General features: G+C 44.3%; 1 protein-coding gene and 2 long non-coding RNA genes across 4 annotated transcripts; 2 read left to right on the forward strand and 1 right to left on the reverse strand.

Moving 5' to 3' along the window:
* Positions 1-78,026: 78,026 nt before the first annotated feature.
* On the forward strand, positions 78,027-81,985 carry MYC (MYC proto-oncogene, bHLH transcription factor). The gene is made up of 3 exons (XM_030236139.2): positions 78,027-78,353; positions 79,247-79,952; positions 80,997-81,985. Exons 2-3 carry the CDS (start codon positions 79,262-79,264, stop codon positions 81,569-81,571), a joined length of 1,266 nt encoding a protein of 421 aa, XP_030091999.2. The 5' UTR covers positions 78,027-78,353; positions 79,247-79,261; the 3' UTR covers positions 81,572-81,985.
* Positions 81,986-98,717: 16,732 nt separating this feature from the next.
* On the forward strand, positions 98,718-230,618 carry LOC108961995 (uncharacterized). Of its 2 annotated transcripts, none has more exons than XR_007776988.1 (6): positions 98,718-98,862; positions 136,980-137,348; positions 146,723-146,818; positions 191,952-192,290; positions 208,560-209,044; positions 223,745-230,618. It is a non-coding gene; the product is annotated as an uncharacterized LOC108961995 (long non-coding RNA). The 2 variants fall into 2 exon arrangements; XR_001990430.3 differs by having other exon boundaries at positions 146,746-146,818.
* Positions 164,695-180,891, reverse strand: LOC108961992 (uncharacterized). Its single transcript, XR_001990426.3, has 2 exons — positions 180,472-180,891; positions 164,695-167,141 (listed from the first exon to the last, which is right to left on the reverse strand). It is a non-coding gene; the product is annotated as an uncharacterized LOC108961992 (long non-coding RNA).
* Positions 230,619-288,358: the final 57,740 nt, after the last annotated feature.

Below are 288,358 nucleotides of genomic sequence, written 5' to 3' on the forward strand. Positions count from 1 at the left end.
GATAGACCATCTGACAAGTTTTCTAAATCCTGTCATCAAACTGCTAAAAAATGTACTTCAAATGGTATTAGACCAGACCATGATTTTCAGAGTATCTGTAAAGAACTTGCCTCTTACAGTCACATGGATATAAATTGACCCCTTGAAGCATTCTGACTGAAGAGTTGCTCAGACAGAAACATCTTGGGATGACATTTTTCCCAGAGAAAAAAGAACACTTGAGTCGGCCACAATGAGTCCTCAACTTCCTTATTTCCCCTTGAGAAAATGGCTTAGCTCTGTTTTCATACATAAGATTCAGCCATGGCCAGTGTAAAGAAACAGATCTGGGCAAAGACCCTCTTTGTTGGGTCCCATTCCTTAGAAGAACTGAGCTTCCAGAGCATCCTCTCCAGGGAAAGGGAAGTGTAGGGTAACCCATCTCTCCATTACAAGAGTCATGAAAAAATTGTGCTCCTTCTCCACTTCACATTTATGATAAAACACAAGTGGCTCAGCTCCATTCTCAGACTGACCTAATGTGTGAACAATACTTACATTCTGTCTGTAACCACCTCATGCAGAAATGTCTTTGTCCCTGATGTCCTACTCCAGAATCTCATACCAAATCTGAGCTTTTCATATTCACATTGTGTTCCTTCTGGATTCGTGGGTGCACTAGCTGAAATGCTGGTGTCAGCATAGTTAAGAGATCAGAGCAAACTCGATACACTTAAATACTGCTCACCAAAAATTACATGATATATGAGATCCATTTACAGCTTTTTCACTTGTTTCTTCTTGCTGCAGCTAAAGCTGGGATTTGCACATGTAAATGACAAGCTATTCTGCTGGGAAGGTGTACATGGTGTACCTTTAGAATAATTTAAAATTAAAAGGAAAGAAAAACAGTGAAATGCCTTTCAGCAGACAGGAATAATATCTCCCTTTGTAATTAAAATTTAAACATAAGTGGTTCTAAAATGTATTTATTAAAGGGAACTCAATACTTTTCATTGGTTCAAACATCAGCATAGAAAAGTATTTGAAGTCTTAATAATGAATTGTATCTCACAATTAAAGCTTGCATCACATCATCACAAGTTTGACAATACTCCTGTACAACTTCAAAAGCAGATATTGTGGGTATATTTGAAGGGGAGAGTTACAGAGCCAGACATTTGGATGATTCTCACTTTTCTTTTAAGCTACTACAAGTGTAAGTCACTGTCTCTGTGGGATATTTATTGTTGATACTCTCTCATTTAGCAACAGGACAGAAAAGTTTGTACATTTTACAAGTATGGACTTAAACCATTTTTTTTTTTTTTTTTGCCAGACTACAGAAAAACCAAATATCAGAACATTATTTCTATTTGTGATTTTTCTTTTTCACTCTGTGCTGGTTAGCCTGTCCTTTCTGCAGCATGTAAAGGTCACAAGAAGGTACAGGCTTTGCAGTGCTGCAGGCTCTACGAGCACGGTGTGAGTGAGAGCTCTGTTGCTCCAAAGGCCTTCCAGGGCTGAGGAGCCTGTGCAGATCTGCTGTACCATCTGCCACTTTTCTTCTTGCAGATAACTATTTACCATGTGACTTCTTATTCTCAGAGACCTGACATAGCTGAAATCCCCAAGGATTTCTGAAAACTTCCTATGTGGGGGTCGGTATCTTGCTTTTGAGTCCTACAACCAAGACTGGAAATTGTGCCTTAAGGTGAACTATTGCTATCCACATCGGTGTAGTGAGTAGCTCCTCATGGTCCATTTCACCCTTAAATATATATTACTAGAGTTCACTTTCAGTCTAAGGCCCAACTGTGCCTGTAAGTGACAGTCCCACAAACAGGGGACTAAATTGTCTCACTCCAGCAAGAACTGCAGAATTCCAGGTGCAGATTTTCAGCAGACTACACTGTGCTCTGGTGCCAGAAAACCTGTATTCCCCACTGAGGAATCACATAGAATGTTTGCAGACCTGCCTTGCTCCTTTGTCTGTAGCACTGACATGAGGTCTCCCCTCACAGTGCACCCACAGGGTGGCTTGGGCTGCAATTCTGCATCCAGGCTGGGTGGAGGCTGAACACAATGCACTGCTGTGGATTCAAAGAATATGCAAAGCTGGAACAGCTCTGTGAGGTGACTCACTGAACTTCACAAGCTTTACAAAAAGACTGGGGCATGAATAGATGCTTATAATGGAGACTGTGCCACCTATACAGTAAGAAAAAAAAACATTTCTGCCCTTTTAAATAATTAAAAGTCACCAGTCACTTAGCTTATCTACATTATCCCTAGGGAAGGTTTAGGAGCAAGCTGGAATACATTTGTTGTGCATAACATAAAAACCTGCACATGCACCCCATTGCAAATATTTATATATATATATATATATATGTGTGTGTGTGTGCGCGCGGGTATGTACCTGTGAATGAAGGGGATAAAAATTCAGCAAGAAATCTGCTTCATTTCTCATTCTGACATGATCCTCCTGAATTCAGATGCAATGCAAACAGGACTTACTGGGAAGCAGTCTCTAATAAAATGCTTGGATTAGTCTGTCAGTCAGAAGCTGCAAATCTCAGTCAGCACTAAAGATCAGTTCCTGCCAAAGGGTTTTTTTTCATACAGTAAATTCCAAAGAGATACAGCAGTCCTAAATAGATCTATTGCTTTCTAAGAATATAGTGCAGTGTGCCTGCTAGGCAACTTGCCTAGAAATTCTTTTCCAATGAAGTACTGGAAGAGACAATTTCATTTGCTCTGATCTCTGTTCCTTGAGTGGCCACAGCTCCAGTGCACTGCTTCAGTTTCCCATATGAAGGCATTGTGTATCTAGAAATCACTTCATCTGAAGGAGGCATAGAGTCCAATGGCTGAACTCTGCCATCCATTATCCACCATAAACCATTGAAAGTGGTCTTGTTAAAGACCAAATTTCACCACTATTTGTGATTTAATTCAAACCCCACAGGTATCAGGTATCAGTGGGAAACACTAGCAGCAATACATTTTTCTGGGGACTGGTCTGCAATGGGGAGAGAAGAGACTAGATACCATCATGTGCTTTTCTGCAGAGAAAGTCAGGAAGGAGAGCACAAACATCTAGATATGTTTGAGATAACACCCCAAGGTTTTTTGCCAAACTACAAGGGCCAAGAGCAGAAACAAAATTTTCTTAGAATGGCACCACGCAGTAGCACAGGTCAGCGCTGCATGTGAGACACTCTGTAAGACCTCCTGTGGATTGGCTTGGGACCAGTCTCAGATCTGGACACAGGTTTTACAGAACCCCAGACACAGATGTTTCTGCACATCAGGAAAAGCAGAGGTTGCTCATCACACATGTCAGGAAGTTCAGTCCTATCATGCCTTGCCATGTTTCTCCCCAGCTTCACCGAGCCCCAAGGACTCAGAGTATTCATTAGTCCCCTTCTTTATAGCAGTAGGCTACAAGACCCTGGTGATATCTGAAACCACCCAAATTCAATGGTTAAATCCAGAGACAGCTATTATGACAATTATAGATTTTCAAAGCAAAGCAGCCAACAGAATTACCACACACTGGATGCTCCTAGGGGGAGAAGTCACTCTCTGGAAAAGCACTGATTTCTCCTAGGTGAGGCTGTCTGACACATGCACAGTGCTTAGAGAAAAATAAATCACAAGAAAGTGCTACTGTCAGTACCTCAGTCCTACCCTGCTGCCAAGACAGCTTCCTATCAGGATTGCAGAGTCACCTAAAAAGACTGAGAAACAAAAAACAGAACTAAGAGTCTAACTCAGGTTTTAGCAGCTTTCACACCACCCCTTTCAGGAGTTTTCTCCTTTCCATTTCCCGCTAATGGGATACACCCAAGACAATAGTTCCTCGTTACTTAAGTGGAAAATCTCAAGAAAGATGAAAGCATAGACTGCAAAACCAATTCCAACAGCCCAAAGTGTCTGAGAAAAGCTCCCTGGAATGCCTGCTTTGGAATTCCCCTTCCACTCCTGGGTGGCATGGTGCCAAGTAGTGCTGGAAGCTTCAGCTTCCCATCAGCCATGAGAAGGAGTTTCAGATCACACTCAAACAGATATTTTTGCCTACAGGCAGACAGGTAAAAAGTAGAGCTGCGTTCTCAGTCTCTTAATTTATTCCAGGGAATTGCCCGGGTACTTTTTTTTTTTATCCTGAGCTACAGCCAGGACAGATATGACTCCTTGCCATGACCTTTTTCCTCCAAATAAAATTTGTATAGTGGTGATGACTAATGGGAGGGAAGAATTTAATTCCACTGTGGTAGCTCATAAGAATAAGACATACCAGGTGACAAGTGACAATAATTCATGCAGAACATCCCGGCTGGATACCACCCAGCTTACACTTTTCTGATTCCAATGCTAGAACCATCTTCATTTTATGCATTACCCTGACTTAGTGGAATGTCCAGCCAAATCACAGTAATGTGATTCTGGGGAATTATTCAATGCTGTTTAAAGTTCAAAACTCAGTGCCAGAAAGTAACGCCCCATAATATGTTAAACACACCACAAGCAATGTAAAAATACCATTCTGACTTCAAGGAGGGCTGAGCCCCACAGACTTCTGAGGATAAAAAACCACAGTCATCAATTGCAAGAATCAGTCTACAATAGCAAGCAAAGATCCTTACATGTCCCCCACTACATATATTAGCAGTGCTCAGCTGGCAGGAGGCTCATGGCAGTGGTACATCTCCAGGGGAATGGACTTCTAGTGAAGACTGATTGAAATGGCAGGCTAAGGGTTTGGGTTTTTGTGTTGCCAGTCATCAGCTACCATTTCATGAGATGTTGATCTTTTTATATGCAGCCCACAGCCATGCCAGCTCCTAGTGTTATATCTTACCTGGAGGAGAACATCAGGACAAAAAATCAGCTTGCTCTTCATTACTGTCTCCTTTTGTTAGTGGTTTGGTTTGGTTTGGTTTGCTTTGCTTTGCTTTGCTTTGCTTTGCTTTGCTTTGCTTTGCTTTGTTTTTTTTCAATGCTCAGAAAATTCCTCACAAGTTTGCAGGAACTCAAGATGCATGAGCCAGGCAGGCAGGATCAGATGGCTGCTCAGTTCATGAGGAGATGGTGAGAAAGCAGTGCTACAAAGAGGAGAAATGGGCTTGTGGTCAAAGTGCTGGCCTGAGATTACAGACATCTGGATGCAGCTCCTCGCCAGTGACTTCAGGCAAGTCCAGTGGGATAAGCTGACCTGTAAAAATTCATACCCACACTTGATCTGCCCATGTCCTGGACTCTTCCTGCACCTCTCAGCTGGGCTTGTTCACTCAGCTGACACATGATGCCCATTCAGTCACTCTGCCTTTGAAATGAAGCTGCCACATGTCCATGCATGCAACATCTGTGTACACCCAGGTTAGTCATAACCTCCATCTCCCCGTCCTTCCAATGTCTCCACACATTCCTCTTCCTTTCTCTACTTTGTAGTAAGATAGAAAGCTGGGAAGATGGACAGTTTTTCAGCACTTATCTGTCCCTTTTGGTGTCTAACATTAGAGCACATGGTATCCCTAAGATGGAATCCTATTCACTTGTGGGACTCTGCCATCAGCAGCCCATCTGGTTAACTTTCCAAATCAGGGTGGGAGTTTTTTTCATTAGACCAGCAGTTGAGTCTGGCCTGCAGTCTCTCTAGCCATTTTAACTCTGTAACCTTTCACAGCAGCTTGTTCCATTGCCTAATTGTTTGAGTAGCTGAAACACATCTCTCACATATGTAGCTGGAATTTTCCTTTCTGCAGCTTAAATCAGTTTCTGCACTTCTTTTCTCTCTAGCTGATGAGAATAACTGGCCTCTGTTCCCTTTATCACACCATTTCATGTATTTGTAGACAACTATTTTGCCTTCCTTTAGTCTTTGTAGACTGAACATGCCTGTCAGCTGCTTCTAAGTCTGATTTTTAAATATTTTATAATTTTTGTTATTGTCCTTTGAGGTTTCTTCAATTTGTTAGTGTCTTTTCCTAAAGAGCAGTGTCCAAAACTGAATTCACTATGCCAGCTGAGACTTTCACCAGTGCCAAGGGGAGCAGAAAAGTGACCCTGCTTGTTTTATATGTGAAGTGCTCCTTCTTTATACAGTCCAGAATATTTCATTGTAAATATGAGAACATATAGATATGGAACAGCTAACAGAAAAGAAACGTCTATGAGACTTCAAAAGGTGTTAAAACCAAAAAGGAGGATTGTTTGGGTGTGCCTGAGAGGAGGGAGGAGGCTAAAAATAATGGGATGAAATGAAATGGTAGACTAGATATCAGGAAAAATATCATAACAGTTCACACTGTGGAAAACTCTCTCCCTGGAGAAGTGGTGTAGACTCCATAAGTTGAGTCACTGAGAACTAGACTAGACAAAGCAATACAGCAAGCATACAGCAAGATGACTTAATAAATTATTGGGATAGGGGCTAGATGGACTGATAAACTTGGCATTTCTAAATTTCTTCTTCTACAGCACTCTCAAATAACAAAACTAACCTTTTCTTATGTTAATATTCACTTTCTGTCCCCAGCAACACCTTTATGTGCTCTCTATCTGACACATAAGTGTCAGCAAAGCTAATTTAGAAAGGCTTTGAGAATTTCTGGAAAAGTTTGAGGGAATTTAACATTTTTCCTGTCTCTGAATCCATGGGCCCTATACACTTGCCAGGTTCCAGTCACAGTCAACTAAACACTAACAGATCTCACATGGTGTAAATGGAGAAAGCCAACACATCCAGCAGAGAATGTTATCCATGCCTAAACTGACAAAACTCTACCACCACCATTAACACCATAACCTGCCAATGCAAGGACTCAAAGTGGTGCAGAAACACCATTGGCTGGTAGCCAGTGGCAGTAATCAGGGCAAATCCCCAGTCTAGACAAAGCTTTAGTTATCATGAGCAAAACTCTCCAATTTCTGGTTCTAGTTTTCCTTTCAGTAACACAATTTTAATAATGATGGCACTCCACAAACTCCAACAGAATTGCTCCTGACTCACATTCCACATAGACAAGCAGAATTTCCCTTTGCTGAGAAGGACAAACTTAAGTGATATTTCTTTAATTACCTGATGATCAGAGAACAATGTAAAGTCAAACAAATTCTAAATATGACCTTTGCTGTTTTGTCTCCTGAGATCACAAATATAATGTCCAGTAACTTGGGAAAAACCAATTGGAAGGTTGTGTGTCTCCCACTGATGTTCAGTATCCCTTTTTTCCTGGTGTCAGAGATGCTTACCTCTAGTCTTGTTAGCTAGATTAGACATTTTCAGGCTCAGATATTTTACCAAACTCAGAATAAGGGCTAGAATGCAAATTTCAAGTGAAGAAATGCAAATTGAAAGGGAGAAAGTTATTGATGTATATTACATCTTAGAAGACAACAGCTATGTACAGCTGTTCTTCATGGCCAAACAGCCAGATCATTCCTAGTAGAAGTCTAGGACATACATTGACTTATTAAAAAAAAATTTATATTAATTTTGAATATTGCTGTATCCAAATGGCTGATGCCATAGTAGCTTTCAGACCAGGTCTTTTACAAAAGGATAGTTCAATTTTGAAAGTCAGAACTTTTATAAAAGAGTGGTCCCTGCTCCAGAGAGACTACAGTCTAGAACGTCAGACTAGTAAAAGGAAAACAAAGAATTATGTTATACATTAGATGAGCAGCATTGTTGTAACACGGGGAATGTTTTTCCACCATCAAATGCTTCATAGCATTTGATGGTGGAAAAACATTCCCCGTGTTACAATAATGCTGCCAGAGAAAAGGAGAGTCTCAGGGGTGTGAACAAAACATGACCTTGAAGAGCTCTGAAAAGCCAGCCTGAGGTTAAATGACAAATTATCACATAGAGAAGAGAGGTCTGCTGTGCTTAGTTGTGTTAGTTGGTAAGTGCTGGAACCAGTGGTTTAAAATGCCAAGTGGCTATTACATTACTGAGATTATAGTCATTTAGTTGGGGCTGTTGCATAACAGGCTAGATACCTAAATTCAGAGAAACTCTGGTCTGGCAGGAAATTGTCTTCTTGTAAGAGCTGACCAGCTCAGTAGCAGGAGCCCTGAATGCATTTGCTGATCTAGTGCCAGCAGGTCACTGCCAAAGCTCTCTAGGAAGGAGATGCCTCTCCTTCCCCTCTTCTCTGTCATAGTGCCTGGCATCATTACTGGCAGGGTGCAGAGACATGCCAATGAGAGCAAAGCCAGGCAAGAGAGAAATGTAGGTTTTTGTAAGGACCAAAGAAGCATTGCCTCATCATTTGGTGAGCCACCACAGCACCAAACCACTTGAGTCAGATAGAGGACTCCTTGGCTCATGGCTGGGTGTCCTGAAACTTCTGCATAAGAGGATCCTCACTTGTATTGGCGTAGACTTGGAGCATTCAGAGTCTTCCAGCCTTGTAAAGAGCCAGCCAAAAGAGAAGTCAAAAAATGGTTTTAAAGGTTGCTTTATTTTTCTGTGTTTGTGTCCTATACAATGTGTCACTCTGTATCTTTTTGGGAGTCAAATCTACCCTAACATTCTGGAACATATTAAACAGCCAGGATAAAAGTGCAGCATTTTGTTCCTTAGTTTTAGTATTCATAATGACACTTTTCATTTGTCTTTACTCTTTGTAGTCTACATGTAATGTTTTCCTTTTCACTACAACATCCACCTATGGAGTGAAACATTCCTCAGAAACCTGAACAGCCCAAGTCTAGCAATAAAGTAGTAACACATACCTTGTTTATTCAGAGGTCTGCACAGATTCAGAGAAATACAATGAAGGAGCTACCTTCAGACTTTGGGCTTTTTTACTTTTAGTGTTTGTAGTTTAGCATAGAGCTCAAAACTGTTTTGATTGAACAGCTCTTACTTGAATTAAACAAAAACTCAACATTGTCTCCATTTGCAGAAGTTTGAACTCGATGACCCCAGGTGTCATTTATTTTTAGTCTAAAAGACTCGACTCTCACTCTTAGTTAGCTAAAAGTCTGGGAGATGATGTCTGAATGCTGACTTCTACATGTCATAATGATCTTTTGCACCACCAGCTATGCAAAGCACAGAGTACATGTAGCAAAATATGTAAGACCCTTTGCTTATTTTAACACTAAGAATCTTTCATATTTATGCATTAATCTTGTAAACTGTGCTGTAAGCACTAAAAAAGACATGGTCTTGAGTTACAGTCCTTTTCATCACTCAAGGAGAGGACAAATGAATATTCCCTGGCCCCAATCCTCAAAACACAAGTAAAACACACAGCATTTAAAGCTTCAAGTATTCATTATTCAAAGCATGAAGAAAATTATCATTTCCTGGATTTTTTTCTTCTAGAAATGCTTCATCTGTGCATTCACTGCCAACATGCTGCCATCTTCCAGGTTCCTTTTTAAGATGGCTCTTGGCTCAATGAGAAACTTTGCTTTCAATTCAATTGTAAAAAAATCCTTGTCTTTTCTTGATGTGGAAGTCACAAATTTTATCAGCTTGAAGGATCTGAATCAGTCCTTTATTCCATTTGAAACCATAACAAGCAAAACTGTTTAACACACACTGACAAGTTCTTATTATGTCTGCCTAAAAGATTTCAATTGAAATTCAATAACAAAAGTCTTTGTTCACTTGAATTCTATTGCCATTAATACCAGCTGATAGAGTGAAAACAAATGGGATACATCAAGCATACCACTAAACAGAGAAAACAGCAGAACTAATGAATTTGGAGTTCTGCTTTATCAAACAAAAGTAAAAAAATTAGGAAAAATAATCAGATTTTCTGCAATCAAGCCAAACTAAACATTTTGTAATATAACTACAAAGTGTTGCAAAGTTTGTCAGAGCTTCTGCCCTGAAAGTCCCCAGGAATTTTAGAAGATTACAAAGTGGTTTAGTTCAGATTTTATTCAACCTTATTACCTGCTTATTAATAAATATGGACCAAGTCTTGCCTGAGGATGTGGGGGCAGCAGTGGTTCTGCTTCTTGCTGCTGGAGATGCCCTCTGCTCTCTTGAACTGCCAGCCCCTGGTGTGCTTTGGGGCTGCTCGTGCACCTCTGCTTGGTGCCTTCACCTGTGTCTTGGGGAAAGGCAGGCTGGTAGATAGCCCACAGGAATTTGTGACACACTTTTGTTCCTGCACACCAGGGTGACGTTTTACTGGCTTAGAGGGATTTTCTGCCAGGGTTATTTTGCCTGTTGAGGTCAGAGTCTTCTTCATTTACTTTTAGGTCTTTCACATCTACAACTACTGCTGGAAACTTGATTCTCAGCAGGTCATGTATTTAGGAAATAACTATTCCTACAATGTCTGACCATAGGCATTTAAAGTTTCCAAAGATCATGTCCACTATGCACTCTTAGGACCTTAGCTTGCTTGTCAAGAAAAGAGCACTGAGAGGAAAATAATCATGTGTTGGTGTACAGAAAACGTGCTTCTAACACTGTATCTTCGAAATCCTGAAGCCAAGTATATTAGTCTCAGCTTAAAAGAACACTTGAACCTGCTGTCCTTAAAGCTGGCAGAGCACTAATCAATAGAGAGCTCTTGTGAAGGCCAGATGGAAATCAGTCACAAATCAAGAGATGCAGGTAATGAATAAACAGTTCATTATCCTTTAACACTTGTTTATTCAGTGGCCTAATATCATATGTAACTGGGAGAGAATCAGAAATTAAGGCAATTCTACTCCTTCTTAAGATATCCAGAAGGAAAATCGTACTAATGGAATGATTATCCTTATGCCCCTATGGTGCCAGTAAATTTCCCAGTGCAAATCTTCATTCAGAAAGATTTAAGGACTCCTCAACAAATTCTTTAGGCCGGGGACAAGGATTCTACTCTGCCAGACATGGAAAGATAGCCTGGCTGGCTGCAAACCCTGGATGTTGGTCTTGCCCAGTTGGCAGTGGCACCCACCTCACCTCCTTCCAAGAGCCAACACTGATTTGGCCTTTCTTACCCACCCTTCCCTTCATCTCTTTTTTATTTTGGAAGCTCATATGACATTCCTGATTCCCCACGTACATTCACACTGCTCTGTCTTATCTTCCCTTCCCCATTCCTGCTCCATCGGGCAAATTCATTAGCAATTAAGCAGTGCATCCTGGGATGTAAACCACCAGCCTCAAACACAAGCCTGACAGTAGTAAAAGGGCAAGTTTGAGCTCTTTCAATCCCTGCAACATCTTCTCCATCAATGAAGTACCAGAAGTGTTACCAGACTTCTCTCCCCACAAGAGGGGCTCAGTGCAGGATGACCCCACAGATGTGAAGGTTGGTGGGTCACCAACCCCCACTAGGAGGGCTCCAACTGCTCCTTAGGGAGCTGTGATCACCCTCCAGTTTGAGGACAGCTTCAAGCAGAACAGAACTAATAATGGTTTTAACTAAGGCACAGATGGACCTTCACAGTGCCAGGCAAGTGAGGGTGCCATGGTGGCATCTATCTCCATGGTGGCATCTATGCTGCTGGGGCAAGAGGTCCTGGTGGGAAGCTGGAATTGTGGCAAAGATCAAAGAGACTGCCTTTTCCTGGACTAATGGGTTGCCTCTATATCTTCATTCCCAGGGAAGTGGAGGGAAAGGGTGTAGAAAGCTGTCTTGTTCAAACAGAGAAAGGACAGCAGGTACAACTGCTCTAAACTCCTACCTCAAATGGCAGAGAGGGTCCCTCATCCAGTTCTGGAAAAGCCTCTGCTTCCTATTCATCCCATAATATCTCACAGCCAATTCACAGACCCCTGTCATTCAGCACAATATCTCAGAGCCCCTGTCCTGTGCTGCAGTAACTTTCATCAGGAAACCTCACTTTGCTGCCTACCAGCTACAGCCTCAACTCCTCACCCTATATGGGCCATGCCCAGTGTCTGAAGAGACATGTGGGTTTATCCTATGGAAAACCTGCAGTGTCCTTCCTCCCACACCAGCAGTGACCTCGTGGTTCTTCCTGGGAAAAGGCAGCTGCAAAACTACTGTGGTTTCTGTGTTATACAGGGATGGGTTGCAGGGATAAATGTCTTTGTATTGTCCCACTGTGCAGCACTGCACAGTCAGTTCCTCCTCTGTTTCTATTAGATAGAGTCTGCAAATCAGTCTCTTCTACTGACCTGGCTTGTAACTGCAGCAAACATGGGAAATCACCTTCCTATTTCAAATTCTCTTTGAAACCCTCTTTTAGTACACTGGCCACTTGAAGGGCAAAAGCTGGGGCACAAAGGACAAAGGGGAGAGCAAAGTTCATTATTGTGCTAGACAGCCAAAAGCCTCAGTGCTCTGCCAATCGCACAAGCATCCCACTGTGGTCTCTGGATGTTGCATCACCACTTGGCCCTCAGGTTGTTTGTGCCTCCTTTGGCCCTGTGCTACACTCTTGCATGAGCTCAGCAGGCTCAAGTTGTGCACTCTCATAAAACACACAGCACCCCATGACAGCCCCCCCGCCCTGCTGCATACTCAGCCAGGGCTCTTCTAAACCAGACTCAGGACTGTTGCCTTTTCAGCCTCACCTTATGGTAGGGAAAGTAATCCAGTGGAAACTCTGCTTGGGGTCTCTGCATTCTCCATTTGTCAAGTCTTTTTTATTTTCAGGTCTTTGAAGAGCTCCAGAGGAAATTATACAGGTCTCTCACTCTGTTTCCAATGCCTTCTGCATCAGAGGAATTTGCCTTTAAAACAGGCTTAGTAACTGCCAGCTTTCCTGCATTCCTTTATCCCTGAGATTATTTTCCTCAGAGATCTTACCAGTTCCCCAAGTCTGCTGAAGTCTACTTTTTTGGAGTCATTATCCATATTCAGCAGGTCTAGCTTTTTCCCTTGGAATAATGAACTTTATCATTTCATGCTTGCTTTCATCCAAATTACCACCCAATCTTTAGATTGTCAGGCTGTTAGTCTCTGCTAGTCAGAAACAGGCTTAAGGCAGCTGCTCTCTTGCCCATTTCCTCACACCTTCTGAAACAGCATCATCTTCACCACATCCAGGAACAAAATGGATCATCAGTAACTAGCTGAGTTGCTCTTGGTGGAGGTATCACAGCAATTATCACATCTTACTACTGAAAGAGCTGTTCTACTGATGTAGAACCTGTTGCTTGGGAAAAAAAATAGCCACTTCCTGTACCAATGAGTTGATCAGTCATAAAAATCCCTGATTAATGTCTCTGGTTTTCTTCCTTCCCCAGAAATGTTTACCAATCTCTCTCCTGTTCTTTCCCAAGCACCAGGGCTTGGTACTCAGCGCCTCCCTTGTCTTCAGTTGTGCCTCCTGGACAAATCTTCCATACCATTCCTCAGTTCTCATGGTCTGCTCTACAAGACTGCCATTAAGGTTATAGTTCTGCCTCCATGTTATTTTTTTTAATTAATATTTTCATTTAGCGTCACAGATTAAATCATGTAAAAAATTTTGGTAAGACATAGAATCACAGAATATCCTGCACTGGAAGGGACCCACAAAGATCATTGAGTCCAGCCCCCAAAAGGATGTAGGAAGGGTTTGCTCTCCAAAAAGTTGCATGTGGGGATAAATGGAAAACACAAAGTCAAAAAAACCCCAAAAACCAAAACCAAAAAACAAACAACAACAAAAACAAATAAACAAAACCGGAAAAAAAAAGCCCCCAGCACCCTTAGTTTTGGCATGTAGGTTGCTGAAAAGCTGGAAATCCTGCATTGCAACAGGTAAACAAAGAGACTACATAATTTCTTGGATGGACCCCCACAACTGGTTTCTCCTGGCTTAACACCAACATGACTGTGGAATCCCCTTGTATCTTAGAGAGGAGCAAGCTAAAGGGCTGCAGCTCCTCATTGACCATATGAGGAAAGCCTCATTTTTTTCATTACACATTTTTTCCCATGAAAGGGAAGAATGAAAGCTAACAGATGCTTTCTTCATGAAAACTCCATTTTCCTTAGTGTTTCTTTTCAGAAGTCAAGCGTGCAATTCCTGCTGGCCAGACAGACCTTTCACGTGCAGTATAAATCTCCTGCATCTCTTGGAAGAGGATTTGGAAGCCTTCCGGGCAGGGAAAATATCTACAGCAGTTCCCACTGGGTTAAAATTACTTCTATTCTCCATTTCAACAGATTAAGGTGATCTGCACACTCTGTGCCTTCTACAGGTTTTCTAGATGCCACTGCTTTCATGGCCTTATAGAGATGCTCACTTTTTCTGTGAGCATTTTTGGCCCTGTTTCTTTAGACATATTTGATCTTCCTCTCCTATGCTCCACCCCAGAAAAGGCTGCACTGAGCGGGGTGCTGACTGTAGTTATGTGTGAAGTACTTGATCTTTTAGGATAAAAGGTGTAATTTGAATGCAAAACACTCTGAAAGCTTCCCACTTCTAATGGTTTTACTTTCCCACGCTGGAAAATATCATGGATGTTCATTTCAATTTTTATTTTGTTTCCACTTTTGTGGTCCTTACTAAACTGAGGAATGCATATCATCTGGGAAAGGGCTATCTGAGTCTCAACCCAGACTCCCACGTGCCAGATAACTTCTGATCTGAGTAATGGTACCAACCAAATTCCAAATTCTGAATAAGCCTGGCCTTAGAAGGCCATCCAAAGATTGCCATGCAATCTTTGCAGTGTGTAGGGCTAGAAGAAATATCTGCAGGTTGATTAGTCCAACCCCTTGGCTTCAGAAAAAATTAACCCTCTCTTTGACTTTTGTTTCCACCTGTTTTCTACCCATCAGTGTTCTTTAACTGGGTTTATAGGTCACTAGCAGATGATAACCAAGATAACCAAGTCCATATTCACAGCACTTCACCCTTTGCATACACTGCTTGAGTTTGCTATAGACATTTGGTACTCTGGGATGACTTAGCAAATACCCAGGCAAACCACCCAGAGTGCAGCAAGGACCATACCATCTTGGAATTTAGGAGTGGTATTCTCCAATTTAGTGTTCACCCTGAAATCACTACAAATCACCATGTGCCTCTTGCTCACTCCCCCCTCCCATGTGGCAGGCTTGAGAGGAGACTTGGAGACACAAAAGGTAAAGATCACAGGCTGAGACAAGAACAATTTACTAGAAGCAGCAATGAGATAAGAAAATAAACAGTAAGATCAACAATACTGTTGTGTACAAGAAATGAATTCTTCACTCGTGGGTTGTCAACCCCACCAACACCCAACCACTCACTCATCAGGCTACCCCCAACACAAAGGGACCCTTTCCCCCATTTCTGGAAAATGATGTGATGTAGTACACAATAATCTAGGTTCCCTGGCACCTCCCCCCTCCTGGATACTGCATAAAATTGACCCTGTCCTGACTGGAACCAGGACAAGCTGGCATTGTCACCCTCAAGGAGACATGGCATCAGACGCCACTGTCATTTGAAAAGGAGCCTTGCAGATACCCAGTAATTGAAACAGCCTGCATGAACAGCTCTTCTACCATGGGGGCAGTGATAGGATCTCCCTGTGCAGCCCCAAACTGTGCTGGTTTGCCAGCAGAGATACATACACCAGCTTCTCACCTAGCATGGCTATGGCCAGCACCCGCTGTCCCTGTGCCTGCACGGGGCTCACCCAGCTCCCTCTACTCAGGAGCACTCTCAGCAGCCAGGTTTTGGATTCTGCCTCAGATTGCTTGGTGAATAATGATCTTTAATCACAACCAGCCAAAGCCACTCTCAGATTATTTCATTTGCCTGCCTGTAGCTCCACAGTAAAATACATATGTTATCATCGTCATTTTCTCATTTTGTTCCATTGCAAGAGTCTCAGATGGGGTTGGGTTCCCTGGGCTTTGATGTGTGTTTTTTTAAACTGCATGAGAACTATATTTAGTTTCAGTTCACTTGCAGTGTCAGGCTTCCCTGTCGTGGCCCTCTGCCTTTACCTTGGCAGTGTTACAAGATCCAATTATGGCTTAAAAATCTGGCTGTGGAGAAGCAAAACTGCTGGCTTTTTCTTCATTACTAAACAAGGACCTTCTGTTGTCCACAACACGTGCCTGACGTGAAACCATTTAGGGGGCCCTTGAAGAGGCAGTTCTGCTGCTGTCCTGCCTTCATGATCTCTTGAAGCCCTCAAAGTCTTAAAGACTTTCCTGCTATAAAAGCCCATAAAGTCTTTGGTGTAAAAACAGAGCTCAGTCCCCCTTTGCTGATCTCTTCTTTCACTTCCAGTCTGACCTGTCAGACAGAAATCCTACTTTACTTAAAAAAAAAAAAAAGAGATGGAAGTGGGAACACTCATTTGAAGCCAAATGACCTATTACAGACACATCCACTTACCCTATGGGCTGAATTGTAGTACTCTGCCTTGAAGCCAACACAATGAAGCAACATTTCTCAGGGAATATGAAAGGAGGGGGTTTTATTCCCTTGGTTTTCCAGTACCATTTACAGTAGCTTTTATGTTACCCTGGTTAACAGTCAGCTTCTGGCTAACACGTATTGGATTCATCCACAAAACAAAACATTTTCTTTTCTGACATTGGATGTCAAGATTATGTTTGTTTTAAAGTGACTGTCTCGTTAATATGTTTCATTGAATTATACACCCTATAAAGAAATATTGTCCCATTATTAATATATACTATAGCAATATCCAAGAAAAACTTCTGGAGGAAATAATACAGTGAAAAGCCAGCTCTGTCTGCACTTTACTTTTTTTTTTTTCCTTGAGCAATGCTTTATGTTTCCTTGAACATAAAGGAAATATTGTCAGCCCGTAACTTTAAGAATTTTATTTTTCAGGTCAAAAGGAAAACAAGAGAATTTGCGCTACTTTCTCCTCAAAAATGGACTTGGGGAACTTTAAGTTATGACTATATTTCTATGGTTGAAACCCACTACCAATGTCTTGCACTAAAAACTTTTGTTGTTCATTTGGCACATAATTGTCATGGAATAAGCCCCTAAGTGACACTGACCTTTAATGATATTACAAAGTCACACATTAAGAGCCCTGTTTAGGACCAAGAACAAGCCAAGGTCCTGATGTCATCTTCCTCAAGGTGGCTGTCCCCAAGCCACCTCCACCAGGTAGGTGGAGCAGCACTCCCTGGTCACTTCACCATCTGAGGACATGGGGATGCTGGGGATATCAGGGTACCCCCCCAGCTCACCCAGGCCTGGCTCACACACAGAAATTGCCAGCCCATAATGCTTCGAGTGCTTTATGCTGATTTAGCTTAATTTGAGAACAAACTCAATTAAGCTGAATCAATGTTAGCTACTAAAGGGGTTGTACTGACTAAACTAAATTAATTTGGAAACCTATTTAGTTAAATTGTAACAATTTTCGTATGCAGACAGACTTCCATTTAGCACACACTATCGTTGGCTTTATTTGAAAGAATAAAACCCCTTGCAGAATACGCCTCTTTCTACACTCGCATAAGGCACTGCATCTCAAAGGCAGATGTCTGTACACATTTGGGCTTATATGTGCACACATACACACATCATTTCTTACAGACTCCTCCCTCCGTCAAATTTTCCCACATTTTGCCAAACATGCAGCAAAGGTGACTCAGCCCATGTCCTTGACATTTTAAAAAAATATGTGATAAAATTTAGGTCCATGCTCGTGAACACTGAGTGGTTTTGAGTCGGACTTCACAAGTAAGGCATCAGCAGCATGCAGAAGGGGAGACTGAGGGAAGATCTCAGCTGTCTACAGCTTCTTCATGGGGAAAGGAAGGGGCAGACACTGATCCCTTCTCTGTGGCCACCAGTGACAGGATCCCAGGGAATGGAATGAAGATGTTTCAGGGGAAGTTTAGGTTGGATATTAGGAAAAGCATTGGACAGCACTCTCAGGCACATAATATGGCTCTTGGGGCTGTCTTGGGCAGGGCCAGAAGTTGGATTCACTCATCTTTATGGTTCCCTTCAAATTCAGGATATTCTATGATTCTATGCTTCTATGATCTTCAGAAGACCTATTTTCCATTCTTTTCACATCTTTTTTTCCTCCAGCACAGCTGAAGGCACCTGCACACCATCACAGGCCTGTGGAGGCTGTGATCTCCCAGCTGCGCTGCTCTGTGATGGAAGATGTCCCAGTGGGCACAAGGCAGGACAGGGATCTCAGCCCTCTCAGCACCTCAGTTCAGGACAGGGAACAGCCAAGGGCAAATGCACTTAGATTGGTCTCTTCTGTACTGGCTTGCACTGCCACTTTATACCCCTTATCTATTTGAGATGGAGTCAGGAGCTACTCTTCACCTCTTCCCAGCCTCTGGTTACAGGATAAGGAACAACAGTGTGTTCCCACCATCAGATGGGGCTGGTGGGGAAGAGGAGGAGCAGTGTTCTGTCAGACCTAGCAGCATTTCAAGAGCAGATAAAGGGGCTGACAAGATTTCTATTGTCATGAAACCACATCCAGCTCTCTTTCTGCATTGGCTGTTCACACAAATATAGCAGATCTCAAGTCCCCTTTAAATGAATAAATTTTTTTCCTTTGTGCCATACCTATGCCAAATACACAGGGCATTGCAAAACACATCTACTTGTACTATGAAGTCATAGCAGTTTCCTAAGGCAGAAAATTGTTCTGGTGGCATAGTGGTCAATGCATCATCCCTTCATCTTCCTCAAAAGATGTCTCCCTAAAAGAAGTTCTAACCAAAAAGGTTTAAATATAAGTCCCAGACTTTCTTTTTGTTTCCTGTTTTATAGCACTGGGAAACTAAAATGTAACACTGGAAACATGGTCCAGGCTCTTTGTATTCTCCTGAGGCAGAAGTCTGGGCAAGCATCCCTCCATCGCTCCTGCTGCCTCCCAGGTCGCACACTTTGATACACCTGGGTGCTGATAAAATTGCAGCTTGCAGAAGCAATATCCCTGTCCCTTTCTCTGTGATTTCGGCTCCCAAGGATTTAAGTGGTTTCTCTGAAGGAACCTCAGTACATATTGCAACACCAAAGCTCAGCAAGGACTGAAACTTCCTTTGTTGTGCAAAGTTATGACAGGAAATAACACTGGGTTGGACTGATAAGATTTTCACATTCACCAGCTGTGTATCAAATGTTTGGAAAAGGTGTGTAGCAGGCTATTCGAAGTCAGCTATTCACTGCCAAAGCTTTATAGCAGCTTTATAAATGGCAGGCTTCTGGATGCAAATAAATTTATATCTCTTCCACAAAGTAAGTTTGAAAATTGTATTGATAATGCCTCTGTAACCTGACTGCCTGACCGGTGTTAGAATTACAGCTGAATCCATTGCTGCCAAAAACAAGCCTGTGATGAAACAAACACCACTTTATTTTTAATACCACGGCAGTTCTGTGTTGAAACATTTTTTTAGATTGCCAGACACCAGCACTTGTGATCAGATCCTGTTGGATCACAGAGGTTTCCAAGTTCCCCGTCAGTGTTTACATAGCGTGAGCGTCTGTTGTATTTCATATGGGATTAAGTATAATCAAAATTCATGTTACCCTTTGCAAGCCAGCATCAGAGGAAGGCATGCATATTTCAGCTAATTAATTAACAGGATGAATGTGTTAACGTGAGCCTCTTGAGACTCAGGTTAATAACCCACTAAGGGTCGTATTTGCAAGTGGCAAAGCTTCTGTGGCTATATAGTGAGCCATAAATTATGGGTGAGGCCATTTTCTTTTCCAGTCCTAACTATCTAGATTCAGGGGGTTGTTGTGACTCTGCTTTCACAGAAGGGCGAGGTTTGGTTTCTTTTCCTTGTTTTACTCCCAACTCTTTCTGTGTAACTCATTAAAACCGTCTGAATGGCACTGATCGCAGTGTGAGGAAACACAAGGTTCTCTTTTCCACCCACCCATAGGAGGCATGGAGGCTGTGTTGCCTTCATTATCTAATGCTTCCCTGGTGTTTCTAAGACAGAGACTTTAATTTGTAAGCATCACACCAGCCAAGCCCATGTCACTGCAAAGAAACACCAAAATTATGTGCTGTGCAGAGCCATTCCCTTTGCAGAGGCCTGGTGCCAGCTGAAGACCAACCCTGTTGGAGGTCACCTCCCCACCTCTGCTGCAGTGAGTCTGTGAGCACATTAACCTACAGAGACAGGGGCACTCTGGCCTGTTGCTTGATGAACATCTCTCCCCACATCTCCTATAAGACAAGCTGTGGAAGAGGGAACAAGCTGAGCTGAAGGACCCACTTCCCAGGTCACACACTGAACAAAAGCCAAAAATTAGCTTCAGCTACAAAATTCAGATGAGAAGCTGAGAACCACTGCATCACCTCTCCTCACTCCCTGTTCTATAGAACATTTTTCAGATCTTCAAGATTTTGTAAAGTCCCTGCTAGCCAAAATTTTGTGTGCCTCTAGAGACAAGCTGGTGAAAGCCAAGCATGAGATCACAGCAGACTCCACTCTGCTTTCCTTCACACAGCCCACAGCAAGAACACATGGAAAAAAGCCAAAACCTTCTGCAAAAAGCAAGGAGACTGCACATCCTTTCTAACACATTTTAATTACAAAAGTGGCGCAAAATAAATCCTGAAAGGTCAACATGCAGCTGACAGAGATGGGGAGCTGGCTTTCTTTGGCAATGTTAGGTCAGCAGTTGGAGTCAATGACCTTGGAGGTCTTGGATGATTCCATGACTTTATTATGCTGCCCTCATATTCTTGGGGGTGTCTGTCACAGGTGAGGGTTGCCCACAGAACCCCCCCCCACACAAGGGCAGAGGGTGAGGGGAGGCCAGAGCAGCTGGGAGAAGGGTGTCAGGACCTTTGTAGTCAATCTGGCTCATCAGTTGTCTTCAAGGAAGAGAAAAGCTGGAAAATGGAGGAAATAGAAAATCTTGGATGGGGACCGCAGTGCTGCCCTCCTCTCCCCCAAGGAGCACAGTAGACCCAGAGCTGAGCCATGAGCCTGAGCCACATCCCTCTCTGGACTGATGGGTTTGAGGTTACAGCTGCACTGGCAGTTTGTCCTGCAGTGGGGTTGGAAGGGCCAGGCGTGTTTCCAGCTGGGCTGGCTCATGGGCAGGGATCAGTGAAACTCTCTGCTGAAGGAATCTCACAGCTCCACACCAGCTGAGCTGTGAAGCAGGACTGCCTTATCACCACCTCCCTCTGCGGAAATCCTCCAGGCTCTCACACACCCTGGCTGTGTGGGAGATGGGGTATTTGGGATGTCGAGTTTCTCAGGCTTCTCACTCCTCCAGCCCAGATCTTTCTACCAGAAAGTCCTCATTATTTGGGGAAGTTGCAAATCCATGGTGCAACCTCTTCAATGACAACACAGGGGGAGGGAACAGTCTCTAATAAAACAGGAAGCTCCAACATATAATCTGAGGTATTCATTTCAATTAGGGATGAGCTTCATTACTCCTCAAGTTTTATAGCTACTGTAGTTCTCAGCTCCTAGAAGGGTGAGACTACACAGGAGGTGTCTGAAAAGTCTGATGGAAAGAGTGGGTGAAATTGCACAATGCATTCACCAATGAAGTGCCCAGGGTCAGGGTTTATTTGAATAGGTCTCTGGCTACATGCAAGAGGTTTATGGATCTTGCCCTGAGGAACAGAGCAAGTTAAAACGCTGCTGAACACATCTTTCCCACAGCATTTAATTCCTTCTTAGTCCTGTTTAGAGTTGGTGAGTTAATTGAGTTGGTGGCCTAATCACTTGTAACAAAATGTCCCAGCTTAAGCACTAAGGAGAGTGGGAAATCATACTGCTCATCACTGCTGAGCTGGCATTTCTCTGTATAAACAGGAGCATGCTGGGTTACAAAGACATGCCTGAGTTGAAAATTGAGGAAAATCAGAGCTTAGTCCTCTCATTTACCTACACTTGAGCTATAAGAGCACAGATGTTTATCTGCCACTCAGTGGCACACAGATACACATCTGCCCTGCGAGGTGTGCTGCACGGCTCATGGACAGCTCCCCATTCTTCTCTAGGAGAGTGGGGAGTCTGCAGATGCAGGGCATAGGTAATCAAACCAATTCAAATTTTGTAATCAAGTTCCATGGTTACTATTCCTCCCTTTCATGCTCATCATCACTTGCAGGACAGTTTATATTTGCAATGCACTGGATCAGCTGTCTGCCAAGCCACTCTCACCTGGCGTGGGGAGAGGACCCAGGCAGGACCCAGCAGTAGATGCTTGTCCTCATCCCACAAGGATCCCACCAGACCTCAAAGAAACAGGCACTGTTGAGGCACCCCTCCATGCTCAAGAGCTTTAACCAAACTACTTCCCATGGTTCCAAATGCAGATTGTATTTCCAGCTGCAGCCTAGAGAAGATAAACACCTGACTACTTTCTCAAAAGGCTGCATTTAGTGATCTCTACCTCCCCAAACACTTTAACAAGTTGCTAGGCATCCAGAAGCCGTAGTAGGGAGGTCATCAACTCATCATCAGTCTCTTCCAATATCCTGAAGTTGCCACCCCTTCAGATCTAGCAGTGGAGCTGTGCAAGAGATGCTCCCTGCAGCTCCCAGGGTTGCCTCATCTGCTCACATCTATAGGCATGTGCTGTCAGCAAATGGTTGCAGTCTTTTGTCTCTGCCCCAGCTGCACAGTGCAGTCCTTTCCTTCACCAGTTCTAGTGTTCACTTTACCCTTCTGGAGAGCTGAGTCAGCTCATTCAATTCGCAAAAGGTTCATGCATGTGTGTGATCAGCACTTGAGCCTAGCACAAGAGGAACAGCAGGAGTGTCTGGCCATGTTAGTGGTAAAAAGTGGGGCTGTCTACTTTTGGGAAGGGTAAATTGGTTAAAAATCTCACCATCCTACTGGTATAGACCAACCTTAAAGTACCCCTTCCAAAACCACACCATTCAGAAAACTAGTCAATCGAGAGATAAAAAAATATATAAATGTTGCTTACATCATTAAGTTTAAATGCCCTCCCCATTTGGGAGTTATTTCAGAAGGTATAGGGTGGGAGTACCCAGAGCAATAAGAAGAATCATGGCAAGCAGACAGGGATGATAACCTCTTACCCTGGCTCAATTCTATCTGGAATAACATGCCTGATCACAGCCTGAGACCACAAATGAAGAGATAGAGGTATGAGTTTACCTACCCCACACATCAGTTATTGCACCCAGCCATACTGTGCTGCAAGAACACCTCTGAGAAACCATTATAGCCATGCTGCAGCTGTGGTTTTGTAGGCTTGAATTTGTAATTGCAGGCTCAGCATTCTCTCTGAAAGTGGCCTGTTGTATCTAATTACAAACAGGGCCCTGCCTAAGAGTCACGAGCGAGGTGCCAGCCAAAGCTATGCAGTGAGGTTATTGTTAGAGTGGAGAACAAGGGGTGCTGCAAAGAAAAGGCCTTGGCAGCTCCCATGAATGGCTACAGAGGCACACAAGGGCATACACAGGGATGCAAATAATCACACTTACTTCAATAGCCCAGTTTCACTGATCTGCCACTGCACTGGCAGAGGCTTTACAAGCAAATCAGATCTTTGCCACACTTTCAAGTCAGCACAGAAACTATGCTCCTCTTTCTGCTATATTTTTCCACTTGTTACCATGATGAGGAAGAATCTCAGATTTCCACCACCAACTGATTAAAGGAGGGTACAGGGATGGTTCCCACCTCCTCTATCAGTTAATTAACACACAGGAGCATGCTGTCAATAAAGGGTTTTCTTCCCTTTGATTGGAATCTCCGAAGCAAGTTCTGAGCATAGGTTTCTTACCTGAAAAAAATGAGAAAGTACAGCCACAGATGCCCTGTGTCACAGAGTACCTGTTTGCATGTGTCAGAGGAATAGCAGGACTATTTCTGCCTACCCAAATTTCCAGACACATGGATGATAAAGAAAGCCAGAAAAAAAGAACCTTCGACCTATTTTGTGGTCGGCTGTTAATAGGGAGGACCATGCTAATGGCCAGTACAGGTTTAATGTACAAGGTTCCAAAGATCACAACTGCTTTTGGAAAGCATGTGATTCAGTAGTTCTGGCAAAACTCCAGGCACATAATTTCCATATGACCCTCCACTATCTTAACGTCATCAGCTTGATAAGACACTCAGGGCTGTATCGACACAGCAGAATGTGTGAAAGCACTTTCTGTCACCCTGGAAATAAAACATTTTAGTGACTAATGATGGCATTTTGTTAATAAATAAATAAATAAATAAATGTGCCACCACCCTTTACCTAGACACATGTGTGTCCTGCTGCCTGGATGGGCCCTTGCTGTCATTAATGGAATTCTGTGCACCCATGAAAGACTTCCAGGACAGATTGGATTCCTTGACAAGAGTCTAAATGTAACATAAACTCCATGCAGATATAGGGCTCACCATTTGTAAAGCTGCCTGAAAGGGCAATGCATCATACTACATAGTCTAATTCTGGTTGTTCTCTCTATCAGTGCACTTTAATTAATGCCACTGGAGTCAAATCACTGTGAATATGTTAACCTTATTTTATCTAGTTGAACCTAATCAACAGACTTGGGTGCCCAAGACTGGGCATTAAACTTAATGGACATTTTATGCTTCCAAAATAAGGGGTAACCAATTATAGATGTGTATACATGTTGTTGAACTCTAACTCCAGCCAGCAACTAAGTACCACACAGCCACACACTTAGCCCTACCCCTTCCTCCCACCCCCAGTGAGACAGGGAGGAGAATCTGAAAGAGGTAAAATCTGTGGGTTGAGATAAGAACAGTTCAATAACTGAAATAAAGTTGTCAGTAACAATATAAACAAAAAATATGATGATTATGATGATGATAATAATAGTAATTGTAAATAAAAGCAAAAAGAGCTAGGAATAAAATCCAAGTCAAATGATGCACAATACAATTGCTCTTTACCCACTGACTGATGTTCAGCCCAATCCCAAGCAGCAATCAACCCCTCCTGACCAATTCCCCCCATTTTATACATGGAGCATGACATTCTAGGGTGTGGAATATCCCTTTGGCCAGGTCAGGTCACCTGTCCTGGTCATATTCCCTCCTGGGTTCTGGTGCACATCCTTCACTGGCAGAGTCCAGGACACTGAGAAATCCTTGGGTCAGGGTAAGCACTGCTTAGCAACAACCAAAACATCAGCATGTTATCAACTTTATTCTCATACAGGACCCAAAACACACCAGCTCCTAATATTAAAATTAACTCTATCCCAGCTGAAACCAGGACACATGCCATGAAATGCAAGCTTGGTTATTATCAAGGTAACATCTGCAGATTTTGTGCCCCAGAGTCCTCTTAAGCTGAGTAAGACACAACCAAGAATCAGTTCCCACGCTGAACAGCTAATGTAATAATAATTTTAAATGGACAGAGGGCAGATTTATCAGATATAGAAAATACCAAGAGACAATTGAACAAATAGTGGTCTGAGGGATAGGAGACCTAGCTCATCAGCTGTTTAATGCTCCCATGATGAATAAACCCAAAAAATTAATGTCTTCAGAGGGATAATTGTCCTGCCCTACACATGGTGTGTACATCCATAAGTAAGTAAAGTCATCCATAAGTAAGTCAAACACAGGAGCAATGGTGCTTAATGGCAGGTGTCACTTGCTAAGTCAGACAAATCCAGGTGGGCATGGCCAGAGCTCCAAGAAGAGCTACAGCTGCACAAACAGTTGGCCAGGTGGAGCCTGCAGATCTCTGCAGAAGGATTATGCAATCTTGCTGCAAATGTTTTGGAAACACTCTTCATTCTTTTTTCTGTTCACTCAGCAGGGATTACTGGCATAGTAACTTCATCTATCATTTACACAAGGAGATAAGAGCAAGGAGGGTGTAGGGCAGATCAAGCATCTCTCTTTTCCCTGTTCTCACACTTCCTCCACTGCAAATTTAAAAGGTGTACAGTACAGCTAATGTGGGCATCTTATCTAGTTAATATGAGCTAGGAGAATGTTGAACTAGTTTATTGCTTCCTGCAGCTGTACCACCTGAAGCTCAGATCTATCTCATCATATATCATAAATGGCTGTAACAATGGGCAGACATGGTCCTGCCTTGCAGAAAGGCAGCTCTAGAGAACATAAAACAAGCATGGGGGTCTCTATAGTTGGGGGTCTCCATAGATGGAGGAATTTACTGCCACCTTTCAGAAGTCACAAGATCAAATGTCCAACAAGGACATCGGGCTCATATCCTGGGTTTCAGCAGCTTGTGGGAGGTGTTTTTCTCCCTCTGCTTTGCAGTTGTGAGACTCCATCTAGAGTACTGTGGACACCTCTGGGTGTGCACATAAGAACAACGTGGAGCAGTTGGAGTGACCCCAGGGGAGGCCACTCAGGATAAGAGCCCTGGAACACCTCTCCTAAAGAGTCTGGGAGAGCTGGGGCCATTCAGCCTGGGGGAGAGAAGGCTACAGGGAATCCCCATTCCATCCTTCCAGTACCTAAATGGGGCTACAAGAGAACTGGAGACAACGTATAATGACAAGACAAGGGAGAAAGGCTTCACACTGAAAGAGGGAAGATTTAGATTTAGATTAGAAGAAATTCCTTCCTGTGAGGGTGGTGAGATATTGGAACAGGCTGCCCAGAGAAGCTGGGGATGCTTCATCCCTGGAAATGTTCAAGGCCAGGTGATTGGATGAGGCTTTGAGCATCCTGGTCTTGTTAAAGGTGTCCCTGCCCATGGCAGGGGAGTTGGAATGAGATGATCTTTAAGGTCCCTTCTAATCCAAACTATTCTATGATTCTATTGTATAAGCAGACTGCTCATTACAAAAAATATTTTAGTGAGTTTGGCCCATATATCACCAACAAAGGTAGGGAAGATTTTCACATTTATTCAAGGAAATTTTTGTAGAAACACATATCAGGCCTTTGAGTGTCTTCACCTGTCCTGATAAATATTTAATTCTTCTTAGTTTAAATCTTATCTTAGTTGAATAGAGCTAAGAGTATACCTGCAATGTACATTAGGAATTAACTTTACCCAATTTTCAAATGCCAAATTAAGCAGTTCCTAAATTCACTATATAGTCAAGGAAGAGAAGGGGTCTAGAGGGAGATGCTACTAACCAAAGTTTCCTGTTTGGATTTGTGCCCTGATGTAATTTGATTAAACTGACATCTTCCCCATCTCTGAGATGTGAGGCACCTTTGCCTTGGAGAAGGTGACGGCGTTCATCTCAAATTTCCAATTTGTGAGAGTGTCAATTCTAGTAAAGGCCACTACAACCTATGACGTTACATGCAATACAAGTATAAATTACTAAAAATGCAAGTGTGATTAGTTGTCTAATTGCTTACTGGAAAACCTCTAAACCTTCCACAGTGATGATAAAAAGCATACAGTGAACAGCATTTTCAAAAACCCAGCTATATTTTGTTGAACAGCAAGTTGTTTACACATTATTTGCTTGATTCCATCCCCCATCCCCAGAGGTTCTTCTTTGAGGCTGTTGAGGAACCCATAGTGTAGGAACCACTGAAAATATTTACTGAAAGACTGGTTGCAAGCAAGCAAGCTATATGTCTGATTCTCGTTATTAAATATTCCAAACTTTTATTGAGATTATTAGAACCTATTTAATGGCTCATTGAACTTAGAAACCATACAATTTTCCCATCAGCCATTTCTATCTAAATATTTATTATACCAGTTCATAAGAGAAATAACAAAAGACACAAAAAATTAGGAAGAGGGTGGGATTTCCTCAGATGCCTGGGAGCAAGATCTCCCCATAACTCTAGCATAAACCAGTGGTGCAACTTAAAGGAAGCTAACTGAGAGACACAAAGCAAATCTGATGATGATGAAAGGAGAACCTGGTCATGTCTTTAAGGGAGTCTGCATAAATTTGGATACAAGGTTCTTTTCCATGATTAAAGAGAATATTTGTAATTACTCATTTCATTTCTTTTGGGTGTGGTAAGGAGTTTTCCAGTTGAATTACTGTCTGGTATAAACTGATGCATCCATTTCAAACTAGAATATAAGTCAAAATTCCAACGTATTTTTCATCAGCAAACTAAAGGCACAGCTGTGGCAGAGGAAAAAAACATTACGATTTCTTCTTTGGATGGAGTATTGATGAAATTATGAGAAGGACATAAGTTGTGATAGCTTGGTAACAAATCAATGCAACCTGTATCTTCAGATCCTCTAAACTTCTTATATTTCTATCTAGTCTGGGGTCTGAGTTATCAACAGAGAAGAAACAAAGACAGAACTGTTCTTTTTATCTAATTATCAGAAAGGACAATCCTGCTGCCAGAATTCTTCAATCCAGACTGTCTGAATGTATTTCTGTACCAGTCAGAAAGCACAAGCAAAGTCAGTGCAGGGCAGAACCCTCAGAAGAAAGTGAAGAAGACACTGAAGGTGGTCAGGGCAGACACCTCCATCTTGCCTCTGCTCCCTGCATGTTCCATGAACACTGACATGCTTAAGTCCAGTTGCAACAACGTGGCACGGAGCCTGAGTTAGATGACTTGTCACTAGAGAGGAATTTTTGGCCCAGGCTAATACTATGATGCTTCTAGACAGGATCTGGCTTGCATCCAGCTGGCTTGCAGTACCGGGAAAAAGGACATGAAAACTTTCTGACCCATCCACAAAGAAGCACTGATGTTCAAGGGCATAATCTTCAAAATTGCTGCCTCATTGTACAAACACCTCTAGTTTTCAGCTTAAGGTTGTGTAGGCTTCTAATGTTCTGCTTGAGGGCTCTGTAGGAGTGTTGCATAATACCAAGAAGAGCGAAACTTGGCACCTAGCTGACTCCTAAACCTGATCAGGAACGTCAAAAGACAGCCGGTTTTTATTTTGGGAGAGAGAGAATGTGATAGTGTGCACAACCTACCACTATCAGAAAGGTGAATCAACAACAAATAAAAATAACGTGAGTTTCAGTGTTCCCTTGTCTTTTTTTTTTTCCTTCAAGGATAAAAGGCTTGAGCAGAATAGAGAGCAATTCCCCCAGACTGCTGTGAAGGCTGATGTGGGACTGGTTTTGTGCAATATACATAAGTATGACTGGGAATCTAAATATAGGAATGACAAATCACTAGGCCTGGGAATTCTCCACTGACGTAGCCATTGTGATGCTAAAGAAGAGCATGGCTCCAGCTAAATTAGGTCATGAGATATTAGCACCTTTCTCTTTATGTTCCTTTTTCATAAGGAAATAAAATAACACAGGACCCAAAGATAATGGGATTATAAAGCCAGTAATTCGAAAGACAAATAATGGAAGAACTGAAGTCATGTAAGTGCCTCCTCATACCATCCACACATATATTTAAGGGACACTCCTTTTCCAGGAAGTTTAATCCCCAAAATTATTTCTCAGGAATCCTGTCATGGCAATACAAGAAATAAAAAATAGCCAACTGCCTTCTCCTCCCTTCTGATGGAATTTGCTGCTCCCAGAGTAAAACCACTGGAAAATGCACCTGTTTACATGTAAAATATAGCAGCCCTGGCAGGAGCTGTTGAAAGCCAAAATGCCAAGTCTTGCAGAAAATGGCAGGACATGAGCACTCATTTCTGCTGCTAATTCTCACTAAGCTGGGGGGTGCAGAGGTGTCTAGTGGCAGCCAGCAGGTTGAGTGACTCTGGGGTACAGTGACACATGTGCACTTGTCTGAGTGCCCCAAGTGAGTAAGAATCTGGGCATGAGGAAACCTGATCTTTTCAGAGAGAAGCCTCAGGCAGGGGAAGGTGGACTAGCAAACTAAGGTACAGTGTGTTCCCTGACCTACACTATACATTAATATTGCCAGCTAAAGAACATCAGCAATTAGCTGCCTAAAAGCTCCAAAATGATTTGCTGCATGCCTGCAGCACTGGAAGAAAGAAGCCCATCCCACTTCCCCACTTGTCATCAGCTCTCTGATATCACAGGATGGCTCCCTGGTAGCTCAGCTGAGCTCACACCACCCTAGTTATTCCCCCTGTGGGCAAGTGTCCCAGAGTGTGCACTGTGGGAAGGTAGGGATTTCAAGTTGAGTGTGGAACTTGGTCTGCGTTCAAAAGGAAGCTTGTAGACCGTGCACTGACATCAGAAGGAAGACTGCAACGTCAGAAAACAAAGTGTCTCTCTGTGGAACAAGTTCTCTTTTACACCCAAAATTCTCAACTCCATAATCAGGATGGCATCACATTAATTCAGGATGGGGCCTGTTTCTGTAAGGCTCTCCTCTGTCCATCATGTGTTGCCTATTTGCCTTTTTTTTCAATCAGCTCAATAATGATGAATTTGCCATCATCTCTTCTTTTTAAAATACAGCAAAGCTGAAGCAAGAACTTTATCTTTCTTTTTTTGTCTATGACAAATGACAAACTTGAGTAATAAGCTATAGTACAAATAAAAGCAGGGTATCATAAGCAGCATACTGAGTAACTACTGGTTTTCAGGCTATCCCTTTATTAGATAGTAAATTAGATATAAAGCCATTTAGTTGAAAGATAATAAGGTTTATGCAACTAATAAGTATGTCTTGTAAGGAATATTGCTGACTTCATTGTCTGTGTTCAGTCAATATCTACTTGTTAAACCCCTGACTCTCCCCTGGGTCTCCTTCTGTAACCTAGGAAGAATGACTGGACTTTAAAGTACCTCGTCCTCTCCAGTACATTTTGAAAATAGAGGGAGTTAACATAAAAAAACACAAGAATGTAAGAACAGCTGCACTAGGCCAGACCAGAAGTCTGTGGAGTCCTAGATCCAGTTCCTGGCAGGGGCTAAGAACAGGTAGAAGAAAAAAAGAGGACAAATTGTGCATATGGGAATGCCTTCTAAGAGTAGCCCTGCAGTCTGGAGTTTTTTACCTCAGGAGTTTCCAGACTGAAAATAATGACATGTTGTTCAGAACTGGCCTGCTCCAGAGCTTCTGGTCCTCATATCTTTGTAATGGTGGCACTGCCCTGCCATGCTCCAGACCACCTCTGCTCAGTCTTGGACATACACATGACAAGACACCAGAAAACTGAGCACCTAGCCAGATGAGAGATTAGAGATGAGAAGGTAACCAGGATCACCTGGAGACCTGGAAGCAGAACATCTCCTGACTCCCTGTTCCATGAAGTGTTGTCCCTCCCAGCACTGTCACCCTCTCCATGCTTTTGCAGGAGCTGCTCAGCAAACACACATGATCATTTTCTCTTCTAAAGCCTCTCTGCTACTTGACACCTTCAAGACAAACACAATAAATCTCTACTGACAGATAGAGTGAGCAGTGCTTATTCCTTGTACAGTTCCATTGGAATCTAGGCAAAGCATTACCGACATTGATGGAATTTCCCCTTCTGCTTGCTGACTGCAGGAACAGACAGAGCCCAGCTTTGCTACAAGAGGTTGAATTCTTGACACCTGACTCCTGATGATTTCTGAGGATAGAATAAGAGGAAAACACATCTGTCACAAGAAAGGGAAGACACAATTTTCAGCATTCTTGTATAAATACCTGTGCCACAGCAGAAAAACAGGGGGAAAGCTGGAGATCCAAGTGCTTAAAACCCTCTGAATACCTCATTCCATGACATACACCTGCGCAGGGTTGTATATGTTTGTGTCAAAATCCAAACAGTGGCCACAGCTTAAACTACTGTGTTTTTCTTCCTATCACAGATTGATATTCAAGTCATGGTTGTTCCAGCCCTTTTGCCTCTCTGACAGCTTTGGAAAGTGCCAGAGTTTGCACTGTGCCACAGTAGTGTTCCTTAGTGGGTCAGAGCAAACAGCACTCTGATTTCACATGTGGTTGGGCATTCAAATGAGATATAGACTTTGAGAGTTTGGGGGCTATAGGTTAACACTGGAAACCATAAAGTACCTTCTCTATCTCTTTCCCAGTTCTTCCTCCTGCTGTAATATTTTTCCAGGCATTTTAGGATAAAAGAGGTTGGAAGGAAAAGGGTCGGTACAATTTCTGCTATTTTCATCTTTCCTTTTTTTTCTTTTCTAGGATATGCTATGTAGACTACTACTACTACTACTACTACTACTACTACTACTACTACTAATAATAATATAATAATAATAATAATAATAATAATAATAATAATAATAATAATAATAATAATAATATAATTTTAAAGTATAACACAGCATTATATGAGACAAAACTGTGAAAATCACAGGAAGCATAAACACACAACAGTGATAATCATTGCATGATGTTTCAGTGTACAGCAGAGAGCACTGTTTGTATCTCTGTTACATTCAGCTTCCTTGCTGCCATGAGGAGTTTGCTTAATAGCATCAGTTAAGACCCCAGCCTTCAAAATCACTGTTTTCATTTGCAGAAGAAGGAGAAGGGGAGGAAGATCAGCATGGAGCTTAAGTGAGAGGCACACATAAAAGTTCTCTGGGATGTAATTTCTAGGGCTGTGAAAACTGCTGGAAAGTTAAAGGAACTTAAAGAAAAAATATATACATCAGCAAATGAGTTCCATCTTTTCAGTTGACAAGCATCGGAATTAAGAAAGAATAAAGGAAAGCAAAATAGAAGAGGACTTTCACCCATCTTTTCCTACCTTTTCAGAAAATAGACCGTGTGAGAAAAACTTGTAACACACAGGAAACAGCTTCACTCTGAGCAGGCTGGCTGTGATGAGATGAGCTGTGGTGCCACTCGCCTGAGTGCACAGGTTTGCCCAGAGCCCTCTCACAGGGTCCTTGTTGGTAAATCAGGACCTTGCAGCACATTCTGCACCCTGGGGTGTCATTATGTTACTACTAACACTTATTTTTGTTGGGGTAGGTTCCCAAAGGTCTGTCTTTCCAGGTCAAGGACCTCATTGTGTTTGGCATAGTACAGAGAAAATCTGTTCCTGAGGTGCTGACACTTTAAACAGAAAGCAGCAGTGAGAACCCAAACTGAAATTCAGGAGATATTTCATTTCTTCATCAAATCATTTGACTGTGAGAAAAACAGAACTGAAAAAAAATATATACACAGAGATATACTATAAATAATTTAATTCATAATTAAATATTTGTGTTTCAGCTATCCTTAGATGTGGGTCTTTCAGCAACCACTAAAAACAGGAGTCTCCTTTAAAAACAAATCTATTAACACTTGAAGGCTGTAATCTGCCCTAATGCAAACACTTAGATTAGTACATTTTTTAATTTCATTGTGTTGGTTTGTGTTCATTTTTTGGAGCTAAATTGGCCATGAATGATGAAGACATTTTAATTTGATTTCATACCAGAGGTAAATGGACCAACAAGGCATCGTTCTGTTTGTCACTGTACACAGTGCTGCAGGAACAAATAATAGGAGATCACTGGGATTTTTGAGCTTGAGAAAATGCTGGCCTGAGAAGTACATGTCTGTGTCAATCCTGGAGCTCAGGAGAGGTTTGGGTTTAGTGTGACATTTCATGTGCACCACTAATACAGGCTCCTTACTACTCACTGGATAAACTCTATTCAAATGCATCAACTTCAGAAACGTTTTTATTAAAGCTCAGGCATGGACAAATTCAAAGGTTAACTCTGTCCTACAGGCATAGGGGGACAGGGAACAGCATCATCTAATCGTGCTGCAATTCCTGAGGATCAGGCAGTTCAGCTCTTTCAGGAAATGTAGCATCTCTACTGAAATTTCAGGGATGTTTAAAGGTACACTCTTAAAGGTGTAGAGTGCAGTATTTATATTGAAATATTACTTGGTCCAGCTTGAATAGAATTACATTATTTACACTTCTTCCCTTTCTCTAAAATTTCCTCAACAGTGGATGCCACCACTAACTTGTGGCATCCATGCCATGAAGATGACCAGAGTGAACAAAAGTCTGCCATGGTAATAAGAGACTCAGCTGGAGTGTATCTACCAGAACCAAATCCATGTTTTCTATTTTTAAGATTTGCAGTGTGTCACTGACATGCTAAGAAACAACATCTCGGGTTTTCAGTGAGATACCAAAGAAAGACTTCATTGCTTGTCCTTCTTTGTCTGAAGGCCAAAACATATCCAATGGCTCTGAATATCATTCTTTTTGTCTTTTACCAGCAAACACAACTGCCATGGCACAGTTTCCCAAAGCCAGTTCTCCTCTCCCACGGAAATCCCCACTTGCCTTGCCAAGTTCATTCTACGAGGGTGATTTCAGCTCTATGACTCTTTCATCAGCCAACACCAGCAAGCAAGGGGACTTGCATCCCAAAAGTCCCATCCAGCATTTTACTTTCCTCACTTTTTTTGCCCACGCATCCCATCCAGACATCAGAAAAGACCTTTTACAGCAGGTGGTGGTGTCAAGTCACTCACCAGACACCTTCTCTACCAATTTGTTTCAGAAAAGAGCAGGTTTAACATTAAGAGAGCTGCATTTTAAAGCCAGATACCTCACATTAGACTTCTGAATAGATGGGTTGGTTCTCAGGCTTTCTGCATACCAATTTCCTATCAGCAGGTTATATTTCTGCAGGATATATTTCATGGAGTAGATAACATGGTCCTCAGTAAGGAACGAAGATGAAAGAGCATAAAACACATATAAATCTCTTAGCAAACTTGTTCAGCTCCTTGTCATAAACATGTTTCTTTAAAACTCAATTTATATTTTATTGTTCTCTTTGTTGTGAAGTCTGGATTTATTTTTAATTATTTTCTTTCTAGCAAAATTTTGTAATTCTACAACCTCTTATTTTGTTGAATGTGGTATGAATTTGGGTGTTTTGGTCTTCCTTTGCAGTCGTGGATTACAGCAGAGTTAAACTAAAGACTAAATTTAGCAAATTCTCTCCATTAACATTCCAGACATGATTTCAAATAAGAGAGCAAATTGTTAGTAAGAAAAAATTAATTTATGTTATTGGAATTACAATATTTGTTGAAGAATCGAACACAGCCTGAGTAGAAACTTGTAGTTACTGTTGGGAATATCAAAATACAGACCTGCATCTGTTTCTACAGTGTCACAATGTTTCCTACATTTTAAAATAATATAAATAAATTAAATAAATTTTGAGTAAGAATACTCTAGATGTTGTGAGAGGAACTTTTGAGGTCTCAGTATCTTCAAGCGCTGCTAAATCCACATAAGGATGTGAAATTACCAAGGAAGGATAATGGTTCTTCCCTCTTCAGTAAATGGTGTTGAGATCTTGTGATGAAAAGCACTAGATAAGTGAGGTACTATCTGTGCCACCAGTCAAATCAGACAGCCCTATGCACAGTCTGTTTATTTTTATAGTGAAGTATATTATACTGTCAAAAGGACACTTCATCATCTATAATAAATATTCATCTACATGTATCACGCACTTGAGCTGCATGAAAGTTGAGTTCAGAGCAGAGAAATGAATGAGAAACTTGTGAGATAAATGTTATCTTTCAGTGCTGTTCTTATGGATAAAATGCAGATGGATATAAAAAAAGTCAATTATTTCATACAAGTGTTTCTTGACTCAACATAAGTGTTCCTTATGCCTAGACTAAAATCCTAAATCTCATCATTTACCTTTGTCAGAGAATGTCAAGAAGAAACAATATGAAGTTCCACTAACTGAGGATAGTTATGTACAGTAACACACAAACATTATCAGATTCATTTTCCCAGAAACAAAGGTCACATACTGTGGTGTTGAACAAATTCTCACCAATGTTTACTAAACAACTCCATTAACTACTAAAGAAATATTTTTATTAACACTAGCAGGGAAGGTAGCATATAAATTGAATTTCCACATGCAGTTATCACACAGCAGTGACTCTGAAGGATAGCAAAATATAATTTCCATGACCTCAATCACATAAGGGAAAGCAAATTTAAAGTAATCTTTGACTTTGCTGCACTTTGAGTTTGGATTTGCTGGTTTTTTAATATATGGACATATATTCTAATTAATTTACTTTTATCCCTAATTTTCCTAGGAAATGAAATATTTTTTCTGAAATAGTCTTTTGTTCAGTTTTAAACTGTATGACTAGCCCATGACCATGCAACCCCTGCTTTCTATGAGCAACATGAAAACACTAAATGCAAGAAATGTACTTTGTAATATACTCAAAGAAGCAAAGTTACACCGTATGGAAGGCCTTGCTTCCTATGCTCTCTTTTCTGCAGATAAAACAAAACAAAATAAAATTGTCCTGAAGAAATAGTTTTACGATTCAATAACTTCCTGAGTGTTAATTCTGAAAATGTGTCTTATGCTAATAGGAAGCTATGGATGGTGGTGTTAGGGCACTGTCACCTCCATTACAAAGCATTACATTTAAAAGTTATGTATAGCCATTCAGGTCATAATTTGGATTTCTTTTTCCTTCCTATTAGAAGTCTGATGCAATTTTAACAGTAAAACATCTGGAGGCTCAGCCATATGGCTGAATGCAATCCTGCTGTGGCTGCCCAGCGAGCTGCGAGTGCCCTCCTGTCCAAGCAGAGATAACCACCCATGCATCACACCTGGTCCACACAGCCCCAGTCACAAGGCTACACTTTAATTCACCTCAGGTAAGGCAGCTCAATTTGCCTTGTTGTACACCCAAGGCAGCCTGAGAAAACGGCAGGGTCACTGTTTGACCACCTCCAGCTCCACAGCTGCCCCTCAGCCCAAAAGTTTCTTATTCACTCTGTGTCTAACAGCATAACCCGAAAGTCCAACAAACCCAACTATATCACAGGTGTCTGGGCTTTAAATTTTCCTTGCTTTCCAAGTATGCGAGGAGCCTGTTCTGCCAGCACTTACTGACTCCAGTGGTAAACGCTTTGCTTGTTCTGCCCTGGGGGCTGCAGGCTGCTGCTCCCTGAGTGTCTGCAGAGGGATCTGAGCCTCCGTCTGACTTGTGCTTCTGCACAAAGAGCCAGCCAGCTCAGCCTGCACTTTTAGTGAATTGTGCCCTAATGAAATACAGGAGAATAAACAGAGGTGCTATTCCCTTGAAAGCCACTACATCTGAAAACTGGCAGGCTAAAGTACATTATACCACCAACCACAGGGTCATAATATCTAAATACATTGTACATAGAAAATAGTTACTGAAAAGTAAGTATAGTCAGCATTTGTAATAAATAGTACTAATAAATAGTGAAAGCATTACTCTGTAGGATGTAGGATTCTATGTCTTCCACTATTTAGTAATTTATCATGTGAAATCCACTGACCTTTCCAAGCTTTCCTTTTTCCCTTTCTGTTTTCGTGAAACAGGAGTGTTAATTATGCTTTCGCTTTTTTTATTGAGCAACATTAGCATACAAATAGGCCATCAATAAGCAATTACCATCTCCATCTCAGAAAGAAGAGAACTACAATATTAAGTGTGGCTACTCACGCAAACACACAAGTCTTTTTTAAAAAAGACAGAGCAACTCAAAATTGAATAAAACAGGAATGCACAGGAAAAACAGACAATGATAGATGGATAAATATCAGGCTAGCTATCAGGCAAAGAATTCAAAGAGGTCCTTCTTATTCATCAGACAAACATAAGACTGAAAATAACCCTAGCTTTCCCCATACTGCCCTGCCACTGACTCCAGAGATTAAAAATCTGTTCAGACCTCATGCCGGTAACATTTATGAATTTTACTCAAGTGGAAGCTATCAGTTGTGTCAAATGGCACTGACTTATGTCTTTAGCAGCATTTGACTTATTGCCAGTGAAACACTAAATCTGCTTGCTTCTTTTTTATAGTGGGGGACCTATATGAGAGAAAGGATGAATTTCTTATATTTGACACTCTTAGGGTAGGTTTGTGCTAAAGATGAATAATAAAACAATCACCACAATATTTTTTTCTGTAAGAACAACACATTGCAGCTATGCCTTTCATCCAAAACTGTTTTAAAGCTGAACCCACACAGATTTAAGTAAATATGTTATTTTGAACCTTTTTGTTAAATCAGTTTCACTTCATACTAATGGCCTAAAATTGACTTTAAATGCAAATAGGAGAAAATTAATTTTTAAGTGCCTACACAAGATGTTTCCACATTTTTACCAAACGTTTAAGACTGTTTGATCTTAAAATCAGTTATATGTCTAATGCCAGTCAGCCAATGCATTTATAGAAGTCACTGACCTTCAGCTGAGATGCTGTAAACAACCAGATTTTGATTCACAGACCATTGGGGAAAACGTAAATAGCTTACTTTAAAAGTATCTTTGACTGAAGGATGGCCTCTTACACCACTATGTCCAGATCTGTTGCAAGCTTCATGAAGCAGTTTGTGCATATTCTGTTTGGGAAGTACAAGCTCTATGGCAAATGTAAACACCTTGAATTAATGAAACCAAAGCCTACTGAAGAAAAAGCTGCTTACAGCTTTCATGAAAGTGATCTTGACCTCCTGCCCTATGTTATTTTTCCATTAAAATTAGAAATAAATCTTTGAAAACTGCATAACACTGGTTCTCTAGGAGGTCTTCTTTTGTTTAGGACTTCAGCAGACAAGTTCAGCCAAATCCCACCTTGCCAGCTGTGGAGACAATTCCCTTGGCTTCCCACCTTTCCTGCCAGCAGCAAAAACCATTCTGGCATGGAGACAGAACCACTTAGCAGACACCATAATTTGCAATCTACCATCTCAGTTTAACCAAATAACAGATTAGGATGTGAATTTCAGCTGTCAGTGTTGCTGATGCTCGCTCCACTTTTCCATCTCCCCTGTGAGGGTATTATCTTCTCACTTGCCCAGGAGGATTCAAAGATGTTCATTAACAACAGTATTCCCTTAATACAGTTTAACAATACCCCTCTTTACCAGGTTTCCTCCAGTGCAGGCAAGATATGAGCTGCTAAAATCCAAGCTGCTGTTGGATGATTCCTCTGGTTTTAAAATACAACTAGAGAGTGATAAATATATTTTAACTCCACTTTTCTCTTCAGTTCTTGTAAAATTCTAAATTTTTTCCTTGGGTATTTTAGTGCTTTACCACTGAAACTTTGCATGGCATTTCCTGATGTCTTTTTCTAGTGGTGCAAGTACATGGGATTAAGACACTGTCGAGGACCACACTGAAAAAAAAATGATAGTTTGATGTGAGCAGTGAAAAGAGCAAGGAAAAGACTCGGGGGAAAATGTTCAGAGGAGCAGTTTTAGGATGCAGTTCCATGAGCTGGGATGAGCCAACCTGACAACTCTCTGTCAACACCTTGGTGGGACACTGTGGTTCTCCCATCTTCCCTCTCCTCCCTATGCCACTTGTCCTCCTCCTGTTCTTATCTGGTGTTGGCTCTGATGCCTTTGAGCCACTCCTTTCACCAGTTCACTTCACTAACCCAGCACAAAATAAGCTGTGGCCTGGGAGGAAAAGATCAGATAGTAGTTTCTGTAGGATTAGTGAGCTCACAGGAAGAAGACTCAAGGACCAAAGTCAGTGAGACAGAGCAATCACAGAATCTAAGATTGAAAAGGATCTTTGAGGTCATTAGTCCAAACATGAATCTTGAGGCTGTAACCAAGAGAAGGGGAGGGACACCCACCACCTTTCACAGAAATGACAAGGCACCTGAAAACAAAGTTTAACCCAATTTCATCTAACATGGTAGGACATTCCCAACCATTCTCAAGGACTTTGCTGACCTCTTTGCAGGATCCTTACACTTGATTTGATTGTCCAAATGGTTCTGTCCAGGGAATGGTGCAGACAGGGGAATCTGCCACTGGAAAGGAACATTTCATACATAGACTTGCCTCCTGGTTACCTTCATGATATCAGAAAGTAGCTAGAGAATAAAGTTATAAAAATACAGAAAGGGTCTCAAACTCTCAAAAAGGCAATAATCTATTCTATTACTTGATTAACAATGTGCTAACAGTTTTTTTTTTCCTCCATAATTAATAGCACAAGTGAAATATTACTAAAACGAAAGGCACTTTTCAAGCCCAAGTTTCCAATACCTTATTTTGGATTTCTGAACACTATACATGTTATAACACGAAATGTGAAATTTCACTTTTATATGTTGTGATTTTGTCAATTTAAAAACAAGTAAATTTCCTTTAATATTTCATATATCCAAAATTGAAAATATAATCAAAATTATATTTCTTTCTGAAAAGAAATGGGCAGAAAATATTTTTTCTAGAAAATGTGGGATCTCCCTCTAATTAAATAAATGTTAAAGCTCTTGTTATACCTCTCTTAATAGCACTGCACAATTATATGCCAAGGCAAAGCTTTTAAATTATAATTTTGCAAGGTAATATTGCAACTCATTTTCAAGATATTTCAAATCAGCAGCCCAGCCCAAAGGCATCCATTCCAATTGTTCTCTGATTCTAGGATTGCTGAATGTTCACACTTAATCATAAACACAGACTGTAGAACCACAGCTGTCATTAAAATGGAGATAAGATAAATTTTAATTAACTGGTTGTATGTCTGTAAATAAATAAACTAATCCTATCTCCCTGAATTGCAAGTGACAGCTTTGCATCAACCTGAGGAGAAGAGATTCCTTTTTTTTTTTCATTTCTTATTGGTGGTTACAAATCTCAGTAATAGAAAACATTGAGTTTGAAAACAATAGATTTACCAGTTCTTTTAAATTTATCTTGAGAATTTAATCCAAGAACGAATGCACATTCTTATGCTGTATTCCTAAAACTAAGACATAAGTTGGACTAATAAGTGACAATGTATTCAGCTCTTGTGCTCTCTGTGGCAAATCTATCACTGGGGCAGCTCCACTGACTTTAATGCTCCTGCCATTCGTCTGAGAAATAAAGTAAAATGGAAAAGTTAAGATCACAGCTCTGATGCTGTCTTGGCTTTGCTGATGACCACTTTCAGATACCTGTCATAAGCATCATTATTTTCTTGCAGTTTGGGTATTCTGACATGATCTATATCTGTGGTTCAAAATCTTGCCAGTCTTCAATAAATGTCTACACATTACACCTCTATAAATACAGAATTCCACATCAATATTGCTAGCAGGCTATCCCAGGGTTATTCCAATGACATTTTTATGCTTCTTATTGCTAAGTCAGTAAAGGGAAAAATATTCCTTTAATTTTCTTTTAAATTGACTAAAACTTACCAGTTCTGTGGTGTCTCAGCAACTTCACAAAAATCACCAATTTATTTCACACAACCCCCTGAAAAAACAGCTGATGATGTCGATTTCTTGGTCTTGTGTTTGGTCAGCATGCAGTTGACCATGTTAAGTCAAGAGGTTGTGACTTGATATTGCTCATTCTCACACAAGTCAAGAACTAGAAGTGTGGATTCTGTCTGGTTAGATTAATTCCCTGGTATTTCTGAGATGACTAATGGTTACTCAACAAAAAAAAAAATATTCTATTACCAGATAATTTTTGATGATCTGCATCAGAGGAAGAAATGGGGTCATTTCTAGATGCAATGGAATTTCACTCAGCCTAGAAGTGAGGCTCACCTGTCTGTAGTTAAGGTAGAAGAGAGGAGAGAAGAGAGGAAAACTTTCAGGCAAAACTAAACATATCAACAGAAATTCTGTGGTTTTTATTTCACAAAAATTTTCCAACTGATAAACATCATTCCTCATGCTATGTCTTTGAATGTGAAGTAGGTAATCTGATATTCCTTAAATTACCAAAATATTGATATAAATAGACTTTTCCAGGAAAGATAAAAGTACTGGCCAAATGTTAATCACAATATTGAAACCAGATTAGACAGCAATGAATATTTGTATTTTTTAAGATACAAGGTTTTAATCTTACAGAGATAATTTCACTCAGGATTTTTTAATTGCTAAAGTGAAAGGCTGAGGTGTAATTTTGGCTTTATAACTCACTGGGTATTTAATGACAGCAAGGAAAGAAGAGTTGCCAAGATTTCCAGTGAGGGGCAGTTAAAAATATTTGTCTTTATTATACACTTAATCATAATCTTTACAGCTTCTACAAAATAGTTGATTGAATCCACAAATTAACAAAAAAGTAACATGATGAGGAGAGGAGGGAGTGAGTGTACATTAGTAGGAAATTCTTACTAATATGATAATCAGCCACCTATGTTTGTTATATATGCATGTACAGAGGTAAAATTTTCCTAGATTAAGTCTGAAAAAGTTAGTACAATAATCCCAAGGATACAATTACCCTGCTCAGACTAGAGAAAAAAAAAATCCAAGTGTCTCTTCCACTAGCAAAAGAGATACTAGAATAAAATAGAGTTGGGAAAAAAAAGAAGTATCAAATAAAACCAAAAGAGATATATTTGAAAAAAAAAATCCAAGTATATATCTTAAAAAGCTGTTTGGATGAAAGACTTGAGATAAAGCTACTTATTCCTTCTCAGTTTCTCCCCCTCTTTCCTGTTTGGCTTCACTATAAAGCAATAAACACCATCTGGTTTTGGAATTTTCTGCTGCTTTGCCTATGGTGCTTCTTCTACAAAATTTCCCTTGGGCCAGAATTTGCTGAGCAACCTTATCTTCCCAGAAATTAGTGGTTTTAGGAGGGATTCAGCACCTCAAAATCTCAAATTCCTATCAAGTCTTTCTGCCTGCTGACGTGTGCCTGCATCTCATTGACTCTCCTTCCTCTCAGAGGGCTACACAAAGGATCTCACTTGTTCCACAGCATTTTAGACCAAGGACAAGCACCTCCAGAGGATTTTAGGCCAAGGATAAGTGCCTCCAGAGCCTGGGTCTGCACCCACCATGTCTTGCCTTTCTCCTTCCCTCCTCTCACTTCCCAAATGAGGTAGGCAGAGCTGGATTTCACAGGTTTTCCCCCACCATGAGAAGGGGACTTGCTTTTCCAGAGTCCTCACAAATGGCTGAGACACAGACACAGAGTTGAACCTCTGTGACCAGCACTGTAGCTGACACCAAATCCTCTCTGAAATCAGGATGTCCCCATTTCCTAGTGACAATGTGCTCCTGCCATCCACCTGCAGCATGCCCAGAGAAACTGAGGCTGCAAGGAGAGAGACTCTGCCTTCCTGATCTCATGAAAACTGTCCCCTGGTTGTCTGATCTGAGCTTGTTCACCCAGGAGCTACAAACACCTGACATCAGACCCAGAATGAGCAGAAGGGAATCATACAGCTGGAGGCACCAGCAGCAGGACATCCCTTTTTAGCACAATGTGGCTACTTGCATAATAAGTAATATGAAATTTTACTGTAGGTAGTGTGTCCTCTGCAAAATATTTTTTTGGGGATAGCACATCCCAGAAACACTTTGTAGGATATCATCTAACTGGAGATTTTCCTTCTATCTTCACTTCAATAGAGCATTTGCAGAGTAAAATGAGCTAGAGCTATCCTTCCCACAGGGCAGCAGAGACCCCCCTCAGTCCTGGAATAAATGTTAGAGCAGTATCTGTGTTGCCTTTATCTAATACATGAATCAACTCAAATGATCTGGCAATCAGTTAATTTTGGAAGAAAAATTCTAATCTACACATGCCCTCAGCAAAGATCAAGTTTTCTTTTTTGGTCTGATCTCTCTCTCTGTTCTTTAAACTCCTCCACGAGAAGTGTATCACCCTTTAGCTGTTCCCCATACTCAGCCTGCTGCTGGCATGCAACCAGAAAAACTCCAACCCATAACAACATCAAGGAACAATTGCTGCTCCTGCTATCACAGGAATCCTGTTCAACTCTTGGGGTGGGTGGCTCAATCACAACCTTTAAAACAGATCACCCAGACCAAGGAAAAATTAGTTTTTGGAGCTGCAGATGAAGAAATCATAAAGGAATAAAAAATGCTACCTAAACACCTTTGAGGAATTATTTTCCTTACATAGAGATTTACTTGTAATAGCAAGTAGCTTGCTTGTTGAAGAAAGTATTTCTTACTGTGGCCTTATATCTTTAAAATATTTCTAATACATATTGAACCTTCCTCACATGCACACCACCATTGTGTCTTGGGTTTAATACACTATGAGCTGTGGGAAACTATAGGGATACTTAAACATCAAATAAGCTGTCAACTTTGTGATTATGAAAATGAATAGTTTGTAGCTTGTTTCCTGGAACAGCTTTTCCTGGGGAAGCTGAATACAGTGTTTGGAAAATGTTAAAAAAAAAAAAAAATTAAAGCAAATAAAATCAAACAACAAATCACAAAAAAAAACAAAAAAAAAAAAAAAAAAAAAAAAAAAAAACCAAAAAAAACCTCAAAAAAACAAAACCACAAATTGTTACTCACTGAGTGACCAAAGCAACAAGTGCCTTATTATCACCCCAGACATCTAAATATGTACAGAACAGACACAAACATTTTAAAAATCCACAAACAGAAACAAAAAAAAAAAAACAAATAAACAAAACAAAACTCTGGAGCTAGAATTCACAAAAGCTGATGTGTATCTACCAGAGTATGTATCTGTATCTGGGCAGGTCACCTGGAGATGTCTTTACATGTAGCAAAGAATTAGGCAAACAAATTAATGAAGATGGTGACACAATTTACCTCATTAGTTTCCTACATTCTTAATTGCATCTTTCCAGTTCTATTAACTGCTTTGGCTATAACTCCCTTGGCTACATTAGATGTTCATGATGTGGAGATCTAAAAATCATGGACCTCACCCTGATCTGCTAGATATTCTTAGCTCTTCAGCACTAGAGGACCTTCACTGTGGTCCAAACAAAATGAAGTTCACTTTCACATCTTTATTTAATCTGAACCTTTCCCACACTGGAAAATTTTCTTGAAATCCTCAACTGAGAGCTCTTCTAATCCATGCCTAACAATTTGAGAACCAGAGTGTACATATCTTTAAATATTATTCATGTCAGTGTGCCTAAATAAGATTAATGTTCCTGAGAATTCTTTATTAAAAATGTGATTTAGGGACACATGACACATAGTGACATGCCAGCTCATCCACCACTAAACCCGCTGCTCATAAATCACCTGTTTGAAAATGAACCAGAAGAGTTCACTTGCAAGTACCCAGTGGCTCAGGAAATACAAACACCATGCTGGCAGAGCATGGGTACATTTAGGAGATGAAATTATTTGCCTCTATCCCATAGTTTAGGTATAAGACAGCTGAGGAAAACAAAAACAAACACACAAACAAAAAACCAAACCCACCCTTATGATGTCATGTGTATATCATAAAGATGATTGTCCAGAAACCTTGCTGCTGCCCTGATCCCTGGGATGGGCCTGTCCCACTGCTGCTGGCAAAAGGGGCAGTGGCCACTCCACCTCAGCCTGCCTGCGAGTGAGCTCTGAATTCTACAGAGAACAAGTGGGAATGATCAGAGGGCTGGGCTATCTGCACAGGGATCAACCTCCTCACCTCCTCACCTCTGCCTCCTACTTTTGGTTGAATACAAACTTTGTCTCCCTTCTCAGGGCATAAGCTGTGTCTTTCTTTATCAGCCTGATGTTAGTGACCCTGGTGAGCAACTCCCTTGATGGTGCACATTAAACATTGCATAAGAGAGCAATAAATCACGGTGCTGTTCAACGGTGGCCACAGGTTTCCCCTCCACACATACCAGAAGGAAAAGTGCAGGAAAAAATAACAACAAAAATAGACACAAATAAAACTGAAAATTCAGAATTTGGATATTCAGGACTTGCCACCTGGGTCAAATGAAGCCTTTCCACAAATTTCCTATGCCCATTTAGTGTGTGGCCAAGCCTCTTTGTACCTTATCCTCCCCTTCTCACCAGCAAAGCAGAGCAGCACTTCCCTATCTAAGGCTCAATACATCAAAGATTGTGATATATCCACATATTTTGGCAATAAAGTTGTAGCAGTATCTCAGGTAGATAAAATCTCCTGCAAACAAAATACTGGATTCCTTTAAAAGAATAACTTTTTTTCAGTTCAATCAAGCTAAAAGAACAATGTTCATTATACAAACAGGTTTTCTGATGTAATTACCAAGGTTTCAAAGTCCCCTCCTGTACTTAGCACTCAGGGTTATGGAACTTGTTGCCAAGCAATTACTCCTTAGATTTGCTTTAATCCATGCCGATCATTTCCCAGAGCTGATCATTACTGCAGACTTTAATTGCCTTTGTTGGCTTGTATGTTGCTGGGGTTCAAACAGAGCAGATTAACAGGAGGCTGCCTGCCACAAAACCCTTTGAAAAAAAGGCGGGAAGGTTACTTAAGAAGCTTACAGTGAACTTTATTTCAAGAACTTCCCAGAAATTGTCATTCACACCTATATTAACCTCAGGAAAGGTCTGCAGGAGCTATTTCCTGATCTCACTGCTACCAGTTTTACAGTGGTACCAGCTATCTGTGTTGCATGGAGTTGCAGGCAGGAAAGTCAGGAAGGAACTGGAAAAGCAATAACTGAATTATGGAGAAAGAAGGATAAGAATATTTTCTGTGGATAGTGCAAGACAATGGAGATACCCAGTGCATGTAAATCTCCACCCATGTCAACAGGACAGAGTGTACCACACAATCACTCCTGTGTGGTTTGGGTTTGCAGGTCACTGGGAAAGAAGGACACTCTCATTCCTACTCCAAAGACACAAGCTGGGTCCCATCCCTTCAGATCATGTCATTTATCTAAAGGAAGCTGCCAGGTACAGCAGGAAGCTGGATTGAGTCTGTGATAAAAGAGATCTTTTCCTCCAATAACATGGTTTACCTATTAAGTGAAGCTGCTTTTAGAAGAGGCTCAGTATGTTTGCAACATCCTCCCCTGGTAATGAGGTTAATGCACTTGATAGAGCTGATACTGTGGAGCATTCATCAGGACCATCTTCATTTAAACACCAGATACATTTGCAGCCATTCAGTACTTTGCCATCTAGTCCAAACTCACAGATATTTCTGGTTTTCAGTTTATTTCCCACATAAGCATAAAAACTCTTTCTACATTTGCTACTTTTAGCGCAGATTCAGGCTAATACAGAAGAGAGGGAAATTTTGTCCACACCATACATTTTTCTTCCCTCCCACACCATCGTTATGTCTTTTCCTTTGTAGCTCAGTGACACCTAAAAGCTTTGTCAGCACACCAGGGGCTGCACCAGCTCTCAACATTGTACAGCTGCCTGGCTTGGGCTCAGAGTGGCATCACAAACCCAAAGAAAAGTAGGGACAATGCATATGTATGCGTGGAAATGAGCAAATCTGGGAAGAAGGAAGTGAAGGAAAGCAAATATCACATAAAAATGTGATGAGCAAAAGCTGGATTTATGGAAAGTTAGTGGTGACAGAGCATGACAAGGTTATGTTTGTGTAGTTTATGTGGCAGGAACATGTTGCTACAGCCACCAAACAACCATCAGACATAGTGCACATTTACACACAGCTGTGCCATGACAAGAACAGAATTTATAGGGAGAAAGAGAAAGAAAAAGAGCTAATTTCATGAGAATTTGATATTGCAGTGTATGACCAATACTGAGAGCCCATTATGCAGTAATAATCCTTAGATCTTTGGGATTATCAAATGTTCTAGCATGGCCTGTTGTTAGAGGACAAAGAGTAGTAATTTAAACTGCAGGAGGGTTGATTTAGACTAGCTGTAAGGAAGATTTTTATTTTTTTTTACAATGAGGGGGTAAAGCATTGGAACAGGTGGCCCAGAGAGGTGATGGATACCCCACCCCTGGAAACATTTAAGGTCAGATTGGATGGGGCTCTGAGCAACCCAATGGCAGGGGGTTGGACTAGATGATCTTTAAAAGCCTCTTCCAAACCAAATTATTTTATGATTCTGGACTCAAGAAGAATACTTTCTTAAAAATCCCAGTAGAGGTACCCACCACAATCTCAGGGTAAAGGCCTGGGGTGAGAGGCACATTCTTACAGTCCCTTTGAAAGCAGCCTGAGGTGCTCTGCACAGGGAGAGGCTGTATGAGCCAGGGCTCCAAAGTCCTTCTCTTTCCTCCTTCCTTGTCCAGATAAATAGATATTCTCTATCTGTGGGAACAAACAGCTTTGCTCACAGAAGGTGCAACTGTGCTGTGATACTCCCAGAACAAGAGACAACATTGAGTATGTAGTTGCCACCTTGAAAATTATTTAAACTGAGCAAAATGGGAAATTAAAAAATAAGCATTTGCACACTTTCATTTGCTGTTTTGGGAGAAAAAACAAAAGAATACAGTAAAAAGGAAATTTGAGAAATGCAAATAAATTGGAGCAAAGGTGGACTGGAATGCAATAGTATAAATGTGAGGTCCCACAGCTGGGAAAAAAACACCACTAGTATTTGTCATGAATAGAGACCAAGGAAAGAGAGACAAAATATTTTGTGTATACAGTCAATAAAGAACAATAGGTAACCATTATGATATAACTGTGAAGAGGAATAATGCAGTCCTAAACTGTTACGGGATGTGATATTTCAAGGAAAAAATGAAGAGGGGTTAAAGCCAGCATGCCAAAATGTGAAAATATGTGTGCAATTCCAGCCACACATTTTCAAAGCTAATTAAAATGGGAATGGACAGGAAAACAGATACATAAAACAGATTGTAAGGAATATAACTTTTTTTTTTCCTGTAAGTCTGAACTATGGAGTAAAAAAAGACACTTAAGCTGAAGGACTTGTTGACTCAAGAGGGAATCAAGTACACACCAGCCATAAATGCAGTCTGCTCGCAAACTGGAAGAAAAAATCTATCTATCTATCTATCTGAAAAATTAATCTCTAGAAATTTCCATAGGAAAAAACCCAATGCATAAACAGAATTATTGTGGAACTTGATAAATTTAATAAATATATTTTAATGTATAAATACATATAAATACATTTTTATACTAGCATCCAACAGAATAGGAACAGACTTACTGAACCAGGAGATGACTTTCTACTCTATGCCTAAAACAGAATTCACCTTTTGTAGAAGATGCAAAATTCAAAATATAAATATCCTTGAGTCTGCAGTTTGAACATTTACAAGAGTTTTAAATAATTTTCAGATTCTAAAGTTTCAGCCATGGCTCATAACTTGTATATCACACAACTGTTTGGCTCTTAGGTTTTTAGATGTAGTTTAAAGAGACATTTTTTCCTTTTGTGGGATTCTATAATTTTTTTTTCTGTGGGATCTTCCAAACATCAGATTAAAAGCATCTGCATCAAACCCATCTCGGACATCACTGCCAAAATTTAGTCCTTCTTTCGCCATAGAACAGGATTTTGTTGGGTTCCCTCAGCTTGACAGCAGTTTCACATCTGGGAACAAATCAAGAAAAGCTTAGGGAAAATATAACAAGAAATAATAATACTCATTCTGGCTGGAGGAAAGTGCCAGAACTTGCTGCAGAAAATGACTGGTTTAGTGCTTGTGTAGGCTTTTCCTGCCCAGTTTAGGACAACCCTCAGAAAAAGTTGAGATGATAAATATTTCCATAGAAGGAAAGCTACAAATTAACAGAGTAGGAAAGACAGAGGCAGCTGTTCTGTTGGGCACAGGTCAGATTTTCTCTTCAATCAATATGCATCAATTAATTGGAAACAAATTGCTGAAACTGTGCTGGCCAGGATGCACACAGCTCAGGGCTCACCCATGGCTCAGGCTTGCCCTGACCCTGTGTTGATCTGGTTGTTTCAGTGGATCTAAAGTCAAGGTGAGCATTCACAGGAAACTGGGAAATTCACATTTGGATTGGACCCCTCCAACTCACCTTCACTTGCTATTTTGTTGAACCCAAATCTTCTCAGAAGACTTACCTGCAGGTCCTGATGCATATAGTCATATTTAAGGACAGGAGACAGAGATGTTACACACCTTCCTTTGCTTCAAAGCATATCAACATGAACACCAGTACTCCTGATTTCTGTACCTTGCAGCTGGCTCTCTCTCTTGTCACACAGCTGTGGGTGAAGTTTTCCCACTTCTGAGGTGTCTACAGGACACCTCTCCAGGGTGAATTCTCTACTTCTCCCACAGATGAAGGCATGTACAGGATAACTTTATTTACTATAACCAACGATTTTCACTACACTTAGAAGGACATAGTTATGATTACAGTTTTGTTCTCTTCCGCTATGACCAGAGTCAGCAAACAGTACAAAATGCACCCGTGTAAGATATATGGACACACTTAAGCAGTACCTTGGAACATATGCCTCTTTTTCTTTGAAAACAAGTCTAGGAAGCCTGTTCTAAAATCTAGAAAATAAGTTAGAGTACACAAGAATATTTACTTCTCTTTTCAAGACTTGGGATACAAAGAGCTTTGCTTCCACTTCATGGACTTCTCATCTATCTGATGGGCACAGGATTAATAACTGCACTCACAGAAGAAGCAAGGTTTGGATTCATCCCATCTCATGCAGGCTGAAGACTTGGTCTGTACTTAGTGGAGATGGAAAAAGTCAGAATTGCCTCCCCATGACACTTTCTTCTCTATGCTCGTGGCAGAGAAAGCCCAGAATTATTTTGGTCCTCATAATTTCAAGTGTTGACTCTGGCTGGAGCGCTGTGTTCATCCCACCACAGCATTCCCACTGACACAAATTGTTCTGGAATTGCTGCAAAAGCCTCTGAGAAAAAACTTAATGTAGAGCCATAACTGCTGCAGAGAGCTCTGACTCTGAAATGTAGGGGGGGTGGTGAAAAGGTTTGTGTTTCAGGAAGTCTAAACAGGGGTGGCAACTGCATCATTTGTGCTGATGGCAACAGTTTGCCTCTTTTACAGCTATTGCATAAGGAAAATATCTACTGCCCACTTTGCAGTGATTTGCCATTTTTACTGTGCCAAAGCAGGGTTTTATAAGTGTCTCTGTCTTCGCAATTAAATCCAGGGTGTGTAAGACAAAAAGAATGTGGAGCTGGTAAAAAAAACAAACAAACTCATAGGATTTCTTAAGGAAATGTTTCATTGTGTGGCAGAGAAAAGAGAACCAAAGGGTCTTTTATCTGTAAAAGGACAGAATTTGAGAAGCAAATTTTAGGCAGAAAATTTTAATGTTTTTTCTACTTCTTTTGGCCTCAGGAAATGGAGAATCACTTTAAAGATGAATTGTGAGAGAACCCTTGAATTTCTTTTCCCATTTCAATTAAAATGGGTGCTCACTCACAGATATTTCAAATAAAAGCAACACTTTTGAGCAGCACTTAGTCAAAGAAATCAAGGGTTGGCTCAAAAGGGAAAGTGAGTCAGTAGATTGAGTGTTAGGACAGAATTTACAAAACCTATTCCAGAACAGAGAGTTGAATACAAGCTTCCTACATGACCTTAAATTACATGGCCTTTCTCTACCTTTGTTTTTCACGTGTACTCGAGGTGTTCCCATAGTCCAGTAAAAGCAGGGACTGGACAGAGACATGGATTAAACAAAGTAAACTTCAAAACCAAGTGCTAAAGCAGCTTGGTTGTAATGAGGATAAATAAGCGGAAAAATAAGTTTCAAGTTTCAAGTCCTGCTATAAATACTTTACAACAGTCTTTGAATGAACACCCTGTCTTGCACATTGAAAACATTTGTGGGGCCAGGCATTATCTAACAGGAGAAGGTGGATGAGGTCTTCTTCAGTGAGAAAAGTTTCTTGGGGGAAATGAAGCCAAGGGTATGAAATCAGAGGAAAGAAAATCCAAGGTGTCTTGTCAGACCTCAGATATCAGGTTTGAAGTTGAACTAGTGCTTATGCAAAGACCTGTGCATCTCTGCACCATCAAAGCCGACTGAATCAAGTTCACCACCTTTGCATTTCACAAATACTTTAATCCAACAAATGTCATACTTGATTGCATGTGCCTGTAACCTTCTCTAGCTAGAAATCTGTGACTTGGTTCCAGTTGATCTATCCATCTTTTTTCCTTCCTAAAACTGATGTTACCTAGATGTTAGCTACAAGAGCCCCTTCTTGGCACAATTCTGTGTGTTTTAGTCATGCTTCAGTATGAATGGGATGTTTGATATGTTAATCATAAAAGAACTATCCTTCCAGAAAAAGTATCATTATCTGACACTGCACACATGTCCAATTACCCTAAAGTTTGAGTCATTAAAGGCTTTTGATTTCTGAATGCAATTGTAAAAATGAAAGCTTTGCTCCCATCTCAAGCTTTCTTAATAACACAGTTAAAAATCAGACAAACAAATATCATCATCAAACACAGCTCCAACTGATCACAATTTCCACCTTCATCCAGTGATGGAGCAGGTTTCTTCATTTCCACAGGACACAAGAATGGAAATTCTCTGAAAATATTATATACAGCATTTCTGTTTAATCTGTCTTAATCTTGCTTTATTTTAGTAATCTACTGTTTACTCCTCCTTGCACTGGCAAATCAGGAGTTCAAAATACCTGTATTTATTTGCATTATTTTTAAATATCACTGATTAAAAAAGCTTCTCCTCCCTTAATATACATTTAATAAATCCATTTTCCATCAACAGCTTCTGCTTTGGCCTCTGTTTCAGACACCACCCTCTGCTCTGATGTAACACACTGCTCTCACACATTTATATCCAGCTCAGCTCAGGCAATGGCAGTGAGTGCTTGAGGAAGACAGGCAGGTAGATCCCTACATTTGAGCTAATTTTCTGATTTCTTGCTATCAGTATCCCATAATCCTGCTACATTTCCTGCTTTTGCTATCCATTGCCAAATCACAGCTAATTGCAGAGCCTGACCATAAACCTCATCTGCCCAGCTGGATTCCTGCACCTCTGTTCTGCTCCCTGCTGCTGTGAAGGCTTTTTACAGCCATGCAAAAGCCAGATTAGGGCTGGTGTGGATGCACTCTGTATTCTGTTCAACAGTGAGACCTCAGGCATGTTCACTAATACTCTGAAACAGCAAATTCATTTTCCAAAATAATATTGCATTAGGTCTGCAGATTGCACTGATGCCACCAATACTTTCATCACTGAGTATTAAGATTTCTTTTTTTTCCTTTAATCTTGGAAGATACAAGTTTCCATCTGATAAAAATCAGCAAAGTATGTTGATAAGCACATCATCAGCTACGCCTTTAGATTAAGTTATATTTGATTTAACATTATTAATTATTCTGCTTTCCAGTGGGTAATCAGCCAAATGATTGCCTACCCAAGCCATAGCAGAACATCCACACATATTGTGTAACCTGCAGCTGTGGTAACCTGAAGGATTCCTCACAGTATAAAGATCTGGATAGAAAACTTGATGAGTTATGTAGGAATTTCTTCAATAGCTACAGACATCTGTAAGCTAACATCTGGACACCATGTGCAGGTTTAGGATGTACAAGAACCAAAGCAGAAAGAAGATTGCATTGTCCTGAATGCACTTCAGTAGCCTTCATCCCTCCTGGGCAATAGAATGTTTGAGCTGAAGTAGAGAATAGGGCAGAAGAACCTAAAGATGAGCACAAGAAGACAGAATCCCTGCTAATATAAAGAGTTCAAAGCAAAAAGACAAGAAGCTGTGGCAAAAGGAACTACAAAACTATGTGCCAACCAATCCTGCAGTGAGGACAGTCTTATAAGCACACAAAGACACCAAATATTTCTCCATTAATTTAAAGCCAGACAGGCCCATTAAAAGATTAAGCCTAGCCTCTTGGATGACATTCTCCATTAAACCACATACTACACTCTTGGGTTGAGGATAAGAGTTTAGGTTTGACTAAAGCTTATCTTGCAAAAATGGATACAAGCCTGATTTGAAAATGTCAGTGAATGTAAGATCCAGTACTTTCCTTCAGGACTCTACCCCAGACTAAAACAAAATTTTAAAAAGACCCAAAACAAAACAAAACAAACAAAAAAACCCAGAATTAAACCCAGAATTAAACAAATAAGCTATTTTAGTGGCAAAATTTTCATTCAGTTTGGAGCCCTTGTTTCTGATTAAGTCTCTCTGTAGTAGACTGAGCAGAGCTCAACAACCAGTTTTTTCTCTACTGAAAATATTTCTGTTTCACAGTAAAATGATTCCTGTATCTTTCTTGCTATATTAGGCAGATGAGTATCCTTAGGTGTCACTCTGTTATTTCTGCTTAGAAGAAAGAGTTTGCTAACTAGATTAAAATTACAGCTCATGATTACAGTTTGCCCCTAAAAGTGAGTAAATTAAACAAGTCAATCAGTAAAACTGACAATTTTTTAAAGGTGAAAAGTGGCAAAGAAGAGACAAATTCTGATAAAAACATCAACAAAAAACATACAATGGGAAGTTTCCTTGTGGTCTGTTACTGAACCATACCTGTCCTCATGTGCCATCAGGATAGGACACTGGCGGGGCAAACAAAAGGGACTAAACAGCCACACCAGCCTGTGGGTTTGTAGCATTCACTGTGTGTGTGTGTTTCATACTCATTTACTGCTTGAGAGCAACAATGATTTTTTTCTCAATGTTGGTAATAACTGAGTGGTTCCAGAGGGAAGATTCCAAAGCTGCAGTGACTATGACAAAACTCTCTCGGATCTTATTCAAACAGCCACAGGTTGAACCTCAGTTATTAAAGTCAGTGGTCTCTGTAAAAAGAAACAAGATTGGAGCAGAGAACAGAGGCCAAGTTATTGATGGGTATTTATTTACCTACAGATCAGATCTAATCATTTGGCTCTCCTCCACTAGAGGCCAAATTCAAGCAGCCTCTCCACCAGAACCACACATGACTTTACAAAGCAAACAAGGTAAGAACACATCTTCAGCTGCTGTAAATCAAAATTTATGATTAATACCTTCATCCTAAAGATTAGTGAGATGGCTGGAGCAATTACTGCTCACAGAGATTGCCAGCTCTGCCCCTGGGGCAGCCCAGCAAAATTACCCACAGGCACTGCAGTCTACAGAAAGGCACGTGAAAGTAAACTTTGGGTTGGGCTTTGAGATTTGCAGTTCAATATCAGCTTCACCAGCATTTGGGCAAGATGCTGACCACCAGGAGAGAAATGGGGATGACAGCTAGGTGCAGTAACTTCCTCAGTCATCTTAGTTCCATCTACCTGTTCTCATGAGTGACCTCCTCTCTTCAGTGACAAGCACAAATACCCTCAATGACATTTTTAGTTGGAGAACAGGTGCTTGAGAACAATTGTTTTACCTTTATTTAACTATTATTTTAGTTAGCTGAATGCTGAACTTGCAAGCCTAGCTCATCTCCTGAACAACCCAACCTTGTGCTTATTTTGAGCAAAGTACTGTAGCGTTCTAACCAATATTTATTATTTTGTTCACAAAATCATTTCATTTACTAAAACAAGCACAAGGACATGGTATCCTTTTTAGCCCTACTAACTATCAACATTTCCTACGCTTCAACAGATGATCACACACAAAAAATAAAAACCATTAAGGAACGCATTGATAGCCAAAAGATCATTTCTAGATTTACTTAGTCAACACACAGGAACATGGAGACACTCCCCTTTTCATTAACTGAGGAGCCAGCTTGGAGATGGCACAGGGAGTTTCACAACACTTCCTTTCTGACAGATGAAAGGCTGCAGATTATTCAGTAGTGAAGGTGAGCCAGGGGAAGACAGGAACATCCAGGATGACAAGGCTGCCCACACCCACTAGCAATTTTTAACCAGAGGACCGAGGTACAAGCAAATATGTGCCAGCTACATCTGTAAAACTATTTCTTTTAGATGTTCAAGGACAAGACTGCAAAGGCTGCAGAGGAAAATTTGTTGGAGCTCATTTGAAAAGCCACCACCAAAGAGCTGACATTTCAACAGAGATGTGGAATGGGGGCTGGCCCAAGTACTTTCAGCTGGAGTTGAGTCAAGACCCTGCACACTTAAGGAAAAGTTTTTTGAGGTATTTGAGGACATTGAGTTTTTCTGTATCTCCAATGCTGTGTGGGACATTAAGCACTATATTCTTTACTTGGAAAAAAACATTCGTTTCATGGCAATAATGATTGTACAGTCAAAAATGCCTTCACTCCACCACACACATTCCTCCCACTCCCTCATGCTAACCAGCAGGACTACAAGCAGGAACATATGCTCTTCCTTTCTCCCCCATCCATCTTTCCCTCCTCTGGTGACAGAAGGTACCTATGCTGGCAGCTCTGGAGCAGTTTCACAGACATGCTTGGCTCATACCACAAGTGGTTAACCAAGACATCAATAAACCACTCAGCAGAGGACTCCAGGGACTTGCCTGCTCCGAGTTCTCCCTTGTGGCTGGATTCCAGCAATCTGGAGCCAGCTTCTGGCTCCAGGTCCGCTAGGAGATGGCTGGAGCCCTGCGCCCCATTCCCTGGCTCCCTGCAGGCTGCACACAGAGGTTTTGGCTCAGGGGCCTCAGCACATGTTGCCTCCTACTCGTTTGCTTTGGCCACTCTCAGAGAGCTGGCCTGAATCTTCCCTTGTCACTGTTGCAATAATGGTTTGAGGAGCTCAGGGTCAAGGCAGGCCAGGAGACCTGGATGGCTCTGGCTGGAATAATAAGGGATTTGTTCAGCCAACAACAGGCAGCAGGTTTGACTCTTTTCCCAGGACCAGGGACAGAGTAGAAAAGGTCTGAAGTTTTGACTGCAGGGCTACAGCAGGCAATTCAAAACCTCTTCCTGTAGATGCACCTTTTACGGGCCAAAACAAGTCCATATAAAAGGAGTTTCTGCTAGAAGCATTTCTTCCAGGTCCCCAAGCAGAATAAACAAAGCACTTCTGTGAGAGGATAAGGACATGCTTACAACAGTTTGGGTCAATTTTGCAGCATTGCCTGAGATCCCAGAGCCCTGCAGGACCTTAATACACTGAAAAAGCTCCTTGGTGAACCTGGACACCAGTCAACCCCAAAGGAACAAGGCAGGGGTTGTGCAGCTTTTGGGGTCAGTGTCACATCATGGAACGAGGGGATCCCCAACCCTCTTGGTTGCACTCCGATGTGCATCCAGTCCCTTTGGAGACCTATGAGCAAGGATGACTGATACACCAGAACACAGCACACTGAGCTAACTAGGGAGGGAAACCCTCCTGTGCAGCTCCCTGTAAGCACAGCTACTGACTCCCAGAGATGGAGGAACTCTCTTCTCTCCCTCCTGGACGGTGAGTCCCCAGCCTCCTCTCAGGTGTTCCCTTCCTGCAGCTTGGGAGCTCATTAGATCAATGCAGAGGTCACTTCACTGAGCTGAAGCGCTGGGCATCTCAGAACAGAACTCACCCAGCTCCCAGGAAAGCCTCCTCCTAGAAAGTCAAGTAAGGTTTCAGTAGCTGGAGTGGAAATGTGATAAACTTGACCTTGAAACAAGATGCCATTTCCTGGGGGCAAGAATGATTAAACACCAGGACAGTATGCCAAGTGAGAGGAGGAATCACTTAGATCCTCTACAAGAAGATTAGATCTCTTTATCAAACCTATGACTTAATCCCATTTCTAGGGAGTTCTACAGTCTAAGTGAGCCAGAGGGGAAAGGGGAGTGAAATTTGCTAATCACTGCCTCCTTCTTAACGTGGAGTCCATGAGTCTCTGAACATACCATAACTAATGACAGTCATGGTGCAAGAAGATCAGAAAGATTTATTCCTTCCTACAGCACACCCTGCTTAAAAAAAAAAAAAAAAGAGGAAACAGGTGAGGATAATGTTGGAGAACCTATGGATTTCTGATTCCTTTTATCATACATGTGAGATTTCAGAAGTCAGATGATTTGACTAGTAGCATCAGAAGACACTCTTTCGTCAAGTCTCCTATGGATGTGAAGCCACCCTTGAGTGCACATAATTTGGTTTCCAAGCACAGCGTCTCCCAATCCTGATACAATTGCTAGCTTTTCCCAGGAAGGTATACTGGCCCTCTAGGTCCCACTGAAAGAATGAGGTTAGGTCACTCTGCTGCCAGTGTCTGGGATGAGACATGAGATGAGCAAGTGAGAGATTCTCCCAGATAATTCATGAGACTTGACAAGTCTCAATGTAGCCAAGTAGGCTTTGGACCTTCCAGAGATTGCCTTCCAGCAAGTTGATTTCCATCAGAGGTGACACAGCTAATCCCTTCTCCCCGATGCCCTTTAGGGAAGAGAAGTAGGAATGGAGCTTGGTCTACAGAGTAGTTCATGTCATGGCTAACAGCTCCTACTGCTTTTGGCCTCTCTGTCCCCTGCCTGGCCTTCTTTGCCAAAAACACATCAGCTCATACATGAAAGAAGACCAAAAATGAAGACAGAAGAGGAAAATTACAAATTTCCTAGTCAGTAATCCCTACAAGAATTATTCTTTTTCAGGTAGTGTAAAATTTTCTAAAACTCTGTATTTTGTAGTTTTGTTTTGGTTTTTTTTTGTTTTGTTTTGTGACATTGCTACAGCATCCATACCAGTACTAATCTCACTATGCATGGTTCACAGATTTTAAGGTCAGATGTTTGGGATCATCCAGGCAGTATAACACAAACTGCGGAATTTCTGCCAGAAATTCACCCACATCAATCCCATATATTCACTTCAGCAGATTGCTTGGGAACACCTTTAAGCTCAGTGAGATCTCTGATTTGTATACAGACAGCTCCTTTCTATTGCCTTTGAAAACGATGGCTAAGGTTAGAGGAAAACAGGAGACAACAACAAAACCATCATCATCAATGCAACTCCCCACTCCAGAAAGTTAGTGAGGAATTCTGAGTAATTTGCACCAGAGACAGTCAAGTTTTCTGCAGACTGCCATGAAGTGGAAAATACCAGGTGACAGCTCCATGCTGGAGATGCTTCAGCATTCAGTGGGCTTATATAAAAAGCCACAACGCATATAAAGGTCTAGGTCTAATGTGCCTTCAAAATTACCTCATCTTTTATTTAGAGATTATTTTACCCTTGTCTTCTTTTATCGCTCTTTATATGAGTGAAGTGGAGAGGCTGGACAAAATTGAGGCAATTTAGGTTACTAAGTGGAACTAGAGTTCATGGTCAAAGTTAGGCTCTGGAGGAAGAATTCCTTGTCACCACCCCCACAGCCAACCCACCTCTGCTTTGCAGTCAGCTCTGTTGAAATGCTTTTTCCCAGCTCTAGCCCCCACCTTCTGCTTGGTGATAAGGCTGTCTAGTAAAAGAGGAAAACACAAACAGAAATCTATGAAGGGCAGCTGGGTGAGGGATAAAAATAGCATCAGGGCTTTTTGTAGTGGCATCCTTTGTATCACTAGAGTGAAAATCCTGGCAGCATTTCTATTTCATGGGATTGGTATCTTCAAGGGGGGAAACACATATATGCCCTTCTCCAAGGGAAAAAATTTTAAAAATAAAGCAATAGGCTGAGTTTTGGCCATGTCAGTGACAGGAGTTAGAAAACAGCTAGAACTGCTGAAATACAACACTCAGGAAAACAGTGGAGAACCCCTTCTGGAGCACAGGGTGATGGAGGATGCAGAAGAGAAGCTCCAGCTCCAACCTGCTTGGCAGCCTGAGCTCACACTGTTGTCTCATATTTTTGTGGTCTCCCCTCTACCCCCCTTACCTATTTTGAGGCTCTTTGGAGCAGGCTGCCTCAATCTGTGTAGCACCTGGAAGACTGATTATGATGTCTAGGCTCTACTGTAACATAAACAGTGAGACTCTAGCTGGCTCCAAGGTCCACATATCTCACCAACTGCTAACAAGATAAAGTTCTTTGAGAAAAAAAAGAAAAAGGAGCAGTTATTTTAAAAATTGGTAGCAGTAGCAAATCTGCAGCTTATATTTTCCCATTTAAAACAGAAATCATGCTGAAGAGCAAGATGGAGTATGCAAGGAAAGAAATGCCAATATTAGTTTTTCTTCCTCTCCAGAAAATTCTTGGTATCTCTCCTATTCTTGCTCGTATAAATTATCCCTAAACCTATTTGGAATAAGACAACATTTGCACAGAGATTTATTGTACCTAATGGTCTGCTGTAGCCTTCAAATGAATCTGCTAACACTGAGTATCTTCAAAGACCAGATCCCAGACACTTGTCTGCAATTCTCACTCTGCTCCAGCATTTCTATTGTATTCTGTTCCTCTGAAGGTCTTTTCCAGCAACTGTTATGTATTCTGCCAGTGATATCACTGATGCTCCCACCATCATCTGGCCAGATTCAGAAAACTTTCTGCAAGTTGCTGAGCAAGCAGGCTTTGTTGGCTCCTGTTTCCTAAATCCTAAACTACAGGGGGGAAAAAAAAAAAAAACCAAAAAACACACCCCTCTAGATTCAGACATCCTCTGAGTTCTGACTTATGCAGTGAATTTAAATCCCAAAATTACAATTGGTATGTAATTTAAATGTAAACATTTGGCTTTCAATCTTATGATATTCCTAAGTGGCACCAAATCAAATGTTTTCTGAAGTTGACTGAGAATTGAATTGGTTCCTTCAGGTGGATGTTCTTCTGTTTACTTTGGAGGATGACACTGATGTAGCTTTACTCAGTAACTAATCAATAATTTAATTTTGATCCCTAACTAAATGAATCTTGATAAATATCAGACACTTTTAAATTGGGTTTAATTAGTGTTTATGCATGTATTCCAGGGCTCTGATTCACAAACTGTGGCAACTCCACAATGAATCTTGTCTTTCTGCTAGAAGATACTTACCCATGCCCCTGTCAGAAGCAGCAGATAGTCCTGAGACATGCAGGGTTTGGGTGCCCTCATCCTAACGGGAAGTAATTTCATAAACCTTATCATGATGTTGGAGTTCAAAGGGAGCGATGGAGGTGATGTGGAGGGGGAGAAAGGGACATCAAAGCAGCAGCTGGGGAGGGGCCTGGCTTTGAATTTCCAACTGTGGGTTAGATGCAGCTCAGGAACAGCTGATGAGAGTGATGAGCAGCACAGAAAGACGTCAGCAAGGGGAGAGATGGAAGAGATTGCATCTGCTTCCTTCAGAGACTATGCAAACAGGGAGTGACATGGTGCCAGGGTGTAAAAAAATTAATGGTCTAGAGGAGTTATGTCTGCCAACACACAAGAGCTCCTAGCACACCAGAGGTAATTGCACTTCAGCACATGGATATTTTAAGAGTAAAATAACCTGCAGATCTCATTCTTACCACTGGTCAGAACAGAACAGCAGAAAAGAAGCAGAGCCATGAAGACAGCTTCCAGCTGGTCTTGTAGAGAACAGTGCCCTGCTCTTCCTTTTGAAGAAGGAAGGCTTAACTCCCTAAGTACAAGCCATGCCATGCCTCTCACCCTCTGGGCTGGAGCAGGTCCTGGCCTGCTTCGTGTGCCAGCACAGGCACGGCCAGTCAGGTGAAGAAATTAGCTGGAATCCAAAAGGTGCAAGATCCTTATCAGAGCCCAGCACTGCACTCAGTGGGAAAGGAAAACACTAAGCAGAAGCCAACAACGTGCTGGTAGAGATCATCTACCAACACGTAGCATATCTAGGGATATGCTCTTCCTGACCCTTCCCTACTCTTCTTCCAAAGTCACTGATACCAAGGTTTGGCTAATCATTGGGTCACTGTGGTTCTCAGGCTTTGGTCCCCCAAAAGTGAAGTTAACAACGACCACCACCACTCAAGGGAAATGGTCACAGCCCCACCAGCTGAAAAGCTCCATCACCTTACAGCTTTCCTAGATGTAAACACACATAGTGCACCCTGGACTGGGAAAACCACATCCCATGGGCAAAGGAAGATGCACTCCTAAACATGCAGTTCTGCCAGCATAACCACATTGGCCCTTAGGACGTCTGCCTGGAAAGTTGTGGTGCTGGAAGTCCACGCTTCTTCATGCCCTGACATAATGAGGGTGTGCATTTATCTATCACACTTCATTTTAAATAAATATCAATATTTTTCCCCTGGGCTCTCCTTTCTTGTTTTGTCAAGAGCAATGATTGTATCATAGCCAACATTATGATGCAAAATTAGAGGGAAGAAAATGCCTTAGAAAGGTGACATCATCTGAATAGATGTGATGGCTGCTTGCATTAGCTCAAATATCATTCTCCCTGAAGTCTGACCCTAGGTGTAAATTGGAGAGGCCTGACGGAGCATAAAAAGAAGCACTATCCTGTTGACCCAGTTTTCATAGAGAGCAGTGTGTATAATTATTTTGGACACCTGCAGCTGATAAACCAATCCTGTGTGAGGTTAAAAATTATCCAGGCATTTACTGGTGACACAGCAGTATGTTAGAAACCTGCACAGCAAACCTGCTCAGCCACACTCTGCTGCAGGGAGGTGTGGTGAGGCATGAGCCAGGACTGAGATAGATCTGCTGCCAGATATCCTCAGCACAGAGAAAGCTCTACAGAATTTTGCTTAGATGGTTTACGTCATTCAGGAATGGTTAAAATAAGTGATATCACAAAGACCTTATTTTGTGAGAGGATAGGAGCTGCACAAGGGCTGTCTGTATGGTGCTCCAGCCTGCAGGAATATCAGTAGTTTTCAGCAGTAAATAAAGCACTCTTGCAACTACTGCATTGCTGCAGGAAAACCACTCCCTGTGGTACAAGTTATGCTACTGAAAATGCAATTCTTTTTTCTTTAAATCAGTGCTAACATTTTCTGCCAGAAAAGCTGGCAGAAAAAATGCGAGTGCCCCTTCCACAGGCCCCCGCAGATGTTGGTGTGCTGGCAGAAGTCCTCAGTAGGGACCGGGAGGAATTTGCTGAGAGAGCATCCTCCGTGTCTGTGCTGATGACACCACTCCTGGGCATTCCCAGGCTAAGATCAGGGATTGCTGTGAGGAGCTCCAGCAGTTCAGGTTCACACAGTGTGCTTTCCCCAGAGATGAAGCTGGTGCTCCAGGCAGCACAGCAGCACAGGTTAGGCACTCAGGTGTGAACATGACCTCCAGATATTCAGTGGGTCCTGCAGCCCTGGGAAAAATGTTCTTGAAAAATCCAGCATGGTGCAAATCTAGCCCCTCACAAACCACTTACTCATCACTCCCTTTTGAGAAGAACTAGAAGAATTATTTATAAATACAAAAACATAATTTTGGGCAGAGTGCATAACCTTCTTAGACCACCCAGCTGGGGTATGAGAGACAAGGGTTTATATGCTTTCATTTTTCACAACTAAAAAATATTTCTCTTTTTCCTTTTTTTTTTTTTTTTTTGGCACTTGATGTGTTACAGAGCCTCAGTGAATACCCAGAAAAAATTTGTGATATAGCTGTCACTAATTGTTCTAAAATTAAGTGACCTACTTGGGAAAGCATTTTCCCTGTAACTTAATGCAGAAGTGCAAATGGCAAAGGGATATAATTATATAGGCATAACTTCCTATTTGTCTTGGTTTTGTTTATGTCATTTGAGAAGGGATTTAAATTCAGCCCAAATATCCCCATTTCTATGGGAAAAAAAAAGGTGAGATTCTTAAGATAAATTATAGTTATACTACACAATCTAAAACATTGGTATTAACGGTAATTGTATAATGCACTGTATAAAAAAAACCTAATTCCCATATCTTCCATTAGAGTTTATAACCTGATTTCATGCAAAATTAGAGTAAGCTATTAATAGCAGTGGACTTCCTAAAGATTTACTCTAGATTAGAAGATTCTTATCTGCTCTTCTTGTGGAAACTGTAAATATTACTTGAATACAAACACAACTGAACTGTAAACCAGCTCATTACGTCTCAGGTCTTTACTAAGTAATGGTAGGGGCAAGCTTTTCCTTTAACAAGATCCCCTCAAGATTAGTCAGCTAATGAACAGGGTTTAATGATTATACTGAACCATTTTTGAGGAATTATTGAGATTTGCACTCAAGTACAGAAAATGTACATCAGGCAAAAGTCCTGTGTGTCCCCACAGTTCACCAGGTCTGTGTGTTCCGTGTCCCCATGAGTTATCACATTTATAACACATCTGTTAGAGCCACATCTGCTGGGGAAACCCAAACAGGGCTCCCTTTGCCACAGATGACTGACATCTGTTGTCATAAGGACATTTTGGCATAGAAAGCCAAGAACAGCACAGGTTCTCTGCTGGGAAGATGCACTTTCCCTACCTCCAAAGCTAATCAGAAATGGTACTGTTGCCCCTGTTTTCTCAATGCCCGTTTGCCACAGAGGCCAGGCCCAAACACAACCCAAACCAAGTCATCTGTGATGGCTGAAGCAGTGCCACAAGGTCCAATAGCAGCACTGCTGGGGTGGCTCTGCTCTGGTGGCACTCAGATGGCAGCCATGGCCAGCTGACTGCTGACAGCCATCCTGTACAGAGTGCTGTGGATGTGACAGGCAGGTCCAGCTCCTCCTTGGCTTCTGCTTCCATGCTTCAGATTGTGCTTTTCACAGCTCACTTATCAAGGCAGATGGCTGCCTGCAGAGCCCCAGGCAAATGGACAGATGGGCTCTCCTCAGCTCAGAACTAAGAGCAAGACTTTGCTGACCTTGCCTGTTTTCTTGGCTGGAATCAGTCAAAAAAACTTTTTTGTAGCTTCAGTTCCTGCTTCCACTTGAAACAAATCTGATCCAATGCAAATCTTAGATTTTCTCATCTGCCTCCAGATGCAACACCAGGTTGGGTCTTTGCACTCCAAGAGAAGCCTGAACTATTCCTAAACTCAATTGTGCTTCATCTCCTCCTGAACTCAGATTGCTCCCCTGCTTCCTTTGTTCTTGATCTGATCAGGCAAGGAAACATTTAGCACATCATCTCTACATACTCCAAGCAGAACATTACCTTTGTTCATATTCATGATTACATGCATTTATGATATCATAAATGCTTAGAAGAGCCTGCAGGATCTATGTCACTTGGGAGGAGGGAAGAAGAGACAGTAGGGAATGTAAAAAAATTTATATGGGAAGATGCTGACCTGAGAACTAATTTAAAGTGATGTTAGTACTATCACATTGCCACTATCACAGCTTCATCTGACATTGTTGCCCTGGAGGCAGAGGTCAGGGTGGTGAGACAGTGGAACAGGTTGTCCAAAGAAGGAGGCCCCACTGGGGCCCTGAGTGACCTGATCTAGTGGATGGCATCCCTGCCCATGGCAGGGGGATTGGAACGAGACGATCTTTAAGGTTCCTTCCAAGTCAAACCGTTCTATAATTCTATGAGAAACCATAAAGGGAGGGAAAAAATAGAAGTAACTGAGCACTGAGACATTTCAACCCCACCCTCCAGTGCCAAGATAGGAGTACCTCTGTGGAAAAACAATACAAAGGTTTGGGGACTACTGGATTAATTCAGGAAATCCTTTCTGATGTAAACTTTCCTATAATTCAATTCATAAAAGTAGGACAGGTGGAAAAGATCCCCAGATAGGGATAAAAAATCCATTTGGACCATTTGGTATCTATACAATCCCTTTCCAGCCTCAAAACATAATTTCAGATATCAATGCTGTGGGAGCATAGACAGCAAGAAGACAAGCAGGTACTTGGTGGGACATTGACACTTTTGCATTTGGTCCAGGAAGTGTTGCAACAATCTGAAAATTGCACCAGAGTTGCTGAAAACAAGCTGTAGAAACTGAACATGACAGATCTGCCCTTAAGGCTTTTTGAGCTTCAGCAGACCCTTCAAAATCTTGGTTTGAGGGAGGAATTCAAGAGAAAATTCCAAGTCAACAGCTTTACTGTAAATATTTTACACTGAAGTTGATCCGTTTTCCTTCCCACTTTTATAGTAATGTTCCCTCATGTTCTCTCCTTCTCCCAAATATCTGTTGTCTGCACTGTTTTACTCTCCTTCAACCTTCCATTCAATTCACCTAAAAAACAAGGAGTATTGCATCCAGTAGAAAAAGGAATGGAGGAGAGAGGAGATCTCATGGAGAGTAATTGCCCAGCAATACATTTTGACGCCATGAAGCCGGTTATGATTTCTCAGTAATGACAGCACAGACCTGCTGAACTGAAGAGGAAAACTGTTGGCTTTTAGCTCACAGAGCTCTTGATTCACTGCTCAGCAACAACCCTTCACCTACTTGACAAGGTCAGTCCTGCATCCCCCCACCTGCAGGAATCACGCAGTGGCTCATTCCTGAGTGAAAACTCCTTCCACCACCTATTTAGTCCCTACCTCAGGAGCTGGTAAGTGAAAATGGAATGCAGCCTTGTCTACAGGACTTACCCTACAAAGTGGGTTGCTCTGGGAGAGGAAATCCAGCACAGAGACTGGGAATTTAAGAGCCTCTCTAACTCCCCACCAAAAGTAGAACCCACAATGACATCACTGTTCTTGCAGAGCTTGCAAGCACCTCCAGGAATGTCTCTGAGCTACCAGCTACTTGCAGTTCCATCTTATAGACTCTGCCTAAGGCAAAGAGGGTCTCCAACAGTCATTCTCAGGAAGACTATCTATTCCCATGTCCCAGATTTTTCCCTCCTTCTCTCCTTTTGGATACTGACACTCTACCACCTCTTTTCATCTTCCCTCCAGAGGAAGCAGCATTTGCACCAGCCCAAACCCTTCAGCTCACTCATGTGCAGGCTGACGGTCTCTACTTATGCATCACCTCCAAAGCCTTCATTTGGCAGGCAGTCTCAAAACTGCCAGCATGCTACATTAACCTGCATTTCTCTCTTCATTCACCACCCTTAATTAGTGTTTGGGAATGTATTAACATGGGGCTAAGCCACAAAGTTTGCATCTGGGCTTGCCTCTTGTTCGGAGGAGCTGAGCTGGCACAAGAGCCTGGTGAAGAGTCACCCCTTCTACACGTAGCAGCTGAAAGCAAGAGCATAGAAGTGACTCCCCATCACAGAATTCCCTCTTCTGCTTGAATATACAGTCACTGTGATTTTTTTCCCCTGCTTTCACAACTCCAATTCACCAAACAGTCATTTGGTCCAATAACTGAAGCTGTTCAGAAACTACCAGCATTTCTAGCTTGACCAAAGTCATTGCCTTCAGGCAAGGATGTAGCAAAAAGTGATTAGTGATAGCAGATGAGTTAAGCAACATCAAATCTCTCTGTAGCCACTTTAGGAATGAATATATGAGCTAGTTATTACTGAGTTTCATGTATGTGTGAGATAGATAAGTCTAAGTTTGCAGCAAGATAGTTACTCTGATATCACCAGCTCTGAAAGAGCTGCAAGGTCAAAGAGAGGTGGCAGAGGAGAAAAGGGGGTCTCTTCTACTCTTCCTCAAGCAGCTCACCTCACCAGTAAGGTGCTAGAAGGCAAGCTGAGCTCTGAACCTCCTCTGTGCATGCTTCTCCTACATGCTGCTATGCCTGGGACACAAGTGTGCTCACTAATGTCTGTGGATATGCAGGTCTGAAAGGGTCCTGAGCCTCCTGAAGCAGTTGGAAGAGACACTGAGAAATCTGCCCTCTTCACTGACCTTTCCCAGGGTCTTTGTGGGGCCGTCAAAATCCTGCTCCTGTAAGTAACAACCAGCACTGCCAAGCAAATGGGCCTGCTAAGGATAACAAACTAGAGGCAGCACCGTGCCAAGGAAAAAAGTTGCTCAGACAAACTACCAGTCCACACCTGAAGAAGACCACCTCTATTCCTGCCCCAGATCCTTCCCTTTGATTTCCAGCAGCACCAACCCATTTGGCAGTAGGAGTAGGTCTGCACTGCACACAATAATGCAGTGATTCACTGACATACCTGAGGCATCTCAGAGCCACCCAGCTTATAGCACAGGCCCTTCCCCTCCAACTGCTGATCTCAGAAGAGGCTGTAAAACCTCTATGGACAAAGTGAGGTAAGTGAATTTTGTCTGAGTTGCCATGGGACCCCAGGTACTGAGGTTTGCTGGTTTAAAGTTGTTTGGTATCTGTATTAATCATAATATTGCAGACATGTAACACACCTCCAGTCCATATGCAGTATAATTTTAACTGAGTGACCTAAAAAAGGATTCTTCCATTTTCCAAGTACAGAAAAGCTGAGGGTAGTTGGGAATCTTCATCATACAAAATAATACAGGACATTTTCCATTTTGGGACACCTCAAGTGTTTAGCAGACACCAGCTTCTGAAACTCTGAGGGAGGGAGTATGACAACTCTCACATTAAGTGCAGTTAATGCAGGACAGAATGATCATGTAAATGTAAGGATATAAGAATATAAGAATGACCTTGAACCTTCTAGTTAGCAATATCATGAGGAAATTCCACAGCATGCACACGCACAGCCTTTGGCTTCATAGACATAATATCATTTTCTCTCTGTTTAGCAGAGAGAATAACAAGGGAAGCTGAGAAGAACATGAGCTGAAGGCAGAGATACCTTCTGGTCAAATATCAGAGCACTGACATTGTTGTAGCTGTAGATATTAGCACATTGTTTGTGGGGGCTGGCACATGTACCTATCCAGCCTTCTCATCACACCTGTAGACAGAACTTCATGCTCTGAAGCACACAGTAGTCTTAATTCTAACTCATACAATTTCAATCACGAATTTAAAAAAATAAAAGAAAGAAAACAAGAAAAAAATGCCCAGTCCTTAATAAGGAGCAGCACTAGATAGTCCTAAAGCACATATTGAAATTTTTTTATCTCTCTTCTCACCAAAAGTGAGATGCATCTCAGTGCCCTTTCCCATGACTCTAACAGGAGGGTACATCTACTCTGGAACTGGACTGAAACTATATTGGCACAGGAGGGTTACTCTACATCCATTGGATAACACGGTTTGGATCTGCAGACATGCCCTAATAGAAGTGAAGAGGGAGAAGAGATGTCCCCTGCTCTCCAAACACACAGGCCAGGATAGATGAGAGAATTTGGGGCTTCCCAGATTCCTCTGACCTATACCTGTATGTGCTTCAGCCTCCTGGCCCTCCCTCCCCCACCTCTGCTGCACATCTCTTCCAGCCCTTTCAGAGCTGAGGCAGGCAGTGCAGGCACTACAACATCCTTGGCCCTTCAGGATGGGGTCTGAGCACGGTGAAGTGCCTTTGCCATGCAAATGATAACAGGAACAATAATGGTTGTAGCTCACTGACAACCTCTTCTTTCCTTTCTAAGACTGGGTGTAAATAATGTTCTTATCTACTAAGACATACCTCTGGCATCCCTGACTAAGTGATAAGTAGAAAGAAGAGAGACACTCTTAACTGCTGATCAAGAGGGAGGAGAGTGATTAGCATCCTCTGGGGAACACCTTGTTGATGACGGCTGCTTTGCATTGTTGAGGCTGTAAGAAGCACCCAAATTCCTCCTCCACAGAACTCTCAGCTGCTGATGAAGTCAGTTCTACATTAATCCCTCAGCACACTCCTCGTCAGGCCCATTTCTGATCAAAGCTTTTCTTGCCATTGCAGTCATAATTGCAACCCTCGGCTCCCATTTGAGAAAGGGACAGTCTGAATGTCACTAGGACATTCTGACTCTGTCAGGAAGAACTGGATTTAGGCAACACCAGGAATCTATGAAGTCAGGAAATAAAACAAAAACAACCTGCAGAGGAAACAATTAATAGCAAGGCTGAATCAATTTTGGGGGTTTTCACACTAGGGGTTGTGGCTCCAAGTTCCTGGTAGTTGGGTTTGACATGCTGGGTCTCAGCAGTCTCCTGGAATTGCCCATCAATGCACAGTGCACAGCCATTTTTGGAGATCTAGCCCAGTTTCTGCCAAGCACTAACTTAAACAAAGCAAGCAGAAACCAGCCCAGTGAAACAGCATTCCTCCTACAAGGTCAAAGCTTGGACTAGCACACAAGTGTCCTGAAGCTTAGACTTAATCTTGAGGAGTGGATCAATGCAGATGTGTGGGCACAAGCCACTGCACAGATTTGCATTGCTGAGTACCAACAAGGCTTTCTTTGGCCTCACCTCCCTCAGCAGGGGAAATCAAGGCTCTGCACCCACACTGGGATCCTGTAGGACAGCCTGGCTCTGCAGACCCATTGTGCTGGAATGCATCCTGACATCCTCTTGCTAAAGCCTCCCAGCAACAGATAAAAGCAGATGTGCATTTAGGCTCTGTCTGTGCTTTAAACACCTCAGAAAACAGCTGTAACAGGAGATCCCTCCATCCCAGACATGCCTGCTCTCCTGGCAAAGGAGTGTCCCAATGTTGTCTTGTATTACTTCATATGCACAATATGAAAAAAAATGCCATCAAGATCAGAAATACACCTATACCTAACAACTAACTATATTTGGATAGTGTAGGAAAAAATAGAGGCTCACTTTCAATTACCATGTCTTAAATTGGGCAATCCCAGCCCAGAGCAGTGATGTCCTTTCTCCCTTCTTCTTACACTTTCTATCTCCCCATATTATTGCTTACATGAAACATCCATTTTCATGCATGATATTTCCCTTTCTAACAAAATGCAGCAGGAGGTTCCACGGGTTAATTATAAATTGATTTTAGAAGCATTTACCAAGAAGTTATTTAAATCTATTTCCCTTAATTTCATTTGATGCAGCATATGTCTTGCAGTGCAAAGGGGAGATGCAGCTTTATTGCCACTATCTGCCAGATGAACATGTTCATCATCAGCAGTGCAGGGAGTGATAAGTCACTTATCTGATACAGAGAGACAAAACACTCCCTCTTTCTTATCAACAAATTGAGTTATCAGCCAAGTGAAGTAGTTTTTCGGTAGCCTTTCTGACTGTGTGTTGCTTTTAAATCCATACTGGCAGCAAATGTTCATGGATGTATTTGCCTCTCTTATGCTCATTTCAAAATGCAGCAGCAGCCACCACAGATAAGAAAGCTTCATCTCCCAAAGAGGTCTTGCCTGAGCATAGTTAAACAGTTCAGACTTTACTCTGGTTGCTGGAAAGCTGAACTAAACTACACCAAAGTAACAAAAGTGATGCTAAAACAGTCATACAAAGAGCTTAGAGGAGCACATGGCTGTAACACTGCACACCCAAAGCCTGCTGATATGGCCACCGCTGACTGATAGCTTAACCCATATTCCTCAATGCTGTCCCTTATATCTAGGTCCCTGACCTGAGACAACTAGGACCCAGAAACCTGGGAAGTGCAAGCCCTGATCCAGCCAAGGCAACACTTTTGCTACACTTCACTACATATGCTCAAACGAATTCAGAATTAACTTGCTGCATAACAAAGCTGGAGAGAATTAGGGTTATCAGCCAGGTAACATTATGAGAAGACTCTAACTGAATGCATGGAAAGGTTTTAGGTGTGAAGAGTTAGAAACTGTCTGATGCCTTTTAAGGACTCCATTTTGTGATGAGCAGCTACTCTGAAAGGTTCTGTGCAGAGTGCTACTCATGAGAAGGATGTCAGCATCACACTGACCAATTGGTGAATGCCCTGAGTTGTTCCAGAAAGTGTCCAGTGCTGGAATCAGCATCATTTTGGCTTAGCATGGCTGGAAAGTAAGCTTAATTGGGATAGCACTGAACAGGATTTGCCCTTGATTGCAGAGGCCAAACGTTATCATTCACCAGGACAGTTTGTAAATGTGACTGCTCTCTTCCATAAACTGGTCAAATGCAAACATGATTTGATAAACAGAAACCCATAGAGGACAGGAGTCAGGAGTGTTACTTGTAAATACTTACAAACTCACTGCTACGAGCTCATCTTCCTCCTTCCCATAAAGACTTAATCAAACAGGACCTCCAAGATTAATATAAGGGCTGGTAATGAGAAAATCATCATTTCACATGCTGAACAAGACAAAAAAACCCTGTGAGCATTTCTGAGCTTGCTCAACACGGAGCCAGAAAAGGGAGCTCTGATGATCTTCACCAGAAGCTTGAACTTTGAAGAAAGCATGGACTTTGCTTTGGCTCAGGTAAGTAGATTGCATGACCTTTCCACCTACTCACAAACTCAGATCCAACCACCAACGAGCTGTAACAAGACCAGTAACATCTCCAATCTCCCCCGTGTTGTGTTTTCTAAAAGCCACACAATTTTTACTTTTCCAGACATTCTCCTTCAATAGGGCCACTTTCTTTCTTGGAATGTGTTCCTGTGGCTGAACCTGTTAATTTGATAGCGATCAGATACCTCATCTCTAAATCATCCAGCTGCATAATTCCTGGAGGGGTCCTTTGCTCTCACCTGTTTGTAGATGGGACAGGATTGTTGGATATTAATTCTCAAAGAGACAAGAGAGAGCTATAAGAATGGCCCAGCTGACAATTGTTTCAATAGTTTCCAGCCTTGCTGTCAGCTGACACATTCCTTCCTCCAGATAATATCTGATGCACTCAGATGTTTCTGGAGCCGTGCCCCCACAGGATGTGTGGCAAGAATGACAGTGAGCTCTTTGCTCCTCTGCTTTCATACCCATCCTGCAAGGAAGCTGCCATAGGAGGGTTTGTTTATTTTCTTGAGCATTAATAAGAAACCTGCACAATAACTTTCCCAGCTGCAATGTTACAAACCTCCTCAGTGTCGGGCCAAGATGAGCAGGACTCTGCGTTTGCAGGTGCGATATGGAGGTGGCTTCACATGCGTGGGGACACAGGAAAAGTCATTCCTGCTGCCGCACAGGTGACAGTGAGTCCTGTGCAGGGGAGCACCAATACTGAATGGCTGGAGCATGGAAGAGGCTCTGATGCCATTACAGCTCTAAAGAACAGGGCTTGACGGAGTTGGTACCTAAAAGGATCATTAAGTAGTTGCAAATGACCGTAATACTTTAAAGAGGACTTAATCAAGCAGAGCCGGGATGTCTTGACAATCTGATAACTGCAGCATACAATTCAGAGAATGCAGAGGCCGGGGATGTGTGACTGGCCTTTGGGACTGATTGTTCTGAAACAGCTCTGCTTTTTCTTTTTGAAGAGAAATTTAAATTCCCCGGCCTTTCAAAAATAACTGTTTATCTTTCACAGGGACCTTGAAAATAATCTAATTTATCATACACTTAAATCATTGCAGATTTCCTGCAATTCATCCTCAATCCACATTTGAACAAAATTCTCTTCTATCAAGGAATGCCCAAACTACTGGTGTTAACTTGGTGCATTCCAGTTATCCATGACAAAAGGTGTTAATTCGTGTAGGAATGTTAACTCAAACTGCTTGTATTTTTGGCGTTGTTTCCATGGGACTTAGATCAGTTTACAGGTAGTGTATTTAAGCAACAAAAATAGCTAGCAAAAAAAAATTTAAAAAAAAAGTTTATTTGTGATTTTTAGTTGTATACAGATAAATAGTTTCATTTTACATAATTAAGAATGAACTCATCAAGGGCTGCCCTGTTTGAAAACAAACTAAAATTTGATACCAAAGGTACTGTGATGGTTTGAAAGAACTGCAAAGTCAAACTGCCTGTAAACAAAGTTAAATTAACAGCTGTGGCGATTTTAGCCCAAAGCAAAAAAGGTAGAGGCTGCACACCATGGAAAGACCAAACCTGGAATAAAGGCTTTTGTTCTCCGTATTCAAAAATGTTAGTTACATTCCTGTCTTCCAGTCTGATGTCTTCTTCAGTTTCATGATCCCAGACAACAGGACAAAGCAAGACAAATATATGTCAATACATTTGTGCCTAATGGCAGACCACCTTTAAAAATTGCCAATACTTCTATTTCACTGAAGACTTGCTGTCATACTCAGTTTAAAAATCAACACCTGAAATATTTGGTTTTAGCAATTAAAAATAATAAAAAAGTCCTATTTCACATGCACTGCCAGATTGAAAAATTAAAATCAAAAGTGTTTGGTTTTAACAAAAAAAAAAAAAAAAAAAAAAAAGTAATACAGTAATCTCTGGATCATGGGAAGCATAATTTTGAATCTTCTTTGGTTTGCCCAAGCCAAAGAAGAGCACTTCAAGTTCTTCCTGATTCTCTTGATGACAAAATTTACTTTTCTGGGACTTCCATGGATTTCCGTGAGAGAGCAGGAACTCAATGTAGTTCTGGGGAGAGTCATTTAATAGCAGTGTAACACTTTCAGTGCTCTCCCCATTCAGTTTTCATCAGTTTCCTTCTCTACATTTCCCTTTTCCTGTTGGTCATAAACAGCTTGAGTTTTTCCACGGTGAGGATCACAGACTGGCATGACACTGAGGAAGAAGCTGCAATGTTTGCTGCAAACACACTATGCTGCACATAGCTGAGAGGAGGAGGAAGAGTCAAATAAACAAATTACACTCGATACCACTTTCACTGACCCCATGACATCTCTGCCTGAAGATGGACATCCATATGGTGAAGGCAAAACCAGCTTTGGTTTCCAACAGCAGACAAGACCTAAGTATGTGATATCTGTGATATGTGCTACCTCTGTTTTTATTTATTTTATTTTATTTTATTTTATTTATTTTATTTATTTTATTTTATTTTATTTTATTTTATTTTATTTTATTTTATTTATTTATTTTATTTTATTTTATTTTATTTTATTTTATTTTATTTTATTTTATTTTATTTTATTTTATGTTTTACTTTTTTTTCATAATATGACACTTCTGTGATTCTCTTATTCATAATTATTGATAACACATCAGCCATCAAACCCACTGATTTCTCCTGCATGCTTGATGGTCATTCTGAAGACTCATGGAGCATGGCTGCTATACCAATCTAGCTGGGTGGAAACTGCAGTGGTGGGTCCTGCCCATCTTCGACAGGAGGTGTATTTCAGTCTCTGTTTTTCACCACAGTAAACAGACAAGGACAGTGGCCCTCTCAGATGTCTGCATTTCTCCCCTGTGCTGGAGGAGTCCACTGAGCAAGTACTCATTAGCACAGCATATGAGTCTCCCTGAGCCTGGAGGAGGGGGGTAGGAAGATGTTATTAATTTAGTCAGTGCTGTGCAGCTTGCAGAAACACTGTCATATTCTGCCTACACATATCTCACCTCCTATTGTTAAAGAAATTACAGCTGCTGAAAGAGATGAAAAAGTAACTCATTTATTTTCTGGCTTTCATAGTAATAAGGCAAATCTGATTCTCCTTGACGCTGTCGTATGTCTCTGCATTTCAGACTGGGGTCTTTTGGGGTAGCAGTGGGGACATGATTCTCTGCACAGATACTACCAGTGAAAGTGTGCTAGCCTATTTTAGTGTCTCTGACTGCACTGACCACATTTGTTTGGGTATATCACTCATTCAAGGACTTAGGACTTTCCAAGACTAATTAACATCTAGTTAGTGCTTTCCTGTTTCTCACTTGTGAAAGGCCAGAAACCTGCAAAGCTGTGAAGAAGTTGAGTGAAACTTTCAGCAGACATTTCTGAATATAGCTATGAGTTCAGAGACACCTGGAATGATTTGGGTTGGAAGGGACCTGAAGGATCATTTAGCCCCAATCCCCTGCCATTTTCATGAGACCAAGTTTTTCAAAGCCCCATTCAATCCGAACTTGAACACTTCCAGGGATAAGCAGCTACAACTTCTTTGAGCAACCTATTGCAGTGCCTCACCACACTTAAAGTGAAGAATTTCCTCCTGATCTCTAATCTAGACCTACTCTCAGTTTAAAGCTGTTTACCCTCATCTTATCTCTACATCCTCTTGTCAAATGTCCTTCTCCTGCTTTCTTATGGGCCCTTGTTAGTTACTGGAAGGTGTTGTAAGTTCTCTTCTCCAGCCTGAACTATGCAAATTCTTTCAGCCTTTCCTCACAGCAGAGGTGCTCCAGCCCTCTGATCATCTTCGTGGCCTCCTCTGGCTGGTCCATGTTTTTTCTTGTGCTGGAGGCCCCAGAGCTGGACCCAGTGCAGTGTTCATGGTGACCCTGTGACTATTAGACAGGTTATTGTCCTCTGAAAAAGAAATTGCAGATGTCACCTGAGAACAAAACATGCAGTAGGTGGCACAGGCACACAGCACATTAAGTTTCAGGGGTTTCCAGACAGGGGAGTGCAAGAGTTTTTCCCACCACCTCTACTTCTCTCTCACATTTTGCTTTCGTTTCTGCTTCTCACAGGTTCTCACTCTGTGGGTGTATCACACATACATCCCACCTGGGGTGCCAGCTCAGTCCCCTCCCATTTCCTACTGATCACTAAACCCTTCCATGACAAAACAATCACATTGACTCTGCTGTCATTGTCATCTTTATGTTATACTTGTGCATTTATTCTTTCTGTATAACAGCTATTTTGTCAAAATGTCCCTTTTACTGGAAATTGATAATTACTGATTTCACACCTTGCCTCTGCTCTTTTTTATCTGGGATTGAACATAAGAAATCAGAGCAAAATATCTTTTTTTTTCATCTACACTAAAACTGCCTCATAAGATCCTTGCTGGTGCACCTCAGAGCGGGCTCCTCAACAAAAAGTGAGCTCACAGTCTGCACAAGCCTGGAGAAATCATGTAGAATATCTTAAAGACTGTTTCCTCTGAAGGCTGTATTGTTTCTATAGCACATTTCTCCCAGTCTTCCCTTCCTGTTTTTCCATTCTTGTGAACACAGGGTATTTTAAGAGTCCATCTGCTCATGTTACTTATTCCTCTCCACTTTAAATCATAACCCTTTGTGATAGTACAGTTAATTGCTCTGTCTGTGATTCTGCTGCAACCATGAATGGGATCATGATTTTCAACCCTATCTGTACTGGAGTAATTTCAAAATATTTCACCTATTACCAGCTCCATCTGAACTTTGATGGCTTTTACAACTTTGAGGACAATTATTGTGTATCTGCATTTTACACTAGTTGTAACTAGAGTAATTTGGATCTTGCACCTTTCTGGCCTGCCTTTAGTCATGTTACTTCCATTTACAGAAAGAAGGTTTGCTATGGGCAGAGTAGGATGTTATTTAAAATTAGCACAATGTATTTTAAGCCATTTCTGAGCAAAGGTACAGGTATCCCATTCTGGAAATGTCAGTAGGTGAAGCATCTACACCATGCCTATGCCACGGCTCTTGTTTTGTCACCCTCCCTGCGTAAAACTGTCATTCCTTTAATCAACAGGACACGGGACAGAAGATGGTCGGAGGTTCCTTGCGACCCTTTGCTCCGTGAGGACTGTGATGTTTGCATACACTCAGCTTGGCGAAACGTCTTTCGTCAGACACGATCGGAAACAGCAAAATGAGTGGGGTTTTTTTCGGTTTGTTTTGGACTGGATCGGTGTGTGTTGATGGGTTTGGTTTGGTTTTTTCGGAGGGTGGCGGTGCAGCGCAGGGCGCGGCGGGGCCCGGGGGTCGCGGCTGCCGCAGGTGGAGCGGCGGGGGTGCGCTGGCCGCACGGCCGGGAGGGGGCGCGCTGGCCCCGCGGAAGCGGCGCGGCCGCCGTGGGAACGCGGGGCCGCCCCCAGCCCGCTGGCTCCGCCGCGGCACGGACGGGGATCCCTGCGCCGGGGGGCGGCTCCGCACTCCGCACCGCAACCCCGAGGGCTTGTGCTCGCGTGTGCTTAGCAAAATGCTGGGAAGCGGGGAATAAATACACATATAGGCATAGAACATCCCAGCGGGCTTCCCGCGGTGGGAACGGGAGAGCCGCCTGGAAGCGTTTCGGGGAGCACACCGGCCTGTCCCTCCACCGTCCGCAAGTGCGGAGGCCAGAGTGGGGATGTGGTGTCAGGATGCGCGGGGCGTAGCTCGTCGGAGGCTGGCGACTGCCCCGGGGGACGGGAGAATAGCAGGTGCGGGAGCTGCGGAAGGGGGTCGGCGACGCCCGGGGGGTCGCCGGCAGCTGAAGGTTCGTCGGAGACGGAGTCCCAGCGGGACGGGGAACGGGAATAGGAGGGAGCGCTCCATCGCAGCTCTGCAGCCGCAGCAGCTCCGCATCCCTCGGGGATGACCGAAAGGAGGGAGGTCACCATGGGGCCAGAGGAGGTGGTCAGAGTGGGGGCGGCACAAGCCGGGGCGGGGGCACACGCGGGTACCGCCAAAGGGAGAGTGGCTGCAAGGTGACCCCCGTGGGGCTCTGCCTCCGCCCCCTCCCGGTTTAATCCTCTGCAGACGCCGACAGAGGCGGGATAATCAAGCGGCGACCGGGTTGGGGGTGCCCCAACTACACACGTTCCTTTGTGCCGGCAGCCCACACCTCCCCCGCTGCCCTTCGGCCACCGCTCTGCTCTGCGGGACCAGTTCGCCCTAAGGTGCCGGAGCCTCACCGAGGGGAGCGAGGGGAGGGTGAAGCCCCGTCCCCGCAGCCGCCATCGGGGTTACCGCGCTCTCCCTTGCAAGAACGCCAGCGGGAGGAGGGGAGCGGCGAGGAACTGCCTTTAATCCCTGCTAGTAATTTTTTTTTTTTTTTTTTTTTTACTATGTTTACTTCCGACATCTCCGTGCGCGGCTCGTAGTAAAAGACAACAAAAAAATAGTAAAATAAATAAGAAGGGCCGCGGAGCGCGGCATCGCCTTCTCCTCTCTCCCTCCCGGCCGGCAGGGGCGGGGGCAAAGCGCGGTCGCGGATTTCTGCGCGCCGAGGAGCGCAGGGGGCGCGCAGCAGCGCGGTCGCCCCTTGCAGCGCGCCCTCCCGCGGCGGGAGTGCGGAGCCTGCGCGGCTGCCGAGGGCGGGCGGGAGCGCGGCGGGGCCCCGCGGTGCTGCCCCCGCCCCCGCCACCGCTCCCCCGCCCCTTGCCGGCGCTTTAAAGGAGGAAAGCAACTAAAGTTCTATTGTACCGGCCAGCGCGCCGCGCCGCCCCGGAGCAGCGACCGACCGACCGACCGCGCCGGGAGACGGCTGTTCTGCCGCTCCGTGGGGTTTATCAAACCGTAGTGGGAGGAAGAGACCTACATTCTCCCGGCGTTTTGTCTTTTTTTTTTTTTCCTTTCTTTTTTTTTTTTTTTTTTTTTTAAATTTTTCTACCGTCCTTTCTGGCGGTTCTTTTTATCATCTATCCATTTTCCCTTCGTTGTTTCCCCACCGCCTGCAATAATCGCCTCGCTACGTCTCGCAGCTGGCGCGTTGGAGAAGCCGGTGAGTTGCGGGGCTCTTCGCTTCCCATCACTCGATTCTCGCGGTTGTGTCTTTGGATTGACACGGGCTGGTGACACCCGGGCTGCTGGCGGGACTGCGCTCCACGGACGTGGATACCGACGGTCCTTCCCGATGGACTCTCTCCTCTGCTGGGGCTCCGGCGTTCCCATCCTTTTTCTTGCGCTCGGATTTTAATTTAATTTTTTTGGGGGGAGGGGAGCATTTGCTTCTCGCGTATGCGCGGGCAGGGTATGATTGCTACATATATTGCTCATATGCATATATATATATATATATGCCGATAGGTATGTATATATATGACAAGATTTGGCAAAGTTTGTCAAGGTCGCTGCTTGTCCCCGCGCAGTGCCAGCACGCCCAGGTGGGTGGCTGAGGAACCGTCCGGCTCCTGGCTGAAAGCCGCTGGGCGCTCGGCACCCCTTCCCGCCGGGACGTGGGATATGGTTGAAGCTGCGGTCCCGGGAGGGAAGGAGCTCCGTGCCCCGTGTGAGCGGCAGCGGCAGGGAGCTGAGCCCAGCCGAGCCGGGCGGCCGGGCTGCCGCAGCCCCTCCGAGGGAGCTGGGAGGGTGGTCCGGGAGCTGACAACCCACCCCTCGGTGGGTCAGGTCGCGCCTCCCGATTGTTCCGCCGCGCTTAGAACGGAGTGAAGGAGGGTCGTAGGTTTTTTTCTATTATTATTATTATTACTATAATTATTGGATATATATATTTTTTTTTTTTTTTTCTAAACGCGACTGCGCATTTCCCTGCCGGCACGGTGTGCGGAGCCGGGAGGGAGCGCTGCGCGCCGGGGGTCGGTAGCTCCACCGAAGCCGTGGGGAGCCGACCCCCACGACTCACCCGGGTGCCTCTCTTCCCCCTCCCTCCCGCAGGCACCAGCCGCCGCGATGCCGCTCAGCGCCGGCTTCTCCAGCAAGAACTACGACTACGATTACGACTCTGTGCAGCCCTACTTCTACTTCGAGGAGGAGGAGGAGAACTTCTACCTGGCGGCGCAGCAGCGGGGCAGCGAGCTGCAGCCCCCCGCCCCGTCCGAGGACATATGGAAGAAGTTTGAGCTGCTGCCCACGCCGCCCCTCTCCCCCAGCCGCCGCTCCAGCCTGGCCGCCGGCTCCTGCTTCCCCTCCACCGCTGACCAGCTGGAGATTGTGACCGAGCTCCTCGGGGGGGACATGGTCAACCAGAGCTTCATCTGCGATCCGGACGACGAGACCGTCAAGTCCATCATCATCCAGGACTGCATGTGGAGCGGCTTCTCCGCCGCCGCCAAGCTGGAGAAGGTGGTCTCGGAGAAGCTGGCGTCCTACCAGGCTGCCCGCCGAGAGGGGTGCTCTGCCGCCCGCCCCGGGCCGCCGCCCGCCGCGCCGCCGGCACCGCCGCCCGGACTGGCCGCGTCGCCCGCCGCCTCCGCCAGCATCTACCTGCACGACCTGGGTGCCGCCGCCGCCGACTGCATCGACCCCTCAGTGGTCTTTCCCTACCCGCTGAGCGAGCGGGCCCCGCGGGCCGCGCCGCCCGGCGCCAACCCCGCGTCCCTGCTGGGCGTCGACACGCCGCCCACGACCAGCAGCGACTCGGGTGAGTGGGATCCACGCGTGCTCCGGGAGGGCGTGGGAACCCGCGCGGCGCCAGGGGCTCCCGGGGCGCAGCTGGAAGGCAGCACACCCCCGCCTCCCTCCTCAGCCCCCTTTTGCCCCCCCTCCCCGCGTGCGATTTTTTTTTTTTTTTAAATGCCACGTTTGCGAGGCACGGAGAATCCTAGCCAGCTTATTTCCTGGAAAACCAGCCCAGTTTTTCCTCCGGGGAATAAGGGAGTGAAAAGCGGGGGGGAAAATATAAAGAAAGTGTAGGAGGGGTAAACTTTCATCATGGGGTCCCGATAAGGTTGGCTCCCGGTTTCACCCGTGGGCCGGGAAGGAGTTAACTCCAACCCGAGAGCCGCGGGGAGAATGTGCAGCCAGGGAGGTGCTAGTGAAAGTGACTGCAGGGGAGTGAATGGGGCTGGGAAAGTTTTAGAAATGCTTCCTTAGGTATGTGACAGCGGGTTCCGCTCCCTCGTAAATCTGGTTTGAAAGTGAGTTTCTACTCAAAGCGCTACAGCCTTCCCTTTTTCCTTTTTTAAACTAGTTTTCTTTTTTTTTTCTTCCCCAAACTCCCTCCTATTTTCCACAAATTAACAGATCAAGAGAGATTCAGAAAATGTCTCTGAATACCCATGTGTGTTAAGTAAGCTTTCTTTTAAGGCGTGGCCAAAGCCTTCTAAATCCATAATTAAGGGCAGCTTGAGTCTGGGAGCTTTATTGCGCTGTACTGCTGACAACCGAGGTTAAACTTTCCTACTATCTTTCATGCACTCGACATTACGCAAGATCATTACAACTTTTTGAAATCAGGGAGCCAGGGTTTGAACTGCAGTCCATGTGTCCTATTGCACTTGAAGCATTGCTTCCTTAAAGGGAAGGCTCTTGGGGAAAGCAGAGTCCAGCATCAGGAAATAGATTTAAGAAGGGTTTGTCATTGGGTTCCTCGTTGTGCAACTCAGAGTAGCCTTCCCTTTACATACAGTAGTCTTGAGAGTGCCTATATATAAGTAATGAATTTAATTTTTTTTTTTTATGGCAGAAGAAGAACAAGAGGAAGATGAGGAAATTGATGTTGTTACATTAGCTGAAGCAAATGAGTACGAATCCAGCACAGAGTCCAGCAGCACAGAGACATCAGAAGAGAACAGTAAGCCCCACCAAAGCCCGCTAGTTCTCAAAAGGTGTCATGTCAACATCCATCAGCACAATTATGCTGCTCCTCCCTCCACCAAGGTTGAATACCCAGCTGCAAAAAGGCTAAGGTTGGACAGTGGCAGAGTTCTCAAACAGATCAGCAACAACCGAAAATGCTCCAGTCCGCGCACATCAGGCTCGTCAGATTCGGAAGAGAACGACAAGAGGCGAACACACAATGTCTTGGAGCGCCAGAGGAGAAATGAGCTGAAGTTGAGTTTCTTTGCCTTGCGTGACGAAATACCCGAGGTGGCCAACAATGAAAAGGCTCCCAAGGTTGTCATCCTGAAAAAAGCAACGGAGTATGTTCTTTCCATCCAGTCAGAGGAACACAGACTGATTGCAGAGAAAGAGCAGTTGAGACGGAGGAGAGAACAGTTGAAACACAAACTTGAGCAGCTAAGGAACTGTTGTGCGTAGGAGCTCTTGAGCATCACTTAGAATAATGCAAACTAGACTGAAACTGATAAAATTTTAATGATTCTAATCTCTGTCATGAACTACGCAGTCCATTGAGTGTGGAACTATTGCAACTGCATGCTGTGCGATTTAACTTGAGACTACACAACCTTGGCTGAATCTCCCAAGGGTTTGGCCAGAACCTCAAAACTGCCTCATAATTGATACTTTGGACATAAGGGATGATGGGACATTCTTCATGCTTGGGGATGAACTCTTCAATTTTTTTTCTTTTAAAATTTTGTATTTAAGGCATTTTTTCATACGAGAATCCAAAAGAAAAAAGTTGTCCCCAGTTTGCTGTATATATTTACACATCATATTGCCATGTAAATACCTTTAATAAAGCCTTTATAGAAAAATGTGCAACATTAATACGCAACAGTTGTGGCAACTGGATTTATACTTGTCTTGAACTTCTGTGCCATAGCATTTCACAATTTTGTTTTTTATTTAAGTACATTTTTTTCCTTTTAAAAATGATTTTTATTTTGTTTTTAGATAAATAAATATTTGCCCAAAATATAATTAGCTAAATCCTGTGTAAAGACTTCACTTTGTCTCCCACTGTTGTCATTAGGTGTCGATTTCCATGACATTTCTTTTTCTGTCATCTTGGCAGTGACCTGACTGAAGTTAAAGGGAGGTTGAAGGAGGGGAAATGGTGTTAGTTTTGCAGATTAGTAGGGACTAGTTTCTTGCTCCCACTCCATCTCTAATTCAGCTGGATGAAATTGTTGGTGTAATGTGCCCTTTCAATTCCACTTGCCTTGCCACCAGGTCCTCCGTGCAGGTGTGGTAGCAATGCCTGTGTTGGTCGTGATCATCTGCTTGCTGAAAGTAAAGTTGGAGTGGTGTATTTTCTCACTGATCACCCCAGTATGTTGGCTCTGCATTCCTTTCACATACATATAATTACATTTTCAGGGCATGACCTTCATTCTGCACTAGGGACATAGCCATGTAGTTTGAGGGCTGCTTTGTAGAAGGCTCACCTTAATTGCTTCCTGTTTGATTTTAACAGAAGTTAAAGAGGATAAGAAAATAAACTGAGATGGTGAGTGTTGAAGTGGTTAAAACAACAGAGCGGTTTCCCTTTTTAAGTGCTGAAATCAGCAGAGCCAATCTTGGTCAAACACCTTAACACTTTATTAATGTGAATAGTTACTTGGGATTTCAAGGGATACAAAGTTCAAGGACACAGAAAAGGGAGCAAAGGAAAAGGAGAGCTATTTCTCACTTGAAGAATATGCTCAGACAGATTCCTAACATTTGCCAGACATATTAAATAATATTTACATTCAGGACTTGTCTCATGATCAGCCTCGGATGGGCCATAAGGTACTTGCTTGACACAGCTCCAAAGACTAGATTTGATCTTTTTTCCCCTTTTCACCCTCTTAGCACCACTTTAGTCATGACTTCAGCAACAAATCAATGAGCCCTTTGATGTGGAGGAAGAATGTGTTTTTCAAAAACTTGGGCCTTGCACTTTTTTGATTTTCATAATTCCCGTTAAATACATATTTGCTTGGCTTCTAACCATTAGAGGAGCAGAGCCAGATAGTGCCAGTGCCAGCCATTGAACTGGGACCAAGGGTTCAGGTTTTCTATTGCTTTTGAGTTCAGAGTGGGAAGAAGAATGATTGGGTGTGGGTATATGTGGGGTAGGGGCAGGTATCAGTACGCAGGCAGGGTAGATGCCAAAGGTCTCTGTTCTGCAAAGCCCTGGGTACCCACCCCAACAATCTTCCATGAGGGAGTTTGGAAAGAAGGTAAGTGTGTAAATCCTACTTGATGGAGGGCTTTTGGGGAAAAAACCCCATTCTGTTAAAAAAACAAGACAAAGCAAGGCTTTTATCTTATTTATTTTTGTGGTATCACCCCTTGCAACTGGGTTTATAGAAGTAGTTTGCAGTTGCTTTTCTCCAGCATGTGATTCAAATATTCACTTATGAGGAAAAAGAATTATGTGAAATGAAACTGCTAATTGTATCTGAACTGTAAATCAGGACAACTTGCAGCTATGAATAACATAAAAGTTCTGCCTTTTATTAGGCAGGATATCTAATTTTAAAAATACATTCATTTTATTTGGCTTTTGGTGTGCTTCCTATTTTAGATACTGCTTCAGAACAGAAGCAAGATGTTGTTCAAGAATTTATAACTGCAACCCCATCCTCCAAAATAAACCAGGAGGTGTAGATCCATCCACAAAAACTGAAAAATATGTCACCTTCGAGTTCTAGTTTCATGCGTTAGCAAAGCCCCCTGGCTTCTTCCCGTTAAATGAGGCTAGACCACAATGATTAATGAACCTCTTCTTATTTGTCAGCTTCTCATATAATTTGGAAAACAGATTTGGGCTTTTTTTTCTATCTGCAGAAGGTCCTTAGTATTTTGATGAATAGGATACTTGCAGTTATTTAATTTCTTACTCTTACTTTTAATTGAGCATCGTCTTGCCACTGTCCTGCGGAATACAAACCATGAACATGATCCCAAATTGCCACTGTAAAAAACAGTTTTATGGGGTGTCACCTCATATTTATGATATTTCATACTTTGTTGTAGGATTACAGAGTACCTGAATAATGCAATAAAAAAAAAATTAAAATATTCTGTTGGTACAGGGTTAAGAAATGTTTTCTGGTCATTAAATTGCTGCTGGAATAAAGAGGAATGTGGCTTCCACTTTCCGACTCCTCACCAGAGATTAGCACATTCAGAAGGCACAAACATCTCACAGGAGCTTTTGGGCTGGGTTCAGTTAGTAGTGCATTGTATCTGGATAAGAAGGTGTTTGGGTTTGCTGCTGTTTTGGAGCAGTAGAGGAGATAAGCTTACAAAAGCAGCACCTGAACCTTGAAATGAAATGCAGAATTCACAGTGCTTGCCAAACAGCTGTACTGAAGCTTTACTTGAAATACAAGGAGCATTTTTAACTTCACTTCTCTGCTCCTTTACTTTTACAGGACACTTAAAGCTGCTTTTCTTCCAGAAGAACTTTGGGCAAAATGTGGCATCAAAGGAAACTGGACACAAACCATCATGGTGAAAATAAAATTTCCTTTATTATATACCCTCACTAATTTATTTTAATTAAATACCAACTTTAAGGATTCCATCTTAATTTTTATTCTTGTGCTTAAATTTTGTCTTTCCAGCCAAGTTTTCATGTAAATGGCTTTGAAGTTTCAATACAGAATATGCTGGGGAGAACTGGGATGTGTAAAAGAACCCATGTCTTAATTCAGCTCCCACTGGAATCTGTAGAAATTCCATGTTTCTTCCAGAGAAACAGATTTGCTCCAGTGGAGGATGCTCTTGAAAGTTTTATCACTACCTATTAAAAAATCACTTTACTTGTCCCTACGTAAGCACTCTTGCTCATGAAGCACTTTGCAACCCTTGCAGGCAGTTAAGAGATGGCAAACATTTCATCAGAGTTGCATGGAAGGGAGAATTTCAGGTAAGTGGACTAGAATAACTGTAAACTGGAAATAAGCCAGGCCAGTTGAAATCTGAATTTATTCAAAACAGAAGGTGGAGGTGGCTGTTTCATCTACAGAGATGAACCATCTTGTAAAATGCTGGCTTTTTTTTTTTTTTTTTTTTTTTTTTTTTTTTTTTTTTGTCTTGTTTTATTGATTTGTGTTAGAATCATCTGCCAAGGAATTAACAGAAAAATAAAACTGAACTATAAGTGATCCTAACACAGGCAGGCAGCTTGGGGAGAGATTCAGGATTTACTTCCCAGCTTACAGGTTTGCTATTTCTTCATTTTAAAAGGACATTTATGAGAGCTTCTGAAAAAGGCTCTGCTGAGACTGAGAACTAAGCCCTGGTTTCCCCTTGCCATTTTCACACAGATGAGACCTAAACTTGACTAGAAAAAAAAGTGAAATCAAGAAATCAGATAGATAAGCTGCAGAAACCAGATATCATTTCCAGTACAAAACATTTGATGTTCAGCAAGTCTTACCTACCTTCGTATCATTTACTCATCTCAGGCATAGCTGTAAATGTCAGTGGGGAGAGGCTGCAAAAAAAAAATGTTATCCAAGCCTCAGAGTAGCTGCTAGAAAGTCAAAGGGGATTTTTTTTCCTAATTTAACCAATCATCTTCTACATAGATCTTGAGCCAAGGGAAGGTGCAAGAATTTGGAACACCTCGCATAGCAGTGGACTCAGCCATGCAAGCAATTCCCTTCATAGAACCATAGAATTGTTTAGGTTGAAAAATCTTTAAGATCATTGAGTCCAACCACAAGCCCAGCACTGCCAAGTCCACCAGTAATCCATATCCACCAGTGCCACACCTACAAGTCCTTCAAATCACTCCAGGGATAACTCTGTCAACCAACACCCCCAGGTCCTGTTCCAGGGCAGAAAATACTGGCCCCAATACTGGGCCCTGGGAAACATCACTTTTAACTGCATTTAACTCCACTCTCCACCATTCTTATCCAGACAGATTTTTACCCAGTGAAGAGTGCACATGTCCAAGCACGAACACCCAGTTTTCCCAGGAGAATGCTGTGAAAGATGCAGTGCCAAAGGCTTTGCTAATGTCTAGGCAGACATCACAGCCTTTCCTGCATCCACTAAGTGGGTCACCTTGTCATAGAAGGAGATCAGGTTGGTCAAGCATGACCTGCCTTTAATAAATCCTTGCTGGCTGGGCCTGATCCCCTGGTTGTCCTGTACGTGTCAGGTGATGTCACTCAAGATGATCTGCTCCGTAGTCTTCTCTGGCACTGAGGTCACACTGAGGGCATGTGGTTCCCCAGATCCTCCTTCCAGCCCTTCTTGCAGATATGCCTCAAGAAAGAGTTGCAGTTACTGTGCTTCCAGGGGGAACTGGTTAGGGTGGGACCCTGGCCAGGCAGCAGCAATATCACCCTCAATTGGTTTGTACTATAATACAGGTAATTTTTCAAGTCTCTTCAAGCCCAAGCAGCTTGCCTTCAAGTGTGTCCAGACTCTACCTTCCTAGTAAATGAGATTAATTTTTTCTGATAATGATGAGTATGACCTTTGGTGCTGAATATTAATGTATATGAAAAAGCATAATTGGCCACTTACCAAAACTATTTAATATTTGTAGTTACTAAGCAAACCTTGCTTCAAGTTGCCACCAATGCATGGGAGCCCAAGCTACAATGCATTTCTGCATGGTCTTGCTTGAAACCATGAGACATAAGGGAGAAATCACTGGCCAAGAGTGGACCCCATGGCTCAGGCTGACTGAAATATCTCATTCCCACAAGCGCTGTTTCCAGCTTCCAGCTTGATACAGGAATTGTGGAGCTATTCTTTTTCTAGACAAGTCTGAGAGAGAGCAGCTAGTTCCTGACATTATGTGTTATGGTGATTACATTTTATTGTGAAATTCACTCTTCGCATATCATATGTCTGTCTGTGGATCTTGCCATGGCTACTTTTCTGTTGAGTACATTTCCATTCAAGGCAAAATCTTTCTTGTCACCATGTGTAATTTCCATTCCATGTCCCAATTACATGGAATTGTGTTTTCCAGATAGGATCAGAAAGAAAAAAAAATGTAGAAAAAAAGATTAGGTACAATAACTGAAGAGATTTGAAAATATAAACTGCAAAAATTAAGTAATCTGACTAGGTCATAAGAGTTCCAATCAGAGAAATTAACTCTGCTTGGAACTAATTAGGTACATCAGCTTTGTTCATGCTAATTTATCCATGAAGGAAGAGGGGAAAAAAAGTTACAAGGATTGTGCTCTATTCTACGAGGGCAAACCCTCCAAAGTTCTGCGGGCTGAAGTTCGAGTGTGCATGATCAAATACACAGCCCCAAAATACACAGCCCCACTCCCACAGCCACGTCCCCTTGGATCCCTCGGGACATCCCCTGGATCGCCGGGCTCGCAGCTGCACAGCAGCGCTCCCGTTTCCCAGCACATTTTTCTTCCCGGCACCACACGTGTACAAGGGGCTGCTCACAGGGGTGCAGCTGCCAGAGCGAGAGCTTCTTTTCACTCCTTTTTCTCCCATTAATCTGCTCCGTGACGACAGCAGAACCAAACAAAGCCTCTCGGTGCAGGTAGTTCCTGTGATCTAGTGCCCGGCTGAGTGTCTGACAAAGCCTTTTTTGGCTTGAGACCAAGGCCGTGCTGTGCTGTGGATGAGTCAGGGGAGAGGGATCAGCGCTGTAACCCTGTGGATACAGCAAATGTGAGCTAAAGTTTCGTGTGCTTCCTTCCCTGGGCAGGGAACCATCCCTGTCCTCCCTCTCCGGAATAATAGTGCTGTCTGCAATACCAGTGGGGTCCTATCCCACTTCATTTAGGTTCCAAATTTATTCAGTCTTGTTTTATGGAGTTCATTTAGGTTTATCCACTGTGATAAACTGCCAATGCTTTTTCCTAGAACTATTTATGTTCTCATTTGACTGCACTACAATAGCTCCTTAAGTAATTTTGATTTATTCGTGTGTGTCCCAGCAAAGAAAACCTGCTCTGTTGCAACTGCTATCAGGGCAAGACTTTCCAACAAGAGCTCTTCAGAGAAGCTGATGTTTAAGCATTCAAAACCAAGTAAAAATGTAGAAAATATGGTGAGGATGCTGGATCAGACAGCAAAGTTTCTATCAGGGTTGTCCCACTATTCTACACTTTGCTTTGAAATCATGAATAGATGAATTAAACTGAATCTATATCAAAAGGATGCAACAAAATATATAGAGAGTATTTTCCTATAAATCATATTCCATGAACATAAAAAATCCAGGGAAACCAAATGTGATCCATTAGTTTCTGAGGAACTTGAGCAAAAATGCTACTGGACTGGGATGGCTTTTCAACAGTAAGCAGCATCACTATAGAACTGTTGCAACAGACTTTTTAAATATTAGAGAGTTTATAGTGTGTAAGTGTGATGGACAGGAGAGGAAAAGAGAGTTTTGGTTTGGTGGTTTGGGTTTTTTTTTCACTTCTATCAACCAAGTATTTTTCATCGAGATTTTACAAAAAAATTCCATCAACCCCTAATAGTTCACCATGTACTGGCTGCAGACACTGAGATTCACAATGGATTAAGAGAAGAAAAGCTGTATTATTTTGATAAATTATGCTGTTTTATAATATTAATTTGATCTGCAAAATTCCTCTCATCTGGGCTAAAGCAGATTTTTCTTTGGGCACACATAAAATCTTATTATGTGTTCCCATTATCGTTCATCATTATGGTAAAGAGTAATATAATACTGTATTGTGCCTAGAGTTGAACACTTTAAGGGAATAAAAAGGCTATATGAATATCTTATGAAGTGATTGCAAAATAAAATTGACATCAAAGTGATTCGACTATGTAACATATTATTCCCTCCCTGTAAAATTGGATTCCTGCTGAAAATCACTTTCCTTTTTTTGCATTTGTGAAGGAAAAAAACATAGGCCTCTTGCCCTTATGGAACAATACAGTATTTTCCCATGTCTACAAGGGCAAAAGTATGCATCCTTATGTGTACTTTTATTTGAAATTTAATTTTTGGTCCTTACTTAAAATGAATCCAACCTTTCCCCATTCATTTCAGTGAGCTGTCCTAAAACTGAGACCTGATTGTGGCAGCTGAAACAGTCAATACATACTGCAAAAAGCATTAAAGCATTAAGGCAGCTCCAGGGGCCAAAATAATCGCCAGATATTAATGACCCAATTAGCAGCTGGAGCAAAATATCAGGAGAGGGAGGTGGCTGCCACAGAGGTCTGTGCAGATGCACTGTGTGACTTGGCAGTCAAGGTTGCCCCATCCTCCAACTCTGTTTCAAGCTCCTTTTTCTTGAAATTGGTAGCCAACTTCCCATGCATATCATGCATTCATATTTGGTAATGCTGCTTTCCAGAGGATTTCAAGATCAGCTGATGTTTCCAAGAGGTTCCTTTGTAAATGTGCCTGCTGGTGGCCCTTGGGAATCTTGCTTGCAGGAGCAGTAAATCCCACCAAAGAGTGCCGGCCCCTGGTGAGTCACAGTGTGTTCACACAACACTAAGTACTGACCTGGTGTGAGCATGCTTTGCCTGTTCAAATCTGTTTTAAAATCTGTGAATGATAAACTTCATCCTGCCACAGTTTATGAGAAATTTGGTGTCCTACCACAGTTGCCCTAAAGTCCTCCTGAATACCCCATAGTTTTCAGGTCAGTGATGACATTGATATGAGTTGTATTAATCCTCCTGGATGCTCCAGCCATGCATGGTTTCAATTTTGTGACTATGAGGCCACTGTAACTTATTTCTTCCCTAATATAGTTGGCTCTGTGTCAATCAGCTTTCAGTTGATACCTTCCTTTGTCTTGGTATGCATTGGGAGCAACATCCTGGCCTCTTCATGAAGCACCACACAAACCATGAAACACTTACTGACTCCAGCAGGGACACGATTACAACCTTAGTTTTGCAATCTTTCTTTAATCTTCTTTTAATTAATTTAATTCTGATATCATTATCTAGATTGCCCCATTCATTCAGCATCACAGAATCTAGATCTTCATTCTCACTGGCAGGCTTTAGTAACTTTGCAAATGGGGCAGCTCTATCTCCCACTTCTACCTTTTGATCTTTACTAACAACCTTCCTTTAATGTCTGCTTAGCTCAGCCTTTTATCAGGTGGAGCACTCCACCCTCCCTGGTAGAGGGGGCACTGCTCTGATCGACGTAGGCATGCAGAGTTGAATTTCCACCCTCTGCCTCTCCAGCTGATCCTGCTGGCCCATCTTGGCTCTCCAGCCAGTTTTAAAACCAGTTCAACCAAATCCAATTTAAAACGGAAGGGAAAAGAGGATTTAATAAAGTTTTACAGCCCATTCAAGTTTAATGAGTTTCAGGACCTGTGTCATCTCTGCTGGGGGATTTCTTCTGGTAACTTCCTCAGGTGGGCAAACACTGTAACCTGGAGCTTGCAGCAGGTATTGTAGGTTTGAACATATATAATCCATATGGTTTTGTTGTTCTATTTACGTAGGTTTATGAAAAGAGCTCAGCTGTTCTTTTTTTTTTTTTTTTTTTTGCTTAGTGTCACAAAAACACCATGCCATCTGTAGAGTTAAATGGAAAGGTCCAAACTATTCCATGCTCTGTAGAAAAGCTGTCCCCTCTTCAGCTTGGCCTTGGTGTGACAGTATAGCAGGGACCCAGTGAAGAGGACAGGCACTGCAGCCAGGTCAGAGTGAGAGAAACCCAGGGGTCAGGATGCAGACTGGCATGACTTGTTCCAAGGCCAAATCCATCTCATTCCATTGGGATAAAAATTCTTATTCTGGTCTAATCTCATTCTAAATTGAAATAATTTATATTAGCACACCTCTGCCCATACTATGTGTCTGTAACTCATTATTGTTTTAAATGTGTAAGGCCTGGTCCACTTGTCTGCTCAAGCAGGGTCATCTAGTGCAGACAGCCCAGGACCATGACCTTTTATCTGTGATCGTGGCTTCTGAATATCCTCAAGGATGGAGACTCCACATAACCTCCCTGAGCAGTCTGTTCCACTGGTCAATGATCAACATCCTCATCATGACAGCTTCTTTCCATGGTGTCTCTTGGTGTTACACAAGATTTAGCACGGAGTATGTAAATTTTCAGAGGTGCTGAGCAGATCCAAGGGCTGGGATTGCTCATTACTTTTAAAGATCAGGCAAAAAAAACCTGCTGTGGTTTTCCTCTTCTGGAACAGTAACAATTTCTGGATGAAAAGACAGCAGAGAAAGGATAAATCTGAGGTACAAACAGATACAAGTGCACTGCCTGCCCTCTGCCATTTTTTTCTGAGTAACTTTAAACTCTGATGCACTCTGGCTTTCAGGCAAGGCACATTTTCAGAAGCTCTCAGATGTCAGTGGTTGCAAAGCTCAGCTGAAAACTGAGCACAAATGGAAAATCCTGTCCTTTGGTCTCTCCTGGCATGTCAACTATTTACTTTGACTTATTTAAAAGTTACCTGCTCTGCCCTCATTTTCTCATTTCCAGTCACTTGTACCAATCAGCATTATTTGGCTGAAAGACAAACTATCCAAACAACTGTGTTCCTTCCTTGCCACAAGCTGACTAAAAAAAAAAAAAAAAAGAAAATCATCCCTGAATCCTGAGGGTAGACAACAGACACTGGCAGAAAGGCAAGTATCAGCACACAGCACTGTGTGGTGCTGGTTTTCTGGGATGACAGTTGATTTATGTGATGCTTTCCATACATCCCATGCTTTCCCTATCCATCCAAGGTGAGGCTGCCCAACACAACAGCAAAATAAGATTCTCTGCCTAGTAGTGGAAAGGTCTTTTCCGAGCACATATTACAGTTTGCTTAGATGGGTGGTTAAAGATGGTGTGTTGATTTTAATGGAGATTGAGAGACAACATGAATATGCTGCCTGCCTTGCTTCTCTGCTGGATGCTCAGCAGAGAGCCTGGCGAACCTTAAACAGTGGGAGCACTTGTTGGTTTGGGGATTAAAAGATGTCTGTGGAAGGCTGTGCTGACAAAACGTGCTCAGAGCTTCTGCTGAAGGGGATAATTCATAGTTTAGTCAAGTAGCTTGATAAGCATGTCTATCATGAAAATTTGTTATCAGCATATTGTTTGAATCACAGATCAATGCACACTGTTTTTGGCAAATCTAATTAGATTTGATGGGGAAGAACATGGATGCATTTTCTAAGGCTCTGCAGTTCCCATCTTCCTATGCGTAATTTTGTTTTGAATTTGTTTAAGAGCAACTAAAAGCTGTGAATGGTGATACTGTGGAGATGTCAGCCATGGTTATCCCACTCTCTTAACCAAGGCCATCTGTCACCCAACACTTATAAGAGAGTGGGAGTCAGAACTCCAGTGCCTCCCAGTTACCCCAGTCAGAAGTCAATGTGTACTCTCTGTATGGCCACAGGCAAGGTATTTTACATATCTCCACCTCAGTTTACATATCTGTGAACTTGGATATAGCATATATATGCATCTTAAGGGCATTTTAAGACTTCATTGATCACTACTACTCAGCTGCTTCCATTTCTTCTTCTTTTTCCATGGCACAACACAACACTGATTATCATAATGTGAGATATGGCAGGGGCACAGTCTGGTCCTTATCTGTGTTTGTGAGTACTGTGGCTGTGCTGCAGTTGCTGAAATCTCTTCTTGGTACAGCAATAATACCAGCAATACAGGTGCCCATCATGATGTCAGGTCTTAAGTGGGACATTCTCCAGGCCTACACTGGTTAACAGCTTATGCTCACCACAGATGCCCACACCAGATACTTCCGCCTCCCTGTAGGTCTTTTCTCCAGTACTGGTGGTTTCTTCAGTGGATGTTAACCAGTTTGCCTGTCTTCATATTCTATGCCTTGCAGCATAAGAGCAGCAGCATTGTGACTGTGAAATGGACTTAAAATCCCAGGGCAGTGTCCTGCTGTGGTGCACATCTTTATCTCTGACATAGGAGCTGGAAAGAAAAGGGCCAGCACAGGCCAAAGGCTCAGGGTGCAGCCACTCTCCAGGCAGCAGAGAGATGCAAAGGAAGGTGTTGGACCAGATCTCCCACTTAGGGCGGTGCTGGGTCTTTGTATGACACATGGGCAGGGGTGCCACTGTCACCAACTATGCTAATGAGAGCACCAGCTGCCTCTGAGGAAGATCCCATACCTGCAGCCACAAAGCAGCCTGTCCAAGCCCCCAGAGGATCCAGCCCCAGTGTCTGCCCCACGGCTGTGCCCACACAAGCACTGTGCAAAAGTTGAACTTTACATGTGAGTGCATAAAGAGCAACTGGTCTTGAAAGGAGAAGGACACCAGGTCCAGCACAGGTTTCACACACCATCCCCCACTTCCCTCCTGTTGCTGGAGGAGCACTGTGCATTGCCCAAAGCTCAGGTTGTGGCTTGGATGTGTCAACAGGCCTGTCATGGCAGTCCATGGGCTGCCAGTGTCACTCTCGCTTGAAAATTGTTCACATGAATGTTGTATATTTGTTATAGATGAAGAGATTAGTGCAAAGGCTAAAAAAGGAAAGTAAACAGAAAGGGAAGGACCCTGAGGATACCGCAGTGGTGTCTGCCAGCTTGGCTGGTCCAACCTGTTTATAATGTCTAACACAATCACAGGTGCCAAAGAGTAACCGACAAGCTAAACAGTTTCCTCTTTGAGATTTAGCAACAGGATCTTTGTGTGAGGAAAGCAGAGATTTTGCTGCTTGACCTGGAGCTGGATCCTTCAGAAATAGGGAAGCAGTCACCAGGCTCTCCTCTGGAGACTGGTGGCATTTTACCTGCTGTGCATCCTCTGCTGCTGTTGAGAGAGCAGTTCTGTGTGGGCACAGGGCTCCCTGTGACCAGACCTATGGCCCTTATCTGTCATCCAAGGGTATCTTCATGTCCATGGTTTTCTATCCCTGCTGACAGCACCACTTGCCACTTCCTCTCCCAGGCATGCAACTTCTCTTGTGATCTTTCACCCTTCAGACAAAACAAACTTCTTCTCCCAAGGATTTAGTTAGTGCCTTTCTCAGGATCTTCCTGGGAAATCTGGCTGGGACCTGAATGGTGCTGCCCCCCTCTCTCTTGAATTCTCTCTTGTTTCTTGTTCACAGATTTTATTTTTTTTTTAACTAATGATGGAAGACCTTTGCCTCACAGTTTTGATATCCCTCCCCCAAACTCAAGTGTGGTCATCTCTGGGTCTACTTTCCAACTTTAGTAACGCTGACATTTGGTTTCACTTTATTCCAGGGCTTTCTTGTTTCTTAAATCACATGCAAAATAGTAATTTTAAATGCTCTTCATAATCTCTAATGCAGTTTTTGTACCTCTCTACTAGCTCAGTCTTGTTGCACATGCAGAAAGGCATCTCTTTGAAAAGTCGTGTTTCTTGTTTTTTAAATTATTTTTATGCCACAAACTTGGGGAATATATGGAGCATCTGAGTCACATGCTTCTGTAGCTGGTAGCTGGGCCATCAGTGATGTCTGTTATTTCTGTTCTTCATACCAACCCTGAATATCTTCTTTCTCTGCTCTAGAGTCACATCTAAGCTACCCAGAATCTGTTCTTCATCTCACATTGAACACTGAGAGGGTACAGAAGGCAGTGGAAGTCTTTTCTGGAGCTTCATAAACTTTCCAGTCTTTAATTTTTCTGTTATTGCCTCCTGCTCCTGGCTCTTAGAGTCTCCTCACTGAAATCTCAGGTGAGTCACCATCACCTAGAGATGGATCACTGTTGGGATACAGGAATGCCTTTTCTTTAAATTAATATGAGTATTTAAATTCAAAGACTGGGAAAAGAAAGTAATTGTAATAGGCACCATTGCATTTTACCATGTTTTTATCATAGAATGAACTTGATACTGGTAAATATAGCAGAGAGGTATGTGTAAGAGTGAGGACAAGAGCTGGTGGTATCAAATCATAACACCAGCTGCAGAACAAATGGGTGTAACTGGCTGTAAATGCATTCAGGATGACAATTAGGTGGTTTCTAATCTTCAGAGAAGAAAAGTTCCAAGATAATATCCAAGAAGGTGAAGTGAGGACAAGACACTGATGTTCAAGTTAATGTCTTTGTGGGCAGGCTGATGCAAAATGCTGGTTTCTATTGGGAGAGGACCAGATGCAATGACCTAACCTTTCCTCCTGAGTGTCTGAGATGACTGAGGATTTTTTGGAGAGCTCTTGAATTAACCTGGAACAAGCTTAATCCCTGGATGAGGGAAGGTATAATTACTGCTATGATTACACACTCAGCTGTTTTTTCTGCTGTGTCTCTCCATGGCCCATGTGTGCAGGGAATGTCTGGTGGTTTGCTCCAGCCTCTGCTGCACCTACCTGTCCTGGCTGATGACACTTCACTTTCCAGCTGCCTGTGGTGACCTGCTGGAAGCTGTCACCTCCACACTCTAGTAACCTCAAAGAACACAGCTCTCCTTGGCTCCACTGGCACAGATTAAGAAGCACACACATGTGATGCCTGCTGCCAGCAAAGCTTGTGGGGTCACAGGCGGGAAGCTGAAGCAGAGTGCTGGAGGGTGGAATGCTTCAGCTGCCACAGCCTCGTTGCAGCCTGACCCCTGATCTTTGCCTCAGATCTTCTTTTGGCCTCAAAAGAGCGTGTTGCATCAGTTGGCCTTGACTTTGCTCTGTTTAATTTGCAGAGGTGAACTTAGAGCAATGCAATTGCCTTGTGTAAGTGTGCTAAGCTGTCGTAAGAATGATTACACTTGAGTGCTTTATTGATATGAAACTATTCAGATCACATTACGAGAGGATTTTTATAGTACAAACAGTAGATAGCCTGCAGGGCTGAGTGATAAGAACAAGAGGCATATTCTACATGCCAGTGGAAAGAGGGTCTTTTTATGTTTCCTGCACTGAGAGACCTGGGTGGGATGGAAACTGCGGGTCTCCCCCGGTTACTGAGGCCCCAACTGAGCCATCACAGAGGGAAATGCTTGGTGGTCAGTGCCATCCCCCTGCAAGCCTCCCTGCAAAGGTATAAGGGTGGCCTGTGAATTCTTATGGGATGTGGGGTCTGACTTCCAAACTCCAGGACTGCCTTGCAGGGGAGGGGAACAGCATGTCCTTGTGTCACAGGTCACAGAGGAGCCACATCTGGGTAACCTTGTGTGACCATCATCTGACTTCTCTGTGTGTCAACAGGCAGGCAAACATTTTCACCCCTCTTCATGATATTTTGCTGTCTTTGTCATGCCAGGAATTGGACATGAAGTACTTATCTCTTGTCATGGCACTCAGAGCTGTGTTCACAGCCATGCTGCTGGTGCTCGTAATACCTGGGCAAGTCTGTACCATCAGGAAATCCTCTGTTAATTTAAGCTGATGTTTTAACAGCAGGTCGTCTGTGTGTTTTGCCAAGGAAGGAAGGGAGTCCCGGGGAGAGAGGAATGAAAACTCAAATTTCAGAGCCCTTTGATTCATATTTCTCTTCTGCTCTGGCCACTGGGAGCTGTGAAGGAACCATCAGGGCCACATTTAAGGGCAATGCAAATGTGAAAGCAAAATAATAGTTTTATGCCACTGCTTTTCCCAAACTCTGGAGTGAGAATGGACTTGGAGAAAAAAGTGTGTCAGACTGCTTCAGATAAAATTGTGTCACTGTGCTCCACAATAAAATGTGTCAGGGTGCTCCAACACCTGGCCCTTTTCAGCTGATAAAATGAACCTTTGGTCTCATGAGTAACCTTAGATTTTGATCTTTCTCTTGAGTTCACTGACCTTGGGAAGTCATTTATTTAGGTCATTTATTGGTCTCCAGCCAGTTGTAGGAATATGGCCCAAAGTGATCTCCTCCACCTCTCTTCCTCTGCAGCAGTTTGCTGAAAGGAACAGAACAAAATCTTTAATCAACCTGCTCAGCAGGGCTCCCACCTCTCTTATGGTGAGCATGGAAAGCCTCTTTTTTTCAACTCAGTGTTGTATCTTGTTAAATTGCAGGACCATAGAGTTGCAGCCTGGTTTTATACCCTAACTTTGTGCCTTTTGCACAAGCATTTGCTTCTCCTGTCACAGGGCAGTTTTTTCAGATCAGCTCTTTCTTGAAATAGTCAAAGCATTGTAGGGGAGTTGGGAACATATTTACTAATTGAATGGAGCAGCATGTGTTATCCACATGGAGATGTCACTATGCTGGGTAGATAGAGACAGGCTCTGTGCAGAGGCTGATTAGCCTGGTGTGACAGTGGCAGCTCCCAGGCTGGGCACCACAACCCACACAAATGCCAGCAGCCTCTGAGGTTGTACACACTGCAGAAGTGACACTGCAGCTCCCACCTCACTGCAAAGGTGCTGGCACAGCAGGATTCTAGGTTCCCTCCTGGAGATAGCAATAGCAGTATGGAGAAAAATCTCACACGGCATTGTGGCTTCTACTTCATTTTGGGTCCAGCTTGGAAACGAGGGGATGCATTTCCTTTTTTTCTTAGTTTGTTTAAAAAAAAAAAAAAAGTAACAAAAAATTCAAATAAAGCTTGCTCCATCCATATACTGGAGATTTGTTCTTTTCCTGTTTCAACAGTTTGCAGCCTGTTCTGTACTCTCAATGTTCTCTCTTTGAGTTCTTGAAGGGCTGCAAAGCTACTTTCTACATTTGTATGTGGGGTGCTTGTATTCTTCTGTCCTGTGATAATTTGGAGACAGACATGATATGTCAGTACTTGGGAGAATGGTATTGAAAAGAAAAAAACAAAAGAGTTCTGTAAGAAACAAACTTGCAGTGTTTGGGAGAAACTTGGCCAAAGGCTTCTCAAAGGCTTCTGTTGGGGTGAAGAGGACGGGCAGTGAAGGCTCCCGTGATGTCCATCCGCTGATGCTGAAGCTGATTCCACTCTTCCGCGCACCTGCCTGTCCGGGAGCAGGACAGGGTCCCGTAACCTCCCTGTGCACGCTGCGCGCCTCCGAGCGGGCTTGCCCCGCACCTGCGGAGTGCGGCCAGAAAAAATCTGGGATTTTACTTAAATAATTAAATTTCAAGGTACGCCGAGGCTTGGCCGTACTGGTGTTGCGGGGCGATGCCTGCAGTGTGGTGCGGTGCGGTGCTGTGCGACGCAGGCGGTGCGGAGCGATGCCATGCGGTGCGGTGCCGGCGGTGCAATGCGGAGCGGTGCCGGCGGTGCAATGCGGAGCGGTGCCGGCGGTGGGATGCGGAGCAGTGCCGCTGGTGGGATGGGGGGCAGGAGCGCTGAGCGGACGGTGGGATGCGATGGGGGCGACGTGGGATGCGGTGGGATGCGGAGCAGGAGCGCGGGTCTGGCGGTGGATGCGGGGCGGTGGGATGCGATGGGGGGGACGTGGGATGACGTGGGATGCGGGACAGGATAGCGGATCTGGCGGTGGGATGCGGGGCAGGAACGCGGGGCTGGCGGTGGGATGCGGGGCAGGAGCACGGGGCTGGCGGTGGGATGCGAGGCGGTGGGATGCGGTGGGATGTGGAGCAGGAGCGTGGGGCTGGCGGTAGATGCGGTGGGATGCGGTGGGATGCGGGGCAGGAGAGCGGGGCGGGCTGCTCTTGCTGCCCCGGGCTGCGGCCGCGGGCGGCGGGGGGCGGTGACGTCACAGAGCCGCTCGCCAGCACAACGTTCCATTGAGCCGAGCGCGTGCTCGGGCGAGCACATGGGCAGCGGGGCCCGCGCCGCTCCGCGCCCGCCACTCCGCTCCGCTCCGCTCCGCGCCCGGCCCCGGCCGCGGCCCGCCCGACCCCTGCCGCAGCGGGGCCGCGGTGAGTACCGGGGCCGCAGCGAGGCGGCGGGGCGCGGAGACGGGGGTATTTATTTGTTTATTCTGCTTTTGCCTTTACTTTGCCCAACCCCCCCCCCCCCCCGCGTTGTTATCCGAGTCCCCGGCGGGGCGTGCGGGTCGCGGCGCGGTTCGGACCCTGGGCGCGGGGGCAGCGCGGATGGGGGAGGGGAGGATGCCTTTCGTGTTATTTATTTATCTTTGTTAAAGCGCTGGGTCTCCCGTGGCCTAAAAATACCAACTGCACGCCGCGACCCGTGCGGATGGGGACGAGACGGGGCCGGGGCACCGTCCGACGGCAAACACGGCCGGGATGGGGTCGGTGCGGCTCGGAGTGACCCGCAGCGATGCGCCCATCCCCCGCAGCGCCCCTCACCCCAGCCTGCTGGACCCGGGGAGGGAGCGGGGACGAAGAAATGGGTGCGTCCCGCGATGTGAGGAGACCCTCGGGGCAGGGAGGTGACGGGGGAGGGGTTCCCGCTGTGCGGGGTCAGACGAACCCTCTATAACTGCGCGGAAAATGAGCGCAGCGCGCAGGCCGGGGCGCGGAGCCGGCCTGCGGCCTGCCCTGCAGCCTGTCCTGCTGCCTGCCCTGCAGCCTGTCCTGCAGCCTGTCCTGCTGCCTGCCCTGCAGCCTGTCCTGCAGCCTGTCCTGCTGCCTGCCCTGCGGCCTGCCCTGCAGCCTGTCCTGCTGCCTGCCCTCTCTGCCTGCCCTGCAGCCTGTCCTGCAGCAGCCTGCCCTCTCTACTTGCCCTCTCTGCCTGTCCTGCAGCCTGTCCTGCAGCCTGTCCTGTTGCTGCCCTGCTGCCTGCCCTGCTGCGCTGCTTTCTCTGCCTGTCCTGCTGCCTGCCCTACAGCCTGTCCTGCTGCCTGCCCTCTCTGCCTGCCCTGCAGCCTGTCCTGCAGCCTGTCCTGCTACCTGCCCTCTCTGCCTGCCCTGCAGCCTGTCCTGCAGCAGCCTGCCCTCTCTACTTGCCCTCTCTGCCTGTCCTGCTGCCTGCCCTGCAGCCTGTCCTGCTGCTGCCCTGCTGCCTGCCCTCTCTGCCTGCCCTGCTGCTCTGCCCTCTGTGCCTGCCGCTCCCTCTGCGTGCGGGGTCAATTTAGCTTTAACCCGCAGCTCTCGGCCTGGCCTCCCTTAGCGTGGTCGGCCTGGTCCAGAGCTGGGTATCAGGAGGGCCAGAGGAAAGGACTGGGAAGATTCGTTGCATGTTCCAGGGACCGTTTCTACAAACGATTTTTTAGGCCATCTTTTCCTCAAAAAGTTGTTTGGGGCTTTGGAGTACTTTAATAGGCCTCATTTTGTTTTTATACCTAAATAATACTGATGTGTTTCCATTGAGAGGGTGGGTACTTTAGGACTTGGATCTCAGTCTATTAAACTGTTGGTTGCTTCATCTTAAAATATCGTGCGGAGAAATCCCAGCAGAACCAAGAATTGAATCTGAGTGATGCTGCAGGCCTTCAGTGAGATCTTTTTAATCCCATCCTTGTTGGCAAGTTTAGACATGTTGTCCTGGCCACATATCTGGTCAGACACAGTGAGTCATGAGCCCTACACTAGTTCCTCTTTATCAATATGTTAAAAAATGTGTGTTATTTAAGTCATTGATTTGGAACAAAAGAGCTTTTCTGAGGGTGTATTAGAATATGTTAGCCATTGCTAAAAACAAAGAATACAATTATGTTACATACATGTTACAGCTGCATGAGATGAGAGTGTTTATTTCTTCACTAGAGCAGAAATGCAATCTTGCTAATGCCAGTTTACACCAACTGCAGTCCACTACTGTGGATTATTTTAAGAGTACCTAAATACATCATTGCAAATTAGGAGTATATTAAAAAAATGTAGCTCTGAAGTTTGGACATCACTAATAAATAAGCATGCAGTGTTATACTTAATATTGTGTCATAAACATCCAGTTTCCTTTCAAATGTGATTTTTAAGATTGTTTAACAAATCTGTGTTTTCCAAGCACATGAGGCAGTAAGATGCTCTTTTGTGCTAGGGTCTGTATATCTTGATAAATGCCAGCTTGCAGCCTCGGGGGTTCAAGTCATTTTATATTCACTACGCATCATTTTGGGAATGCACCTCTAACTTTATTCTTTCCCCCCTCTCTTCTGTCTCAGAGCATTAAGTCAGGAGTATGGCTTACAGCTACCTTAGGATTGTTGTAATTCGGGTTGGCCTGACTGTGCCTCTGTGCATTTTAAGTTATATTAAGGTAATTAGTGGTACAGGTGCAGTTTGTCAGGCACTGGGAACGCCTCTGTGCCTGTTTGGAGTGAAATGTACATGTGTGTCTCGCATCCCTGGGAGAGGGGCTGCGTGCACAGGGGCAGCAGGAGCAGTGCCAGCCCCTGCCTGCGCTCGGCCGGGAGGATTTGGCATCATTTGCATCTGCTTGCTGATGTCCAGGACGTCAGAGCCGTCTGCAGGCACAGCAATAAGGAAGGGCTCAGGCCTGCCTTGCCGAAGAGCCTGCCTGCTGCAGAAGGGAATTGTGTGTTCAGGTAATTTGTGAGTTGGAATATTGGCTTCCCGGGTGAAAGTGCACTCATGGAATGTAACTTTGGCTAGAGCTGATGGATTTCAGAGGTGATGGTGAGTTGTGTGTCCGGATGGCAGCACGGTTCTGCAGCTCTATGTTATGGTGTGCTCTCCGCTCTGTGCCCCTGCACAACCAAAGCCCAGCTTTTTGTTTCATTAAGGACTTTGATGATCTAAGATTGGGTCTTATGCTTAGCTCTTTGCAAGATTTGAACCATATCTTCCTGTTTTTAATCAGAATGATTTATAAAGGCAGTCTATGCTTCCTGGCTGAATATATTTCATTCACTTTTTTGTATGAGAAATTGCTGTCAGGGGAAGCTGAAGTGGAGCAAGGCTAGGGGAAAGAAAAGTGTATCTGTACTTTCAGTGTATTGGTGCATCTTGTGTTCACATAGCACCTTTCAGCTGAATGTGTTCAGTGCATTATTGCAGTGTCACATTTTCTACAGGCCTCTTTCTACACGCTTTTTCAGTAATTATGCTGGTGCAGCTCTACTCAGAATTGCAAGGTGGTGCTTACAAGTGTGACAGCTTAAGTAATATTTTTCCCCTATTGGTCTATGCAGACAGTAGTGCTGGCAAACCATGGGAAAATGGTGGTTTTTTCTGTGACATGGGAGACATTTCTGCTGCTTGGTGGATTACTGGGGGTTTGTCTTTTGCTCCCAGCAGATGAATTTAGTGAAGTCTGGTGTCAGGAACTTGTGGTGCAGTGCACTGCAGCTGTGTGCCAAGTAGTTCAGCCGTGCAAATGGGTCCATGAGAGCCTCAGGGGAGTGTCTGTGCTGCTCTCAGTGCATCACTGCTGGGATGGAGATGCTGGGATGGTGGACATGACATCCTGACCTCTCAGTGCTGGCCGGAGGTGGTGTGATGTCCTGCTTTGTGATCCGAGAGGGATGCAGAGCTGCAAACTGAGCTAGCAAAGAGGAAAATGCATCCCTGGTCAGGAAGCTTTTGCCTTTCTGCAACAAGGTGATACTGATCTTATTTTGAAGTACAGCGTGTTGTTTTCTGTCTCCTTGATGGCTAGTAGCTTTAGTTCTGAACACCAGCAGGCTCCTGGTGAGATTCATGAAGAGTAAGGAGGATATACAAAAATAGTCTGTTTCTTGGACTCGGTATCACTGCGTCTAGGCACATTTTCCTTCCTCACAGCTGCATCAGCTCCTGAGATTGTGCATCTTCTTATGTAGCAAAGTGCTCAGTGCCCTGGGAAGCAGTGCTTCTGTGTGCCTTCATGTGGCATTATTATACCTGGGGGTGCCATTTGGTACCTGCTTGGGGTACCAGGGGTACCTGCCTGCCATTTGCTCACCTTGTGGGTTCAGTTCTGTGGAGGAGAGCATTTTTTGAGTTACCAGTGTTGCAGTTAGGGAGTATTCTCAGTTTGCTCTCTTTCTGGTGAGTGCCAGAGATTGTTTAAAACAGGGCTTGCTGGTGGTGTTTTTTTCCCTGTTGTTTCAAGGGTGACAGATAAGAGCACTGAGATGGTTACCTGGAGCATCAGCTCTCCTCAGCTGAACACAGTAGCCTGCTGTGACTCAAACACTGGGATTGGTCAGGCATTTGGAGTGGTCTGGATGTGTGTGATCTAAAACATCCAGATGTGTATGATCTGAATGCTTTTTAATGCATGCCTGGATGGTCTCATTCATTATGTGAGTTCAAGATATGGAAGTGAACATTAGTGTGGTGTTCTATCCTGCAAATCAGGGTAGGATACCCTGAGTACTGGGGACGTACTGGTTGAGTATCACCCAGATTTTCCTGGCAGGTTTGTCCCACCCTTTCTGATGCCTGTGCTGTCACATCTTCACTTCTCTTGGTATCTTACATTTGTCAGCAGATACTACAATTAAATCTCTAATCACCTCAAAGGAAAAATAGTCCATGTATTCCTGCTAATACAGTGCATCATGCAGGAAGGAGCTCTCAAATGCAGCAGTGACAGGCAGAGCTAGAACCAGTGCCTGGTAAATAATTCAAATCAGAATTTATGGTTGAATTAGAAGCTAAAGGCAAGAGTGATTAGCCGCTAAAACAAATTGCCAAGACAACGGGCAGGTTCTGTCTCTCAGTCATTTCCGCCTTAAAACCTGAGTCGGAAGGAGCCGTTAGAAGCAGGTTTGTATAAAAATTACTGGGTAGGTTCCTGCAAGTCTGCTCATTACAAAGTTCCAGGGTGATGGATGGGAGGTTCGACCATGCCCCCCGCACTATGAGGTTGGGTTGTGCAGGTGTTGGGAGCTCACCTGTGCTGCTGGGGAGCGGGTTGAGCTGAGCTGCAATGTGAGGAGCACTCGGACAAGGAAGAGCAGCCCAAAGCCCTGGAAGGACTGTATGTTTGCCTGGAAGAGTGTCTGCACAGCAGAGTGTCCTTGGCATGATATATTTTTGGAAATTAGCCTTTTTTCACCTCTTCTGTTGTCTCAGGCAGGAATACCCAGTGCCAGATCATGTACCTGGCCAAGAGGTGCAGGATTTTGGGAACTTTTGAGGGGTGAGGTTTACATCACTGGGGTTGTCATCTATAACATAGGGGCTTTTCTAGGCACGGGACCAAGCTTCTCTTCTGGAGGTAAGAATGAATGGCAGAGAAGCCTAAAGAAGGCCTGAAAAACTCTCCTGTTTTGGGGAGAGGAGGTCCCTACTGCAAGAGCAGTACCTGGAGCTGTAGTCTGTTTCCTTAGAGGCAGGTACAGAATAGAGCTGAGTGGCAAGACCACATCTCCTCGTGGTTTTGTAAGCAGCTTGTAGAGACTCTCAGCACAGTGTGGGTTGTTTGGAAGTTCCCAGACTTTGAATGAGTCTGGTACATGGATTTTAAGGTGAAAAACTCAGGTTTCCTAACCACCCATCATCATCATCTTGCCTTTGCCCAGCTGGATGGTCCAGTCTGCTTTTCCCTGGCTTTCTCTGAATGGCTGTTCCATGCTGCCTGGCTTCCATCAGTACCTGCTGGCTGCCTGCCTCATCTGTGTTTAGCTTTACTGCTGGAATGGGGCTGGGTAAGGGGAATGTCAGCCCAGTAACACCTTTGGTGTGGAAGCAGCATCCTGATTTTTTTTCTTGGAATTGGTAGAAGCCATCATGTGGTACCACTGTAAGTTCTCCTGCTCCAGGGGATTTCAGTAAGAGGTTTGAAGTCATTCCCAAGCAGGCATGGAACAGGTTGTCTGATGCCTGCTGAAGTGTGGCATGCCTGTTGTCTTGAGTAAATTTGTGCCTTTCCTGAATTCCCAACAGCTGGATTTAAGAGGTTGTTTGCCTCATTTTTTTTTCCTCCCTGTCAGGAGAACAAAAACTTTGGATATTTTCACCAGAGCTTCAGGAGTGGTGTTCTGTGAGGTCCTGTATAGATCTCAGCTGTTTGGGGAGCTGTTGCCAGCTACTTAGAAAGGAGAAGAAACATCCCATTTAGTAATATAACTTTTTTTAAAAAAGCAGCATAGATTTGATTGTACTGCAGCCATCTCATCTTAAACATGTTGGCTGAGCAAAGTCCCAGCCAAAGGAGAATACATTGCACCATTTTGCACAGCTCCCTGCCTGGGTAGGGAGTGAGCCTTAAATGCACAAGTGGAAGGGGCATGCTGACTGTGCAGGGAACATGTGGTCCAGGAGGCTGGAGACTCCTACGGCCTCTGTAGGAGAAATGGCTTTTCTTAGACGTGTTTCAGCGTTTTTCAGATTTGTTGTTGCAGCTTAGTGTCAGATCAGGTATCACTGTCCTTGCCTGTGGTGCAGCTCTGGGTTCGTGTGGTGCTGTGTTTGCTCCTGTACATGGTGGAAACAGCAGCCCTGGGCTCCTGGCTGAGCCTGTGGGATGTGGAGCAATCACAAAAGCCCAGACTGTGCTTGAACCCTTGACATCTCCCTGAGGGTAAATCACAGGTCCCTCTTTGCCGATATTGATGTTTGCTATTATTATATATTATCCTCATTAGTATAACCATCATTACTCTTTTATAAGCTGTGTTGTAAAGATAATGTTTATTGTACAATTATGCAGTCATGCTATAGCAGTCTCTAGAAGTGATGTACCAAATCCCATTTATGCTTCAGCTGGGGTTGTAAATAGGTAGTCACAGCTATCAGTGACTAATTTAACACACAGAGCAGAAAGCTACCATACATCCTTTTGGAAATATTTAGCAATCTTTCCAGTCCTATTTAAATCATAATAATGGGTTTTTTAGTTTTGATCCTCCTTCATAAGAGTAGGAAAGTCTGAAATACATTTTCCCAGAAGTTCTTCTGTGGGAAGCAAAGGCCAAGAGCTTCATGTTGAGGCACATGCAACTGGTATACTGCTCAGGGGTTTTAGAAGATGATGTTTGCTCAATCCTTGGTTTTACAGGTGTCTCATATCTGGTTTTGGTTCTTCTTAGTTAGCTTTGGGAGTGAGCATAGCTTTGTACCTTTCTTAACTGTTAAAAAGCTGCTGTTACATTATCTAAAAATGCTAACAAAAATATACATGTGTTTGGTGTTACAGAGGAAAATAATCAGCCTTGTTTATGAGCTGGGAGGGTGGACTGGAGACCACAGAGGGTTCTTCCCACCAGCATATCTCTGTTTTTTGGTAACTGAGGCAAAACTGAAGAGCTGAGCTTTTGGTCTCCATTTGTTGAAAAAGATGGAAAGAGGCCCAGCTTTCCTGAATATACAAGAAGAGTAAATAAATATGATTAAGATAAGCAAGTTCAGAGGGAAATTAGTCTTGTAAAGTTTTCTTTATCTTGAGTTGTTAGTACAAAGACTCACCAGTTCTGCTTGTTACAAGCATCTTGGAAACATGATGGGGTTCCCAGTGATCAGTTATGGGGAGAGTTTGGTGGCTCAACAAACCATCTTTCTCCCCCCAGGTTCTACTCTTCTGCATGACTCTTTCATTTGCACATGTTTCAGGACAGCCACTCTCTTCCATATGGCTGGATGTTCACAGCATAGAGTAGCAGATTTCTAATGTCAGGTGAACCTCAGAGCCTCATAGGAATGTTGAGCTCCTGTGCTTGACATGGTCAGAAATTGCAGTGGTGACTTGTATAGGTGCTGTTTAAGGGGCAGGTCTGGTGGCTGCAACCAACACAACCAGACAGAAAAAAAGCTTTTGAAAACTTCTTCCTAAGCAGCTGCATGTTTCAAGTGCAAATGTTGAAGGTCTGGAAATAAGACCTTCCCTAGCTGCTATTTTACTGTGGCAGGTAAGAGTAAGTACTGGCTTTTCATCTTTCATAACATGGTTAATGGCCATTATTCATATGGAGAAGAAAAGGGAAGGGAAATTTGCAGTGATTTTGTAATTTTAATTTTAAGTGTATCGAGTACAATCTACAGGTTACTAGGTACTAGTTTGGGTGTAAGTATCTTTAAGATAGGCTGCAGTCTGTTCAGAGCTCAATACATTGTTATTAGCATAAGGCATATAGCCCAACATTAGATTTCCTGGGGGTTCAGCCTGTACCCCTCTGTGGGTACCCGTTGTCCCTGCCTTCCTTATAGATCCTGTTGACCTGAGAGATTTTTACCAAATTCCTTATTTTGCAGGATATTTTTAATAACTTTTAGTGATTATTTTTCTTGGCTGCTTTTGTGAGACAAATTACAATAAATAGGATTTAAATTCTGTACATCCTTCTGTTAATTAACACCACCTCATGGATCACAGCAGTATGGTAGGGGAGTGGATGGATGGCAGGAATCCAGCAACCTTCAGTCACTTGTCCTGATGCACTAAGACAGAGAGAGCTTACGATTGTTCTTGATAATGCATTTCATCTTCTTGTGATAATATTAGGAGTGCTTATGTTCATGGTGATAAATACCTGTATCTTGTTCTGCTTAGCAAATCTGGATTCTGAGCAGGGATAAATGCTGTCTCCACGGTGGCAGCAGAAAGACAGCTCAGGCTGTGAAGGTGTGAGATACCATCAGGGATGGGCTGACATGGGATCCATGCTCTCTAGAAAATCAGAGCTAAATCTCTTTAAGGTTTCCCTGAAGTGTGACAAAGCCTGTAGACCCATGAAATACTGCTTATAGCATTAATATTTTATTTGAATATATTCAGGGATTTTGATGCCCATTAGAAGCTGCCAAGTGTTAAGGCTGACCTTTTGTGGCTGCAGCTTCACTGGAGTCTTGGCCAGCAGAGCAGTTCTGCACAGAGGCTCCTGATGTCCTTCCACAGTGCAGGGCACAGTGGCACCAGAAAAGGGAGCTTGAAGTCACATATGAGTTCTTTGAAGTGTCTGGTACCAAAGGAAAAATGATGAGATTTCCTCCTCCCACCAGTCTTGGCATGTGGAGCCCCACACTGCCCTGCAGGAGGTGACCTGGCCAGGCAGCCCAGGTGGCCACAGTATGAAGATCATCTCTTTAAACTTTCTGTATCCAGCTGCTGCCAGGGAGCCAAGTTCTGAACGCCATTGGCTCATTGATGAGGAAGAGCTCTCTGAGCTCCAGCAGTGCCCAAGAGCATGGGGAAGGTGGTGAAGAGCCTGCTGCTGCCCTGCTGTCCACAGGTGGTCAGCTGAGTGGGAGGGTTAGGAGTGCTCTTGACTTTCTCCTGGTGATAAACTTTCTTCTCCTGGTGTTTCTTTCATCTCTAGTTGTTTAGCAGGTCCAGCACCTCTTCATGGGAAGAGTTCTGGTCGTGTCCTTGACATTTGCTGTGTCCTGGTTTGACAGCAGCAGTGACATACTTGTGCAGGGAGCCTGTGAGTGAAGGGAGCATCAGCCCATCCGGGAAGCTGCAGCCCGTCTCGGCTGTGTGTCTTTCTTTGCTGGCTTCTGTTGGAAATACAGATAAAGTTTTGAGGTCTTTTGATCTCTTGTTAGTGTGCTCCCTGAATTGCCTCAGGTAGCAGGAAGATTGCTTAAAACTTTGTGCCAAAGGCCACAGGAACTTTCTGCAAGGATATGAAGCTCTGCTCTCTGAGGGTCCAGTTTTGCATAAATTGTGCAACCACAAGAGATAAGGATCACCACAAACCTCATAATATTCTGCTCTAAGTTAAGTTCAGCTGAAGGTCCTTTTCCTAAGTATATATAGCAATGTTTTGTATGATGTTTAAAGACAGTTAAGGAACAAACAAATAGACCAAGACCCTCCACTGCTGGGTTGGAGGAAGGAAGAGGAAGAACAGGTATCAGATGTTAGTTCATCAGCTAATACAGTACCCAAAGATAATATGGTAATGACTGCAGTGTTTAAACAGCATTGAGAAAAATGCCTTTGACTGCAGTTCCAGTTACCTGCAGTGGTTTGAGACTTTTAGGAATATAAAAAAAGTTAGGAAATTGAAAGAATAAGGTAGGGATGTCCTTAACTCTGCCCTCCCTTTCTTCACCCATTTTAAACTAGGATTAATTATTAGAAATTTTTGCAGTCACAAGACTGGGTTGTAGCACCTTGTTGCATTAACAGGTCCAAGCAAGCTCTACTATTTCTCAGATTTGTTACATGTTAAACTTTTTTTTTTAAACTGTTGCCTCATTTATCACCGGGGATGGTCTCACAGATTCCAAGTAAATTGATACAGGACTCTTAGTCCTGATCTGTTTTGTGCCTCAAAATGTGACATTTAGACAAACCAGCAGTTAGAAGAGGAATCTTGAAGTCAAGATCATGATGGACATTGTGGCCACTTTAGTTAGGGGTTGTTTCTGTGTGGTTTGATGGATGTGGTGGTTCTGATGTGGGCTACTGCTCGCTGCTGGTTGTTTCAGTCATGGGGGATCTTTACACCATACCCATTAGTGGTTTTAGCAGGAGTTCAGAGAACAGGGAATAGCTGGGTCTTTGCTCCCACTGTGTTGTGGTTGATCCCTTCCCAGCTTCCTGTCTAAAGCAGGATTCTTAGATGTGCCCATCCAGGATTGCCATGTATGGTGAGTTGACAGTGTCTCCTTTGGCATGGCTCCATTCTGGTCAGCCTGCCTTATTTGTTTCTGCTTTCTATCTTTATCTTGGTCTTACCCTAGGTCATTGGGTCTCTGGGACAGAGTCTGACCTTTCTGTTCTATTTTTACATAACATCCAGCACAGACATGTTTGGTATCTCAAGCTCTTGGTGGTGCTGTATGTAATGCCAATAACTAACAGTGCTGGTATTCCTCCTGGGCATCTGTGGCTGTTTGTGCACACGATGACCATAAACATGCTGCTGTAGAGTGAGTTTTCTTTAAAAGCTCCTGTGTTGCTTCAGCTCTGAATAGCAGTAAAACTGGCAGCCAGCTTGGTGCAAGAGGTGTACGGAAAGCATTTCCATGTCACTGAAAACTGTCAGTGCTGACTTGGCTGGTGGTGAAGATAAAGAATCACTGTATATAGATATAGAAAATGTAAAATGGTTTGGGTTGGAAAGACCTTAAAGATCATGTAGTTCCAACTCCCTTGCCATGTGCAGAGTACCTTCCACTAGGGCAGGCTGCTTGAAGCCCAATCCTGTATAACCTTATACACTTCCAGGAATGGGGAGTCCCCAGCTTCTCTGGGCAACAAATGTCAGTGTCTCACCACACTCACAGGAGAGAATTTGCTTTTGTGCAGGGCAGTGTAGATAAATCAGAGTTTTTCTACTTGTGTTTGTATGAATATATCTATATACAAGTAACATTTCTTGTATTTGATATGTATACAAACATATGTGTGAAAGCGTAATTGCCTATGTAACTCTAACTTTGCTTCTTCCTCATAGTTTCTCTCCGCTTTTTTGTTTCTGTTCCACTTTGTGTTGGAGTGTTATGCCTTTGGTGTTTTTTATAGGCCTATTTCCCTTGTTTTTTCTTACCTTATTTCCCCTTTCTTTTCTATTCTGGCTGTTCACATATTTCTCCTGCAGGTTGGTTTATAATTTCTGTTTTTCATGGCTTCTCCTTTCTCTCACCAGGGCAGGTTGGCCAAGCACCCTGTTAACCTCTCAGCACAACCCATGAGTTGGTGACCTGATAATGACAGCAGCTGTACCCTTAATTCTTGGAAAAAAGGAATTAGAGTTGGGGCTTCTCTCACTTCCCTTCTTTCTAAATCATTCTCAGCCTGAATGTTTTGTTTTCCCTTGCCTGCTCTGGATTGCAGCTGCTGTGGCTGAGTAGATATTTCTGAGATCTGATGGTTAACAATAAAATTGAGGTTAATGGCCACAGTTTCCCTGCACCTCAGGATCAGTGGTTTCCTTCCTTGCTGGGTGCAGTCTGCACTCCAAGCCCAGACTCTGCATTCCTTCTGTTACCTCTTATCTTTCTGCCACTAATTTTAGTAGCCTTCTCTGCTGCAAGCCCAGGGCTTTTCCACCTGTTTCCAGCTGTGTTTGTGCCCTGCAGGGGACTGAGGCCCTGGTTTGTGGTGGCTCTGCGAGGGCTGTCATGCCCTATGGCAGAGCTTTTGGCTGTGGGAAGAGTGGAGCTCTTGGTGGGTTTGTGTGTGCATTGGTGATGGCTGGATTTGAGCAATCCCCATCCCCCTAAGAAGATGCCACCTGGGAGGAGCAAGCAGGCAGCATTGGGAGCTGGGGACGTGTCTTGGGCAGCACTTCCCAGTCCGTGCAAGCAGTGAGTGCTGCCAAACTGCCTCTTTTAGGGGTTGACTTGTAGACAGTAGAACAGCATTTCGACTGCTTTTGATTATACAAACAGAGAGATCTGACATGGGAAAGGCTTTGATGTTGGTGAACTGTAGAATATGCTCAATATCGCTTGACAGCAGACATTTTATTTTCAGCTGCATCAGCCTTGCAGCAAGCGCATTGGTTGGGTGACTTTGCTTGCACAGCTGTTTTGGTTCCCCCTCCCCACCGAAAATCCCAGGACTCAGCACTGCCTTTCCCATCCTGAAATGCTTCTAAGCCCCAGTTTGTGGCATTGGTTATTTTCTGTGCATGGCAATTCCTGAACGTGCCCAGCCAGCACTCCCAGGGGGTCAGGTTGGGTGAGCTCTGCTGGGCGTGGTTTAGGCACGCAGACCTGTGGAGGGGCTTTCCTTCCAATAGATGGAAAGAGGTTTTTTTTGTTTCTTGGAAAGATGTAACCCGAGCAGAATATTTCAAGGGATGTCATCAAGGTGAATAAACAGAAATCATACTCCAGACTGTTCCCCGCATGTGGCTGATGATAATACGTGAGGCTCCTTATGTGAAATGTGAACACTCAGTGTCCTGTTTCAGCCAGGATGACACTTCATTTTTGTTCCCTTCTGCAATGCAGACTTTCACAAGTCATGCAAGTGCCCTGTGTCTCCCACCCCCACCCCTCAGCCCCCTTGGATGAGGGGCTATTTCAGGCCATGCTTATAACCTGATCCTGTTGATGCCTCTTGCACCCAAGGATCTTTTAGTGAGAATTGGTGTGGTGTGCTATTTTCAAGACACTCAGGCCAAATTCCATTTCCCTTCCTTGCCCAAATAGTTGCTTTTTCTTTTTTTTTTCCCCTCTGGTTTAGTTTGGCTCAGGAATGGGCTGTTTATCTCCATGAATTTGTTGCTGCCAGTCCACTGAATCCAGTGGTGGGACCTGAATGTCTCTAATAGCTGCAGCCTCAGGGTGGGAGGTCTCTGAGTGACACTGGTTGATTTGGGAGATGCCAAGGACCTTGCCTTGGAAAGCATAAGGAGCAGATCATGGCTGAGGTAACCTGGCAGACGGCTCAGAACATTTGTTTCTACAGCCAGGTCTGCTTAATGCTGAGCTGTCACTGTGCAAGTCCTCTCAGATTCAATGCTGAGGCTTGCAATGCTGCTGGTCCTAAATTTTTGGGCTCAGATGGGGTAGACTTGCTGTACTGGGAGAGATGCTGATGTTGTTCTTAGCCAGCATCCTGTCTCTGGCCTGGTCTAAGGCAGGTGCTTCAAAATGAAACAAAACAAGCTGTGGGTGAAAGTGAAGTAGATGGCTAAAAAGTAGCCAGGTCATAGGAGAAGCTTTCTACCAAAACATTTCAAGCTCATGTTGGCTTGCGTCCAAGTCATGCCTGCTCACCAGAGGGCTTGGTGATGAGTTGTAGGTGACAGATTCCAGCTAGTTTACAGCATCTGAACATATAAATCTTTCCTTTCTTCCCCTCCAGTATCCAAGTGTGTGGCCTTTGCTACTTCAGTGTGTCTTTTAAGCAGCTTAAAAATTTTTCTAAGTGAAATATGCTTCTGTGCTGCAGTTCAGAGATAAATATAGCTGATGAGTTGAAAGAAGACCATAGTATGTGTTATGTTGCCTTACCCAGTATTTTTTTTCTTTTTGTGGTGATTCTGTGCTAACTCAAAATGGAAAATCTCCTGAAAGATGTTATTTTTCCTTTTTAAAGAAATTACAGGCCAGACTACCATTCACTGCCTTAAGCTGCATCCAGTAAAGGATTAACCCCCCACCCCTCTCCTCCAGCCCAGCGCTGTGTGTTTGGAAAGCGAGCGCGTTTGTAGCTGAGCCAGCTCTAATAATAATAATTAGTGTTGAGAAGCACAGAGCAGCCTATGATTAGCAAAATAATTATTGCAGAGTATATAAATTGAGAGGTGGGGTTTTGACAAGGCAAGAGGAGTGCACACTGCAGCTTCCTGGGGTGGCACTGGACTCCTGTCTTCTTGTTGATGTTCTCCCTGTGAAGTTGGGTGCAGGAACTGTGCAGAGCAAAACATGTTTGTAAAATGATGATTGCTTTTGAGTTTTTCCATTAAATTCTGATGATGAAAGAACAGCCAAAAAACTGTAAATAAGAGTTTTACAGTGTGCTAGGCTCCCTGTTTTTTTTTTTTTTTTTAATTTGCATGCAATTATTGGATATGATTTCTTTGCTTGCTGGGAGGCCAGACTTTGACTATCTGTTGGCTCTGTAACCTAAAAAATAGCCTAGGAATCCTTCCAGAACTTCTCCTTCATGGGTTCTGGTTCAGGTCCTGGTCAAGTGGGATGTTTCTATTATAGGAGTCTGCTCTGACATGTATGAAGGCAAGTTTTCAGCTCATAGCTGGTGACTTGTTGCCTTAAAATCTAATCTGTCCTAAGAGTGAGCAGAGCATTTTACCCAGAGCTTTCCCCTCTATGCCAGCAAGGGCAGAGTTTCTCTGGGGCAGCTGTTGCTGGAGCTGCTGGCACAGAGCAGGTTGGGAGGTGGCACAGGGCACACATGGTTGCCATGGGCCATCACTGGTGCAAAGCTTTGGGGTAGAGCTTACCCCAAAGGCAGGCCCAGCATTAGGGGCTGTTGGAACTGATCTAGCCCAAAAAAACCAGCAAGGCTTGGGAGATGCTTCCTAAGGATGGTGACAGGACAGGCATCCCCAGACAAGATTTGTGGGTGGACCCCTGCCTGGGTGCTGCCCAGCCTATGTACCCTCCCTTTTTGTAACATAATCTGTCTGCAAATAAATATCGTACCAATAGAAACAAGTCTCTAAAGATAAGAGGCTTCATTTTGACTAAAATGAACAGGGGGTACTTTAATGTCAATCTAAGGGAAGCCAGATGAATCTTCCAGACTGCCTTAGGTGTTAGCATTGGACTTGTGCAAATAGGGCTTGAATCTTCCCCCATGATGCTTGCTACTGTAATAGACAATAATTTTAAAATAGTGACTTAGTTAGGTTTGTTTTACTTGAGACAAGCAGATGGAGTGCATCCTTTGATCCTTCCTATCCTTTGATTGTTGTGATCTTGAGTTTTACTTTCCTGTATCTTTTTTGGCAATGATCAGAAGGACACATGTGCATGCACATGTCCTTGTATGAATACACATGCCACATTCACACACTCTTTTTCTGTATTATAAAATACATATCTGCTTTTTTCCCTGTGTCAGAGACAGCTGGTATTGCCTGCATCCAACCAAACAAGCCACTGGGTTTATACCACCATGTAGAATTCAGGAAACCCAGTGAATGTTTTTCTAATAAGAGGATATTCTGGCCCTCTTGATAATCAGCCCCCCATTGTAAAGTAATTTTGAGTCAGAGGTTTAAATCTTTGTTCCAGTGGAAAAGATTTTTATGGGCAGCACAAACAGGCATTACATTCTGGGTTTTTTTTTTTTTAGCATAGTTGCTTAAAATAGCACAGATTCTGAATCCAAGGGAAGAGAGAAAAGTTGAAACAATAGAAATCATGGTCTGGTGGCACAAACCTCGCCCCACCCGAGCCCCTGATAGAAATTTGGCAGAGGCAGCAGGCTGGGTTTCCTTGCCATGAGACACTGAATCACATGCTGGTGGTTGCTTTGGGTTTCTGTCTCTGCTGGTGGTCACCCTGCTTTCATTTTGGGGATGTCATAATATGTCTTTGGAAGTCAAAACTGTGCCAGTTTTATGCAGATTTATTCTCCTGCTTCTTGCATCCTTCTTGTATTTGCAGGCAAAAGGCTTTTCTGGCAAATGTGCATTTTCGAAATCATGCTGTCCCCGTGATTTTGGGTTTTGACCCCTTTTCCTTTCCCTTCTTTCCTACTGTGATTAGGACATCCCCAAATGAGCCCAGTTCTTCCCACCAGTCCTGCACAACCAATTCATTGCCTTTGTTTTCACTGGATGGGGTTGCCATGGCAGCAGCAGCCCTTGGGATAATGATTTTGTCATGGCAGAGCAAAGGAGTCCACACCTCAGGGAAGGTGTAACTTGTGTGTTGATGAGGTGGCAGATAGCTCAGAGGAGACAGTACCCAGGTCAAGGTGAGCTGGGAAATCTCTCTGGATTTTCCTGTGCTGTAGAGGATGCTCCTGGGCACGTGGTGGGTTTTGCCAGCAGCATATCAGAGATGGAGCTCAAAGCTCTTAAATCTTCTTTTGCTCTTCATTCCTGAGCAGTCTGGTGCTGAATGATGGCCATGCATAATTTTCTGCTTCCCCTTCTCATCCAGATGCTGGTGCTTGTGCTGATGTAGCAGGTGGGTACACTCAGATGTGGCATCACCCTTGCACCTGCTGTGCTGCAGGTGATGGATGTGCTGCCTCCAGAGCAGCCTCTTCCTTATCCTTGCAGGTCCTTGGTGGAACCCTTTCCTGGCAGGTGGGAAGGGTGCTCTCCTCTTATCTGCCCTCAGCTATCTCGGTGCATACCTCTGCTGTAAGCACTTCACCTGAGCAAACAAGAACAGCACTTTGATTGCTGCTTTATCATGTGGGAATGGCAGCCATGGTGCAAAGAGCTTTTACACCCAGCAGGGGCTTAGATTGACAGGCCTCAGTCCCAGGCACTTCTTTTGTTCTCCTGACCCTGATACTGAAGCATCTTTCCAAAATTAAAATGTGACAGCAATCTTACTGTTTTCCCTAAAACAGTCCCTGAGGATGGAGGAATGGGGAGGTTAGCATCTGGAGCTGACACATTTATTATTGATGATGCCTTTAAATGATTAAACTAATTTTCCTTGCATTATTTAGGGAAATTATGATATTCATCATTAATGAAAGATGTCTGGGGAAATGTGTGACTCAGAGCTGTAAATGCCTTCTCTCCTCCTTTTGTCACTTGCTGCCTGTCTTCTCCCAGCTCTTGTTTGACATTTTGGAGTCAATGTTTGTCCTTCTGTCAGCACCTCCTGCTGCCTTCCTCCTTGATAAAGGTAACTTGTGGTTGCATAAGGGTAAAGTGACTTTTATTCTAGATAGGTGACTTAATTTCTAGTGTCACCAGGGCTTACATAAGGGATGTAATAATCTGGATAAGGAAATAAGTTTTAGAAACTCTAAAGCACATTTAAGAACTCTTTCTAGCAAATGTTATTCATAGTTGTGTCCTATAAAGAGCTTTATAAATTTATAAATTACTGTTAAGAATAACTGGAAGCATGAGCAACCCTGGTGTTAGTTAGGCTTATCTCCCTGCAATATGATGCAGTATTATAGCTGGGGTTTATTGCAAAATGAGGCATTGTTAACAGATAATGTGGCTGTGCCAGGATAGATTTCCCTCTGCAGAATATCGGAGTCCCTTTGCAGCAATTAGTTTTACTAGATCCTTTGCACACAGCAGAAATACTGTTCACAGGGTGTGATTTTAAACATAAAAGTGTAGTTTTTAGCTTACTTGTTGTCCCACAGGACATCAACATCCCTCAGTGAAGCTTGGGCTGACCTCTGTTTAGTAAATTCAGTCTTCAAAGGCAGTTGTCTTCAGTTATTAATCTTAAAACTGTTTTTTAAGGAGGAGGATATTTAGATGGAATCTCAGTTGTTGATATTCAGTCTTTTGTGCTAAACTGTATATCTGCCTCATGCAGGTCATCCTAAGAGGTGAGGTGGACAGGAGGGAGGAATGTGAGTGCCTCCAGGCTAGGGAGATGAGAAGCTCAGCTTGGAAGGGGTTTGTGGAAACTTTGAAAACTACAGTAGAAGTCAGTGCCTTCCTCTAGAGCAAGCAGAACAGAAATAGCCTTAAGCAAAAAAAAGAAGAAAAAAAAATTAGGTAAGAGGTTCCACCTCTTCTTCATGCTTCTTCCTGCCTTTACTAATCTGTATTTCTGGTTTTCAGACTTAAAATCATTCCTGTAGAAGCCTGGAAGAGGGTTCATGCTTTTGTAACTTCTCCCCATACAGGTCTGTAAGGGAAGACAATTTCTTTGCTACTTTTTCACTATGTTTCATTCATGTGAGAGGCAAGAGAAGGTAAGAGGTGCTTCTCACCTGCCATCTCAAGCTTGAGTGCCTTTACAGTGCCTTCCTGGTGTGAGTGCAGGTAGCCCAAGCAGGGACCTCACAGGGGTGTGGCAGCCTGGGAATGCAGTGATTTTGGAGTGGACCTGGATGAAGGTCTCTCAGCTTTTTCTGTACTCTGTAGCCCTCATCCTTTGGACAGGCAGCTGAACCCCAAAGCACTTGGTTATGCAGGGCACTGTGGTAGTGCTGGGGCCCCACTCCCTGGCTTTCCCTGACAATCCGTTCAAGTCCAAGAACATAAGGATTTATTGTTTTTCTTATTCCACCTAATCTCTGTACAGAGGCTCTGTTTAATATCTTACCCTTGTTTGAAATGTGGAATTCATCTGCTGCTATTATTATCCCAACACAAAGGGGCCACAAAACTTTTCTGGTTCAGCCCAGCCCGGATCACTTTGTGCTGGAGATCAGGGCTGAGGGATGGGGCTGCCCTGGCTACATCCTCTGCAAAATAATGTCTTTCCCCTTATTCTGCAGCCACAGAGCATGTTCCTCTAAAAACTGTGAGTAAGGTGGGAGGGTGCACAGGTTGCTTTTGGGGGCCTTGTTACCTAAGGAATCTTTCATCACCAGTGATACAGAAAGTGCAGAGGAGATACAAAGTAGTTTTCCTAGCCAGAAACCTCACGTGTAGCCCCACCTTGCTTCTGGATTCCTTCCCAGCAAACTCTAACCCATCCCAGGATCTAAACTGGGTCATTTCCAGACTTTTCTTGTAATCTTCTTGTTACTTTCTTGTGACAGACAAATGACTGCCACCTCTCCAAAGTCCCAGCCCTGCACCTCCGGGGAAGAACCTGGCAGCCAGCTGTCCCCTGTGCCATGGATATCATCACATTTATTTATTATAATCCCCTTGGGCTGTGCCTGTGCTGCAGCTGGTCATGGGGCTGTGCTGGCTTTGCCAGTGCTGAGCATTGTCACAGGCACGTGGTCCTGGGGTGCAGCGCTCCCTCCCTCCAGCCCCTGCTCTGATGGGGAAGGAAGGGAAAAATCCCCTGAATTCTTCCCCACTGACTGCAAAGGGCAGTTGTTTCATGGGATTTTGGGCAGAGGGAGCCCAAAAAGGTTGGGCTGTTCTGAATCTGGGCCATGAGGCTGCACCAGATGAGTCACGGGGAGAGAAATAAAAAATCTCTGAGTCATAATCCCTGATACTACAGAGCAGATTTGCTCTGAGTTGTTTTCGTGTTCCTATGTGCTGACTAATGTGCAGAGAAACAGTGAGAGCCCTTTCTCTGATCTTTCATCCATGAAGAATGCAGCCCCATGTCCCTCTCCTTGCCCCCATGACTTACCCAAGCCTGGAGTTCCACTGCTTCCCAGACAGCTGAGCAGGACTCACCCTCCTCAAAACCCCCCAAATTCCAATGGCAGCAGGATGGCCTCTGGTACTTCCCCAGCTGAGGGGACATGCCAGGGCAAGACCCTGTGCCAGCACCTGTTTGTGCCCCCTGCAGCTCTGTCACCACTGGCAGCAGGGGGACAACCTTGAAGTGCCCCATCTTGCAGTGGGCACCTGCTCTTTAAAAATCTCAAGGTGATTTATGAAGGGGCTTCAGCATGGTGGCAGCCACCCACCCTTCAGTGATGAAAATACACTGAAGTGAAGTGAACTAGCTGCCATCTCCCTGGATATATTCCTACAGCCTACCTGAGTCTAACACCCCAAGAAATTTGAAATTTAGGTATTTTATAGGACATGTCAATTTTCCTTTTTATTCTGTCAACCAGCTCTCACTGTATTTTTGGATTCAGATGGCACCATGATTCCTCCTGTCTTAATTTTGATTAGATCTCCCCAAAAGACATGTATAAAATCAATATTCATTTAATAAAATATACCTAGCCCTTTTCTTGCACTATATTGGGGCCAGGGATAGAGTATTAAACCAAGTCCCTGGGACTGTTCTTGTCAGCAGTGGGAGCAGCATTAGGAGGCATAAGACACCCCCAAAAATGTGGTTGAGAGGCTGCAGGGGATCAGGCTATGAGTGACACAGTGGATTCCCCCAAGAAAGGGCAGCTTCCTCCTAGGGAGCCAAGTTTTGGCTGTCTTGTTATTCTAAGTGATTAAGTTAATTTCCTGGATGTGGAAACTGATTGACATTTTTTATGTTATATTACTGATATAAACTGCCGGTTTAGACTCTGTATGATTTTAAAAATATTTTTTAATATTTTCTTTGCTTAATGAGTGTAGAATTGAAAACTGGATGCACAGCTGTACTTGCTCACACGCAGAAAAGTGGTGTGAGAGATTGTAATTTCAGTGTCTGTTGGAATATGAGACTGTTCTTTTTCCTTACAATGTTCTTAATCAATTTTTCATTGTCACAGGTATTGGTGATAGGGTAAATGCCTCTCCCCAGAGAAGGGCTGGTAGGATCCTCATCCAGGAGTGGCAGCTGAGAGCTCCTAGTGTTGGATCTGAGTTCCACTTCCTTGGGTTTTGTATACCTTAAACTGCTCAGATAGAGTGACACTCTTCATTGTGTAGTTCCTAAATTGTTTTGTTTGGGTTTTATTCCTCCTCTGTAAGGTTATATTTTCCCTGATTGTATATGCAGCCTCTCTGCAGGAAAAGAGGAGGCAGCATTTTGGAGGGCAGTGCACAATCAGGTGATGCAGATAACACTTTTGGGAGGTTGTATTATCCACTCCCCTGTTGCTGGGTACCACCCTTCTGCTGTGCAGCCCAAAGCAGGAAAAAAATTAAAATTCTTCAGCAGAAAAAAACCCTTTTTTCTGTTTTTCTTCCCCATTGCCTCCTTAGTACTCCTTCCAAATGGATTGCATTTCCTCAGCAGAACTACAGAGGTTGTGGCTGTGAGTGTATTCTGAACTTTAATTTATTTTTCATCATTTCACAGGCTCCTGGGACATCTTAAGTATGGGTCAAGCCAAAGCAAACATAAGATGTCTTGTTTGCTTGTCTGTAGAAAGGACCTGGTATGCCTTTGGGTGTGAGGATAGGGAATTTGCAAGTTTGGGTATGGACTATTTTTTTTTTCTTTTGTTGCACTTGTGAGTTTTAAGGTGGAAAGGAAGTCTTTGTATATTAAAATGAAATTTTTATTTTTAAAATACTACAGCATTTCTGTATATGCAAAGTCTTCACTGACTTGATATTTAATTCTTTATCTTTCTTAAACACATTACCTGTAGTGATGCAGATGTTGGAGTAAGTGCTCTTACACTGCAGTGCTGGCCTGGAATGCAGATAGACATTTTCCAAACCAAATCCAGCACGTTAACACAGGATCATGCCCCCAGCCTGTCTAGTTGGTGCCTTGGGTTGCAGCCTCAGCACACCTTGCCTGCTGTGACCTGTGATGTTGTGATGGTAGCAACCCCTGCCTTATGAGCAGGCAGGGAGGGTGGTAATGTTTTAAATAAATATCCATCCAGCTGAGCCTGGTCAGGGGTCTGAAATGGGAACTGGATTCCCTTTGCAAACATCCCCATCCTTTATAGAAAATCTCAATGAAATGGGGATACTAATTCATGCTCTCCTGCCATGTCAAAGGGCAATGACATGTAAGAGTGTATTAAAGCAGGTGACACAATCCCAACAGCTTTACTGGAGGAGGGAACACATCACTGCTGCTAGGCTTTGATAGAATGAGGGCAAACCTCTCTAAGATGCTGATGTTTCTGCTTTGTTTTATATTTGCATATTTCTTGTGCTTTCACAGGGCTCCTCGCTTACAAGTGGTTATCCAAGCACTAAGTAATCCTCAGCACTGTGGAGCTGTCACTGGCTGTAGTTTCTTATCTTGAAGGATGTGAGGGCCTCCTGGTAGATGAGGTTTTGTTGAAGGTGGAGCTTCTCCAAGAGATTGGACCACCTCCACCTGAGGCAGCCCAGCCGTGCACAACAAGTCCTGTCTAAACTCAGACTCCAGAGTAAATTTGGGTGCTATATGAATCTGGATTAAAAGCAGAACTCCTGGTTATTCCTGACCAGCTGCAGCTGAAGCATTTTAGGGGATGGTATCCTGTGGTTTATTGTAATGGGGTGGCTTGAGGTTTGTCTCCAGCTGGCTGCCCCTGAGCTTCCTGCAGGCTGGAACACCTGTGCTCAGGTTTTCCCCTATGTCTTCAGTGCCAATGAGACATTTCAGCTTAGGTGGAGGCAGTGCTGCAGCTGTGCCCGTGTACAAACAGGCTTTCCCATTCACTTGGCTGAGAGTATGAAGGCAAAACTGGGGTTCTGAATTTTCTGGGGAGCCTATGGGACCCCTCAGCAGATGTGCATGGAGAGCCCTCCCTGCCTTGGAGGGAGCTGGGGGTGCCCTGGCTGATACAAACCCACTGGTCTCATGAACACCCTTGCAGCTCCCAGGCAAGTCTTACATTAGAAGGCACTGGAATACAAGAAATAAATCCATTTGTGTGTCCTGGTAGCTGTATCAGAGCCACTGGGGTGTCTAGGAGGAAATGGTGTCACATATTGGCAAGGCAGCAGCTGCATTTGCTGGCTTAGCTGAGATCTGGTCATTGAAAGTCTGCAGCTGAAAGGCTGAACTATGAATCTTGGACTTGAAAGTAATTTTTATCTAAGCACAGGGATCTGAAAGTTGGAAACCTATCAAAGGTACGGGCAAAGTATCTGAGTACCTTTGAAAACAAATGGCTTAGAAGAACACTGTGCAGTAATCTCCAAAGACAGCCCAAACAAATACTGGAAGTATTTAGGGAATAGGAAGCTAGAATGTCTGGAGTAGCAGAAGGACTTCAGAGCAGTGGGATGGAGATGCTCTGGGACATGGTAGGGATAACATCTCTCTATATACATTGAGAAGATACTGGATTTACTGCAGCATACATCTGAAGGGCTTTCAGGAGTGGACAGGGACAATGGAGCCCTGCTCGTTGTGACCAAAATAACAAAAATTAGTGGAAAGCTCTGGGAGTTCTTGTCCTTGGAGGAGTGGGCTTGTAATCATGAAGGTCTCTTCCGTAGCCTCATGAGCAGCCAAGGCATATAATCTCATTAGCAAATTTATCAAGCTGCATCTTAAGACTGATTGGGCTGCCTGCCCCGTGACTGCTGAAAGGCATCCAGAGCTTGGAAGGGCCAGGGACCTTTGTGCTGCAGCCTGAAGTCATTCATAGCCAGCTGATGCTGATTTGTTCTTGTGTCAGTGCTGTCCTTAGCTTAAATCCCTGTTTCCATGATGCAGACAGCATACCTCATACATTCACAAACCCCCCGAGCTGCACAGGTCTGACACAGGCAGCTCACTCACTCTGTCCTCTCCTCTGAGAAGGGTTTGTCATTCCCCTCCTGCTTCTAACAGCTGGGTCCTCTACCAGGCTCTGTTCAAACACATCCTGCTTGGACATGAGCTCCCAGGGGGGACTTAGTGCCTTGGAGCCAAGGTCTCCTGCTCCTGCTGGGGCAGCCTGACACCTTTAGGTCTCCCAGAAATACTTTGTCCTCCAGCTGCCAGCAGAGCCTCATTGCCCTTGAAATCCTGCATGCTGACGTACCTGTTCACCTGCACTCACCTGCAGAGAGAGGTGGAATGAGACCAGCCTTAGCTAAAATCAACCTTCACCCAGCTCTGGTACTAAACCCCAAGTTTGGTGGCTGTGGGAAAGGCAGTACTTAAAAGGACCAACAATGAAAACTGTTTCATTTTCATGATTTTGTCCTCTTTAGCAGGATTGTTCATCAATGTCATAATGTCATAGAATCCTAGAATGGTTTTGGTTGGAAGGGACCTGTAAAGGTCATCCTGTGAAGTCCATCCCCCTGTTGCCAGGGACATCTTCAACTCTATCAAGTTGCTGAAATGTTTCCAGGGAGGGGGTATCCACAATTTCTCTGAGCAATCTTTTCTAGTGCTTCAACGCTTTCTGGGGAACCTGTTCCAGTGTTAAGCATCTTCATTCTAAAAAAACTTCTTCCTTTAATCTATATCAACACTCTTTCAGATTAAAATCATTGCCATTTGTCCTGTCTTAACAGGCCCTCAAAAAAGTTTGTCCCCAAAAGAAATCATAAGCGGTATAAAAGCCCCAATATATGTTATGCAAAATACATGTAATATAACAGCTTATTTATTTATGGTGGAGCTCTTGTCAGTGATGACTAAGAAGATGCTGTTGTAATTCTGTGATGGTTTTGTTCGTAATATACTTTCTGCTCCTAAGCTGAAATTTTTACTTCAAATTTTCTGCAGATTTTGAGTGCTTCAGTTCTTTGTTTAAACTAGTTGTGTCTTCTTAAATGGAGTCACAGGAGCTGGACTGAAACATCAAAGCTTTTAGGCAGTGTCATGGTTCATTTGGCTTTCCGGGGTGCTCCTCAGCTCTGTGGGTTTATTGCAGCTCCAGCTCTAATACACTCAAGTGAGGACTAGACCCTGCTGTGGAGGGTCAGAGAAGCTTTTTGCAGTGTGCCAGTTTGCAGTAGACATTACTCTGGCATAGATGAGGGATTTATCTGTCCAGTTGTACTTGTGGTGACTGTAGTTTGAGGCCCATCACACTGACTGGCCCTGAGGATTGAACTGTCAGTGCAGAGCAGATGCTGACAGGGGCCCTTGCTTTCCAGATTCATTTCATCTATGTGGAAGGAAAGGGGAAACAAAAAGGGAAAAGCCAGCAAAAACAAAAGCAGAATTTCTGCTGCAGCTGTTTGAAACAATGAATGAACCATTATGTGATGTTTTGGGTATTTGTTTAATTTTCCCCCTCATTTCCTCATCCAACTTTTGTTATCAGTCTTGGATGTGGGAAGGTCCCCTGTCAAGACCTGGTGCCTTGTCCTGAATCCAGACATCCCATCCCCATTAGCTGGAGTGGTGGGGCAAAACCACAAGAATAGACATAGCTGAGATTAAAAAAGGAAAAAAAAAGTTTATATATCTATCTAGAAGTAAGTGGTTGGTTTAAGCACTGGCCTTGTGGTACAGTGGACCTCTGGAAGTTGTAGCAGGTGATCTCCCAGTGATGCAACCCCCTGTCGTAGATGTTGTCACCTCTGTCAGCTGCTTGCCCTGCATCCTGGAGGCTGCTGTGCTTGCCATGGGTGGCAGAAGGGGAGCTGTGTCAGCTTCTCAGCTGCTACCAGACAAAGCTGAGGAATTAGTTTAAACTGTTGATTTAATTAAGCTGGAGAACGCAGCAAATAGTTTGTGCATGCCAGTAATGGGTGCCAGCAGGAGTGTCCTCTCACTCCTGCCAACTGCATGCTCTGCTCTTCAGAACATTTGAGAACCGGATGCTGACTAAGGGTGGTGGTTGGGTTTGATCCCCTCTGGTGATTTTTGTGTCATCATGTTTAAAAAAAACATCCCTTTCACTGGGAGGCTCATCACATGGTCTTTGAAGGGTTCACATTCTTCGGAGTTATTCCTAGTGCCTTTAGATAGGCAGAGCTGTGATCTTTAGGTATTGTGCCTGATGTGCCTCAGGCCATCCTAATGAAGAGGACTACATTAGTGCAAAGGAACCAGTTGAAATAGTATACAATAAACTATCACAGGCTTCTGGGCTTCCTGCTTGAGGGCTTGGATTTAGAAGGCAGTTTCACAGAGGTTCCTTTCTTAGGGCATGTGGAGAAGGAGAGTGGCAGGAAATGGTGACATTAAGGCAGTTGAGGATCACAGATTCTCTCATCCCCCAGTACCCCACAAATGGGGCTGTTTGTAGCCCTTCATTATGCTGTGTTAGGGCCGGGAGAGAACAGACTCCTTTTATCCTTCCCAATCCCTGTGTGGCCTTCAATGATTTTACGCTGTTGTGAGTGTTCATGAGAAGACAGGGAGATTGGATGACCTCATATCATCTTGGGTGCATTGATGCACATCTCTACAAATGGAACTGCTCAGTTCAAGGAAAATCATAATTTTCCCTTGGTTTCAGGTCCTTACTAGTGGTGTTTCTGGTACATGAACTGCATGGGGCAGCATGTGGCAGCTGTGCATGTTTCCAAATGTAGCTGAGAGTAGTTAGACCTCCTCAAATAAAGTTAAAGTGTTCTCAGAGTTGATGCAGATACTTAGCTTTTGCTTGCAAGAAGCAGTTTGCATCCAACTTGAGTAGCCAGGTGGACTGGGGTTGGCAGCTATGAGGAAATGCAGCCTTGACAGGAGGGTGAGTTCTTAGACAGATTTGACCTGTGTCAGTGAGAACAACAGCTACCAGTTAAATGGGCTTTGTAAACTCAAGGCCAGAACTTTGGTGACGGTCTGGAAAGAGCAGGCTGGTTTTGGCAGGTTTGGATATCAACATGATGCATTTCCTTGTGGTAGGTGGTGGGAAAGCCCACGTCTGCTGTGCAAAGAACACTCTTTCCTTGGAAAAGTATTTACTGAGATAGCGATGATGGACAAGTCTCTCATGGTAAACGTGACTTCACAGATCGTGTCTTCAGCCTCATGGAAAAATTAGAAGAGGTATCTAACACAGGTCTGGAGGTTTGAAGGTAATGTGTTCTAAAAATAAATATTAGGAATTATTCTTGATCTTGGGCCAGGTGGTTTCAAGATCAAAATCAAGGCCAAGGCACTTCAGGTTAGGTTTTCAGGTCATTTTTATTGGCTTTGTTAATTCTTGCTGCTTATGAGGTAGGAAAAAAAGGTAATATCTAGAAGGATCTTGCCACTTTCTTCCTGAAAAAATGCTTGTAAGGTTTTCTTACTTTTCTGCCAGATACACCAGTCTGCTTTGATACACCAGTTTATTCATTGGAAAAAAATAGTTTTTGGTGCTTTTTGTGTAATCAAGAGTCTTGTGACATTGTTGACATTGTTTTGGTGTGGTGACATATATATGACAGTGTGTGATTGAATTTAAAGGGTTGTAGGAGGACTTTAAAAGATAAATAGCAAAATAAGTAAAGAAAATAGAAATTGCCAATAATGTGACCCCAGATAGGCAGACCAAAAACATAGCAAATAAATAGCTGGAATAATTTCTTCCTGGGTTTTCTGACAACTTAATGGCAAGCTCAAGCACCTCTGATACCTTGGAATTCCATCCTGCTGGATGGCAGAGCTGCCTGGAGCACATCAGCTGGAGCCACCTTGGCCCTGGGGAGAATGTGGAAGAGACTAAAACCCAGTTATAACCAGGCCTGCTCATCCTGATCTAGCACAGGAGGCAGTAAGAGCATTTTGATGGAACCAAGATCAGATTTGGCTCTAAGCATTCTCTTGGTGGTGGATTCTGGTGCCTCTCAGGCTGATGATTTCTGATGTTTCCACTCTGAATTTCCCAGATTTTTGTTGCTGGCTCTCAGGTCCTGAGTCTGTTATGCTTTGCTCCCAGGCTGGAGAGCCAGGGAATTGGAGGTGAGGAAACCACTGGAGCTTTTTGATGGGCTGGTGCTGTTCCCTGGTGCCTCTTTTTTGGAAGGGAGCATCAGCCCCCTGCCTGAGACAGATGGGCTATTGCTTCCCCCAGCATGGAGCCAGCCTCTGGAGGGGTGAATGGGACTGAGCCCTTCAGGAACCACTGGGGATGGGAAGAAGTTCTCATTTCCTAGGAGAACCTGTTCTGATCCCCTTATCACTGGGGATGGCTTTGGGCATGGGGTCCCCCTCTCCTTGGCTTACTGTCCTAGAAGGACATAACTCTGATCCTGGGAGCAGCTGGAGCGAGCAGCCATGGCGAGGCTTGTTTTCCCAAGATAATGTCCTATTGGGAAGGCAGCTCGGCAGATGTAGGTGAAAGGTGATGCTGGCACTGCCCAGGTTGGCTGCCACTCTCCAGGCTGAGTCCTCAGCTTTTTATATCCTTGCTGCATCACACTGCAGCTGCCACCCTCCTCCCTGCACTGAGGATCAGCAGGCTGGGGATCTGAGCACAGTGTCAGCTGCAGGAGCAGTGCCATACACCGCAGTGTTACCGCAGGCTTGCATCAGCCACAGACGTGTCTGACCTGATAGCCCGACTCCCAAATAACCAGTCTTGGGTCAGAGGAGGGCAGAAGTGTCATCTTCTTGAGAAAAAAAAGAGATTAAATTTAATCTATAACATTTTTAATTATTGTTGCTTTTTTTAGCCCTGAATCATGAAGTTTACTAGTCAGTATGCCACTTCCTATTATGCTCTTGATGTGTTTGTTATGATACTCTTGATGTGTTTCAGTGTCCTCTCCCTCCTCCTTTTCTTGTTCTTTAACCTTGGAGCTTCTTTACCAACTTTATTCTGCATTCTGGTTATCTGCAGTGAGTACCAGCTCTGCACTTGCCATCCTAAGTAAATGGGAAAAGGGTCTGGAAAGGGCACTCATTTCTGCTGCACATCATCCCCTGGAGAATTGAATTCAGTGTAGGAAGGAGACTGGTGAAAAAGGTGTCTTAATGAGCAGTCTTCAGAAAGAAGTTATTTCAGGTATTTCAGCCAAATAGTTCTAAGGACTTACAAACTGGGACGAACAGTGTCTTCACTTATGCAAAGATAGTGTCACTCTCAGTGATCTCTCTCCATTCTTTGTGATAAAAGATGGACATGAAATCAGATCTTCTGTCTCTGGAGCAGATTATGCCCATGACAGAGAAGTCCTGACTCCATTGGAGGGAAAGGCAGAAGTGGGACTGTTTGCTCCCAGCAAGGATAAGTCAGATGCTTAAGAAAGGCTGGGCTTCTCCCAAGCAGCTCTTGGGAAGGAGAGACAGACATAAGCTCAGGCAGCAGCTTCTCACATGGGTGCAGTGGTAGGTGGATCTGCTGTTGGTGGTAAGGATTAGCACAGCAGGGAGGAGACATCTCTGACTTCACCTCTGGGTTTGGTAGACTTTTTGATGGGCCTTCCTTCTGCCGGGAGGCTGTGTGGAGGTCCTTGGCTGAGTCTTGGCAGTGGAGCCATGGAATTGGTGTACAGTCGCTGCAGCAGGACCAGTTGCACAGACTCCAGGTTTTCCCTCCCTGTTTAGTGAGTTTAAGTTGATGTTCTAACAGCTTCATCAGACCCTAGGGTTTTTAAATTTTTTTTTTGAAGCAGTCAAAGAGCACTCACCTGCATTGCTGCTTTTGGAGGGGTGGCAGTGCTGCCATCAATGGGGCTGTGGCAGAGCAGAGAGGACAGAAGTGCCAACCGTGGGCTGTGTGGATGGAGAACCCTGCACCCACCAGGGCAGCATCATCCCTGCTAAAGAGAAGAGGCCTTTTGGACTTAAAACATTGATGAATGTGACTCTGAGCAACCTGATGGAGTTGAAGATGTCCCTGCTCATTTGGGGGGTTACACTAGGTGACCTTTAAAGGTCCCTTCCAACCCAAACCATTCACTGAATCTCTGATTCTCTGACTGTAAGTTCTCCTGAGTCTCACAGGCTTTGTATGTAAATACACTATTTAACTGCATTCTCTATAGCCAGTGGTATGTGGCTAGGAATTCCTTTGATGCCTTTAGATGTTAATGTAGTGATAAAACAATCCCTTCTTTTTCCCTTGTTTTTCTCACAACATGTAAGCTCTTCAGAAAATCATGTCATTAAGTATTTAAGAGCCTAGAAGTGATTAAAATAAAAATATTGTTAGCAATAAATAAGTGAGAAGAGGTGAAATACTTTGTCAGTCTTGGGATAAAAATTTAAAAATATACAGGATATAGGAAGGCTAGTTGAATTTGTGAGCACATTCAGGAATCAAAATAATGGGGATTATTTTATACAATAACATATACATTATTTTATATAATAATATATAACCTCTATCCTGGGGAGGTTATTCATCCATGCAGCTGAGCTGGACTCTGGCTGATGCCTTGTTTGTGTGAGATGCAGGGTTGGTGGGAGGCAGCTTCAGGGTGAGGAGCAAACAGCTGATTCCCTGCAGCTCTGTGCTTGTTTTGCAGACTTGGAGAAGGTTGTACAGGAGCCAGACATTTTCAGAGGTCTTGTTTTTTGTGTTTCTGTTTTCTTCCTCTTGAGGTGGCTGCAATAATATTCACTAAGGATGGAGGTGAAAGTAGAGTGGTAGGGAAAGAGGCTTGGTAGGACTGAATTGTTTTTGTTTAGCAGAATTAAAACTAAATTGGTGCATGGTCAGGAGTCTCTGTGAGTATAAGACAGTGAGCAAAACATCTGTTCACAAACACATGGGATGGGACAGGTAGAGCTGAAGTGCTGTCCCTGATAGGAATCCTTGCATCAGCAGAAAAAGGATTTACTCTTGGATATCAGCAGAAAAATGAGTCCTGGCCTGTAACTTAATAGTGTAACTGTGTGATGCAATAAATAGAACCTTTCCATGCTGATTTAATTAAACCAATGCAACATCTATGTTTAGATGAAGCCAAGTCTTACACTGTTACAAAATCTTTTCTAATAATAGTATTTTTTTTACCTCATGAAGGTCCTGATCACTGAGCTGCATGTTAAAGCTGCCTGGAACAGCAGGGCAGGCATTTATTTGGATCTGACAAGTCAGAATGAGTCAGGATCATGCCGTGGGCTTTGGTTTAATGGCAAACACTTTGTTATTATTTACTGAATATTGAACATGTGCCCTTGATAAGAAGGACCTTTCAAAAAAGTAACAGGAAGACAGAGCCCAATGTGCCAAAATGTTTCTGTGTTGGTATTCCCAGTGCTGTTTTGAAATCTTCACCTCAGTTGCCTTTGCAGAGCCTTGTGCCAAACCCGGAGCACGTGGGGCTTCTCCTGGGCTCCACGGGGATGCTTGGACCTCAAGCCAAGTGTGACAGTGCACAGGGAAAGTCATTACCACTGGGCTTCTGTCCTGCTCTTGCATGAGGAGGCAGCCACCAAGGATTCAGCTTTTAAAGGAGCCAGATATTAAGCTGGAAATGCATCAGTCCTGCAAGGGGTGACTTAAGCTCATTAAAAAAATGTCTTATTCCTTCTTGGCCTTTACCCCTTCGCTGCTTCTCAGCAGGTTTGTGCTGATTTGCTTTGCCCACAGTAAATACTCCCAGCAAGAGCAGAGGGTGGTTTCCTTTGGGTTGAGGAGTTGAGCTCCAGAGGGATGCAGAGAAGGGCTCAGGAATGTCCCCTTTTGGCCAGCTAATCAGTTTGGTGTTTGTGGGGCTGGCATGGTGTTGATCCAGTGCCACAGGGATAAAATTTCACCAGCACTGAAGCCTTTGGCTCAGTTTGTCCCACCAATGCCTTCAGAGGACCCAGCCCATCATCCCAACTCTGCCTTTTTGGAGCTGAAGCAGGGGCAGCATAGGTGGCATAAGTAAGGACAATGATGGCATAAATGGGGACAATTGTAAATCTATTTTAATAGAGGGATTTCAGGAGGCTGCACTGGTGGGGGGTTGATGAAAGCAAATGTTAATTGCGACCAACATGCCTGGAGTTGGTTGGTTTCATCTTTGAAAAGTAAGGAGCTGGTGTCTTCTGTTCTGTGGTGGTTTTTTTTTTTTGGTTTTTTTTTTTTTTAATAGCATCCAATTAATCTCTGTTAGCCACTTTTATAATTTTAGCACAACTCCTTTGCTCCTGGAGCGATGTAGTCTTCTGAGAATTTCAGTATTTATTTGACTACAAAGCATGTTGTTAGCCTGCATGGTGACAGCCTAGATCCTGAAGGCTTAAAGAATAGGTCTAAGATAAAGAACTGAAAATGTAATGAGCAGGAGGATTATTTTTGAAGCTGGCATAGTGATTTTTCTTTCCTTTCATTGTAAGCTGGTGACTAAAGCTGTGGGCTGAAAATCATAAACAAAAAATAGCAAAAAGAGTCTGCAGGGTTCAGACTGAACCCTGCTATGAGAAGCTGGGATGGTTCATTGTGACCAAGCCAGATGTGAGAGCTGTGGGTCATTTTGGCCAAGGCACAAAGTGAGTTTGCAGTGAATTTTTCCAGTTTTCTGTGAACTGCAGCAGTGCCCAGCAAGGGAACCTGGCACTGGATTGTGTGTTGATATGCAGTGGAGCAGCTCTGGAGATGGAACAGCAGCTCCTGTCATTTGTGTGAGAGCACCTTGGTGCTAGATGTGGGATGGTGGGAGAGCCACTGGTGGCAGAGCTGCTGTGTGCCTGCATTAGGGGCCAGGGAAAAGAAAGAGGCTCTTGCTTGAGCCTGCTGGCAGCATAGGAGGTGAAATGGTGCTCTCCTGGGTGGGAACAGTAGGATGGAAGGGCTCTTCCTTCACTCAGGTGTGGGAACCTGACTTTCATTTTGATGCACAGGTCTTGACTTCCTGTGGTAGTTGAAGCTGGTGATATAGTAAATATAATTGAGAGACTATTTTAAAAATGCAAACAAACAAAAAAAGTGCAAAAAATCCATTCCCTAATGCACTTGAAGGGTTACAGCTTATCTCTGCAAGATTAGCCTTGGGACCAGCATTTCTAACAAAACACCCTTTAAGCCAGAATGTGCAGTCTCCTGCTAGAGCAGGAGGCATGAAGTGCTATCTTAAAGTGCTGTCCCTTGCATTCCTGCATCCACTTCAGTGGATCTGCAGGTCTGATTTTCCCCTGATGTACATCTTGTGCTGTAAGTGTTCGGCAGCTGACATCAGACTGGTCTTTTTTGTAGGACTATTACTGAGTATCCCACACTCTTGGATCAAAGAGTGGTCATGGTGGATGTTCTACCCAAGGAGCCTGATTGCATCTCAGAAGGAGTGTGGTTATTGGCTTAAGCTGCAAGTGGTTCAAGGCTAATGTGGTCTTTCTTCGTGGACTTTGTTTCTCAGTGACCTTTCAGCTTTTCTGGGTGAGGCAATCCAGTATCTTTTAAAAATCACAGTCTCCAGTTCATTGTAAAAGATCTTTTTGCTAGAGATTGATGTGTGGAATGCTGTGTTCCATATTAGAGGTGATTGTGATAGCATGAAAGAGAATTTCTTTCTTTTTTGGTACTATCACCCAAGACGGGAAACATTCATGTCTTGAATACTATAAAAAGGCAAGTTAATATTTATCTTGCAGTTCGTTCCTTTATTCTTTTTATGTAAGAGTCTACCATTTATCAGGAGAATGTCTCCCCCCACTTCTCCTTAGGGAATGTTTTCAAGATTTTTTTTCTCTGACTGTATCTGTGTCGGTGCAGATTGAGAATAAGGTTATGAAATTCTGCTTTGAAAATGGTCCAAGGTGACATTAGGTACTTAAAATGTCATATTGTGTGACATTTGATTAGGATTTTGCTTTTTGTCTTCAAAAATGATTAAAAGAAGGGGGTTTATTGTAAAGCATCTCAGCAGTGCTTCAAATTGTAGCATCCCAGCTTGTGATCCTCATGTGGAGTGACTTTGCGAAGTCAAAAGAGCATAGTCATGACCTGCATTTTGTGTGAGAACTCCAGCTGTTAATATACAGCCTGTTGGTCACTTGGCTATTGGTTCAGGTTGGTGGGCAGAACCATCCCAAGTGTGGGTGAGGAGTTCTGGGTGGATGAGAGGGACACAAATTTGTGTGATGATACCTTGAATGGAATAGCTAGACTTACACTTTAAAATTACACTTTATTGTGAAACTATTACAAGAGTTCTTGGAAACATTTTTATGTTGCACTTCATGCCTTACCAAACAATGCATCTTTGGGCAGAATGTAGGTTGGAATTCCCAATCTACCAGGCAATGTTTCTGTGCTTGTCTTTTTTCAACCCTCCCCTTTTTGTTGGAGTTTCCAGAAAGGAATTTATTTTTAGAATGAAAAATGGTAGGGTCAGGCAAGATGAGTGGTTCTTGCCTCCATCTTGTTTTCTTCACATACTCAGGCTTTGGACATGCATGTGTCTTTGCCTGGTCACAGACTGGTGGAGCATCTGCAGTGCCCTCCCCTCATTAATTGCGTCCCAGCCATAGCTGCTTTTTCTTTATCTGGGAGCAAAAGCCCCAGCTCCAGGGACTGCCTGAGATGTTGGCCAAGCTTGTGAAGCTCTCAAAAGCAGCCAGGTTACTCCAAAAACTTGGTGTTGCTGAGTGAGGAAAAAAAGGCACAGCAGCCTTTACAGTTTTTTTTTTCTTTTGTGTTTCTTTGGGAAATAATTTGTTTTGTTTATTTATCCTTTATAAGGACTTAAACTTTATGGGCACATGTTAGAAGAGATTGTTAACTGGTGTCCTGCCATAATTCCATAAAGCAAACAAGTTCATGTTTCCTCACTGATACAAAACACAAGTCCTATTGACCCAGAACTCTGATTTTGCCACTCTCACTTCTATGTCAGATTCAGTCTATAGCTGTTTTAAAATTTCATGCCTAAGAACAGGAAGCCATTGAGAGCTTTTGGAGGTGGCTTGAGCTGATTCATCAGCTGGATGTTATTGCAGAGGACAGTATGGGCTTGATCCTCTTCCTTCCTCCAGTGGTGGTGCTGAGCCTGCTCACTAAATCAGGAGAAATGCAATCCCTTGTGGTAGCTGAGAGCAAACTGCTGCCTTTCAGGAAATACACCTGCAGTCATTTGCTGGAGAATTTGTAAGAAACAAGATTGAATTGTTTTCTTTTTTTTTTCCCTTTCTATTCTTTGTTTGGTAACATTGACCTTGATAAGCCATCTCAGTATCTGGAGATGTTCTTCTTCATGGAGATGTAACAAAGTCATTTTGGGATGCTCACCTTGTGTTTAGGGGATTTTGGTGTTGGCAAACTGAGCACATACTACTCACAGTGCCTGGTGGCAGGAGCAGCAGACATGAATGCACCAATTGCATTCTTGCCCACAATAAAGTCACTGCTGAAGCTTACTGCAGTGATCCTAAGGTTTAACAGCTCCCTTACTGCATTTAACTCACATGGCTGGGTTGTAATGAACATGTTAGAGTGTAAAAAAACTCAGCCTTTTCCTTCAAATAAAACACAGGCACTGAAAACATCCCTTGTTTTTTAAAATGAGCCATTGCACTTGGGACTCTTTAACATTCAAAATGTAACAGGTGGGACTCCTTGTCTCTTCCTCCTGTATTTTTCAACTAATGAGGAACAAGTCTTTTCACTCTTTTTGTGTGTTTATTAATCGTTTGGGGTCTCTCTATTGCAGGGCACACTTTGCTCATTGCTGGTCTCCTTCAGCTCATGCTGACAGGTTCTTGCTGCCCTTGGAGGGGAGCAGTGGCTCAGGGTGCTGCTCTTGTGTTGAGGGTGATGCCTTGTTTGCTCAGAGCTGACATGTGCTCAGCCCGTGGTGTTTCTGTGTGTGAGTGATTCAACCCTTGTTGTGTACAAGTAATGGAGTAGTTCCTGTCAAGGGATGGGGAAGATGAATGTGTTTTTCAAGTGCTGGTCCATGACTTGAAAAATCTGAATGTGTTTCAGGGCTTTGCTGCCAACCTACTGCATGGCCTTCAGTGAGTTGTTAAGGGCAAGCCCTCTACTGTTGGGGTTGGAGAGCACTCATGGACAGTCTGCAAGGAAGACTCTCCCTCCAGTCTGAGGGGGAAGCAGCCATGGAGTGAGCTGGAGTGATGTTCTTTCCAGCAGGCAGTGTGCTCAGTCTTAAAAATCTGGCACCTCTTAAGGGTAGAGTCCAGAGAACTGGAAAGTTGTCTTTCAGGCATGTGCTGGGCACAAGGGTTTGAATTTCATCTGCATCTCAAACAGGATAGCAATGAGACAATGTCTTCTCCTTACATCAGGGGGTGAAGTTCTTCCATACCACAAAGGAAGATGCTTAAAATGAACATCAATCATCTGCTATTGGTTTATCTGTTACAGTCTGACTAGCAAAGCCCATATGTTTATGTAAAAACATAACTTGTGCAAGATGCTGGTCACTAAGCTCTTGCATAGCCTGTGAGTCCTGCTGCCATCCCGCTGGCCTTGAGGACAGATGATGGGAGTGCTGTGAGAGGTGTGGTATATGCAAGATGCGGAGAGATATAAAAGATAGAAAACAAAACAAAAAAAAATTATGTTTTCGCTTGTTGGACAGTGAGGACTGCTGGGCTCGTCTCCCAGGAGAGCTGAGCAAAGTACATATTGACACATCCATGTTGGAGCCTGGAGAAAAAGCCCTGCTGGTGCATCAGGCACAGCACAGCGAGGGGCTGGGTTGGTGGGACAAGCGTCATTTCTCTGGAAACAGAGATTCATCTCAGTTTGCATGCTCATATTTTACAGGTAATTGGTTTATGGAGAAAACAGTTAGCTCGAGGATTTTGGGCAGGTGTTCTTGCTGTAGAGAAGTAGGTTTTACAGGCATTTTCCATGTCATAAAATTATCAAGAGTGTTCGAGATTGGCTGTGTAATTAGTGGGATGGGAGTTACTTTGGGAGATTCAAATCCTTTCCAAAATGTTTTCATCAGCTCAGGGACTTGGGTCAGATCTTCCTCAGCTTCAGTTCCTTTAACTGGGGGAGAGTTAGGGAATATTTCATTTCCTAACCCTCCCCATCACTGGGAAAACACCAGAAGCAAGGACAAGGCAATTCAGATTTCTTTTTCCACAAAATAGCAGACTTCAAGTCTGCAGACTTCCAGTTGCCTTGTACTGACCTGCTTGCTGGGTTTTGTAACAACAAAAACATGTTGCAGGCACACCAGATTTTTTGTGGGTTATGGTGTCGGCCCCACAAGCCAGCTTAGCCTGGGTTGTGATAAGGTGATGGTGCATCTTTCCTGCAAAGAAGGCAATTTTGATTATTTCCCCAAGGGAAGAAGTAGTTTTGGTTCAAAGTAGATTTTGTATGTGAGATGACTTAAACATGATCAAAGTCAGTGGAATTTTATTTCAAATAAACATGTGATTCTCCTAATCAACCCTTTAAAGAGAACATCTGGGGAAAAAATGTCAGGGTTTTGTACATTTAATTATTCACTCGATTTTTCCCTTTTAAATATCTGATGACGTTTCCGCTGTTTGAGGGTAGATAGGACTTTATTGACACAATTAGCAAAACAAATGATTATCACACCGTTTCCTTAGCCCTGTCCTATTTGATCTATTTGCTTGCACTTTCATTACTCCTTTTTGCTTGGTTACATTACACACAATGTTATCACCTTCCTGTGCTTCTGCAGCTAAAACAAAGTAAAAAACCCTTTTTTGGCTCTCAGCTGCTCTCTGCTGTTTTCTTTTTACAGATGAGCTAGAAAGCAATGTCAGGCAAAGAGTTATTTGAGTTTCCTTTCAGCACTTGCTGGGCATTATATCCGGTCCTGGCACTTGCCTGTGTTTATGTGACAGCTTTCATATTTTAAAATAACAAACAAAAATCCCAGCAACTCTACTCCCAGCACAATTAGTAAGATCAGATTAGAAGAATTGAAAAAACAAACAACCAAAACCCCCCAGATCATGATGGATTTATATCCGTCAAATACTAGAATCTTTATGACTAATTCCTCGGGTATTTTGAGCCACTTTGCTGGGATATGTTTATTTTCTCTGAAAGCAGAGGTGGGAAGTGTGGCTCTGTCTGGTCGGAGGTCACATTGGGTTGTTGTACTGAAGGACAGAGTGTTTCTGCTATGTCACTGGTGGGTTGTGCCAGACTTTGCTGTGGGTTGCTGAAGATGTGATTCTCCTGATGGTGAAGAGACATTTTCCACTGAGGTCAGGAAGGCAGATGGTGCTGCTAGCCTGCTGCCTTACAACCCTTCCATCCTTCTCCTCCCTGGTAGTGAAAATACCTCAATAGGTTTAGAAGGTGTGAAAAAAAGGAGAGGGGAAGAAAACTCTGTTCTTTCACCTGAGGAAAAGAAAAAGAATAGTTTTGGAAAGATCTGTTGGTTAGGTGAGAACTACTTTCAGTTGCTGGCTTGTCCTCCTCCTTTGACATCTCCTAGAACCTATGAGGCAGCTGGAGGTGGTGCTCCGGGCTGTGTCTAAGGTCACTGTTACATTAATTTAAATAAATCGTGCAAATGAAAAAAAAAATAAGAAAAAACCCCAAAACCTTCCTTCTGTGCAAAAGTAAATCAAAAGATTAACGTTTGCAATCCAGTTTTTTGTCCAGCGTGTAAAGAGCTGTTGTGTAATGGCCTGTCCCTTTCTTCTCTCTGAAGGTGCCCAGTCCATGTGTCCCACTTGTCTGGAAGAACGTTTGGAGTCTGGCAGTCTGGTTGTTTTCGTAGCTCCAGAGGATTTTTAGGAGCATGGGGAGCATGGGATGCATCAACCTGTGGACCACAAAACCCTCTGGAGAATGTTGGCTGTGGATAAAAGCATCTGGAAGTTTCTACCATCTTTTTACCCTGTTTTTTCCCGGGTTACCCTGTGTCATTTGTGGCCCTGTCCTGAGGATTATGGCAAACAGTCACTTACTGGAATTCCTCCTCATGTATCTTCTTGAAATGGAGCCACTGCTTTACCCAGCTGGAAGATATTTTCTCCCAGAGCTCTTCCAGTGCAGCAGCAGCACTCCTGTCCAGCAGGTATGTAAATGGTTTTCTCATTCACTGCCCAGTTTGCTTTCTTCATCTTCAGTTCATTCTTTTTTTTTTTTTTCTTTCTAGCTTCTGCTAGAGGTAGCACCTACCAAAGGCACTGGTGCCATACTTGAGGGTGACTTTTCTTTGTTGGGACAGACCCAGTTGAGATGTTAAGTTCTTATGGATCAGTAGTGTCAGCTTCTGAAGGTTCTGATGATCAACCATAGCCTCATACATGAAGGAAAGGATGGATCTGATGCTCTTCATTCCTCCACCTGGATCCTCCAGGACTCTTCGGCAGCTGTGTTTGTAGCCTACAGCTGCCATCAGCCATGTGTGGATCAGCTTATCAGGCTTCATGGTCTCATTTCAAAAAAGATGACACAAGTGGTTTTTCTCTTCTTAGTTCAACAGAATTTCTGCTGAAGAATGTAATTTTGAGGATGACTTACCCCTTAAAAAATGATATGCCTTTAGCTCTAAAATTAAACTATTAGCTCTAAATTATTCCTATTCCATATAGATGTTTATAACTCAACAGCGCTAGTGATAGCAACCAAATTGGCATTTTTAGAGTCATTTACAGTGAATTAGATGTTTTTGTGGAGGTGACAAGTTTTTTTTCCATTCTTTCTAGCAGAGAATTGTTTTGTGGGTATCAATTTGCTGTGAAAATCATTCTTTTTGGCACTTGTGCTGGTTTGGTCAAATGCTCAGGTGTGTTGGTGTGATGAACAGATCTCTCCTTCTTACACGATAGACAAAAAATTAGCTCTTTGTCTGTAACTTTTATTTTCACCATACAAAGAGGAGGTGCTGAAGGAAAAGGGCTGAAAAGGCTTTGATGTACATTTATTCTGCATTCCCCTCAGCATTTGTGAGGCATTAAAAGTTTCCTCTTCTTGCATTGTAAGCACAATTTTGTATCAAAGGAAGGAAATGAGAGGGGTAGGGTGGATAGATCGTGTTCAGTGGGAAACATAGTTTCCTCACTCTTCAGTTTGACTGTGACTTGGAGGCCAGATGGAGATGGTAGACAGAGACTGGGGATAAAGATGTTCTTTGCTTTATCGGTGAGCAAAGTCAAGTGCTTGCTGTGCTTGTAAGAGAGGCTGGAGCTAACAGCGGGGATTTGGAGCTGGAGGTGGAAGCAGCATCCTGCCAGGCTGGTGGGGGTGGTCCATGCTCAAGCCCTACGGTGTAGTCATATGCCAAGCTAGAGCCTTCTCCAGCAACACTGCCTGGAGCTCAGCCCAGCAGGGCCAGACCCTTTTGTGTGCTTGCATGGTCTCTCTGCTCTGCCGCAGAGACATTCCCCTGGAACCAGCTCTTAATTTGCAGATAGTTTTCCTTCCTTACCCTGAATTACCAGTTTTCCCATCACTGAAGTCGTCCCTAGTGTTTTATTAACTAGCTCCTAACAACTTCTAAAGCACCTAAGAAAGACAGATCACTGTCAGTTGTTCTTTTTATCTACAATTAAAGCAAACACCACTGATATTTAAAATCTTTTTTTTTTTTTTTTTTTTTTTTTTTTTGGTGATCAGCTGTTTGATAAAGACGTTGCAAACCAGATCTCCTCTTGTTGCTGTAAGATGTGAAAAGGTCCTTTGTCAGCAACACATTGCAGTGGAATGAGCTTTATCTTTTATAAGTAACTGGGAGCAAATGGAGCATCAGTTCCTCTGCTCTGGTGCTGCCCAGCCCCCTTTGGTGCTTCTGGACAATGAACAAAACCTGCCTGTCACCTGGATAACCCAGAGCAGCCCAGGGTGCTTGACCTCTGCATGATAGAGTCTGCACTGACAGCGAGCAGCAAGAAAAGTCATGGTAGATGTACCCTGAATTTTGTGTTCTGCATGGCTCCTTGCAGTGTGACTCCCCAAGTCACACACAGTCTGGCAGGTACCTGGCACATCTGGGCCACCTGGGAGTGGCCCAGGAATTAGAGCTTGGCCAGGAATGATGTTTCAATTGTAAATGTGCAGCTGTCCTTTACAGGGAGGAAAAACCGTCTCAGGTTTTCTTCAGAGCAGGTCTAATCCTGCATAGATGTGGGGCAGCTTCAGAGGGTAAGTAGTTTAAGAGCTTTGCTGTTGGTCAGCTTGAGCATCCAGGCAGGGGGGCTGCTGGCTGCTTCCCTAGGTGCTAATTAAAAGATTACCTCCATTAGCATTCAAGAGTTTTGCTGGTAAAGTAGCAAAGATTTGCTTTGAGTCAGGTCAGATCCTTGGATCAAAATGTCCTTTAGGGGGCTAGTCTGTACACAGATGCACGTTATTAATAATAATTAAAAAAATACAGAAAGCTTCTATTTGGTTGTCTGTGAGGGTTATGTACGTGGGTGTGTGTTTCAAAAGCACATAACTGATTATAAAAATCATTGATGGTCTAAGTCAGTATTAGGGATGGTTGGATGACAGTGAAAAGCAGCCCTGGCACATTTCAGGGATGTTCTTGTCATGACTAACCCCTCTCACTCTCAACCCTGTGGAATTTTTCAGTGCCCAGCACAGACCAGCACTGAAATTGCAGGTTTGCAGAAGTTTTTAAATCTCTCCCCAGCTGGCAGCAAATTAAGGAATTGCAAGTATTTATTGGTTTAGGGATAAAATATAACCTCAAAAGCTATAAAAAATGTTGACAATGAGGCTTTTTTAAGGGAGTCTTACTTTCTTTATGGTTTTGTGAGTCAAATGTGTCGAAGCCTGACAGAGGAAGAGGTTTTAATCTACAGGTGGTGTCTCTTGCTTGATGGTTTCCTGCTTCTAAAATTACTTCCAGGTTTTTTGGAATTGGGTCTGAAGCTAGTTTCAGTTTTCAGTTTGTGGGCAACCTTGCTTACCACTTCAGCAGGCTGGATTTGTGAGGGTTGGGGGCAGCAAATGCTAGTGCTTTTAAAGATTCTTATTTTGGCTGCCAAAAGTCCATTTGCCACTCTTAAAATATTTACAGCTGAATCTTTGGATTCACATCTTCTTTTGCTCGAGGAAAGTGCTGAAGCTGGCAATGCTGAAATTTTGCTTTGATCTTTCTTCCCCTGTCTTGCATGGGGAGTTTGGGGGAGAGCGTGCCCAGGGTGAAGGATGTTGATTCATCTGTGCTCATCCTGGACAGGCTGACTTTTGCTCATCCTGCAGCAGTGAAAGTCAATATGAGCAAAGCAAATTAAAGGTGGATGCCAGTCCTTAGTTTATGATAAAAACATCAACCACTTTTGAAGTGTGCATTTTCTCTCCTTAAGGGCTGTCCCTCCTTTGGGGCACTTGTTAATGAATGCCGTTTGTGCCCAAACTTTGTGCTCTTACTGCAGGGCATGTAATTGGGGATACATTAGGCCATATTTCTGTTTATTTATATAAGTAAATAAATATTCATAAATTTTGAAGTATGTGGAGTAATCCTCCTAGTCTGTCTTTAATGATCCTCTATTGATTGCTTTAAGACCTTGCTTGGAATTTTGTATTAACCAAAGCATCCCAGTCATTACTTTCAGAATAAAAATTTCTCTTTATGTGTGATCTTTGCTTTTCTATGAGCACCTGCATCTGCAGGTACTGACTTACAGTGCACAGTAAATACTGAGCTATCTTCTGACTTATTGTGCTCTTCAGATTGCAAAGAATCAGTGACCTATCATGAGACATATTGTTAATGCCAGCAAGAGAGCAAGAGGTGTCTGCTTGGCTTCTGAATCCTTTGTGTTGCTTCGAGGGGCTCTGTGCAGAACTGGAGGTGCTGACAGGCTGTTTTCTGGTGCTCCCAGCTGCTGGGCAGCATTATGAGGATTAGCATTGAGGAACTCTTAGCAAAATTTGTCTCATGCCACGAAAATTTAAGGCCTCCAAAGCTGGCTGGCATCCCAGGGCTGTGAGAGGCCCTTGGAGGGGCTCTTGGTAAAGGTGGCAGGATTTGCACTGTTCCCTCTGTGAATGGGACATGATCTGAAGAGTTTCTGATTAAGCTTTAATCATCTCCAAGCTGGTTTGGTTGCTTACATAGGGCAGCAGACAAAAACTGCTGAGCAGGAACGGCTGCTATGGGGCCAGTCTGCCACCATGGGAGGGCATCTACCTAATCTTCCTGTCCTGCAGTGTGGTGCCAGTTCAGAAACACAAAATACCATTTTGGGCAATATTTTATTCTCAGGGTGTTTCCTGGGTTAGAATCAAAGCCAGCCTTCTAGTTTTTCCCTGGCAGTGTTTTGGGTATCCTGTGATTTTGCTGGCTCTACTTTTGCAGGGTACCGTCACTGTGCTGCCTCCTCTTTATCTTTGCAGTGTCAAAATCAGGAGGTCAGATTAGAGACTTGGGGCTCCAGCAGCAGAAACAGGGCCTGAGTGTGTGCAACAAAACAAAGTCCCTATATTTATAACAATTATTGTTACAGCTTGGGGGATGAGGGACAGCTGCATTGCAGCCCTGGTGCCTCTGGAAGGTGAATCTCTTACTATCCTGATTAGAAGTGTATCTTCAGCCCAGGCTCAGCAGCCCAGTTTGCCTGGCTGGGGGCATTCCCTGGGGAGCTGAGTGGTCTGGAGACCCTGCACTGCCCTGGCTTGGCTCCCTCCACAGCTTGGATCTGCCCTCCTGCTACTGGCAGCATTCTTGTGGCACATGGCTGTGGGATTGCCATCATCCCCCCCCACTGGCACTATCTCTTGGCTTTCATTAAGCTTTTTGCACAGAGCAGCTCTTTGTGGTGGCTCCTGTGCAGTTTTATCCAGGGCTCTATTTGCATTACCATCAGGTGGTTTTCGTTTGACCTTTGCCTTGCTTAAAAAATAAGTACCAAGGTACTAGGAAGAGAAGTAATTTCCCGGATAAGCACTTCTTCCCTGTTCTTCTGTAGTTCATGGGGGAGCTGGCTTACCCTGCCTGTGGATGACTAAGGAGGAAATTCTTTTTTGGTTAGGATAATGCTGACACTTCACTGGATTTTTTTTTTATCATGGGTTTATCACTTCCTCCCTATGAATTCTTATGTGCAGGGCAGGAAAAAAAATAGTGGTGACCACAAGTTATGGAATTTGCCTTCTGTGGAAAAGATGCTGAACAGGTAAATGATGCTGTCAGGTTTGCCATGGTTTACATGGAGGATTTGCTTCATATCCAGTTATATAAACAGGCTGGGTGAGAGTCATGAATATTCTAGCAGCTATCATCTTTCAGATGTGTTTTTTTAATGTTAGAGTTAATTAATGCTCATATCTCTTGAATATATGTGAGTGTAAGCCTGCTCATCTTTCAGGTGGGGAGGAGGTTTGCGTTTATCACTTGTCTCTCAGAGATGGCAAGGTCAAACTTGAGTTTATGTGTAAGGGGTTTCTGGGTCACCTTGTTAATCTCCTTACCTCCCTTTTTTTGTGGAGGAGATCTGGATGTGTGTCTCTAGAGAAGGCAGATGGATTTTGGCCAGAGAGACTCTGCCTTTTGGGTAAACATGTGTGTGTTCTTCCAGTGTTTGCTTCCCAGTGGTGCTCGGTGATTGCACTGTTGATCTTTCTGCAAAGGCTTGACACTGCTGCTGAAAAGCTTTGACACTGCAAAGCATTGTTTACTTATGAAAGTGTTATTATGTTTTGAATATCTATTATTCATCTCTTGTGCTAAAAGTGACATTATGTCATGAAATTGCTCTTAGATTTCAGAGCTTTGAGGAAAAGCTGGTTTTTTTTTGTCCCAGACTCTTTGTGACAGTACTGGAAAGTGCCTTACCCTTTGTATCTCTGTAGACCCCTTTTATGAATTGTGAGTGACAGCAGGAAAAGTATAAAAGAGTGCAGAGGAGCTGGTTTTGATGTTTATAAAAGGCTTTGATAAAAGATGCAGCACACAGACTTGATGTTATTTCCTATTTTTAACTTCTTAGGAGCATAAACTGCTCAGATCCAATATTTATGTAAAAAGGGAAAGAGGGGGGCTGTATTTCTTCTTTATTTTCTCCTTTGTTTTTCTTTTTTAGGGCCAGGTGAATTAAAATAGAAAAGTGTCTCTCTTCTATGCCCTAGTAAAATTTTCTTCCATGAAGCATCAGTAAAGCCAACTCTATGGTGTCGAATGTGTGGATGATGCTGGAGGAGACCAGCTGCAGTTTTGAAGGCTCCTTATTTGCAGGCTTGTGCCTTCAACTTCCCAGCCATGGCTGGCTCCAGTGGACCCCGCAGCCGTGGTGATGTGCATGGCGATTCCCCAATAACGGGGAATGAGAGTCAGAGAAATCAAACATGGAAAAGCTGGGGCAGTTCCTCCCCTTTCTCTAAAAGTCAGATCACAGTAGAGGCATCTCTCTAATAAGTAGATTTGCTTGCCCCACAGAGATAAAAGGCTGTTTGCTGGCTGGGTAATAGCAGTTTTACTGATGAAAGTGTTTGTCATTATTTCCAGCTTTCTTGTTGCAGTCTTCTCTCCTAGTCTTGTCTGCCAGCATGGATGGCTTGTGGTGGGCCTCTGTACTCCTGCATGAGAACTCCTGCATATTCCCTTGCAAGTAACACATGAGGAAGCTTCATGGCACTTTCCATGTGTGTGTGCATAGGTACTTCTGAACAGAAAATACGAGTGAGGGTGGGTATGGACAGTGAGTGCATGCATGGCATTGGCATGGACATTTCCATGATTGGTCCTTCATCCATGCATGGGTCTTCATGCTGGAAGGTGAGTTATGAGTGTGGAAACCTGTCCTTGAGATCCACCTGATGACAAAAGTTATCCTCTTGCTTAAAACACCACGTTTTCTATTTTATTTGGGCTAAATGCCTTGAAACACCCTCTGCAAGGAGTTCTGCTATCCCTTGGAGAACCCCAGGACAGAGCAACTTTGCTGAGTCCCATCTTGCTGCAGTGGAAGAATTCATCTTGATGGGATAGATACAGCAGCAGCTGTCAGTGGGGCTTTTGAGTTCTTCAGCAACATCCATTCATCCAAGGGGCTGTTCAAAGCAGGTGCTGGTTTGAGGTAGCTGGACTTTAGCAAAGACATCTGAGGGGAGTAAGCACTTTCTGCTCTGTTCTTCATGCAGGAGCTTGCATGTGAAACCATAAAAAAAAAGGGAATTACCAGCCTTGGGTGGTCATTGAAAGTCTGTTTGCTTGGGTGTTGTCTCCCAGCCTCTGCTGTGTCTCTAGAAGATTGCCAAGCTGGACACTGAGGTCTGCAGGGTGGGGTGTTCATTTGGGATGTATTGTTGTAGAGCTGTGCCTGCTTGGTAGCCTTGCGTCTTGTGTGCTCCTTTGTGATGATGAGTCCCCAGTTACATTCCAAAAGGACAACTCTGCTCACACACAATTACAGGGGATGAGGCACAGGTTTTTTTTTCCTTGCCTCACCCATGAAACTGTGTAACAGCATAGGGGAGCAGCTGACTTGTTGGACTTGGCTAGCTTATATCAGTAGTGTGTCAGCTCATACAGGTGTCTTTTCACCTTCTGACAGGCTGTTCAGTTAGGCAGAAAGTGTGGGTATGCTTAGTTCTTTTGTAAGGTATGGGAAGACTGTTTTGTTCAACTGGAGTGGACACCATGGTGAATTGGAAAAGCTGGTGCTGAGTCCAAAAGAGATTAGTCAGGGTAGAGTTTGTTAAGCTGAAGTGACAGACGTTGTCTGCGTCCCAGCTGTGGCACTGGTGTTGGGGTGTTCTCGCCGTGCCTTGATGCCTGCTGTTCAGCAGGTTGGGTGCTTCCATTGCATTTCCAGCAGCAATCCATATGCTCTGCAGCACAGTGGGGACCCCCCAAAACCTGGGCTCTATGTCATTGAGCAGAGCTGTGCCAAAGTGTCTGATGAAACATGGATCTTGGCCGGCAAGAGCTGCAGTTCCTCTTCTTTTGAAAGAAGCTGGGAAAGGCTCCCCAAAACAACCAGTGGAGAGAGTGTCCAGATGAAAGATCTGGTAAGTCTCAGTGTCCCCTCTGTGGTGTTTTCAGGCTCTTCTGTAATCAGCTGTCATTTCAGGATCTGGGCATATTGGACTTCAGGGAGTATGGATTGAAACTTAAACAAACAGTGATTCTTCTATAAATATTTAGCTCACACTGTTTAGGAGCTGCTGGGAGTTGGAGACAAAAAATAGTTTAAAGTTCATGACTGTCTGGAAAAGCTATCGGAGGGAGGCACTTGGTCACCAGATTGCCTGGCATGTAGGTTTTGAATAGCTAATCCTCATCTTCTCCCCTTCCCCTCCCCCCCCCCCTCGGGAAGAGGATGTGTTTAAGCATCCTTTGGAGAGGCATAAGGTTGCATTTTTCCATTGCTAACATGGCTGCACTGGGGATTCAAATCAAAGAGGTTTTCTTCAAGAGAAGACCTGGTAGGAAGCAAATGGGGGGTACACCCTGGCTGTACACATCTTTTCAAATTTGGACTGGTCCCAATCCATCTGAAGTTCATACATCTGCATGGGAGAGAGGAGATGTGTCTCCCAAGTGTGTGCTTTTGTCTGGCCACCTTGATACCAGGACAGAGATTTGTGCCTGGACCAGCTGCTGCTGAAGGAGGTGGGGTCCCTGATGGGGTTTGTGTAGGCAGCATGGATCTTGGGCTGCCACGTTGTTCCTGCTCTTGCAAAAACCTTGATAGTGAGGTAGACCTTTCTCTGCCAGCTTTTTTTTTTTTCTCTTAAATATGGAGATAATACACTTTTTAAAAATTGCAAAGCTCTTTAAAGAATAGAAAAGAAATGTGCTGATAAGGAAGGTATTGGTAGCTGAGACAGGCAGTGGCATACAAGCTTTGAATAAGCAGGGAACTTCACCATGAACAGGAGTCTGGGGTTACTGATTAAAAAGAAGAGAAAATAATTGATTATTTTCTCTCTCCCTCTGCCTTGCTTTCTCTGTCTTGCTCTTCTAACACTAAATACTTGCAGTTGAAGTAGATGATGGTTGTAGGTCTCTTCCAACTATCCTATCCTAGCCTATCCTATCCGATCCTATCCTATCCTATCCGATCCTATCCTAGCCGATCCTATCCTATCCGAGCCGAGCCGAGCCTAGCCGAGCCGAGCCTATCCGAGCCGAGCCTAGCCGAGCCTAGCCTATCCTAGCCGAGCCGAGCCGATCCTAGCCATCCTAGCCTAGCCCAGCCCAGCCCAGCCCATCCCATCCCAGCCCATCCCATCCCAGCCCATCCCATCCCATCCCATCCCATCCCATCCCATCCCATCCCATCCCATCCCATCCCATCCCATCCCATCCCATCCCATCCCATCCCATCCCATCCCATCCCATCCCATCCCATCCCATCCCATCCCATCCCATCCCATCCCATCCCATCCCATCCCATCCCATCCCATCCATAAAACAGTAAACACAAAATGCTTGCCATGCCCTGTGAAACATTTTACAACTGTTTGCACCACCCCTGCCCCTGATTACAGCATCCCGGGTCTTTTTGTACCAGGATGATTGGTGTGCCCTGTCCTTGTTGTCAACTGCTTTGCCAGGAAGATTAATGGCAGACGAGAAAATGTGAGGTAAGGACAGGTAAGAAAAAGGTAAATTTCTCATTTGTCAGGTTGTTGAAACTACTTTTGAGGTTTGAGAGAAAATGTCAGTATTTGAGTTGGAGGTGGTGGCAAGCTTGATGGTTTTTCTCTTTCAATAGTTTCTTTTAGTGCCTTTCCTAATTTAAAATAAGGTGTTTAAATTATTAATGTTTTAGCTCTCAAGCAGAGGGATTCCAAAGCCTTTGGCAAATATCTGCTGAAGCATCTATCTTAAAAAGAGCTTCATATTTTTTTCTGACTCCATCTTTGACACAGAAGCTCCCCTTCTGTGAGAAGCACTGAATCCACAGAGGTGGACAAAGAACTTGATTTATGTAGAAGGTAATTTTTTCCAGTGGTGTTTGGCCAGAAAACATAAAGATGATAATGATTTTATTTTTTGGCATAGCCTTTGCAGATCTCTGTGCTTTTGCCTGTGGCTGAAGCAACACTATGCCATGGGTGAGTGCCAGCACACTGTCTGTGATGCTCAGGTACTGCCTGTGAAAGGTGGGTACCCTTATCTGTTCTTTCTGGCTGTAACAACCTGGAGATGAGAGGCAGCTGAGGCTTCAGACACTTCCACCAAAGCTGTAGTTTGAGCTCAGCCCTCCTGTTAGATTTACCACACATTTTCCTCTCTATTCCCTTTAGGTATTTGTACTGATTTTGTACCAAATCTCCTTCTTGCTACTTGAACTGAAGAATAAAGTATTATAACTCTGGCTTGGGGCAACTGTCCAAGGGATATATTGGGATACACTTGGCCTTTGAAAACAAGGACTTCAGTCTCCAGCCCTGTCAGTCCTTCTGGCTCCTGGAAGTTTTTCTTCCAAATGGTTATTTCAAACCTCAGAGAAGAAGTTTGTTTTTTTTCAGAGCTATGATTAATACCATTTTTACGCTTCGTTGCAAAATGCCACACAATGAATGAGACCAGCAGGGTGGTGGTTTATGGGTGGCAGGGAAAAAACAAAAATCAAACAAACACTTTTAAATGCTGTTTTAGAAGAGTGATGTGTGTGTGCATGTTTTATAATCTGCTGTGAGCTGCGAGGTTACGTTCCTATTAAAAAGAAAAGGGGGAAAAAGGCTTAAACCTCATCTGTGGAAAGAATGTCAGAAATAGTTGAGAAACTGAATAATTACAGTCTTTTTTGTGGGTCAGTGAAAGCAAAGGGTTGCTATGCAGTTGGCTTTGCAATTAAAAAGTCACAGGATGGTTGAGGCTGGAAGGGAGCTGTGCAGGTGGTTGGTAGCTACAGCCAGTTGCCCAGGACCATGTCCAGATGGCTTTTGCATATCTCCACAGATGGGGACTCCACAATCTTCCTGAGCAGGCTTGGTCACCCTTGCAGTAAAATGAGGCATAGTGCCTGGTATTTCAGCACATTGGCCATAGGTTTCTGCTCGTTACTGTTGCAGTCTAGAAAGTTTGTGGGAGTGTGCAGTGTTGGGACAGAATGTGTTGAGCGCATGGGGAATCTGGGCTGCAGCTGAACCCCGTGGCTTGGGCTTGGCAGTGCTTTGCTGGCACTTGGGAGAGTTGGGCTTGGCATAAGATGCCAAAAATGGTCTCTTCAGCGGTGTGCAGGGAGTCTTGCTGCCTGATGGCCGGGTCTGGGCCACTTATTTGGTTTTGAGGCTTTGCTTATACCTGAGCCTTCATCCACCTCTGCTGTGTTTTGCTTCCCTTCCCTTGACAGTGTGCCTATTCCCAGCTGGGAGTCACTTTGCCACAGGAATCTGGGACTCATTTAACAGCATAAAATCAGGCTAATTACACCTTTGAAGTGTTCAGCATCAGTGGTGCTGCAGCATAAGGTGCTTCTCCAGAAAACTCTGTTAGTGGCAAGCCTTGGGGAAAAGAGGCCTAGAGGTTTCTTGTGGCTGTGTGCCTAATGTGTCCCCATCCTGGAGACAAAGAGGATGCTGGTGCCTGTGGGAGGTCACCTAATCTCCCAGAGAGACATTTGGGTCAGCATGGATTTTCTTCCTGGTGGCTTCATGTGCATCCCTCACACATGGAAAACAAGCAAAGCCTAAGACTACACTCAGCCTCTTTCCGTCTCTAGTGTTTCCTCCTGTCTTCCATCCATGGAGAACAGTAGCCCTTGTTTGTTGCCCTGGATGCATTTTTTTTCCCCTCTAAACCATGTTCCTTTCATCCTGTTTTTGTTGCTAATAAGTGATGGGAGTAGCAGCAGTGAGATGATAGCTCCCAGTGCACATTCCCGCTGTCCACAGACGTGTCCCATGTGCCAGTGACGGGTATTTTCTCATTAAAAATAGACCACAGACAATGCCACTTCCCGAGGACTGTGATTTATCATTTAATAACAAGTGGTTACTCATTTCCTTCGGAAAACTTTCTGGAAGTGTTATTTTTCTTTTCCCCCTTGCTTCCCTTTTTTTAATTTCCTTCAAAACCCTTCATTACCCATCAGAGCCACTGTGTCTGTTAAATGAAGTGTTCCCTTTTCAAGTGGAAATCATATTTATGATTTAAAGTTAATGAAAATAACAACTCTTAACCCATTGGGCATGAGCTTTTCTTTGTAAGTGCCTGCAGCCCTGAAGTCTTAGCTCAGCCGCAGGAAATAGCAACAGAGAGCTGGGTAGGTAAGACTTGAAAAACTGTGATTCTGATCCTAAATGGGGAATGGATGATTTGCTTGAGCTGACTTCAAAGAAAATTTCAAAAAACTTTAGAACTCACACTGTCTTGAGTTGCTAGCCTTTATCTGTGATACCTCCAAGTTCTCCTGAAGGATGGAGAGCCTGCAGAAGTGCTAGGCAGTCTCATACCAGGTCTGGTATTTTAGTGACTTTACCAAAGAAGTTCAAAAAGCTGTAGAGTAGTTCTTGAGGAAATCCCAACAGGTCAGTAAACAAACTTGGGAAATGTGCTGAAGATGAAGTCATTTTAAGTTGGTATTTAAGAAGGTAAAAGAAACAGTTCTGTGTTGGATCAGAAGTGATTTGCAGGGTCAGTAGCAGATCAGATGGTAGATTGCAGACGATGCAGGACATTGCAGGTACTTCAGGTCATAACATCTTCTCTTACAGTTGCCTTAATGAGCTGCAAGGGTAGTTTAAAGATACAAAAAAATAAATTCAATAAAGACAAGTGCAAAACAGCACTCTTGGAAAATGGATGCACGTACCCAAAATGAGCAGTAACTCTCAAAATGAGCAGGTTAACTACAGAAAAGAATCTGTGAGCTGCAGTGAATCACAGGCTTGTTGTGAATTGCAGTCAGATGCTGTTAGAAGACAGGTAGATCTTGAATAGCCCAGACAAAAATGGCAAAGGTAATAATTTGTTCTGTAAAAGCCCTGTTTAAAACACAGCATCCAGTCTCAGCCTCTCTGTTTTAAATATGAAAGCAGGCAGCTTGGGAAGATGAAGCTTCTGTTTGGGAAAATTTACTTAAAAGGAACAGCTGGAAGATTTGCATATGTTAAACCTAGGGAAAAAAGCCCCAAACCAACAGCCCACAGGTGTCAGGCTGTGGTTTGATGGTATGCTGTCTTCAGCAGTAGTTTTGGGGATAAGTATCTCTGCTCTCCTGGTATTGACTGTGCTGCAGCTCATTGTGTGGTCAGTTGTGTAGTCACAACCTGTGTCCACACGGTGAGCTGGGACAAGGAATTTCACTCAGTATAGAAAAAGCTGAAGTGTCTCCAAATTTATTTCAAAGTATGGCCACTCAGACAGCAGATATTATGCAGGAGGAAGGAGGGCAAGGAGAGGAACTGGAGATTGTGAGCACCTGGTAGAACTGAGCCTTGAAGGGAACACAGCAGATTTGAGACATCCAGGAAGGTGGTGTGCAGAGTGCAGCACACAATGTCTCTCCATGTCTGAAGACAGGACTAGACGAAAATTGCATACAGGGAATTCCTTTTCTGGGCACGGTCTTCCAGTGCATCGTCTCTGTCATGCCTGTAGAGCGGGGTAGGCTGGTATTTCTCAGAGTGTGGGTTCCAGCTCCTGGTGGTGGTGGTGGTGAGGGAGAATGAGTGAGGCTGGAGCTGACCCAAAAAGCATTAGAAACTTCTTTGTTAGCAGCACAGCAGCCCTTCCTGGGTGGTGGGGCAAGTGATACTCATTGCTGGGAACTGCAGCCGAGTCCTGCTTGCTCTTGGCAGGGCTGTGCCAGTGTTGCCTTGGAGAGCAGCACAAAGACAAGCCAAGAGAGGGTTCAGGGCTTGGTGGCTGTTTGACTTCCCTCCTGGCCCAGCATTTCTGCAGTCCTTGCATCCAGATTTTGGCATGGGTTCTGCCCCTGTCAGTCCTGCTGAGGCTGAGTGTCTTAATGCCTCCTGATGTTCTGAATCCAGATTTCATTACTGCTTTGCACTTGGCTTTTTGGCTCTTGGAAGTAGTTTGGTTGACCACAAATTGGTCACTCTGTGCTATGATGTAAGCTGATGTTCTTCTCTGCTGTGGATGCTAAACCAAATATCCCTGCAGCTGCTGGGATGTTACCAGGGTGGTGTTTGCAGCTGATGGGAATGTGCTGGAGCTGTGCAAGCCTTAGTGATTCAAGCTGATACTTAGGTTTATGATGAAATGCTAAATGCCTGGTCTGTTCTGTCCAACCAGCTCTACCCCTAGGGAAAAAAAGGGGGTTTACTGCAAGAAGAAAGGATATTCCAGTATTGGTTGGTTGATAATGAGAACAGAGAGCATCAAAGCTGAAACAGTATGTGCTGGGTTTTGAAATCACTGGAGGATATAGAAGTGCCATGAAGAGGAAGATCATAGATAGGCAGACCTACAGGATATGCCTGGCTGATTTTTTGTAGGCTGCAGAGCTTTCCCCTGTGGTTTGCAGGGTTCCTTTGCCGTGCTGCATCTCTGTACAGCTCAAAGGACAGTGTCTTTGTCCACAGTCTTGGAGGATATAGATGTGAGCCTTGCTAGGAAGATGTAGACTTCAGTTCCAGTCTTGTTAATGCTAATATTCTCCTGAAGAGAAGAAAAAAAAAAAAAAAAAGGCAGCTTAGTATGTTTGCTTGTGACATGTTTGACGTTGTTGCTGAATCTGGCTTGTGCTGATCTCGGTTCCTTAAAGAATAAAAGAAGCATGGTAATTTGTCTTAGGATGGGTACAGAGAAAGTGAAGAAGAGAACAAGTAGTTTACTAATCATTGCCTTTTGCCTTCTCCAGTCTGGCTGGGGCTTACTCTGGGAAGAAGTTAAATCCCCAGACAGTTCCATATAATATCACCAGATGAAGGGGTGGCCGCCACATGAAGCTGACTGGTGGCAGGGCTGGTGTAGCAGGACTGTTGATAGTGGAGCTGCAGAGCTCTTCAGCAGAGTCAGCAAAGTTATAGTGGCATCTCAGGGATGTGTCTTTAGACATACAAAAAACCCATCTTTGGTGGTTTGGGTGATGCTGAAGGCTCTGAACTGCATTCCTGAAACCCCAGGGTGCTGTATAGGTGATTCAACAGCATCAGCTCTAAGTGAGGAAGTGCAGAGTCTAGCAACTGCTGGACTTCAGAGGACAGGGTAAAAGGTAGGACTGCAAAGACATTGGCACAAAGGATTTTAAAAATGTTTTTAAGGAAGACAAATTAATAACAACTAACTTTCTCATTAGAAGTCTCTTTTCAAGGAACAGATCTATTATGGTAATGGCAGTGGTGAATATAATTATGTGTAAGGATGAAATCTTGGTTTTGGTGACTTCACAGGACTAGTATTTCTTCATGCAAAGAGGTGTTCTTGGAAGCCAGTCTGGAAGTATAGTCATGGCAAGAGGATGTAGGTCTGAGTGGGACTTATCTGACAGCTGCAGGAAATGTTTAATGTTGTTTTTACCTTGATGCATTTGTTCCAGGGCTGTTGGTACTGCCAGGGCATTCTGAGCAGGTGGATACCAAACAGCATTTGTGACCAAGTGGGTCATCCATCCTCTGGTCAGTTTTCCTGTAAGAGCATCTCTCAGGCAGGATCAGCACCTCTCCTGCATGGTACCCACAGAGAGCTGTGAGGCACTTTGCTGGGGTGGATGCTGGTGTGTGCAGGACTGCCAGAGCTTTGCTTCCACCTGCTCATCTCCCTGCACGCTTGCTGAGGGTGCTGAAAGCAGGGAACCTCAACAGCCATCGAATGGTGATGGAGCACACACAGCTCTCCACCCCAGCACTTCTTCCCCATCACTGTCCCCCAGTTTTCTGTTCCCCTCCCCCAGCTCTGTGGCTGGGGGCTGCTGTGACCACAGTGAAGCCTCACTCTGGCATCTTCCTCCTTCTCTCTTCTGTCCTGCCTTTCCCTCCCTCTCCAGCTGCTGGGTTGCTCTAAGCAACTTTGGCTCCTGTCCCAGGAACAATCTCTCAACACACAAAAACCAGGAAGGCTAAAATAACACTTTAAAATTGTTAAATAAATAGCGATGGAGCTCTGCTTAAATGGGAAACGCAGCTTAATTTGTTAAAGGCTTTTTGTCCTCCCTTGGACAGGAATTGGCTCTGTGTGTGTGTGTGTGTGTGTGTGTGTGTGTGTGAAGCATTTCTTGTAGCTTCTAAGCTGCATCTCGTGGCCCCAAGTGGGCAGAGAGGGTTATGTGAGTCTGAGTTACTAAACACTTACAGTAAAAGTGTAGTCATCCTGAACCTCAGCCAAAGAGCTGGAGGTTTTGTAAGGCTTTTTTTTTTTTTTTTTTTTTTTTTTTTTTACGTTTTCCCTTCTCTCCCTGCAGGATGCTGCTGCGTCACTTGCATTCTTCACCCCAGCCCAGCAGTAACTCTTTCCAGACTACCAGCAGCAGTCCAGGCACTTACATCCTGCTCCATTCCCTCTCCAAGAGCTTTGTGTATAGGGCAAGTGCGTCCATCCCCTTTCCTTCAGCAGAGGAGCTGCTGCCAGCTCAAACAGAGGTTCCCATCTTTCTGAAACATGAAAAACACTCATTTCTCTCTCACACCTTTTCAAAACTGGAGCAGAAAGAGAATAGCAGTTACTGCCATATGAGAGAGTGAGAATGGGAAGCTCTGGATAAGCATTTGTAAAATATCCAGGGGAAATAGATGCTGGCAAAGACTCTGCTGAGTGGGAGTGGGTGTACCAAAATGTATGTGTCAGGATGAGAAATGTATTTCTAGGGAAGGACATGGAGAACTGGCTGCTTCCCAGGACACAGCTCCTCCTGGGGCTCTTCCTGTGGGAGATCTCTGCATTTTTTTTTTTTAACACATGGACTATCTCCCCAGCCCACTCTTCTGAGTAGAAACTAATCTCTGTATTGAGAGAAAGTTGTTTCTTATTAACTCTCTGAATGGGGAAAAAATAACCTCAACTCCCTGTAGTGGGAATTGCACAAGTCAAAATTTTGCATTCCCTTCTCCAGACTCCAAAGTCGTTCCTGGAAGGATGAGTTGTGGGTCAGAGAGGGGCTGTGCCCTCCTGCCATACCTGCTGTGAGCTGCCAGGTCTGGCTATCAGTCTGAATGCATGATGAGAGCAGAGTAAAAAGAGTAAAACTGCAGTCATGGCCTGAGCAGGGATACCCAAAATTAACATCAAAAGGAAAGGAGGGAGTTGTCCAAATACAGCCTGCAAACCTTTAATTCTGTGTGACAGTGGTACCCCGAGCCAGGTAATCTCCAGGATCAGTGTTGCTGCAGTAATGGAAGCAGCTGATGTGGGAAGATGAAGGTTTGATGGAAGGTATAATAATCTATCTTAGATGTTTTAATTTTCCCTTTTCATCCCAAACATAAGGAACAGAATTTCCTCCACTTTGAACGGGTCTTTTTATGTTCTCTTTTTACAATTGGGTAAAACAAAATCATGTTTCTTCAGTATATAAAATGAATCTGGCAGCCTGGTTTTGTACTTCAGCCTCCCAAAGAAACAAGCAAGCATAAAGCAAGAAGATACACTGCCTACTAAAATGTCCCAATTATTAAAAAATCCACAATAAAATCCTCTGTGAACATCCTGTTTCAATTCTGCAATAAAACTCATTGGTCAATTAACGGTGGATCTCCTGTTCCCATGGAGAAAGGCAGTTGCAGACTTAAGAGGTTGCTGTGGGAAAGGGGGAAAAAATAAAATTAAAAAGATCCAGTCTTGGTCTTGCAAACAAAGGTTGCCTTGGATTGCAGTCACATGTTGCAGTTCAGCTGATCTCGCTCATGCCAAAAGGGGAAAGATTTCTAGTACTTGCCTGAGCCCCACTGAACTGGTTTAGGGAATTAATTAGAAGAAAATTACTCATCTTTTGTGTTTTTTCCTATCTAGTTTCCTCTTAGATTCAACTACCCTGCCTTAGCTCACTAGGTCAGGGGGTCAGGGGCAGCTGGGACAGGATACTTTGGCCATTGTGTGAATTTAACAGTGATTTAAAATTACACTGCTGAAAAATGTCTTCTGGCTTTTCCCAGCTGGGGAAGAAGAAGTCTCTAAGTACCCAAACCTGGGATACCACTAAGCCTTTTAAGTCCTAGCCCTGGTGGCTGAGTTGCATCAGCAAATTCAGGGCAGAAGCACCTGAAAGAGCATTCTGGGGTCAATTGCAGTCCCAGGGCACATCAGATGAACGATAAGCTTGTGTTGGTAAAAACCTCACCGTACATATATCTGCATTCAGTAAATAGTTTTGGCCTGGTCAAGCTCCTTTCCTGGGGGGCACTACTCTGTGCTAGGGGGAAATGTCCAGAAGACCCTCGTATGGCTGGACATCATATGAGATTACACAGAATCCACTGGTTTGGCTTCACAGAGTTGATAGTGAGGTGTGCATTGCATGGATTTTTGGGGCAAAGCCAGCATAACAGGTTTATCTCTCCTCCTGGGTGGTTTACTCAGGCCTTAGGGCTCATTTCTGGTCTTTATAAGGTATATCAGGTCCCTGGGTTTCAGAGGGTCAGAAGATACTTTGGCTGAAGGGTATGATCTCATAAGAGCCAAGTATTGAAAAACTTCCCAGGATTTTGTCACTTTGCCCATGTGTGTTCTGTGTCTGGCTGTGTCTAGAGAGCTGCTGGGCTGGCAGTTGCCAGGAACACCACTGCCCAGCTCAATCCAGGCTCTTGCTTCCTTGGTGCTTTGGTACTATGCCATGTATCTTTATTGTGGTGAAAAAAATTCTAGTGCTTGTTAGATCCCTAGAACTGTTAATTTTTAATAGGTTGGTGGTTATTTCCTTCTTTTTTTTTTTCCCTAACTCTGAGGCATTATGGATTAGAGCTGCTGAATAAAAATAAAAGAGAAAAATCAAGTATGTTTATAAATTTTAATTTTACAGTGAAAAGGCATATCTCTGCTTCTTGGGTGAGGTGGTATGAAATGCTTGCCCCATCCCAAGTTTCCTGTGCTCCCTGGTGGCCTCGAGGTCGTTGTTCATGGCACCCCATGGCAGAGATAAAAAGCTTTGGTGTATGTTCCCTGGGGGGCAATGTGGATTTCTCCTCAAAAACCTCAGTTCTGGCGACTGGTTTTATAAATGCCTAAAAAATGAGGCTTGTACTTTATCTCTTGAGAGATCGTTGATGGATCCATTTCTCAGAAAGATATTTTATTCAGTCCTTTAATGCCATGCCACTCCCTTCATTCAGATGCCTGGAGTCTTTTATCACGTCTCCTCTTACTCATTGCTTAGCCAGGTTGGGCATATTTAGTTCTTTTAATCTTTCCTGCACCTCAGCTGTCTTTAATCATCCTTGATGTCAGAACGTTTGATGCCCACTTCTGCGGAAAACAAGCCGAGGTTATTGGTTTTTTTTTTATTTTCGGGGTTTTTTTGAGTTTTGTTTTGTTTTGTTTTGTTTTGTTTTTTTGCGTGTGAATTGCTTGGGAAATATCTCCAGCCGCTTGTCCAGGCTCATGCCTGGATTCCTCAAAAGCTCCCTCAAATGTCTCAGTGTGAATGCTGAGGAAAATTTCTGGCTCACCATGTACACCACTGGACTTGGCACCCTCTGGGATTAATTAAAATGTCTATTTGTTGGGTGTGGGCAGCAACGCATTTGCCCCCCAGATGTTCCATGGATTGTGTTTCCAGGAGCCGATTTCTCTGGGCATCTGCAGAAGGGTGCAGGTGCTGATGGTGTTCCTAGAGAACAGGTCCAGAAAGGTTACTGTAACCTTTGTTTCCTTCCTGTACCTGCCAGCAACAGGGAGAGAAAGGTTTAATTGTTCCTATGATCTCAAAAGCAAAGCCTGATGGTAACTTTATAGGTGCCTGTTCTGCAGGTCAGGGTAATGCTTCTCTGGAATGGTGACCCCTTCCTGCTGCAGATATTGATGCCATCTTTCCTGAGTAGTTCATCTGTTTTGCACCCAAAAATAGTCATTCACAGCTTCTTTAATGAGTTTGAAGGTGAGGATTGCTGCTATCTGGTACCAGGCTGAGCACTGCATCCTTCAGGGCAGGTTCTTCAAACTCACTGTCTGAAGCTGATGTGTGGAGGTGTCCAGAATTCCCTCCACATACCTCCTGGATACCTGCTATTTCAGTGGGAGCTGTTTCCTAAAGCCTGACTCAATCATTTTCTTAAAATAGGCAAGCTCAGATGCTGACTGGAAGGGGTTAAGGCACTGATCTCCAGGTTTGCTGGGTCTAGGCCATTGCTGTGCAGCCAGGGGTGGCTTCCCTGACATGGACTTTGAATTACAGAGCACTTGGCAGGAGTTAAAGAAGGCCAGAAGCTGCCTTGTCCCTCCCCCACCTCCCATTAGGAGGGAATGCTTCTCATACTCTCCCAAATTTAGCAGTGCAAATGTGGCTGGGTTTAAGTAGGCTGAGCTATGTGGAGATTTTGATGGTGATAAAGGTCCCCTTCCCTCCTCTGCCTCACACTTCCATTACCAGCAGCCTGTGTGATAGAAAGCTGTTTGATATATGGCTGTGTGAATTACTGGTTGTGCCAACAAGGGCTCTGTGGCCTGAGATGGAGAGGATGGGGACCTGGATGGTGGGAGAAAACAGCCTATGAGGACCACCACCCAGCAGAGCACTGAGAACCTGAACAGCAGCCTGATGTCCACCTGGCTGTCCTGTGTGACCCTTGGGCTGTAATGAGAGGGCTCAGCAATGTCTGGAGGTCGGCATGAGGAAAAGCCTACATCCTCTCCGTGGTGTCTCTGGGATGCTCTGGGTCATGGAGCAGGAGTCTGCTGCCTCCATTCCTTTTCCTCACACTCTGGGCCACCAGGCTCCCTGTCACTCCTGTCTGTATTTCCTCCTATTACTCCTTAGGAGTGTTTGAGGGATTGCTCTAGAGCTGGCAGTGAACAACTCGAGAGGACCTTGACATGCATTTTAATGCCACATTGCTGGGTCATTGTGGGAGTCCAGCATGGGACAGGCTGTAGGGCTCACTGATGTCTGAACTTTGGTGGCTGCAGAGGAATGTGCTGCTGCTTCAGCCACTTGCATGGGGCCCCATCCCTTCACCAATTTATATATTTATACATATGTGTGTATAGATGTATATATTTAAGTAAGTAATATATATTAAATAGGTATATAAATATTTAAATGTATACATAAGCTGATATTTATATAAGCTATATAACTGGTTTCCATTGCAGCCTTATGTTGAAAAATTAAGGCAATTGAAAGTTTTTGGTTGGAGGGAGGGGACAAGATTGAGCTTGATGACATTTCTTTTGTTGTAATGTTACATAGGTCTTGATTGACTGCAGAAAGGAGAAGGGAGGAGTATGTCAAAGGAAGGTCAGATCCTTCCAGGGTTTCCTGGGAAATGAGGTGAGTGGTGATGTTTTTCAGCACTCATAAGCCTGGAGATAGAAGCCCTCCGGGTCTTCCCTGCACCCTTTGTGTGAGACCTCTCCTGTTGATCCTCCAGATTTCCTTTTGGTACAGGTTTCACTGTATTTGCCTCTTCAGGGCTGATGGGAGGATTGTAAACTGCTGTTGTGCTTGGGAATCTCAGAAGGGCTGGAGACTATCTGGAATATGTTGAGGTTTGTGTATCACACCAGTCTTGTTTCTGGCTGTGTTTGGGCTTCACAGCAGGGGACTTGACTTGTCTGGGTTTAGAGAACTCTGCTGGAATTACCTGTTACTGATCCAGCCCCTCCCCCCGGCTCCTTTTAGGTTGCTGGAGGGAGATGGGTATTTTTAGAAGTGCCTGACCCTGACCTGCTGTAGGCATCTGAATGGATTGAATCATTCCCTACAATACCTGCTACTCTGCACTGTCAGCACAGCTGGGACAGCTTGTTTGGTTGTAGGGTCTGCAAGGCATGTGTAATGTCTGTACCCTGTGTAGGAGGACTGGAGTTCAGGGTGCTTCTTGTGGCTTCGGGTGTCCAAAGCCTCTGCATGAAAGCTTGGCCTCTCCTAAGCTGCCCTTAAATTTTCTTCAAGGTTTGGACACAGCTTAAATCTGTGAGCCACTTGTCTGAGCCTGCTCTCGGCTTTTATACACCCTGACTGGCAGCATATGTACATTCCTGAAGGATAGGGTATGATTGCTGAGAAGGTTTCAGTCCAACTGGGTCATCTCACACTGGCTGTTGCAGCCCCAGTGAGAATCAGCAAGAGATTCCAGCCTCTGGAGTTTATTCCAGCCCCAGGAGCTGCTGCACTAAGACCTAGTGAGGCTGCTTGGGCTGCACTGTAACCTCCTGGGAACCAGCCCTGGAGCTGCTCTGCTCTTTGGCTTTCTGAGTGATGTGGCTTGTGGCTTTTCAGCCACGGGAAGGTTTGGAACAATGCTTGCCATCTCCCCATGGGAACCTGACACCTGTAGAGGGAGCATCCACATCCTGGTACCTTGGCTGCAGAATCCCCCAGGTGTGGTTCTGTGAAGAACTGGGGCCTGCATGTCAGCTCTCTGTTGATTAGAATCTCCATCCAGAGCTTTTGTGCACATCCCTGCATCTCTCAGCCAGGGGAAATCCTGCACAGACATCTGCCTGACTTTGCTAGGCCACCCCCTGTGCTTCCCCTCCTAGTTCTTGGAGATGGAGATGTGTTCTGCTTGTGTTTGCAGAGTGCTGAGCATGTGCTGGCTCATCCCTACTGCAGTGAGGATAAATACTGACACTGGTTGAAAGTTAGATGTACAAGGTGTTGTACTTAAGCAGAGGTAACTCTGGAAGATTTTTGGTGTGCTTATACTTCTGCTGATGCCCTCAGTATGTTTGTTCTCTGGGGGCAGTCTGTTCAGAAATAATGATTAATGGTGATGGTCCATTGTCAAGACTGTTACTTTTAAGTCAAAGAACAAATATAATTTGCTGTAGTACATCACTCTTGTTTAGTTGTAATTGGGCAAAGGAAATGTGCGTGTTATTCTTCATTTATTTAATGTTTTCTCTGCAATTTACTGTTAGCTTTTCTGTATTGCTGATAATTGGAGTGTTTTCTTTGCCACCCTGGAGAGAGGAATCTCTCCTTTTTATAGCAAGGGAAACTGTCACAGTGAAATGATGGAGTGGTTACTGCTGCCCTTTGCTTGAGCCTGACACATACCTCTCCTGCCTTCTGCCTGTCTGCCTTGGGGACCAGATGATGTTGCAGGGACTCACAGTGCTCTCCCACTGGTCTCTTAGCTCTGAACCGTGCCTTGATTCTCCATGCAGAGAGCAGGAATAAACTGATTCTTTGGAGTTGTGAGAATTGATGTTAAGGATGAGCAATCTAACAGGAAATGCAAGGGCTGTGTCTAGGAAGGGGGGGATGCTTTCTGCAGTATCAGTGATTCCAGGGAACAGCCTCATTTTTACTTGACTGCTGGACATCTCTCTGGGTTTTTCACAATTAAGTTCACTCTATCTGGCTTTCTTTCTCTGTCACTCCATTTTTTGGAAACATTTTTGTGCTGGGTTGTCACCGTGGATATCAGCAAGGATATTCAGGGCTCATGGTATGCAAAGCCACCAAGCTTTCTCTGCTTTTCTCTGCTTTCTTTGAGTTTGGGATTTCCTTGAGCTGGGATGCTTTGGGATTCTGGGACATGGTAAGCAGGAGAATGTTGTCATCTCCATCTTGACCAATATGAAATGAGCAGCCTGCCTGAAGTGAGGAAGGTTTTGCAAGTCTCAGTGACACCACTTAAGTACTCGGAAGGGGTGTGAATTGGGGGTGGGTGGAGAAGGAGGTTTGTTTGTGCTTCCCGGCAGCTAAAAGCAGGTGTTCAGTCAACTGAGAGTTGCCCTAAAGGCAGAGAATAAGGATGCAAATGATCTGTGAAACATAAAAGGAAGCATCTGAATGCCCCTTTTCTTGGTTTACCTCCACCCTGGGTAGTTTGCATGGCACAAATTGATCAGCCCTGAGAAAAAGCAGCTCTGTCCAACTGGAGAAGATAACTTTGTCAAACCTAACGACCTTTCAAAGAGGTGAAAAAAGCAAAGCCCAGAGGCCGGGATACAGAAGGAAAAGTGTGGGCTGTGGCTCTGCTGTCTTGGTGGGGAAGTGGGGAAGTGAGGTCCCTGCTTCCTCCAGCTTTCACAGTAGCCCAGCTGAATCAATGCCGGTCCCAGGAGGGGTCTGTGATTGCAACTTCAGCCCTCCTTGATGAGGGCAGTGTGAGGAACATTGGATGAGCAGAGCCCACCGAGCTCCTGCCCAAACAGGCACCACATGGGACCGGCTGATTTAAACCCGCCTGGAACGGCTTCTAGGCCGTGCTTTGCCTCATCTTTGATGCAGTAGCAATGCACGAATCCAACCCGTTGCTGCAGCTCAAGGGCTGGCTGCTCAAGTGGGGACAATGCCTTAGCTCGAAACTGGTGTGGATTTAGGACCCTCCTTGGCCAGCCTGGAGATGCTGAGTGCAGGGTGGAGCAGTGCTCAGCTGTTGCTCTGCTCATCCTCCTCAGCAGAGTTCTACACCCAACCTGCATTTGCCCTACCCTAAATGAACTTTAAACAGAGTTCATTTCTTTGCTGTGATTTGGACCTGCACACGTGTCTCCTGGGTGTTGTCAGCTCAGCTGTAGCTGCAGATGGCTGGTTTCCCCCCATGTCTCCCCTGTGCTCTCCTGTCCTGCAGGTGACCAGCTTCATTTCATTGTTGATAGTTTCACTAATTTTCCCAGTGTTAATGAGTTTTTCTCCAGCTACCCTTCCCACCTTCCCCAAAGCCAAGACGTTGACTCTTTTACTGTGAGGGTTAATTGCTTATTTATTTTGTGGGCTGCACCTCCCTCTTTCTGATTTCACTTGATATGTGCAGGATGTGGCGATAAAAATCTGTTTGAGCTGTCTCCTGTTTCAGACATTTTTGCTTCTTTAAAGTAACTTCATGGGACAATGAGTGTGTACAGGGGTGCTTGCATAGGAAGGTGGAGACGGAGCAGCAGGCTCTGCCCTGTGATCTCTACATGCTCCATCCTTGCACCCAGGTGCTTGAACAAAGGTTTTTAGGTGTTCTATCCTCACAGAGCCACTGTTATAAATCTGGGGGGAGAAATTGTGACATTGTTCAGTCTGCTCTCCCTTCAGCTCCTTGCAGACTTCTCTTCAAGATCCAGCTGCTTTTCATCAGCAGCTCCCGGGGTTGTCTGGGCCAGCCGGCAGCTTGCCACGTTCAGTGGTGACACGTCTGTGTCTGGAGAGAGCACAGCATCCCTGTGGATCTGTACAGTCTCCTTTGCAGACTGCATGGTGTGTATGGCCCTGTGGCCCCTTCCAGCCTTAGCCTTACCCATTCTGTCATTCTGTGCCATTCTTTGTGTTCATGGAGGGCATCCAGTTGCAGACTGCATATATTTAGTTGAACCAGGTGTTTTCTGGCCTTTTTTTTTAGGTTTTGCATCAGTGGTTTGTTTGGTTCTGCTGTTTCCTCCCTAAGTTAATGTGGTTTACTCGCATAAGTTAACAGTGTCTATGGGTGGTTTACTCACATGCATGAAAAAGCTGCTCTCAGAGGTGGTTTGTATTGTCTGTATTTTTATCTTGAATGTCTGATCTGCTGCATGTCCTGCAGAGATGGCTCCTCTGGGGAGATGTTGCCAGTGTTTGGATGCTTTTCCTTAATAAATTTGACCCATTTGAAGAAAACTGTTCATTTTCTGAATTATGAAGTTGTGTATTAAAAATCAGTATGGAGTGAAGGGGGCTGAGGTCAAGAAGGGTTAGTTATGAAAACTGGGGTGTATTCTGCTAACATCTCAGTGCCCCAGGGCTAATGCTTCTGAGCTGTAACCCTGAGTCATAACTGCCCGCCCCAGTGCAACTTCCAACCAAGGCAGTGTCACATGAGAGAAGCTGGCATGGAAACTCAAGCCTAGAGGCTTGAGGGGTCCACAGTGAGGGGGCTGCTGGGTACTTGATGCTGTTATACCTCCATGGAAAGGGGGATTAAAAATTGGGCAGGAAAGCACAGGGTCCAAGCTGCCAAATGGCTGCATGTGTTACGTTTTCTTTTTTTTTTCTTTCTCTTTTGTTTGTCTGTTTGGCAGGATTTGGATTCCTCCCAAAAAGAGGACCTGAGAGGTCTCTAACAGCAACAGAGGGAGCTCATCTGAGGAGGAAAGGGTTACCCTTATTGCACCAAGCAGACTGACTGGGAGCTGCTATCTTGGGATGAGATGGATGGTGGTTTTCCATCTTGTCTTTCCATGTGGTCATGACAGGGAGAGCTGATGTTCGTTCTAACTGGGAATGTGTAGTGACATGTTAGGAAAACGTCCTTGCTGGATTGCATTCTTGTGTGGGAAGGCATCAGCTATACATTGTGATGGGGATTAGACCTTACTGTATAGATAATGCTTTGCAAATATCTTTTCTTGGGAAGTTTTCCTAGCTGGGCATAGTCCCAAAGAGCATGAATTGGATGGTTCGGACATTTTTATGTTATTCCCAATGCCTTGGTGTTTTGGATGAACATCTGAGGCTGCAGCCCTTTTCATGTGCTCTTCTGTGATGGTCTCACTGGTATGGGCAGGGCTGCTGGGCAGTTTGGCAGAACCAGGTGGGAAGTGGCAGAAAGGACATTCCTTGTGTTTGACTGCTGGCAAATCTCATACGATGGAGGTTATCCATGAAGAGATGTTGCGATGATGGAGGAAAATGGGGTGTCTTGTTGAGTTTAATTTTTTGAATACTTTTTTTTGAATTTTTTTGAATACTTTTTTTTTTAGTATAACAGTTATACTAAAAAAAAAGCCCTCTAAAAAGCTTGGTACTTCTTGGGATTATTTTTTGTGTGTTTTCTGAGAGCACAGATAAAGGCTATAAAAGCAGTTTAATTTTCCAAAAGGGGGAAGAGCTCAAGCCTGAGTGTAAAATGCCCTGCAGTATACATTCCAAGTGAACTTGTGCAGGTCAGACAGCTGGACTAGAAATGTCCAGAAGTGTGACTGGGCATCCAAAATGCCGACCCACTTGGATATGTTGTACCAGCAGTCCAGTGCCAATCTCAACTGCTGTTTGGTGGACTTCATGGCTCTTGAATAGCTGTGGTTTGGAGTCAGGTGAGGTTGGGTGTGAAATAAAAAAAAATGGTTTTTCAGTGTAAACACCACTTAATTCTGTGGGAAGAGTGGGAACAAATAATACTTACGACCAGGATCCTTTATGGATCATGGAAATTTTCTGAACACTTGGCTTATGTTAGATGCCCAATTTCCAGACAGCTAAAATTAGGGAGAGAGCAGGTCCACCTTATAGTTTCTTGATGTATCTGTTGCTTGTGTGTAAAATGAGTTTAGTATTAAGTCCTTGTTTCCCTGAAACAGAGAATAAATATAAAGCTTGGAGCTGTTTCCTGGCTACAGCAGCAAATGAATGCCTGTGTTTGGGATAACAGGCTGATCTTGGCCCTGGGTAGCATCTTTGAAACTGCCATCAAGATGAGAGTTAATGAATGTGCTTGATGAGCTGGCGTGTTAAGGCTTTGAAATAAATTTTACAGCTGCGCACCACTGCAAACCTTTTTATTTAAGATGTTCATTTCATGAAGTTCAAATAGCACCCATGTTGGACTGAATCCCAAATCTCCAGGAGAGTTTCGGACAATTTTGCTTGAGGTTTGTCTTGTGGTTGCTTGCAGGAGAAAAAAGCCAGGGTAAAGTAACCAAGGTCAGCACCTCACTTCAAGCTGCCAGTAGGACTCCTCCAGGGAGAGAGGGATTGAGTTACCCTCTGCCTGCAATTCATCCCTCATGCTTATAATCAAATAATCCAGTAAAACGGCGTCAAAAAGGATGGGAAAGTTAGGAAAACTTTTTCCTGTAAGTTGAGCCGGGCAAATGATGCTCAGAGCTGTGTTGGTGTCTCGGGCACAGATTTCTCCTCAGAAAGTGCTGGGGGGGTATTTTGCCCAAGGTATTGCATTGAAGTCCTGATGTCCATAAAGTGTGGAGCAGAATGGGTGCATCTTCAAATCACCATGTGTGCCCCCATCTTGGTAGTAGGTCTTAATTTTTTAGTGCTGTGATTCTGAATACATTTTGCACTTATTATTGATCAATATGTGTAGTGCCTTTATTTGAATTTAATTAGTTCTTGTTTAATATTATAGTAGGCTTTATTACAGATAAGTACTACCTTGCATTGATTAGTTTTTCCATTCTAGAGGATCTGCTAAGTCTTCTCAGGGTTGATTCCTAACCTTAGGATGCTCCTGACTCCTTCAATGCCCTTGGACACATTATCCAATTGTGGTAAAAACTGTCCAGCCTATTTTCATTTATTTTCCATCTCCCTTTTCCTCCTTAACTTGATTGTTATGAAGTCATTGAGCTAACAACAGTATTATTTGGTTCCAATTTACATTATTGGCATTTCAGCTTTCTCTGGGTTAAATGGCATCTGGTATTCTCTGCCAACGTTGCTTTTTGTCTCATTAATATTGGACTAACCTTCAAGGAATAGATTAAAAAAAAATATTTCTGAGGTTTTGCTAATTTTTGCCATGTAAGGGCTGTGTGACTCAGAAAGTTGCATTTCAGCAGCAGGCTGGACTAGACAGAACACTGGTGCACTCTGTGATGCCAGGGAAATAATTTGCTGCAGCGCCCTACCACATACAATCCTTGTTTTTCTTGGGAGATCTCCCATGGACCTTCTGGCTGATTTTTCTCATTCTTCAATCTGATGTGATTGTCGTATGTTGTGGTATGTAGGGCTCCAAGCCAAGAATATCCAATATTTTTGAAATGTGTTCATTACTGTTTAAAATAGGCCCTTTTTCCGTTCTCTTATAAGATTGTGCCACTTCTCTAATATACTAATTTTACCCCTTCTTTGGCATCCATACTCCTTGGTGTTATTTTGGTGTGTACTGTATATATATCTTACATATAGCTCTGTGTGAGTATGCATTGCTGTATGTGATTTATATAAAGCTTGTCTTGTCTGTGCTGTCTCAAGGAAATAACTCTCACTTTTGTGGTGGGATCTTGGCTTGGATCTGCTGTGTATAACCAGTCCATTGCCAGGTCTCTTTGTCTTGCTTCCCTTCATTCCCAAGCAAGGCCATTGCTTCAGCCAGGCAAAGGAAGACTATGGAGCACCATTGCAGGTGACTGCAGGTGAGGGATGTGGGGGCTTTGGAGCTGCTGGGTGGAAGTCTCCAGATCCCTGCGTTACACACACTCGTGAGCTGCATGTGTGCAGTGAGCACGGGTACACAAATGTGGTCAAGGTGCATATGGAGAAAATGGCTTTAAAAATGGGGGTAAAACTGCCCTGAAGTAGAGGGGGAGACATACTGGACCATGACTAGAGTATCACAGGTGTGGATGAAAACTGGAGACAGCAGCCAGGGCAGAGGTGGAACGTTTATGTGGGTGGAGAAGATCAGTGTGAGAAACTGCACTGGATGGCAAACTTGAAAGGAAAATTCCAATTTAGATAGGAAGGTCATTAATTGGGCAAATAGATTCCCCTGGAGTTTCTTGAACACCTACCTTACTTTGCTATTTTGCCTTCCTAGAGTACCTGCTTGGGTCATAAGCATGGACCCAAAAACTGGGTAGAAGGACTGTGACAGTGCCAATACGTTTGGGGGCAGGAAAGGAGCCAGAATTAACTGTGGCATCCGTTCATCAAAGAAGAATGAAACTTTGTGGTCAACTCTTGACTTGAGGGAACCAGTGGAGCAACATGACCACTTAATGTTCATGTCTTTTGATCCTGCTGAGAAGAGGGTGATCCCTATTGCTTGGAAGTTCATGGTCTTTGTTATATGATGGCATCTCTTTAAGGCCTCCACATTGTCATGGTGGTGCCTACCAAGGGGGTGGAGACCTGGCTCATTGTGGCTTTGTCAGTTTTACATATTTGCCCAGCTGAATTGTGATGGGCTTTGTTGTAGGCAGGTAAAGATTTCCAAGAAGCTCTGGAGTTCCTGGACTGATGACCTGAAAACAGAGGTATAAAATATGTGAGATGAAAAGTGGGAGGATAGGTTGTTCCTTTGAAACAGTGGAGTGTTTATTAGGAGGAGGATGTGAGGCTGAAGTTATTGCAGGTAAGTGTACCGTGTACCTTGGCTCCCAGTTTCAGGGTTGTCAGCTGAGGCAGGTGTTATGCCAGGGCAGGATATTGCTACCTCCAGCAAGGGTCTCGATGGGTCTGGCATGACACAGAAGGCTTAAACTGGATTTCTACTCAGTATTACACCGAGTTTCTGGCCTGAAGGGCCAGCTTTTTGTCTAAGGAGCACTGTGGCTTGTCACCAAAAGTGCCTGGTTAGTGCTGATGGAGCTGCTATTGGTAGTGGTATCAGAAATACTGGTCCTTTCCTACAAAGGAGGACATCTTACAGTGTGATAGAGGCCAGAAAGGTGTTAAACTGTTGAGCCTGTTTTGTCACTAAATGTGATACCATCAGTCAGCTAGAGCTCTGAAGATGGAAAACTTTCATAGTGTGAAGTTACTGAAGGAGGGGAGACGCTCAACACGATTGGCTTCATTCACTTAAGCCTTAGGAAGTTGAGGATGGGTTGGTGACTGTATGGATGTGAGCAAGCCTCCTGAATTGGTTTCCTCTATGTCGGCCACACGGGGATTTTCCAAGATTGGTCCTTATGTTCTCCAAGCGAGGAAAGCTGAATGTTGTATCTGACTCTGCAGGAAAGCTGACACAGTGGCAGTAGCACTCAAAATTGTGTATTATTCCCTTCACAGCCAAAACTAGAACAAGAAAAATATCTTGTGTCAACCTGGCCTTTGAAATACAAATGAGTGAGCTCGAGCTCACTTGTAAATGTCACCATGTGCTTTGTGCTCTCGCTCCCTAATGTGGTTGCTTTGCTTTCCCAGGTAACACATTTTCAGGCTTTTGCTTCAAGTGATGCTTTGACAAAGGGAGAGGAGAAGAGAGTCACTGTGCTTTGTGTTGAGTCCTTTAGGGCTGTTTTCCCACTGAGAAGCTGCTCTGACCCTGAGCCAAATCAAAACCATCAGCACAGGCACTGTGCTCCCATGAAAGCCCAGCTGCAGCCTCATGTTCTTCTGTTGTCAGACTTGGGGGAATGGTGTATGAAAGGGCACTGTGCAACTCTTTGGCTTGACAGCCTTGGCTTTCTTTATGTGCTGTAAGTCTTTCTTAGGCATTTTTGTGTCTCTCTGTCAGGGAGTCTGTGCTTACTTGCTGAAACTCATTCATCTTGTTTTAAGGGATGAGTTGTCCTGTACTGGACCACCAGCAAACAGCTGTGCCTGGCCAGCTGGCCAAACCTGCTGCAAGTCTGAGGAAGCAGAGGGGCAGGCCCTGATCTCTTCTCTCTGGTGTGCAGTGATAGGACTTGAGAGAATGGCAACTTGAAGCTGAGTTGGGGCATGAGGAGTGTAGGTTGGTTATTTGGAAAAAGTTCTTCACACAGAGGGTGTTTTGGTACTGGAATAGGCTCCCCCAGGATGTGGTCACAGCACCAAAGCTGCCAGAGTTCAGGAAGTGTTTGGACAATGCTCTCAGGCACATGGTGTGACTCCTGGAGTTGTGCTGTGCAGGGTCAGGAGTTGGACTCGATCTCTGTGAGTCCCCTCAGCTCAGGACAGTTCATGGTTCTGTATTTCTATGGCAAAGCATTGACCTGTGCAGTCAGCTTTAGGGTCCTCTCTACTGCCTTTTGCAGGATACACTTCTGGGATTTACACTAACTCCTGCAGCTTCTTTGTGAACTTCTTTCCCTCAAAATTGAATCACAAGGCATGTAGAGAGCCAAGACTGCAACAGGATATGTTGCTTTGGTAGAGAAGCTCGATGTGGAAATGAATTGTGCTATTTTGGGTTATACCACGGTGGGCTGACCAGGTTTGGTGACGTTTCTGTCCTGTCTGGGATTAACCTGATAGCGACGGTAGGACAAAAAATAACATTCAAATCAAATGAATGCTTCAGAATTGCATTTTCGGTGCTAGAAGATGCTCATCCTCAAAACCCAGTTGTTTAAAACCAATTTGCTGATTAGTTCAAGCCAACTTTGAGACGCCTATCTGAGTAGGAGGCATTTCTGTGGAGTTAATCAGAAAGAACTGCAGTTTCTTTAACCATGAACAAAAATAAATGTCAGACTGAGGACAATGTGTAACAGCAGTGACTGGATTTGTTGACTTAGCCAGAAACATGCAGCCAGTAAAAAATAAAATCATGTGGAAATATCTCACAGGCCTCTGAATCAGGGCTGACAATCCCTCTGAGCTTTATTGCAGTTGGTGAATAAAGTTGTTGGGAGGAGTAGCAGGAGATTCTCTCATCTACCAACACTGGTGAGGGTCTTCTCCACAGGCTGCAGGTGGATCTCTGCTCCCCTGTGGTCCTCCATGGGCTGCAGGGGCACAGCTGCCTCACCTTGGGCTGCACCACAGGCTGCAGGTGCCTGAAGCACCTCCTCCTGCTCCTTCACTGACCTCCACAGGGAGTTTATCACTAATCCAACTATGTGAGTTTGGCATGATAGTGGGGTACTATATGGTGTGGAGGAGGCGGCTACAGTGTACCTTCTTTCTGGCTGGTTAATACCCCTAGTTTGCAGTGAATCCACCCTTATTCTCACCTCTGCTTTTACCATTTTAGTTAGAAACATAAACAACCTGGTGCTGGGTAAGGCTGCTGGGGCTGTTGCTCCTTCCCCACGATGCTCAGCCACGGAGCATATGCACAGGGGCTGGTGCTCCAGCCCTCTGCCTGAGTTCCTCCCCATGCATGACTGTGATTTAAAAATATGTAGTGGGAGACTTCCCAGACTGAAAAGGGCTTAATCTTCCCTGGATGAGCTCAGCATTTTTTGCAACACTCCATTTACACCAGCTGATGTCTTTCCAAGAGTCTGAAATCAGGATAGTGACCCACAGCTGGAGCATCTGCCAGAGCTCCGTGGACAAAGTGCTGAGTCTGCTGCTTTCTGGGCAGGAGCCTGCCAGGGGGTTTGCCCATAAATTTCTAGTATTTAGTGTGGTAAAACAGGGGTATATAAAAAGTTTTAGAGGTGACTGGGTTGTGCCAGTGTGCTTGGATGTATTAATGAGATAGGGTTGTTGTTTGAAGGAGGTTACTGAGATGGTACCCATGGCCCCATACAAAAAGCTGCTACAGTCAGGGAAGATTTACCTTCTCTCCATTTCTCCTTCTGTTTCCTGCCCGTCTCTTTTGATAATTTTGAGTCTTTCTGCTGTGTGCTTATTTCACTTTTTGTTTGCTTACAAACTTCCAAGGTGTGCTGGTAACTTCACTGAGTTTTAGTGCTTTTGCCTTTGCTGTTGTGAGCAGTGCATGCCAGTTGGATCACTGCTGTTATTTCGGGTTTTCCCAAGTCTTTCCACAGGCTGCTTTTGATTTCAAAGATACTTGTTGAAAAATGGAAGATTTCTACACAAAAGCCTCTCACGCCTCTGATGCATTCAAGCATGACTCCCACTGAGCATCTGTGCTGGATGTACTTGGAACTAAAAGCTGATTAAAGGGGTAGGAGTACCAATTTCAGCTATTTTTATGGCACATATGTCACTTTGATACTTTTCCAGTGGGATGTCCAGCAGACTACTTGGTGATGGGTGCAGGGACTTGGGGACATTCATGTGAGCCCCAAAGTATTGCTACCTGTCAGGGCACTGCAGTGCTGAGCATCGAAGTGTCAGCCCCTTGGGGCCATCAGCAGCAGAGGCTGGGAGTTTGGTGAAGCTCTGCAGGGGCAACATGTACTTCATGTGACTGAACCCTCTCCTTTGGAAACTGGCAATAGGTCCAAATTTCCTGCTTGCTGTACCTTTCCTCTGTGCAAGCTCTCCCCTCTCCTCCTCCTAGGTTGCTTTCCATTTCCCAGCGCTGCAGCTGATGCATCTGGGTAGGAGCATCATGGGCTTCTGTGCAACACATCAGCCTTGTTCTGCCATGCTGACTTCCCTCACTGATATCCCGAGGGATAGGGATAGCAGTGGTGATAGATACCAGCTCTCACCCAGCAATACCCCTCTCAGTATAACCCTTCTGTATGGGCTGTGTTTCCCCCCCTGCATGGAGACAGCCAGAAGAGTCCTCTGAAACCTAAGCATCACCTTGTACAGGTGGAGCCTCTTTTGGGTATGAATCTGGAGGCAGCATCCCTCATTTGGATTGACATTGCTGTGTTGGAGCCACAGCTCAAATCTGTCAGAGCCTTTTCTGGCAAATCACTTCAAAAAGGGTGAAGAGAAAGCCCAGCATTGGGCGCAGACAGGTTGCTTGCAAGGCAGGAGCTACCAGCTGCAGCTACCTCCAGGAGCAACCAGAGCTTCAGGGTACCATAGCCAGTACCCAGGCCAAGAGTAACATTCCTGTCTGTTCACTTACTTTTCTTTGCCACCTGAGTGCTTTGTGCAAGTTTCAAAGCAATGTGTGCATATCCAGATTCTCTTCTCCTGGACTAAGCAGGTGTCCTCCTTTCCCTTAGTTGGTTTCTTCACACAGAGGGTAGGGAGTGGCAAAATATTTGTTCGGAGATAAAATGAATGTGTTTATCTGATCAGGAAACCCGGCTATGGGCAATACCCAAGTAAAACTTTTGTTTGTTTGAAGCAGCTTGGAATTTTTAGGAAAATCAGAGGAATTTCCCTTAGGATGAGCTGCTTAACAAGTGTCCTGCCAACCAAGCTGATAAATGCCAAGCAAATCCAAAACAGAACACAGCACTGTTCTCTCCAGCTGCCAAGTTTGTGTTTGCTTGGAGTTTTAATTAGAGGCAGTTCCCTAAAACGAAATGTTTTATTTGTTACCGTCTTCCTTTCTTCCTCCTCTTCCTTGTCCACTCCTCCCTTCTGCTGCTGTTGGCTGTGTGCTCAGCTGTGCTGGGATTTGCTGGGCTGTCACCATTCCTGCCACAATGGGGATGGCACTATTCTTTTCTCCAGCTCTCCTCAGCCCTTGCACTTACTCCAGCACTGATCCACCCACTGCTCACTGTGCTGGTAGAAATTCAGCGTGTGTCTTTACTGAGTGAGCTTCCTGCTGGACAATGAAGTGCATCAGCAGCTGCAGAGGTTTGGTGAGCACCAGGGCCAGCAGTGGCTTTAGGAAGTGAGGAAAGGTTACTTGGTCTTTTTCAGTGATGAAGTGTTAGATTTGTGCACATTGTGAAGCTTTTAACCCAGTCCACCTCACCCATCAAGGTTGAATCCACATCACTTAGAGAGATGAAAAGGTTTTGTGTATTTTTTCCCCCTCTCCAAATAGGATTTTTCCTCTCTCCAACTGCTTTGAGAGTCCCGAAAGCACTGAGGTATAGATAGGCGGCCATTGGTTTTTTCCCCCTCTATCTTGAAAGTAACCCAAGTCCTCTGCAGATAATCATGGCATATGGTAAAATTTGATTTCAGTAGAAGGGGAGAGCTTGGTAGACCATCAGGTCCTTTCATTTCAGTGTAGCATTGTCTTGTCACCCTCACACATGTAGAAATATGCTTTGCTCTCTTGTTCACTGGTGCATTCGAGCTAAATGTGGTTGAGTCTGGTGGCTGCTTGGATGGGTTATAGGGTGCTTCCAGGTGACATTTGTACATGAGGACACTGGTGATGCAGGGAATGGTGGTTTTCTCACTGTGGCTTTTAATGGTCATTCAGATTATTAAAGCATTTCTTTGTACATTCACATTTATCTTTTATCTTTTTTACATTTATCTCTATTGGCTAAATTTCGATTCATTTTCTTCCTTCTGAACACTTTCATTTTTGTTGAATAAACTGTTCTTCACAAACCATACTAGTGAGGTCCCTGATGTTGTGGGGGTTTGGGTGATTGGGTTTTTAACAGCTGTTTCCACCCAAGGGTGGATTTCCTTTCATTATGCACCCTCTAACTTGTTTTCCAAGCCTTTCTCACCTTGTGAGTTTCTAAATGTGTTGTTGTTATTTTTTTGTTTTAATGAAGATGTAGGATCCTTTCAAATAAATTGAAGCCTTCTGACAATTAAGTTACAATTTTTTATGTTATTTTCCACAGACCCATACAGTATGGAACATTTTTCCCCAAGGACCAGATGGCTTGAAATCCATCATTCAACCAGGGTAGAGTAGCACACTTGTTCTCTTAAATATGTTCTTTCTAAGAGTTACCAGTTACGGTTATTAGGAATTTTCTATGCTGTTGGTGATTTATAACCCTTCCATTCTCATATAACTGTTGTGGACAGCAAAATCAAAGGTCTTGTTGGTGTTTGCCCAAGGCACCCACTTTGGTCATATGAGCTTGGGCAGAGTGCTTTACTAATGTGGCTCTGTGGCTTTTGTCTTAAGCTGGATTGAGTCCCAGTCAGCTTTAGGCACAAGCAGAGCAAGCCCAGGTCTGTCTGCACATGTCTGGGTGGACACATCCCACTTGGGTCATGTGAAATCCCTACTCATCAGAGCCTTAGAGGGACCTTCTCGCCCTTGGCTGTGCCTGTGAACTGTGTAGCACTGGATATACAAAATAATCACAGGGAGCCTGAAAATGCCTGTGATGTGAAATCGGAACATTAATAAAAACAAAGGAATTGTTTGTGTTCAACCAAGCAGAGTCTTGCCTGTTTCTCAGAGAACAGTGTTTCCAGCCTTGCAGTCCTTGGAGAAACCCTGATCAAGAGTGCTGTTGCTGACCTGCAGCGCTGGTGATTGCAAGGTGGCGGACACAAGCTCTTGCCCAAAAACTTTTTCATGTGCACATGTGCAAAATGTCTGATGTAAGCATGGGAAGTGCTTCCCAGCAGGGAAGGCAGGGCCTTTGTTGCACAGTTCACATGCAGTGTTATCCCTCTGTATGGAGCGAATCAATCCCAAATCTGCAGAGATGCAGCCCAGCCCCAGTGAGAATCACTGAAGGAGGTAGGGGAGCTCTCCCTGTGTGTCTGAAGTCTGTAAGGTCTGTGGTTTATGCCTGGCTTCTGTCACTGCAGTGTTCGTTCAGGTCAAGTTCATCTAATGGATGAGAGCAAACCCATCCCTGCTATGTGAGCATCTCCTTTCTGGGCTGCAGAGCACAGGTCCCATGTGGCTGCTGGATTCTCATCAGTCAGAGTGTCCTGCTTGGGGCTGCTGGGTCCTGCTTGGGGCTGCTGGCACTGGTGGCCAAGCAGGGCAAGCTCAGCCCTGCCCAATGGCATGGCCAGCCTTGGAGCCTGGTGGAAAAGCTTGCCTTGCAAGTCTCTTCTGGGCAGTGGAGGGAAAGTCACCTCCATGTGGGCTTGCTTTTCTCCCCCCTGTGTCTTCCAGTTTGGTAGAGGCTCTGTGTCAGAGCTGCCCAGGGTGTGAAATGTGATATTCACAGGTTGTCTTCCTGGCCAGTTGGGCATCTCCTTGATTGGATAACAGAGATGCCAGTGCACATGTGGAGGTTGGAGCTACGGCAGAATTTGGACCAGAACACTCTGAGGTCTTGCTCAAGGCTGCTCCTGCTCCTGGGGCCAAACGGTAGCAAGGGATGCTTAGTGTTGGTCACCTTTAGATGACAGACGTGGAGGGATAGCAAAGATTCAGGGATCCAGACCAGCTCATCCAGTCTCAAAGTGACCCTGATGAGGACAGGCTGAGAGAGCTGGGGTTGTTCAGCATAGAGAAGACTCCTGGAAATCTTTATGTGGCCTTTCAGTACTTAAAGAAAGTTTCTGAGAAAGATGGGGACAGACTTTTTAGCAGGGCCTGTAATGATAAAGGGTAATGGCTTTAAACTGAAGATAGTAAATTCAGACTAAATAAAAGGAAGACAATTTTTTATGATGTGTGTGGTGAAATGGTAGAACAGTTTGCCCAGAGTAGATGGAGTAGATGCCCAATCACAGGGTTTTTGTAAGCAGATGCAGCAACAGGACACCTGGGTCTTGATGTACTGTGAACTGTCCTCAGGTAACTTGTGCCTTCCTGACAACATTATGCAAGTGGACTTCTTGGTCGTGTTGTCTGTTGTTAGCCTGGGGGTCATACCTAGTGCAAGCAGGTATCTTTTGACCTTGATGGATCTTTAAAAGTGTTATTTTCCCCACGGTGACAATAGGAGCACTGACCATGACCCTCAGTCTATTGTCCTTAGTACAAATGTTGAATCAAAGGCTGTCCACCCCCCAGGAAGCTCATGGTCTGGATCAACGACAGGAGGTGGTGATTGGTACATGTATATGGGAGAATAAAATAAAACCACCAGGACACTATTGATCATCTTGACAGACATGTCTCAGAACACCAGCAGCCTCACAGTTACTGAGTTTTCTTGTAAATGTCATGCAAAGGAGAGTTTTCAGGAAGTCACTGAGGTAGTTTGGCAGACATTTGAGATGAATTTCTACCAGACAAGGGGCAGGAAGGGAAAAAATGTCATTCAATATCAAAGGCATTTTCCATTAACTGGCCCAGGAGACCAAGTTCCTAAGTAATAGTCAACATTATAAGAGTCAGCAGCAAATAGTGGGTACTGTAGGGCTTGGGATAAGCATTGAGAGTTACAGAGCTCTTGTGTGATGAGATAAGGAAAGGGGCTATCCTTGAGAAGATGAGGTGGGATAGAAGCCATAACCCATGTGGTAGTACTCCTGCTGGTCAGGAGAAGTTAGGTGTCTCAGGGAAGGGTATTGGCTGTGATGTGAGAAAGCAAGAGCTTCAATGACAATGGCAGATTTGGATGCTGGATGAAAGAGCATTCAAAAGAGGTCTTGAGACCTAATTTCAAACATAAGGAGACCAGTCTGGAGTAGAGAAGAGAGTCTGCGTGGAGGAGGGTGCAGACCACCATAACAATACAAATTTCTGGTGTAGGTGAAAGGGAGGTAGAGAAGGATGGGAGCATGGGTTGAACCACAGAGCCCATGGGGAGGGAAATCTGAAGTTGAACTGGAGGGTGATGAAGAGGCAGGAAGGGAGAGATGAGAGATAGTACTGACAGAGGCAGGCTGGAGAAGCCAAGGCCAAGCAGAGGGACATATGGATTTTGACCTTTGGCTAAGAAGCCACTACTTTTTTCAGTGAAATCATGAATAAGTAATATTATTGCTTCCAGACACAGACAGGATCCTCTGCAGATAAACCAGTGCAGACAGGGAAAATATTTGCATGTAACATCATTCTGGGGTGCATCAAACATAGATGGGCAAAACCAGATGGAAGAACCAGATGGGCAAAAGAGGTGATTATCCTGCTCTGGCCAGCGTTGGTGTGGCTTCAGCTGGAGCTCCATGTGCAGTTCTAGGCCCCACCAGTTAAGAAGTTTGTGAAGGTCCTTGAATGTGTCCCAAGGAGGGCAGCAAAGTTAGTGGAATTGCTGAAAGTCATGTCATGTGAGGAGTGTCTGAGGGCTCTGGGCTTGTCTGGCTTGGAGAAGAGGAGGCTGAGGGGTGACTTCATTGCTCTCTAACAGCTTCCTGAGGAGGGGAAGGGGAGAAGGCTGTGCTGAGCTCCTCTCCCTGGAATCCAGTAGCAGGATGTGGGAATGGTCCAAAGCTGCATCAAGGAAGGCTCAGACTGGACATCATAAATAATTTCTTTGCCAATAGGGTGGTCAGACACTGGAACAGGCTTCCTAAAGAGGTGGTCAATGCTCTGAGCCTGCCAGTGTTTAGGAGGCATTTGGACAGTGCCTTTGATTATATTCTTTAACTGTTGATCACTCCTGAAGCAGTCAGGCATTTGGACTACGTGGTTGTTGCAGGTCCCTTCCAACTGAAATGGTTTATTCTATTTTATTCTATTCCCTTCAGTTCCATTCTAATCCTATCCTATCCAGCGCTATGCTATCCTATCCCGCTCTGTCATCAGAAGTGGCTCTGTGTGTGTGCTTTGGTCAGGGACCCCTGCTGCACTCCTGCCTGGGAAGGGATCTGCCTGGCGCCAGTGCTTTCTGTCCCATCTCCCTGCTTGTGCTGGAGATGCTGTTCCCATAAAACAGGTATGTGCTGGTGTCTCTGCCTGGCTACACAAGCCAGCTCTGGAAAACCTCAGCTCCTAGATTACCAGCATAGCAGGGCTCTCTGTCTGCAAAGGTGTAAGATTACAAAACACACACTCGCAAAGCTTAACCAAAACCACCTCATTTTTAGCAGTTTGTGAGGGTTTATTCATTACACTTCAGCAGAGGAATGCAGGAATGTGAGCAGCATTAAACCTATTCATTTGGCAGGGAGGCATCTCCTCTCCCCTGCTCCAGCCTGCTTGGCTTTAATGATAATTGCACCTCTTGAGTTGTTGAGTTGGCTCTCTGCCACAAGGCCCTCCCCACACAGATGTGTGTGGCACAGTGCTGGGAAGGAAGGCTGGAGCCGGGAAAGCTCAGACTGATGCTTTGGAGCAGGGCTGTGCTTCCCGCTGGGATGCGCTCCACCACTGCTGTGCATCCTGCCCTGCATCCCATCTTGCATCCCATCCTACTCACAGCTCTTCCCAGACTCCTCTGCTGTGGGCAGCTGCCTGATTCAAAAAAAGGCTTTGCTTTCTCCCTGACAAGCCCTAAGCCCTGAAAACGACCTAGGCTGAGGTTTGAATGGTCCTACCTTTCCAAAGAGCCTGCTCTGCATGTCCTGGGCCACCCTGCCTTTCTGGGACTGCCCCAGTGCCAGCATGGGTAGAGAGACTCATGGATGTGCTTTTGCTCTTGACTCTGGGCAGGGAAGAGAGCAACAGTCACTCCCCCACTCTTACATATCCTGCTGGGGAATTAATGTTGTTGTTGTTGTTGTTGTTATTATTATTGTCGTTATTATTGTTATTGTTATTATTAATATTATTTCTTCTTCTTTAGTGACTCTGATTAACCATCCCCAAACACATCTAACAGTATCCTAGCATCTAAAATTTACCTATTGATTTTAAAATCCTTGTCACTTTAAAAATGGGAAATAATAATACAAAAAAAAAAAGGCAGCAGTAATTTTTGTTGGCTTGTTAAGAATTTGAAAGATGCAATAAAATCGGATTTTGGGTTTATTCGTGCTGCCCGTTCCCAGAGGAGGAATGTGGTGCTCTGCATAACCTGGCTGCTTGCAGCAGCTGCTGCTGTCACTGCAGTTTCACATAAAGGGCCTGGGAAGCTGAGGGGACTGGTAGTGCTGGATCCCTAATGAGAAGACAAGTACTGTGTGTGAGCTGTGGGTGGACAGGCTGAGCAGCTGGAGAATTAGTTCAGCAGAAGTGATCACTGTGACTTCAATAGCTCTGTTTACCTATTAGAAGCTGGTTCAGTTGAATTTGAGGCACAGAGACATGGAGAAGGTTTTATTGAAAGTAGCTTCAAGGTCTTGATAAAGGACACTGTTTTGAAGGGTTTGTAATGAGAATGGAAGCAGCTAATTCAGTTAATTAGCTGGGGTCCAGCCATCAGCTGGGCACCCCAAGGTTTCACCTGCTGCACAGGGCCGAAGAGGAGACAGCCTGTTCCTAGAAGCTGAGATGAAACTAATTGTGTTTCAGCAGCTGGGATGCAATTGGACAGAGTCTGTTATTGCACTTGTACTTAAAACATTAATTGAACTCTCTCTCTTGGCAGGATTGAGCAATGGAAAGTTAAATGGTAAAGAGGTTTTTTTAGCCCCCTGGTTCCCAGTCTTGGGATCCTCAGGTGCAGTGCTTTGATACCCAGCATCTGGATTTTTGTCAAGTCACTAAACTGCTTCATGCCCATAGTCCACAGTTGTACAGCAAGAGTTAGGGCAGAGGTGGTCTTCCATGCTCTGTATCAGCCTCAGTTTTGAAACTCAGTTTTCGGTATCATCAGTAGATAGTTCTGTCTAGTGTCCTCTTGGTTAAGTTGGACCTATCTGAAGGTGTGACTCTTGGACACACTATCCTCAATTGCTAGGATGATAATCCCTTAATTATTCATTTGTACAGTAATTTTAGCATTTACAAGAAGGCCAAATGAATTAATCTGAGGAAGATGAGAGGATGGGATGGACAAGATGGGTCCGCTAGAGCAAGTGAAGGAATTAAAGAAGAGCAAATAAATCTGTGGCAAGCTAAGAGACTTTTCTGTCTGCTTTCTCCACCTAACACATTCACTGCCCTGGGCTGAGAAGAAGCAGTTCCTTGATAGTACACTGGAGATAGTACACTATATAGCAAATAGAAATACTTTGCATCATCTTCTGTCTTAGTGGTCCTCCAGTCAGGGTGGACCTGCTGACCATGGTGTGTCCTCCATGGTCACCTGTGTGAGTGATTCAAATCAAGCACTATCAGAGCCATAGCCCCTGGCAGTGTGTCTGCTGCTGCTGCTAGAGGGATCCAACTTCGCAACCTTTGGACAACTCTTAAGGTCATGTTTGCTTTAATAGGGACTCTGTATGGCAAGGTCCACACACTGGTAGCTCCTGGCTCTCTGAAATGCCCTCCCCCAGTCACCTCAATGTGTAATTGTATAACTCAGACCTTGGACACAGAGGGTTTGGGATAGTAAGCACAGAACAAAAATCCTTGGTGATTTTTTTGTGTTTTGTTTTGCTTGTAAACACCTGCAAGTATCTATCTTATTCATTAATTGAGAAACTGAGCCACATGGGCTACCTGCCCTGACAGCCCTTGCTCTCTGCAGGAAGTCTGCACTCCTGAGCTGTAAACACAGGAAATTTATAATGAGGAAAGCAACAAACAAACACGAAACAAAAGAAATAAGTGATGCATTTCCAACTACCCCCTTAGCAGAGACAGTGCCCAGTGCTTTCCAGCACCTGTAAAGGTGGGGCACACCCTATCCTGGGAAATGGCTGTGCCCTGTAACAGCCTTGCCCTCCTGCCGGTAACTCATACCCTGCAGCAAGACAGCGCAGAGGGATGGATAGACTTGTGCTCAACCAGTCCTGCTTTCTCCTCGCTCAACGGGTTGTTGGGCAATTTCAGGATTGCTCAACCCAGTGGAAGTTTCTCCATCGGGATGATGGGTGCTAACAACACTTAAGTAGTTGTTAAGTGCTTTGGGATCTGCGGTAGCAAATCAAAAGATAAGGAGAGGAGGTGGGGGAGAGGATACAAGTGTCAGGAATTTAATTGGGTAACCTTTTTCATTGTATCACCTTTGTATTTATTCTGATCCCACTGCTACTGATGGCTTTCTAGAGTTAGGTCAAGGCTTCGGTGAATCCAAGACCCTGAGCCTTGCTGTTGCCGCTGGGTTATGCTTGATATCATTTCTGTGCTAACAGCAGCAGCAGCAAGGCCAATAAAAAATATTTGTGTCTCCTGGAACATAACCTCTTTGGGATGAGAAGAGGTCCTGGCACTGCAGCCTGCCCAGATTTAGCTACAGATAATGGAGTTTTTCCTACCGACATCTTGGGACGATGGACGGTTGTACGACACGGTCCTTTCACAGCCTCCTTGCAGTGCCAGCTCTTCTCCGCGGTCTTTCTTGTCCAATGGCGGGTGGTTGGCTGCCACTGTGGGGCTCATGCTGTGCCAGCCATGTGTTGCCCAGTCAGGCAGGGCACAGCTGGTGACTTGCTCTGCGGTTGCTGCAGCCCTCTCCCAGGATCTCTGGCTGAGCTCAGCTCTGCATGTATGCACATGCAGGGGAGCATCGCGAGAGCCGGCAGTCCTTCCTCCTCCTCCTCCCTGGTGCCGGAGCTAGCTGACGAGCCAGCATCAAAGCAAAATTTCCCACTGCTGTCTCTTTTCTCAGAGGCTGCCTGTCTCCATCGCTGGCTTTCAGTGGCGTTGAAGCCTGCCTGGGAATGGGCGCCACTCCCACATAGCTCCTGGGTCGACTCTCATTAGGAAGGGCGTATTCCTTGGAGAGGGTGAACTGTGCCTCTCGTTTTGTTCTCCACGTAGGAGCCAGGCTGCAAAGCCAGGACACAGAGCTGTGTTTCTTCCCCAGGGCTGGTTCTCACTAGTGCTGGCTGGGGCTGGCAGCCCTATCAGTCGTAGCGTGGCGATTAACACTGGCACAGTGGCAGTGCCTGGGTGGCTGAGCCCTTCCTGTGTGTGCTGGGCTGTTCTGCTGGACCCTGGGCTGGTGCCCCATCAGAGCCATGCCCTGTTTTGGTGTGGGGATCTCATCCCATACCCTGAGTTTCCCTATGGACTCTGTGGTGGTGAATGGCATCTTCAGGGAAAATGTCACAGTCCCCATTTCTGTGCTGCTGTTCCCCAAGGTTCTTCCAGAGCTGGTGGCCCTGGTGTAGCTCAAAACCCCAAACTGAGTACTTTGCTAGTGAAAGAGGGGTAGTGATGTGTGCCAGACACAAGGAGTGAGTAGTTGTGCCCTCTCCAAACCAAGATCTGAGCTTCAGAATCTCCCCAGAGGTGGTTCCTGTCTTGGCACTACCCAGCATTACTGCAGTTACTGGGTAAAACACCATGATCTTTGTCCCCACATCTTCCCACTAGCTGTGGCATCATTTATACTTTGGCTTTTTCAGGGTGCAGCGACTGATGCAGCTTGGGTGCTCAGTGATCTCCTTGGAGGAGCAGGAGAAGGAGGAGGGGGAGGGCGGGAAGGAACAGGTTGCCCAGAGAGGTGGAAACATTAAAGGTCCGGTGGGACTGAGCAACCTGCTCAAGTTGATGTCTCTGCTCACTTGAATTTGGAGTAGGTGGTCTTTAAAGGTCTCTTGCAACCCAAATGATTTGATGAGGGCAATCCCCAGCCTGGCTAACCCAGAGGAGCAAGTCAGGTTCAGGGCATCCTCCAACCTTGTTGCAGAGCTGCAGGAGTGGAGGACAGAGGCTGACTCAGCAACAAAGGGATAGTTGCATGCATTGAGGGGAGATCTGAGCACTCACATTGCTGAGCTACAAGTTCCTCCCTAAATGGGTATCTCAGCCCTTTTTAAAGGCTATTGCTAATTAATACAGACCCTACCTGTGCTTGCTCTTCAACAGCAGGATATGTCAGTCTGAAAGCAGGCTGGAGAGGCAAAACAAGTTTTGGGTTTTTTAAATCTTCCCACAATACATGCCTTTCTGAGCACCGAATGACATATTTGCATTTTTTGGGACATAGTGTGAATACTTTCAGCAAATACTAAAATAAATACACATATCCATCCCACATGAGTATATGCAAGGCAGTAGAAGATAACTGCACTTGAAGGGCTCAGCATCTCATTACTCCTGCTTAACTTGTTGGTCAGGGAGCCTGGTGAATTTGTCATGTCCTTTGACAGTGTTTCAGCTCACCTGTATTGTCCCTGGTGTATACAAAGGTTCAGCTGAGGGCTTCTCTCTTCAGCACCTAGTCAGAAACAGCTTGTCTGGGTTTGCAGTCGATGTTTCTAGCTGGTTCCTCTAGTGCTGCAGGATCGCACTGTAAGCCAGTCAGCTGAGAAATGGGATCACTTCAGCAAATTCTGTCCATTTTTTTGATAGCACATGAAAATGCAGTTGGTCACTAAAAAACTCAAAGCCCAAGGTGACATTCGGTGGTTCATTCCTTCAGCAGCTGAGCAGTGTTACTGTAATATCTAGCTGTTCTTCTGCACTGCTACACCCAAAAACAGTCTCAGGCTGCTGACAACAAAAGATGTTGCTGAACACACTCACAGCAGGGAACCCATCCAACTGACATTTTTTTCTTTCTCTTGGGTTGTTATTCTGTAGATTTGATTCTCCAGTCCAGTTTGCAGTCTCGCATGGCAAACTGGCATGCACTGGCACGGCTGAGAGGGAGGAACTAATGGGAACAATATCATGGGTTGGTCCCAGTGCCAGAAAGCTTGTGGGGGAGAGTCACCAGCCTAATCCCATTGAAACCTTGGGAGTTGCAACTGAACTGGGAACCTCCTTGGGCTTTGTGCCTGCCCTACTTCCCAGGGCAGTTTGGTTGATGATGATAAATGGCAAAGTCTCAGTGCCCACACAGGCTGTTCCTTTGTGCTCTTGCTTTTAAAGTTATCAGCACAAAATGGTAGAGGTTGGGAGAATGTTTGATAAATCTTTTCACATTCTCATCTTTTTCTGTATTTGCTTCCCATCTAATGCTCTCTATTAACATCTGTTCAGAGCAAGGCCACTCCTGGTAGATGTGAGGTTGGGAGGAGCTGGGCTGAGTGCCAGGCTTGGGGCTGGATGCCACATTTTTTGTCCTTCTTGCCCCAGATAAGCCAAGATCCCCCCTCCCAGAAGCCATGTTTCTGTTTGGCTTGTGTGGAGCTGGGTTTTGAACCTTCTGCTGACTAATCTCAGCAGTGGGTTGCTTACCAGCATCCTTCCTGCAGTGAGAGGATGGAACAATTGACATCCATGCTCATTGCAGGGTCCTTGAACTATGTGACTTTTAAAGGTCCCTTTCAACCCAAACCATTCTGTGATTCTATGACCCCCAGTTCTGTGGTCCAGCAGGTGAATATTTCTAACAGGCCTGAGGGAACCCCTTTTGGAGAAGGGGAGAACAGGCACATCCTTCCTCTCCACAGCCTTCTTCCAGCATGTAGTACTCCTGAGATGCACTGTTTCCCTGACTCAGTCTGCAGTAACACCAAACCCTCTCTTTCCTTTGATCCAGGGCTTTTAAAAGAGCAGCATGATGCTCCTGTGCTAGCCAAACAGCTTTGATTCTGCCATGCAATGTGGTGTGCATGTGTACAGGTTGACAGGGGCTGTAAGCACCCATTTCCTTGCAAAAGTTGAGAGTAAATGAAACCAAAGCTCACAATTGCATTTGGGTTTATTTATTTATTTATTTATTTATTTATCCTAATGGTCCATGCATTTTTAGCACTTATTACTGGTTGCAAGGAGATGCTGCATCAGTGTGTACCTGCAGCATCCCTTGTTAGCTCACAGGTCTCATCTCATGTGCAAGAGAGGATGCTAACAACAGCTGGCTCCCCAAAAGGTGTTCTCCTGCAAATCCTGGAGACAAATCACACTAATGGGAGGTGACTGGCTGCAAACTTATGGCCAGAGGAAGATGGATGGTTTTGAGCAGGGGTGTTGTGACCTGAAACTTAAGCCTGTAGCTGGGTCACTGCCCCTCTTTCAGGTTGTTTTCACTGGGCTGGAAGCTTTCTTGTAATGCATGGAGTTTCATCCAGGGAGGATCTGAAAGGTCTCTTAACCCTTTGCCTCACAGTGAAAGCAGAAAAGAAATGATAATACAATAAATCCAAAGCATTCCAACCATTCTTCAAAAAAAAAAAAAAAGTCTGAAAGCTGAAAAAGCCCACAAAGGAGGATGCTGGGTTTATATTGCTTGTTCAGCAAACAGCCTGCATCTGGGTTGAGGTTGCAGTGAAGGTTTATACAGAAATTCAATGCCATTTGGGATGTAACACAGGTAATAGCATTTTCCCCCTTCTTCTTTCTCCTCCTTCATCTTTGCTCTAATGCATTTGACTGAATTACAGTGCAAATCCATGACTGTATAAATACCAAGTGGGGGAGAAAAAACTGCAGCAGAAACCACAGGCATTGTTTAGGTGGTTCTTTGATGTATTTCACCCATGAATATAAACTGTTAGCCTTGTGGGATGGTTTTGGGCTAAAAGGGGCTTGAGACTGGTTAGTTGGGTGCCTTATAAAAACACTTCACAGACATTTCACTTCCCACCCTTTCTCTCTTGATGTGTGTGCCTTGCAAAAAGGTGCTTGTACTCTCAGCTCCCAAGATTAAACCCCCTTTACTGCACAAATACTGTTTGGGATCCACAGTTTGTTCATATGTTGGATGCCTTGAAGGATATAAGTCCAAGTTCTGGCACTGCCAGATCCACATTCTACATGAGCTTTAACCAGGCTTTTCGGGAAACACGTGTTCCTCAGGGCAGATCCTACAGCTTAGGCTGGAGTCAGGAGTGGGACCATGCTGGCAGTGGTGGGTCTGCAGTGATGAAGGAAAGGACAGGGGGATTTGGCAGCTGGGCTTGTTTGTTTGTTGGGGAGTACAGGGGGAGGACTAGTCTGTGATGCTTGGCAATAAATTTGGCCTGATACTTAAGTACCAGTTCCCAGGAAATTGCCATCGGAGTAATTAGCATGTGCTGACTTATTTGTACAGTGATAACAGCAGGAAAGTATTGAAGCAGGAAAAACAAACACATTATTCATTTGAACCTTCAATCCACAGCCTTTACTTGACAGTTCACTCTTTGCAATACACAGGTCTATTTTTAGGCTTCCAAGTCAGGTGAGCTTTTTTTTCATTTTTGTTTTGCATTTTGGTCTTTATTTTGCCGACATAAATTGGAAATTAATCTGTGCTTAGAGATAAACAAACCCAATTTTAAAATAAACCTTCTGAATCCCAAAGACTCTGTGGAAGTGCTGAAGCTTCAGTACAAGGCTCTTGAAACCTGTGCCCATGCAAATGGGATGAGCTGCAGATGGCAGCTAGGGTAGGCAAGAGGAGCTCTCTGTGCAGATGCAGCTCTGGGTAGTGGAATGTGATCCCTGTTTCTATCGGATGCATTTGCTGTGAGCATCTTCTTCAGCCCAGGTTTCCCTGCTTGGTGGTGAGTGCTGCTTAGCCAGCCAGGTTAGAGCTGTCCTTTGACAGGTGAGCGCTGAGGAGCAGGTTTAGTAACTTGGGTAATAATTATTGTTAAGGAGACTGTGGGAGAGTGGCACAGGGTCACAGGAGTTTGTGGTTGTGAGGCATCTGAGGAGGATATTTGGGGAAGGCAGCCTTGTATGTGTGAGTATATGGAAAAGCTGGTAAGAGAGCAGGAGGTGTTTGGGGGTGGGGGGAAATGGGTGTGGAGAAATGTGTGGCTTCACCTTGGAATGGAAACAATGGGGATGAAAGTGTTTGCTCTGCCTTTCCTTTCCTCCTCTCTTCTGCTTACCAGCCACCCGCAGAAGCAATTCCCTGCCAGGCATTTGTGCTAAATCCTTTGAAAGCTCCTCTTCTCCTTTGGCTAATATAAATTCAGAAAAAAGGGTGGAGGCAGAAGACAGGCTGTCTGCAGGGGAAGAGAGCAGAGAGGCCCCGGGGTTTCTCCTTCAGATGGATTTGTGAACAGCTGAGAAAATCAGGCAAAGCATCTCCCTCAGCCAGCAGCTATATCACAGGCACCCCTGGCTGCAAATGCAATGCAGATAAATCAGAGTTAAAGTGCCCTTTTTAAATACCAAAGGCTTTTAAGTATTTGAGCCAGCCATCAAAAAGGTGACTTACCATCTCCGTATCTTGAGCTCTTTGCATGGAGCCTGCATGCCTCCCTGGAAGGTGGGGCTTAGGCAAACACTAGCAGTACTGCTCAAATCAAAGGTAAGAATGAAACTTGTGGCCTCCCTTATGCAAGATTCAGGCTGGGTTTCCCAATGGTCCTAAAGTCTTTGGGAGTGATTGCTGTGCTTTGCAGCCCCAAAAGTTCGTCCCCATCCCTGGTTCCCCCTGTATTTTCCAGCTACCAAGTGCAGGTTTAGGGCTGGTGGAGGCTGGATTCTGACTGCAGCCTTCAGGTTTCCTTGGGAGCAGTAGCAGCTCCTTGATTTTTGTGCCACAGGTTAGTTACCCTTTAAATCCTATGGCTGTCACAGTGAGCCTCCCACATTTTAAGCCCTAAAGGAAGAAGGGGCAGGAGTGAGGGAAGGTATTGCAAATGCACAACCTTGAACCAGTACCATGATGATGAAAACTTTAAACAAACCAGGCAGGAGCTGAAATTTGTTTTCTGTTTGCAGGGAGGGCTTTCTAGCTCTTTGAGAGAATGCATTCAGGGACTACATCCTGGGATATGCCTTTGAGGCTTAGAGGAACCCAGCAGACATGAAGATCCTGGAACCAAGAAGCACAAAGAGAACCTGCAAGCATAATTATGATAAGCATCAGTGGGTGGTTTCAGAGTGTCAGAACTGGGTGCTTCATTCTGTTGGCTCAAGTGATTGTAGTCAGAGAAGTTTTGTGTGTCTTTCAGAGCCACAGACTGGCCCAGACTGGAAGTGATCATCTGGTTCAGTCTTTTGTGGGAAAGGGAGCCAAGGTGATTGTAGCAACCTTGTCCAGTTGTATCTTGAAGACCTCCAGTGATGGAGACTCTGCCATCTCCCTGGGCAGGTTATTTCAGTGAGTGATTGTTCTCACTGTAAAATGCTTATTTCTTACATTATGCTTTGTTTCTGGCCAGTGAGTGAATTTTTTTTTAACTTGCTTTGGTCTTGCTTTGGATATGATTTTTTCTGGTTTTTTAGCTGTGAAAAAAACCCATCAGAGTGGGTTTCTTGGTTTAACAGCATTTTGTTTTGCTTTTTGTCAGAAGTGGCACTTTTGCTGCTCTTCAGAATCCACATCTGGTTAGCCATGGGATGCAGAGGACCTTTGGATGGGGCGGGGATGTCTGGGTCTCTACAAGCCCAACCACTGATAATGGGGCATCTTGTTCTTTGTACCACCAGTAGTTGAGCCTCTTGTTATTAGTACCTCATGGATTTCTAGGTTTTAAGGATGTTGTGCTTGTTTAGTCTGACCTGCTGTATAACAGAGATTCCTTGAATTAATTTCCACTCTGCAGTCAGACATTGTGAGTGCAACCAAGCATAAATTTCTGGGAGAGCAAGAGAAGCAAGGTGGAAGCGATCCATCTTATTTTGAAAATTGCTAGTGCTGGATCCTTGGCCATGCCAATTGGAGGACTTTTCTCTCTGTTAATTACCTAAAGTGTTGAAAAATGGTATCGTTTCTTCTGGTTTGTTTTCTGTTGAGCTTCAACTTTCAACCTTTGGTCTTGTCATGCCTTTGTCTGGCAGGCTGAGAGCACTTTTCTGACAGGTACCTACAGGCTGTGAGGTGCCTTTTAACTTTCTCTTTGATTGACTTCCTTGAGCTCCTTGCTACAAGCCTGGGTTTGTTCTTGTGGTTGTCCTCTGAGCTCTCTCCAGTTTTTCCAGCAGTATTCTTGAAGTGTGAGTACAAGTATGAAACCTCACACTCCCATCAGCTGTGCCAGCCCAAGGCCCGAAGATAACAGGGCCTCTGCTGGTACGTGACATCCCTCGTCTGTGGATCCAGGCACCATGGAGCTGCCTTGCAAGCTCACCTTGGGCTAATTATGCCTCTTACCTCAGCCAGTCCTGTAGGTCTTGCATGTTTAAAAAGTTTCCATGTACCCGTTTCTTTAATATGCCAAGCGTCTCTTAAATCTTTTTGATGTATTTTTTTTTTTTTTATTCTGAAAGGAGTTTTAGTCCAACCTTTCTCCCTCTACCAGCCACACGTCAAAAATCTTAACAAAACTGAGAGCTGCTAGGAATGTGTTTTACAGAGCTGGGGGAAGGAAAGTAGTTCACAAGAGGGAAATAACACTGAGACCTCCAGTGGATGGTAGGACAGGACAGATGCATACCACTGACTCCAAAGTTCTGCATGTTTTTTTGACCTCTTTGGATCTTCATGGATTGTCTTCTGCTGTGAATATTAACCATGGAGATGGTTAACCTGCAAGCACTGTGCCAGTCAAACCTGTCATTGCTGGCTATGGAGCATAGCACCAAGCTTCTTGCCTGGGGGTCATGGACTGGCTGCTCCCATTGGGGGTTTGGGTCAGTGCTGGTGAATTTCTAGATACTAGACACAGAGAGTTGACTGTATTTCCAACTGAGATGTTTTTATTATTGGTTCTATGTTGTTTCTTATGTGTAATGATTCAGAGGAAACAGAGGTGTTGATCTGATGGGGAACCTAGAAAGCTTTTTGGTAATATCATCCAGATGTTTCCTTAGCACATCTGCTTAAGCCACTGCTGAAGTCAATGCCTTCAGCAATGCTGCTGGTGTGTTTTACTGCCTGCTGCTGTGTGTGATGCTAATTTATGAGTAGTGCAGAAATGGAGGAGGGGGAAGTTTAGCAGCAGAAGCAAGGACAACCAGCTGCCAAGGAAGCGTGGGAAAGGAAGGCAATTCAGACTGTAACCCAAATTATTCTTGCTTTTACCATTCATGTAGGGTGTTTGGAAGTAATCTTGCATGTAATTTTAAGTACTGTGCCCCAGGTTTGCCTGGTTACAGGTCACTGTGTACCTGTGCTGTTGCAACTCAGCCACGTGGGCAAGACATTTGTCTGTCTGAACACTGACTTCAGCTGAGGCAAGCTCTCCTTGTGTGAGAAGATCCTCCTGCCTGTCCCCTCATTAGTGGGAAGCTGTTTCTCTCCCTGGTTGTATCTGTTTAGCACTTCAACACTGCCTTGCTAATCCGTGTGCCAGGATTGTCAGCATGTGGTGTTCCTCCAGGGAGGGTCAGCTTTGGGACAGCTCAGCTGCCTCATGCCAGGGCTTTGGGCAACCAGGATACTACTGGGAGCTGTGCTTTTAATGTCACTGTGTCAGCGTTGTGCCCTGCCCAAGGGAATGTTGCCAGCAGCCTGAGGATAATGTTCCATAATTCCCAGTACCCTGAGCTGTGCAGTCTTTCTAGGCTGCACGCTCCAAGCCCTGGGTCACAGCCCTTCCAATACGGACTCAGATCTGGTGAGCACTGCAGCTCCTTACACCATGCTGCTCTTCCTCCCTTTTCCCCAATGACTTCTGCTGATGGCTCATTTTCTGTGTCACAGAGAGCATGTCTTCAGAGCAGACCAGTTTGTGGTGCTCACTGCAATCTACTGACTTGGATGCCTGGTCTTGAAAGGTGATGGCAGCCACAAGGTCTTTGAAGAAGAAAAGAGTCTCATCTCCCCATATGAAGGCTGGTTTGTCACCTCCCTCCAGGGATGGTGGGGTGACGTTGGAGGTTATGCAGGTTAAAATGGGGGAGGAAGGTGGAAACATGTGGTTGGGGTGTGGCAAAGCCCTTCTGTGAGGCGGAGGAGATGTTGGTGTGGTAGGTGCCTGTGAGATGAATGGCCCAAAGGTGTAGATCTCATCCTATTTCTGCCTCTCTCTCTCTAATGAATGACACAGCACCGTGAGCTGGCCAAGGATTGGCCATCAAGTGCTCTTGGTTACGTGTCAGAGAGCAGCTCAGCTGGATGATTCACAGGATGCAGGTGGACATTGTGCAGCCCTAGAGGAGCCTGCAGGACCTTGGTTTGTGTGTGTGGTCCTTCAGAGAGTAAAGATGCTGAAACATCACTGCAGATCTTGGAGCAGGAGAGACAGTGTGGCTTCTAAATGTTGTCACATGAACACAGAAATCAAGAGATGGTCAGAGACACATTTCTGGAGCTGTGGATGGCATTACCACTCTCATGGCTTAGGGCCCATCTTGTTTCCTGTTGCCACCTTGTTAGCTGTCCCCTGCATGCTCCCAGGCAGTGCCAGAGTAATTTGCTTCCACCACACCAAGCTATGATCTTGTTTCTTCTGACAATAAACCACACTGCTTGGCTTCCCTAGCCAGGGTGTGTTTGAGCATCAGTGCTTTGTACCTCCTGTTCCACATCCCGCACCCAAAGAAGAGGTTTCTTCTGCAGCATAGACCAGCTTTCCTGCTTCTCATAGAATGGTTTCATAGAAAGGCCTGGGCTGGAAGAGGCTGTAGAGATCTTCTATTCCAACCCCTCTGCCATAGGCAGGGCCCTCTCTTCACTGTTGGTCTCTGTAACTAGGAATATTAAATCTGGGTAGGACCAAGCTTCTTCATTGATATAAGAGAGCTCTTCTTTTATGAGGCTAAATTACAAGTTTTTCCCATCTTCCTCCTAAACCTGAGTTTCTATGTCACTGGTCCACCCTGACAATCCTTCTCTCCTTGCTGGGTTGGAGTTAGTTTGTAGGCCCTCCCTAATGGGATAGGGCTGCTGGCCTCTTCTTCTGCAGCTCTTCCCACCCAAAGAAACCTCGTAGACATCTCCATTGTGTTTATTTTCCATCTCTTTCAAATGTCCCCTGAACACAGATGAAGGCTACTTCTTTCTTGGGTCCATTATGTTGGGTTGCTTGTGTCTGGCCAGTGTCCAGTGGAAGAGCTCCTGGACTTCATGAAAGTCTTTAGTTTAGATAAAGTACCTAAATGCTGTGTTTCTGTTTCCCTCTGCACACAAAAAAATGGCTATTTTGGATAAAATTTAGAATTAATTCTTGATTTGATTTCTGGAGTTGTTCCTGCCTCCTCGGTGGAGCAGTGTGTTATACCCAGCAGAGCAACGTCTGCATTAGTATTAATCAACACACAGAGTAGTCATTTTGCTAGTTTGTGACAGTCTGCAGTCGAACACTTACATTGTCTTAGGGTAGAATTTACATGTAAAGCTAACTGTATTGTAATGTGTATTAAAATCCACTTAATTTTATTAAAGTAGCTCAATGTTTCCTTTGTTGGCATTTGAGCTGACTGTTACTTTGTGATGTTGCAGTTGAACGCACCCTCAGGAGACAGCTGCAGTAAATCCTCCTTTTTGGGAAAAGTGTAGTAAAAATTTGGAGAGGGTTGGCTACTGACAGTACATCTAAACTTTCTGACTCAATTTTGGTTTGTATTTGAAAGGAGTCTTTGTATCTAGTGGAAGTTTTAATACAAAATGTAAAAGTTTGTGACTCCAAAGGGAAATTTTCCAACTGTCGAAACAAAGTGCTTCAAGTCAAAATGAGTTTCAATTCAGCACCTTTCAATATTTCAAGTTTTTTTATATTTCTTTCCACTTATTCAGAATGATAGAAAAAAAAATCAAGATCTTTAAGTCCCACAAGGATGACAGAACTGGATTTTTCTTTGCCATCTCTTATTCATCTCTGTTAGAGTAGTACCTTCCATTGGCTGCATCTTGAGGCAACAACAAGATGTTCTTTTGTCAGTACTGCAAGGTCAGGGTGTCCTTTGATGGGTGAACCAGACATCACTCTCTTGATACTAATAGAAATCTTGTATAAAATCTGAAGGTTTGTCAATCTGTCCTGATCCAGATATTAAAACTGTGTTTTCTTTATAGGTGTATCCAGTGTTTGGATGGTGAAACTCAATGAGCTGCAGTTTGGCTTGGATTACAGTATTTCAGAAGACTTTCTGAACTTGCCAGGCAACCCTTCCCCTAGACTTTGGGGACAGAGAAGCTTAAATTTATATTTCCAGTGTCACACAAGGAGATAGAATGCTTTACAATGCTGTGTTGCTCTTTGGAAGGAGTACTCAAAAGGAGAAAAGCCTTGCATATACATCTTGGTTTAGAGACAGATTTTACCTGGGAGTAGTGTGGATACTAGAAGAAGAGGAGGTGATGATACAAGCCAGCTTCCTGACCTCCAGAGTGGGACTGAAGCTTTTTAACAAGGTAAAAAAAAAAATCAAACAAACACAAAACATTTTCTTTCCTTCGTACCTCAGTGAAATATCCATCAGACAAGAAATGAGAGGAGTAATGAGTCCATGCATTGAGTAGTTTCTCCTACTGCCCCCAGTCTCTGTCCTGTTCCCTGGCCACTTCCTGTGTCCTGCATTACCCATGCCTTGAGCAGGCTTCATGTAAAAAATCATCAGTGAATTTCAGCTGCCTTAGTTATCCACATATCTAAGACTTAATTTTTCAAGCATCTGTGCTCACACACGCATACACACACACATTAAATGTGTTGTTTCTGGAGGACACTTGTGCCTTTACTTTATGCCTGAGGATCTTACTGCTCTGTTGTTGGCAGTAAGGATGACAAGTGCCTCACACTGTTTTCACTGCACTCTTTTTAGCTCCAGAGCAGGACAGTGATGCATTTTCCAAACTGATGAGATACAGAGAGAGCTGAAATGTATGGGCTTTCACATTGCTTTGTCCAAACCCACAAGAGGAGAAAGGCAGAAAATAGAGCAAAATTACCTGTTTCCATTTTACTACCTTCAGAGAACTGAAAAACATTGATTGTGGAAAAGAAAGTTGAAGCTTGATTTAGTTTTTAGCTTTTTTCTTGCTGCAAATGTTTTTCCTCAAACATGCATGGCTCCTCCCGTGTTGAGCCCTGGGCTCTAGGGTGCTGGAAGCATTCCGTGGAGGAGAAGGCTGGCCAGGATGACAGAGGGGTGCCAGGCTTGGTCTGTTCTAGCAATACAGCTCCATGGGCATGGGGGACATACAGCTTTCCTCTGCTGCACTTTGTGCTCTCCATGCACTCTGGAGGCTGGATGGTGGTGAGGGTGGAAAGGGCTCATCAGATTCTCCCTCTCAGTATGTGTGGTGTGTGTGATGTTCCCATGAAGGCCATGCCAGTGTGTGCATGGGGACCTATACTGTCATGGCAATATGCCCTAATAAATTTGGCAATGGTGAAAAATGCTGAACTGAACTCCACTGAGGTGAAAATTCCCCTTTCTCTTCAGATCAGAGATTTCCTGGCTGTCCCTCACCCTTGTGTGTCAGCACTGAGCTGGAAGGACCATCACTTTGTATTAGAAGTTTTTAAGTTCTGTGACTCATTCAGTTGTTGGTTTAACTGCTGATTTTTCCAGTGAGAATGCTAGTGACATGGGTAGATGTGGTGGTGGGAAGGTACCACTGTCTGGGAAGCAACAATGGTTTCACATCTATGAAGAGACTGTGACTAAATGTGTAGCTGCTACATTTCTAAAGCAGATTTGAATCAGAGAGATGAAGGACTCCTTCAAAGTCTGGGTCTGGCCCATTTCCTTGGAAGAACCAAATTTAAATATTTGTTCTGTTAAGCCAAAGTTTCTGTTTCAGAGTGGATGTTTAGATGTTAATCTTGCATTGAAATTCCCCATTTAAAGATGAGCTGACAAAATGTGTGATACACATTGAACAGCAGCCACACTATTAAAGATGAAAGGGAGTAGAAGTGGCTGTACAGAGCAAGACCAGTTTGGTATCCCCCCAGGTGATAGCTAAGAGAGGAAAGAGTATAAGAAAGAGTGCTTTAGGAGTGAGCTTTTCTCAGCAGATCCTTGCAGAATCCAGTGATTAAATGTGCTAAGCATTTCTTGGGAGTGTCCTTTATGTCCATTTGTCCCCATGGATCAGATGCTCCTGTTGTGCTCAGGTTACAGAGCTCATTACTGAGCAACCCAAGCCATGCAGTCTCTGGCCCACTATTGTGTTTATATGGATTAGCCAAGGTCACCTAAATCAGGGGTGCTAAGTTGGATTCAGCCAGGGGACATCACAGCATCTGGTGGGCTGATGGTCCTGCTCCAATGACCAGGAGATTGGAATTCACCTTGAGTCCTGTGTAATTCTGTCATTTAACCCTTCCACTTCTTCCCCTGGGAAGCATCTGCTGGCACTTCATAGAGAGCACCAGTCATATCTGTGGATGTGAATTCCTGTGTAACAAATAGGATTTAATGAGAAGAACAGACCTTAGAAAATGCAGTGCAGCTCAGTCTTCTATTAGTTGTGGATGACTGTTGTCTTCTTGGTGGCTTGATGCTTAAAGGAGAGAGATACAACCCCTTGTATATCACAGGAGCCTCTTCCAGGTCTCCAAAGAATAGAGTGTAATTTAGTACTTATTATTTGGTTGCATCAGCTTTTCTGGGTCTGGGAGTGCTCTTAGCACAAGCAAATAAATTACCCGTCTCATTTTGCTGCATGCACTGCAGCCAGCCATATGTTTGAGGCTGATAGAGATTGTTATCTCATAGGCTAAAATTACTGAATGGAGGATGACATTTCTTATCAAGGGCTTTGCTGAATCAGAGAGTGGCCCTGGCACCCAGCTCTGAGACACCACTCCTCTTTGTCCAGCCTCCCAGCCCAGCAATAAATGGATTTGTGTCCGTAAGTCAGAGATGCTTGTGTCAAGGTTTTGTTGCAGATCGAAGCTCTGAGGATTTTCCATGTGCCTGGGAGAATGTGGGATTGAGAAGGGGAAGGGAGACCATTCATGTGACTAAAACAGGGCATCTTAGAGCTGTGCAAATGCATCTTCACTTAGCAGTCCTTGTATGCACAGCTGATAACTTTAGGCTTTGCATCCAGGGACTTTTCTCCCACTGCACAAAGGCTTTGCTTCCAGTTCTGTGGTGTGAAAAGCCATCCCCTCCTGCTGACAGTAAAAGCTTTTCTCCAGAATTTGAGCTTGCATCTCTCTATCCTTCCACCTCTTTAAGGACAGGTTATTTTCCTCCCTCTCTTTCCATTTCAGTCTTTGGAAGTTAACCTGGTAGCTGCTGATGAGTCAAGAGGTTGTCTTGGTGTTTATCAGGTAGGGGAGAGGCAGAGAAGCTTCTCTCACCAAGCTCAAGCACCTTCTTTGTGCCTTGTCTTTGCCTCTTAGAGCAGAACTGACAGCATGGGGTGTTCAGCTTCTGCAGTGCATCTGGGCAAAGCTCTTGATGGAGAGTGAGTGGCCTCGGTGGACTCCCCTAACTGAGCACTGTCCACAAAGGCAAGTTTGCTCCTAGGAGTCCTCCTGGGCAAGAAGCAAGACTAGCTATCCACCCAGCCACCCAAGCATGGTCAAACTTTCTGTTAAGAGGTTCCTAGGAAAGGCACTCTGAAATACCATGTGGTTTTCCTCGCAGGAGTGTGCATTCCACACAACAATACTCTTGTAGTGTTGTATTAAGGTGGGGTCATCTTCTCAGATCAGAATAAATCTGGTAAAACACTGTTTTTGATGGAGAAAGACTTACTGTGCAGCACAAATTTCTTCTGCCAGGTGGTCCCGAAGGAGTTTTTCAGTTTGTCTGTGACCATGGCAAGGTACTTCACTTCTCCTGTAATTACAAGTATCTTCAAGCTGGCCTGGGGCAGCCATGTAGTGCACAGCAGAAGGTCCAGCCCACCTATCCAGCAGAAGCCATTCTTTAGGTCAGTATAAGAGTGGTAGCTATGCCCCATACAGTGAGGACATTATGGCTGAAAGTCCCACTATTTGCACCCTTCCTGGCTCAATCCTGGCATGCTCTTGGAAGCATAGGACTCATCTTTGGGGGATGCTGCCCACGGAAGACCACTTTATTTCAGAGCCAAACCACCAGCGCTGCTTTCTGCAGTGCCCCATGAGATGCCCAGAGATAACAGCCCTCTGTGGTGTGGCCGTGGGCCAAGGCTCTGCTCTGAGTGACTCCTTGGGGAGGCTCCTCTGCCATCTACAGCAGCTGTCAAGAAATGCTGGGGCTGATGGGTGCTGCATCCCCAGGCTGCCCCATCTCCAAGGTAGGGCAGGGGTCAGAGAGCAGGACATTGCCACCCTTCTCATGGATGGCACCTCTGGGCATGTGCAGCCATCTTCCTCCTCTTGAAACAGTATCCACAGCCTGATTTTCAGGTTTTTCTCTGTCCTCCCTCCTGCATTTTGATAGTGCAGCCCAGCATCCATCACAGCTTGCAGCATGGGGTCCCAGGCACCTGCAGATGCTGTCACTTGTGGCCTGGGTCTTGCTTCCTTCAGACCTTTTCTCTTCACCATTTTCCCTCTGAATCATGCTGAGTCACCCTGACCTCAGTGGAGCAGCCTCAGGCCTGCCCATCAGCCTCTGGCCCTGCACCAGCAGTTGAGCAACCACTGCCCTGAGGTCATGCTGGAGTGGAGGTCTCCAGGGCAGTGGATGACCAGCTGGCCCTTGGGCTTTGCTCCCCAGCAGTGTCTGCATGCCATTGCACCACAGTCATGCTTTTCCCTATTACCTGGCTCCTGCTGAGGTGGTTGTTTATTGTCTGTTTGCCCTGGATGCAGTGCTCTGCTGTTCCTGTGGGAATAGGTGATTGCCTCGGTAGGGGATTGGGGAGGTTATGGGGAAGTGCTGTGTTTAGGGCTAGTGACCATCTGAGTCGACCAGCTGGTAACTCCCATTTGTCAGCCTGGCCTGTCCAGCTGGGTGCCTGCCTTTAATACAATTGCAGGATCATGTTTGATTTGTTAAAAGAAGGCAGTTGGAGGAAACCCCCTCTGCTCTAAGTGCATGCACTGTTTGACCATTGTCTCCAGCATTGTGTTTGCCTGTGGCTTCTGAATTTTTGCAGATAACCTTGGTGAGTTGGGTTCTGGCAGCCTACCCACCATGGAGTTCACCCCAAATGGCCATGGAGTGCACCCTGCATGTGCACAGCATGCACCCTCCACACTCACACTAAGCATGCTGCACACCCATGACATGCAGCCCATGCACTCATGGCATCATGGCATGTACCCCACACACCCAGCATGCCCAGTTCCATGGACACTGCAATCTTGTTGGGAGATGACATGCTGGGTGGCAGTGCTTGAGGTGATGAGAACTCACATCTTTGCTTTCAGTTCCCAGACCAAGTTTGCAGTTGGAAAAAAAAAGCAAAACCTGTCATTTTATTTGTCAGCTGAGGTAATTTTTTTTCTAGAAGCTGCTAAGGCACAGTCATCCTGGAACCCGCAGCGCTCTTACTAGAAACCATTAACTGGGTTAGACTGACTCACATAATGGAAGGTTGAATTGGCCCTAACACACGGCTGGAACATTGTTAGTGCCCAGTGCTGGTCCTGCTCTGGGGCAGCCATAGGTGATGTAGTGGCCTGTGAGCAGCTACAGCTCTCTTGCAGTTGGTGGTGACTGTCAGATGTCCCACATGTAGCCCTGGGAGTATGGGAATGGGGACTGAACAGGCTGAATTTCCAAATATTCCCAAATAATCTATATCTATAGATCTGTTCATCATAGATACTGCCAGTCAGGTATGAGTTGTGGAGTATAGGAGAGCCTCCAAAACTTCTGCTCCATGCTCAGGGCTTCCCAGTACCAGCACAGGCCTATGCAAGCAGAGCAGGACAAGCCAGCAGAAATGCATTACACATTGGGGAAAAGCAGACTGGCTTGGTCCCTACCATTTTGAGCAAGCCAGAATACATCTATTAGAAGGGGAGTCTTCAGTAAAAGTACCTGGGAACCTCTCCTCTCTGACTTTGGTGTCTTGAAAACAGCCTGTTTTCAGAGGTGCTGTGAGCAAGCCCTGTGTCCTGCACCTTGTGCTTGCTCAAGCAAACCCTCAGTGCCAGCTTCTCCCCATCCAGTTTCTGTCCTCATGTCTTGTACTTGATTATCTTCCCATCCGGTTTGTTACAGTAAAAAGCTGCTCATTTAGGTAATTTCCATCTAGCTCTAATTAAGATTCTACATGCCTGTTTATTCCAATGAAAAAAAGGGGTTCCTCTTGATTGCTTTTGAGTACGGAGCGTGCAGCCGGGTGCTCTTGACTTCAGCAGTATTTAGGAGCACGTGTAAGTGCTTTCCTGATCTGAACCAAAACTGCAGTAAATCTTGAGGACTCTCAGCAGGAGTCTTTCATCTCCATGAAGCCCTGTAAGTGAAGGAAGTGTTGGCAACTCTTGAAGCCAACAGAAAGAATGTGTAAATCCTGGCAAGGAGGTGAATTACCGTGGAGTTCAAAGCATGACATGCTCCTTTATGTACTCTATCTCAGTTGTCAGGAGGGAGTTAGCTCTTAAAATGTGGTGCTGGGGATGGGGACTGAGTTATTTTGTGCTTGCTTTTGTGCTTTTGTGTTTTGGCCTTTGCCAAGCATTCAGGTGGATGAGTGCTGCCCCATCCCACAAACTCCAGCTGGCTGAGCACTGTGGGAGGAAGGATGAAGCTGCTGTGGAGTCCATTATTTACTTTGGTGCTACAGGAGAAACTTTACAAAGCAGTCAGTCCATAGCTTAGGAAATATTTTTCTGCTGACCACATCTCTAGCTAGCAACTGCTCTCCCACTCTGGGAGTGAAGGCAGGAAGAGCAAAGTTCTAGCTGAAAGTCCTCCTTTTTCAAAATTAGTTTGATTTTTATTTTTTTAAGTACCCGATTGCTGGGTTATTCTTGGAGGTATCTTTAACTGAGCCTTGTGGGGTATTTCATGTCTTTGGCAAATTTTCAAGAAGGAGGTGTCTTAGTGATTCTGTACTACTCAGAGGTCTGCAGAGGATGCAGGCAGGTGGTAATGCCAGAAGGAAGGGATTAGAAGTCAAAATAAATGCAATTTATGCAAAGGCTTCATGAAGAAATTCAGCCTGATGAGGGCATGGAGCAGCAAAACACCTTCTTAAGGAGAGACAAAGCATCACTGCTTTGCTCGTGTGACACGGGGAAGGATCCAGCTCTCTTCCCCAGGGGATGGCCTGGTGCATCTTTTCCATCTCTAATGTCTCTGTTTCCTCATATCTGATGTAAATAATTTATAAGGCTTGAAACGTGATCATGGGGCCGTCTGTGCAGGAGGAGGATTAAAGCCTGGGGCCAGCACTGTGCAGGAGACCTGCTACCTAATGCAGTGCCTGTTCTCCATGGGCAGTATGCCAGGTGAACAAGTGCTGAATTAGTGCCTGAACGCTACTAGAGTAATCCCACCCAGTTCTTTTGTTCTTTCCACCCCCTTTTCCATGTCTTCTTCCCTCCTTCCTGCCCTTTTTTTCCTTTTTCTTGTAATTCTTTTTCATTCCTCCTTCCTTTTTTTAGCTCTTCTGTTTTTTCCCCTCTTCTCTGCTGTTTTCCCCTATTCTGTATATGAAAAGTCAGCATCTCTTTTTTCTAGGTTGTAGTCTTTGGCTGTAATTAGCTGTGGGTATTCTGACCACATAAGAACAAAAGAAAGGGCTTGTCAGTTCTGTACTAGTCTGGCTTCAACCTGGGGATGAAAAATCACTTGTGGACAGAGAGTGGAAGTCTGTGGAAAGCTGTGCTGGTAATGGTCTGAGAGACGACTTGAAGTGCCCAAGTGCAAGACCCTCGAATTCAGCCTAAGTAGCCAGTGAATGTCAGTCAAACCTGTAAGGCAGGCTCTGGTGTGAATAGCTGCAGAGCAACTGCAGCACAGTTTCACTGGCAGGTCCCAGGACAGTGGCACAGGTGTTTTAAACTGGGAAAGCAACGCAATGTAGAGACAAATCTTTCTGGTTGTGTTGCTCCCTCACTTGGCAGACTTGCTCCACGCCTAGAGCTCCGGAGTTTGAAGACAAATCAGAGTCCACAAGCCATTCTGAAGCAGCAGCCAGAGGTGTTGATCAAATATATGAATAAATAGAGCCCAAATTCCAGAGATGGGTTCCTTCCAGGAGAACTGCTTTTATCTACTCTCGTGTCCCTATGGAGCACCTCTTCTTTGAGGTAAAATAGAGACAGTTTGGGATGTTCAGCATGGAGAAGAGAAGGTTCTAGGAAGACCTTGGAGCACCTTCCAGTACCTAAAGGAGGCTACCAGAAAGCTGGAAAGAGACTTTTTACTAGGGCATGGAGTGACAGGACAATGGGGAATGGCTTCAGACTGAAAGATGGCAGGTTTAGGTTGGACATAAGGAAGCAACTTTTTTCTGTGAGGTGGTGGGGCACTGGCAACAGGTTGCCCAGAAAAGTTGTTGATGCTTCAAGACTAGAAGTGTTCACAGCTGGGCTGGATGGGGCTTTGAGCAACCTGGTCTAGTGGAGGATGTCCCTGCCCATGGCAAGGGGGATTGGAACTAAATGAAGCTTTGAAGCTCCCTTCCTACCCAAACCACTTTGTGATTCTTGAAATCCTGCAAGTTGTAATCTCCTATTTCAGTTGATCCATTTGCATTAATTGAGAGGGAAGAAACATGACATTTTCAGTCCATTCTCGAAGCAGCAGAGACATGCTTGTGCCAAGACACTGCTGGCAGCTGCTGAGGTGGCAGTTTCACTAGAAAGGTGGAGGAATGGCTGAACCCAGAGCCTGAGTATAGCACCCTTCACCTAAAGAGATGAGCTGGATCAAAGCACAGTAAAATACCCTGGTCAAATGTTAGTGAAATACAGAAATATTCTCTCAGAATATCACTTCTCTCTGATTGTCCAGGGAAACAGGTCAGCCTACCAAGTGCAACAGGAGTCAACAATAATTACATTTATAAGGGGCATTTGCTGACTTAATCTCTCCATGGCTTTGTCTTGGTATTTCTTGCTCTGTTTGTAGAGAGCTCATTTAAATGGGTAGCTGCTTGTCCCTCTGCCTGGGTGGCTGGTCTTGTCAGTCCTGCTTGTATCACTCGTGGAAGTAAATTGTAAGTATATATTATTTTTAAACTAAGGGCTTTCATTACATCGTACTCAGCAGCATGGTCTCCTTTTTGTGCCATCTCAAATTTATCCTTCGAATAACACACATAATTTTTTAGCATCATTTCAAAATGCTGCAATAATGTTATTGTAGATGCAACTATTGTAGCTATTTATAAGAACAGGATGCTCTCAGTTTCCTGGGACTGTACACAGTATTTTCATTTTTTGGCTTCTCTTTGAGAATTGTGTAAACCACTCTTTATTTTGAGCAAGCATCTGTTTTAGCTTCGCTATTACTTTGTCTTTTAGACTGAAAGGGGCCTCAGAGCATTTTAACCTCCTGCTTCCCCTGCCTTGTAATCCCCCCAGGGTTTGCCAGGCTCCTTCCCAACATGAATGGGGGCCGGAGGGGGAGCAGGGGAAGGAGAATTCACTTCCGATGAAGTCAGCCGGGCTCCGTGCTGCGGCGGGAGCTGGGCAGGACCCCCCATCCCGGCTCGGGCGCTGCCAGCGCCGATCAGCCAGCGCAGCCCTGAGCTCCGGAGCCGGGGGTGACTTCACTTCCCCGCTGCTGACCTCCTCATGGGAAGCTTTTCCCAACAGGAGGATGCATGAGGTTGTTAAATACTTCCCAATGTCTGGCTGAAGTTTCCCCTTTCCTAATTTAATTTTACTTTGCTTAGTTTGATTTAGGTGATGATTTAAGAAAAGGAGAAAAATCACTTTCTTCTTTCATTTTTTTTCAGTTTGAATCATCTTGCTCTACTTTTAAGTAGATAAAAATCCTTTGGTCTGTCACAGGTGCGGTGGATATTTTCTTTAGAGAGCATCTCCCATCTCCACAAATTGCTTTATCCCAATGTGAAGGGATATTTTAGAAAAAATTAGGTCATAGGTTAGAAAAAAAAGAAGAGTGCTTGAAAAAGAAGGAAGCACCAGGCATCTGTTCTTTTTTCCCACAGTCATAATTTGGTGCCACTTTCTTTTCATGTTTCCAGTGGTGGTTTATGGAGTTCCACCTCTGAACACCCATCAGCAGCAGAGACACTCAGTGCTGGGCAGTCCTTGTGTGTCTGCCCAGGTCCTCGGCTGCAGCAGGCCTGCAGATGAGTTCCTGTGAGGAGCAAAATGCAGAAGAGTGGGTCATCCCTCCTCCTTCTGTGGAGTTCTATGGAAGATAAAACACCTCACCCAAATCCATGGACTGTAAAGCTGGAGCTCAAAGCCCTGCTGAAGTTCCAGCTCCTCAGCCTTGGGCTAGGTCTTCTCCCAGAGCTGCTGGTGCTCAGTGGGGATGTCTGGCTATGTTGGGCCATGCTTGGCTCTTGAAGCATCTTTGAGTTCCACTGACCTTCTGCTCTTGAGGGTGGTAAAGGAATTTATGTCCATTAGAAAACACAACAGGTGGCAGAAGCCTTGAGAAATTTTGTATCACGAGAGCTAGGAGAAAGGAGACTGCTCCTCCTTCCTGTGTCTCCTCCTTCCCCTCTCCATCCTTCCTCTTCCTGCTTGGCACTCTCCTCTAGGACTCAACCTCCACTTAGGGGGGTGCCACCACCCCTCCTGGTCAGGAAGCCAGTAGTACAGCTGAGAGGTGCTGATTTTTGGAAGCGCTGTTAGATGTTTTTGTTTGCTCATCTTGGAGATTAAATGTAGGAACAGTTGCAGCTTGAGAAGACAGTAGCTTACAGTTGCATCTGACATATATTTCAATTTCTGTTATCTTTCTGCAGCTGTTTTCACAACACTCATATGAAAGGTCCACTTATCTCACTCCTTCCATGGTAGAAAAAGCTTAAGAAAACATTCCTGTTTGTTTGTATTGAAACTGGTATGGTTTGTGGCTTTTAATGTTTTCTTCAAGGGGTTTTTTGTTTTGTTTAGTTGTTTTTTTTTTTTTAATCATCTTGAACTCTTGGGCAGAAGGTATCAAAGCACTCAAGGGCAGAGTCTTATCTCTTCTACATCAGTCCAAAGGTAGAACTGTCACTGACTGTGGGATTGCACTGTCTTATTTCAGAGGCATGCCCTCTGTTTTAAAGAAATAGATTAATCCCTCTGCAAATGCACATTAATTTTCCACTCCCCTTTCTTACTCATTAAGGCATGTTGCCTTATAGTTACTAGGAGTCACGCAGACCTCCTATAACACCCCAGTTGCATCATTATTCAAGACCTTTTTTTTTTTAACTCTTCATAGAAATAGCTGTATCAGAGGGATAGATGTGGAGGAGTTAATTTGGCATCTTGGAGCAGTGCATTGATCCACTCAAATACAGCTTTGCATCTATGGTACCAGGGGTTGCACACATCTGTCTACCCTGCATGTAGCCAAGCACTGTGAAGTTTCAAAGAAAGCCTGGGAGCTGGGGAGATGGAGCCTGCCTGGTGCCTGCAAGCCTGGCCAGGTTTGGCATTGGAGCTTCTCTGGGACATGAGGAATTTGGGACTCGAGCTCCTCATGTCCTTTCCTTCTGTTGGCTGGTGTGGTCTCCTGCTGTTCAGGAGATGTTCTCCAGCAGAGCAGTGGTATTTGTCCAGCTTGAAAGGGTAGTCAGGGTCTTGTTTGTCTTTATAAGATTGCCTGAGAGGCTGCAGACTGGGGGAAGGAAAAGCTTGATTTCTCATGTGTGCGCTATCAGGTGCTGGGCTGAGACTGAGCTTGTCTGGTGGGGAGGCAGGGGGGTTTATGGTGTCATTGCAAGTCTTTGTGCCTCTGGTCATTAGGTAGATGCAAATCATAAGATTTTTAAATTGGCTGAAGTTGGCATGGAATAAGTGAGTCAGATGCTTCCCCCTTTGCAGTGGTCTTCCTGTCTGCAGATTGGCGGCAGGCACCAAGGGCTTCACTTGCTGCTCTGCTCCAGCAGCCTCAGGTCAACTGGAAACCGTTTCCAAAGGCTGCATTTTCCTTTGATCAGTGACTAGTGAACTCAGGTATTTAAGGTAAATGTTACAGCTTTCTGGGAACTGTCGCCTGAGTTGCCACATAAATGGCGTGAAATTATTGTCACTGAGCCAGTTTGGCTGACACAGGAATGTTTTCCACTTGTGTGGAGATACAAGAGAGGACCTCTCAGTGCTCCAGGATGCTGAGGAATTCAGCCTCTCAGCCTTTCTGAGAAGAGGTTTTCCTGCCTGCTTTGTAAACTGTGAAAACAAAATACACAGATGAAGAGAATTACCCGGGATCACGTAGGATGCTGCTGCACTCAAGATCAAAACCGTCATCTTCCATGTCCCAGTTTTCACTCCCATCTATTAATACACCACGCTATTTTTAGCCCTCTAAGTAGCCACGTTGTTTGTAATTAGCTTCACTAATAACTGTTCTTCCATACGCTGCAGGACCCACCAGCGGAGCAGCACGCTTTTCCGAGCCAAGCTAAATACAAGGGCGGCTAATAAAAGGCATCCGCATTTCCAGTTGGTTGCTGCTGAGCAGACACGTGTCCTTGCAGCTCTTGTGATCAGTCAGCTGCCTAAGTACAGCTCCTGCACTTGGGTTAAGGACGAGGTGTTGCTACTCAGGCTTTCCGGGGCGTTCCCCTGCTGACCTTTCAAGAAAGTGAAGCAGCACGGTCTCTCCCTCTCTCTGGCATGTGCTGAGTCAAGGCTGCTGCTTTCGAAGAGAGGTACGCAGTACCTAGAGCAGGAAATTTAATTAATGGCTGCAGACATCTCAGGTGACAGCTATACTTACACCCCAAGCGACTTGCTAGTTCCTGTAGGGATTGGGAGGTACACTTGGAGCAGCTGCATGGAGCTGAGTGACCAAACCAGATGCAAATCCAGCAGATGACTGCAGAGGAGATGATGCTGAGCTGCAGTTCTCGTGAATTCCACCAGTGACTGCAATTTTGCTCCATTAAAAACACAATTGCTTCACCAGTACCAGCATAAAGCTACCTAAGCAAACAGACACACTAGTAATTAAGAGGAACAGACTGTTTTCACACGTTTGCTTTTAAGAATCCAATCTCCAGACTTTCAAGCTCAAAATAAGGCACCCAAAAATGCTCTCCAGCATGCAGAAAATGAGGAGCTGAATGACTGCAGTGCTGCATCACCTCACCACGTGTTTGCTATGTGACTTTTGCACCAGCTTTGTGTACAACAGCAGTTGTAGGGGCAGCCAAATGAGGTCCCCTTTTGGAAAACCCACGTCAGAGGGTTTTTAACTTGAGAGCTGTGACCTCCTGTGAGAGCGCGGCTCACTTGCCTCCAGATCTGCAAGATCTGTGAGAACGTCACCATGTTTTGCATGTGAGGTTTTTTTTGCTCTCCCTCTTTGATATAAATGTATTGAGATGGTTATCTTTAACTGTGCACACACGCATGCAGGCCAAGCTGGTTCACTGAACACTGGCACAGGCCTTGTGTGCTTAAACCAGCGGTCTTTATTCAGGCAAAGCCCCTGTTGATTTTTCCTTGCTTCTGTAAATTCCAGAGCCTTGGTCCAAAGCTAGCAGTGCACATTTGTTTGCCTTTGTATCGTAATACAGATGGGCAATCCTTGTAATACAGCTAAATTTATTTACTGATAAAAATGTGCAGAACTGTGATAGGTTGCTACATAGGTTATTATTGATTTTGTTCTTTTTATTCCTGCAAAACTGGCTAGGTTAAATGCTATATTAGACCAAACAGACCTCTCTTATTTTTTTCTTTTTTTTTTTCCCACCAAAAATTGAGCTGGCAAAATGGTCTTTTTATTTGAAAGAATCTCCTAATTTGGGTCTAATATTGTACCACACATCCTCCAAAGCACCGACAAGGCTAGATTACATCTGTGGCCAGTTCATTTCCTACTCAGCACTTTATTTGCATCTTGGCAAGAAGATATGACAGTTTTCCCCCCTCCTCCCTGCATACTGATTTCATATGTAATGCATGTTTAGACATTTTAAAGTCAATTTTGGTCATATAGCATAACTGAAACAAAAAACACCAATTCAAGCCCCAAACCCAAAAATTAAAAACACTAGTAGGAAAGTCTCAGAGGATGACCTAGAAAAACAGGAGGGTTTCTCTGAGGTAAGTGGTCTTCACAATAGTGCTTACTGGGTCCAGTTCTCATGTTCTTCAGATGAATTCCCATGGGAAGAGGTGGACAGGAAGATCTGAGTTGGGAAAGCTTGGAGCAGCAGGTTGCTTGTTCAGCCCAGTACAGGTGTATCAGGGGAGAGATGGATGACCTGCTGAGACAGAAGGATGCTGATGCTTCAGGAGCAAATGGGTGTCACCTGTTATGACTGGTAATTAGGCTGAACATAAAAAGAAAGTTTCTAATTTTTGGGGAAGCTTTTTAATAAAAGTTTTGGGATTAAGGTGTTTGGTGTGTTTCTGGACAGGATTATGTATTTGCCTGAGGTGGGTGCTTATGGAATTCATGCTCCAGTGAGGCCTTTCTCAATCCTATTTTAAAAAAAAGGGAAGAAAAATATGTATATGAAAATAAGTCTGAGGTTTCAGGAGAGACTAAGTTGGCCTGGTTTTATTTCTAAATGGCTGACCCCATACAGAGCTTGTGCTCCAGTGAAGGAATCAGTTTCATTCTGAAGCTGAAAAAATTAAGTGCTGAGAATGACATGTGAGGGTGTGGTTATGTGGCCCTTCTCACCCAGTGTGAGTGTGCCCATGCCACAGTTGGTCCCGCTGTCTTTCCTCTTTCAGACTGATCCCATCCCTGCTGTTGGTTTCTGGGTACACATGATTTTGCAGCACTGCAACACTGACTTGAACAACATCTAACCGAGAGAAAAATCACAGTCTAGCTTGTTCTTGATAGTCAGTTCCCTGCACTTGTCTGACAAAGAGCCTTTGTCCCCAGGGCAAGTAGGGAAAACAGAAGTCACCCTGAGCAGTGCTGGAGCTGCAGTGTGGAATGTCCAGCAGTGGGTCCCCAGTCTGAGAGGAATGTGGACCTATTTTAGCAGGTCCAGAGGAGGCCACGGAGATGATCAGAGGGCTGGAGCATGTCACCTGTGAGGAAAGGCTGAGAGAGCTGGGATTGTTCAGCCTGGAAAAGAGAAGGCTCTGGGGAGACCTTAAAACACCTGAAGGGGTTACAAGAGGTCTGAAGAGGAACTTTTGACAAGGACAATGGAGTGATAGGACAAGGGGAGTGGCTTCATACTGAAAGAGGCTAGGTTTGGTTTGGACATGAGGAAGAAATTTTTTTATGATGAGGGTGGTGAGATGCTGTAACAGTTTGCCTACAGTAGATGTCCGTGCCTGGAAGTGTTCAAGACCAGGTTGAATGAGGCTTTAAGCAACCTGGTCTACTGTGCCTGGAAGCTGTCCCTGCCCATGGCAGTTGATTTGGACAAGATGATCTTTAAGGTCAGCTTCCAACCCAAACCATTCTGTGATTCTGTGAAATGCTAGCCATGAGAAGAGCTCTTATTTTCCAGTCCCTTCCAGGTAGGAGGAGATTAAGGTGACCATCTCAGGCTTCTGTCTTGGGTGTGGAGGTCTTGGGGTTTGGTGGATCTGTGTTGGTTCCCACAGCCCTGCCATTGTCCCTCTCCCCACTTGCAGGCAAGCTGACAGAAGCATTGTGCCCACCCTGGGCTCCCCTTGCCCACAAAACCTCACAGCTGGGCTGCAAGAACAGCAAATGGGCTCCTCTGTTCTGGCAGGAGGCTGCACGGCAGCCTGTGTGAAACACTTTAGTGGCTCTGAGGTATCAGCACAGGGTGATTCATACATGGGGTTTTCTCTCACTTTCTGGCACGTGAAGTTGGGGAGGTGTTTGGAATTTTCTCCCCTCACAGCCCCTGCTCCCCAGCTCCCCTCTGAAATTTCTATGAGACACCCATAACCCCTTGGGAGACCCTTGGGGTATTTCCTTCACTTCCCCAGCAGCGATTTCTTGGTGAGAAAGTTCTCTGAGGCTTGACCTCAGATCCTGTGGCTCACCAGAGTCTACAAGATGCAGGCAGGCAGCAAACACAAAGGTCACATATGGCTGGGTGCAAAAGAGCCTGTGTGGTCATTCAGGGTTGCTTTTCTCAAACAGACTTGAAAGAAGATGTCTTTATCTTTTTCTGTCATTACTTTCACCACTAAATTATTTGCAATTTAGCTGTTGTCCTTCAGTCAAAACACGGGGTGGTGGGGAAGCATCCCCCGTGTTTAGGATTGTTTTGCACCCAGTGTGTGGCTGGGTTGGGGTTTCCCTGCTGTTGGGGATGTTAAAGACCCTGACCCCAAGCAACTCTTCCTGAGCACTGTGTCCTCACTTGGACAGTCACTCACTGCCAAGCAGGGAAGTGATGAGCACAAACCCCCAGGCTGACACATCTGTACGCTGGAGTCCCAGTCCCAAAAGCTGTTGCATGCACTGCCCCTGCCATGGGTGTTGGCTGAAGCATCCACCAGCAGGAAGGGTCACATTGTGGTTGATTTAGTGGTACTTCACTCAAGTGGACCCTAATGTTTGTCTTGGAGCTCCTGGTGTGCATGTTTCATCCAATGACCCCCAAACCACCTTTCCGTCTGCCACTCTGGGTGCTGTCTTGCTGGCCAGATATCATGCCCTACATTTTATTTCTCTGATAACATGTTCTGATAGGTTTTTTTCTTCCTTCTTGTTTTCTTCACAGATTTATCTGGAAAGTATGACTGACAGGAGCAGCTTACTCACCATTAGATAAGTATTGCAGATGACTCATGCTGGAGTATTGATAGCTGCTGCTGAGATGGATGTCCTGTTTTATAACAGCTGTAGTGTGATGCCAAGAGCCAGGAACCTTAATTTCACTATCCATGCTTTTCCATGAGTGTGCTTTGGGTCTCTGGCACCTTTTCTCCTTGGTTTGTCCATCTAAAGGGTTCACAGGGAGGGGAGGTTTTGCTTCCCTCAGTGGGGTGCAGGGTATGGGGCAGCTCATGCCACCTTGAAATGAAAGCTAGTGTTGAAAGGCTGCAGCTTTTATAGCTGTTCTCCAGGACATGCAATATTTGTCTTTTTAATAGATGCCATTAGTGACTTTCCTCGATTCTTTGCGGTTTTTTTTGTTTTGTTTGTGTTTTTTCAGAGCCATTATACCCCTTCTTCAGCAGAACTAACCAGAAGGTGTAGAAACAGGTAAGGCAGCTGCTGTTGCAGCATGTTACTTCTGAATCATTAAGGGAAAAATACTGGCTGCAGTAGAGTGCAAAAAAGATCCCCATTGACTCAATGGCAAGTGAGAGTTGTACCCAATGTACTCAGCTCCATGAGAGGCTCTGGAATTACTACATTCAGGGACAAATTTACAGGCTACCTGAGTGCACGTGTCTGAACCTCCCTCTGCCTCCAAAACCACTGGCCTCAAGGCTGTGTGAGCAATACGTGATGAGATTTAAGAAGTGATGAGCAATAGAAAGGAGCCTGCCCTTGGGGGAGATGCAAAAGGAGCTGAGCTGTGAAGGTGGGGGACATGCACAGGATGACAGGAGCTCCTGGGGAGGTGTTAACCCACATGGGATGGCAGGGGACTGAGATGACTTTAGCTTGGATGGGTGCAAAGGACCATACAGCAATGAGGGAAATTTGGAGTTAAAAGGAGAAATTTTCAAGGGAGCATTGCAGCGAGGGCCATGCTGCCAGTGATGGCAGCTCGTGTGGCTCTGTCCCAGGTAACTACCTGTGCATGAGTGGTGTCACTGGGGATGGCTGGGACCCCACCTGTACCACACTCTTGAGCATCACCTGTGGTTCACACCATGCTGAGGGTGTTTGGTTTCCATGAAGGTGCTGAGCCATGACTGAGAAGCTTGAGGGAGAACCCTGAGCAGTGTGTCCCTTTCACCAGCAGGAGCCTTGGGCAGGACCTTCCAGTGGGGCAGTGGAGGCATGTTAGGTGCTGCACCTGATTTCTCAGCAAACATGAACCAGAGCCTGGAAGAAAAATCTGGCTCGAGGATCTGTGCTGTGTCCCAGCAGCATGATTTGAGTCTCAGCATTTACTGTGAGGGTGGTGAGACACCACCTCACTAGAGCAGGTTACCCAGAGAAACTGTGGATGCTTCCTGTGCAACACTTTCATCCGTGGAAATGTTCAAGGTTAGGCTGGACAGAGCTCTAAGCAATCTCATCTAGTGAGAAACGTCCCTGCCTATAGCAGGGGGGTTGGACTAGATCATCCTTGAAGGAACCTTACTACCCAACCCATTCTGTGGTTGTATGATTTTGATACTTTGCTACATTCATTGGAGCTTGTGTTCTTCAGGCTGTAACAGCACTTTGGAGTAAAGAACTGGGTAATGATCATGTGTGAAATAAAAAAAAACTTATTGCGTCTGGCTCCAGCAGAAACCCCTGCATGATGGCTTGTAACATAGTCTCAGTTAGGTCCCTGCCTCATAGAGTAGAAAATGCCTTTAAGCCCTCCTCTGTTTAGGCTCTGATTCACAGATATTCATATGCTATGAAACTACCTCAGGACTAAACTTTTTTGAGTGATAATCTGGTGTTGCTCTTGGTAGAAAGCACAGGAGTTTGGCATTTGGGGATCGTGTAGCATCAGTCAGTGAATGCAAGGGCCAGGGCATCAGGAATTTTACTAGCAGGTTCTTCCCCTTTTTGGCCACGTCCTCCCACACTGGCATGTCTAAAAAAGCCCCAAATTCTCATGAATGCTCTTAACCATCACTTGGTGGAAATATTTTTGGGGTAGAGAAATGAGGGCACTTGTCCCTGCCCCATTCACCTTGCATCTCTGGGGTCAGGATGGAAGCTCAGAGGCAGGATCTGTGCTTCCCCCGTGGGTGGGCTCAGCTCTACATATTCAAATTGAGCACCCAGGCATGTCACCTCAGTGCAGCACGCACTGAGAGAGGCACAGGGGCTTTCCAGCCCTGCAGGCCATTATTAGTAAGAGGGTTTGTGTGTGGTGTGTCTTCTGGTTCAAGCTGTGAACTGCCACTGGGCTCTAAAAACTGCCGGTGAGCCTTGGTAATAGTATTGCAAAAAGTTTCCGAGAAGCATAATAACTTCCCTAAATCTATATATTTTTTATGTCTGAAGATGTTTGTGCATTTGTTTATGCTGAAAGTTTGCTGACCCCAGCAGAAGGGATTTGTGCTCTTGCCATTATTTGGGAAGCTCAGGCAGGTAGTGGATAAGGATAAGGAGATGATTGTTGGGGTTTTGTTTCTCTCTTTGTCAGTTTGAGATGGTGGATTTGGGGGCATGTTTGAGGGTTTGGTGAGTAGGTAGAACAATTTATAATAACGTGAATGGCCTGTATAGTAACTTCAAGATTGTGCCAGCTAAGCAAATAGATCAGGGATTACAGATCCCAGGGCACCTCAAGTCCAAATAGGTTTTTAAATCACACAGGTCATTTTAAAAGAGATAATTAAGTTTCTGAGTTCCTCAGTAGTGCCTACAAATGTTCCTGCAAATGGCTCATGAAACACTTGCAGTCTATAACTTCTGCCAAAGGAAAATGTGCTGTTAGGTGGAAATTAGCTGCCCATGTGGCATTTTCTGTCTTGGAGTCTCAGGGAGTTTTACTGAGATGTGTTAATACAGCTGTGCTGAAGGTACTACTCATCTGCACGCTCTGATAACCATCCTCAAGTGAAATGAATCCCTGTGGAGCTGTTTGAGATCTTGCTGTTCCTAGTTCCCAACCTAGCTGGTTGCCAAAAGCTGCTACTCACAGAGGCAGGGCTAAGGATGAGCTAATGTGTATCTGCACCTTATCCCTTGTTCTGTATGAGCACAAACCCATCTTTGCTTACTGGGAGAACTGGAGCACCAGGTGGGAAGCTGAAATGTGGCATATCTATTCTGCCTCCCCTTACTGGGGCAGTGGAGGATTAAGGGCTGGAAGTGCACTGAGGTGGAGGCAGTGACATGCCAGGTGCTGAAGTTAGGCTTTGAGAGCAGTTTTGCCCTCTGGAAGTGTCTGCTTTTTTGCACTTGACTGGTTGGCAAGGTGGGAGTCATCACCCCCCATGTAGGTCAGCAGTGCAGCTTTTGGTTTATGCTGCAGCCAGGGGCGATCTAGTCAACACTGTCCATAGGTTTTCAGGTGTGATGGACCCCTGATGAATGGGACAAATTGCACCTTCATCTTCCTTGGCTGTGGGGCAGATTCTTCTTCACCTGCAAAAGCACCCTGTGCCGACTTGTTTGGATGCAGGTGCCAAGGCTGCAAACACCTTTCTTTGATGAGATGTGGCATGCCCCAGCCAGCTCACTCTGACTAGATAGGATACTTCAGATGGCTCTAGGGTAGGTGAGATGAATCCTACACCTGCTGTAGCATTGCTCATGCCCTGGGCTGTCTGGGGAGAGAGGGGGGTGTTAAAGCAAGTTTAGTGTGTCCTTCTTGCAGTGAGTCTGACTTCCCATCCTTTTCTGAAGAGGATGGTGGTCAGATCAAGGCCAGCTTGGAGAAGGGAAAGCTCCTGTAGGTCACTTGCAATTTGGCAGTGGCTGAGTCACCCACAGTCTGTGCACCCACTGCATCTGTGACCTGTGGATGTGATGGGGAGGCAAAGTAGGACTTGAGGGCATGGCACAAGAACAGTGCGGAATCTTTTCAGGAATAGTGTTGTTTGAGGCAGTACAGGGACAGTAAATACTGTCCTTTTCCTCAAAGATTCAATGAGTTTTGTGGCAAAGGTTGCTTGCTGTCTTGGCTCAAGGATTTCATAATTTTAACGCTTGCCTTCTGGAGGTCCTCAGGCCACATGAGCATGGGGAGCATGGGCTGATGGGTGCTTGGTGAGCATTCTTACACACATAGATGGTTGTGCCACTGAGCTCTGGCTGTGTCTCTCTCCAGCTCCCAGCACCTTCTCCCTTTTAGATGATCCCTGGTGCAGGTGTATGGGGCTGGCTCTGCCATCTGCACTGATTATGGTGGCAGCAGATTTCCCCCCTGCAAAGGGGGTTCTCCCTTGCTGCTGCAAAGCTTGAGCAGGGAGCTGCTCCAGCTGACCCTGCTATTGCAGCAGATCTATTGATGTACTATGAACAAGGAGGAGGGGAAGCACCTGGAGACACATCTGCATTGGACCATGTCACACAGCTGTCCTAATTGGGCAGCAAGCCCAGTCAATAGGTCTGCCCAGTGCCAGTGTCCTGCACATATGGCCTCACTGGCCTGGCTGCCTGTCCCAGGTAGTGTCAGTCTGTACAAGGGACTGGTGCTTGTTTGGTTGTGTCTTAAAGCCTTGATTGCTATCAGATCACTACCCCAAGCCTCCCCCTGCCTAATTTTTCTCTTTGCATTTGGAGTTGCAGCCTCAACTGAGTGAAAACACTCGAGCTAAACCCTGTGCCCCAACGGCTGCTCATCTGAAAGTGCAGAGCCAGCTCGCAGCAGCTGCTAAAATAGCAGAACTGAAGTGGGGAATGAAAAGTGAGCTGGTGATTAAGACCCAATTTCCTGTCGTGGCCCCGCAGTGTTCCTGCCGGCAGTGGAGACATTGGCAGCAGTGGTGTGAAATGTCTCAGCCTTCTGCCTTGGGCTGGCTGAGCACTTGCAGTGCCCTGTGCTGCTCGCTTGTCTCAGTGCTTTGTGGATGCTGGTTTAGCTGAGCTCAAGGGGATGATGAGGATCCTTTTTAGGAAGGGGGGAAGAGTAGGGAGTCCATGCAGGCTGGTCCTGGCTGAGATGGAGTTGGAAGCAGCCGTGGTGAGACTCAGACCAGCCCTGAAACAGGATGATGTTAGTTGCTTTTTGTTACCTGGAAGACATGGAAGAGTGCACAGGATTTGGGAGCACTGGAAACACTGGTCCTCTGGATCTTTTTCTCCTATCTCTGCCAATAATTTTCCTTTGACCCACCATTTAGGAGTGGGAGAGAAGAAAATGCAAGAAAGAGAAATTGCTGCTGAAGGGATGGTGAAGCTCCCAAGCTGATGCTGTTTGTTCCAAGGGCATGGGGGTTGTTCACCTGTCCTACTCTTTGGTCCCTCGTGTACCTAAATGTTGTAAAAGAGCAATTGCATTAGAATTAATTTGTCTTTTTGGACTTCTTGCATCAAAAGTTCATTCAAGAGAAAACATAAAAAACTGAGTGCAAAGATGATGCGGAGCTGATGGCTCTTCCTCTAAGGACACTGTTCCTCTTGCACTTACTAACATGCTCTATGTGCATGAGTATCAAAGGCAGCTTCTGGTTTTATTCTCACCCTGGAAGTGCAAATCACTGCTCTCCTATCTGTGCTCCAGCAGCTCCTAGGTCTGTGTTGTAGAACCTGATGTGTCTCAGCAGTCCAAATCACATCGCTGTAAACTGTATCCTTACTGATTGGAGCAGTAATGTGCAGCACAGAGAGGGGACTTTCTTGCACTTCTTCATCCTTTGAAGAAAGCCAGTTGCAAAACCCACTGCAGAGAGCCCAGAACCCCGCAGACCATGGTGCTTGCTCCGCACTTAGTGGTCACCCCATTTCTTTCTGTGTTTGGAAGTCAGAGCAGCTCCCATCACCCACCCCTCTTAAACCCACCAGAATCTCTCACTAACTTTTACTCTGCAAAGGTGAGTTACTGCTTAATTGGGCAGCATGAGCGACCACTGCTTGAAACTGTTGGCTTTTGCTCTTCCTGGCTTCTCTTGGGGTCACCTGCATCTCCTCCAAGCTGCCCCTTCCTCTGCAGTCATGCAGCTCCCAGTGCGACTGGCATGGCTGGGAAGGCATCTGTTGTATGTGGTCACATTATTGCCCTGCTTAAATCTGATCAGTTTGAAGGAAATGCAAATAGAAATGTAAAAGTATTTTTCACAGAACAAGTAGTAGCACATGGGAGAGACTCTCACAGACAGTGAGGGAAGATGTGAGGCAAGCTATTGGGGAAGATGTGCTGTTTCACAGCAGCCAAGGCAATTGCCCTGAATTGGTATCCTCTACTGTCACTACTTTCTTCCAGCCCAGGAGTGCTCCTCTGCTGGTGTGCAGCCTGGGGCATGCATGGCCAACATGCAAAAGGCAAGGAAGGGGTGAGGGGGGACTGTTGATCCTGAGCCTGGCAGAGCATCACACGTCATCTTTCCTGTGTGAGGAGGAGCAGCTTTTTTGTAGAGAGAGACTTCCTGCGCTCATGAAGAGACTTGTGTGATATCCTCTGCCATGGAGGAGAGGGATATTTTATGTTCTTCTGGTGCCTTTCATATCAGAGGAGTTCAAACTGCTTTTAAGACTATTTTCATAGTCCTGAGGAAGGGATGAGCAGTAGGTTTTGCATGAAATGTCCTTTCCTTTCCTGCCGGGAGAACAGCACACAGCTGTGCAGCTGCAATGCTGGGAGCCAGAGCTTTTCCAACGTACTGACTTCTGCTTGCCAGCAAAGCAGCACCTCAGCACAGTGTCATTTCAGGAGTCAGGAGGAAGAGCTACCCAGAATTGTTTTGAGTGTTTTAGGAGCTATTTTGAAGGAGAATGGATTAAAGGAGAGGAAATAGTGCAGACATGGAAGGTAAACAGCTGCATTTTGAGGTGATAGCAGGGAACAGACTGCAGATTAATTTCTACCATACAGATATAAAACACTTCCTTCTTTGATCAGAGAGATGGAGGAAACAATGCTTGGTTGAAAGAAACTGCATAAGCTTGGTCTGGTGGCACCTGGCTTATTCCCTAGTCCTGGTTCCCCAAGCCAGCAAGGCTATAGAAAACATGAAGAATATGGAAAACCAATAAACTTTCTCCTTGTATCCAAGGCAGAAGAGTGTTCTTCTGGGATGATCCAAATGTCTTTAACTAAACTCCTGCAATGGATCTAAGCCAGAAGAGTGTTCTTCTGGGATGATCCAAATGTCTTTAACTAAACTCCTGCAACTGAGAATGGCAGTTTTGTTGGCATCTGTTAGTCACAGCACAGAAAGGCAGCAGGTTGTGTCACCATCCTGACTTCCAGGTGATGGTCACAGGGCAGGGAGGCCATGGAAGAAGCAGAAAATTTGGTGGAAGAGGAAAGATCTGCTGTAGTGAGGAGACATGAGAGATTGGACAGGATGATCCCAGTGTCCATGTCAGTCTGTGGAAGAGGACCGGTGTTTGCAGCTCACCAGTGTGTCCTGATGTCACTGAGGATGGTGTGCAAATGGCAGCTCCTCATGCTGTGCTCTTTGTCTAGAGCTCTGTAGTCATCCACCAGCCTGTCTTGGATGACTTCTCCAGTGTGATCCATGGTCATGGCCACATCTACCAAGCAGTGCTGGCATTTGGTGTAAGTCAGGAACTGCATGGGAGAGCAACCGGGGATGACCCTGGCTGGCATGAGCCATTTTCAGTGGTCTCCCTGCTCTGCTTTCTGGCTTTGCTCAGTCTGGTGGTGGGAGATGTGCTCCCACTTTGCAGTGTGTCCAGCCCAGCCCAGAGGCTGCAGGTCACACTTTGATGTGCCCACACTTTGCCAGCTTGGCTCGCATGCCAAGTCCACGTTCATCATAGCAAGTGTCAGCAGCAGAGCCAAAGGATTCCCAGGGTGTGATGGATTCTGTTTGCAAAGCCTGCAAGGAGATAGAAAAGGTCATTTTGTCTGGGGCAGGGGAGGAGGAAAGAGGTATAAGGAATGATGCCATGTGAATTGTTTCATTCCCTTGAGGAAAACAAAGCATCTCTGCAACAACTTGATGATCCTGGAGATCTTTTTCAACCTTAATGATTCTGTGATTCTGTGATTCTGTGACAGGAGAGCAGCATGGAAATAAAAACTGAGATAAAGAAGAGATAAAAAAACTGAGAGAAAGAAAGAGATAAAAACTGCCTTGCTCCTTAGCAACCTTCTCTTGCATCTCACCTCATTGGGTCTCTTTACTACCAACAGTAGGGAATAAAAAGGCTGGGAAAAAAAAAGCCACAAGATGAGTTTTGAATGGATGCCAAGTTTGATTTAATTAGATGTATTGAATTTGTTAACTTCTGAACGATGTGGCTGTCACGCAGCACAAGTGACGAGCTGCGAGCGGCGACGGCAGTGTGGCACCGACCTGCCAAAAGGCTCAGCAAAGCAGAAGGATTGACCTACTTCCCTGGGCTCCATGGAGAGCACAGGCGACTGCCCTCCACTTGCTGTTGCTGTGCTCCCTGGAGGGCTGTGCATCCCTCTGTGCAGGGGAGAATTCAGCAGCCCAGCATTGCCCATCATCTCCAGCACGAGCCCGGGGCTGGATAAATCTCCGTGTGCCCTTGGGAGGCAGATCGCTCAGAGCAAGGGCTCCTGCTTTGTCCTGACTTCTGTCTTCTGGCTGACACTGATTTTCAGCTTCTCCCACCTAGTGCAACCTTAAAAAAATACCAGTGGTCTCTGATAATGGGCCTAAATGCTGTTGCAGCTGATAAGGGTGATAAAATCACCCATGCACACTGCCATGGCAACCTACGGCCCTTCGGTCTTGATGTGTGTCTGCTCTTTGGTGTGAGCACTGATGTGTGCGTTTGTTTGAGACTCGGCCTGGGAATCACCTGAATCTGGAGGATTTGTTTTCTGTTAAGAGCTCTGACATGGGTGCGGATCCACTGAAGGGCTCCTTGTCTTGCTGGCCGCCCTCAGAGTGGAGCAGAGCATGCCTTCCCTTGCACGTTGCTGAAGCTCTGGCAGTGCAAATTGCATCTTGAAAGATTTGTCAATGCCAGGAAAGAGGCTTCCGAAAGAGAAATTTGTTTCCAAATCAATTCCATAATGGTTATCATGAGGAACTGCTGCGTGACTGCTCCCAGGTCTGCCATTGTGCAATGCATGTATAGATCCAGAGTCCTTGTGCAGTGACCATAGGATCCCTTTGAGATTGGAATGTCCTGGACAGGTAACATTCCAGCTAAAGAATGTGGCAGTCTGAATTGCTGCTAGTATAGTCCAGGGTTAGGAATCAAAAAGGACCTTTGCATAATATCCACAGACGTTTATTCAGCTGCATGGTGAGATGTTCAGGTCCCAGCACCCCCACACAGAGGGACTCACTTTTCTCTCTACCGGGGCCTGGGGGCAGACCCTGGTCTCGGGGGAGTACAAAGATAAGGGCCAGTCAGGGAATAGGGAAGATGTGGCTCAGGAACATAGGAACAGGGGAAGGAGCCAGTGGGGTCTAACAGCTTTTTGAGGGAAGCTTCTTGTGTCTCCTTAGAACAGGGAATGCCCTGCCAGGGTCTCCACAATAGAAGTCCCAACAACTGAGTGGCATTCTGATGTTCTTCCCCTGGTCCCAGCCATGAGCCAAACTCCATGCATTTGTTTGACAGTCTTCTCCATCTCTCATTAGTGTAGATGCAATAATATGTCCTGTCAAACCATGTATGTTAAGTGGTGAAGAGCGAATGTGGATTTCCTGGGCTTCCAGCACAGAAGTGGTGCTGTTGTGATAGGGAGTGTTTGCCAAGATCTTTGGAGCACGAGGGCTCTGACAGAGATATTTGTGAAGTGCACAAGTATAGAAGTGCTGCACGAAACCATGGTCTGGGTTGTGCTGAATATTGCTGCGTGACTGAATGAGATGTTGACGTGTAAGGGAAGCTTTGGCACGCCATCAACCTCCCTGATTATTGTCACTATTAAGTCCAGATTGGAAACACCAGGCCAGGTAGTCACCTAATATAGTGGGGAACTTGCTGTTTCAGTGGGGAAATGAGGCAGAGCAGCATTGGGGAAGTTGTTTGAGGTCACACACAACTGAGATGTTATTTCCCACCACCCAAGCTCAGGCCTTCTCCTCTTCTTGCCTCAAGTGTGGCTTCTTCTCCTGGGCCTACAGCATCACTCAGCTTGAGGAGGGAAGTGTTGCTTGGGTGGGGAGATGAAAGAAAAAATGTTATTTCATTGAGCAGTGTCAAGAAATTATATGGGAAGAAGAAAAAGAGGATGGATGGAAGGAATCACGCTGTCTTCTCATGCAGTGAAGAAATGTCTTTGTAGCATTGAGGCTGCTTTCAGGGTTCATGATTCAGCTTTCAGGTTGGTTGTTGATAATTGGGATGTTTTCATTTTGACTTCACCTATTGACAAGGCAGTAAGAGCTCTGTGAGGACGCGTATCTCTCCATCACATATGACTAATTGTATTGGGACAGCCGTGAGCACAATAACACTTCTGTTTTCCTCCAGAACAGCTCCATTACAGACTGCCTGGTAGCTGAGCCCCAGCAAGTGTTTTTGCAGTTTTGCTGATTGTGCAGCCCAGATAACCTGTGAGAGAGCAAACATGGAAAGTGTTGAATATTCAGCTCAAAACCCAGAAAACAGTCTTGTTTCACTGCTTGTCTGAACTGAGCTTTTAACTCCGTGTTGTCAATGCTTTTCAGGAAAGTCATCTCTTGTGGGACATGTCATCTGGCAGTGAAATGCTCCCATTTAGGGACAGCCATCAAGAGTTCTGCAAAGGCTAGGCAGTGTTGTCTTTGCAGCTTAGTTTTGTGTTTTACTTTTCCCATCCCCTTGGAGAGCAAAACTCAATCTGTGAAAAACAGATGCATTTTTAAACAAAATTTGTCTTAGTATTACATTCAAACTGTCTCCAAAAAAGCCAGTACATAGCAGAAGCTAGCAGAAGACTTTCTCCAGATGTTTTCTGCTGTTCATCCTATTTCTGCAGCAAACCAGGAGTTTTGGTACAATGTAAGTACTGAATTTAAACTTCTTGGCATTAAACTGGTTGCCCCCTGCTCCTCAGGGTAACAGCTGTATTTATGCATGAAAGCCACACTCTCATTCCTCAAGAAGTGTGTCAGCACAGATGAGCCTCTGACCTGAATGTATCAGCTCAGTGGTCAACAGCCTTATGCAGAAAGAGCTTTGGTGTGCAGTTCTTCCACTTGGTGAGTTTAATCTATGTATGGATTACAAGAGAAAGTTCTCTGCAAGAGGCCATGCAGGTTTAAGGCTGCCCTTGCCTTTGATGAAATCATTGCTTGCTCCTCAAGGAGATTTGTGATATCTGGAATCTGCATTCATAGCGTGCAGGTGGGCAGTCTGTCCAACACAGGGACCTAGCCAAGATCTTTGTGACTCTTCTTCTGTCCCTTTTCCCTAGGAGAGAAGCCAGTTTTCCTGCCTGCAGCAAGGCACCCCATCTGATTTAGGAGTGCAAGACTACTTCTGTCATGGTGCCGTGACAAGGCCATAGTTTCTGTCTGGGTGTTAGAGGAGAGCACTCCTAGTCAGTAGGAGAAAGATGATGCACCAAGAGGTAGCCAGTCAGTGCAGACCTTCTGAGGGCTTTGACTTCTCATAACAAATTCACTGAAGGTCCATTTCAGTCTTTTTCTCCTCTCCTTGATATGTTGGCTTTGTCGTTTGTTGTTGGAGGACAGGAGTTACCTAAGGAGCTCTGGGCAACTGAATAGAGGAGCTGAGCTTGGGATGTGAACTTGGCAGCTGCAGACACCAAAGAGGAGACTGCTGACTGCTCTCCTGAAGGTGTGAGAAATCTCTGGACACAGACAGAACATGCATGGCACTATGACTGTGATCTGCCTCCACAGATGCCTCTTGTAGGGGCAAATGCATGTGTCTGCAGCTCTTAAAAATAAGGATGTTTCCCAGTGTCCCCTGTCAGCCTTGAGCATAGTTCCCATCATTCCTGGATGCCCTGTGGTGGGAAGAGCAGGCGTGCTGGCTGCCAGTTCAGGCCTAAAAATGATGTCTGTGCAAAGTCCATCCTTGTCTGGACTCCAAGGGGCTGCTGTGCACAAGGCATTCACACAGTTTCCTTAACAGGCTCCTTTTCACTTTTTCCTAGGACTTGCACTGTGCTTCATTTCAGAGTGATCCAGTGAATTAACATATTGTTGCTGCTGCCTGGGTAATTGCATGCCCAGGGTCTGCTTTGCTCCAGCGCAGTCTTCCCGGCTTCCCAGACAGAAAGCATCCTTCTCCTTTGGCAAACAAAGTTGCACAGTATTCCCCTGAGGTCTAGCTCAAAGATTGGAGGAATGGGAGGGTGGAAAGCGGAGAGGGAAGCTGTTTTTGAAGGTTTATCTGGCTTCAAGAGCTTACCTATCAATGAGGCACTGGAGATGGAGTTTTTCAGTCTTTATTTCTGTTCAAAAATACTAATTTTGACTGAAGCTGTGGTTTGCTTACTGATTTATGCAGACATTGGTATGGGTGCAGTTGCAGAAATTTTGTTTTAGCACAAGTCACCATGAGGACTCAGAGCTGCTTGAAATGAGCTGTCCTGGGTCACACAGGAATTTCAGCAGAAGTTGAAACTGAGTGGTTTGATACCCTCTTTGTACTGAAAATAAAACTCTTTGAATAGGTAGGTGTAAAAATGCTTGCTGGTCTCACTTCCAAGTTCAAAAAATCTCACCTGTGGATAAACCCATAGAGCCTCTAAGTTCCTGTGAGACGAGACCACATCTCAGAACCCTTTGGTGAGCATGTTATCGAAACAGGGTGAGTTTCTTAATGCAGATGCAAGTTTGCATTTTTGAAAGATGATATTTGGTCAGGACTGACTTCTGGGGGGGAGCTGGCATCCCTTAAGCAATGGTCTCCAAAAAGAAGTGTGATTATGTGCAACATGAGGAGGGCAGCTTTACCTCCTAGCACAGCTTGGCTATCAAACAGATGCATTAAGAGGATGGGGAGCATCCAAACTCGGGGATAGTGGGGAGGAAGTTGATTTATGGCTCTGCCACTGACTTTCTTAGTGACCTGGGGTGAGAAGATGAACCTCTCCTTTTCTACCTCCTCCTCTTCTGCCCACCCAGCACATGTGTCAATCACCTTGTAGTTTGTATAGGTCCTTCTAAAATGCTGGAATTTGGTAGTGCTATCTGTAAAGTCCCTTTTTATCTTCTCAGTTGTGAACATTTCCTGTCTGTTAGCGACATAAGCTATTTTGACTGAAAGGAAGACATTTTTCCAACACTCTTTTTGACACAAGGGATGGAGAGGATGATGTGGCCATGTTGACAGTGTAGCTGGCCTGTCCTGCACCAGAGCTGTGCAGTTTGTGAGGCAGAGGGAAGGCTTCTTGAGATGTCTCCATCCTGTGGAATAGAGGCTGCAGCCTTGGGCAGTATATGGAGAGCCCTTTTGTGATTGACCCAGCCATGGGCCTTAGGGAATCCTGCTTGTTCTGTAACTATGTGTGTGTATTTATGCACATACACCGGGGGGAAGGATGGATGTGTGTGTGCTGCAGAAGAGATGTGGACAAAGGTTCCTTGGCCACTAGCACCCCAGCTGAGATGAACAGCTGCATGTGGGCTGCTGTGGGACTGCACGCAGGACTGGGGTTTGTCATGTCCTGAGAGGAACATAGGCACAGTGCCCAGGGGGGCCTTCTGGGCCTTCATGGTCTTGGATGTGGTCGTTTCTCTATCTCTTTCACTTAGGGGATATCATAGTCCCTGAGCACTGAGTGATTCCCACCCTTTCCTCCAAAGCCTTTGCACTGGTGACAGTTTAAAGATGGCCTGTAGGATAATACAGGCTGATAGGGATCTTGGGTGGGTCAGCTGTGAGATCAGACCAGGTTGTTCATGACTTTGTTTGGTCAAGTCCTGCTTTCATTGAACTGGGCTGTGTTCCCAGTGACCTCCCTGCAGGTGCTGGGGCTGCTGCTGCATCCCTCAAACCATCTCTTGCCCTGGCTGAACAAGCCCAGCTCCCCCAGCCTCTTCTCTTTGGGCAAGTTACCAGTGCTCTTCCACTGCACTTGCTCTAGTTTGTCTGTGTGTTTCTTGTACCAAAACAAGATGCAGTGTCTAGATGGGGTCTAATGAGTGCTCAGATCTCCTGGCTGTTTCTGCTCCTGCAGCCCAGTAGGCTGTTGGTCTTTGCTGCAGTTTCTTTCCTAAGGTCCAGTTAGCCTTTGGTCCCAACAACTGTCCCAGCCCTTGAGGAGTGGCAGAGCTGCTGGGACATGGGCTGTGCCTAGATGATGGTTAAATAGGACTCCTGGGAAGCCTGAGTGTTTCTCCACAGCCAGGACGGAAGAGGAGCACAGAGGAGCCCTGGGGTGACAAGGTCGTCTTCTCTCTGCTAATGGTGTGGGCTCCCGTAGGGAGAGACACAGAGCCCAGGCAGAGGAGGAGATGCCATGAGTTCTGCAGGAAAAAGAGTGTTATAACTACCACTGTCTCACTTACTCATCTGGAAAGCAAGATTTTACTCTCTGCTCTGCTTCCTGTGGGGCTGTGACTGTTGATGGCCATGGACAGCTGAGGTCCTGCAATACCAGTGCACAGGGCTATGGAACATACCTCACTGTGCTCACTGCTGGGCTTGAATCATGACCCCTGGAGCCACGAGTAGAGGAATAGTGTGTATCCATGTATGTATACCATAGTCAAAGAAAATGCTGAGATTCCATGCTGTGCTGCCAAGTTGGTGCGTGAGTTTCAAAGCAGCAACCTATATTCTTGATGATCCAAGAGCCTTGGGAAAAGATCCATTTTTTAATGCTTTACTAATTTAATAAATGTCTTTTTTTAGTGTAGGAAGGCAGCAACAGAAGACAAAAAGGAGAAAGAAAAGACAGAAAGACCTGTACAATCATTTTAAACATTTTCTGCTTTTCCGTTTATGTTCTTTTCAGGAAATGAAACTGGCTATATATGGTACAGGATTGAAACCACATATCACAAGCCACCGTCAAGTTCATGAAGTGACCACATTGAAAAAGTAGTGAAAAAATGGGCTCTTACTGGTGCCTTCCTGGTCTGTAGAAATCCTGGCTGCGGCTTGTGATTGTAGTAGGGTGAAGATTTGCATTTTTAAGTTGGCGGTTTTCCTTTTTGCTCTTCCACTTCCTACGAACTAATTTAGTGCAGTGTTAATTGTGAATCTGAAATGCAAATTAACTCACCTGCTTGTTTTTTCTTTCATTTTCAGATTTTCTAAGTATGGAAGCTCTCCTGAGGAGCTGCATTATTCGCTGCTGCCCCTGGGATGGGACACAGAGCAAGGAGTGAAGAAGAGCTGCGATGTGCCACTGCTTTTGTGAGGAGAGGGGCTTTCTGGCACGTCATATGGTGCCAAAAGACATTCTACTCTTGGCAGCAAAAATCCTTATCCTTCTTGGTTTTTTTTTTTCCAGGACAGATGCTATTTCCTGTTAGAGATGCTTTGTATGCAAATCAAGGTGGTACAACAAGAAAAAAGTCCTGAAAGCAATCACACCGATAAACTCAGCCCACTGGGGAATTCCTACTTATCATTTATCTTTTGTTTTTTCAGTTCTGTACAAGATACTTCTTTGCCTGTGCTTTCTTACAGTCTTTAATGTTTGTCCTGCCAGACCTCTTGCTTATGAACTATAGTGCTTGTGCTGGGCTCCATGCATTTTGCAGGGCTGCACAAATAAAAGGCAGTAAGTGCTGGAAATTGGGGTTAACAGTCCCTGTGTTTCAGCTTGATCTTGCATTGATCTGGTGCTTTCTTAAATTCAAGGAAGACATGAGTCTCACACAACAGATTGCCACATGACTATAGTGATGATCTACTGGAAAGGTGATCCCAAAAACCTCAGGAATGAAAAAAAAGAGAGAGATAAAAAGCAAAAAGAAGACAGCAAAAAGTTTACCTAGTAACTTAAAACAGGAGCAGTATTTGACTTGAGGCACCTCAAGAGATGGTGTGGGCAGCACTGCACTAATGCAGTAACACGAGTTGGTCACCTCATTGGTCCAGCAGAGCAAACTCACATACAATCACAGATTGGTTTGGGTGGGAAGGGACTGTAAAAATCGTCTAGTTGAACTCCTGTGCCATGGGCAGGGAGATCTTCTATCAGACCGGGTTGCTCAGGGACCCTTCCAACCTGGCCTTCAACACTTCCAGGGGTTGGGCATCCACAACTTCCCTGGGCATCTTGTGCCCTACAGGTGTCCCTATAAGTGGAAGGGGCTGATCAAAACCTGCAAAACCAGGCTGCCACCCTGCTGATGTTACAACAGGCTGTGAGGGTGAAAAAAAGGCTCAGAAACAGAAAAGGATGTGTCAGAGAGCTGCAGAACGGCATTGCCAAAGAACATTCTTGTGCGTGTCCAGAGATAGCCACTGCAGCCCAGGTCCTGTTGAATCATGCTGTGGTTGTTCTGGCCTTTGTGTGGGTGACAGTGATAATCATTGTGTGTGGTGTTGGGTTTTTATTATTTCTTTTTTTTTCCCTTAAATGTAAAATTAACAGTCAAATTAGCATTGGTGAGGCAGCAAGCCTGGTGCAGCTTTTATCTATCCTGAACCTCAGAACAAAGGAGGGGAGGAAAATGGCTTGGCCAGTTTGGCAGCCGTGCACGTAACGGTCCCAGAGTTCAAAGCAAAGGGCACAACAGTCAGATACCCCAGCCCTCCTGGGCTTTGGCTGATAAGTCACATTTCAAAGTAAAAGGCAATCCTACAGGGGCTCTGCCGAGTGCCTAAAGCTCCAGTGCTGAGTCTTCTTTAAAAGGGGATTTCATAAGGAGTAATATGAACAGAAATGGCTCTTTTGTGGTTTTGCACATTCCAGGCATGCCAGGACTGTTCCTGTCAAGGATGGGCAATCTCTGGGGTTTTAGGTTCTTTTTATTTTTTTTTCCCCAAATATTTGCCACAAGCTAGCAGCTGAAATGGTGAAAAATAAATAAGAGTTGCAAAATCATTACAGTAGCAGTAATGGAAACTGTGAGGCTTATACTTAAATTGGCTGGTGGGTTTCACTCCATCTTCTGCACTGTTGCACTGTGAGGATTAGTACTTTTACCTGCTCTGACTACTTCAGGGTGGATGATTTGAAAGCAGAGCTTTAACTGCTTGTTACCCAGGACCTCAAAAAACAGTGCTTTTGGCTTTTTCAGAAGCAATACCTTTTCAGGTAAACCACTGTTAAGTCTGAATTCTTTCAATGTCCATGCAATTATGTGACCATACAGCATCTTTATGTGATGATTTCTGCAGGTCTGTGTGTACAGAAATGGGGCCCAGCTGTGCCTGCTTCAGCTGCACTTTTGTTTCACAGAGGTTGTACAGGCTTGGATTGTACCCATTAACACAGAATTTTAATTGATGTAAGAGTTTCAATGCACAAAGTTGTGGTGCCTGAAATCTTAAAGGAGAGCACCTTTGCTCTGCCTTAAAACAGTCTGAAGTTTCATGTGCAGTAAAACACTAGAAGGTTTGTGTAGACCTGCCCTTTAGATGAGGGTATAATTCATAAGCCTGCTTGTCCTGTTCTTCCCCACATGGCTCCTGCTCCTGTTGCCTTGACCTGTGTCTGGTGTAGTAGCAGGACCTCATGCACAGCTGGGAAAGCCAGGGCCGAGATGTTACTGCTGTCTGCTCACGAATGTATGGCTGTATCAATGTGCCACTAAGTGTGTGCCTCAGCCCCCCTACACAAACACTCAGTACCTTTATTAGCAGCACACTGACCACAGCCAGCTCAGCACCTTCATGAGCTGGAACTGCACCTTTACCTGCTGTCCAGGTGAGACTAATCTTTCTATGGAAGGAGTAGAAAATGGAGCCAGGCTCATCCCAGCAGAGTCTGAACCACATAGAGACCATCCTGAGAATTTGTTTTCAGCCCAAGTTTGACTGGGGCACAAATGCAGACAGAGAGTGAGAAAGCATCTCTTTGGAAGTGGCAATAAAAGAGACACTGTTGGAATGAACTTTCTGGCCTGGTTTTATTAAATGTGAATATGGTTACTTAGTGGTGAGCAGGAACTGGAGTGAATTTAGGGGATGGTTCCTGAAGCCCCCTCCCATTCTCCAACACCAAGCTGATGTTACAGGGAAGTCTCAAGGCTGTTGCCTGGGCTGTTTTGGGTCTGTGGGTGGAGGAACTTAATCACCAGGGTTGCCATCAAATGCTGCACTTACAAGATTCAAGGAAGAAGTGCTTGTGTTAATTCTGTGCTCAACATACATATTTTTCATCTTAGACAAGTCTGGTCTTCCAGCCTTCTGGACTCCTGCCATTTTGGGTTTGGGAAAAAAAAAAATTTTTCTTTCTCCATCAGTGTTACCAACCACAGAATTTTGGAAACAAAAAGTCAGAATGGGGTGTTCAGTGGTGAGCTGTCTTTTTACTAGGCTGATCCTTCAGGAGTTGTTTTTGAAGTGGATTTTGTTCTGTCCACTCAAGGTCTCTGCTGTGGAAATATTTATTGCTGGGAAACTGTAGCAAGCTTTATAAGTGGCAGGAAAAACTACTTTTGTAACCAAATAAGTGTGCTTTCCCTACAAGTCACACAGGTGTACATTTGGAATTTTTTTGTTTTGTTTTGTACCAAAACAGTTTTTCCACTTTGTTATCTGGAGTGGGAAAATGAGTGGACCTTGCACTTTATTATAGATTCCATCCATTTAATCACAGCAGAAGTGTACATAGAGATTCTCTCTTTTTTTTTTTTCTTTTTCTGTGTATTTACTTAGTGTTTTGTGCCTTAGAATCTCTGTTTTCCTTCTTTTTGATGGTTTGAGAGTTTTGATAGAGACAGCAAAAGTGCTTAGAAGTATTAATGTCCCTGGGAAGGCTACAAAAGTTATGCAGTGGTGAAGAGATGCAACCTGTAGAAGAGCCAGAATTTGACAGCATGGGAAGTGGTTAGCGCCTCATTGGACATCCTCACATCAAAGCTGGACAGTGGGCTCTTGAGATACTCTGTTTGAACCACAAATTGCTGGGCTTTGGGCAGAAATCACTGTGTGAAATTCTGTGGTCTTTATTAGGCAGGCGGACAGACAAAATAATTTTGCTGGTTTCTCTTGGCTCTTAGAATTTATGAATCACATAGTCAGGGTGTTCTGGGGGGGGACTTGAGTTTCCATGAAAAGTTTGCTGTGGCAGCATGCAGAAAACAAAACCCATCTGTTCTCTTGTCCTTTCATCATGCTGTGTTGCTTTCGAATTGTTCCAGAAGGAGGATGAAATTGGGCTTGTTATTTAAATTTCAGTATGGGTGGCCAAAGCAACTCTGCCTTGGTTATTATGGGCCTCCTGTGACCACAGGAATGGATGGTGCCTTATGCCAGTTCCTGATTTAACAAACACCTGAGGACCGACTCAGCACTGCAGCATAGCCCATGGGAATTGTGTGCCATGGGATCCTGCAGCAAGGCAGTGTCTGGGAATATCTCCTCACACTCTTTAGTAGTAAGGATATAATCAGCCCTTGTAGGCTGGTATCTAATTAAATAACACAGTGTGGAAAAAAAAAACAAAACACACTCATTTATGGCAGTTGAATGTGTGTAGTTGGAGCAGAGGATTCAGGTTCTGTCTGGAGTTGCGTGAGCCCATCTGGGGAGCAGTGTCAGGGAGAGAGTCCATGAGATCCTCGTGTGTGATCACATGAGAGTGAGCTCGTGATGGAGCTGTGAGACAGAAAGGAACCCTGCAACTCTGGAGAGCAAGTAGGAGCAGCGATGTGACTCCTGGCTTTGTCCTTTTAAAGGGTGACACGCTGCCTGGTGTCTGTACTTGAAGAAGGGAGGGGAAGTGCCAAGAAGAATTAATGGAAAGCCACAGATTACTTGGGTTTGCTTTGACTCTAGGCATGAGGAGTGCAATTTAGTTAATTGGGATGAAGGCTGGCAAGGGGGTGACTTGACTGCCACATCTAGAGGAAGAAAGGTTTGATCAGCAGGTTTGGGGTAAGGAGGAACCCTTAAAATTTCTATGTCCTTTTCCAGATTTTAGAGGATATCTCTCTAGAACTGAATGTTCAGTTTAAAATATTGGGCTTATTATGTAGAGGTCTTGGGTGAAAGGGACTGATACGCAGTGTAGTGAAGTCAGGATGGATTATTTGGGTCTTTCTGCCTTTATGCTCAGAGCTCTGGTACTCCCCAGCACCTTCTTCCCTCCAAGAAGGGGGAAGCACCTTCTTCTACCCCTCCCTGGGATAGGGAGGTTCTGCCACAACACTGGGCATAGCGTAAACTGTCAGGACAAAATGCTTTGGAGCCATCTCATCTTAAGACAGGTGTCTAAGATAACTGGCTTTCCCTCTGGTAGTGGCTGTTGTCCTGCAGCAGCTTTGTGGAAGACCAGAAATCTGGCTGAGATTGGGACTCCTGTGCTTTGGATGTCTGAAGCTGTGTGAGGTGAACACCCCTCTCACTGCCTGTGTGCATGATGAGGAGTTAGTGGAATAAAGAACCCAACAAAGAACCGTCTGACACTACCTGAGATGAAAATAATATGGAAAATTTAATCAGCTCTCTGCAGCTGAGCAGTCCCTGGAGGTGCTGTACCAAACCTGACCCACTTGCTGAACCCCAGCAGTGCAGCACTGGGCACTCCTCTGCCTGCCTTCAGAAGAATGAAAGGACAGCAGTATGAAAAGAGACAAGTCCAGGGGACAGCAATCAATGTAAGTCTTTCTAAGAAACAACTGGGTTTTTTTTTGGTTTTTTTTTTTTGTTTTTGTTTTTTTTTGTTTGGTTTTTTTTTTATTAAAAGCAAACCCACCTTCTGCATCATTTCTCTTTCTGAGGAGCTCAGAAAGGAGGGAAGTGTTGGAAGAGGTTTGTTTTCAACCTGACTGAATGTTTTCCCAGTTCTTCCCCTGCACTCCAGCTCATCCCATCCCAGTCTTTTCAGCCATGCTATGTTGGGAAGCAGCTGTGAGCTCATCCTCAGGGCTGAGTTCTAGCGTGGTAACTGTCCTAGGGTAGACTGCAGGGATGGAGGGAGGGCTCTTGCCACTGGCAAGGAGCAGCATGACTCTTTTGCCAGTTGTCCCAGTTTGCTGTCAGGATGACCTCCCATGATGGCTCATCATGAGCCCAGCCTCCCATCTCTAAGCTCCCCAGAGATGTTACCACTTGGCCATGGCTTCAAATTAGGGCATCTGAGTGGGTAAACTGCAGTGGGTAAAAATCAAATCCAAAACTTCTGGACATAGAGAGGATGATAGCAGTGGACTATCAGTAGCAAACTGTAATCCACATTCCCTTTCCAGGTAGATGTTGCTGAGAAGATGATTCCCCTGTGCTCCTCAGATGAGCACCAAGCTTTCCCCTTCCTGTGTGTGCCCATCCTGCTGGCTGCAGCCCTTGCTGGACCCTGGGAGCATGCAAGGCTCTGGCTCTTTGAATAGCTGTCCAGAACAGTGAGGAAGAACTGCCTCCTCCCTGGACACAAACCACAATGATTTGCTGGTGTTATTTCTTGGTTTTTGTTTTTTTTTTTTTTTGGCTGTCTGATTACTAAGTACAAACCTCTTTCACCTATTTGACATTAATTCACTAATGGATGGCAGAAGGTTTCATGTTTGGTTTTTAGCTGAAAAAGTGATGATGCAATTGTAAACCTCACATCCATTATGTATCTTTGAACTATGTGAAAAGTGTGAATTTTTACAGAAAATGTGAGAGTGGTGGGGGTTGTGGAATAAACTTTTTTGCTTGAATTTTATTTTAAGTCTTGAATGAATGAGATGTATTTCACGGGACTGAGAAAGCTGTGATTTTTCCCTTTCCTTCAGTGTTGGGCTTTTTTGTTGTTGTTTTTGTTTTTGGGTTTTTTTGGGAGGGTTATTATTGTTGTTGTTTAACTTTTTTTGTAATCAAAGTATTTACTCCCCAAGTTAAATGGCTTCTCACAAACAAGTTAATGTCAAAAGAAAAGTGAGGATGAGGAGAGGGCAGACATTGGGTTTTAGCTATCTCTGTTTTTTTCCTTTTAAGCTTCAGCAAAATGGCAATTGTTTCATTTTGACCCACTTTCAAATCACATTAGCAAATGAATACAGAATGGGAAGGACAATCACGTGAACTTCAAAAATGCAGCAGGTCAGGACAGGAGAGAACAGCGGCAATCCTGCTCTGACCATCTGCCCAGACTGGGGTGTTTTAGTGTCTCCTACAACATTTTTTGTGTTACCAGTAACACGTTTCCAATTATTGGAAAGGGATAAGGAAAAAGGAGCCCCCAGCTCTCCTTTCCCCATTTTCCTTGGGTCCCTTTCAGGTGTCAACAGTGTGCATCTCACAGTCACTGCAGCTGCATCAGGCACTTTGTTCTTGTGTAGAACACATCAGTGCAGGTAAGTGCAGTGCAAGAGGGTGCTTGCTCTGGTTCCTGAGCTCTGGAGCCTGCCATTAGTGCTAAGGCTGAGCACAAAAGCCTCACCCAGAGAGAGGGCCCATCATCTTCAGTTAGCAGCAGGGAGCTTGGTTGCAGTACTCCCAGGGCCCACTGAGCTTGCCCACATCTTTCCTGGCTATGATTTATCCAAGCTGCTCTTCTCCACCACAGGTCTGCCTTTGCAGGGAAGGCATGGCAGCAGCTTACTCTGGAAAAGTCGATTCCACAGTTACTCTTCCTGGAGAAGCACATTTGATTTACCTTAAGAAATTAGTGCTGCTGCATTGACCTTGATGGATCTAGGCTGTGTGGTTTGTGTTTGGTTCAGGAGGGCTCAGTGGCATTTCTTAATCACTGTGTGATAACTTCAGCATTCCCAGCTTTGGCCTTACAGCAGAAGCAGCAGTGCTTTTTCTTCCATGAGTCCCTGATTTTTTTTTGGCACTTGTCAGGTGTAGGGAGGGGTCCTGAGACCATCATCACTGTTATCCTCAGCCAGTGCCTAGGAAAGATGCAACAGGAACTGGTTATCTATGAAAAAGGATTGTATCTGAATGATTGATATGTGGGAATATTCCTGTCTGCCTGTCTGCTTTTCTCACTGTGAGACTGAGGCATCACATCTGTCTTCTGTCCTTATTCCCATTTTGGTGAATGGCTGGCTGAGCAGCTGCAGAAAAGGTAGCAAACCCAAGAGATGTGGGATGCTGATACAGCTCCCCAGTGTTTGGAGTGATGCTGCTGGGGGTGCCCAGCCTCAGGTGAGCATGGCAGTGACACCCTTGGAGTGGCTCTCTCCTGCCTGACTGGGACCTTGTTGCCCCAGGGTATGAGTTACTACCAAAATTTAGCACTGTCTCAGCCTGGTCAACAAAGAAATAGCACTCTCTGCTCATAACTGGAGGGAGATATGGCTCTGCTTGGCTTCTTGAGAGCTGCTAGAGTTTGTGCACAACTCCATATCCAAAGCCTCCCTTTTCCTGGTGCCTGACCACCGGGTGACAAGCAGAGGTACAAAATCCCTGTCCCCAGCCATCTGCAGAGAGAGGAGTTACCCAGGGACCAGCCCTGGCATTGCTCTCTGAAGCTCATGGAAGTACTACTGCTTCCAGATGTCCAGCCTGTCCCCTGCATGTCCAGTCATGTTTATTAAACCTCTGCAGCATATTGGGATTGGGAATCAAAGGGATATAGCACAGTTTGGGGTCTGTGAATGGTTGCAGAAATCTGGGGTGGGGAGATGGGAGCAAGGAGCGATAATGTGCTAAGCCACTGCAGGTGCTGGATCAACAGAGGGTGAAGCAGCCCCTTGCTGCCCTCCCACCAGCAGGCTCCCACAGAGAAGTGCAATTCAAACAGCAGAGACCTGGGGGGGATTTGCTCCTGACTTGTGGCACCTCCTCTTGCCCTGGTTGGCAGCCATCATTGGATGTGTTGCCTCATGCCAAACTTATTCATAGATGCCTAATCCTCTGCAGCCAACCAGCTCAGTGTCGAGGACTTCCTTCCAGGAGCCAGATATGTCAGTACCATTATACATGTGGGTCTTGAGTGACTTGTACAAGGCCAGGCAGCAAGCTTGTGGCTGAGCAGGTGTTGAAAACCAGCTCTCCCAAGCTTCGAGTTGGCAGCCTTTGCACCAGGAAATCCTTCGTTTAACTTTCCACTGCAGCAGATGGGCTTGCATCGATGTAGGAGGGAAGTCTCCATGTGCCTGTGCATTTCTTCCCGTCCTTCTTCACCTCCTCACACTTCTCCCTGAAGGCATCTTCTCTCAGGGTAAAGAAATACTGTTTGGTGTCCAGGGTAGAGCAGAAAGGGAGCTGGATTGCCTCTGGCACCACGCACTGAAGAAAAGAACGGAATAGTTTTGGACAAGGTTCAAGGCAGGTCATGCAAGTTTGCAAAGGGCTTCTGCAGGGCTCCCTCACCAGCTCTTATCCATGAGAGCCTGTCAGGTGTAGCAGCGGGTTTCTCTGCCACCCCTCACATCTCTCTCCTTCAAAGCAGGAACAAACTGCCCTGGAACAGGTTGACCTTCGGCATAATTATTTCTGCTGTTTTTTCCCCCAAGTCAGGGGCACCCGAGTAAAAGCTGAGGAAAGCTAAAGCAACCTCAGCTTTTTGTCAGCTTTCCTTGCAACAGTGACAGGGCTGTTGTTCTGCTCTTAACAGAACAGGGCTGTTCTTCTGGCATTAAGTAAGAAGTCAGTGTTACCATGGGAGCAAACTCCCAAACAGGTGGTGATCACACACATATTAACCTGAACCAGTGCAGGAGGCACCGCGTCCCCCTGCGGATCCGCCAAGGGTAGAGGAGATCTCATTACTCTTTGTTTGTGCTCAGAGTGTGGCTGTCCAGAGGATGGTGCCCAAATAGATAAGGCTCTAGGCACAGATGTCCGGTTTGATTATTCCCTTCCTTTTGCAACAAACCATATGGTACTGTGGGCAGCACAGATATCTGGCAATCAAAATTCCTGGGCTCCCTCTCTGACTCCGCCGTTCGCTCCTTTAATTTTCAAAGCGGTTTTCATGCATCAGCAAAACTTGCTGCCTTGAACCTCCCCACCCCCTTAAAACAAGAGCTCCCCCACATCACTGGAGGTGCTTTTAAATATAGTCACCATGTATTGCCTTGCTATCGCAAACTTAGGTGCACTTAATGCTGCTAAACTACTTTGCCACCAACAGATAAAAGGCACTACAGACAGGTTGTAATCAGTTTGATTAAGTAAAGCACCTAAAGTTTGCCACTGCTGCTGGACGATTGCAGGCTGATCCATCTCTAACCCGCAGGAGTAAGATGAATTAGGCATGATAAGCATTGTTTTGTTTCTGGTGCGTCAGCCAGTGAGTGAAATGACTTGGTGTTTATATGCCAGGTCACAGAGAAAAGTTTCTTGTGATTGGAAATGATTAGGCACACTGATTAATGCTTCCAGTGCTCTTTGATCCAGAGCTGCCAGTTGGAATGAGTCTTGCTGCACAGAGACATCTCAACTGCCTGGTAACAAAAGTGCAGGGGGTACAAAAATTGACTGAAAAAATGCGGGTGGGGATGGGAAGGCTCTGCTGTAAGATATGCTCTTTTTCCATCAGGCTCCAGGCTTGCATTCTTTGAACCATCCTCTTATTCCTGGAAGTCAGTTTGTTACTCATATTGTGCTTGTCAGGTTTATTCATTTTAAAGAAAATGTTCAGGAAGATTGCCAAGTCATCTCAACTTCCAGTGCTGATAAGGACCTCAGGGTCTGCTAAGTTAAGAAGACAACATCCCAAGTCCAAGAAAAGCTTTAGAATACAGCACTTTCTGAGTAGTCTCAGCTCTTGTGAAACAGTTATTTCAGTGTGCAGGTGGCATCTCCTTGTGATGGATGTTCCTTCTTTCAGTCATAGGAATTCCCATTTTTAACCTTCAATTAGAATACCTCCCTTTTATCATAGGTGAAATATTTTAAATAATTTCCTATGACAAGACACAGGAAGATTTGCTTGAATAAGAGGTAGATTCCCCAACATTTCTTGCTATTCCCATACCAGCACACAATTTATCTTCATTATTTTGTGTCTCCTTCATGCTTTGCGTTCTATGGTTAAACCTTGAACCAGCTAGGGGACATGAACATGGCTGCATTGCCCACTACATTTTCTTTACAGCCAGGACTGCATTGTTTCATGCTCACTGTCACACCTGTACATCCACACCTGGTCCTTCTGGGGTGGTGTCCTTTTTTGTGTGATTTGTGGATATCAGGATGAGATTTCAATAAAGATCAAGCATAACCTGTTAGCAGGTGGTGAATGGTCACTCAAAAGAGCTCTGGAAAATTAGAAGTGAAGACTCTAAAATGTCTGGATGTACCACAGAGCTGAATTGTGGGTGTCCAAACCCAAGGGCATTACGCCATTCTCAAATCACTCTCTGCTCACTGTTTTAAGAGAGCCCCAGATCCATAGCAACTTACTTCAGAATTCTTCTACTGCAAACCCAGGTGGTTCAGTAGAAGGGAGGAGGCAGGAGCTGGGGCTGCCCCCTACTCAGGTTACCTAAGGACATCCTTGCTGCTCCTGGCCGGCTCTGTGCTGGCCACCTCTGCCAGCCTTGCCTGAGCCCTGCCTGAACACTGAGCAGTCTGGCCATCCCACATTTCTCTTTGCTCGTGTTTGTGCTGCAGACTCCTGATTTTACAAAACATGGGAAAACCTTTGAGATACTGGAAGTGTTCAGGAGCTGAGAAACCAGTGGATGAAAACTTGTGCTACTGGGAGTGTAGGTCAGTGTAAGGAGGAAATATTAATGCTTTTTTTAACCAAACTTCAGTTTATTTGGGTGTATGTATGTTTTCCATGTTTTTTCCAAGCACAAGAGCTTGCAGAGGCCAGCACTGACAACTTCTTTGACATGGGAGGCCCATGTCCCATCTTCCACTTAAGTCAATCGCCTGCAGAGACACCTGGCCAGACACCTTCCCACCACCATTTCACAAGGCACAGAGATTATCTGTGCCTTCCTTGTACTCATAGGCCTGGGACCACAGCTGGTCCCCATACAGAGCCTCTGATCTCCAATAGCACATGAACTCACCCCAGGTTGGGCTGTCAGCTTTGGGATTTCTCCTCTGCTCAGCAGTTTTCACAAAATGCATTGAAAGCTTACCATCCTAGCTTACCATGCAGGTCAGTTCTCTGACATGTTTGGTTCCTTCCAGTCAATGTATTCAGCAGAGAGCGGATGGACAGACAGTGAATTCCTGGATATTTTTATGTGGGAAATTGACATAAATATGAGTATACATCAGTTTCCTGCCTTTGTGAAGTTGTGCTTCATACCTGTTTTCAAGCCTTTGTTGTCTTCCTGTGCATGGTCTGAATCAGTTAATATCTAATTGCAGATGATTTTCATAAAAATAGGTGCCTACTCTGCCTGTTTTCCAATTTCCAGGTGGCTCCATGGTGGCTGCTTGGCTGCTGCCTGCCTTGCTGCCAATGTTCCTGTTTTCCTCCTCAGCTTGTGTGGCTGCCCTGGCATGTTGCTGGGACAGGGAGCGGTGATGCAGGGTCTCCTGGAAGCCTGTGGATGGGCCAAGTAAAACACAGCTGGGCGTCATCCCAAGTACCTCAAAGTACTGCTGCACCGAGTGGGTTCCCATTGTCTCAGACACCTCATTGTACTTAATAGCAATGGAGGTGCTGGTATCGCCCTCATTTACAGCAAGCTAGTGACTGGGGCCATGAAGGGGAGGAGTTTGGGTTAGACATGCCTCCAGCTCCTCGGGGTAGGAATTGCTGCTTATCAGAAGCAATTTTGGAAAGGTATTTCAGGCGTGGCTTCCGTGATGGAGACAGTTTCACACTGGTGGAAGCCATCCCAGGGGTGTGTGACAGCACTTGGTAGCCCTAACACTTCCCCACCCACATGCCCCTGGCATGGCTCCAGCTCATTGCCAGCCTACTTGCTGCCTTGCTTGCCTGCCACGTGCAAGACAAGAAAATGTTGGCGTGTCTGATAAACCCATCTTCCTTATCACGTTCATCTTGGTATGGATCCTAGCAGGGAGGTAGTGGGTGGGATGGTGAGTTCAAAGGTGAGTGGCCAAAAAGTTAGACAGCTCAATCATTTGCCTTGTTATTGCTACCACAGTTAACCCTTTGGCTTCTGGCCCTGGAGTAGGGTATCTGTGAGGCTCTGTTCATCTCTCGGGCTCGTGGCTCAAGCCATGACAAGTGTTTCTGTTAGGTGAGACCTTTGGTTGCAGCCAGTTTTGCCTTTACTGGTAGCAGTTTCTTATTTTCCTCTTTTGTGAGAGGTTGCTGCTCCCAATAAGAGGCTGGGCCATGCATGCCTGACCATGCCCATGAGGTGGAGGGTAGGGCTCATGCTTCAGGCTGGCATGACGTGGAGCATAAAACAAAACCGTGGTTGGGGAGGCATGGCCAGCAAGAAGCATGAGACTCACAGCCCGACTGGGCAGAGTTAGACTGGGCAGACACCTGGCAAAGAGAGTGTCTGCCAGGTGTCGAGGTTAGGGTGCAACCCAGGGCATTAAAAGTCTGGGTGTGTGAGAGCTGGAGCTGCTGTTTGAGTTAGAGATCTTAAAGATCTTTGTATGTTGGACATCCATGCAAAGAGATTGCTGTTGGATCCTTACTGTTCTCTATTCCAAATTTAAAAGCTCAGGACACTTTTTTCCCCTGACATAAATGAATAGCAAAGTATCTGTTGAGAAGATATGGGAAGGAATCGCAGAAACAGAGACAAGACTAGGTTAGAAGGGACCTCCTGCCACCATCTGATCCAACTTTTCATTAAAAACAAGGTCTTAGATTAGGTTAGTCGAGGCCAAATCGATGTATATCTTTATTATTTCTAGTGAGAAAGATTCCACTCTCTTCAGGCAACTGATCCTCATGTTGCTCTCACAGAAAAAAGTTTTTTGATACTCACATGGAACTTCCCTAGAACTTCCCTAGAAGCCAGTTTTGCCTATTGCTTTTTCTCCTATCATAGTGCATCCTTGTGAAAAGATGTGTCTCCTCCAGAACTACTTTTTAGGTATTGGAAGGCAATTAGTTGGTTTCCCCACACTAAGCCTTCCCTGCTGAAGTCTGAGCAAGCAAAGTTCATTTATTTGTAATGTTCTCCAGTTCCCTAATCTTTTTGGTCCCCTCTGGACCATCTCCAGGCTTTCAAGATCTCTTGAACTGTGAAGAAAGAAACTGAACAGTGTGTTCCAGGTATGGCCTAACAGGTGCTGAGCTGAGTAGAAAGATCACATCTCTTCATTTACCAACAGTCTCACAAACTCAGTCCAGGATGCTGTTGGCGATCATTGCTGCCAGGATACTTGGCTGGCTCATGTTCCTCTTGCTGCCTGCCAAGACACCCTGTGCCTTTTCAGCAGAGCAACTGTCCAGCCAGCCAGTGCCCAGCTGGTGCTCCTGTTTGGGATTATTCCATCCCAGGTTCAGGACTTTACATTTATCTCTGCTGAACCTCATGTTAAACTTCATTCTTGTTGGCCAAATCTCAACAGCTCATTAAGGTCTCTATATGATGATTTTTTTCTTCCAACACTGCTACCTCTTCACCCAACTTAGGCTCATCCTCAAATTTGGTGACAGTGCAATCAGGCCTACCTTCCAGACCACTTATAAAGCTGAATTGCATTGACTTCAGAAGAAATTAATTTGTGCCCAGCTGCCAACATGACTTTGAGCCTTTTAAGTTTTGAGGCTCTGAACTCAACAGTTCAGTCAGTTCCTCAGCCATTTTGTGTTTCATCTGCCCAGACGGTATCTTACTGACTTGTCAAAAAGGATTTTGAGGGAGGCTGTGTCAAACACTTTGTGAAAATCAAGTTGATGGTGATATCCACTACTTTCCTTTCATCCACTGAGCACGATTTTTAATCAACAGGATTGACCCTTCAGTTTGTCCATACTGGCTTTTCACATTCATGTTTTTGAAATGTGTTTGCATGGAAATAGCTTTTGTAAGGACCTGTTCCATAGTTCTCTCAGGGAGTGAAACAAGGCTTACTGGCCTGCAGTTTCCTGGATCTTCCTCCTGGCCCTTTCTGTAGGTAGACATAGTCTCCAGACTGGAAGATATCTCTCCACAAGCCTGTTTACTCTTTTGTTTTTCACTTCTTCAGCATGGGGAAATAATGTGTTTGACACCAGACAAATGGCTTAAAGCACTATGGATGTCAACATGCATAGAACAGAAGATCCTTGTGTGTGTTGATACCAGTGCAAATTAGTTAAAGAGAACAAAATATGGGCTGGAAAGGACATTAGTTCATGGTGACATTTGGTCATCACCTAAATTCTAAAGGTGCTCTTGCTGATGATAAAATAATCCTGTCTGCAGATCTAGGTGAACTAAAGTGCAGTTCTCTATAGCTTGAGCTAACTTTATTACCACTCTTCCAAGTTTCATTTAGCAGGAACTGGTCTTTGGTCTTGCATGCATTCAGCAGTCAGGATTTTGGCCTCTCTGCCAGTAGCTGGAAGCCAGGTCTCTCCAAGGAGTGAGCTTGGTTTCAAGGGACTGTTGTGATTTTGCATGCAGCTGACTGGTACCATGATGATGGGGTCCTTAGATGGAGTTGTCATCTTGTGAGATGTAGCTAGAGTTCTTTTAGGTGACACGTATGTGTAAAGTTTGCGCAGACCAGAGCAATAAGTGGCCTAGTTTTGGACTTATATTGATATCAATAATTATACTTATCCATATATACATTGCTTTAGTCAATGCAGTTATTTGGCATGATTACCCCAAAATACAGCAACATGCACTCTTAGACTTGTACTCTTCTTTCATGTTCCAAAACAAGATATACATCTTTAGCTCAGACTTTCCAGTTTTGAAATATTAGGAGTTATCCATTGAAACCATAGTAGTTGTATTGGAACCTAAGTTTTGCATTTTAATAATCACCACATTAAATGGGAAATACTTTCTCTCCACTTCCAAAGGATGGATTTTTCTGCACCAGCTCAACAAATGCCCAAGTCCTTCATATATCAGCTGTTGGTGGCTCACAGTCTGGCTTCTGAGAAGAGCAAGAGGAGGATAGCAAGGGCTGAATAGGAAGTTGTTGAAAGACCAGGAAGGTTCCTGTGAGGCCTCTGAATGGGACTATCCTCCCAGGCAGTGATTTGTTAACATTCAGCTGCACATGGGTGTCCTTCTTCTGCACCAATGGGTTCAAATTTTAAGGTGTAATTGTAATTACAATTGTAATTGTAAGGCAATTGACATGTCATTGCTTAGTGCTGCTATTAATATTCACAGAGCAGGTTGCTATGTGTCTTCCCTTTAGGAGAGTGGAGACCTAGCATCCACCCAGAAAGTTAATACCAACCCCAAGTTATTTCAAGATGCTAAGAAGGAAAGTGTTTTTTTATTCCTAATTTTTCTGTTCTGTTTTCTTTTCTTTGTTTTTTTTGTTTTTTCCCTCAGTAGAATTACCTGTTTCTGGTCTGTCAGGAAAGGGTCAATAGAAAACAAGATTCCATTGGAACATTGAGACATGTCATTACAACACCCGTGGTCAGTGTTATGTGAGTGTACATTAATAGTCAGCTGAGTCTAAATAAACATGCAGAATGCCTGGTTTTGGCCAGCCAGAAGTGGCAGCTGTTTGCATTGGTGTTTCCTCCATGCTGTGGGCTACCTGCTGGCTTTGCAGAGGTGGAACAGTTTGGGGTGTCATTTGCCTGAAGCACTTTGTCATGCCCTCCCACAAGCCCTCCTTCCCTCTGTCTGGCTGCTTGCAGGTTTTCAATGAAAGGCCCTGTTCACACATGCGGCAACCCAAATTATCTCTAAATAAACCAGTGTATGTGGAGAGTAATTCATGAGCACTTCCAGCACGGTGATAAATGGCAGGCAGGGCCAGTGCATACAAGGTGGCCCCTCAGGCATGTGTCTCAATCAAGTTGTGAAGAGATACTGTAGAAGGGTGTGGAAACATGACCTTAAAATAAGAACTGTGTCTTTTGGAGCTTTAGAGACCAGATTGTGAGTGACAGACATGCAGTATTTGATCTGTCACCTCTTGTCTAACATTTTATTTCCAAACTTGACACATACTTCAAGTTTTACCCCCTATTCCTCCCCATGTGCTTACCATTCTACTTCCTGAAAAAACAGTTGCTGTAGCCTCTTAAAGACACCTTAAACAGCCAGGTGAGATAAATAATTAAAATTTGAAAAATTTATGTACTGACCAGCTGTTTTCCAGCCCTTGCTGACAAAATTCTTGAAGTGCAGTTGAGCTTTGCCTTAGCAGATGCTGTTCTGTGATGACCAAGAGAGAAAGGAAAAGTCTGCAAATGCAAGAGCTGTAGGAGGTTGTGGCCAGGTTTATCCCAGCAGGTTAAATAGGGACAAGGCATAACCCTGGGCACTGGTGTATACCTGTCCATTCTGTAAGCTGTTAGCACAGCTCCAGCCCCAGCTAGAGCTTTCCAGACAGTGCCTGGGCACCATCTGTGGTTGCACACTGGCTAGAGGCCATCACCAGTCGTAATTAGGCAGCAGGCACCTTGTTCTGGGGATGTGAAAGGGCTTGGCTGTCTGGATATGAGCAGTTGGGTAGTTGGTTTTTGTGCCAAGGGATGGAAATGACTTGTCTTATTTACATGTATGGACAAGATGAAGGTTTTGGAATATTGGAGCCTCAGTGGTGAGGTAAAACAGATGTGAATTTTGAAATTTCTATTAAACTTTCAAGTATTGCTTTCACATACTGTCTCTCTTGAAAATCCTGTGCTTGCTGAATTTCTATTATTGCTCTCACATGGCAAGGAAGGGAAGGAACCCTTGGACTTTAGATAGCAGGCGTAAAATAATGGAAGAAATCTTAAATGAAGGGAGGAATTTTGTTCTGGTCCACAGACAAACTATAGGAGATTCATAGATCACTGATGATACAATTAGAAAGTGTGATTTGTGAGAAGAGGAAGACACAGAAGGAAAGACAGCTCAAAAATATGGGAATATTAAACACAAATAGTATGCAACCTGATGTGCAGTGTCTTGCTTGTCACATAGCAAGTGTCTGTGCTATGTCTGTACACATCTGTACTAGTGTCTGTTTTATTATTAGGAATAATAAAAGGCATCCACTGTAGTCAAACTGGTCATGCTTGTTGTTGAAAAAATTACTATTTTTCTGCCCTTAAAATTCCAGCTGAAATTGATCTGATTCAATGCTGTAAAGCTCATCCTTCATAAACCAGCAGTCCTGGAATCCAGCACAGATGAATTATAGAGGAAATGTATTTTTGCCCATTATGTCAATGCATTGCCTGTACTGGGGAACCCAAAATTGAACACAAAGCTCCAGATGCAATCTCACAAATGTCAGATAAATGGGAATTAAAGCTTCTTTAACTTACACGGTTGTATCACCATAGGAAGTAGTCTGGTTGGTCAGCTAAGAGATCAACAGCACTCTGCTTGTCTACATGACATGATGGGTTATCTCCAGAGGAGCTGGCGTGTCTTTGGCTAAGGCACTAAGCTAAGAAATGTGCCTGGCTTGAAAAGCAGAAGGTGGACCTTGGTCCTGCCTGTTTGCACCACATTGATGTATCTTTGTGTCCTGTTAAAATGGAGTATCATGAGCATAAGATGCATGGTCTAAACAAAGAAGGAGGAAACAGGGATTATTTTGGTGTCTATCTCAGAGGGCTTAGTGTATAGGAGGGTTCTTTCTCTGTCCTGAATGTTCTTTCAACCTATTTCTGTGTTCATTCAGTTTTATGGATTTCCTGCTTTTTAAAAAAGCCAGACCTGAAGAGACATGAAACTTGACTGAGGTGCTGTGCTGTAGCTGAACTACTCTGGTTATTGGAGCTGTGAAAGTGTTTGCAAAATGTTTGCAGCATGGTAAAGCGAAGAACCAGGTGAATAAATGAGTAGCCCTAAAATGCTGAAAATGAACGCTCTGTGATGGATTGAGGGGCTGGGGGAAAAATCCTCCCTCTCCTTGCCTTGCATCCTCTCATCCCCCACCCTTTCATTATGCTCACCAGGGTGGGTGAATGGGATCCTTACAGGGGGAGTTACAAAGCTCTTGTCATGTTCCAAAGTGCACTGAGCAACCCGAGTGCCTCTCCTCTCAGGCTGGGAGGTCTGAGCACTGCCAAAAGCTTCTGGCCCCCTGCGCCAGCCTGATGCTTTGAGAGAATATCGTTGGCTCCATGACACTGCAGGTCTGTTGACTTGTGTTTGTATGTTTGTGCTGGGATGTGTACACAACTCAAAAGCAGGTCTGAGGTTAAGTAAAGCCCCTTGCTTGGTGGGGAACCTTGATCAGCATGTCACAGAACGTGACAACTTCCATAATGGTTTTTAAAAAATGTGTACAGGGTTAGCTGCCAGCTTCCAGGGAGGGATATGTGTAACCACTTGAAATATTCAACTTCTGAGCTCTGCCATCTTCTCCACAGCAGTTTTGAAGACTTTGTTTGATTTCTCTATGCCAGCCAGTTACTGTACTATTTATCTGACATTGAGTTTTGTGTGGCTTACTGAAGGGTTTTTCATGTCAGAGACTTAATATAGGCTTTAGTGTTCTGATTTTTTTTGCTAGTGTTCTAACTGAAAAAGAATTGTTGGCTTATTTAAAATTTTATATTATTTCTGTCTCTATTTCTGTCTCTCTTTATGGGCAGATATTTAATACTTTTGAAAATTTACTCCTTTTATCATGTCTTAATTCAGGCATCTAGAACCATGGCCCACTTTGAATTTAGGCCAGACAGCCTAAATTCATGACATGACACGGTTTTCTCTTGGTTGGGCACACAACTTAACTCAGCACAGATGAGTTTGGAGGGAGTGTGATAAAAAAATACCTAGGCTGCAAGGATATAGCAAAGTTTTGTCCTATGTACATTACTTGTAGCCTACTCTTATGTCCCTCCAAGACAGGGGATGTGGATGTGCTCTTTATGAAAAGCCTGTATAAGCATTAAATACTGGAAATAAAAAGATGGTTGAGAATGGTTTTTAAGTCATTATAGACTTTTATTTCAAGAGTGATGTGACTGCTGGGGTCAGTAATAATAACCAGAGTAGGCCTACCTTTCACATGCACTCATAAACAAGTGTTGGGGTATTTACATGAAAAGTGGAATACTTAGGATGCACAAAGAAAGATTTTATTAGAGAGGCAGGAACCCAAAATGATACCATAACCTGCCCACTACCTTCTAAGGTCACAGTCACCTCTTCTGCCAATATTGGAGTAATTTGCCACCAATCTCATTTGCTACATACTTTTCAGTAATGTACTTCTGCTATACATCTTGAAAAAGTTTATTGTTAAACTGGTTCTCCCATCCCCTCTGGACCTCAGTGCAAATGAGAAATGAGAATCAGGTGAAAGGCTTATGAAAACAACTATTTTTGGCTTAGCCTTGATAGGACAACAATTTCATTGTTCTGCTCTGATATTGTCAGTGTGACTCATCTGTAGAGGACTTTCTGGCCCATTTTCTTTAAAAGTGTGCTCTATCCAGAGAACTGACTGGGACTTTCTAAAACTGGAAACACTGAAAAAGAGCAGTTTGCCTGTTTGTTGAATGTTGGTTAACCCTTTCTATACCACCTGACCTCAGATGGTAGAATATGTGCTGTCTTTATGCAGGAAGGTGCTTTCAGCCAGAAGTGTGTTTTTATGGACCTTTTTTTTTCCTTTTTCCCCAGGTGGATGGGGATTTTGAAGAGATCAGGTTTTAAGGCTGTTGTGGAGACTTAGTTCAGATATCCTCAGAGACTGAGTAGCTGATGGCTGCTTCAGCATGGGAAGAATGGTCAAGACTGGATAACGCCTCTCTGAACCTCATCTGGCCTCTGGTGGTACCTTGCAAGCCTTGGGTTTCAGAGGATTTTCCTGGTCTTTGAGATTCCCAAAGCGTGAGGACTGCTGCTGAGCTTTGAGGCTGCCACCACTGACAGAAATGTGATGCTCAGCAAGAGCCTGGAGATACTTCCTCCATTAGTCCCTTGTTGTCTAGGATGAAGAAATGCCACTTTTCCCCAAACTAGGAAAATGTTTTCTTCAGTCACTCAAATACCAGAAAAAAAAAGGATTGAAGAGCAAAGGTTCGGGGGAACTCAGTCTTGCCACCCTCCCAGTGAGGATATGTCCCTTCCTTTTCACTTGTGTGTTTTCCCTGAAACTACAAGCTCAGGTTGCAGTTGGATAAGTGCTTACTTGGTGTAACACTGAATAATCTCTCTTTCAAGGGCATTAAGCACTACGTTGAATTAGGACTTTAGAAAGGTAAAAGCCAAGTTCCCTTTGCCAAGAGGAGTTTCCATTCATAGAGTGAGGAAGTGATCTGACATGGACATTGATGACCTACTTTGTTATCTGTATGTGAAATCTGGCTCTGCTGAAACCAGTGGCAAGACTGCCATTGATTTTAAGAATTCTTAATTTCATTTTCAGTATGTTTATTTGCATTACTTTTTTTCCTATAATGTTTGATATGTAGGCATAGAGGTCAGGGGGAAAACAAAGATTTGATTGAGACACACTTTCCATTATGGTAAGGGGTGGGCAGCTGTCACTATGGGAAGATACATTCAGAGTTTTGCCTGTCACTTTGAAATGCTTTTAATTTTTTCCTACTTGCCATGCTTCAGCCTTTCAGATTAAACTTGTATATGAATGGCAGGTTTTATTATTTTGAGTATTCTGTGTTTTTCTTCATTATTTAGATACCAAACTTGCAAAACATTTCTCTTAGCAGGGCAATTCATCCTCTACTGGATCTTAATGAGACCAGTGCTTCCTTTCCTGGGAAAGTATGTGCCTGTGGTGAGAGAAGCCCACCTTTCAAAAACCACAGCTAAAGCTTGTTTTCTCACTGAAGCACAAAGCACACAGCCACTTGCAAATGTCAGTTTTCTTAGCATGAAGCAAATATATATTTTGTAAATGTGGGACAGACATGTTTTGATGTGGGTCTTGAACAGGGCTTCAGTATAGAGATAGCTCATCTTTAATTTATAGTTACATGCGATTGAAACATTCCAGGAAAAGCCATTTTGTGATTCTTGGGCCAGGGAAGAAGAAGAAGAAGGATAAAAACCTTCTACCCTAAACAGTAACAGATAGGACAGGCAGAACAGGTCTATGTTCCCCAAATTAAAACTTACTAAAGAGCTTTTAAAATGTTTCCCATTATTAAAATTACTGAGAGATTCGTGCTAAAACTCTTTCAGCTATCAGCTCTTCTTTCTCTGGGAAAAAAAGAAACACTCCTTTTTGTGTTTGCTACCTCTGTTGCCACAAGCAAATTTATTTAAATTCAGGTGGCAGCCAGTCAGTCACCAGTGGTGCTCCCCAGGGCTCAGTACTGGGGCCAGTTCTGCTGAACCTCTTTATCAATGATGAGGGCATGGAGGGCACCCAGTAAGTTTGTGGACAACATGAAGCTGGATGGGACTGCTGATCTGCCAAAGGGTGGGAGGGCTCTGCAGAGGGATCTGAACAGGCTGAGGCCAGTTGTATGAGGTTCAACAAGGCCAAGTGCCAGGTCCTGCACTTGGGTCACAAAAACCCACTGCAGTGATACAGGGTAGGGGCAGAGTGGCTGGAAAGCTGCCCAGAGGAAAAGGACCTCTGATCAGCAGTGGCTGAACATCAGCCAGAGTGTGCCAAGGTGGCCAAGAAGGCCAATGGCACCTGGTCTGCATCCAAGAGTGTGGCCAGCAGGACCAGGGCAGTGATTGTCCCCCTGTGCTGGGCACTGGTGAGGCCACATCTCAATCCTGTATTCAGTTCTGGGCCCCTCACTGCAGGAAAGACACTGAGGGGCTGGAGTGTGTCCAGAGAAGGGCAGTGGAGCTGGGGAAGGGGCTGGAGCACAAGTCTGATAAGGGGCAGGTGAGGGAGCTGGGTGTTAAGCCTGTAGAAAAGGAGGTTCAGGAGAGCCCTTATCACTCTCTACAACTCTGTGAAAGTAAGTTGTAGCCAGGTGGGGGTCAGTCTCTTCTCCTAAGTAACAAGTGATAGGACAAGAGAAAATGGCCTTGTGTTGTGCCAGAGGAGGTTTAAATTCACTGAAAGGGTGTTCAAGCATTAGAACAGGCTTCCCATGGAATTGGGAAGTCACAATCCCTAGAGAGATTTAAAAGACATGTAGATGTTGCACTTTAGGGACACGATTTAGTGTCGGACTTGGAAGTGCTGAGTTAACAACTGGACTCAATGATCTTAGAGCTCTTTTTCACCCTAAAGAATTCTGTGATTTTAAGATGCAACCATAGGTTTCAATCTGATTATGAGACCTGATGCAGGAAATTCTCTGGCCTCTCTTGTGCCCAGTTTTGTCTTAGTTGATTCAAAATGGCTTTTTTTTTGGCCTGAAAATTCATCAATCATTTGAGTCCATCCAAAAGCTTTAGTTGTGTGATATGTTTATAGAGGGAGCTACAGTCTGTTAGGAGTCAAAAACATTTTATAAGCAGTAATTGGTTCATGCTTTCCTTCTACACATATGCAGCCACCACCAAGGATGAGGAATGTCTTGGGTTTTTGTATCAATGGCAAAGATGTATGTAGACAGCACGAAATCTTAAAAAACCTGAATTTTATCATAGCTTTGTATTCATGCTTCTAAAAGAGCTATGGGATTTTTTAGGGGTCTGTACCTGTTGGTCTGTAGAGCATCAGCAGTAATTGTAGAATTATAGCATTATTAAGGTTGGAGAAGACCCCCAAGATCATCAAGTCCAACCTTTGACAGAACACCACCATGCCCATTAAACCATATCATGGTGCTCCATGTCTACCCAGGGATGGTAACTCCACCACTTCCCTGGGGAGCCTTCCAATGCTTGATCATTTTTTCAGTACAGAAATTTTTCCTAATATCCAACCCGACCCTCCTTTGGTGCAACTTTGGGTCATTTCCCAATGTCCTATTTCTAGTTTTGATTGTTATGGGGTTAGTGCTACAGGCTGGATTATCATTACCTTGGCCTGGAATATCTCAGTGCTCTTTGATCAGCATTTGGGTGAGAGAAATTTAATCGTAGCCCTTGTCTGGTACTGCAGGTGCCTGTGCACTGCAAATACAGCTGCGTGTCTGGCAGCGCTGCCTGTGTGCCTGTCCCTGCTCAGACCAGCTGCCTCGGGCTCCTTGCTGAAGGCTCTTACCTCAAGCCAGCAGGGTTGTTCTGCACTGTGTTCTATTCAGCCTTTACTGATGCTCACCACGGCTTCTCCTGACAGGAAAATGGGTCCTTGGCTAATCTGTCAGAAATTGGCTTGTCCTAAATCATAGGAACAAAGAAAAGCTTGTAGGGAAACCGCTGCACTATCTCTATCAGTCAGCCTTTCCTTATTTCTATTACATGCAGCCTTGTTTAATGTCTCTGACACTTTAAGGAATACTCAAATTCTGCTCTTCTTTTCTTTTTCTTCAGACCAACTGTCTTTGGGTCTGATCCAGACCCCAGCCAGTTTGAGGGAAGTCTTCCTAATGCTGTTGGCTGTCTTTGGATCTTCTCCATCACTCACATTGCTCTATAGTAAATTGGAGGCACATGTTTGACTTCTTAGAAAGCTGATCTCAGGAAGGTAGAAATCAAATTCCAGAGTAGCACCTCAATGCTCTGCTTGAAACAGATCTGTCAGAGGGTTGCTCACCCCAAAGAAGGAGATAACAAAAGAAGTATTTTCTCCTGAGTATAGTATGGTTTCTAATATTTTCTATTAAATACAATCCAATGGAAAACATAAAAGAGAAAGAAATATTTTTGTGCAGCTTGCTTCCTCTGCCCCACAGACAAATTACAGGATCAAGTACTTACACCCTTACTTGGTATAATAAAAGATCTAAAAACGTAGTCAGATCTCACCATTTAATATATACCAACAGGGTGAAAGGGACCAGAAGTCTAAATCAGTACTGTCAAATATCTGTAGGAACTAAGGAAATAGGCTTCAAACCCTTACCCCAGAATCAGCAGCAAATGTGGATTTTTGTTTTCGAATTATGTTTTTTGTTTTGTTTGGTTTATTATTATTATTATTATTATTATTATTATTAGTAGTAGTAGTAGTAGTAGTAGTAGTAGTAGTAGTAGTAGTAGTAGTAGTATTACCCTTATACTGAGGAGGAGCCTTTTATGGAAATAGAAATATTGCTTAATTCTGGCCTACTGGGCTGAGGTCTAAATTAAAAGAGCAGCTGATTTTCAGAAGTCCCAAAGGGATGGAAGAGCACAAGGGCAAAGGGTCCTTGATGGTGGCTTCATGGAGAAGCAGAAAAAGCACAGACAGCCCCCAAGGAGCCAGCTCCATGGTGCCTCCTCTGTGCCAGGCTTTGTGCCTGGCTCACAGTGCCATTGTTCCCCAACTCTGGAACAAAGAATCACTGAAGAGGAGAGTGTGTGAGAGCTGCTGGCCAAGCATGTCTGAAAAAAAAGGACAGCTGCCACAGTCACTCCAGGTGGATGGGATCAGCTGCTGAGGGAGCACCTGAGCTGGAGATGGGGCTCTCTAGAGCCCCAGCTGTTCTCCATCTGGGCTGTACCTCTTGGTGCCCACTGGGCCATGTGCACAGAGTGGTTCTGGTCCTCGGATCAGATGGGGCTTTCCAGCAGCACTCAGGAGCCTTCACTGGAAGAGGGCAAGCTGAGAAAGCTGCAGAGTCAGCTTCTGCTTGGGCTGAAAAAAAATTCAAAGAGGGCAACTGTATGAGATGGATGGCAGGTTTGAGGGATAGAAGGTAGTGTGATAGGAAGTGTGGCTTGGTGTTCCCCTCCTTTCCCTAAAGAAAGGGTTTAATGTCTTTAATTTAGTACTTTATAAAATGAATCTTGCCTATGTCAGAGGCAATCTCAGCTGTTCTCCTATGCATCTGGGCTGGGACTAGTGCTGATTTTACTGCAGCTCTTCAACAGAGAGCTTTAGAGGCTAAACCTGAGGCTCAGCAGAGGCTGAGGCCCTTTGAGGCTCAGCAGAGATGTTACAGGTGAGTGGTGTCTTGCTTTTGAATGCCTTGCTGGAGCCTCTGGATGCTACTAAAATACTTACATATAATAACAACAACAAGGGCTTCTTTTCATCTCCTTGGGCTGAGTGGGGTGTTCTCTTTTGGAGATGGCAGCTGTGTCTGCCTGGGAGTGCACTGGATTTAACAGAGGGGAATTATTGGAAACTGGTAACAAATGTGTGGATACTCCACTCGTTTTCCACTGAAAACCTGAAATCTAATAAAAATGTTTATTTATTGTTTTATTTTGGCTTGCTTTCAGGTCTTATTATATTACATCTACAGGGATTTAATTAAGAAGAATATTGAATGTGGTCAACTTTGTGCACACTAAGGATATGATGAAAACAGCAGATACTGTAAAAACCCTTAAATAGTTCTGTTAGTCTCCTGAAAAAGAGGAAACTTGGTGTTTTCTAACCAGTATTTTCCTATCATGAAATAGGATTGGGGGATTTTAGAGGATGATAAATTTACTATGAGTCAGTGGAGCAACATTGTGCTAAAGGAATCTGTTGTACTGTACTGCAGATAATCTGGTGTGTACTTCAAAAACTAAATAAAAACTACCAGACATCCAATTTTCCACTTTCTTCAGCACTGACTGGGCCACAGAGTACAGTTTAGGACTTCATGTTGTAGAACTGGACAAGTGACAGTCCAGAGCTGAGACCACAGCCGTGTGGAAAACACGAATCAGTATTTTTGCAGAGGAGGGTGCTTCCCTGATGGGAAGAGAAGTGACCGAGGACACCTCATGACAATTACACACATAAACACTCAGACTCTGCAGCAAGACACCTGATCATCAGAGATGCTCTGTCTCCAGGACCCTGCTCTGTATGGGATTAGAATTGCAAAGAAACAGCCAATAGAATAGCATGAAACCATCTCAATGTGAAAATGGAGACCCAGCTGCTTTGTTCTGGTTGTTGTTTTTGCATCTGTTCCACATTGCAAGAAGGCTGATACCAATCCCTACATAGCCAAATACAGTCAGCAAAGCATGCTGTGTGGTTTAAGCCCAAATTCTTGGGGAAGAATTAATCTGAAGGGTGCATTTTTATTGTCTTGACTGGCAAGCAGCTGATCTGATGAGAAGCCTGTGGTAGTGCTGAAAGCTCACAAAAGTATTTCAGAAGCATCTTAATTCATGGCTCATATCTCAGTTTGTGCCTTCACATTACCGTTTGCTGGACACTAAATCTTTCAGCATTTGGGCCCAGCTGCCTCTGCTCTTTTCAACAATAAAGATGAGGGTCACTTCTCCTCATTAGTCACTAAAAGCTGAATTTAAAAATAACATGCTGATGTTGCTGCACGGAAGTGTTTAAGTTGGATTAAATATGAGAGAAAAATAAATCTGGGAAGAGCAAGCTACAAAGGGAATTGCAGATTCACTTTCCAGTCTGAAAGATTTTTAGGGCAGAGACTGTCAATTATTTTGTTTGTACAACAATCTCAACATAAATGGGGCCTCTAGCTGCTTCCACAATGTAAATTATTGATGCTGTTAGGATCCAGAAAAGACATGTGCCTAGCTTTAAGCACAGGGGTAATAAAACTGACTTCTAAAGGAATCCTTTATCTGAAAGTTAAATATGTGCTTATGTTCTTTGGGCTTCTGGTGGCTGTTTTAGGGCTTATGTACCTGATGGGATCTTAAAGTAACAAAGCCGGCCATGCTGTGATAGAGGATGCAGGTTTGAATAGACACACTTGGGAGTTCCAGATAATTCTTATGACCTCTCAGAGAAACTCAGCCCTGTTGACTTCGTAGAAAACCACTTGAAATAGATAGTCCTTATCCAAAGTGACAGCAGGTACACGATCCTAATAAAAGAAACATGGACCCGTTGCACATCATCCTGTCATTGCGTTACCTTGCCTGACAAAGGAAGGCACCACACCGTGATCCGAGAGAGATCTGAGGTGACACGGCACCTGACAAGACATTCTGGCTGATGGAAAGGGAGCTGGGAGGCAGGGAGGGTGGCAAGGAAGCCAGGCTGGAACCACCTGGAGCTGTGGCTCAGCACTTGCTGGTTCCTTTGTGTTGGGTGGGCTGTGCCTGCACTCCCAGCGACAGATGTGAGTTCCTGAGCTGCCAAAATGGGCCTTGACTAAGCAGAAATAACAAAAAGAAAAAAAAAAAAAAAGGAGAAAAAAAAGTGAGTAATCCTCAGGCTCTGGGGCCTTTTTGGGTCGCTATTTTTCACCCCAGACTTTAAGCAACCTGTGCCACAGCAGATTGCAAGCCCTTACAGATTTTCTAGTCTTTGCCTTTTGTAAAAAGCCTTGCTTTCTTTTTGGCTCAGTTTACATTCCTTTTCAGCCATCTCTCCCTCTCTTGGAGGTGGAAGTTTGCAATGTATTATGCATGATGTTATTTAAACCTCTATGTTGATTGTGGTTTCTATGGGGGCCCTTTTTTTTGATGTTGTTCTTTTTTGAATGTATCACCTGCCTTTGGAGCAAGACACTTCTGGCTTGGCTGTCCTTGCTGTGAAATGTCAGAGGGAGCAACATGAGAGGAGCCCTAAACCCTGCAGAGACAATACCATCAGCAAAAACCTACCTGATCACACCTGTCTGTTCTGCTTGGGGCCTCTGTGCTCTCTGCCTCCTTCAGTCTCTCTTCCCTGGTCTCCCTTTCCCACACTTGCCCCTTCCTGGAGGATAAGTTGCAGGCAGCCTATTGGAGGCAGTGCCTGTGTTTCCAGCCAGAGGAACAACCTTCAGGAGGGTGAGCATGCATCAAAGGCATCCAGCTGCTAAGGAAGGAGCTGTGGATTTTCCCTTTTCTTTACTCTTCCTGGGCAAAAGGGAAAGAAGCTGTGTAATGTCTCCTGTCCATCTCTCTATCTTCCCACCTGAAGTACAGAACTGAGGGGCAACTTTCCATCCCTTACAGTTGTCACCATGTGGTTCTTCCTTTCAGGAACAAAGTGACACAAAAACCTTTGGGAGATGCACAGCAGGAGCCCATGAGGGATCTGCCCCTGATGAACACAGAGGGGTGGGCTCTGACCTCTGCAAGCAATACTCTACTCACCCCAGTGCCTCTGGTTCCACCTCAGCCTCCAAAAAATGAGATTGTGCCTCAGTGAGAGGAAGCATGACCCAGCTTTCCCAAGTGCTCAGGAGAAGGTTTGGCTCTGCAAAGGAAGGTCAGTCTTAGGACATGCAGTGCAAGGTGGCAGCTCCTGTTCCTTGGGCTCAGAAGGAGACCCTTGGCTGAGCCTGGCTGAGTCCATCTGAACTCTGCTGGTTCCAATGACCCTTGTGAGCATGGATGGCCACCCATAGTGCTGAGATTCATGAAACACTGAGCCCTGTCACCTGAAGAGATTTCCTTTCTTACAGCTTCTGGCTGCATCCTCAAAGCCTTTCCATTCAGGAAGAGCCTTTTTCAGAGCAGAAGTGTACATATGTCCTCCATGGAGTCATTGTTGGAGCTGTGCTCACAGGGCACTATGTTATGTGTGGAGAAAAACTGGTATTTCAAACTGGAAGAACTAAAAAGACAAAGGGAGTTGCACAGATCAGGAAGCCTTGGATGAGTGAATGACACTTTTGCTCCTCTGATGAACTGTGTCTGTTAAAGTATGTTGCCTTTTTTCCAACCTGGAAATGAAACTCAAGATAAGTACACAATTTGGTTGTAGTCAATCAACCCTACCTAGGGCAGAGACCTAAGGTGAGGACATGCCCTTTAAACAAGGAAGATGTAGGAACTGTGTGCTCCTCAAAAAGCTGTTGGAGACCTCAGGGACATTCTTGCAAAAGGCAGTGCTGATGCATCTTCACAGCTTCCCCATCACCAAGCTCCATGGGCTGCAGTTGCACTGCTTGGTTGGAGTGGAAATTGTCTCCCAAACGCAGAAGACTCCATGCTCCAGTGTGCCAAGCAGCCACGGCCTCTGCTGTAAGGCCATCAGCCACTGATTGCCTGGGCAGTGTGTGAAAATGGACAGATTTCAACTCCTGAAATCAGGTTTTGTTCATTAATCTTTGCACTGGGCTGACTTCCAGTCTTATGTGACATGATTAATTTAAGGTGGAGAACCAAAGAAATTTGAGATTCAGGAGGTAGGTGTTTTCTGACTTTTGGGCTAAAAATTTCTTGCTTCTCTGCAACAAATTTGGGGTTCAATCCTCCCTTTGTGAAGCCTCTGTGGCCCAGGCAAGGGTTAACATCTCGAAGTCACCCGCTCCACTGCCCACCCTGCAACAGGCTTAGCTTGCCCTTCCATTGTTTGGACTAAACCTTCCCAGATTTACTTACTTCCTTTTGATGTCTGGCAATGTTTGTTTATTAGCGCCAGTGGCCTGTGTTAACTCTGAGTAAGTCTTTGACTAAATCCCATTCTCTGCCTTTCCTCCCTTCACGGGCTTGTGAGCTGATAAACTTCAGTGCTGGCTTTCAAGCCCAGTGAGGTTAAACATGAACTTCTTTTACACCTGCCTGCTTTCCCAGCTAATGGACTCTGGTGGCTGCAGAGAGAGGAATCCTTTTATGGCAAAGAGAAGGCTGCAAAAGTTCATTTCATTTCTGGTTCCTATGTTCAAGAAGCAGGGTTTTAACTCTTGGAAAGAATTATTTTAGTGAATTCCCTGCTGTCCTGAGGTCATCTGCTTAACAGTAGCAGAGAAATAATAACAGGACAGGTATTAGCCCATAAGTCACATAGTGTTATATATAGTCCACTAAGCATTATTTTATCATTCCTTTTTTTTTTTTCATGGTGCTTAAGTACCATTTTGGGACTCAGGGTTTAGACAGCTTCAGTCTACAGTATGAATCAAGAGAAAGAAGATGAGAGCTGTTTGGGAAATGATAAGTACTTCCTATGGAAACTTTTGCAACAGTTCTGTTTTTCCTTTAATCATGGGAAAATTTCATTAAAAGAACAAACCTACCTAAAAAAAAGACAAAAAAGGAAGAAAAAAGCAAGCAAAACCAATCCCCAAATCCACATTTTTAATATTTGAAATTTTAATTTTTGCTATGGGTCTATCTCAGGAAAGAAAGTATTGAAAAATTCCCTACAACTATTTGTGGCTTTTCATTTTAAGACAATCTCCTGACTGGATTTGATCATGTTATTTAATTACAGACATAAGCCCTACTCTCAAATTCTCTATGGGTTATGTACTTTATGTATATGCTCTAAGTTTTATGATTTATGATTCAAAATAAGGTTGCATGTTAATGATTTTAAAGTAAAGAATCTTTGGATATTTATTACTCCATTATTTTGTCTCATAAAATCCTCTTAATCAGCAATGATTAATTTTTGAGTCATCAGTATCTAAGAGTCTAAAATGCCTTGTGGGTTCTTAAATATCCTTTTTAAAAATTCACTGATTTTTAAAATGGTGTTTCAAGGGTCTACAGATGTGCCAGCATGGAGAAGTATCTCTGTGGTGTCAGTCTGAACTTTTCTATGCCATAGAAATATCTTTGCCAAAAAGAACTCACATTCAAACTGCAGGTGATTGACAGATGGCAAAGAGGAAGGATTATAAAATATGAATTGCAGAGTGAATCCAGATTGGACTGAAAGGTTTTAAAAGCCTAGGGAAAATTTGTGGTCATCCAGAACTGAATTTACATGGCAGTCAGATGACATAATAACAGCTCTCCTTTTTGTCTCAAATATTTTTTCTTCATGTATTTTCTTGAACTATATATAGCATTTGGTGGAGGGGCTTTTAACTCTTTTACCCATGATTCTTGGGCAGTGCCTTTGATCTCTTTCAGTGTGGTGATGGAAAGACCTCTGCTGAAGATTTCTGGCATCATTCAAGAAATTGACTTAATTGTCACCAGTTCCTCTCTAGTCCTGTCAGAACAGTGAGGGGAGTAGACAGGTGCCTTCCTACCCCTCCTATTCCTACCCTAGATTCCATCCCAGCCCCACAACAGCTTTTCTCCAGTGTCCCACTCCAGCTCAGAGCAGGACATGGACTGCATGGCTCTGCAGGGAAGGCCAGCAGCAGGGACCACAGGGATGCTTTGTGTGCCTGACTTCCACCTATCTCCATGAGCATCGGGGACCTGGTCACCAAGGCTGCAAAGCAAACTTCTCAGAGACACTTAGACACTGTGAAGGAGAGCAGACTGTTATTTAACTTTAAAGATCAAAGCTTGACCCTGCCTGCCTGTAAGAGCTATTCCTGTCTATGGAGAAACCTTTTGGTTTCAAGAGGTCTCTGGTTTACACAACCAGGGCTTTCTCCAGTCCTTTCTGCAGCCAGCTTACTGCTGGGATGTGCACAGAAATACTCTGCAGAAGCTTGGAAACAGCTCACTGTGAGTCAAGGGGCACTATTTTCCAACAGGTCAATACTTCTGAGATTGTTATGATAGCCAGTGACAAAAAACCCCCTGTTTACATGGAAAACAGTACTGATGTGGCTAATGCAGTTGCAAATCCTATGTGCATTTCAGCACAAATCTGCATATAGACACAGTTCTTTGTGAATGAATGCCCTAGTGCCACAGCAGCCTTCAGAACAGGAACAGCTTTGCCTTGTCTTTAACTAGGATTGTGAGTCACACAAAGGTTTTGTTTCTCCTTTTTGCATGAAAAAACCCAGCCTCTTGTACATTCCAAATGTCTTCCTTGTAACATTTATTTGCCTGTTGCAGTGCTGGACTGCTTGTGCCCTTTGCCTGAGCAGTCAGGCAGTTCCCTTTGAAGATGTTTACTAATTAAATAAGAACAAAGATGGAATGAATGTTAAGGACCTTCAAACACTTGGTGTATGCTGCAGTTCTATGACTATACTTCACAAGCTGCTGTAAAATCCATGCACTTTGGAATATGCCACATTCCTTCAATGGATTCTCTTTGTTAAAAGGGCTAAGGGGAAACAAAAGGAATTCTGGCTTGTTTCATAGCCTGTTTTTCACATCTGCGACTTTTACAGTAGGAAAGGTGTAGAGTTTGTTGGATCTGGCAGAGCACTGAGACCCAGCATGGCAGATTCCAGCTCCAGCTGTGGCTTTGAGAAACTTACTGGCTCTGCTTCTTTTCCTTATCCACCAAGCATAGGCTGGTACCTAAAGGCACAAGTGCAAACCAAACCCCAGCTACAAGCACTGCCAGATTCAGGAGTACCCAAATTCTGAATAACCCTTATTTTTAGGATCTGGGGTAAAGTTGCTTTCTCACTCATTTAGGTGTGACACACTCGTGCTGATCTCAATAGCTGGAGATCTTTTTAATTAAAGAACAATGATAAAAAGCCACATAAAATAGGTTGCATCAAAGCATCACCATACTGCAAATGCTAATTATTATAATTATGCAAGATTGCTCACGTTTATTTTCTAGGTGGGAAGGCACACCAGCTGACTGGGTTTCAATGTGTGGCTATTTCAGCAAAATTTTAAGGAGTCTGATGTCTTGCCTAGGAGTTGTCCTTTTCAGGCTGCATAGCTATGGTCAGTCTCTCTCCTAATGTAAACATCTCACTCAGTGCATGAGAATTGACATGAGGGATTGTCTTTGAATGAGCTCCAGTCACTTTCTTTGGCCTTCCTGTTTCAGGGACCTCTCCCAGGCTGCCCAAGTGTACATCCTCTGGAGAGGCTGTAGAAGTGTTGTAGGTACACACAACGTCCTAGTGGGCTGCTTGTTCACGAGTGCTCCCATCAGCCCCACTTAGCCATCCTCCTGGGATTATGTCAGGGTTTGGTCCCTTCCAGAGGAAGAACAGGTCCAGCATGACTGGTCCTGCTGTCAGTGCAGGAGCTGGGGCGTGGGGCAATAGCAGCACCCTTCTTTTCCCCACCGAGAGGTTTCCTGGGACAGTGAATCTACAGCCATAGCAGATACTGTGTGGTTGCTCCAGATAACTCACCAGGGCAATCTTTGTTAGAAAAGTGGGAAGACACAGAGCTCCAGGAGCAGTGCTCTGCTGTAACAGCCAAGGTGGAGAGAAGGAGCCATGGTGAGCTGGAAAAAGTCAGGAGACAGAGGAAAGCAAAAGCCTCTGGGCACAGGAGGAAACACTGCCTGGTTGGGCTGCTCCTTCAAAGTCTGCAATCAACATTTGTTTTACACTGACAAAACTATGTTAGAATATACTTCTGCTGAGCTAATGAGCAGCCCTAACACACCCTGAAAAGGCAAGACTGGAGCCCTTGTCTCTATATAAACAAACTGTGAGAGAGATAAAACATCTTGTTAAGAACAAACAAATGAAACAAAGCAATTTTAAATAATTCACAATTAAAAACAATTAAAGGCTGTTAAAAATCCAGTCTAAAGATGATGGGTTTTTTTCAAAAATTCCACAAAACCCCAAAAACTCTAAGTGAGATGGCTCCAGAGTATAGTGTAATTTTTTAATGTAAAGCAATTCAGTGGGTTAGAGCGAAGCTTGTGAAAGAAGGAGCTGCCAACCCCAGTTTATATTTTTCTAGTTAAAAATACCCACCACCACCTCAAAACCACATTTGGTTGAAATTTTTGCTCATCTTTTTTCCTCTGGGGCTGGAGATGTGCAAGACAACTAAATTGGCATCAGGTGATTGTTAAAGTTCTTGAGTAAATATTTGCATGATCATAAGATGAATTGGCTTGGAAGAGACCTCAGGAAGTCTCTGGTCCAGACTGCCTCAAAGCAGGGGCAGGGCTGACAAAGCCCTGGACAGCCTGGCAGGGCTGTCCAGGGCTTTGTCCCTGAGGTTTTGGATACTCTGTGGGAGCCCATGAGGTGCTGAATGCAATTGTGTTCCCCTGTGTGTGCCAAGAGAGGGCTATGGGGTTGCCCCCTATCTGTTTTCTGCCCAGGGTTTGGAGCCTGGAGGTAGACCATGCAGAGGTCTGCTTTCCTGGGGTTTTATTTACTGCTTCTGTTCAACACCTTTTTCCTGGGGCAAAAGCAGCATGATACAGCTCATCCAGGTACAGCATCCCATGTCAGATCACCCAAAGCTAAGGGCACTGATTTCATAGGTGAAACTCAAACAATGGGCACATCTGATGAGACAGAGAGAAGCCTGGGCGTAGGGCACTAGTGATGCCTGCACTTCTTTGTTACAGGGTTTCCTTTCCTGCACTGGGAATGAAGGCACTCACCCCTAACTTTCCATAGGACTTGTCTCTAGGACTTGAAGCTGCACAGTAGAATTACTTTCATCTTTTAAAGCAGCAGATTTTCACTATGAATTAAGCTGCATGTTCTTTTTGTGCCTAGTGAAGGGAAAGCTAGTGTGTATTTCCATTCTTTATTTTCCACACTACTGCTTTAATACAACTTTCTCTTAATAAAGGCAAACCACTACTAAAAAGCTCAGATAGTTCCATAAGTAACAAAGCCAAGGAAGTTTCATTTCTAGAGATTTGTATCTTAAGTTTGTATTTTTATGTGGTGCATGTGGTGTCTAATGATAGATGAGTCAAGTACTGTGATTTAGCTGGGAAGGGTCACAGAATCACAGAATCACAAGGTTGGAAGAGACCTTTAAGACCATCAGGTCCAACTCATGCCCTAACACACCTTGAGGTGTCTAATTCAGCATCATGGTCAGAGAAAGTCTAATTCTGGAGGTAGATCAGATTTTTTGGGGTCTCATTCAGCAAGATTTGGAAATCTTCAAGGTTGGACAATGCCCACCCTCTCAGGGGTCTTGTTCCAGCACTGAACTGCCTCTGAAGGTGAAACAATTTTCTTCTGTCCAGCTGAAATAGCCTCCAACATAGTTTACAATTGTTTCAGCTTGTCCTTTCACTGTGGATCTTTCAGAAGGGCTTGTCTCCATTTCCCCCACTTTCCTTTCATCAGGCAGTAAAAAGAAAGAAACCTGATTCCCTGGCCATAGTTTTCTCCTCTTCTGGTTGAACAAAGGCAGCCATCCCAGCATCTCCTTGCTCATTATGATCTCCAGTGTGCCCTCCATCCTAGTGCTCTTCACTTGGATGCCTTCAAGTTTTTCTGACTCTTCTGACTCTTGGGTGATGGTTCCAAAGCAAGATAGAATACAGGGGTTTATTTTGCTATGTGATTTTTCTCTTCTTTCTCAGCCTCCTATTTGCATAGCTTTAGTGTCTTTGAGTCTTTCACCTTTCTGTCAATATATTTAATAATTTTTAAACCTGATAATGGGTTTAAAAATTATTTCTGGAAAGGGTTAGTATACAGGTACACCCAGTCTTACCCAGAGTAATTACACAGGCCTGATATTCTTGTGAAAGGAGGCTAAAATGCCAGCAATGATAATTTATTGGTATTATGTGGAAAGAGGGAGGAAAACTAGGTGATGATGGGGCAGATGTCATTCCAGATCAGTTGTGTCTGTAGAAGAGGTTTCTTTTCTGAGGTATTTGCCATATTTTCCTCCTGGTATTTATTGATCCCTCAGACAAAATTGTTTTTTATAAAATCAGCTGTGTTAATCTAGTCACAGAGTTGAGGCTGTCTCATCTACCCTGTGGACACTTCTTAATGAGGAACTGCCAGTAGAGTATCAGCAGATGTTTTGAGGGATGCCCTACTTGGTACCTACTCTGGATGACCTGAGAGGGTGCAGGAAGGGATCTGAAGACACGAGTCATTGCCCTGCACATGGGAAATCTAAAAGGACTTGCCTCCCCAGTGCTGTATCTTAAAAAAATTTATTAGCCCAAATAAGACCTATACTGGTAAAAAACCTGGTTCACACCCAAACAATGTTGTTTTTTTTCCAATGAACATATTTCTGGCATGGAAAAATGTGGTACAGGTTACATGGGCAAAACTCCTTTTTTGCCTGTGTGGCTTAGCGGAATACTCTGCCCGGGTTAAGGCACAGCCATTTGGAAATCCATGTGGGCTGGGCACTCAGTGTCTGTCACACATCACAGCCTGGCAGCCCCATGACTGATTCTATCCCAAATCTGTATTGCAGACATGCTTTAAAGACAACTACTGTAAATATTTTTGCACCATCATAGCTGTATTGATTCTTGGAGGGTCAATGATTCTGTTTTGCTTATATGATTACAGCTAAACTGGCAAACCTTCCTGAGAAGTCACCTCTGGTCGATGGCAACTCATTTTGAGCTTCTCACAGGTTATCACAAACATGGAAAACATCCAACAAAGGGATTGCAATGAGTGCAGATTGAATGGCCCTTGAGTAGGGCTGAGTTTTCAGGTGGCAAGAGAGCACCAGGCCTGTGTTATGTTAGTTTTGCATATTTATGAGCTGGTAAGTGTTGCGTGTTTGGCAGGGCAAGTCATTGCTCCAAGAGCTTCCAAAGGCTCTTTCTAAGACAAACAGACACTTTCAAAAAATCCACAAAATTTTATTTGTTTTTTTAGAGGAAGCTGGAGGCTGAAGCTGGAAACATACATTTCAAAGAGCTAAAGCCAGGGCCCTTCTTCTTTTAAACTACTGGATTTGCTTTTATTTTCTTTAAACCAATTGTTTTGTTGTCTCTTTCCTATGCTATTTCTTTTCTTGCCTACCTGCAAACTCCTGTTCTTCATTCCTCAGTTCTTCATCCAATAGTTAATACTTGAAGGAGCACCTAGGATGGCAATGGATAATGAAGAAAATTTGAATAATAAAATGGTCTTGCATCAAGCTGTGGGGTATATTTCCCAAAGACTATGAAAAAATTAGCACGAATTCTTCACATTTGTCAATGTTCTGTACATATTTATTTTAATTTTTCCCTCCTTTTCTATGTTTGGACTATGATCACAAATCATCTCTCTTTACCATGCAGACTTTTTTCTTTCTGTCTGGTCTCAGTCTGTCTTCCTCTAAATAACTGAGTCATCTGGCTCATCTCTACCTCAAACTTCCCAAGGTGCTGAGTTCTGTTCTTTCACAAATCAAAGTTTGGTTTCTTATGTTGGGGACTTTTCCACTTTTTAGCCCTTCCTTCTTTTGGACAGTCTGTACTGGGTGCCTTTTCCTGTTCATGTACTTGTTTTTCTTTCCTGCCCTTCAGGAAGAGCACTGTCATAAAGAAATTACTTCCCCTTTGCTTTGTGTTCCTTCTGGACAGAAGACAGTGTGTGCCGAAGGTCCTGACAGACAGTGGGTTTTCCCCAAAATTCTGCATTTCAATTTTAGTGACATTTACCATACCACCACAGTCAGAAATCCCAAGCTGGCTGATGAGGCTGGTTTGATTGCACCTACTTACCCACACATGAACTCTGTACAGAGTGCTCAGTGTCAAATTGATCATCAGCGACCTGAATCCTGATGACTCTTAGATGTCAGTGGTAGCCAAGCAGCAGTCTTAGTTTTTCTCTGGTCATTCCTCCCAGCAAGGAGAAAGTGCTTTTAATGGGTTTTTACTTATTAAGGTTGCTGTGCTGGAAGTGTAGTAGCAGTTGTTATACTCCAGCTTCATGGGTTTTCACTGTCAGTTGTTAACTAGGGGCAGAACCAGAGGTGGGTTTGAGATGGGGCAATCACAATGGCTCAGATCAGAACCCGTCTGCCTGCCAGCAGGGCTGCTGCATCATCTGTGGTTGGATGGTGCCTTAACATCAACTCATATCACACACAAAGCTAATGCTGCAGAATGCTATGGTGCCTGCACTGAACACTCGTGTTCTGTCACCTTCACACCCACTTACTGAAAAAAAACCTAAAACTTATGGTTGCCTCTTCATTGCTCAGAAAAGGAGTTTTTCTGAAGCAGAAATTAAATGTGCAGCAAAGAGCTCACAGGGTCTGATAGGAAGCAAGGTTCAGGTCAGTCACATTTTTAAGTCCAGCACTGCCAAGCAGTTGAGAAGACCTATTGTGTTAGCACTGTATTGCCCTGTTGTTAGCTTTCAGGAGATGACTAATATGCCTTAATTAATCCCTGTGTGAAAAACATACTTTGTCGGCAACACAGACAAGGCGAAAACTGTGAGCAAGTTATTGGGAGCTGCATCTTTGTGACGTGCTGCTCTTCATCAGGGAAATGTTGGCCACATAAGGAAGCCAGCACAACTGTGCTCTTTGGTCAAAACCTATTTACTGAAAATTATGAAAATCTGACCCTAGTTCAAGAAAAAGCATCTTCATAAGTAGAAAAATGCCAGTAAAAATTGCAACTAACCAGGAAGACATGATTACAGGCTCAGAGAAAGGCAATGAATAGTGGTAATGGCACAGCAAAGCAAAGGCACAGTGAGTTCAGATGTACTGCTCTGTATAATGTGGACATGATTTCTGTATGCAGTGTGAGTGCTGTACTAATTTTTTTTTTTTTATCTTGGTAATGAAGTCAAATCCTGACTTAAATCAGAGCATTGGTAGTGATGGCAGATAGACACTGTCACCATCAGCCAAAAGATCTCAAATCTCTTTGTAGATATATATTCAAAGGTCATTTTGTCCACAGGTGAAAAACAGCCCTCTCTGGAATAAAAATGAAGCAGAAAGTAGAAATGTGCAGAAATACCAGGCCAGGAAGTGAAGACTTCCCCTTCCAATTGAAGGGGAGAGGGATGGTTAAATGATTAAAATATTAGCCAGAAGACTGACATAACAAAACTGCATTTTCCAGTCTCTTGTAATACAGATGAACACCGTAGCAAAGTGAAAATATCTGATCCAAGTCTGTGGTGCATGAAATCTTCCTTAGTGTTGGATATTTTGTTGATTTTACTTTGAATATTCTGGCACAATGTGATAACAGCAGTGAGACTGACTATGAGATTAGCCCCTGGTCCAGACTGGCAAAATGGAAATTCAGAGTGTGAAAATTGACTCCGTGGGGCCTAAAATGCTACATGTATATTGATTATGTGCTTGCATGGGGATATTTATCCTGAGTGTGCTGGTCACACATGTTATACCTATCCTATAGGCACTGAGGGAGGTGAAACATATCCCCCTTTCCAAACACTGGATTTGAAAGGAAGGCTGAAGTAAAGGCAGGAACATTGACTGGGGGATGGCTTGACTGTAGCCATGCTAGTGAAGCTGAAGGAGCTGTTCCTGAGTCTGATCCTGATCCTGTGGCTATGTCACCACACTGAATGAGGCTGCCTTGGGCTTGTTGGAGTTTGGCCCAACTTTAATACTTCATTCCAGGCTTGAGTCAATGGTCTGCCATGGGAATCAATTAAAATAAAAGGTAAAACTAGGTTTGGAGTGGGGGAATTTCAGTTTGGGAAATGCTGTTTATGGGTGGAGGTAAAAGCAAGCAAGCAAAGCCATTGTGAGGTCGTGACACAGGCTGTAGTTTAAGAGCAGAGCAGAATGGACTCTGAGGTGGAGAAACTAAACCCACATTACAAGTTAAAACAACACATGAATTTGTCTGAAATACTCAGACCAAATCTCCTACTGGTAACACAGTTTATCCTGGTGAGGGTCAGCTTTGCCTTGGGATTTAGGCCTCTTGTTTCCATCACCTGATCACCAGCAAAACAAATTCTGCAAGCAAGAGCACTGGAGCTCCTTTCATGCTTCTGGAGTTAGCCCAGCTATGCCAGTGCAAATCTGGCAAAGTTGGGATGGCAAAATGTAATAGCCTTAGCCCGACCTCAGATTACATCCTCTCATCCTCTTTACTCTCTTGGATGCTGAAGCCTTCTGGGTGTAAAGTCAGATGTGAGATTTCATATGAGAACATGGGCTGGATCCAGAATTTGCATGTTTCACTGCTGGGAGAAGATAGTTTATGGTGGGCTCTGTGAAACAGCTTCTCCCTGCCCTGGAAACCAGGGCAGACCTGAGCAGGTTGCAGAAGCTCATGGGGGTGTGTGTCTTGCACTGATACAGCCTGAGTCTGTATTCTTGGGTTGCTGTTTTGCTAAATGGTAGAAAGAGTATTGTGAGCATCTTCATATTGCAGTCCTTACCCTGCAGGTTTCAATCATGATTTTTCATAGGAGAGTATTTTTCTTTTTACACAGCCTGCATAGCTGCTGATTGACTTCCCCACTACAGTGGGCAACTAGACTCTAGTTAGGAACTAATGAGAATTTTAAGCTAGTGGAAATCTTTGCTGACCTTCCAGTACTTTCTCTATCAGGCTGGAACTTGGATTCTTCTTAGTAATTGGTAGGTAGCTCTGTGGATGACAGACTGATGTTTTAGGGATGGCAACATGTGCTCAGGCAGAGCCAAACCTGCTCTAAGTGACTTATTTGAACAAATGCATGTCCATAAACCCAGGAGCAATTAAATGATTGCAGCCACTTGTTGTTTTGATCATATTTTCCCAGCTTTAGCCACTGCAGCCTGTATTCTCAAAGATATTTAGGTACTTGATTCCTATTGATTTTCTCATGATCAAGGTAGCATGTAAATACCTGTAACAATCTGGATAGAGATAAGCTGGTTCTTTATGAAGCTGCACTGAATGTTAAACACAGCAATGACTCAAATGCTGGAAACAAAGCTGAGGAGCAGAGGAGACACGTGCTTACACAGGGCCATGAGAAAAGGCCTGAAGGACAGCTGGGCAGGAGCTGCTCCAGGAGATCTGAAGGCATTCTGTGCTGGCAGTTCATCGATGAAGGTTGCTCATTATTTGCTTATTTTGAACATGTTGTTTGCTGAAGGCCAAAGCCTGTCAGATCTTAGGAAGGTTCTTTTCCAAGAGCTTTTGTTGCCTCAGCAAACAGGTCATGAGTCCAACCCACCCACTCCACAAACAAACATTTCTCCTAATTATCAGGGGAATGGAGTTCATTTGACAGAGATGTCAGTTTGGTAGAGACAGATCACTTAGGGTGTGGAGAGTTTTATTGTGTGTATGTGTCCAAGTCTTTGCCCTCCACTCTTCAGCTTTCTCCCCATGCATCCTGTATAATGACTGAGTGTGTGTATGTTGATTTAATTCCTTTTGGAGCTGCTTACCTTTCTAATTATACTCACTAAGTATTCAGTACTTCACTTGGCTGTGTTCCCAGAACAAAGGCCATAGCTGAATACAAATAACTGAATTAAAATAACTTTGGCTTTTAATCAGAGGAAGGCCCGGTGTTGCTTAGGAAGTTTGAGATATCACTAAGCAGAAAGGTGATTCTGCCAGCTCTCAAGTAAATTGGGTGCCTGTCTGCTTCCCAAACCAGCTTCCACACTCACATATCTGCCAGATCACTTCTCCTGGTGAGCTTCACGGGTGACTAAAGGGAGGTGATGGCAACAATTACACGAATATTTGGGACAAGAAGGAACTCTAAATGGGTAAGAGCATTTTTACTCACAGAATTACTCACAGAATGCCCCAGCTTGAGTGGAGGCCATTTGAATCTGTTTGAATTGTTGAAAAGAAAGAAGGGCAGGAAAGATGGGATCTAGTGGTATCTGGAAGACACTTTAGTGGGGTCCCACTGCAGAAATGATGTCTTAATTTCACTGTTCGAGAAACCAGTTTGGTTTTGAGAAAGAACTGGGAAGAAGAGTAGGTGAGAGCAGCTTTCGGAGAATGTCAGACATTACTCTTGCTCTTCCAGGAGAGACTGACCTGCAAAGATAAAAAGAGCTCATCTCTCTGCAGTGATGATTATATATATATTTTATAAAAAATACTGGAAATCTTAGCTCACTGTTGTCATGCATATAAATCCATCCAAAATGTTAATAGTCATTAATTAGAAACTATTTTTGTCAGATTTTAACCTCTTTTATTTTTCTTTATTTTTCTTTTTTTCTTTTATGGTTCTGGAGTTCATTTTGTCAGAATTTTTGTTTGTTAGGGCTTTTTGAGAGGGACGGGGGAGGAGCTTTTGGATTTATTTTATTTGGTTTTGTTTAATATGGCTGGTGCAATCCAGTCCTGAGGTGCAAAATATGTTTGGGTTTTTTTTTTTTTTGGAGAAATTTTGATGATGTTATCATTAAATGAAACCATCCTAGAATATTATTACTATTATTATTAGTAGTAGTAGTAGTAGTATTAGTATTAGTATTAGTGTTAGTATTAGTATTAGTATTAGTATTAGTATCAGAGAGGTTTTGTCTCTGACTTTTCATAGTTTCTATTTGTTTACCTGATGTCTTTGATTTCCAGTCTTCACTTCTGTGCTACTCTTTTCTATCCATTGTTTTCAACAAGCATCAGATGTCTGTCTGCAGAGAGTACTACCATATGACTTGAATTTGAAGAGCATTGAATTTTTAACACGTTAAGTGCCCAAAGCTTGGGAAGTTCTTTGTAGTCTTTTGCTACAGATCCAGCTGAGAAAGAGATGGGGGTGTTAAGTTAGAAGGAAGGCTGGAACCTGCTGTTGCCTGGTAGTGTCACATGGACATCTTGGCATACCTGAGAACAGGTATTTTATGTAGAAGGGAGAGGAGCAAGGTGGCATCAGGGGCACTTCAGCCCTCTGGGGCACAGGTCTTGAAGGTGCTGGAGTCTTGCCTTGTTCCTGTAATGATCAAGTTTCTCCCAGGACCTCTGGCTGTAAAGGAGTAACAGCAAACACTGTGGTAATAGCTCAAAAGAGCTCAAAAGAAGTATCTGACAGCTTCAGGCATGCACTCTTCCCTCACAGAGTCATTCATGGTATCATTCATTATGGCTGGGAAAGAAAGATCATCGAGTCCAAGCACCTATTGCCAATTAGACCAGAGCACTGAGGGCCACATTCAGTCATTTGTTGAACACTTCATGGGTGGTGACTCCACCAATGCCCTGGGCAGCCCATTCCAGTGCTTAACCAGTGAAGAAATTCTCCCTGATGTCCAAGCCAAACCTCCCCAGGTGCAAATAGATGCCATTGCCTCTTGTCCTGTCCCTTCCTGCCTGGGAGAAGAGACCAACCCCCACCTTGCTCTCTCCTTTCAAGGAATTGTAGAGGTCTTCCTGAGCCTCCTTTTCTCCAGGGCAAACATCTCTATCTCCCTCAGTCACTCCTAATGTGACTCACTCTCCAGACCCTTCCCCAGCTCCACTGCCCTTCTCTGGACACACTCCAGCCCCTCAATCCCTGGTTGTGAGAGGCCTAAAATTGAGCCCAGGATTTGAGGTGTGACCTCACCAGTGCCGAGTACAGAGAGACAATCACTGCCCTGGTCCTGCTGGTGACACTATTGCTGACTCAGTTCAGGATGCCTTTGGCCTTCTGGCCACCTGGGCACACACTGGCTCATTTTCAGCTGCTGTCATCAAGACCCCCAGATCTTTTCTTCCAAGCAGCTTTCCAACCACTCTGTCCCCACCCTGTATCACTGCAGGGGGTGTTATGGCAGGACCTGGCACTTGGCCTTGTTGAACATCACACAGTCGACCTCAGTCCATCAACCCAGCCTGCCCAGATCCCCCTGCCCAGAGTCCTCCTGCCCTCTGGTAGATCAACACTCCCACCCAGCTTGGTGTCCTCTGTGAAAGTACTGAGGACTCCATCCTCACGTTCCTCCAGCTCTGGTGCTGCAAGGGTTGTCAGGGTTGCTTGGGTTCCTCTCTATCTGTGGAGCTGGTATATGCTGGGAAACCCCTCGGGGAGCTGTGGTTGGCTTTCCTTTCCTTTTGAGCTCTTGGAGCAGATAAGCTGTTGAAGGTAAGGTAAGCCCTTGGGCTGTGGATGTTGTTACACAATTCCCAGAGTCCTCAGGGCTGGTGGGAAGAGCATCTTCCAAACGTGTGTGTGTGGGGTGTGTGTGTGTGTGTGGGGTGTGTGGGTGGGGTGTTGTGTGGGGTGTGTGTGTGTGTGGGGGGGGTGTGGGGTGGGTGTTGTTGTGTGTGTGTGGTGTGTGTGTGTGTGTGTGTGTGTGTTTGTGTGTGTGGGGTGTGTGTGTGGGGTGTGTGTGTGTGTGTGTGGTGTGGGGGTGTGTGTGTGTGTGTGGGGGGGTGTGTGTTGTGGGGGTGTGTGGTGTGTTTGTTGTGTGTGTGGGTGTGTGTTGTGTGTTTGTGTGTGGTGTGTGTGTGGTGGTGGTGTGTGTGGTGTGTGTGTGTGTGGGGGTGTGGGTGTGGTGTGTGTTTGTGTGTGTGTTTGTGTGTGTGGGTGTGTGGGGGTGTGTGTGTGTGGGGTGTGTGGTGGGTGTGTGTGTTGTGTGTGTGTGGTGTGTGTGGGGTGTTGTGGGGTGGGGGTGTGTGTGTGGGTTGTGGGGGTGTGTGTGTGGTGTGGTGTGTGGGGTGTGTGTGGGGTGTGGTGTGTGTGTTGTGTGTGTGGTGGTGTGTGTGTGTGTGTGTGTGTGTGTGTGTGGTGTGTGTGTGTGTGTGTGTGTGTGTGTGTGTGTGTGTGTGTGTGTGTGTGTGTGTGTGTGTGTGTGTGTGTGTGTGTGTGTTTGTGCCAGTGCCAGCTGTCTGAGCCGGGCTGTCAGTGTGGGCACAGATCTCCCACAGCCTCCAGGCAGTATCAGAACACCTTTGCCTCATCTGCTATCAGAATTTGTCAGAGATGGTTTAGGTGTTCCTGATCCTGCCAGGGACTGAGCTGGATGTCTCTTGAAGTCTTTGCCAACCCTGTATTTCAGTAGTTAGCATTAACAACAGGATCCTGCTCTGAGAAAGGCTGGTCTGCGCTCCAACTGGAGAAGGGGAAGAGAAACAGCAAAGCAGGCATCAGTTTTTATTAAGCAAACAGTGCAGATGCTCCAAATCTAACCTGGTGCTCTCTGAGCTGCTCCTTTTTTCCTTTAGCAGTGTAAAATATGATGCATCACTTTTCTGGCAGCATATGTTTTTTGGTTTTTATTTTTCCTTTCTGGCTTGAGGCTCTGCTTGTGAAACAAAAAGAATAGAAAATTATTTTTGGAATAAAAATAGTTTTAGTGAAAAAAGAATTCATGAATAAAAAAGAAAGCTGCACTTTTCCAGATAAGTTATGCATGAATACAACATTCAGAGTGGCAGCTTTCTACTCAAACATTCAGTACTTTGTAATAACTGATTGTCAGCTTTGCAGGTAGATTTCAGAATTTTTTCTGTGGTCCACATGCAGTGCGTTTTCCTCATTGAAATCACCTCTTTGGCCTTTAGGAAGAAACTGTATTTTGAGATTGAGAGAAATATAGAACCTGATGACTTTTCACTTTGGTTACTAAATTCTTGTGGGCAAAGCCTTCACCTTGTGAGTACTCGTTGTGCAATCCAAGAGGAAACCCACCAGGGCAAACAAGTAAGGGAAATTACTTTCCCATGTTTTTTGATGCTAACGTATTTATATATTTTTCCTCATGAAAGGGACTTCTATTTTATCTATCAATATCCACACTTGTCTATGTGGATAATTGCTTTGGAAATAAAAGAGTTTGGGAGAATATGTGGGAGTTGCTATTGCTCTTTTTTTTTTTTCCTTTCAGCAGGAAAAGGTGAAGTAGTGGCAAACCAAATCCCATTTATAGAGCATTTGGTTCAAAAATTCTTTTAGATCCTTCTTTTCTGTTTAATGGAGGTATTTGATCTGATCCAATGTCGCTCTCTAGTCTTCAGTGATAGCAGATCTAGACAATAATGAACTCTGTTGATCCAGAGAAAATGAGAGTATAATAGCAGAGTAATTTAATTGTGAACAGCTCTTCAGTTAAGTAGAAAATTATATTAAAAAGTCAGTGGTTGGAAGTTGAAGGCAGAAAAATTATACCTAATTTTTATTGTGATTTATCTACACACTCAGAATAAATGAGATTAACAATCGTAATAAGTGTAAGGATGCTGTGGACCTTGGGATTCTTGGCCTGGGACATATCTCACCCAGTTCTGGATATCTATGATGCATCTATATCCACTTATCCTCTTCTCAGAACTCTGTGCCTTGTTTTTTTTTTTTTTGGGTGAGGATCCAGTCAGCACCAGGTTATGATTCAACCAACTAAAGACAGTCACTTAATTTAGGATGAAACAAAGAAAGTTCCATGGCTGCAGTGGATATATTGACCCTATCCCCACCAGATGCAGAAGGACAACCAGGTGACATGGCAGACACGTAGATGCAGGTGGGTTATTTCTGTCTCTGAAGGCTGAGTCTCAGAAGAACTCAGCCCAAATTACATTCTCCAGACCAGCCAGTGTTCAAGAGCCTGAAGGAAAGTGCAGTTTCAGTGGCCTGCTGTGCAGGAGACCATAGGGTAGGATCACCAGCCCCTTCTGAGCATAGAATATGTGACTCACCAGTGAGTAATTCTCCAACTCTTCTTGAAAACTCTGCTGATCATTCTGGGGCTTTCACTATGATTTCCTCCATTCCCAATGATTCATCTCTACCCTGGCCATGTTTTCGAATGAAGGCCCATGGAGAGGCTGCTTTTCTTGTTTTGGGTCTTGGCCTGCTGCAGGGAAAAGTGAGGTACAGAAGTGTGTAAGCAGTTTTCAGCTCATCCTGGTGCTTTTTTCTGACCGATGCCAGCAGAAATATGAGAGTCATTGGAGTCACTACCATTTTGAGCCCCAGCAGAACAACTCACAACATTAGGGTCTCTTTTTCTATCATGCACTTGATAATGATCTTCTTGGACTTGACCTCATTAGTTATTTGTTCCTTGCAGGCTGTTTGTGTCCAGTTTCACACAAGAGCTGTTTGCCTGAAGTGTGTGTTCTTGTAAGGGTTTGCTCTGTGCCTTGAAATGGCTCCCCTTGCCAATGCACCCTGCCTGTTGTGTCCCATCTGGTTCCCTTGCTGTGGCCATACACTGTTCCCCACCTGCTTTGGACACAGGAGATTTATCAGTGTGTGCAGAGTGCCATACTGAGACACTTTGGCTCCCTGGACATTTCCCCATTGTGCATTCTCTCCAACCTTTCTTTTACAGATGCTCTTTTCAGGCCAGTGGTTTGCCTCCCACACATGCATGGTTTTCCTGGGCACCCTTCTCCCTGATACCACGATTTTTTTTCCTGGCTGTCACCCTGCTGGTTCCCTGCCACCCTTCCAGCTGGGATGCAGTAGAGCCAGTTGGCATCAGGAGTATTTGCCTTCATTCAGCACCAACTTCCCTTTCTGTCTTTTTTATAAGAAATATGGACAAAAATGGTTTAACAGGGCCTGCAGTGACAGGGTAAAGGGTGAAAATTTAAATGAAAAGAGAGTAATTTATATTGGACATTAGAAATTCTTTACTATGAGGGTGAAAGGGGGTGACCAGGGCAGTTGTGGATGTCCCTTCTCCTGAAGTGCTCAAGGCCAGATTTGCTGGGGCTCTGACCAGCCTGGTGTGTGGAAGGTGTCCCTGCCTATGACAGGGGGTTTGGAACTGGGTGACCTTTAAGGTTGCTTTTAAACCACACTATTCCATGGTTCTGTCATAATACATCTCTGTTAAAGTTTCCATAAAATCTGAAGAAACTAACTGGGGTTTTCTTCCTGGCTCTTAATTTTGCTTATTGTTTCCTTTTCTTCCTGCATTACCTATTGTCTCAATGCTACATTATCCTACACCAGATAAAACCATCTTGTGCCTTGATTTTCTTCTCCACTCATACAGAAGTTAAGGTCATCATTGTGTCCTACTTTCATTGCTGTCTCCTGACTCATTAGTTTATTGCCAAATTCTCTTTAGAAGTTTGTAATTCTTCCCAGTGCTGGCAACAATCCTATCACTACAATCAAATCTCTAGCAGTTTAGATTTCTTTTCCATCTGCTCTGACCTTCACACCTCGTGGAAAATGTGTTTGTTTTGCTGTTGTCTTTTTGTGAGTGTTGCAACAAAATAGTGCCCTTTAATTTTCATTTCACTTGGGACTTTTTAACGTCTTCTCTGTTCTGCCAATAAATTCTGTCACATCCTGTGAGGATTTAAACCTGTCTTCTTTGCTGAACTCTTAGTTTCTCCCAGACTGTTGTCTGCATCTGAATTTTACTGGTCTTTTCATTTAGCATTTTAAGAAGTTTTCCTTTGAAAAGGTATTCTTTGAGTCATTTTGGTTTCTTTCCTTCCCCATGACCTATGGTCTTTATTTTTCACATTTCTTACTTTCTTCAGTGTCTTCCTCATTAAATGGACTTCATTTCCACCAACTTGCCACAGGCACCAAGCTAAGTTTTGGGACACAATACACACTTGGGGGTCACTTAGTGCTTCCTTCCCCTTCCTTGGCACTATCAAGTTTCCTCCAAAGTGCTCCAAATCCTTCTGACTGAGCACACTGTTCCTCATTTTTTTTCCTTCCAGTGCTGAAACCACAGTAATTAGTGGCATTCAGTGGGTTTGTTTCAACACAGTTTCTCTGGGCCATGGGAACCATAAGCATAGAAAATTAAAGTGCTCACACCAACACTCTTCCTCCAGTTGTGCTGGAATAATATGGCTCTCATTGGTTCAGCACTCACTCAGGTGTCTGTGTTTTCACCTGTGTGCCACAGCCCAAGTTCCTATTCTGTGCCCTCCTCATTCTTTCACCATTTGCCTAGGTGTTTAATTGTGAATTGATGCAAATATTTCTTCAGGGAGCTCTGCTGGCAGCAAGATCTCTCTGCCATGTGGTCCCAGCTGCCCCACACGGGCTGGGAAAGGCATCTCCTGGAAGATTCCCACATGGGATATATGTTGCAAGGTGGGGTATTTGAGAAGAAATTCTGCTGTTTTATTCCACTCTTGTTTGTCCATTGATAAACAAAGCATGCCTGATATTCAATCCACTTGGAAGCCTTTGTTTGCCAAAGGATGTTTTACTGTCTCTTCAAATCCTCATAAACCATTGAAGCTGAGCAAAGCAGCACAGTTAAACCTCTCAGTCCATGTTGTTCTGTCTCCAGTGAGTGCTCCTGAGCAGGAGCAGCAAAATTTCCTACCACTTGAAATATGCAGAGTGCCTCTAATATATTCATGAAAAATAATAAGCTACCTGCAAATGGAGCCACACCTGTTTCCTCCAACCAGAGGAGAAAGTGGATTAAGCCCTTGCCTGGTTTTTCCACAGCTCTTACAAAACACTGAGTACCGTTTACAGTTGGGAGCCTGATTATCGTTATGCTTCTTTAGCTCAGGGAAAAACAGCTTTTCCTGGTGTAGATTATATTTGCATTTATATTTATTCATTTGCATAAAGATTTTTGTACCCTACTCTTGAAAGGTAAAGATATTCCAGCTCTTTTAAAGGCAATAACAGTTCATTTTATGCCCTGTTCTCCATAACAATAATTGCTATAACTCTGAAGTTCCCCTGGCATTTTAAGGGCAATAAAGAAAGGGGCGGATGGAAAAAGAGAAGAAAATTCTCCTATTAATTGGTGAGACTCCAGGGTTCTGCTTTGCAGTGTTTTACTCCTGTGAGTAATCTCATTATCCTTGGTAGGACTGGTTGCACAGAGGCAGCAGGATCATGCTCCAGAAGTCCAGCCTTTAATCAAATCTACCTGTTTAAAAGGAACACATGGTTGCCTTTCAGTGGGAGCTTTTAGCTCTGAAATGAGAATGTAAATTAGCCAAAATGCCTCAGAGGATGGAAAACTTCATCTGCCAGGCTTTCCCTCTGCTCTTGCTGAAATGAATCCATTGGTTATAAGTGTGTGTGTGTGTACATGTGCAGGGAGTGATTCTTTGCTATTTTTCCTTTCACAGAGATTAGGATCCCCCTTTAGAGAAAAATATCTCACCATGTGTTTGAAAAAAAACATGTATAAAGGGTTGTGTTGTATGGATGCAGTAAAACACATATCAATCTTTAGTCAGGAAAAGAAAAGAATAGAGGGCTTAAGACAAACTATTTGAACTCTAGTAAATGTATTCAGATTCCCTAAATGTGAGTTAGAAAAGCGAGTCCTTGAGATAGTTGTGCATTCATAATCAGATTTAGCCCAAATTCCAAATTTGTTGCATAATGAGAAAAAAAATCATTGTGTTTTTTATAAATGTCAACAAATGTTACCCCATAGCTACATCTGTAACTATCAAATGGGGTAACACAGAAAAATAGCGCAGTCTTTGCCATACTAAGAAATAAAATGCCAGGTGAAAAACAGAAATGATACAGAAAAGCTCTGTTTGTCTCAAAAAGATTTAAAATAAGACTCCAAAGCAGCCTTGGGATTTTTTCCCCCATAAGAACAGACACAAACTCAAGTGGAGAATCAGTGAGTCACAGCAGAACTGCTTGGCTCTTCTTCTACTCTGTCTGTCCCCTGCCAGCCACCTCACCAGGCATCCAAGGTTCTATCCATCTTCTGCTGCCTCCCTGGTGGCCTTCAGGAGCAACTTGAGGGAAGATCATCTCATCCCACAGAGATGACCCCCTACATTGATTTTCTACTGCTGTGGGTAAAGCAGCAAACTACAGAGAGAGGTATTGATCCCCTTCTGAGGGGGATCATTCCTGCCATAGCAGAAGTCTAGAGCCTTTTAGAGCATTTTGCTGCTCAGCTGCTGGTACATTCCACTGAGAGCTTTGTGTTCCAGCCATCATCAGGGATGGCAAGGCAGGTGTTCTGTGCAGGAGAGTCAAGAGGAAAGCAGGGGAGGTTGTGATTGACCATTTGAAGCAGGACAGGCATTATAAGGTGACTTTTAGTGCCTTGCTGCTTCTCCTGGCTTCCTCTTTGAGACCAGTTTAAGCCATACTCACACCAAATGAGGATCTGACCTCCATTCTTAGGAAGAGCACCAAGCCTGTTTACAAAATAATAATTGACTTGGCTTCCAACCCAAGAAAAGCATCTTTTTCTTTTGGTTTCAGTCAAGCTAAGTTCCTATTATGGTTAGCCAGGCTTGTACAGTAAATATTTGGCAACTGGCAGTGTGGTGTTGCTCAGTGTGAACTTTTTTGCTGCGGTTGCTTACACAAGACCAAGGCTGGGCCAGCTGAGTGGCTGCTGCTGTGGGACAGTGCTGGTGAAAGTGCAATGAGTTGGGGTGGCCACACCAGCTAGGCTGACTCATGCCATCAGCCTTGCCTGACTCCACACCAACCATCCAGACCCTTTCCAGCTGTGGTATCCTGTAGGAATCTGTCTTGCAGTCCCTACGAGATGAAAACAGAGGATTTGGAATGGCTTAAAAATGCCAGTGGTATAAAGCAGGTGGGGTGTGAACTGAACTGTGCATCTGGTGGAGGCTGGAGGAGAAGCTGCATGGTGCCATGGCTGTTTGCTTTACCCAAAACTGCTCTGTAGCTGCTGGTTGTTCTCCAGCACTGAGCAACATGACTTTGACATTCAGATTAACAGCAACATTATCCACTTTGACATTCAGATTAAAGTGGAGCACTTTAAAGCAATGTTTACCTTATTTGTTTGCTTGTTTTTGAAAAAAGATATCTTTTTCAGATTATTCTTTGTATCTGTGTGTGTGTATGTGAGTGAATTAGATATATGTTTCAAGGAACAAGACTGTACATAGCACATAGCATTATTCCATATATACAGCTTCATTCCCACTCACAAAGTAAGGTGGTCAACCTCCTGCAGCCCCATGACAGACCTGGCTTCTCACTTAGTCTGTAGAGATGATGACTTTCTGGGCAGAAGAAGATTCAAGTTTTAAACAGATTTATTTATTAAAAGTAGATGCAGTCTTAACACATCAGTGATTTAATTTGGATGCAAATATGTTTGAGAAACATCTGTCAGGACTGAAGAAGGCTGAGATAACTCTGTCTTGAGCATGGAGATGAAACCATCCCAGGAAACCTCCTAAGGTGCCTTCCAACTCTTGATTTCAGTGGTAACTTGATCCTTTAAATTGTCAGTAAATTTCCCAGGTAGGGCATGTATACACAATCCCTGGCATCTTGAGGGCAGTTTTTTGCTAACAAAGAAGGTGAAGCTGACTGAAGTGCAGCTCTGACATGCAGATGAGCTCAAAAGCCAATGCAAGACAAAATATCTCAATTTTGCTGTGCTAAAATCTGAAAGCTTTTGGGTCATTACCTGTACATCACTCCCCTCCCTGATCTCAGACCCATCCTCTCAGACTTTCACTTCCTCACTCTGATTTGGTTATGCCCATGATGTTGAAACACTCCCCTCTGTGTACCTCCTCCTGCTACTATTAGTTCCTTATTTTTTCTTCTGAAATCTCTTACATTTGTTTATAGATAAACCCTCCGAACTTCCCCTAAACCATCACCTCTGATTGTTTTCCTGTGGAGACTTCTTTCATAATTTTACTTTTCCCACTAATTTTAAAGCTTAATATTCCCTTTGGTTTCTCTCCTGCTATTTCCCTTCACCCTGGAATTTTCCAGTGTATAGCTCATATTCTTTTCCCATCTTTCCATTTTCCTGGGGCTGCCTACTGCAGAAGTCGATGTCTTTCTTTCCTCACAGTCAATTTAATGGGTTTTTTGTTCACACAGAACTGTTTCTTCCCCCTGAAGCTCATGTGGGCTGTATAAGTGCAAATTGTTTCAGTCCATGAAAGAAAGTCTCCCCAGACTGAAATCTTTCCTAGCTGCACTAATTTTCCTGATAGTTCTCTAAGGTTTTAATCTGTGCTTTTCATAGGGCATCTTGATATGAGGTTGTATTCTTTTAGTTAACTAACCTTGCCTTGCACAGGACAGGTATTTGTGGAACTTGCTTGGCACATGAAACACCTGAGCTCCAGCCCATGACTGGGAAAAACAAGGGACTTGGACTTTGGTTATCTCTGTCCAGAATGAGGGCCCTGTCCATGACATTACTGACCCAGCTGAGATGGGAGCATCTCAGAGGTCCAATAAAATCTTCTAGATGTCGCAGAAGTGTCCTGGTGTGAAATGAGAGAAATCTCAGAAGTGGAAGTGGTTTGGGAAAACTAATTCTCACAGAGCTGCCACAGGGCTCACATCCTCAGCTGTGCAGAAGTCATCACAATGTGAGGATTGGGCTGGTTGGCTGCCAATTTCAGCCTTCTCACAGAATGGTTTGGGTTGGAAGGGACCTTCAAGATCATCTGGTTCCAATCCCCCTGTCATGGGCAGGAGCATCTTCCACTAGCCCAGGCTGCTCAGGGCCCTGTCCAGTCTGGCTTTCACCCAGATTTCAGCACCACTTGCAACGTAGTAACTGAGACTTTTCCCTAATTTTTTCATGACACCAACTTTCAAGTATAATTTGCCTCACTACATAGGATCACTATTGCCCTCACTCTTTTAATTTCTCCATGCTAGGAAGAATCTCAATTTTTCATTGCTATTACTTTTTTTAATGAACATTTCCTTCCTCTTTGTCAATAGTTTATGCAATAGAGTAAAATTACTGTCAGGATCAGTAACATATCTTTTGACAGACCCATACAGGCAACCATACCATCCTATCTCCTAAAAATAAAGTTATTAGGAGAAAAAAGTGCCTCATTTTTTATCAGCCACTGGAAATGAACCTGTGTTTTAAATGGAAATATTGAAAGAATAGGTCTCCTTATTTTCAGTTAAAGCAAATCAGCCTGTTCTTCCTCTTTATTTACAAGTGAAACCATGAGTTTTCCTGCCAAACAAATCTCTGAAATAATATTCTGCCTTTAAATGTTTTTAATTTTGGTTTGTTTGTTTTGGTTTTTTGTTTTTCCCCCCCTCTGTATTTCTGTAATGTTTCAGTTTTGTGTTCGTTTTGCACAGTAATAAGGAAAGACAACTCTAATTTATGTGTTTATTTTTAAAAGGTGTAAAATGCAGTGCAAGATGCAAAGGACAGTAGAACTGGTTTATGCATGATTGGTCCACTCACACGTTAATGTGTTTCTGCTCCATGTCCTTAAATTTTGGCATGAGTGCATCCTCCGTTACTAGAACTGGAAGGATGCAGAGGTTCTGCCTGTGATACACTAAAAAATGGTTAAATTTCACTAGTGTTATTAATCTGCAATCTCATTCTCCCCTTTGGCATAAAGACAAACTAATTCTTACATAAAACTCTGAATTTCTGTAAAAGTATGCTGATCATTAGCTAATTTTTCCTTTTGTTTTCTTCTCTCAGTTGTTTTACTTTTACATTCATGACCAGAACACATCAGCCCTTTGCCTGTGGGTAAACAGCTAAGCTGTATAAGATCGAAACAAACAATATTCATGGCAATAAAAGTACGAGCAGATCTTCTGAGCCTCATGCATTCAGAGTGAGATGGCTTCATCCTCCCCTTCAGATTCCTCCTTTGCCAGAGATCTATCACCCACTGGTGAAATAAAATTGCATGTGCTTCTCCCAGGAGCATCCCACTGGTCTGGTCCAGACTGGCAGGAGGAGGCGTGGAGTTCGTGACCATTGCCACCAGGATGGAGGACAGCCCAGCTGCCAGTCTCAGGAATCTGCTCACCCTCACTTTTCCTTCTTGTCCCCGGGCTTTGAGGCTGCTGAAAGTCGCTGTTTGTACTTCACCACTCTCCTCCATGCTGCAGGGTTTCAGGAGCTGATGTCTCAGAAGGCTTCTTCAGCAGAAAGCTTTTGGCATCTGCAGAGTGCAGCTCCATCACTGAGCTGAAGTAGTAAAAAGGTTTCCAGAGGCTGCTCTGTGACATCTGCTGCTTAAACTTCGAGGCATTTGCAGAGGTGAAATAAACATAATATTATCTGACTAGAAAGCAAATCCTTTCTCTTTAAAGTTCATGTTAAATGCAAAGTGCAGTGGAAGAGGAATGGAAAGCATCAATCCAGATCATTTACTGTTACCCCTAAGGAGCAGATACATTGTCTTTTTTGTTCAAAGGATTGCTGTACAGCTATTAAAGAGCATTCTTGGCTTCATGGGAAGGAGGGGAATGTACCCCTGTTGTCATTAATTATTGATAATTGATGGCATATTTAATGAGTTCAGAAAACGATCAGTTCATTCACAATAATCTCTTCTGCTTGCTCTCTTCAGATCCTCTAGAAAAAAAACCCAACAGACAGCAAAATGGAGCCACTAAAATTCAGGATGACTAATGGGACTTACACAGTATAAAATGGCAAGATGAAGACAGTTTCTGTGAAGGTTGTTCCTACTTAGATAATTTTAGAAATACAGGCAAGTTTCTTTCTTTTTTTTTCTTTAAAGAAGAGACAGAGACAACAATAAAATACCACACCTACTGAAATGTTGTTCTGTTAACTTAGATTGAGCATGCAAATAAAGGAAAAGAATGAGGAATTAGCTATTCAGAAAGAGTCCCCATAAAGGCTGGTTAAAGTCAGCATTGAGAATGAGGAGGCTGCTCCCAAAGGGGAATCCAAGCTGAGAGAGAGGGGAATTGCCCTCTGAATGTCCTTAGCCTGGAGTGGTTTGGGGTGCAGCTTTTGTGCTGTCTTTACAGTCCACAGTAAAGTGGGTCACTGGCTTGTGACTAGGAATCCTAATGCTTATCCCAAACAGCAGTCACCACTGTTAAAATGTCAGCAAGGATGATAAGAAGTTTCAGATATTTGGGGGTAGTGGGAAAGCAACAACTGTTTCTTCTCTTTTATTTGCAAAAATGGGCTCTGGCAGTTACACATCCACTGAGGATTGATTTGCTTCTTAGGAATAGAACAGGAAGGAGGAATAATAGGAAAATATTTTATGAAGTGTGACAGCAGATGGGCTATTAAGTATGACTCACTGTGTGGCGTGCTGGCAAACTCTTGCTAACGACCTTGTGACTCGGCGGCCACTTCGGCAGAGGTTACAGACTTGACAGGCCCCCTCTGCCTGGCAAAGGTGAGCCTCAGCCTTGCAAGCATCATGCTGTTCTGAGACTTGTGGTGCCAAAATGTGCTATCTGAGTCAGGGAAACTGAATTATGTGAATAATTAAAATTCCTATCAGAGTTGACTGTTGCGCACTATGTGGACGGTGAAGTTGGCTCTGCCCAAAATCACTTCATCTCTTTTAAGCTGTCGAACCAAGGGGCCCCTGCTACAGGTGGAGATGTTAAGTAGGGTGTCTTACCCACGTATTAAGTAGGGGTAAGTGAAGGGAGGGTTGGATATGTCAGAAAGGTGACAAATAGAGTGAAAATGCCAGAGCTACATATAAATTGATAGATCCATGTTTAATTTGACTTTTAAAAATCAAATGACAAGACCTCTATGTGATGCACAGTAGGGAAAGCCCCTGCCATAGAAAGGGAAATACAGACTGATCTAGTACTTCTTATCTGGTTTTAATTTCTGTATCATGGATGACATCTTAAACATCAAGTCTTCATGAAGCCCAAGGACTACTGGTTTTAGAATGACTGCACATTCCCACCACGGGCACCGGAGACAATCAGGGGAAAAGGAGCTGTAACTGGTGTCAAAGCTCATCTTTGGTGCTTGTATAACAAGGACCTGAATCAGCCTTTCTTCCACCATCTGCTGAAGCAAGCAGCCAGAGTTGTAGTCCTGTAGCTGCCTGTGATATTTTCAGTTCCAGGTGCATTTAATTTTGTTTACAACTGCACTGCACTTGCTCAGAGAACCCCTTGCACCTCTTGCCAGCGCTTTGGAGATGATGTAGTTGTGTGAAATAAGGAAATTACTATTATGTTATTACTTCAGACTTTATATAAGAAAATATAAGAGGCATGAAACAGCTTGTATCTTGAATATATTTGGTGTATTATGGAAATCAAATACTTTTACTTTCTGTAGACTGGGGAAGTTGTGTCTCCTTTGCCTTAGCGGTGCAGTTTCTGTCTAGGTTGCTCCAGAGGCCACTGGTGCTGAGCAGAGGAAGAAGTGTGTCCTCTCTCCTGAGCACCATTAATAAGTGAGATTGAATTACTGTGAGGAGCCTGAAACTTGCTGGAGAAACCTCTTGGGAGGATTAAGGATGAAGCAGCTGCCAGTGAGGGCAAGCCTGAGGGCACACCTCTGCTGAAGGTGCAGCACAGAAATTTGATGTCAGGGCGGGCAGGTAAGGGAGGTTGGGAACAACAGCAGCACCTCTGGTTTCCCAGTTCTTTGAGAGAGAGGGGAGTTTTCCTGCCCTCCACAGACAATCTACAGGCCTCCAAGAAAGAGGGGAGAAAATCTCACCATCTTCCTCCTCAAAAGATACTCCTGTAGTGAGTTCAAACAGAGTCTGAAATATTCTTTACAACACCTACAGGACCTAAGGATTCAGAAAACTCACTTTGGCAATATTTATGAAGACTGAGTAGCTTAGTGAAGCTCTCATGCCCATGTTTTCCAGATCCCTGCACCAGATGGATATTCTGATTCAATGCAACAAATCAGAGCACTCTCAGTTCAGTGAACCTCATGAAGCTGCGACACGTGCACTCCCAATGCAGTCCTGGAGTTAAGGATTATTTGGAATGGTGCAATACTGGATGTCCTCCTGCCTTTGGGAATTCTCACAAAGGTTGCCCCACAGCAGTTGCAAAGCACAGCAACAAATTTGAACTGTGATATTCTTTGGTCTTACTCCTGTTCATAGCTAAGCAACCCAGGACAATACAGAGGGGCAGAAGGCTCTCCTCCCTCAATAAGGGACTGAGGGCCCTTCTGAAATAACCCTGCACTGTCTATTTTCCCAAAATTTTATAACCCACTTTTGCACAAAGTCAAATTAAAATTATCTTGGGACAAGGACCAGCATCCTCCTGAAGCCTCCTGAGCTACCTGAGGCCAGTGCAAGTGCCTGCTTTTCCTGATGCAGGAGGATTGACTGTGTAAGCTCCCCCCTGTGACTTCAGCTGTGTAGTCTGTATTCAGAGAAATGCTGCCTTTGGCTTCCTTTGTCTGGATATCTGTGCAACAGTGGCAAGGAAAATGCAGCAGACACAGCTGGAGGTGGTGTCAAGGAGGGGTGGAAATCCATCACAAGTGGAAGGCAAGAGTGAAACTTTAACTGAGACTCTGTAAGATGCTGTGAAAATGCTGTGTCCCTTAAATAGAGCATGTATGGAAAATGCAAAAAGTTCCCTGTCCTGCATTTCGTGCAGCCATGTGTCTCTGCAGGTTTCAGTTCCTTTGCATGGAATGAATCCTCTTATTTTGGCAAGAGGGGATCCCCATGTAGGATGTTATATCCTAGGGAAAACTGGCTTGCTTTCCTTTGGCTTCTTTTATAGACTCCAGAGGAACATGTGGTCATTGTAGGACCCCAACTTTACCAGGACTGCAACCCAGGCACCATCACACATGCAGGGAGGCAGCCTGCTCTGCAAGTTCCCTCTGTCCCAGCTATGAAACTGGATTTGAGCATCACTCACCACCAAGGCCTTAATGAGGCTCTCTCAGCCTTAACACAAACTCCATTGCTCAACAAGAGCTCTTACACTCTCCATCCTCTCAACTTTTGGAGGATCTCAAATACAAGTACAACAGCTAAAATTTCTTTCTTTAATTGAGGGTGATTAAGTACAAATTGACTTTTGTCTCTGTTCCAGGAGTGGAGCAGGACCTGGCAGCAGTGTATCAGTATGGGCAGCTCCTGACCCTTTAACAGCCAAGCCTCTCTTGGTAGGTTGGCCATGTCCTCTCCCCTTCCTGTATCCCCACGTTCCTCCCAGCCTGGTGGTGATGCTGACACTGAGCTAGCAAGACACCTGAACCTCTCTGTCCTTTAGCCCTTTCTCCAGGGCTTCCTGTTTGTGAAGACCATGGAGCTGTCAGAGGTCAAAAAAAAAAAACCCCAAAACCAAACCAAGCAACAGTTCATGGGGTAATCCATGCTTCATGCTGATAAGGCACTTTTATTTCATCAAGCTGTTGGAAACAATAGCTCTGTTATGTCCCATCCCTACCAAAAATGGGGCATCTGGGGTGGATGTGATTCCCAATAGCTGAGAATGGCACAGGATGAAGTTCTTAGAGGTAAGAATCTGACCTATATGAGTATGAAGAATGAAAAAAATCATAAAGCAAGGCTGTGAAAAGTTCAGAAAGATTTCTCTTGTGAAAATGAGGTTAGTGCAAGGAGACAGCTTTGCTCAGCATTTACCTTCTGCAAATTTCCACCCCAGTCAGCTGCAGTCATGTAAAAGAATGAATAAATGGAATGAAGGACAACATTTTTGCACTAAATTCTTGGTTATCTGAAGATTTCCTCTGTCTTGAAAAGAAAGCTACAGCCATCCATTCCAAGAATGTTTAAATGTGATCAGGTAGGAAAAAATAATCTCAAACAACTGCAGCAGAAAGAGCTTTAAGAGCTTTAAATTGCAGTGAGTGTCCTGACTGAAGAAAAAAAAATAAATTCACAGGGGAAAAATCCAAAATAAAACTGCAAGAACAATGCTAATTAGAGATGTGTCAGGTGCTGGCTCTGGATTGCTGTTATGCACTGTGTGCATTTCAGGGACAATTGCCAGGCAAGAACTGGGGTAGATGTTGAAATCTCCCTATCATTTCTTTCCTTAAATTGACCCAGAGAAGTCCTTGGGAATGGAAGCTGGAGTGCAAGCCACACTGAAGGCTCACTAGCCCCAGCTGGTATGTTATCTGCAGCTCTTTTCATTACTGGCTGAATTGCTGGAAATGCAATCCAGAATGAGAGGGAAAACCAAAATCTGTGGTGAAAAAGTGGCTGATATTTTTTTACCTCAAACAAACTGGTACTCTTCCCAGCTTCAGACAAGGCTGAAAGCAGAGATACTGTCAGAAAAGACTGCTGCTGGCTCTGCATCCTGCCTCACTGCAGACTGACAGGAAATTCAGCCAGAAATGTTGAGCCTCACAACTGTGCACTAGATCTACTCCCCAGGGTCCCCACCAGCTAATTAAGGCTCTCCTGCCATGAGCAGTGATCTTTTCAAAGCCCAGCTTTCTTTTACTGTTAAAACCAAAAGGCTTTTGCAAGCAAGGGCATCAATTACAAGTGAAAGTTTCTTTTTAATGAAATTGACACCAAGTTTGTCCCTGAGATTTTAAACAGATGGTTTTTTTTCCTATATTTTAATTTAAAAAAAAATTCTTACAGGTGTTCCTTCTTGTATCCATCATACTGACACCTCTTCAGTGTTTGCTCTCTGGGTTAAGCTGCACATTGCTGGAACTCTCTCTCCCCACTTTCAGTATATATGAGGCAATCCTACCAGTCACCAGTTTTGCTTGTGCCTCTTGTATTCCAAATAGTGATATCTGTAAATTTTTGTCTTATGTTCACTGTTTATGAAAAACAAATGTCAGGTGCTGTTGCCTGTCTGTCCTAGGAGAAATTCCTTCTGCTCAGAAGACTGACTTGTTATTGATCATGCTTGGGAAAGACCCTCAAGGGTTTGCTAGGTGTGATTTACATTGTTTTCTAATGTGCTCACTCAGCCTTCAGCCATTTGCTTTCTTATTGCTTTAATGGTGTGATTTTTGCTTAGTATTTGACTCTCTCTTAATGTCAGGATAGAAAGCAGTGGTAAAATGGGACAAAAATACTGAATGGTGTGCACATCCCATATATCTATGCATCTGAATATCAGTCATCAGATGTATAACAGGATTAATAAATGAAAAACTGGGGGTTTTTTTCTAGTTGAGCTGCTCTTTTCAGGCTCTGTGATTGACAAGGGTGTTTAGGGGACTGATCCTCACAACCCCTCCCTCTGCTTTCTACCTCTCTGCCCTGCATCTTACACATGCAAGGAGGAGCTCGTCCTCAGCAGGGAGATACCCAGATAGGAGAGGGATCTCATGTCCTGTCCTAGCCCACATTCCTGCTTTCACCCCCTCTATCACCCAGCCTGTGCATCTCCATCTTCCATGGCTGTGGGTGAGCCCAGGCCTCCCACCAAAACCTCTCTCTCACAGCCAAACTCAGCTCTGCACTGACAGCCCCACTGCTCAGTTCTGCTGTCATTTTGGATCTTTCAGGAGATGAGAAAATACCCACATGCAAAGCTGTAAACTGCTTGCAGTTCACCTGTCTAAGCTGGTGAAAAAACCAGAATATTCTGCTTATGACACATCCTTTTAAGAGGGAAATATTTAGCAGGTGGATTAAGGCACTAAAGTGTGAGCACCATTAGCCACACTTGCTAAAAGAAAGAAAAAACAGGCAAAAGGCAAAAATCCTGCATTATGCAAAATATTTCCTGACCATCCCACCTCAGCCACACAGTAGAGAATCTAATCTTGTTAAAATTCTTCCCATGTCCTTCTAGCCTCAGAAGAGCCTCTAGCTTTATACACCTCTTATGAATTGTTCTCCAAGAACTTATATTGCCTGCATAAGTTAAGTTTTTCTTTCTTTTTCTAATATTTTTAGTATGTGATTATTTTTTTCGTAGAGGGCTCTTTGTACACTAATGGCATTATAGAGCTGATGAGTAGTTTGATTTACATGAAGTAAAATGGGGAAAATTGCATGAGTAAGACAAGCTAATGAAGCATTGAAGAAAGAAAATGTTACTATGCTGTCAAAAAAAAAAAAGGTACAACAAAAACCCTCTGTAGGCTGACAAGAAACCAGACAAGTAGACTTTCTGAGTAATAGATTTACCAGCAGTTGTAAGTCATCTTTAGTTTTGATAACATCTTCACTGGGAATGGGCCTGAACCAAACTTTTATGTTTGAATAACTTAGGATTGGGGGGATGTGGCTGAATAGGAACTTGCAAGTGTGCCACTGTTGGTTTAATGCATTGACTGAAAATTCTGAGCCAAATGAATCTTAGCTCTTGTGTTCAGCAGTAGTTTTAGATGTTCTTTTTCAGTGGAAGCTTTAGGCTTATAAGGGGCAATTTCACTTACTGGAGTAGTAAGCTGTTAACTGCTCAGGCGTATTTGTCTTGTTTGCAAGAAGCAGTGGAGAATGGGAAATCTATGGACCTTGACTTAATTTCCCTGGAGTTGGAATGATAGTGGTTTGTTTTTAGTTCCTTTGCTTCTACAATATTCAGGCTGTAGATCTTGGTGCCTACAATTTCCTACATTATTGGCACAGATGAAAAGCCTGATGTGAATCACTCTCCATCCCCCCACCGCCCAAAAAAATCACATTTAAAATTATTTGCTAAAAACCAGAACCAATAGTAATGCTAAAAAACCGTTTGTAGGACAAAACTCAACCCCACTGTGTTTTATACCTTAAGGGGAAACACTTCAGGGTTGGATCTGCTGGCTTGCACTAACGCCCAAGGGCTATGATCCAAAACTGCAATTTATTCTGCCTGATGGAAGCCTGCAGGTGTGGCTTTGTGTTTCTGTCCCAGGGCAGAGGCTTCTGTACACCTGTCAGAGCTGTGCTTCTCCCATATAGTGCATTCATCTGTCTGTGTGTCCCCTGCAACCCAAATGAATATGTTGGGTGATATTAGCAAGCATTTCCAAGCTGCCCAGCCCTGCAGCATGTGTGTGCCAGGCTTGCAGGATAAATTGGTCAAGTGGGTGCCTGGGGATTTGCTGTCTTCTAGGCCAGATTTTTGATTTTTGCTCCCTGTGAGACTGCCAGTAGCTCAGACAGCAGGGATTAGTGATGGACACCTGGGTGGTGTTTCTGCATTCAGCCTTTTGGCAGCACTAGCAATGACTTTGGGACGCTCCCTCACAGGCTCTGGAGCATCATTTTCTCCTCTTTGACTCACTGGCTGTGCTCTAGCACCCTGCTGGGACCACCAGGCAGCCTAAGTCAGGGATGCTGGTCTGTCTGACCTGGTCCTTTCCTTCTCCCACACCCACCAGCCTGTCCCAGACTGACTGAGGAGTGCAGGCCACTGGTTGCAATGTGCCTTGGGCTCCTCCTAAGTGCCCAGCAGACAAACCCTGCCCTGTGCCTATTCTTCATTCTCACTGAGGGGATAGTGAAAAAGGAAGGAAATATTGCACAAAGACACTAAGGCAAAAAAGTCATCAGCACAAAGATGAGTCCCAGTCTGTGATGAGTTGCACTGCAACCTCTACAAGACAATGATTTATGTTTCATGTCACTGAAAGCACCTTTCCATATAAAATGGAGAAAGTACAGAAATGTTTGGCTACACATAGGGCACCACTGTCCCCAGTTATTTTCAATATTGGTGGCTTTGCAAGTCAGGTCAGCCTTAGCTGAGGTGCTTGTGCTGAGGCCAACTTGTCTGATCAGTCTGTCTCTTCCTTCAGGCTGGTGAGTGAGAAACTTAGAAGGATCCATCCATATTGTTTCAGATTTGCATTAATATACCCATACCATTGATCCAAATATCCTTTTTGCATTACCTTGTAAGGGAAATGCCAAATTATTTTTGCCTCTTGGAACTCATTCTCTTTCTCTTATGCCCATCACTAACATTATCTCCTACTTTCTGTATGATTTCTTCATACTTTTGTTTCTTTATTGATAGTGTTGAATATTTTAAACTTCTTATCAGCCAGCAAATTCCATTTACAACTGGCTTTGGGGTTTTTTATAGTAATGCTATTAATGAAATTATTGTCACATCAGTCTTGAGACCAGTCCTTGAGGAACTTCAAAAATATCCTCTAGCCCAAAAGTTCCACTTTGCGCATAGGCCACTGTCATCTCCCCATTAGTCAGTTCCTTCTCTCCAGTTTTGAATAGTGCCTCACATTTTAAATTTGCATTGTCACCCCATCCCAGGCACTGGAACATGTCACAGCTGAAGTGTGATGAGGGCAGCTGCATACTGAAGCACATCCATATGTGTTTGATATCTTTTGGTCACTCCTTGGTAGCAAGCTCTGCATGCAAGTTTCTGACTTGGGAACAGAACTGCCCAAATCTCAAGTCTTGCTTCTTACTCCAACATTAATAGTCTAGGAATGTGAAAGAGATCTTCATCCCTGTCAGAGTTTTAGCTGGGTTTATATGGAATTGCAGTAGCCCTAGCTGGTGTCCCTCTATGCACTGATCGCTGTGGGCTGCTCCATGGTCCCATTCAGGCAACATCCATTTAAGTGATTTTCTCTGACTTTCCCACCAGCTGACTTCCTGCCCACCTCTTTTGGCTTCTGAAGAAATTTTTCCTTTGCTTTCACCCTCCAGGAGTGATCCTCTTACAAAAGATTGGCAGTCAAGCTGAGAGTAAGACATTCATATGAAGTCAATAAAGAGGTGATCTTTTGAAAGTCAGGTCTTCTCCAAAGATCAAAGAGTTACACTAAAACCACTGAAAACATCAGTGTGAATTGACTGAATCTGGCCTTTTATATATGACTTTTTCTGTACTGAACCCATTAAATGGCTGAACTCAGTGCCAAATCATTGCCTGACTGAAAAAATTTTCAATTCTAAGATTTATAC

The sequence above is a fragment of the Serinus canaria genome, chromosome 2 (assembly GCF_022539315.1).
Source record: "Serinus canaria isolate serCan28SL12 chromosome 2, serCan2020, whole genome shotgun sequence".
Lineage (NCBI taxonomy): Eukaryota > Metazoa > Chordata > Aves > Passeriformes > Fringillidae > Serinus > Serinus canaria.

Excerpts from the sequence above, each read along its gene's own strand:
- MYC (XM_030236139.2), top strand. The coding sequence starts at position 79,262 with ATGCCGCTCAGCGCCGGCTTCTCCAGCAAGAACTACGACTACGATTAC. Across the intron at positions 79,953-80,996 it reads CACGACCAGCAGCGACTCGG|AAGAAGAACAAGAGGAAGAT; the intron begins GTGAGTGGGATC and ends TTTTTATGGCAG.